Source organism: Salvelinus fontinalis, chromosome 28, assembly GCF_029448725.1.
Source record: "Salvelinus fontinalis isolate EN_2023a chromosome 28, ASM2944872v1, whole genome shotgun sequence".
NCBI lineage: Eukaryota > Metazoa > Chordata > Actinopteri > Salmoniformes > Salmonidae > Salvelinus > Salvelinus fontinalis.
The window spans coordinates 27,934,544-28,156,102 of record NC_074692.1 but is presented as its reverse complement, the minus strand read 5'-3'; the positions used below and the strand labels follow the sequence as shown (position 1 = coordinate 28,156,102).

The 221,559-nt window shown below is 42.9% G+C and overlaps 4 protein-coding genes across 6 annotated transcripts; 1 reads left to right on the top strand and 3 right to left on the bottom strand.

The window, feature by feature from the left end:
* Positions 1-215: 215 nt before the first annotated feature.
* snrnp27 (small nuclear ribonucleoprotein 27 (U4/U6.U5)) lies at positions 216-8,754 on the bottom strand. Its single transcript, XM_055887410.1, has 6 exons — positions 8,586-8,754; positions 5,558-5,681; positions 5,011-5,126; positions 1,556-1,635; positions 999-1,063; positions 216-578 (listed from the first exon to the last, which is right to left on the bottom strand). Exons 1-6 carry the CDS (start codon positions 8,620-8,622, stop codon positions 524-526), a joined length of 477 nt encoding a protein of 158 aa, XP_055743385.1. The 5' UTR covers positions 8,623-8,754; the 3' UTR covers positions 216-523.
* A 458-nt stretch (positions 8,755-9,212) lies between these two features.
* On the bottom strand, positions 9,213-33,031 carry LOC129826538 (beta-adducin-like). 3 transcript variants are annotated; one of them, XM_055887391.1, is made up of 15 exons: positions 32,576-33,030; positions 26,043-26,254; positions 25,188-25,335; positions 24,753-24,904; positions 24,264-24,344; positions 21,384-21,533; positions 20,785-20,928; positions 18,892-18,990; positions 18,192-18,368; positions 17,556-17,801; positions 14,742-14,855; positions 14,529-14,615; positions 11,918-12,044; positions 11,162-11,248; positions 9,213-10,417 (listed from the first exon to the last, which is right to left on the bottom strand). In XM_055887391.1, the coding sequence occupies exons 2-15, from the start codon at positions 26,205-26,207 to the stop codon at positions 10,152-10,154; spliced, it is 2,043 nt and encodes a 680-aa protein (XP_055743366.1). In that variant the 5' UTR covers positions 26,208-26,254; positions 32,576-33,030; the 3' UTR covers positions 9,213-10,151. The 3 variants fall into 3 exon arrangements, with proteins under 3 accessions (XP_055743366.1, XP_055743367.1, XP_055743368.1); XM_055887392.1 differs by having other exon boundaries at positions 11,162-11,245; XM_055887393.1 differs by lacking the exon at positions 11,162-11,248 and having other exon boundaries at positions 32,576-33,031.
* A 1,779-nt stretch (positions 33,032-34,810) lies between these two features.
* figla (folliculogenesis specific bHLH transcription factor) lies at positions 34,811-39,621 on the bottom strand. Its single transcript, XM_055885965.1, has 6 exons — positions 39,207-39,621; positions 38,875-39,021; positions 38,629-38,718; positions 38,006-38,185; positions 35,148-35,210; positions 34,811-34,982 (listed from the first exon to the last, which is right to left on the bottom strand). The coding sequence occupies exons 1-5, from the start codon at positions 39,447-39,449 to the stop codon at positions 35,193-35,195; spliced, it is 678 nt and encodes a 225-aa protein (XP_055741940.1). The 5' UTR covers positions 39,450-39,621; the 3' UTR covers positions 34,811-34,982; positions 35,148-35,192.
* A 15,751-nt stretch (positions 39,622-55,372) lies between these two features.
* Positions 55,373-130,718, top strand: LOC129826536 (hexokinase-2-like). Its single transcript, XM_055887390.1, has 18 exons — positions 55,373-55,675; positions 72,243-72,405; positions 76,297-76,445; positions 77,282-77,401; positions 77,531-77,626; positions 84,604-84,703; positions 91,107-91,290; positions 91,528-91,689; positions 91,866-92,099; positions 115,832-116,136; positions 116,927-117,075; positions 118,171-118,290; positions 125,634-125,729; positions 125,969-126,068; positions 126,615-126,798; positions 127,224-127,379; positions 127,691-127,927; positions 129,555-130,718. Exons 1-18 carry the CDS (start codon positions 55,613-55,615, stop codon positions 129,697-129,699), a joined length of 2,763 nt encoding a protein of 920 aa, XP_055743365.1. The 5' UTR covers positions 55,373-55,612; the 3' UTR covers positions 129,700-130,718.
* The last annotated feature ends 90,841 nt before the right edge of the window (positions 130,719-221,559 follow it).

The following is a 221,559-nucleotide window of genomic DNA, read 5'->3' as shown; positions in this document are numbered from 1 at the left end:
AAAACCATATACAGAAGATGACATGAGAAATGAGCCTAGAGGGGGAATTTGAACACAACTGAAGAGGGGTTTGTGCTCAAATCACACCCATTACAACACTTTCCTTCAAAAATATTCTCAGACCTTTCAGCAATCAATTAACTATCCCACTTAGAGCTTTACATTTCAATAATTTGGCAATTTACATAAATCGTAAAAATGAGAAGGGATCATGATCTGAATTAACGTTTTTAATCGGACTCAAAAACACCCTAATTAAAATGCACCCTGAAAAGCATATTGACCCAGGCATGTTTACCACAAGACTCATTCTTAAAATAAGCTAAACATATTACAGAAACATGTCATTATATTCAGTTGCATGTGTCTTTGCATAACTTATATGCAGTGCAGGGAGTCAAAATGAAAACAAATACGTAATACAAAAAAATAAACTTCTATCACCAAAACACAGTCTAGAGACTACAAGGCTAAAATAGTATATTTTAGGGAACATCAATGAGTATGTTCTATTTATCCTACTTCAAGCAATGAAGTCCAGAGGTCTGTTGAATCCACCTTTTCTGTTCATGTACTGCCTGAAAATAAAAAAATAAACAATACAAAACTGTTACCATTACATCATCGTCCACCAATAGGAGAGCTGATATGTCTGCATAGAAACACCTGCAGAGGTGATTGGCTGCAATGAGCATGGTGACTGCTCAATATCAGCCAGGACCTTGTGCCTTGCAGTTGGAATTGTTGATTTATAAACAAATTAAGCTAGTTGGTGCATAAATCAACAAGATACGCTACTTAATAACAGGTGACCTGAATGTGATGGAAAATAAATAATATCCTAACAAGAGATATGATATACTAAATGCAGTCTATATTACAGCATTTTCACAACTACACGTGAGCAGCTCCACCCAATGTTGTAATCTAAATGTTATTTGTGAAATAAAAAGCCACATAAGCCAACTCTTGGGGTTAATGATAATGAATCAACAGACCTGTATTTCCTCTTCTGAGACACATTGATAGCATGCGCATTGACTGCTCCATTGGTCTTCTTCCCCTGTTGGCAATGACAACCACATTAATACATCACACATCCAAAAACATGAGGTTGTTCACCATTCATTCACCTGTGGCAATAAACAATTAAGTTGTATCAAACCAAAACAACTTCCTGCAATAAAAAAAAAAAAACTGCCAGACAAATGGAGAGACCTACTTGAACTACTTTGAAAAGAATCACACCCATCTCAGATGATCTTAGTCTTACAACAAACTGTTTACCAAAAGTGGAGTGTGTCAAGTTCTTAGAAATCAATATTATAATGATTGTTAGATCATTAATTCTTGTTGGTGAAGTGCACCGTACAATCAGTTAGTTTTAGAAAACTGTGCCCCCTTGTGGGGAGTTGGACAATTTCAGAAATTACCTGTCTACAGGATCATTATTCTGCAGACTCCAGACTAAATAAAAGCATCTAATATCTACAGATATCTTTGGCAAGCCTAACCAGGAACCTCTAGATTTGAGACGAGTTGACAGAATCCTTACCTTTGTGGTGTCAAAGTTGCCAAATCCCATAATCTTCATCATCTCAATCTCCTCTTCTGTCTTTCCCTGCATGTCTTCCTCTATAAACAATACACAATTTTAGACACTGACATGCAACAGTAGTATTTCTCCATATTCTCACAGAAGGGGTGCATCCCAATCAGCACGTGCACCCCCCACACAGTACCAGTCAAAAGTTGAGTCAAAATAAAAGGAACCTTTGAATGAGTATTTTCTACGTTGTAGAAAATCAAAACTATGAAATAACATATGGAATCATGTAGCTACCAAAAAGGTGTTAAATGAAAATATATTGTATATTTGAGATCATTCAAAGTAGCCAACCTTTGCACACTCATTATCTCAACCATCTTCATGAGGTAGTCACCTGGAATGCATTTCAATTTACAGGTGTGCCTTGTTAAAAGTTAATTTGTGGAATTTCTTTCCTTCTTAAACTCACGAGTCACCATCCCGGATCCGGGAGCATCCTCATCAGTAAAAAAGCTGACTAGCATAGCGCCACAAGTAAATACTAGCATATAAATATCATGAAATCGCAAGTCCAAGACACCAAATGAAAGACACACATCTTGTGAATCCAGCCATCATTTCCGATTTTTTAAATGTTTTACAGCGAAAACACAATATGTATTTCTATTAGCTAACCACAATAGCAAAAGACTCAACCGCATATTTTCACCATGTTTGTACCGCATAGGTAGCTATCACAAAACCGACCAAATAGAGATAGAATTAGTCACTAACCAAGAAACAACTTCATCAGATGACAGTCTTATAACATGTTATACAATAAATCTATGTTTTGTTCGAAAAATGTGCATATTTCAGGTATAAATCATAGTTTTACATTGCAGCTACAATCACAAATAGCACCGAAGCAGCAAGAATAACTACAGAGAGCAACGTGAAATACCTAAATACTCATAAAACATTTATGAAAAATACATGGTGTACGGCAAATGAAAGATAAACATCTTGTGAATCCAGCCAATATTTCAGATTTTTTAAGTGTTTTACAGCGAAAACACAATATAGCATTATATTAGCGTACCACAATAGCCAACCACACAACCGCATTCATTCACCGCAAAGGTAGCGATCGCGAATAAACCAGCAAAAGTAAATAAATAAATAAAATTATTCACTAACCTTGACAAACTTCATCAGATGACAGTCCTATAACATCATGTTACACAATACATATATGTTTAGTTCAAAAATGTGCATATTTAGCGGTACAAATCGTGGTTTTACAATGTGAATATGTAGCCAAACTGCACAAAATTATCCGGATATATTTCTGACACTCACCTAATCTAATCAAAGAACTCATCATAAACTTTACTAAAAAATACATGATGTACAGCAAATGAAAGATACACTAGTTCTTAATGCAATAGCCGTGTTAGAATTCTAAAAATAACTTTAGTACGACATACAGCTTATGTTATAGCGAGACAGCGCCTGCAATGAGGGCGGAAAATAGTACTAAACATTTTCCACAGAAATACGAAATAACATCATAAATGGTTCCTACTTTTACTGAGCTTCCATCAGAATCTTGTACAAGGAGTCCTTTGTCCAGAATAAATCGTTGTTTGGTTTTAGAATGTCCTCTTCGCCTGTCAAATTAGCAACCAAAGCTAGCCAAGTGGCGCGAAGTTGTCCATCTTCACCAAACGCAGAGAACGGAAAATGCCAAAACTCCCGATAAACGTTCAATAATCTGATAAAACTATATTGAAAAAACATACTTTACGATGATATTATCACATGTATCAAATAAAATCAAAGCCGGAGATATTAGCCGTCTATACCGAAAGCTTTTCAGAAGGCAATCCAGGGTTCCTTCCCGCGCCTTGCTGGACAAAGGAAATTTGGGGTCACGTCATTCCAAGAGCTCTTGTTCGACCTCAGATCAAGCTAGACACCCCATTCCACCTCCCACTGCCTGTTGACATCTAGTGGAAGGCGTATGAAGTGCATGTATATCCATAGATTTCAAGCAAATGAATAGGAAGGCCCTGGAACAGAGCCTCGATTTCAGATTTTTCACTTCCTAACAGGAAGTTTGCTGCAAAATGAGTTCTGTTTAACTCACAGATATAATTTAAACGGTTTTAGAAACTAGAGTGTTTTCTATACAATAGTAATAATAATATGCATATTGTACGAGCAAGAATAGAGTACGAGGCAGTTTAATTTGGGAACGATTTTTTACAAAGTGGAAATAGCGCCCACCTATTGACAAAAGGTTAATGCATTTGAGCCAATCAGTTGTATTGTATTGTGACAAGGTAAGAGTGGTATAGCCCTATTTGGTAAAAGACTAAGTTCATATTATGGCAAGAACTGCTCAAATAAGCAAAGAGAAACAACAGTCCACCATTACTTTAAGACATGAAGGTCAGTCAAGTCAGAAAATTTGAAGAACTATTCTTCATGTGCAGTCGCAAAAACCATCAAGCGCTATGAAACTGGCTCTCATGAGGACGGCCACAGGAAAGGAAGACCCAGAGTTACCTCTGCTGCAGAGGATAAGTTCATTAGTTACCAGCCTCAGAAATTGCAGCCCAAATAAATGTTTCAGAGTTTAAGTAACAGACAAACTCAACATAAACTGTTCAGAGGAGACTGCTTGAAATCAGACCTTCATGGTCAAATTGCTGTAAAGAAACCACCACTAAAGGTGACTAATAACAAGAGACTTGCTTGGGCCAAGAAACATCGAGCAATGGACATTAGATCGTGGAAATCTGTCCTTTGGTCTGATGAGTCCAATTTTGAGAATTTTGGCTCCAACCACCATGTCTTTGTGAGACCCAGAGTAGGTGAACGAATGATCTCTGCATGTGTGGTTCCCACCACAAAGGAGGTAGTGTGATGGTGCTTTGCTGGTGACACTGATTTTATTTAGAATTCAAGGCACACTTAACCAGCATGGCTAACACAGCATTCTGCAGCGATACGCCATCCCATCTGTTTTGAGCTTAGTGGGACTATCAATTGTTTTTCCACAGGATAATGACCCAAAGCAAAAGAAGCCAACCAGTGCTCAGCATATGTGGGAACTCCTTCAAGACTGTTGGAAAAGCACTCCAGGTTAAGCTGGTTGAGAGAATTCCAAAAGTGTGCAAAGCTGTCATCAAGGCAAAGGGTGGCTACTTAGAAGAATCTAAAACCTATTTTTATTTGTTTAACACTTTTTTTGGTTACTACATGATTCCATGTGTGTTATTTCATAGTTTTGATGTCTTCAATACTATTCTACAATGTAGAAAATAGTAAAAATAAACACCTTGAATGAATAGGTGTCCAAAGGTTTGACTGGTACTGTTTATATACACACAGGGCTCTGGTCAAAAGTACTGCACCATGTAGGGAATCGAGCGTCATTTGAGACACATACAAGTTCATAGCAGATAAACCACCTGAGATCTGATGCTCCTTCACTGGCTTATCCTTGGAATCCTTTTTATCTTCATCCTCACGCCTGTCCTTCTGCCTGGAGGGGGAGCCGGAAGAAGAGCGCAGCCGACGAGGAGACCTAAAGACAAGAGACAGAGATAGCTGGTGGACGGGTTATCTAGGCCGAGGTCCCATTCTATATCCTTCTTGAAGTGTGCACAAATCATTTTCCTTTATGGACTGGTTTAACAAATATAGTGGAAACTGGAAACACTCCCCCCACCCCAATCCACTGCTTGTCAATTCTTGAGGATGAGGAAGTGCACATTTGGGGAGAAGGGTGTGGAATTGGAATAGAGCCCTAGTGATACTTTTGCAGTACATAAATAGTCAAACTTCCCCCTAAGAGCACAAGGTATCACAGGCTCTTTAGCCAGATATATTTATGTCAATGGGTGTGTAGACCGAGGTTACACCACATAGGCCTAGAGAAGTAACCAATGACCCTGTGTGAGTCTGTCGTCAACCCCCTTTTAGTTGAGATGTCTCACTGGGGGGCTTTTCTCTCACCGTGAGCGTCGCCTGCGGGCTGGAGAGCGCGAGCGGCTCCTTCGCCTTTCCCGAGAACGGGAGCGTTCCCTCTCCCTGCGCTTTCGTTCGCGGTCCCTTGAACCCGAGCGAGAGCGTCGTCTCTCTGCAGACGAGGAACAAACAGACCAAGACATTACTTAATATGGCGGAGGACCAAGAACAGCATCCATGTTATGAATCCTTACATTAATAGAATTTTGTTTAGTGAATGGGTTCAATAAAATTTTGTACTACCTCGAAGATGTTGCTAAAGTGTTGAATAATTTCTCTGTATATGCAGGGGGTCATTTCTAAAAAATACAAAAGTATATATTTTTTTTTTAGCACGTTATATACCGCCAGACTAGCTCTGGTCCAGGTGCATGCGACAGAGGCGCACGCAGGTTGTAGTGAAGATCCAACGCATGCACATGGACCAGAGCTAGTCTAGTCGTTTTTGTATTTAAAAACAAAATGACACTGTGCATACAGAGAAAGTATCCACAGAGTAGAGGAAACTCGTAGTTGTTGTGTGATGGACCAGAGAAAGACGCACTAGCTATGTTCATAGCATGTTCATAGCCGAGTCATAGACCAGTAGAGGCTGCTGAGGGGAAGACGGCTTATAATAACGGCTGGAGTGGAGTAGTGTCAACCACATCTGATACCATTCCAACCATTATGATGAGCTGTCTTCCCCTCAGCAATCTCCACTGACTACAGGGACGTCAAACGTTCAGCCTGCTGCACAGACCCTTTGGACGCTCTAGTCTAGAGCGCCTGGTTAAATGGTGATTATGAGCTTTTTTTTATTTTTATTATCTCTAAATGGTTAAACTACTGAGAAATATAAAGTAGGTGATTATTGAAACAAATCTGTGTTTAACTTACTATCACGATAAATGAAGCTATACATTAATAAGATATGGAAAAAATGTAATATGTTACTTTCCATGAGGTGGACAGTATTTGTTAATACATTATACAAGCGGACATTTTGACAGCATCGGGGACATCAAATTGTTACCTCAGATCGGTGACAAGATCAAGTGCTTAAAACAGATCAATATATTTGGTTTTGTAATGTTTATTTTGGCATATGCACTGGGGTTTGCAGGATTTAGTTTTTTTTTTATACGTTTTTAAATGACACTGATACGCACACCAATTGATTTCAACGTGATAACCGATGAGTGACGACAAAATAGTGTTGCGTTTCTTTCTGTTTTGGTGACCCCTGTATCAAAATGCAACATTCCAAAATGTAGCTGACTTATGCAGGTTGTCCTCTAACCAGTGATGTAAAAAGATCTCCAGTTTCCATTAGGTTTTTCAGTTGTGGTAGTCAACAGAAGGGGTAACCCAGACATCACAGGGGCTATAAAGATGAAGCGTTAATTTAGAACGTTCTCACCACCAAACGATAGGGAGTTGAAGTCCAGTCACGGGTAGTGGGAGAGGATGAACTAGGTGAAACTGGGCCAACATTCTGCTAATTTTCTCATCGATGAAACATCTGATCTCAATACATCATGTTCCCAAAACTACAATCTGTTACAAACACAGTGCACTAAGTTTTAGACTTAGTGTCTGAAAGACTGCAAGGTCAAATTGAGGTTGTGCACAAACACTTCCCAGAGGAGATCCTATGCTACAATAGGATCTCCCTAGCTCCCGTTCGGCTTTGTCCACCTCCTTGCTTGTTCTGCCCACTATGCTTCATTTTCTCCCACTATAAACGACACAGATGAACTATATTGGGTTAGTTAGATCTTTGACGACAGTATCTTCTCGCCAGGGTAGTTTTGTTAAGAACCCAGACGCTAGCTCTAACGTTAACATGCATTGTTTGCGGTACAGTTTTGGAAACATAAGGAACAAATCAGTTATCATTTTCTCAAAATAAAAAAGGTTAAATTACTATACACATTTAAAGATGCACTAGGCTCCTCCATTTCCTGGTAGCTAAAATCTGTTTATATGACAAAACAAGCAAGTATAGCGTAGAGAATCATTGTACAATCTAAATCACTGTGATAAACATTTTCCATAACCAAAAATATTGTCTTTTCAGCTGGTTTACGAAACCGAAAGTAAAACACACAAAAACGAAACTTGGGCACGGGAAGCATAGAAAGAAAGCACATAAAACAGATCTACAGCTTCTTAGACTTGCTTTCAATGAGAATGACAGATCTATAATCTGGTCGTGTTGCCCAAAAAGTTACATACTGCAGCTTTAAAGGGCTTTAGGGTTTACACACTGCCATGTGTCTACTTCACCCCTACAGTTGACCAATCACGGATGAAGGGGTTTAGACTTCGGCAAAATACAAATAGCTGAAAAGACTGCAAAGACCAAAACATCACAAAATATATGCATTAACTCTTTACGATGGGAATTATGTGGACAGCTTTACAGCCTTGTTTCTGAAAACAGACTAGACAGAGGACTACCTGTGCTAATCAGCTATATGCGTTATCGAACACCTTTGTGTAAACGCAAGACTGAGTCCACAAACGTGTTGTCTATTGGCTACAACTGGGTCAAAACCGATTAAAACAGTGTTCACCAAGTGTATATTTTTGCATTTGTTAAATTAACGTTATTTTTATGTGACATGAAAGTAGGAGGCTTTATGTTTCTAGAAACGTATAGCAATTGAGAACCCATTCACGTTTAGTTGCCGTATTTGGCTGCCAAAGCCAATCAGTCTCTAAACAGAACATGTAACGTAAAGGTCCTTTAACTATAGTCCGGAGTAACGCTGTTTGGCTCCTTTACTCCATTATGGGCTAGCGTGTACACAATTAAAGGTTTACCAGGTGACTATAGTTTACCTTTAATGTTTAGGGCTACACGTAAATGTTAGTTGCGAGACCGAAATAGAGCGGTTATTATTATCTTCATATTGCTAGCTAGAACACATACGGCCCTGTTTGTAAATAACGTAGGATGCTACTGTGGCTAACTTTAGCGAATTGCTATTATTATCATAATCGTTGGTTATTCATTGCTAATACAAACCTCGCTTTGGTGGGGATCGGCTTCTACTTCTGCCCATTTTTAGGGCCTTATTAAGTTCTTCAAATAATAAGCAAAGTGAAAACGTCGACAATTTAACAGATTTCTGCCGTTTGATTTCAGTAACCCATTGCTGTTCTCTCCGCAGATGAAAAAATCAGGAAACCGGAAGCCCTTAACACAGAAAGCTATATTTACTGCCCCCTAGCGGGCTGGAATGGATATGAATAGCGTTACCTGTTGACTTCGTAAGTTCATGGATGAATCTCAATTGCATCCTCCTCGTGTCCTCTCTCATCGCCTCCTTCTCAAAATCCATTGGATGATAAAGCCAGAGGTCCCGCTGCTCTGACCATCTTCCCCAATGGGTTTTGAGCAAGAGGCGAGAAGAGAGAATAGGACTCGAGTGTATACAAAAAAACATTTCCCCATGTCGTTATAAACAAAAACATATCTAACCAAGATGCATTAAAACATAATATATATATATATATGTCGGCAAACATTAGGAATATTATTTTCCCTAAGTATCAGAACTAGAACTGGACTTTACTGTACCTGACACTCATATGATCAAGTAAAGTACAGTTGCTAGGTTAACAAACAAATAACAGATCAAACCAAACTGGATTGAAATCAACTTAATATTTAATGACTGGTACATTTTAACCTTGGAACTTTTCACTTTACATTCTAATATGTGGATAATGAAAATAATACATTAAAAAAGATATCACACATCAGCATTTAGATAACAGATACTGATCATAAAAATAATTACAGCTGTAAAGACGTATTTTGTACACATATTTCAAATACAATTTTGGGGATAAGTGGAATGTTTAGTGCGTTTTAGTTGGGCTTCAGTTTGCAACATCAAGCAACAAGTTTATTCCATAATGCGTATATCATATCCTTGCTTGGTATTAGTGGCATTTATAGCTTTCAGGTTAATGTTGGGAATTACATTTTGTAAATATTTATTTTCTTTTTCCCCCTGCTGTCTATGACTTGAATAGTTTATTTAAATGGAACAAGACTTCTGCCAAAAAGAGCACATTATTATACCTGCATAATTCTACATATACTGCACCTGTGCTCGCATTACTGTACATACCTGTGACTTTCATCTGACTATTAAAAACAAATAAATATGACAAGACCAGGGGGTGCCTATAAGGATGCTTCAATGCAACATTGGTTTATATGCATATACGTGTCAAGTGCATTACTTCTCATCATAAATAAGGGGTGCATAATTCAGTTGGAGTGTTGTTGATTCTATTTCATTTTGCATTGTTGTGGATTGTTTAATGATCATTTGTGAGTTGTAGAGAAACAATATTGCAAAAAAAACATAGAATTAGAATTACTTCTAAATCCTATGCACAAAAACAAGTAATGTTTTAACAAATTGTTTGATAGTATAGATAGAAGCGGGTGGGCACAAAGACGTGATGAGAGGGACTGAACCATACATTTAGGAAACTTGAGTGAGTGTGTTTGCCTCTGTGTATGTATGTGGCTAGAAATGGAGTGGTATGTGTCAGAAGCATTTTACATGTCCCCTCAAGTTTCAGCTTTCTCTTTCTGCTCTTTCTTCTTGCTCTTCTTTAGAAATGATGGGGCCTTGAACTTCTTTTTCTTCTTGGAGGGGGACTTGGAGGGGGATCCCTCAGGGGTGTTGCTGGGCAGTTTAGCGAGTGGCACAGCTGGGGGTGTAGAAATGTCGTTGGTAGACAAAGCCTTCATCCCTTTCTCCAGCTCTTCCGTGGTCTGCTTCTCCTCCTCTCCATTCCCATTCTGCACTGCCGTGGAGGCTGTCTTAGTCTCATCTTGTTGGATAATTGGAGTAAAACAAAAGAAAGAAAGAAATGCAATCAGATTAAATGGCTTTGTTTGTGTTATCAGCATGGAACAGTACACAGCAGACATGTCATGTCATTGCAGTTGTGCCCAACATGCTTGGCTATAGAGAGTGCAACAACTTCTTACAGTTTGTTTCTCAGTACTTACTATTGAAACAATATCTCAGTACCAGAGGGGTGCCCTATTAGTCAGTGTAGACAGACGAACAAAGACAAAGACGAAGACAGAGACCGAAGGAGAGGGGTACATACAGTAGGTGTGGAGACAGATGGCCGTCACAAGACAGCGCTGAAATGTGGCACATTTACAAAAACAACAAACACAACCACCACCAAACCTCACATCGTCAGAACTGAAATCCCATGTTACTCAGACATTGAAATTCTTATACAATATTGTTCTAATTGAGATTCATGCACATCACTCCATGCATTGATATCAATGCATGTTTAATGCAAAAGTCCAAGTTACACATCTCAATTTGGATTTAAATATTTTAGAAAATATTTCATATCACCTATACTGATGCCCACATTTAGTGACTGTCAGCGCAACAGGCATTGTCAATGAGCAGTTGAAGAGGCACATAGTGGAGGCAACAGTACAGGGTCCCGCATATTATCATGTAGGAATTTGAGCAGTCCTTCTCTCCTGTATGCAAAGCAAGCAGAGACAGCTGAGCGTGTTCAGCACTCCCGGCCGAGTCTCACCTGAGGGTGGAGGATTGCAGGGGTGAGGGTTGTTGGTGGGGGAGATGGCTGGGGGAGACTCCTTCTTGTTCTCCACCTCATCCCCTACTGACACACGCAGACAGACAGACAGACAGACAGACAGACAGACAGACAGACAGACAGACAGACAGACAGACAGACAGACAGACAGACAGACAGACAGACAGACAGACAGACAGACAGAGGAGAACATAGAGAGACAGCCAGTGTGGGGTGAGGAGTACATAGAGCTAATTCTAGTTAGCAATGTGCAAGAGTTGTGAGGCAGAGTTAGGAATGAATCAGGAATAGGTGAAAGAAAGAAAGACACATTAACTGTACAGTCTGAGGTTACAGTGCTGTAAGTATAGCGAGCAAGAGAGATAGGAACAGGTGTAAGTAATTAAGGCAACATTTGGAGAGAGGGATAGTGTAAGCCACATGCAAAGTGTAAGTGAGGGATAGCTTCTGGTACAGATATAGGATCTTAATTTGATCACTCTTTTGTTGCTGAGAATTTTCCTGCACCGTGAGCTTGTGAGCTTCGTGATTTACATAAATTCACTGAAAACCCACACTAACACTGTTACATTAACAGTATTGCACATTTCATGTAGCTTACTTTTAGCCAGGTAATAACATAACCACTGATCAAGCAACATTATGGACTAAATGTTAAAATTCTATTGCTGAAGGATTATTTTGCTGTGACAATATAGTTCAAATTAAGATCTCTATCTGTAGCAGTGCACTTACCATCTCTGTGACCTTCTGCTTTCCTCTGCACCTCCTTGCGGTACTCCTCCAGCTCCTTGTCTGTCAGCTGGTTAAATGGGTTGGGGGTCTCCGGCTCAAGTTTTGCAAGTTCTGCCGGGTCTGGAGACTAGGATGAAAAGGAGAAGGGAAGGATATTATAATTTCTGTGGTTTTGTTAATCATTCTCAACCCAAGGGGTTTCCCCATCTCATTTCAGTTTCAACACCCAAATAATGACTACCCAGAAAATAGGTAGGTTGCTAAGTCTTCCAAGTCTTCTTTGTGTTTGCTCCCAAGAGAGCTCATTGGTTTTGTCTTCATGGTTCATGTCTTCTCAGACCATCTTATTTATTTGTTTAGCTTGTTGACTGAGAGCACACATTTTTACAGCAACGTGCAGATTTTTCTGGACCTGGGGAAGAGTAGCAGGGTGGAAGGTGAGGGGTTGAATGAATGAATTAATGAATGATACAATGAGAAGCAGGGGAGTGGGATGATTAGTGGGGATGGTTAGGCGGTCAAAGCAGCTTCTGCAGCTGGGTTAGGAATTTTATTTAACCAGGACAACAGGTTAGTCATCACATCTCTTGCGACAAGACCACAGGGCCTCAGTTTTTATTACATTTTTTAATAATATTTAATTTGAATGGGTTTGGAAACAAATGTAAACAACCACACACATACAGTTGAAGTCGGAAGTTCACATACACCTTAAACTCAGTTTTTCACAATTCCTGACATTTAATCCTCGTAAAAATTGTCTTAGGTAAGTTAGGATCACCACTTTATTTTAAGAATGCGAAATGTCAGAATAACAGTAGAGAGAATGATTAATTTCAGTTTTTATTTCTTTCATCACATTCCCAGTGGGTCAGAAGTTTACATACACTCAATTAGTATTTGGTAGCATTGCCTTTAAATTGTTTAACTTGGGTCAAACGTTTCGGGTAGCCTTCTACAAGCTTCCCACAATAAGTTGAGTGAGTTTTGGCCCATTCCTCCAGACAGGGCTGGTGTAACTGAGTCAGGTTTGTAGGCCTCCTTGCTCCCACACACTTTTTCAGTTCTGCCCACAAATTTTCTATAGGATTGAGGTCAGGGCTTTGTGATGGCCACTCCAATACCTTGACTTTGTTGTCCTTAAGCCATTTTGTAACAACTTTGGAAGTATGCTTGGGGTCATTGTTCATTTGGAAGACCCATTTGCGACCAAGCTTTAACTTCCTGACTGATGTCTTGAGATGTTTCTTCAATATATCCACATAATTTTCCTACCTCATGATGCCATCTATTTTGTGAAGTGCACCAGTCCCTCCTGCAGCAAAGCACCCCCACAACATGATACTGCCACCCGTGCTTCACGGTTGGGATGGTGTTCTTCGGCTTGCAAGCCTACCCCTTTTTCCTCCAAACATAACGATGGTCATTATGGCCAAACAGTTCTATTTTTGTTTCATCAGACCGGAGGATAAAACCGCCAAAAAGTACGATCTTTGTCCCCATGTGAAGTTGCAAACTGTAGTCTGGCTTTTTTATGGCGGTTTTGGAGCAGTGGCTTCTTCCTTGCTGAGCGGCCTTTCAGGTTATGTCGATATTGGACTCATTTTACTGTGGATATAGATACTTTTGGACCTGTTTCCTCCAGCATCTTCACAAGGTCCTTCGCTGTTGTTGTGGGATTGATTTGCACTTTTCGCACCAAAGTACATTCATCTCTAGGAGACAGAATGTGTCTCATTCCTGAGCGGTATGATGGCTACGCGGTCCCATGGTGTTTATACTTGCGTACTATTGTTTGTACAGATGAACGTGGTAATTGGAAATTGCTCCCAATGATGAACCAGACTTGTGGAGGTCTACAGTTTTCTTTCTGAGGTCTTGGCTGATTTCTTTTGATTTTCCTATGATGTCAAGCAAAGAGGCACTGAGGTTGAAGGTAGGCCTTGAAATACATCTACAGGTACACCTCCAATTGACTCAAATGATGTCAATTAGCGTATCAGAAGCTTCTAAAGCCATGACACCATTTTCTGGAATTTTCCAAGCTGTTTAAAGGCACAGTCAACATAGTGTATGTAAACATCTGACCCACTGGAACTGTGATACAGTGAATTAAAAGTGAAATAATCTGTCTGTAAACAATTGTTGGAAAAATGACTTGTGTCATGCACAAAGTAGATGTCCTAACCGAGTACCCAAAACTTTAGTTTATTAACAAGAAATGTGCGGAGAGATTGAAAAATGCGTTTTAATGACTCCAACCTAAGTGTATGCAAACTTCCGACTTCAACTGTACATCTACACATATACAGTACATACTGTACATATACACATAGCAACAGCACAGCCTCCATAGAATTCATTACATAACAATAATAATAATAATAATGTAGAGCTCTCTTTACTTGCACACAATATACTGTAGCTTGGTCGCCGGGCCCTGCCCCCAAAGGTCCACCACCCTGAAGGCCCCAACCCAACACAGGGCCTCAGTTTAACGTGAAAGACAGAAATACAGTACATCAAATCAAAACGTAAAAAACAAGCATTTACACATTCTCCTGCACTAGCCATTAACCACAGCACTGTAGGCCTAGTACTTGATCCTTACCGGTGGACTATCATCAGTTATGACACCGGCTAGTACTTGGGACTGGGGTCCTGCTGTTTTCATGTCCTGCCGGTTCTGCTGCCTGATCTGGAGATAAACAACAACATCAACAACAACCCGAAAGGCTGAAAACCCAGAACCAAACCATGCGATCCCTGTGGTATATCCATACTGTGACATTGTGGCTTACTGAGAGCATTAAGGCAGAAGTACCTTATTTCGTGTTTCCAGCACCTCTTGAGGGTTGGTAAAAAGAGGAACAAACTGATTTGAGTTCTCAATCTTGATGGCTCCACTACCTTGTTGCATCTCCTCTGTCTTCAGCCACTAAGGAAGGGGAGATGACAGTGTTACAGGTCAGGAGTTCTGCAGCATTACCCATCCCATAAACATTGCTTCAAATGCTTTTCCTCCATCAACACATTTGTGCTTTCAATTACAAAAACAAATGGACATTTCTCTTAAAGTTTCTCTTATATGAGAGAGAGAGAATGGCATTTGGCTGGGCAATGTGTCTTTCTTGAAGGACATCCTCCTGATATTCTATTGTATATAAACAGCCTTGGCTGTTTGACTCTGCATTCATGTTTTAATAAAATCATAGCCATCTTTTTAAACCATTATTTTAATACAGTGTTGTTGTTGTTGTCATTTTTTATGCAGCGTTATTATTATCACACGTGTTCTCAGACAGATGGACAGAAACATCACTATCATGCCTTTCCTTTCCACCACCAGAGGGCAGACTCAGCACTGCAGTAATCAACACCAGCACTGGGCTTTCCCCTGCAATGCAGAGGACAAGAGAACGAGAGAGTGGGAGGTACAGAAGAGGAGAGAGAGAGGGAGAGAGAGAGAAAGGGAGAGAGCTAGTCTCCTCCCCCTGCCTGGTGTATGAGGGTCTCTGCCTGCCTGGTATTGTTTTGTCTGAAAGGACTCCACTGCTGGAGCTCTCTGTAGCCATCTCTTTCCCTGAACTATTATAGCAAACAGCCTGTTTTTAAATAACTCTCCTTTTCATGCACACATGAATTAGTGGCACATGCATAGCTTTTAATAGCTGTTAAAGGCTACATCTGTTATTCATATTCCTTTGTGGAAATGCTAATATAATAGATATTTGAAATAAAAACAACAATGTAAATCTGTTAGATTACACTGAACAAAAATCTAAACGCAACATGCAACAATTTAAAAGATTTCACTGAGTTACAGTTCATAGGAAATGAACTGGAAATCAGTCAGTTCAAATAAATTCATTAGGCCCAAGTCTATGGATTTCACATGACTGGGAATACAGATATGCATCTGTTGGTCACAGATACCTTAAAAAATGTAGGGGTGTGGATCAGAAAAACAGTCAGTATCTGGTGTGACCACCATTTGCCTAATGCATCTCCTTCACATAAAGTTGATCAGGCTGTTGATTGTGGCCTGTGGAATGTTGTCCCACTGTCGTACACGTCGATCCAGAGCATGCTCAATGGGTGACATATCTGTGAGTATGCAGGCCATGGAAGAACTGGGACATTTTAAGCTTCCAGGAATTGTGTACAGATCCTTGCTACATGGGGCATTATCAAGCTGAAAAATGAGGTGATGGCAGTGGATGAATGGCACGACAATGGGCCTCAGGATCTCGTCACGGTATCTCTGTGCATTCAAATTGCCATTGATAAAATGCAATTGCATTCATTGTCTGTAGCTTAGGCCTGCCCATACCATAACCCCACCACCACCATGGGGTACTCTGTTCACAGCATTGACATCAGCAAACCCTTCACCCACACGACACCATACATGCTGTCTGCCATCTGGCTGGTGCAGTCGAAACCGGGATTCATCTGTGAAGAGTACACTTCTCCGGCCTGCCAGTGGCCATCGAAGGTGAGGATTTGCAAACTGAAATCGGTTACGACGCCGAACTACAGTCAGGTCAAGACCCTAGTGAGGACAACGAGCACATGCAGATGTGCTTCCCTGAGATGGTTTCTGACAGTTTGTGCAGAAATGATTTGGTTGTGCAAACCCACAGTTTCATCAGCTGTCCAGGTGGTTGGTCTCAGACGATATCGCAGGTGAAGAAGCTGGAATCGGAGGTTCTGGCCTGGCGTGGTTACATGTGGTCTGCGGTTGCGAGGGCGGTTGGACGTGCTGCCAAATTCTCTAAAACGACATTGGAGGCGACTTATGATAGAGAAATTAACATTACATTCTCTGGCAAAAGCTCTGGTGGGCATTCCTGCAGTCAGCATGGCAATTGCACGCTCCCTCAAAACTTGAGACATCTGTGGCATTGTGTTGTGTGACAAAATAAAATATTTTAGAGTGGCCTTTTATTGCCACTAGCACAAGGTGCACCTGTGTAATGATCACGCTGTTTAATCAACTTCTTGATATGCCACACCTGTCAGGGGGATGGATTATCTTGGCAAAGAAGAAATGTTCACTAAGAGGGACGTAAACTAATTTGTGTACAAAATAAGCTTTTTGTGCGTATGGAAAATGTCTGGGATCTTTCATATAATTTATACATGTTGTGTTTATATTTTTGTTCAGTGTAGTATCCATTACCAGTTAGCATAAATGTTGGAATGAACATTGATTTGACAACAGAGATTGAGAATGGACACAAAGGAGGTAGTGGTACTAGTCTATGTACTACCTCCTAGGCTCCTCCCCAGTCCCCCTCTGAAACTAAGTAAGAAAGAAAGCCTTGTCCGAGCTAGACCGGCCCATAGGGCAGTAGCCTATCTCCTGTTTCTGTATTGAGAGGCAGCTTGATGTGCAAGTACACCCCTGGACAGGCCGCTAGTCCCCCACTCTACTAAGGCCCTCCTTATTGTGATATGCTGATGTCCGGGGCTAGCCTAGCTCTCAGGTACTTACTGTGATGTGCTGATGTCTGGGGCTGGCCTAGCTCTCGCGTACTTACTGTGGTGTGCTGATGTCCGGGGCTGGCCTAGCTCTCAGGTACTTACTGTGGTGTGCTGGTGTCCAGGGCTGGCCTAGCTCTCAGGTACTTACTGTGGTGTGCTGGTGTCCGGGGCTGGCTTGGTCCTGGTTTACCCTCAGGTAGGAGTTGGGGGTGTTGAGCCAGCGTGTCTTCGCCTGCTGCTGCCGCTGGGCGTAGGGGTGCTGGCGGGGTAACGGGTGCACCCCCCCCTCCTCAAACTGGAAGGAGTGGACCGTGGCGGGTACCTCCACCTCTCTCCGTGTCCGAGAGCGCTCCAGCAGCACGGGGAAGCGGTAGGCGTAGCCGGTACGGTAACCCTGGAGGGTGGGGAGAGGGAGGTTTATGTGTAATGTCCCCTGTCATGTCCAGTACTGTGTGTCTGACTGATGTATTGTCAATGTCCAATGTCCAGGGGTACAAGTGATCCATATGATCCACACCCTGAAGTTTAAAGTAGGTTAGACCTGTGTCTGGACCACTGTTATTTTCTGGATTTTCTAAGTACTGTTTATGGTGGATGTTAATTCATTAAGGTGGGGGGTGAGAATATCTATTTTAGTGCACGTCCTAAAGAACATTATACCTGCCCTTTTCTTAATGACTGTCCCCATTACACTACTTTGAGAATTTTTGCACCATTGTAAATCATTCCACTACATTGAGAATGCTTGCAGCATTGAACATTTGTTTCTGTGTTGTGATCTCACCAGGTTGTCCAGGGTCCTCATGAGAGCCTCAAACTCGTGCTCCCCGAGTCGACTCTTGGTTAGGGGGCCGAAGGTAGACCCGGCCCAACCCACGGTGCCTGCAGCGATGGGTTTGTGGATGGAGCGGTCCAGCATGATCAGGTTCTGCTCCCCTCCAGCGCTGCACAATGCTGACACCTGTCAGCACATCACAAGATTGCAGCAGTGTGTTATGCCTTGGGTTTGACACGTGGTACAGTTACAGTACTGCACATATGACAGTCAAAGTACAAGGGTACTAAGGCAAGGACAAGCAATCAGGCGTGAAACTGCCAAAGCTGTTCATGCGAATGCTATCACTCTCTCTCTTACACATACACACAAAGTCAACGAGCTAACATTCTGGCAGTTCTCTCTCTCTCGCTCTCGCTGTCTCTCTCGCTGTCTCTCTCTCTCACTGTCTCTCGCTCTCTCTCTCTCTCTCTCGCTCTCTCTCTCTCTCGCTGTCTCTCTCTCGCTTTCTCTCTCTCTATCTCTCCTCTTCTCTCGCTCTCTCTCGCTCTTTAGCTCTCTTTGTTTCTCTCTCTCGTGCACACACAGTCACTGAGCTATGAGTCTGGGAGTTCTCTCACTCTCTCTCAATGGGGCAGTCAGAGTTGTGCCCCAAGCCTTTGGCAGGATGGAGCAGGCTGGATGGATGTCAGTATGTGTGTCTCTATACCTGGATCTGACAGGCAGCCTGGATGTGGTAGATGGTGTAGAAAGCCTCTTCCACTGACTCCCCCAGGGCCACAATACCATGGTTTCGAAGCACCAGCACCTAGGAATAAAGATAGACTTCAGCAAGTGAAAAAACACTTATAGTGCAACCCTCTAGTAACCTCAGAGTACATACAGTCGTGGGCAAAAGTTTTGAGAATGACACAAATATTAATTTTCACAAAGTCTGCTGCCTCAGTTTGTATGATGGCAATTTGCATATAGTCCAGAATGTTATGAAGAGTGATCAGATGAATTGCAATTCATTGCAAAGTCCCTCTTTGCCATGCAAATGAACTGAATCCCCAAAAAACATTTTCACTGCTTTTCAGCCCTGCCACAAAAGGACCAGCTGACATGTCAGTGATTCTCTCATTAACACAGGTGTGGGTGTTGACGAGGACAAGGCTGGAGATCACTCTGTCATGCTGATTGAGTTTGAATAACAGACTGGAAGCTTCAAATGGAGGGTGGTGCTTGGAATCATTGTTCTTCCTCTGTCCATCATGGTTATCTGCAAGGAAACACGTGCCGTCATCATTGCTTTGCACAAAAAGGGCTTCACAGGCAAGGATATTGCTGCCAGTAAGATTGCACCTAAATCAACCATTTATCGGATCAGCAAGACCTTCAAGGAAAGCAGTTCAATTGTTGTGAAGTAGGCTTCAGGGCGCCCAAGAAAGTCCAGCAAGCACCAGGACCGTCTTCTAAAGTTGATTCAGCTGCGGGATCGGGGCACCACCAGTACAGAGATTGCTCAGGAATGGCAGTAGGCAGGTGTGAGTGCATCTGCACGCACAGTGAGGCGAATACTTTTGGAGGATGGCCTGGTGTCAAGAAGGGCAGCAAAGAAGCCACTTCTATCCAGGAAAAACATCAGGGACAGACTGATATTCTGCAAAAGGAACGGGGATTGGACTGCTGAGGACTGGGGTAAAGTCATTTTCTCTGATGAATCCAATTTCCGATTGTTTGGGGCATACGGAAAAAAGCTTGTCCGGAGAAGACAAGGTGAGCGCTACCATCAGTCCTGTGTCATGCCAACAGTAAAGCATCCTGAGACCATTCATGTGTGGGGTTGCTTCTCAGTCAAGGGAGTGGGCTCTCACAATTTTGCCTAAGAACACAACCATGAATAAAGAATGGTACCAACACATCCTCCGAGAGCAACTTCTCCCAACCATCCAGGAACAGTTTGGTGATGAACAATGCCTTTTCCAGCATGATGGAGCACCTTGCCATATCTAAGTGGCTTGGGGAACAAAACATCAATATTTTGGGTCCATGGCCAGGAAACTCCCCAGACCTTAATCCCATTGAGAACTTGTGGTCAATCCTCAAGAGGCGGGTGGACACCCAAATTCTGACAAACTCCAAGCATTGATTATGCAAGAATGGGCTGCCATCAGTCAGGATGTGGCCCAGAAGTTAATTGACAGCATGCCAGGGCGGATTGCAGAGGTTTTGAAAGAGAATGGTCAACACTGCAAATATTGACTCTTTGCATCAACTTCATGTAATTGTCAATAAAAACCTTTGACACTTATGAAATGCTTGTAATTATACTTCAGTATTCCATAGTAACATCTGACAAAAATATCTAAAGACACTGAAGCAGCAAACTTTGTGGAAATTAATATTTGTGTCATTCTCAAAACTTTTGGCCACGACTGTACACTCTTATTTTTCTTTGACCCTGTCATCACAATTCTTATGGTTTCAGAAAAAATATAGTAAATTGAGCTTATGTTTTCCCTATTATTGGAGATATTTGTCTCAAGCAGCAAATGAGCAGTATCAGAACTAAATCACAAGCATGTCACATTAACCCCTTGTTCTGCTGTAATGTCCTCACCTTACAGGTGGGCCCCAGGCTCTTCTGGAGCCCCACTCTGTCCTCCTCGTCCTCCATCAGCCTGTTGTAGTCGTAGTACGCTACCTCACCCACCAGCAAAGCCTCATGAGACAGCGGCAGGAGGCCACACTTCATGGCTGACACCTGCACACACAGACAACTAACTATAAGTCACAGTAGGATTTAGCATGGTTTTTCATGACGCCTAATCTTATATTGTCATCTAATACATTGTTATATTATACCTATTATTACTGTACATTTTAGTCATTTATCCAGAGCGACTTACAGTAGTGAGTGGATACATTTTTCGTACTTGTCCCCCGTGGAAATCGAACCCACAACCCTTGTGTTGCAAGCTCCATGCTCTACCAACACACCTCCAAATCTCAAGTGCAGGAGTACTACTACCGGGTGAGTCCTAGGACTGCACTCCATTAGAAAAAAACATTCTAAACTAATTACAGATGTGCAACAAGTGTGTGTGTGTGTGTGTGTGTGTGTGTGTGTGTGTGTGTGTGTGTGTGTGTGTGTGTGTGTGTGTGTGTGTGTGTGTGTGTGTGTGTGTGTGTGTGTGTGTGTGAGAGAGAGAGACTCACAGCGGTAGTGGCGGGGGTGTGGAGGTGCAGCAGACAGCGTACGTCTGGCCGGGTGGAGTAAATGGCTGAGTGAAGGCTGAAGGACCCCAGGTCTACCCCCAGGGGGGTGCTGCCCCTCTCCACCACCTCCCCCAGGATGTTCACCTTCACCTGGGAGTGGACAACTACGCATCAACACCACCAGCAGCAGCACTGAGATGAGTTCTATTTGGTTTTTACACTCGTTTGGATACTTAGTTGTTCCTGACAAAACTAGCACCTGTATATATTTATGTAATGCCTATTACAGTCCTATTACAGTCCTATTACAGTCCTATTACAGTGCATATTACCATTTTTATTATAATGCAAAGCAAAACAAAAAAGGTTGCTTGATGAAGACATTCTGTGATAATCGAAAACTTCAACAAGCATTTCTCAACGGCTGGCCATGCCTTCCTCCTGGCGACTCCAGCCTTGGCCAACAGCCCCCCCCCCCCCCCCCCCCCCGCTACTCGCCCAAGCCTCCCCAGCTTCTCCTTTACCCAAATCCAGATAGCAGATGTTCTGAAAGAGCTGGAAAACCTGGACCCATACAAATCAGCTGGGCTTGAAAATCTGGACCCCCCATTTTCTGAAACCTCAGCCACGCTCAAGGTACTAAACGATATCATAACCGCCATCGATAAAAGACAGTACTGTGCAGCCATCTTCATCGACCTGGCCAAGGCTTTCGACTCTGTCAATCACCATATTCTTATCGGCATACTCAGTAGCCTCGGTTTTTCTAATGACTGCCTTGCCTGGTTCACCAACTACTTTGCAGACAGAGTTCAGTGTGTCAAATCGGAGGGCATGTTGTCCGGTCCTCTGGCAGTCTCTATGGGGGTACCACAGGGTTCAATTCTCGGGCCGACTCTTTTCTCTGCATATATCAATGATGTTGCTCTTGCTGCGGGCGATTCCCTGATCCACCTCTACGCAGACGACACCATTCTGTATACTTCTGGCCCTTCCTTGGACACTGTGCTATCTAACCTCCAAACGAGCTTCAATGCCATACAACACTCCTTCCGTGGCCTCCAACTGCTCTTAAACGCTAGTAAAACCAAATGCATGCTTCTCAACCGTTCGCTGCCTGCACCCGCACGTCCGACTAGCATCACCACCCTGGACGGTTCCGACCTAGAATATGTGGACATCTATAAGTACCTAGGTGTCTGGCTAGACTGCAAACTCTCCTTCCAGACTCATATCAAACATCTCCAATCCAAAATCAAATCTAGAGTCGGCTTTTTATTTCGCAACAAAGCCTCCTTCACTCACGCCGCCAAACTTACCCTAGTAAAACTGACTATCCTACCGATCCTCGACTTCGGCGATGTCATCTACAAAATAGCTTCCAATACTCTACTCAGCAAACTGGATGCAGTTTATCACAGTGCCATCCGTTTTGTTACTAAAGCACCTTATACGACCCACCTCTGCGACCTGTATGCTCTAGTCGGCTGGCCCTCGCTACATGTTCGTCGTCAGACCCACTGGCTCCAGGTCATCTACAAGGCTATGCTAGGTAAAGTGCCGCCTTATCTCAGTTCACTGGTCACGATGGCTACACCCACCCGTAGCACGCGCTCCAGCAGGTGTATCTCACTGATCATCCCTGAAGCCAAAACCTCATTTGGACGCCTTTCCTTCCAGTTCTCTGCTGCATGCGACTGGAACGAATTGCAAAAATCTCTGAAGTTGGAGACTTTTATCTCCCTAAACAACTTTAAACATCTGCTATCCGAGCAGCTAACCGATCGCTGCAGCTGTACATAGCCCATCGGTATATAGCCCACCCAATTGACCTACCTCACCCCCCATACTGCTTTTATTTATTTACTTTTCTGCTCTTTTGCACACCAGTATCTCTACTTGCACATGATCATCTGATGATTTATCACTCCAGTGTTAATCTGCTAAATTGTAATTATTCGATTTATTGCCTACCTCCTCATGCCTTTTGCACACATTGTATATAGATTCTCTTTTTTTCTACCATGTTATTGACTTGTTTATTGTTTACTCCATGTGTAACTCTGTGTTGTTGTCTGTTCACACTGCTATGCTTTATCTTGGCCAGGTCGCAGTTGCAAATGAGAACTTGTTCTCAACTAGCCTACCTGGTTAAATAAAGGTGAGAAAAAAAAAAAAAAAAAAAAAAGTGAGCAAAAGCATTATTTAATAAGTTGACTGAATAATTACTACTTATCTATGTCAACCAGAAACAAATCAGCTTATGTTTTATCATACAATATCAAATATGGTTCAGGGTTAACAAGCAGCACACTTATCACTGAATATTTGTTTTCCGATGAAGTGGACATCTTTAGTTTCCTTTGTGACTGTGGCGCATCGTTAGCACAGTTATAACAATGAGACAGATATTTCACCAGTGGTATAAATGTGAAGCATCCGGTTGGTGTTTCCACTCACCACCAAATATGGTTATGAGAGGAAGCCCAGTGGCCGGCAGTGGGAGAAGATGGAGCGAGACGGATTTTGGCAGACATTCTACTAATTTTCTTATTGATGAAACATTTGATCTCCATACAATTTCCTGTTTCCAAAACTATCTGTAACAGAGTGGACTGTGTTTTGTAGACTTTACCCTTTGCCAAAGCTTCAAAAAAGTGCATTGTTTACAAGGAGTGCAAGGGAAATTGAGTTATTGCACACACACACTTCACAGAGTAGGTGTTTCCTAATGGAAATATGAAAATAAATGCTTGAACGCTCTGCCCACCTCCTTGCTTGTTCTGCCCACTATGATTCCTTTGCTCCCATTGGAAACGACAGACTCTGGTCTATCTTGGGTTAGTTATAAAAAATCTTCGACATTAGTAGTGAACTCACCAGGCTAGAGGCAGTGACTTCACCATAGGCCAAGCCATTGGGCGGAACTAGGAAGTGCTCCTGTTCCTTACTGACATGCAGCTGACAGGAGACAACACACACACAACTCTGTCAGATATCAAACTTTACAAACAGAGAGAGGGATAGAGATAAGGAAGGGATGGGTAGAAAAACAAACAGAGAGAGAATGAGGCCAAATGTAAAAATAGAAAGCACAAAGAGAGAGAGAAAGTTAAGTAGTGACAAAAAAGCTGTGATGTTGTCCTTTCAAAATTAGTTCCATAAGTGCATAGTCAAGTATCTGCTTCAAAGTTTCAAAAGCTGCATACAATTTTACCCTCATGGACATTGTAATGGTAATTATGTTACTAAAACCATCTCTTTTGACAGTAGTGCTTTTTTGCATTGTCAAAATAGGGTTCTAAAAGAACAAAGCAAAATAATGAAAGAAAGACCAAAAGAGTGTGTCAGCCAGGCAGGTCTACTCACGGTGAGGCAGGTGTGGCTGAGCTGGGCCCAGCCGTAGAGGTCCAGAAGGCGGTGGACACTGGCTAGTTTACAGCGCATCAGCCTCTCTCCCTTCACCATGCTGCTGGGCTCCGAGCCATGCAGGTCATTGATGGGCGTCACCATCATCATGCCTACACAGGGAAAGATTGAAAGTAGAGAGGAGTCAATAGCAGATCAGAGAACATTATCTTGTGTGTTTGTTTGTTAATCTTTTGGTCAGGTGATTTACTTGTCTGTGTCTTGGTGTTAGACATGTATTTGATGTGTATTTGAACCTGTACATCCATGAATATGTTTATTTATGTGTGCATGTTTATTTCTGAGTGTGTGTGTGTGTGTGTGCGTGTGTGTGTGTGTGTGTGTGTGTGTGTGTGTGTGTGTGTGTGTGTGTGTGTGTGTGTACCTACACATTACCTGTACTGGAGGGGGAGGTGGATAAGGCGGCAGGGGAGCCTTGAGAGGCCATGTAGTCAGCTATCTGCCTCAGAGCCCAGAGGTTGGAGCTGCTGCCTCCCTTCTTCATCTGTTCCTGGATCAGAACATCCAGCTCCTCCCGGAAAGACTATACACACACACACACACGCACACGCACACGCACGCGCACACACGCACGGACACACGGACACACGGACACACATACACCCAGCACACACGCAGCATGCATACGCACGTACACACACAGAACAAGCTATTAACATGGTAGTTAAAATACACCCACAATTAGCCTGAGAGCTAAAACACTCAGAACGGTGCAGGCTAGTTGCTAGATTATTAGAAACTGGCGTGCTAGATTAGGGTTGGAGTGAAAAGCTACAGGATGCTAGCTCTCCAGGAACAGGGTTGGAGAGCCCTAACATAGACTGACCAGGTGAATCCAGGTGAAAGCTATGATCCCTTATTGATGTCACTTGTTAAATCCACTTCAATCAGTGTAGATGAAGGGGAGGAGACAGGTGAAAGAAGGATTGTTAAGCCTTGAGACAACAGAGACATGTAATGTGTGTGTGTGCCATTCAGAGGGTGAAGGGTTATGGTAGTAAGTGCCAGGCGCACCGGTTTGTGTCAAGAACTGCACCGCTGTTGATACACACAGGTCCCTGTATGTATCAAGAGGGTCTCTTTGAATACTCTTGAAAAGTCTCCCACACACATACAGTATGTGTATATGCACACACAGAGACACACAGACGTGTGTGCACACTCACACATAGACCCAAGCCGACTGGACGCACACACAAGAACATACACACACACAGTGAGTGTACTCACCGGGCTCTGCAGGAGGCTGGAGACCCGTTTCTTGTGTTGGGGCTCAGAGGAGCCGGGTGTGTAGTGTTGTGGAGACACCAGGGCCTCGGGGACCCTATCACTAGGGGCCCCATCAATGGGGCTCCACTGCACAGGCGTGCCCTTAGGGGTGGGCGAGGTGCTCATCTTCTACTGCTCACAGGGGGGTGCCACAGGACGATGAGTGGGAAGAGCTGGGGAGAGAGGAGAGGGAAAATAAAATTCATTGCAGTTTCAAAGAGATATATTTAGCATTTTGTGAAGAACTTAATTTAATGCAAAATGCAATGCACAATAAATACAGTGCATGCATATGCTGTAATACATTTGAGTTTAATGTCGTCTAACCTGCTGCAGTTACCAATCATTAGCCTTAAAGATGGAGTCTGCAGTAGGGGAAATAGCGCCACTGGCCGCCCCACCACTGTTGTCACTGATTTTGTTGCCGAGCTGAGGAGCGTCGGGCAGCATGGTCAAACAACATTGCAGTACATATTGTGCTCTTCTATGCTTCTATGCGTGCAATGATGTCAGAGAGGGAACAACTGTGTTCGTTGTTTGTTGTAATTTTGTTGTTTTAATATCACAAACGGATGGCTGTTTCACCATTAAGGATTCCAGCTTTAAACGTCAATATAGACACAAACACAGAAGCCTTCCTTCCACCCCACACTAGGGATGAGCTATTCCACAGCGTAAAGCCTGTGTGTGCCGTAGGCTAGCGGAACCAGTGGGGAGTGGAGAAATGCAGCATTAGCAGTAAGAGGTCAGACAGCAGCATTACAACCCCTGTCAGCAGGAAGTCAACTCAATCATAGATGACCAGTAATTGGAGAACCAGTAAAGAATTACCGGAAAGGTTTTCAAAAAGAGCCAACCAACCTTCACCCAGTAAGTAAACACACACACACACACACACACACACACACACACACACACACACACACACACACACACACACACACACACACACACACACACACACACACACACACACACACACACACACACACACACACACACACATTTCTGCTAAAAGCAGATTAGACCCTTAACACGCCACACCCTCTCTCCTGTGCTGACACAAATTCAAAACTGAACTGCTCAGATTAGCCACATATAGCTCACAACATCACATAAAAATATCCCGCCCTGGTAGGGTAAACATCTGAAGGACAGGCAAACATAGTGATGAAATATACAATTAGCCTACACCAACTGCAGGAACATCAGTGATGGTAAATGTATAGTTAACCAAACTAATGTAGGCTATGTTCGTTTACAAATTACAAAAATACAAATACATAAATGTATATTTAGTTTGAACTATTCCTTTAGATATTAAATGGTGAATTTCAGGATGCACTTTGTGTTGGTATGGTTTCCTAAGCTCGTAAACAGTTTTTAACCATAATCTGTAAACATTCAAGTATCTAAATGCACTCCTAACTCCTCCTCTAACGGATTCACTCTACTCCCAAACACTTACACTTTGGAGTGTCTGCAAACCAAATGGCACCATATTCCCTATATAGTGCACTACACTTGACCAGGGCCCATAAGGCTATACTATATAGGGAAAAGGGTGCCATTCGGCACACAACCTGTGAGTGTGTCAAAACTGTCTGGTTCTTTGTGTGAGAGTCACTGCAAGTGGGCACAGCTGCTGAGAGGAGAGTAGCAGACAGAGAGCAGCTCTCTCTCTCTCCAGGGAGGGCTATAATGACTAGGACGTCACAGAGGTTGGGCTTTAGTAGTCTATACCCATTTCTACCTCCTTCTCCTTCCCCACTATTAGAGCACAACATTGCATTAGTGAAAACCAAGACCGTTCTCAGGGCAGGCCTGGTTGTAGCTAGATATGTTCAAGTCGCGTCAGGAACAATTTTAACATTTTAGCTAACCCTAACCTAATTCTCCTAACCTGCCACGCTAATCCTCCTAACCTGCTGCTTAAGTTCTCCTAACCTGCTACGAAAGTCTCTTCTGCTAGTCAAAACCGGTAGACCTGCCCGGAGAGCAGTGAGAGTATCCACTAATTCGATACTGCTATTAGAACTGGGCAAGCCTCTTCACCTGAGCTCCAGGAAAACCCAGAGGAAAGAGAGGGGAGCTCTGACAGGCGAAACCTATGCCCTCAGTTCACTCACCTCCCATTGCTGCTGCTTATGATGAGCATCTCTGCCAGTCGAATTAGGAGCTGGACATGTGGAAACCACATTAAATGTCCATATGCATTACATGCATTTATCAACCCTTATAAATGCACAAATGTTCCTGATATGGCTGACTGAGAGCAGGAGATGCAGTTAGAGGAACTAGGGGGTGAATAGGAGTATAATGAGGGCTCCCACGTGGCGCGGCGGTCTAAGGCACTGCATCTCAGTGCTAGAGGCATCACTACAGACCCTGGTTCGAATCCATGCTGTATCACAGCTGGCCGTGATTGAGAGTCCCATTGGGCGGCGCACAATTGTCCAGCGTTGTTAGGGTTTGCCGGGGTAGGCCATCATTGTAAATAAGAATTTGTTCTTAACTAACTTGCCTATTTAAATAAAAAATAAACACAAGGAATCCCAAATTGATTTCTCTGGCCAGGCTTTCATTAGGTTAATGAGGGAAATTGCAGTTAATGGACATAAACTAATTATGTACCTACTTTGGAAAAAGTCAGCATTGATTCTGTCTTGTTTACCCATGCTAACCCGCTTTTTACTCAGCCAGTTGTCACACCTAACAAATTGAAAATAAGCTATATTGGTGAATATTATCTTTGTCATTGGAACTTTAGATCTAAACACCCTCTCATTTCAAGTTCTAAAAAAAGCAGAAAACTCAGTCTTAATATTTTCCTGCATATTTATGGACATAATGAGCTAATCTTTAATAAATGAATAGTCCAAATTGCATTATCAGATTTTTTAAATCAAAGTCCCTCTTGGGCAGTAATGGGAGGGCAGTTAACATTTTAAATTAACCCTTGTATAATATCAGCAGTCTCATATCTTCTGTGCTCTGGTCCTCATGATTTATTCAGATCATTTAATAGCATGGGTGTGTTGTTAAAGGAACAGACGCACAGGAAAGACAAAGAGACACATTAATTTGTGATTGGACTGATAATACATTATGTAACATGATCGTGACCAGGGGTAAATGGTTTCATGTTCTGCTGTATAAGCTGCATTCAATAATCTTTCATTGGATATAATCTGTCCAACCACCACCATCTAGACATGCAAAACATGCCCCAGGATTGGAGCAGGCCTATTCTGAAAGGATGCTATGGTTTCGTTTATAGTTATCCACAATGACGCCAATAAACTGAACATAATAAATTATGGGTGGGCAGACTTCTGATCCTTTGACTGTCACGCATTATCTAGGTGAGAACAACACATCGTATGAAAGGAAGTTAACTGGAATGAAATATGAAATTGTAATCTTCACAACAATAGAAACATCTATGAGAAATAGATAAGCAGCTTGAAAGTTCCACTGATGAACTGTGATCTTGAGAATGCATTTTCATCTTGACATTTTCTCTCCAGACAGCAGTGTATCCCCTCTCCTCCGCTCCAGCATCCCTCTCACTTTCTCTTCAACCATTAGGTCTCTATACACTATTGATTTTTTTACTAACTTCATACAGATAATGTTTATGATAAGTATCAGTATCTGGAACATAAAATATATACCACATCTTACCTTACGTGTAGTTTCTCTGTATGTACCTGTACAATTGAACAGATTTCATCTAGTCGCTAAACGCCACCTTTCTAATGTTTCTGTTTTTATTGAATAACAAAAAATATATAATTCTGCCACTTATTTTCCTTCAAAATATGTTTCCCTAATGATAGCCAGTATGCACATATCTACAGTTGAAGTCTGAAGTTTTCATACACCTTAGCCAAATACATTTAAACTCAGTTTTTCACAATTCCTGACATTTGATCCTCGTAAAAATTCCCTGTCTTAGGTCAGTTAGGATCACCACTTTATTTTAAGAATGTGAAATGTCAGAATAATAGTAGAGAGAATGATTTATTTCAGCTTTTCTTTCTTTCATCACATTCCCAGTGGGTCAGAAGTTTACATACACGCAATTAGTATTTGGGTGCATTGCCTTTAAATTGTTTAACTTGGGTCAAACGTTTCGGGTAGCCTTCCACAAGCTTCCCACAATAAGTTGAGTGAATTTTGGCCCATTCCTCCTGACAGGGCTGGTGTAACATTTTCTATAGGATTGAGGTCAGGGCTTTGTGATGGCCACTACAATACCTTGACTTTGTTGTCCTTAAGCCATTTTGCAACAACTTTGGAAGTATGCTTGGGGTCATTGTCCATTTGGAAGACCCATTTGTGACCAAGATTTAACTTCCTGACTGATGTCTTGAGATGTTGCCTCAATATATTCACATAATTTTCCTGCCTCATGATGACATCTATTTTGTGAAGTGCACCAGTCCCTCCTGCAGCAAAGCACCCCCCACAACATGATGCTGCCACCCCCGTGCTTCACGGTTGGGATGGTGTTCTTCGGCTTGCAAGCATCCCCCTTTTTCCTCCAAACATAACGATGGTCATTATGGCCAAACAGTTCTATTTTTGCTTCATCAGACCAGAGGACATTTCTCCAAAAAGTACGATCTTTGTCCCTGTGTGCAGTTGCAAACCGTAGTCTGGCTTTTTTATGGCGGTTTTGGAGCAGTGCTGAGCAGCCTTTCAGGTTATGTCGATATAGGACTCGTTTTACTCTGGATATAGATACTTTTGTACCTGTTTCCTCCAGTATCTTCACAAGGTCCTTTGCTGTTGTTCTGGGATTGATTTGCACTATTCGCACCAAAGTACGTTCATCTCTAGGAGACAGAACGTGTCTCTTTGCTGAGCGGTATGATGGCTGCGTGGTCTCATGGTGTATATACTTGCGTACTATTGTTAGTACAGATGAACATGGTAACTTCGGGCATTTGGGAATTGCTCCCAAGGATGAACCAGACTTGTGGAGGTCTAAAAAAATTGTCTGAGGACTTGGCTGATTTCTTTTGATTTTAGTTTGATAACAAGAAATTTGTGGAGTGGTTGAAAAACGAGTTTTAATGACTCCAACCAAAGTGTATGTAAACTTCTGACTTCAACAGTATATATTAAGAAACATAGTTTTTTTCTGTCAGAAAATAGACATTTCCATTAAAGGGGGCGTTTTCTCCCAAGTTACCTTAACAATGATGTGATTATAATAGGTGATTCAAGCAATAGCTAATTAGAAGATATACTTCATGAATATAAACATGCATGAAGTCACTTGACTAGGATGACTAAAGCTTCTGTTCAACACAATTTATCATCCATTCAAAACAATGCTCTGGGGGTTGTAAATTACGATTCAAATGTCTCCTGAAAAAAAAAAATCCTTCCTATTTTGTACAGTTCCTTCATGGCAGCATCCCTGCATCCCTCATGGGGCCGCCGCCCCTGAATGACCCCTGAATGGCTGCCAAGCAACCAGACGAGCAGCGCTGCAACATCAGCACCAAGGTAGCACCCACTGCGCGACTGATTTTTCAGCCCTGCCTGGCAGCTTGGTTGACGATAACAAAGGTTAAGACAACGTTATTCTAATATCCAATGAATCTTTGCAACAATGGGACCAGCTAAGCAACAGCGCTGGTCCCAAATGTGTGACGGTCATCATTGTCTCAACCTGTAGAGTTTCGACCTAGCCTAGTAGGCAGATCTAAACGAATGGCCATGCACACGCAATATGCCAAGCTATAGAGCAGGGGCCTGTTATGGTGGTACCCAGACCGTACGTGTGAGGCGGAGGGGGCCACTTCTGTTCATCACGAATCCAATTATAGCCTGCCTACACAAACCCCAACCTGTATAATAAAAAGCGACTAACCAATCACCAAAGATTAAAAAAATAAAGAATGCATCCATGCAAGACGGTCCTTCTCGTGATTTAATCCAATTCATGTTATGCGATTTAACGTTTGAAAATAAGAGCACTGTGCCGCGCATATCAGCAAATACAAACAAAACCATGTAATTCGTATAGAGCCAAGAGAAACGTATTTCTTCCATCGAAATAAATACATATGATATAATTCTCATGAATAATGCCTATAAACCGTAAGACTGCCTCCATGTTTGCTGCCGCAAAACAGCTTGCTGGTGATGATTAGCAGGCCAATAAAAATGTAAAGGCTGCAAAGTTGTGAGGAAACGGTGAAGCAGCTACCTCTTAGAATTAGTTTATTATTGGGAATTATAATTGTTATTACTTTCCGGTTAGAAACGATTTTATTTTCTACATCTGATACTGGTCATTGTCAGATCAGTGTTATGGCATGCATCACACTACTAGCAAAGGATCAATAGACTACATTTCAATGGCGTATCACCCAATGGATGGTCACGAAAATGTTGATAGCTTAAATTACAAAAAACGAAATTACATCAAAGTAAAAAAATAACTTCTGATAGCTGGTTATGTCTGTTCTTACCTCAGTGCATTCTCTGCGGCTTTTCTTTTGTGGATGCGCGTCACACCCTCTGCCTTAGGACTTAAAACCCAAACAACAGAATCTGCTATAATTAAAATGCAACCCTAATGTTTATAGCCCTAGGTTATTACGTTATGTCTTCCTATACCGCGGCCGCCTGCTGTATATCCCCGCTGTTTTTCATCGTTGAGCGCGCCTGGACCAGCCCATTGCCACGCCTGCCCACACTCCAACACCCTGACCGCTGCAAGGGTCTTCTGCACGATTCCGACACCAACTGCACTCCCCAAAATTCGACAGCAATTAATTTTTCTGTAAGATTTAATAGCACTTAGGCACATTGTTTTCTCTGTGTGGTAATTTTCCACTTGGAATTTAATGCAAATGTCGTGCACACCAGCATGGTGTTATTGTTTTATTTTTGTCCTATGGCAACCTGGAATTGTAATATTGCAAAAACATTGAAGCTGTGACCACGAATTACAATCTGGCGCCACCTTGTGCTCAAAATAAGGACTCCAAGGAAACAAAATGCACAACAAACAAAGCCCCATTACCCTTCACAGGCATGGCATGAAAGTGGGCCTGTGGGCTGGGGTCAATATTCAAGTATGATTAAATGTTAGTTAAATTACATTTAGAAGTGTATATATTTTACATTGAGTCTTTGTTAGGTAAGTAATGGTATACAAGTTTTGCATGGACCTACAGTGCATTCAAGTATTCATACTCGACTTACTCCACATTGTTACAGCCTGAATTTAAAATTGATTAATATATTCTCACCCATCTACACACCCCTTAATGACAAAATGAAAACATGTTTTAGAAATTTTTGCAGATGTATTGAAAATGAAATACAGAAATATATAATTTACATACATTTTCAAACCAGAGACAATACTTTGTAGAAGCAACTTTATTAGCGATTACAGCTGTGAGTGTTTCTGTGTAAGTCTCCAAGAGGTTTGCACACCTGAATTGTACAACATTTGCCTGTCATTTACAAAATTCATGAAGCTCTCAAATTGGTTGATCTGTACTAGACAACCATTTTCAGTTCTTGCTATGGACTTAGGCAGATTTAAGTCAAAACTGTAATTCAGCCACTCGGGAACATTCCCTGTCTTCTTGGTAGGTTAATTTCCTGCTGAAAGGTGAATTAATCTCCAAGTGGCTGGTGGAAAGCACACTGAACCAGGTTTTCCTCTAGGATTTTGCATGTGCTTAGCTTAATTCTGTTTCATTTTTAACCCGAAAAACTTTAGTACTTAACAATTACAAGCATATCCATAACATGAGTCAGCCACTACTATGCTTGAAAATGGAGAGTGGTACTCAGTAATGTGTTGGTTTGGCCCAAACATAACACTTGTATTCATGACAAAAAGTTAATTTCTTTGGCAATTTTTTAAAATTACTTTAGTGCCTTAATGCAAACATGCATGTTTTTAAATGTTTTATTCTGTACAGGTGTCCTTTTCACTTTGTCAATGATGTTAGTATTGTGGAGTAACTACAATGTTGATCCATCCTCAGTTCTATCACTGCCATTAAACTGTTTTTAAAGTTGGCCTTGGTGAAATCCCTGAGCGGTTTCCTTCCTCTCCAGCAACTAAATTAGGAAGGACGCCTGTATCTTTGTAGTGACTGGGTGTATTGATACACCATCCAATGGGCAATTCATAACCTCACCATGCTCAAAGGGATAGTCAATGTCTGCTTTTTACATTTTTACCCATCTACCAATAGGTGCCCTTCTTTGCAAGGCATTGGAAAACCTCCCTGGTCTTTGTGGTTGAATCTGTATTTGAAATTCACTGCTTGACTGAGGGACCTTAAAGATAATTGTATGTGTGGGGTACAGAGATGAGGTAGTCATTCAAAAATCATGTTAAACACTATTATTGCAGACAAGAGTCCATGCAACGTACAGTACTATGTGACATGTTACGCTAATTTACTCCTGAACTTATTTAGCCGTGTCATAACAAAGGGGTTGAATACATTTAAGCTTTTCATTACTTTGTAAAAATTTCAACAAACATAATTCCACTTTGACATTATGGGGCATTGTGTGTAGGACAGTGACAAAAAAAATCTAAATTCAATCAATCAATTGTAAATTCAGGTTGTAACAAAAACATGTGGAAAAAGTCAATACTTTCAAAAGGCATTGGGACCTACTAATACCCTACTCTAAATCTCTTTGCTAAATAAAAACATACAAACCACTCCATGCTTACCATTTTATTATAAGGGGCTACTGAATATTGTAAAAATAAATAAAGTTTAACAAAACAAAACACATTATGTACCAACCAAATTCATAAAATATAATTTAACAAATACAACATCCTTCCGTCTGTTTTTCTTTGAGAACATTCTCCCATCTGAAGCTTAGCCCCTAAAAAAAAAAACTTTATATTTGAACAAACTTCTGTATCAAAGTGTGAAAATACCTTTGTGTACAACAAGCAAATTATGACTGCGTCCCAAATGGAAGCATAATCCCTACATAGTGCACTATATACGGAGCCATTTAGGATGCTCACAACTCTTGTAAACCTACCTGGAAGGTATGTTGAGTCCAGGCTTGGTCTCTCTACCATTCCTCTCAGCTGGGCTGAAACATCTATAGAGAGTAAACAGTTCATACAGGGCTGTCTGCTAGCAGTCTAGACCCAAGAGAATATCACAGGTTATACACAGAGTATACCAAACATTAGGAACACGTTCCTAATATTGAGTTGCGCTAAAGTGTTCCACAGGGATGCTGGCCCATGTTCTGTTCTTGAGCAGTTCTTGTCTATTAATGTTCTGTATTATGTCATGTTTCATGTTTTGTGTGGACCACAGGAAGAGTAGCTGCTGCTTTTGCAACAGTTAATGGGGATCCTAAAAAAATACCAAATATACCAGTGCCTCCCAAAGTTGTGTCAAGTTGGCTGGATGTCCTTTGGGTGGTGGATCATTCTTGATCCAAATCAAACCAAACTTTGTCACATGCACCAAATACAACAAGTGTAGACTTCACTGTGAAATTCTTACTTACTAGCCCTTAACCAACAGTGCAGTTCAAGAAGAAGAAAATATATTTACCAAGTAGACTAAAATAAAAAGTAACACAATAAGAATAACGAGGCTATATACAGGGGGCACCGGTACCGAGTCAGTGTGCAGGGGTACAGGCTAGTTGAGGTAATCTGTACATGTAGGTGGGGGCGAAGTGACACTATGCATAGGTAACAAACAAACAGCGAGTAGCAGCAGTGTACAAAGTCTTATGGCTTGGGGGTAGAAGTTGTTAAGGAGCCTTTTGGTCCTAGACTTGGCGCTCCAGTAGCGCTTGCTGTGCGGTAACCCGAGAAAAGTCTATAACTTGGGTGACTGGAGTCTGACAATTTTATGGGCTTTCCTCTGACACTGCCTATTATATAGGTCTTAGATTGCAGGAAGCTTGGCCCCAGGGATGTACTGGGCCGTTCGACTACCCTCTGTAGCGCCTTACGGTCAGATGCCGAGCAGTTGCCATACCAGGCTGTGATGCAACCGGTCAGGATGCTATCAATGGTGCAGCTGTAGAACCTTTTGAGGATCTGGGGACCCATGCCAAATCTTTTCAGTCTCCTGAGGGGGAAAAGGTTGTCGTGCCCTCAATGATCGTCTTGGTATGTTTGGACCATGATAGTTTGTTGGTGATGTGGACACCAAGGAACGTGAAACTCTCAACCCACTCCACTACAGCCCTGTCGATGTTAATGGGGGCCTGTTCGGCCCGCCTTTTCCTGTAGTCCACGATCAGTCTTAGTCTTGCTCACATTGAGGGAGTGGTTATTGTCCTGGCACCACACTGACAGTTCTCTGACCTCCTCCCTATAGGCCGTCTCATCGTTGTCGGTGATCAGGCCTACCACCGTTGTGTCGTCAGCAAAGGATCAGCGTGGCAGACGTTTTGATGCCTACTCTTACCACCTGGGGGCGGCCCATCAGGAAGTCCAGGATCCAGTTGCTGAGGGAGGTGTTCAGTCCCAGAGTCCTTAGTGATGAGCTTCGTGGGCAATATGGTGTTGAACGCTGAGCTGTAGTCAATTAACAGCATTCTCACATAGTTGTTCCTTTTGTCTAGGTGAGAAAGGCAGTGTGGAGTACGATTGAGATTGTGTCATCTGTGGATCTGTTGGGGCGGTTTGCGAATTGGAGTGGGTCTAGGGTGTCCGGGAGGATGTTGTGAGCCATGACCAGCCTTTCAAAGCACTTCATGGCTACCGACGTGAGTGCCACGGGCGGTAATCATTTAGGCAGGTTACCATCACTTCCTTAGGCACAGGGACTATGGTGGTCTGCTTGAAACATGTAGGTATTACAGACTCAGTCAGGGAGAGGTTGAAAATGTCAGAAGACACTTGACAGTTGGTCCGCGCATGCTTTGAATACACGTCTTGGTAATCGGTCTGGTCCAGCGGTTTTGTGAATGTTGACCTGTTTAAATGTTTTGTTCACATCGGCTACCGAGAGCGTTATCACACAGTCATCCAGAACAGCTGGTGCTCTCGTGCATGCCTCAGTGTTGCTTGCCTCGAAGCGAGCATAAAAAGGCATTTAGCTCGTCTGGTAGGCTCGCGTCACTGGGCAGCTCGTGTCTGGGTTTCCCTTTGTAGTCCGTAATAGTTTTCAAGCCCTGCCACATCCGACAAGAGTCAGAGCCGGTGTAGTAGGATTTAATCTTAATCCTGTATTGACGCTTTGCTTGTTTGATGGTTCATCTGAGGGCATAGCAGGATTTCTTATAAGCGTCTAGATTAGTCTCCCGCTCCTTGAAAGCGGCAGCTCTAGCCTTTAGCTCGATGCGGATGATTGCACACAGGAAACGAGTGTTAAAATCCGGGATCATCTGAGACAAGCCACCCGGGTAGCTGTTTAAACTGAGGACTATTTCTGTCTATAATAAAGCCCTTTTGTGGGGGGAAGAAATCATTCTGATTGGCTGGGCCAGGTGATGGCCCTGCATAGTCATCTGAAATCCATAGATTATGGCCTAATGATTTCATTTCAATTGACTGATTTCCTTATATGAACTGTAACTCAGTAAAATCGTTGAGATTGTTGCGTTTGTATTTTTGGTCAGTACAGTTGCCTTGATAGGAATCCAGTTCCATTTTTTTATTGTGTGTTTGTTGGCTACAGTGGGAGCCTACTGTTATAGAATTAAAGTAGTTTTCACTGAATTCACTGTCAGATATTATTTTAGGCCTTGTGATGGACAACCCTTCACAGTTAGTCAAAGACATGGTCTGCATTCCAAATGGCACCCTTTTCAATAAACTACTTTTGACCAGGGCCCATAGGGCTCATTCTGGTTAAAGTAGTGGTATAAATAGGGAATAGAGTGCCATTTGGGACGACGTCTTGGTGTGTTGCATTTAGTACCATGGTCTGGTCCGGTGCCATCTGGATGATGTACTGGTAGGTGGGCATCACACAGTGGTGCAGCACCAGCCCACTCACGTCTCCATCTCCTGCTCCAAACCCTGTAGTCACCAAGGGAAGAGTCATAGTCACCCCGTCGGACAACTCACTACCGGACACTCCTGACACACTGTCCAGCAGCTGTTTGAGAAGAGAGGGTGAGATACAGAGTAGTTCATTAACTACTGTAATTTTTCATCTAATTCCTTAAGTAGTGGTCACTGCAGGGTTTTGTGCCAACCCAACACTAACAGATCTATCATACCTGATTCAACTAATCTGACACGGACAAGTGGAAACAGGTCGGTAGTGCTGGACTGGAACAAAAACCTGCACACTCAGGTGGTCTACAAGGCCATGAATTGTGACCACTGACCTGCATATTGGTAGCCTCGTATTACCAAACTGATTACCGCTGCGCAGCAAAACAGAATGTAAGCATGCGAGATTCCGGATGGTTGTATGAGGTTAGCATAGTGGTTGTTGATGGATTGTTTTAAAACCCCATAGGGGGCACACTGTACACTGATACAATAGCTCTTCACATGTAAACACAAGCAGCTATGAATGCACAAAGTAATTACCTCATCCACCCTCCACAGATCACCACACATCCCATCAGAAGTTGCATAGTTGATCGCATTCTTCAAGAAATCAGTCTTGCTCCCATTATTCTAACAAACATACAAATTACATGTCAACATATTGAATCACTAGAGCAATGCAATTATGCCTGAAATATTGTAGCCTATTGCTGGTATGATGCATGTACTGCTAGTCTGAGCAACAACACCACCATCACCATATTAAACCTACTGTTTTATACTTACACTGTCAGAGTCCTGTAGTACAGCCACAAGTAGCTTGATGTATTCTGTGGCAGCCTTCAGCGTATCCACTTTACTGGGTTTACGGTCACGACGCATCAGTGGCACCATACGCTTCAAACGGGAGAACATGCTGTTCATGTTTTTGATCTAATGAAGCAAATTACACAAGTCAGATCACATACAAATTGAATAAATCAAAAAGGTGAGGACTTTTTTGTACAATAGGCCTACTTCCACGTGACAGAGCGACAGTATTTTACGTCAATTTCCAAGTCAGAACTTTTGCCATTTTTTTTTGTTGACATGGCGCCTAGGCCTACAGCTACACTTACTCTCATTCGTTCCTTGGCGTTTACCAATTGTCTTCTCTTCACAATTTCACTCCAGTCTTCCGTGTGAACATAAAGTCCATCGTTCCCTCGTTTGAATTTAGCTATGTTGGAGTGACTTGGGAGCAAGGGCTCACCTGTTTCACTCACCAAAATGTTACCCATCAACTCACGCTCAGGGACACTCATCACCGCAGCATTAACTTCAAAGCTTTTCATAGTGATATATTTTACGTGTGTGGCCATATCCGATATCTTACAGTAGATAAAACAACCCAATTACATTACAATGAGGCACTTTGAAGATAAATTGTATGTGTATCGTTAATTAATTTAATCCAGCGCACACCTGTGAAACTCGATTTACCGGTTTGTGGCTTTTCTCAATCACATCCACTTAATTATGCAAAGTGTCACGTGTTTGCTATTAAGGCCATGCAAATCAAAATAGTTCAGGAACATAAGTGAGCAATTCCGCGTGATCGAAAACTGTACTTATACTGTTAGCCACTAGAGTTCAGGAGTGCCATAAAATGTTAAAAAACAAACAAACGCAGAAGCAACAGTTTATCACATCAGAAAAAATAGTTTCAATATGACCTGGACTAGAGTGCATTCCTTTATCTACATCTTTACTAAGGTCCACAAAAAACATTTGTGTGTTAAAACAAGAATGATATATGTGTGTTTTGCAATGAAGTACTTAAGTAAAATGTCACTTGAAATAAACCATAAACATTTTTTTTTTGAACATTGTGTGTGTCCCTCTCTCTTTCATAGGCTACAGTCCAAATGGTTAGTGCGATTCAGAATCCTTGGGACGTCCATACCCTAAACCCTAACCTTAATCCGTACCCATACACTAACCTTAATCATAACACTTACCTAACCCTAACCTTAACCCTTATACAGTTCAACTTCAATGGGGTAACGTCAGAGTTGGGACATCCCAAAGATCCCGGATAGCAGTGACCCAAATGGGAGATAAGTGAGTAGATCATTAAATTAATGACATAACCCTTTTCCGGCCTGACACTGATGTGAGTCTCAGTGTTTGCTCTACCTAAGATTATCACAGTAAGTCACAGTAAGTTACCTCATGACTGAGGAATAGGCTACTGTGTATGTATAACACTATAAATATATGGTATACAAATTAAATTAAATGTTATCTCTACATGATAGCTTCCTGTCCTGAACATTTCACACTCTGTCCAACTGCACTTGGCTTTAAATTTTGGGTTATAAATAATGAATCCTTTAATACCTGCATCACGGATTACCTAGTTTATCCTGCCGCTACCTTTATTCTTTCCTGTGCTAAGCAGTAGACAGGGAATACAACCCAAATACTGAGGAGAGGGTTAGGATACTTCCAAAACCTGAACCTAGGACCGCATGACAATGTGACATCTATTTGCATTCCTGTTTACTGGTACATCTGTGTGCTGAATACAGGAACCACAGAGGCCTACGTCAAAACGGTTGCTGTTTTTTCAGTTGCATGAGCAACGCTTCATAAGTAGAAGGAAAAGAGAAAGAGAGTAAATTGATGTGCAAATACAGAGGTAAAACATATTTGGAAACATCATTGCTGACCTTTTCTGCACTCCCTTTGGCTCATATAGAAAGGCACATTTTATTGAAAGAGTGCTTTGTCTGAATTGTGATGAATATGAACAGGGAGGGCAATGATCAGTACCGATGGCTTTTTACAATGGTTTTGCTTCTGTTAATTTAATAATGATTTAATGTGGTACTGTGTGTTTTTGCTGCTTCCAAGGAAAGGAAGGAACACAGTATTGACAAGGGCCGTGTCTGACATGGCACTCCCTAGTGAACTACCATATGGCTCTGGTCAAAAGTGCACTATACTGTGTATGGCCTGGTGCCATGTCAGACGGAAACAAAGAGTCATATACTGTAGGAAGAAAAGTTTAAGATGGATAGAGAGAAACAATGAGTATGAGAATTGGCAGAACGGCCAGCACACTGCCTGAGCACTGCGTAGGTACTGACAAAGAGATAAGCATACTTCAGCCAGTAGGTTTGCATTGCTCTGATGTGACAACAGTGGCTGTGGATGTGTAATTTCTTCTGGACAATAGCTTCTATGCTGTAGTTTGGAGTTAGATCCCAATGTTCTGACCTTCTGTTTTGTTCTATTGTATTATGTGATGGAATATAGCGTTCTGATTCTCCTATTCTATAAGCAGCAGCTGACACTGTCTGAGTCACACCATTGTCTGAAGGTGATATCTATCGCCATATACTGAAAGCCCCTGTTGAAATAACAAGATCACACAAAAAGCAATACTAAGACTGAAAAAGACAAAAAACAACTTATTGAAAAGAAAACAAACAGTTGGGCTTGGAGAGAACCATATAGAAGAAGAGAGATGCTGTTGCCATGGCTGGAAACTGACTAAAGAAATTACTATGAAGGAAAACTTGAGACTAATTTAAAAAGCTTCAAAATGTATCAGAAGAATGCAAAATGACAGAATACGTTATTACGTTATGTCATTATGGTCATTGTGAAATATGAGTGAGCCCGTTCCTCTGAAATTCTAGATGGATAAAAGGACACCTAAAGATCATTATCTGTGCGGTGATGGGCAGAGGCATATGGTGATGGGTATCTGCCCAGGTGAAGTGCATAAAGCCTGCAAGCAGCCGCTCACAGTACTTTATCCTCTCATGAATTTCCACTATCCGGCTTAGTGCCAGTGTCTGGCTAAAAAAGGTTGCCTTTTTGTGTTTCTACCTCAGAGGTCCGCCCCCAAAAAGCCAGAAAAAAGTCCAAAAGCCTTGGGACGCAAACCTACCCTGACATGGGGCCAGACTGAGGGGGAGTGAGACTTCTCAGTGCTCTAGCTGAATCTTCAGGTCACTGCACCTTAGCCCCCATAAAGAAAAGTAATATATGACATATATAAAAAAATATATGATAATATATTTAAAACCCATATATGAATGTGCCATACATAAAAAAATATGATAATATATTTGAATAGCATATAATGCATTTGGAAAGTATTCTGACCCCTCAAATTTTTTCACATTTTGTAACGTTTCAGCCTTATTCTAAAATTGATAGAATTGTTGTTTTTCCTCATCAATCTACGCAAAATACCCCATAACGACAAAGAAAAAACATTTTTTTTGAAATGTTTAAAATGTATTACAAATAAACAAACAAAATATTGCATTTACATAAGTATTCAGACCCTTTACTCAGTACTTTGTTGAAGCACCTTTGACAGCGATTACAGCCTCGAGTCTTCTTGGGTATGACGCTACAAGCTTGGCACACCTGTATTTGGGGAGTTTCTTCCATTACTCTATGCAGATCCTCTCAAGCTCTGTCAGGTTGGATGGGGAGCAGTGCTGCACAGCTATTTTCAGGTCTCTCTAGAGATATTTGATCAGGTCAAGTCCCGGCTCTGGCTGGGCCACTCAAGGACATTCAGAGACTTTTCCTGAAGTCACTCCTGCATTGTCTTGGCTGTGTGCTTGGGGTCGTTGTCTTGTTGGAAGGTGAACCTTTGCCCCAGTCTGAGGTCCTGAGCAGTCTGGAGCAGGTTTTCATCAAGGATCTCTCTGTACTTTGATCTGTTCATCTTTCATCTTTCCCTCAACCCTGACTAGTCATTCTTTACATCTAATTATACATGACAATAAACATGACATTAATTATGTCATAAACATTCTAAACATCATAAATATCTATCAATTAATATCAAGTCTATATCTCACAATGAACACAGAATATACCATACATACTGTATATGTTTTTAAACAACGTCATAGGGTCGTTAGTGCGGTGTTATGTTATTTGGCATACTTATTTTTATTATTATTATTAGTGTGCTTGTGAAGTAGCACACTCATTATCCAGCATACATAATTTGCTTATTTTACACATTATTATTCCCACCGCTCCAACCTTTTAAGATGGGAACACCAACCCAAATCAATTTGTTATCTCATAGTGGTTCAGAAATCTGAAAATATAGTCAACTCACAGCTTCTGCATGTATACTGAAAAAAAATATAATTGCAACATGCAACAATTTCTAAGATTTTACTGAGCTTCAGTACATAGAAGGAAATCAGTCAATTTAAATAAATTCATTTGGCCCCAATATAGGGATTTCACATGACTGGGAAGGGGCACAGCCATGGGTGTGCCTGGGAGAGCATAGGCTTGGGAGCCAGGCCCACCCACTGGGGAGCCAGGTCCAACTAATCAGAATGAGTTTTTCCCCACAAAAGGGCTTTATTACAGACAAAAATACTCCTCAGCATCCCGCATCCTGTCCGGAGACAATACCGTAGGTGAAGAAGCTGGATATGGAGGTCCTGGGCTGGTGTGGTTACACGTGGCCTGTGGTTGTGAGGCCAGTTGGATGTACTGCCAAATTCTCTAAAATGGCATTGGAGGTGGCATATGGTAGAGAAAATAAGTGCAGCTGTGTACTGATCATGCTGTTAAATCAGCATCTTGATATGCCACACCTGTCAGCTGGATCAATTATTTTGGCAAAGGAGAAATGCTCACTAACATTTTTTTTCTTTCTTTTATTTCAGCTGATGAAACATGGGACCAACATTTTACATGTTGCATTTATATTTTTGTTCAGTATACAGTATATAAATAAACATTTATGTTGAATGTGAGAAGCAGGTACAGCTGTGAGGTGGCCCAATACCTTCCCCACAGGGAGGAAATACTGAAGATTCAGAAATTTTGTGAAGAAGGTGTGTTTTTCACCCTCAAAGTACTGACCAATTGCAGAGCAAGTGTCTCCACTTCCGAAATCTGCTACAATGTAAGTCTTAAAAGAGAAAGCGCTGTTATCTTTTTATTTTATTTCACCTTTATTTAACCAGGTAGGCTAGTTGAGAACAAGTTCTCATTTACAACTGCGACCTCGCCAAGATAAAGCAAAGCAGTGCGACACAAACAACAACACAGAGTTACACATGGAATAAACAAACACACAGTCAATAACACAATAGAAAAAGTCTGTGTACAGTGTGTGCAAATGAGGCAAGACAAGAGAGGTAAGGCAATAAATAGGCCATAGTGGCGAAATAATTACAATTTAGCAATTAAACACTGGAGCGATACATGTGCAGAAGATGAATGTGCAAGTAGAGATATTGGGGTGCAAAGGAGCAAAATAAATAAAAATAACAGTATGGGGATTAGATGGGCTATTTACAGATGGGCTATGTACAGGTGCAGTGATCTGTGAGCTGCTCTGACAGCTGGTGCTTAAAGCTAGTGAGGGAGATATGACTCTCCAGCTTCAGCGATTTTTGCAATTCGTTCCAGTCATTGGCAGCATAGAACTGGAAGAAAAGGCGGCCAAAGGAGGAATTGGCTTGGGGGTGACCAGTGAAATATACCTGCTGGAGCGCATATTAGGGTGGATGCTGCTATGGTGACCAGTGAGCTGAGATAAGGCGAGGCTTTACCTAGCAAAGACTTGTAGATGACCTGGAGCCAGTGGGCTTGGAGATGAGTATGAAGCGAGGGCCAGCCAACGAGAGCATACAAGTCACCGTGGTGGATAGTATATGGGGCTTTGGTGACAAAACGGATGGCACTGTGATAGACTGCATCCAATTTGCATCCAACAAGCAACGGCAGGATAGTCAGTTTTACGAGGGTATGTTTGGCAGCATGAGTGAAGGATGCTTTGTTAAGAAATAGGAAGCCAATTCTAGATTTAATTTTGGATTGGCGATGCTTAATGTGAGTCTGGAAAGAGAATTTACAGTCTAAACAGACACCTAGGTATTTGTAGTTGTCCACATATTCTAAGTCAGAACTGTCCAGAGTAGTGATGCTGGACGGGCGGCAGGTGTGGACAGCGATCGGTTGAAGAGCATGCTTTTAGTTTTAGTTGCATTTAAGAGCAGTTGGATGCCACGGAAGGAGAGTTGTATGGCATTGAAGCTCGTCTGGAGGTTAGTTAACACAGTGTCCAAAGAAGGGCCAGAAGTATACAGAATGGTGTCGTCTGCGTAGAGGTGGATCAGAGAATCACCAGCAGCAAGAGCGACATCATTGATATATACAGAGAAAAGAGTCGGCCCGAGAATTGAACCCTGTGGCACCCCCATAGAGACTGCCAGAGGTCCGGACAACAGGCCCTCCAATTTGCCACACTGAACTCTGTCTGAGAAGTAGTTGGTGAACCAGGCGAGGCAGTCATTTGAGAAACCAAGGCTGTTGAGTCTGCCCGATAAGTATGTGGTGATTGACAGAGTTGAAAGCCTTGGCCAGGTCGATGAATACAGATGCAAAGTATTGTCTCTTATCGATGGCGGTTATAATATCGTTTAGGACCTTGAGCGTGGCTGAGGTGCACCCATGACCAGCTCGGAAACCAGATTGCATAGCGAAGAAGGTACGGTGGGATTCGAAATGGTCGGTGATCTGTTTGTTAACTTGGTTTTCGAAGACCTTAGAAGAGGGGGATGACCGCGGCAGCTTTCCAATCTTTGAGGATCTCAGACGATACGAAAGAGAGGTTGAACAGGTTAGTAATAGGGGTTGCAACAATTTCGGCAGGTCATTTTAGAAAGAGAGGGTCCAGATTGTCTAGCCCGGATGATTTGTAGGGGTCCAGATTTTGCAGCTCTTTCAGAACATCAGCTATCTGGATTTGGGTGGAAAAGAAATGGGGGAGGCTTGGGCAAGTTGCTGTGGGGGGTACAGGGCTGTTGACCGGGGTAGGGGTAGCCAGGTGGAAAGCAATCTCTGTGAAAGGCTATATCTGTTCCTGGTTCAAATTATTTTGAATGGAGCATGCTTATTTAAGATGGTGAGGAAAGCACTTTTAAAGAATAACCAGTCATTCTCTACTGACGGAATGAGGTCAATATCCTTCCAGGATACCCGGGCCAAGTCGATTAGAAAGGCCTGCTCACTGAAGTGTTTTAGAGAGCGTTTGACAGTGGTGAGGGGTGGCCGTTTGATCGCAGACCCATTACGGACGCAGGCAATGAGGCAGTGATAGCTGAGATCCTGGTTGAAGACAGCAGAGGTGTATTTGGAGGGCAGGTTGGTTAGGATGATATCTATGAGGGTGACTGTGTTTACAGATTTGGGGTTGTACCTGGTAGGTTAATTGATAATTTGTGTGAGATTGAGGGCATCAATCTTAGATTGTAGGGATGTTAACAGCACGAGCTCTGAAGATAGATGGGAGGCAATCAATTCACATATGGTGTCCAGGGCACAGCTGGGGGCAGAAGGTGATCTATAGCAAGCGGCAACGGTGAGAAACTTGTTTCTGGAAAGGTGGATTTTTAAAAGTAGAAGCTCAAATTGTTTGGGCACAGACCTGGATAGTAAGACAGAACTCTGCAGGCTATCTCTGCAGTAGATTGCAACTCCGTCTCCTTTGCCAGTTCTATCTTGTCTGAAAATGTTATAGTTAGGGATGGAAAAGCCAGGATTCAGACACAACTAGGACATCCGGGTTGGCAGAGTGTGCTAAAGCACTGAATAAAACAAACTTAGGGAGTAGGCTTCTAATGTTAACATGCATGAAACCAAGGCTTTTACGGTTACAACAGTCAACAAATGAGAGCGCCTGGGGAATGGGAGTGGAGCTAGGCACTGCAGGCCCTGGATTAAGCTCTACATCACCAGAGGAACAGAGGAGGAGTAGGATAAGGGTACGGCTAAAGGCTATAAGAACTGGTCGTCTAGTACGTTCGGAACAGAGCGTAAAAGGAGCAAGTTTCTGGGCGTGTTAGAATAGATTCAAGGTATAATGTACAGACAAAGGTATGGTAGGATGTGATTACAGTGGAGGTAAACCTATGCATTGAGTGACGATGAGAGAGGTATTGTCTCTAGAGACACCATTTAAACCAGGTGAGGTCACTGCATGTGTGGGAGGTGGAACAAAAGAGTTAGCTAAGGCATATTGAGCAGGGCTGGAGGCTCTACAGTGAAATAAGAGAGTAATGGACAAGGCATATTGACAATAGGGAGAGGCGTGTGTAGCCGAGTGATCATATGGTCCAGTGAGTAGCAGCGATTCAGTGGATACACAGCGATTCAGACAGCTAGCGGGCCGGGGATAGCAGGCTAGCAGAAGGGCATTAGAGGGACGTCGCGACGGAAGAAGTCTGTTGTAGCCCTCTCATGCGGTTACGTTGGCAGACCAGTCGTGATGGATCAGCAGGGCTCCGTGTAGTAAAAGGGTCCAGGCCATTTTGGCAAAATAGGTATAGTAGCCCGAGAAATTGGCTGATGTACGTCTTCAACTAACAGTCCGATATGCTCTAGACAGTTAGCGGGCCGCGGCTAGCAGGCTAGCAGATGGGCATTCATTGGACGTCACGACGGAGGAGCCTGTTGAAAAACCCTCTCGGGTGGGTTACGTTGGTAGTCCAGTCGTGATGAATCGGCGGGGCTCCGTATCGGCAGTAAAAGGGGTCCAGGCCAATTGGCAAAATAGGTATTGTAGCCCAAAGAGTGGCTGATGGACCTCTTTAGCTAACTCCATCAGCCACTCCTTGGGCTACAATACCTATTTTGCCAATTGGCCTGGATCCCTTTCACTGCCATAGGGCGGCGCACAATCAGCTCAGCGTCGCCAGGGTAGGCCGTCATTGTAAATATTAATTTGTTCTTAACTGATTTGCCTAGTTAAATAAATAAAAATGTGATTGCACAGCAGTGCTTCAAGGGTTAAAACAATAAAGTAACTCCCTGTTTCATGTGTCCCATTAAAATTATGAGTTTCATTGCAATACACGCCGTCATCCTTCAGTTCCATTGCGAGGGCACAATTTACACAGACATCATGGAATTGAATGTAATCCTTAAAATCACCTACATTCTAGAATATTTACCAGTGATGGCATTTATGACTCTTAAGGTATCCTCAAGTGCTTAATCTGTTAATTAAGGTGTGTTTTAACTTTAAATCAAGCAGCATCCAATTCGTGTTGGTTCATGGAGATCTTTACTTTGCCCCTGGCCTGCACAACTCTTTTGTTCCCAATTAAATCCATCTTGGAAATCCAGTCCTCCATTCCTCCCTTCATTTGTGTACATAATTTGTCTTTTACTGCCTGCATCTTGGTATTCTCCTCCAACATCACCTTGTTATTGTCCTTGGGAGCCAGAGTCTGTGTCTATTCCTGTAGGTCTACAGTGGACCTGAAAATGTATGTAATCGAACAATGAACAACGTAAATCGGACCTGCTCTGCAAGAGAGTAAGAACAACTTCTTAACCATTTAACATTTATTGGTGATTGAATATCACATGTTTTATAGTAATCCACACAATATTGCTGTTTTCAGTTGTCAAAGGAGAGATCACTGCACTGGATAGGATCTTTGGCCAAAGTTATATTCTAGCATTGTAAGTAAAGAGAGGAACAGTTATGAATAGAATGTTCACACCTTGTCCCCAGTCTTTGAACAGCTGCTTCTGTTTGAGCTTCCTCTGCTTCTCCAGATACATCTGCTGCTCCTGCTCTGCCTCATCCTCCTCCAACACAGTTGGCTCTGGGGGGTGAAGTTCTGTGAAGGAAGAGTAAAGTGTGAATCATAATATTGAACAAAACCAGGCATGAGTGAATCATACATTTTATTTGTAAGTCTCCCTCACCATCGTCAATGATGTGCATGTCCACCATCCTGTTGTCATCAGACTGTTGAGGTACATCTAGTCCCGGTATGCGGACACCCTCATTTACAACCTCTTGGCCCTCCTGATCCAACTGCCTGCGATCCCGGGATCCCAAGCCCTGCACTGCCTCGTCATCGAGTAGCCAATGTTTACATGCACGCTAATAATTGTCATGAAATGGGTTACGGCAGTAGACAGATTATGCAATAGTCATGTGAACATGTTACTCTGTGTATCTTAATTCGATATAAGGTCAAAATCGAATTAAGCATATGCTGATTAAAACACCTGGTTTTCTGATAAATATTTAGAATTATTAGGACATGTAGGCCTAAACAGCTTAATCGGCGTTCCAGAGGTGTATTTGATGTGCGCACGGGTCAGCATCCGGGTAGCGTAAGCTTCCTTCTTATGTGAGTGATATGAGTTCGGAAAACTCTGAATCAAATAGTCCTCCCAAAAACAACATGCTCACTGTGGTAGAACGTTTACTTAGATTGCCGATTTTCTGAATTTATCAAAGTTCCATCAGTAGGTAGTCTAGCGGTTAAGAGCGTTGGGCCAGTAACCAAAAGGTCACTAGTTTGACTCCAGGTATTCTGCCGAAAATCTCCCCCCTGCAGGAATTCTCCCCCCCCTGCAGGAATTCTCCCCCCCCCCTTAGCGTGAACATGCACACACTCAATTCTTCATTGCTGCGCCTTGCTTGCTAGTTGAGATTTCTGCTCTTCACTCCGTTGTCAGTTTAGCCTATATTTCACTGATCTTAGTAGCAGAAAGCATTTATTTGTGTCCTTCAAGGCAGCTGTCAATGATCACGTTATTCTGCATTTCATTTTTTTTTTTTTATGTCGGTTTGATAGCGGGGAGGCACTAGTAATATCTGCAGTTTTCGGTTTGGCTATTTGTTTCAAGTGTATTAGTCTATAAATGAATCTCTTTGCCAAAATGTGTCTTCTTTCCCATGTCTTATTCGACTAGTAGTTGTTCTGAAATGTTTATTGCTGGCCTACATTTTACTCCCATCTCTATGTTTAATATAACACACATACATTAATTATTCATTTCGGTTGCCTATCCTAACATGAAGTTTGTTCTATAGAAAGTATTTGACTCTGATGTGTGCCACAGAAAGTATTTGACTCTAGTGACAAAATTAAGGAAATTAGAAGGGGGGGGGGCCTCCCCAAATCCCCCCCCCCCCCAATTCTATATTGGGACTGCAAGGCCTGGCACACTTCATAATCACTTTTGGTAGCTCATGTTGACCAGTATAGTGTGTGCTACAGAAAGTATTTGACCCCAGCCACACAATTAAGGAAATTAGAAGGGGGGAAGGATTTCGGCAAGGCCATTTTCTTGCCAGACGAAATTCTACTCCCCCTTCTATCTTGGGACTGCAAGGCCTGGCTCACTTCATAATCATTTTGGTAACTGTTGACCAGTAGTGTGTGCCACAGAAAGTATTTGACTCTAACCACAAAATAAAGGAAATCCTTTATTTCCCCCTTCTAATTTCCTTAATTTTGTGGCTAGAGTCAAATACTTTCTGTGGCACAGATATCAGAGTCAAATACTTTCTATAGAACAAACTTCACGTCAGGATAGGTAACCGAAATTAATAGTTATTGTATGTGTGTTATATTAAACAGAGGAGGGAGTAAAATGTAGGCCAGCAATAAACATTTCAGAACAACTAGTAGTCGAATAAGCCATGGGAGAGATTTTGGAAAAGTTATTTATTTATAGACTAATACACAAATAGCCAAACCAAAAACTGCAGACATTGCTAGTGCCTCCCCCGCGATCAAACGGCCATAAAAACATTTAATGAAACGCAGCCTAATGTGATCGTTGACAGCTGCCTTGAAGGACACAAATAAAAAATTATTTCTGCTACTAAGATCAGTGAAATGTAGGCTAAACTGATAACGGAGTGAAGGGCAGAAATCTCAACTAGTAAGCAAGTCGCAGTAATGAAGAATTGAGTATGTGCGCTTTTCGGCACAACACCAGAGTCAACTAGGTGAAAAATCTGTCAATGTGCCCACGAGCAACGCACTTATGCCAACCCTAATTGCGGTCTGTAAAAATGTAAATGATTTCAGATGTATCCATTATTTGGGAAATCGTTCTTCTTGCAAAGCATCTAAATGTTTTAAACAAACTATTATATTAACCTGACTATCCACAATAATCACATTATTGTGTGCGTGTAACCATGCTCATTGTTTCCGAGGTCGGACAGGCACACAGCAAGGTTTATACAAAATATCACTGTCGGAAATAAAATGCTAGGCTAGAATAGAAGCAGGATGAAATAATGTCTAAAAAGAAATGCATTATTACTTATAACATTGGTCATGTGGCAGAGATAGAATGTTGGTCGCATGTCTGTTTGTCCGTTAGCCCAGGGCTGTGGAATATGTGTGAATCCTTAGCCCAGGGCTAAAGCAGCCCAGGGTTAACAAATGCTTGTGTAAACACAGGCTAAGCTATCGAGGGCCAGTCTAGACTGGGGATAAGATAGCCCGGGGCTAATAACAATGCAGTGTGAAATGGCCTTGTAATGCCTAGCTTTGTGGGATATGCAGATGTACATGAACAAAAGCACTGCGATTTTGTTAGTATGATAAAAATTGTATTACTTGTTGCAGAGAATGACCTTGGCTTGGCGCATGTAATACAACCACGCACGCACGCGTGCACACACACACACACACACACACACTGAGTGGCACCTGGCTAGACAACAGTGTTGTGGAAATACTTCTCTCTGTCTTGTTGATTTAGTGCCATACAATAGATTCTTCACAAACATTCTTGAGATTTACTTTTTTTCTATTCAGTACAAGAATGTGAAAATGTGCATTTTCACAGTGACAGAATCAGTCATTACAGAAACTTCATGCCAATAGATTGAACTACTCCCTGAAAGTAAGGACAAGTTCTTCACGTCCAGACTTTATGGCCATGTACTCTTAAAATCTCCACCCCTCAAAGCCTGATTCCTTTCTAGTTTCCTGCCTTTCTAGGGAGTTTTTCCTAGCCACTGTGCACTGTGCTTCTACATCTGCTTTGCTTGCTCTTTGGGGTTTTAGGCTAGGTATCTGTAAATCAAATAACATTTTATTGGTCGTGTGCACATATTTTGCAGGTGTAGTGAAATGCTTGTTCCTAGCTGTCACGCCCTGGCCTTAGTATTCTTTGTTTAATTTATTATTTTAGTTAGGTCAGGGTGTGACATGGGGAAGGTATGTGTTTTTTGTATTGTCTAGGGTGGTTGTATGGTTTAGGGGGTTAAGTAGAGTAGATGGGTTAGTGTTCAGTGTAGGTGTCTAGGAAAGTCTATGGTTGCCTGAATTGGTTCTCAATCAGAGACAGCTGGTTATTGTTGTCTCTGATTGGGAGCCATATTTAAGGCAGCCATAGGCTTTAGCTGTTTGTGGGTAATTGTCTATGTTGAACGTTTGTAGCTTGTGTATGCACTTACGTTTGTAGCTTCACGGTCGTTTGTTGTTTTGTAAAAGTGTTTGTTTCGTGTTTCGTCATCTTTAATAAAAGAAGATGACTTCATTTCCCGCTGCACCTTGGTCCGCTTATTATGACGATCGTGACACAGAACAATTTATTTCAGCTTTTATTTGTTTCATCACATTCCCAGTGGGTTATAAGTTAACATACACTCAATTGGTATTTGGTAGTATTGCCTTTAAAGTGTTTAACTTGGGTCTATCATTTTGGGTAGCCTTCCCAAAATAAGTTGGGTGAGTTTTGGCCCATTCCTCCTGACAGAGCTGGTGTACTGAGTCAGGTTTGTAGGCCTCCTTGCTCACACATGCTTTTTCAGTCCTGCCCACAAATGTTCTATAGTATTGAGGTCAGAGCTTTGTGATGGCCACTCCAATACTTTGACTTTGTTGTCCTTAAGCCATTTTGCCACAGCTTTGGAAGTATGCTTGGGGTCATTGTCCATTTGGAAGACCCATTTGCGATCAAGCTTTAACTTCCTGACTGATGTCTTGATGCTGCTTCAATATATCCACATAATTTTCCTGCCTCATGATGCCATCTATTTTGTGATGTGGACCAGTCCCGCCTGCTGCAAAGCCCCCCCACAACATGATGCTGCCACCCCCGTGCTTCGCGGTTGGGATGGTGTTCTTCGGCTTGCAATCGTCCCCCTTTTTCCTCCAAACATAACGATGGTCATTATGACCAAACAGTTCTATTTCTGTTTCATCAGACCAGAGGGCATTCCTCCAAAAAGTACGATCTTAGTCCCCATATGCAGTTGCAAACCGTAGTCTGGATTTTTTTATGGCGGTTTTGAAGCAGTGGCTTCTTCCTTGCTTAGCAGCCGTTCAGGTTATGTCGATACAGGACTCATTTTGCTGTGGATATAGATACTTTTGTACCTGTTTCCTCCAGCATCTTCACAAGGTCCTTTGCTATTGTTCTGGGATTGATTCGCACTTTTGCACCAAAGTACGTTCATCTCTAGGAGACAGAACGCATCTCCTTCCTGAGTGGTATGATGGCTGTGTGGTCCCATGGTGTTTATACTTGCGTACTATTGTTTGTACAGATGAATGTGGTAACTTCAGGCATTTGGAAATTCCACCTAAGGATGAACTAGACTTTTGGAGGTCTACAGTTTTCTTTCTGAGGTCTTGGCTGATTTCTTTTGATTTTCCCATGATGTCAAGCAAAGAGGCACTGAGTTTGAAGGTAGGCTTTGAAATACATCCACAGGTACACCTCCAATTGACTCAAATGATGTCAATTAGCCTATCAGAAGCTTCTAAAGCCATGACATATTTTTCAACATTGTAGACAAATAGTGAAGACATCAAAAGTATGAAATAACACACATGGAATCATGTAGTAACCAAAAAAGGGTTACAGAAATCAAAATATATTTTAGATTTTCAAAGTAGCCACTGTTTGCCTTGATGACAGCTTTGCACACTCTTATATTAACATGATTCCATATGTGTTATTTCTTAGTTTTGATGTCTTCACTATTATTCTACAATGTAGAAAATAGAAAAAATAAAGAAAAAACATTGAATGAGTAGGTGTTCTAAAACTTTTGACCGGTAGTGTATATATTCCGGACTCTGACATATATTCCTTTCTTTTTGTTTTTCGGATTTGCATGTGTTGCTTTGTATTGCTGCACTGTTGGAGCTAGTGACACGATCGTCTTCTTGAGAGAGAGAGGACCAAGGCGCAGCGCGTGAAAAAATCAATCTTCTTTTAATGAAGGAAAAAACAAACGATCGCGAAGCTAAACTGAACTAAGTGCACACATGCAACATAGAACATAGACAATTACCCACAAAACCCAAATGTCTATGGCTGCCTTAAATATGGCTCTCAATCAGAGACAATAAACCACAGCTGTCTCTAATTGAGAACCAATCTAGGCAGCCATAGACATACAAACACCTAGACAAGACACTGCCCCATTAAACATACAAACCCCTAGACAATACAAAACACATACATCCCCATGTCACACCCTGACCTAACTAAAATAATAAATTAAACAAAGAATACTAAGGCCAGGGCGTGACAGTCTGTACTTTTATTCTGACATTTCACATTCTTAAAATAAAGTGGTGGTCCTAACTGACCTAAGACAGGGAATTTTTACGAGGATTACATGTCAGGAATTGTGAAAAACTGAGTTTAAATGTATTTGGCTAAGGTGTATGTAAACTTCCGACTTCATTGTATATAAATAATGGTGTGTATAGACGTTATGGACAGTATATGAATAGAAAAGGTCTGTACAGCAATAGTTATATAGGATGAGCCTTGGCTAGAATACCTTATATACATATGAAGTGAGTAAATCAGTATGTAAACATTATTTAAGTTACCAGTACAACACTTTGTGACTACTGATGTAAAAACTACTCATGTAAAATGGGTTTTATAAAATACATTTGATTAATTGATTGTTTGTATCTTGGCTGTATAGCAAGGTTTCCCAAACTCTGTCCTTGGGACCCCAAGGGCTGCACATTTTGGTTTTTGATCTAGCACTACACAGCTGATTTAAATAATCAACTAATCATCAAGCTTTGATCATTTGAATCATTTGTGTAGTGTTAGGGCCAAACCCAAAATATGCACCCCTTGGGGTCCAGAGGACAGAGTTTGGGAAACACTGTTATAGCTCTATGAGATACACTATTTTATTAAAAATCATTATGTTGTGATCTCATGTTGACATAATACCAGTAACCAAGGTCAGTGTTGTTTTACAGAAATAAGATTATGGAGTTGTATCTCTATCAATAAGATACACTATATATCAAATTAATCAAAAGTTGCTTTGAGAGTTAATTCAATCATAATATTTAATGCGATGTTGTATAATTGTGAGAAGATTTGATTATAGGTAGGCTATCAAATCCATTCATAAACTATTAGAGTATATCATCATTTGCTTTTCATTAGACGGCGACACGAAATAAGCCACACCTTCCTCGTGCCTGCAATAACCGTAAGAATACTCGTTTGAAGTATGTGACTTCTGTAGTCTACATCTCTATAAAGTCGTAGTAGCTTACAGTGTCGTTACGAAGGCCAGTGCAGATTCTGTTCAATGTTATGACTAGTTGCCGAATGTTTAACGAACAAGCCCGCTATTAGGAAATAATTTAATTAACATAGTTAGCTAGTTAAGTGGTAGAGGAGAAGGACATTCATAACGACGATGATAGCCTCTCATCTTCTGGCATACTACTTCACGGAGCTCCACCATGACAAGGTTCAACAAGTAAGTGGCTACTGGTTAGAAACGTGTATTTTTGCTAATTTGAAGAGGCTAAGTTACTAGAAGGTACGCCACGTGACGTCTCTGGTCATGTTGGCATTGCAGGGTCAGTGGAACATCAAGCCAGCCTCCTAGAGCCATGCACAATTCCGTTGAATTTACTCTTATCAGTGGTAGCTAGCTAGCTAGTTTTATTTTCCGTCAATTGTACCACATCAATGTCTATCAACACTAGCTAAGTAAATTAATTTTGAAGACACTGGCGGTTGGCGAGCAATGCCCAAATATGGACTTTTACTGACTTGTTATCAGATATGCAATAAGCGCGCATCTTCTAGCGTCGGCACAATGCCAGTTAAAGCTGTTGGCCTGGTCTATGGATGGCTAGTTAAAAATGTAACTCGTGTTTGACTATGTTATGCAGGGGTGAAAGTAGATTTAATTTCTTACATATGCGGGGACCTCTTATGTGGCCGTTAATCACAGAATTACATACAAAATCCATATGCATTTAATAGGATCTCTATGGGCCTAATAGTAAAGATTTGTCCTTTTAACGTTTACATGTACTAGCCTACCTTTTAATGTGGCATGAACACAACCAATCATGTTGTTTTCATCTGATTGTCAAACCATTACTTCAAAAGGTTTATGTAGGCTACCTATGCACGTTAATCAGGGATGGCTGAATGACATTGGATGCGGAAAGTATTGAGAGGTTAACATGCTGACTAGACCGGGACGCGCGTTCATCTGCGTGCGCCGTAGCGCGCATGTTGATTTTGTTCATCCACACCAGAAGCTATCAGGACAAATATAAAATATATTTTGATTTGTTTATCACTTTTTTTGGTTATTACATCATTCCATATGTGTTATTTCAGAGTTTTGATGTGTTCACTATTATTCTACAATGTAAAAATAAAGAAAAGCCCTTGAATGAGTAGGTGTGTCCAACTTTTGACTCGTACTGTAGTTTAGGTGTAATTTCGAGTGGCCGCCAGTGCCGGGTGACGTGCATCGTTTGTTTCCCGCTCATCAACTTGTATACAGTCAAGGATATGTTTGCGTTATTCTAAAGTCCCACTTCAACATGTAGCATGTTTTTTTTTCCATGACAGTAAATTTGATTAGTAATAGAGTTATAGTAATTAGAACAGTCCCATAGCAGCTTATTTTTACAAAGTAAAACGTAAAAAATAATAATATGAACCCGTAAGGCCCGAGGTCAAATTATTTGCTGCTGGTAAATAGGCGTAACACAAACTCATCATTACACGTTTGTCTTTCTAAATTAAATCAACTTCTTCACCCTCCTTATCATTCAGTTAGGCCTAATTTAAATTCAATTGTGAAGTAAGGTGCACAATTATCACCCATTTGTCATTCATTCAGTGAGGAGAGAGAGCGCCTGGCTGGGTACTAACATCCTACAGCACATTGTCTTGGCGGGTTAAGTTAGGAATAGGTGTGAAAAAAATAGGTAAAAAGGCTCTAAATACTTTTCTGTTTGTTATTTCAAAATTCTGACATTGACAATAAAGTCAGGGAAGGAGCAGGGCATGCACTATATATACAAAAGCTATTTCAGCCACACTGCCTTAATGTCGCTGGACCACAGGAAGAGTAGCTGCTGCTTTGGCAACTGCTAATGGGGATCCTTAATAAATACAAATACCCATTGTTGACAGGTGTATAAAATCGAGCAAACAGCCATGCATTCTTAATAGACAAACATTGGCAGTAGAATGGCCTTACTGAAGAGCTCAGTGACTTTCAACATGGCACTGTCATAGGATGTCACCTTTCCAACAAGTCAGTTTGTCAAATTTCTGCCCCGCTAGAGCTGCCAAGTGTAAGTGCTGTTATTGTGAAGTGGAAACGTCTAGGAGCAACAACGGCTCAGCCACAAAGTGGTAGGCCAAACAAGCTCACAGAACGGGACCGTCGAGTGCTGAAGCAACTTGCGTGTAAAAATCATCTGTCCTCGCTCGCAACACTCACTACCGAGTTCCAAACTGCCTCTGGAAGCAACATCGGCACAATAACTGTTAGTTGGGAGCTTCATGAAATGGGTTTCCATGACGGAGCAGCCGCACACAAGCCTAAGGTCATCATGTGCAATGCCAAGCGCCTGCTGGAATGGTGTAACGCTCGCCTCCATTGGACTCTGGAGCAGTGGAAACACATTCTCTGGAGTGATGAATCACGCTTCACCCTCGGTGTCCGACGGACAAATCTGGGTTTGGCGGATGCTAGGAGAACGCTACCTGCCTCAAAGTAGTGGCAACTGTAAAGTTTGGTGGAGGAGGAATAATGGTCTGGGGCTGTTTTTTTCATGGTTCGGGCTAGGCCCCTTAGTTCCAGTGAAGGACAATCTTAACGCTACAGCATACAATGATAATTTGTACTTGTAAGTAGGGGTGAGGTGACTATACATAGATAATAAACAGTGAGTAGCAGCAGTGTACAAAACAAATGGAGGGGAGGGGGGGTCAATGTAATAGTCCGGTGGTACCACTTCCTGTGCGGTAGCAGAGAAAACAGTCCATGACTTGGGTGACTGAAGTCTCTGACAATTTTATGGACTTTTCTCTGACAACACCTATTACATATGTCCAGGATTGCAGGAAGCTTGGTCCCAGTGATGTACAGGGCCGTACGCACTACCCTCTCTAGTGCCTTACGGTCAGATGCTGTGCAGTTGCCATACCAGTTGGTGATGCAATCGGTCAGGATGCTCTCGATTGTGCAGCTGTAGAACTTTTTGAGGATCTGGGGACCCATGCCAAATCTTTTCAATCTCATGAGGGGGAAGAGGTGTTGTGCCCTCTTCACGACGGTCTTGGTATGTTTGGACAATAATAGTTTGTTGGTGATGTGGACACCAAGAAACTTAACTCTCGACCCGCTCCACTACAGCGTCGTTGATGTTAATGGGGGCCTGTTCGGCCCACGTTTTCCTGTAGTCCACGATCAGCTCCTTTTGTCTTGCTCACATTGAGGGAGAGGTTGTTGTCCTGGCACCATACTGACAGTTCTCTAACCTTCTCCCTGTAGGCCGTCTCTTTGTTGTCGGTGATCAGGCATACCATTGTTGTGTCGTTAGCAAACTTGATAATGGTGTTTGAGTTGTGTTTGGCCACGCAGTTGTGGGTGAACAGGGAGTACAGGAGGGGACTAAGTACACACCCTTGAGGGGCCCCAGTGTTGAGGATCAGCGTGGGAGACGTGTTGTTGCCTACCCTTAACACCTGGGGGTGGCCAGTCAGGAAGTCCAGGATACAGTTGCAGAGGGAGGTAATTAGTTCCAGGGTCCTTAGCTTAGTGATGAGCTGCATGGGCACTATGGTGCTACGCTGAGCTGTAGTCAATAAACAGTATTCTCACATAGGTGTTCCTTTTTGTCTAGGTGGGAAAGGGCAGAAAGATTGAGATTACGTCATCTGTGGATCTGTTGGGGCGGTATGCAATATGGAGTGGGTCTAGGGTATCCGGGAGGATGCTGTTGATGTGAGCCATGACCAGCCTTTCAAAGTACTTCATGCCAACCGACGAGAGTCCTACGGGGTGGTAATCATTTAGGCAGGTTACCTTCGCATCCTTGGGCACAGGGACTATGGTGGTCTGCTTGAAACATGTAGGTATTACAGACTCAGTCAGGGAGAGATTGAAAATGTCAGTGAAGGCTCTTGCCAGTTGGTCCGCGTATGCTTTGAGTACACGTCCTGGTAATCTATCTGGCCCCGCGGCTTTGTGAATGTTGACCTGTTTAAAGGTCTTGTTCACATTGTCTACCGAGAGCGTTATCACAGTTATCCAGAACAGCTTTTGCTCTTATGCATGCTTCAGTGTTGCTTGCCTCGAAGCGAGCATAGAAGTTATTTAGCTTATCTGGTAGGCTCGCATCACTGGGCAGCTCACGTCTGGGTTTCCCTTTGGAGTCCGTAATAGTTTTCAAGCCCTGCCTCATCCAACGAGCGTCAGAGCCAGTGTAGTGGGATTTAATCTTAATCCTGTATTGACAGGATTAAGTGGGCATAGCAGGATTTCTTATAAGTGTCCGGATTAGTGTTCCGCTCCTTGAAAGCAGCAGCTCTAGCCTTTAGCTCGATGCGGATGTCGCCTGTAATCCATGGCTTCTGGTTGGGATATGTAGAGTTGAAGTCGGAAGTTTACATACACTTAGGTTGGAGTCGTTAAAACTAGTTTTTCAACCACTCCACAAATTTCTTGTTAACAAACTATAGTTTTGGCAAGTTGGTTAGGACATCTACTTTTTGCATGACACAAGTAATTTTTCCAACAATTGTTTACAGACAGATTATTTCACTTATAATTCACTGTATCACAATTCCAGTGGGCCAGAAGTTCACTTACACTAAGTTGACTGTGCCTTTAAACAGCTTGGAAAATTCCAGAAAGTGATGACACCGTAGGCTTTGTTGATCTCTGCACCAGACAGGATGATCTTGCCAGCATACTTTGGGTCCAACATGTACGCTGTGGCGTGTATGGGCTTCAGGCAGAAGTCTTCACGCTTTTTGATGTATTTCAGAACTGCAGTTTCCTCTGCTTTGAGCAACAGTGAAGTGGGCATGGCAGTACAGATTTATTCTCTTACATCTGCAAGCAGAGTCTGAACATCAGACAAGATGCAGTTGTCTCCCTCAATCCGTGCAATGGCTACTGATATAGGTTTCAGGCTGCTTATCACTCTCTCCCAAAATACATCATCCAGGAGGATCCTCTTGATGGGGCTGTCCATATCGGCAGACTGTGATATGGCTATTTCTTGGAGAGACTCCTTCCCCTCCAGGAGACTGTCAAACATGATGACAACACTACCCTAACGGGTGTTGCTGGGCAGCTTCAGTGTGGTACTCTTATTCTTCTCACTTTGCTTGGTGAGGTAGATTGCTGCTATAACCTTATGACCCTTCACATTCCAAACCATTTCCTTGGCTCTCTTGTAGAGTGTATCCATTGTTGTCAGTGCCATGATGTCCTTGAGGAGCAGATTCAATGCATGAGCAGCAGAGCCAATGGGTGTGATGTGAGGGTAGGACTCCTCCACTTTAGACCAAGTGGCCTTCATGTTCACAGCATTGTCTGTCACCAGTGCAAATACCTTCTGTGGTCCAAGGTCAATGATGACTGCCTACAGCTCATCTGCAATGTAGAGACCGATGTGTCTGTTGTCCCTTGTGTCTGCTCTTGTAGAATACTGGTTGAGGGGTGGAGATGATGTAGTTAATTATTCCTTGCCCACGAACATTCTACCACCCACCAGAGATGATTGCAATACAGTCTGCTTTCTCTATGATTTGCTTGACCTTCACTTGAACTCTGTTGAACTCTGCATCCATGAAATTAGTAGATAAAACATGTCTGGTTGGAGGGGTGTATGCTGGGCGAAGAACATTCAGAAATCTCTTCCAATACACATTGTCTGTGAGAATCAGAGGTGAACGAGTTGCATACACAGCTTGAGTAAGACATTCGTCAACATTTCTCTGACTGCGTTCCTCCATTGAGTCAAAAAACCTTCTGATTTCAGGAGGACCATGAGCTGTTGCTGTCGATAAGGTGTCTGATTCATCATTTTCACCTCGAATAGAAGTAGAGGGACATTTGTCAGAGGTTGCTTGTTGTGAGCACTGAGGGAACTTTATGCACTTGGCCATATGATTCTGCATCTTTGTTGCATTCTTCACATGATTTGGCACAGTATTTGCAAATGTACACAGCTTTTCCTTCTACAATAGCTGCAGTGAAATGTCTCCACACATCAGATAGTGCCCGTGGCATTTTCTTGTAAAGATTAGAAAACAATTAGTAAAAAAAGTAATAATACAATTCCATGTACAGATAAATAGTTAAGTAGTTATTATAAACAACCCCTTTGTAAGATAAATGTTTTTAAATTAAACCTGTATGGAAACAGGTGAATTAAGTCCTCAGAAGGCTCAAGCAAGCTAAAACCCACATGGTAGCAAAAACTAACTAGCAGAACTTGTTAACCTGTCTAGGACTGGGGTGCCGCTAGCGGCACCCCCCCCCCCCCCCCCCCCCCCCACCCCCACTGAAAAGGCAGAGCCGCGAAATTCAAAAAAAAAATATTTTTTAAATATTTAACTTTCACACATTAAAGTCCAATACATCTAATGAAAGACACAGATCTTGTGAATCCAGCCAACATGTCTGATTTTTAAAATGTTTTACAGGGAAGACACAATATGTAAAGATGTAAATCTATTAGCTAAAGACATTAGCATAATCCACCATCTTTTCTTTGTCCACCAACACCAGTAGCTATCACCAATTCGGCTAAACTAAGAAATTGATAGCCACTAACCAAGAAAAAACCTCCTCAGATGACAGTCTGATAACATATTTATGGTATAGGATAGGTTTTGTTAGAAAAATGTGCATATTTCAGGTAGATGTCATAGTTTACAATTGCACCCACCGTCACAAATGGACTAGAATAATTACAATGAGCAACGTGTTTACCTAATTACTAATCATCAAACATTTCGTAAAAATACACAGCATACACTAATCGAAAGACACAGATCCTGTGAATACAGACAATATTTCAGATTTTCTAAGTGTCTTACAGCGAAAACACAATAAATCGTTATATTAGCATAGCACATGTGCAAACATTACCCCAGCATTGATTCTAGCCAAAGAGAGAGCGATAACGTAAACATCGCCAAAATATATTAATTTTTTCACTAACCTTCTCAGAATTCTTCAGATGACACTCCTGTAACATCACATTACAACATACATATACAGTTTGTTCGAAAATGTGCATATTTAGCCACCAAAAACATGGTTAGACAATGAGAAAAGTAGCCCAGCTGGTCAGAAAATGTCGTGCGCGATATTAGACAGTGATCTAGTCGTATACGTAAATACTCATAAACGTGACTAAAAAATATAGGGTGGACAGCGATTGATAGACAATTTAATTCTTAATACAATCGCGGAATTACATTTTTTTAAATTATTCTTACTTTTCAATACAGTTTGCGCCAAGCGAAGCTACGTCAAAAAAGATGGCGTCCTAAGCCACTAACATTTTTCGACAGAAACACGATTTATCATAATAAATTGTTCCTACTTTGAGCTGTTCTTCCATCAGAATCTTGGTCAAAGAATCCTTTCTTGGGTCTAATCGTCTTTTGGTCGAAAGCTGTCCTCTTGCCATGCAGAAATGCACATTGAGTTCGGCGTGAACTGGAACGGTGCCCAGAGATTCACAGTGGCTCAGAAATAAATGTCCCAAAATCGCACTAAACGGATATAAATTGCTATAAAACGCTTTAAATTAACTACCTTATGATGTTTTTAACTCCTATAACGAGTAAAAATATGACCGGAGAAATATAACTGGCTACACTAATGCTTGGAAAAACAGTAGGTCAGTGTCCTCCGCGCGCCTGACGCACCTATAAAAGAGTTCCTACCTACAGGATTTTTTCATTTATAGTGGCTGTGATTGGGCAATCGATACCATTCAAAGCGTCATCACGTAAAGGCATCCAGGGGAAGACGTAAGCAGTGTCCGTATACTCATAGGAATAACAGTGGCCTTAAAACTGACTCCAGAACAGGGGCCAAAATGTGTGAAATCTGACTCCATGTCAGGGAAATTGCTGTAGAATGAGTTCTGCTATAGAAACTATAGACTGTTTTCTATCCAATAATAATAATAATATGCATATTGTACGATCAAGAATTTTGTAGGAAGCCGTTTCAAAAATTACACGATTTCCATAAATAGTGACAACAGCACCCCCTAGCCTTAACAGGTTAACAAGTTAGAAATGATTTAAACACACTTTGCTGTAGGCTACTATTTACTAGTAAACAAAAAAAATGTTCATGTCATATAAAATATTTTCACCCCACCCAGTATTGTAATCAAAACTTACCAGAAAGCATGTAGTCCTTGGCTCAGACAGTGTAGTAGTGTGGGCTCAATAGCATCTCATTAGTGTGCATGATCTTGAGAATCACCTGTACATGTGATGGAAGAGTTCACTGCACATGTGATGGAAGAATGCACTGTGTATGCAGAGGGTTGCAATTCTATTGCATTGGGGATAGTTTAACCAAAATATACCACAAGACCTAGAATTGCCTTATGTGTATCCTTCAAAGGTTCACTGTTATAAGCTAACTTTTTTTGATGAATTTAAGCAAAATTCCACAAATTCTCGGGCTTAACTTCCCATACAAAATTTTCTGAAAAAATAAATTTACCCGAAAGTTTCCGACCCTTTGCAATCCTAATAGCTACACACACTAGAAATGGGTGATATGGACAAAAATCCATATCGTGATTTGCCAGGTTTGGGCACTAATAAACACCTAAATTGGAACATAGTAGCTGTACAGTAACATGCTATAGGCTCTGCGATTCACAGCACTGTATGGGTTTGGACTGACAGCCGTTCTGAACCTCGCTCGACAAGAAGTGTATTTTGAAAGAAGAGACGTTGAGGATTATAATAAATAGTGCTTTGATGTTACACAAGCTAGGCAAACACCTGTGAGTCCAAATGTGCACTTCACATTTCGAAATCATAAAACTTGTGTCATATACAGCTTCAACATTTATGATCACTATGTTTGATGTACAGTTCCAAGATTAAATGGAATCATACCCTGGGTTGTTCTGAACAGAAGGAGTCTATGTTTATTTATTGTGAAGAAAATTTGCCTGGGCGCATAAACCTGAATGCTCACAAGACTCCTTTTTTATGAGCACCAAAATGATCTGTTTCTCTGAATTACCTTGTAAAAGCTGAACACTGTAAGATCATAGTTTATATCTTAGCTGATCATGTTGGCAATAGAACAAGCTTTCCCTCCAAAAAATGTTTTTTGGGGATTTTTGAACAACAACAGTAATTTGTGATGCCGGGGATGCAGGATTGTGCTCCAAATGAAATGACCTACAAGTGTGCTTGCTCTAGTTCCTCAACAGCACAGTTAGAATTAGAGGTCGACCGATTAATCGGAATGGCCGATTGATTAGGGCCGATTTCAAGTTTTCATAACAATCGGAAATCGCTAATTTTGGATGACGATTTTTGCCTTTTTATTTTTATTTTACACCTTTATTTAACTAGGCAAGTCAGTTAAGAACACATTCTTATATTCAATGACGGCCTAGGAACGGTGGGTTAACTGCCTTGTTCAGGGGCAGAACGACAGATTTTTACCTTGTCAGCTCAGAGATTCAATCTTGCAACCTTACGGTTAACTAGTCCAATGCTCTAACCACCTACCTCACGAGGAGCCCGCCTGTTACGCGAATGTAGTAAGGAGCCAAGGTAAGTTGCTAGCTAGCATTAAACTTATCTTATATAAAACAATCCATCAATCAATCATAATCACTAGTTATAACTACACATGGTTGATGATATTACTAGTTTATCTAGCGTGTCCTGCGTTGCATATAATCGATGCAGTACGCATTCGCGAAAAAGGACTGTCGTTGCTCCAACGTGTACCTAACCATAAACATCAATGCCTTTCTTAAAATTAATACACAGAAATATATATTTTTAAACCTGCATATTTAGCTAAAAGAAATCCAGGTTAGCAGGCAATATTAACCAGGTGAAATTGTGTCACTTCTCTTGCGTTCATTGCACGCAGAGTCAGGGTATATGCAACAGTTTGGGCCGCCTGGCTCATTGCGAACTAATTTGCTAGAATTTTATGTAATTATGACATAACATTGAAGGTTGTGCAATGTAACAGGAATATTTAGACTTATGGATGCCACCCATTAGATAAAATACGGAACGGTTCCGTATTTCACTGAAAGCATAAACGTTTTGTTTTTGAGATGATAGTTTCCGGATTCTACCATATTAATGACCTAAGGCTCGTATTTCTGTGTTATTATGTTATAATTAAGTCTATGATTTGATAGAGCAGTCTGACTGAGCGATGGTAGGCACCAGCAGGCTCTTATGCATTCATTCAAACAGCACTTTCGTGCGTTTTGCCAGCAGCTCTTAGCAATGCTTCAAGCATTGCGCTGTTTATGACTTCAAGCCTATCAACTCCCGAGATTAGGCTGGTGTAACCGATGTGAAATGGCTAGCTAGTTAGCGGGGTGCGTGCTAATAGCGTTTCAAACGTCACTCGCTCTGAGACTTGGAGTAGTTGTTCCCCTTGCTCTTCATGGGTAACGCTGCTTCGACGGTGGCTGTTGTCGATGTGTTCCTGGTTCGAGCCCAGGTAGCGGCAAAGAGAGGGATGGAAGCTATACTGTTACACTGGCAATACTAAAGTGCCTATAAGAACATCCAATAGTCAAAGGTATATGAAATACAAATCGTATAGAGAGAAATAGTCCTATAATTCCTATAATAAATACAACCTAAAACTTCTTAACTGGGAATATTGAAGACTCATGTTAAAAGGAACCACCAGCTTTCATATGTTCTGAGCAAGGAACTTAAACGTTAGCTTTCTTACATGGCACATATTGCACTTTTACTTTCTTCTCCAACACTTTGTTTTTGCATTATTTAAACCAAATTGAACATGTTTCATTATTTATTTGAGGCTAAATAGATTTTATTAAGTTAAAATAAGTGTTCATTCAGTATTGTTGTAATTGTCATTATTACAAATAAATAAATAAAAATCGTCCGATTAATCGGTATCGGCTTTTTTTGGGGTCCTCCAATAATCGGTATCGGCTTTTTTTGGGGTCCTCCAATAATCGCTATTGGCGGTGAAAAATCATAATCGGTCGACCTCTAGTTAGAATAGCTCAAAGAAGGACCTTATGGTTGATGACTCTGAGTCAGAATCACCCTTATTCGCCAAGTACATTTACACGTACTCAGATTTTGACTAGGTAATATGGTGTTGCTTGTGATCGACAACATTTAGAGACAGAATACAGACAGCAGAGTTTAAAAAACGTACATTATATAGAACTAGGTAGAGTGAGCATAGAGCTATGAGAATGAGCAGCTATACACATACAGTGGATGTACAAATGTACACTATCAGTATGAATATACAGTGGGGCAAAAAGTATTTAGTCAGCCACCAATTGTGCAAGTTCTCCCACTTAAAAAGATGAGAGGCCTATAATTTTCATCATAGGTACACTTCAACTATGACAGACAAAATGAGAAGAAAAAAAATCCAGAAAATCACATTGTAGCATGTTTAATGAATTTATTTGCAAATTATGGTGGAAAATAAGTATTTTCCACTTCAAGTCAGAGATGACTTGATGCGGTGTGCAGCAGAGTTCATAGTCCTTTAGTCATAAAAGTGCATTGAAATTGCTTAGGAACTGTGCACACTTTAGAGAGGTGTGTGGCCACTTGGAGACACCAATTAGTCCTCTCACTTAACCTTGTAATTTGTTTGTCTTATTTTTCACCTACCCCACATATTTTCCAGGAATAGTCATATCATGTTACTGAATGTATCCAGAGTGTTTTCAGATTTCTTATCAACAAATGCCTCAAAGTACAGTAAACATAAAATCAACACTAATGTTTGGATTCAGTCTTTTCAGGGGAACTGTTGTGGTCCAACGTTATGCATATACTTGTCATATTGATTCTGTAAGAAACATTTGAATTAAGCCCTATCGATATAGCCAATTCCCATGATTGTAAAGGGTTTACAACCCATATGAGCAAACTTATTTAATTTCAAACTTCACATTTCTCTTGTATAGGCTACTTATCATAATACACAATATCAGCAAAATGCCTGTGATAAGTAATCGGTATGGTCGTTGTCGATAATTTCCAATTTATCATCCCAGCTCTAACTCGCACACACACGTTTGTTTTACTATACTTGTGAGGACTTTTTAGGAACCAACAATTGATTACCATTCAAAATCCTATTATCTCTTAACCTAACCTTAACCTTAAACCTAACACTAACTCCTAAGCCTAAAATAGCCCTTTCCCTTTGAGGACTGGCAAAATGTCCTCACTTCTCAGAATTATCTTTGGTTTACCTGTCTTGTGAGGACTTCTGGTTCACACAAGTATATAATCGGTTACACACACACATACTAATTGTGCTAATTCAACACAACGTTATGTAACTTCAGTGGGAAAGCAACAAAATAGAGACATACACTTATAACCACGTAAGCAAACAGATGGTTCCTTTGTATAGCTATTAGCTACCCATTGTCACTGCACGGTAAACCTCATGAGCATTGATTACTCATGTCAGGCTGTAAGTCAGACATTCAATAAGGAATCAATAGCGTCCTGTCCAGGGGGTAGACTGGTACGTCAAGCTGCCTCACGCTACAGAAACAGGAACCATGCTCCTGCCCTATTAGCCTTTCTGTCTCGAACAAGGCCTGTTGTAATAATGCATCTTCTTTTCTCTGTTGCCCTTTCCTAAGGTCAGGTGGATAAATACCTTTACCAGATTCCAGTTACAGTGCATTCGGAAAGCATTAAGACCCTTTGACCTTTTCCACATTTTGTTGTTACAGCCTTATTTTAAAATGGATTCATTCTTTCCCCCGCTCATCAATCTACACACAATACCCCATAATGACAAAACAAACAGGTTTTTCAAAATTGTTGCAAATGTATTAACACTGAAATATCATATTTACATAAGTATTCAGACCCTTTACTCAGTACTTTGTTGAAGCACCTTTGGCAGCGATTGCAACCTCGAGTCTTCTTGGGTATGACGCTAGAGGCATGGCACACCAGTATTTGTGGAGTTTCTCCCATTATTCTTTGCAGATCCTCTCAAGCTCTGTCAGGTTGGATGGGGAGCATCACTGCACAGCTATTTTCAGGTCACTCCAGAGATGTTCGATCAGGTTCAAGTCCGGGCTCTGGCTGGGGCCACTCAAGGACATTCACAGACTTGTCCTGAAGCCACCCCAGCTTGGGCTTGGCTGTGTGCTTAGGGTTGTTGTCCTGTTGGAAGGTGAACTTTCACCCCAGTCTGAGGTCCTGAGTGCTCTGGAGCAGGTTTTCATCAAGGATCTCTCTGTACTTTGCTCCCTAAATCTTGACTAGTCTCCCAGTCCCTGCTGCTGAAAAACATCACCAGAGAACTGTGGAGCACTGTCAGTGACCATCGGGTTCTTGGTCACCTCCCCCGATTGCTCAGTTTGGCCGAGCGGCCAGCTCTAGAAAGAGTCTTGGTGGTTCCAAACTAAACTCAGCAAAAAAAGAAACATCCTTTTTTCAGTACCCTGTCTTTCAAAGATAATTCGTAAAAATCCAAATAACTTCACAGATCTTCATTGTAAAAGGTTTTAACACTGCTTCCCATGCTTGTTCAATGAACCATAAACAATTAATGAACATGCACCTGTGGAATGGTCGTTAAGACAGTAATAGCTTACAGATGGTAGGCAATTAAGGTCACAGTTATGAAAACTTAGGACACTAAAGAGGCCTTTCTACTGACTCTGAAAAACACCAAAAGATGCCCAGAATCCCTGCCCATCTGCGTGAACGTGCCTTAGGCATGCTGCAAGGAGGCATGAGGACTGTAGATGTGGCCAGGGCAATACATTGCAATGTCCGTACTGTAAGACGCCTAAGACAGGGCTACAGGGAGACAGGACGGACAGCTGATCGTCCTAGCAGTGGCAGACCACGTGTAACAACACCTGCACAGTATCGGTACATCCGAACATCAGACCTGCGGAACAGGTACAGGATGGCAACAACAAATGCCCGAGTTACACCAGGAACGCACAATCCCTCCATTAGTGCTCAGACTGTCCACAATAGGCTGAGAGGGGCTGGAATGAGGGCTTGTATGTCTGTTGTAAGGCAGGTCCTCACCAGACATCACCGGCAACAACGTTGCCTATGGGCACAAACCTACCGTCGCTGGATCAGACAGGACTGGCAAAAAGTGCTCTTCACTGATGAGTCGCGGTTTTGTCTCACCAGGGGTGATGGTCGGATTCGCGTTTATCATCGAAGGAATGAGTGTTACACCGAGGCCTGTACTCTGGACTGGGATCGATTTTGGAGGTGGAGGGTCTGTCATCGTCTGGGGCGGTTTGTCACAGCATCATCGGACTGAGCTTGTTGTCATTGCAGGCATTCTCAATGCTGTGCGTTACAGGGAAGACATCCTCCTCCCTCACGTGGTACCCTTCCTGCAGGCTTATCCTGACATGGCCCTACAGCATGACAATGCCACCAGCCATACTGCTTGTTCTGTGCGTGATTTCCTGCAAGACATGGATGTCAGTGTTCTGCCATGGCCAGCGAGGAGCCCGGATCTCAATCCCATTGAGCACGTCTGGGACCTGTTGGATCCCAGAGGGCTGGACCATTTCCCCCCCACAGAAATGTCCAGGAACGTGCAGGTGCCTTGGTGGAAGAATGAGGTAACATCTCACAGCAAGAACTGGGACATCTGCTGCTGTCCATGAGGAGGAGATGCACTGCAGTACTTAGTATATGGTGTGGCCACCAGCTGCATTGACTGTTACTTTTGATTTTGACCCCCCCCCCCTTGTTCAGGGACACATTATTCAATTTCTGTTAGTCACATGTCTGTGGAACTTGTTCAGTTTGTCTCATTTGTTGAATCTAATGTTCATACAAATATTTACACATGTTAAGTTTGCTGACAATAAACGCAGTTGACAGTGAGAGGACGTTTCTTTTTTTGCTGAGTTTACTTCCATTTAAGAATAATGGAGGCCACTGTGTTCTTTGAGACCTTCAATGCTGCAGAAATGTTTTGGTACCCTTCCCCAGATCTGTGCTTCGACGCAATCCTGTCTCGGAGCTCTACTGACAATTCCTTCTACCTCATGGCTTGGTTTTTGCTCTGACATTCACTGTCAACTGTGGGACCTTATAGAGACAGGTGTGTGCCTTTCCAAATCATGTTCAATCAATTGAAGTTACCACAGGTGGACTCCAATAAAGTTGTAGAAACATCTCATGGATGATCAATAGAAACAGGATGCACCTGACCTAAATTGTGTCTCTTTTCAAAGGGTCTGAATACTTATGTAAATAAAGTATTTCTGTTTTTTTTATATTCACTAAAGTTCAAAAGTTTGGGGTCACTTAAAAATGTCCTTGTTTTTGAAAGAAAAGCTTTTTTTTTTTTGTCCATTTAAAATAATATAAAATTGATCAGAAATACAGTGTACAGGGCCTCCCGGGTGACGCAGTGGTCTAGGGCACTGCATCGCAGTGCTAGCTGTGCCACCAGAGACTCTGGGTTCGAGCCCAGGCTCTTTCGCAGCCGGCCGTGACCGGGAGGTCCATGGGGCGACGCACAATTGGCCTAGCGTCGTCCGGGTTAGGGAGGGTTTGGCCGGTAGGGATATCCTTGTCTTATCGCGCACTAGCGACTCCTGTGGCGTGCCGTGCGCAGTGCACGCTAACCAGGTCGCCAGGTGCACGGTGTTTCCTCCAACACATTGGTGCGACTGGCTTCCGGTTTGGATACGCGCTGTGTTAAGAAGCAGTGCGGCTTGGTAGGGTTGTGTTTCGGAGGACGCATGGCTTTCGACCTTTGTCTCTCCCGAGCCCGTACGGGAGTTGTAGCGATGAGACAAGATAGTAACTACTAACAATTGGATACTATGAAAAGGGGGTAAAATTAAAAAATATATAATAATAATAATACAAAAATAAAAGGAAATAAAAGATAGTGTACTGTAGACATTGAGCAAGAGGACAAGTATATTATTCTCTAGTTTGAGAAACAGACGCCTCATCTTTTATTTCCTTTCCGGAAGCCTCAACTGGCAGCTTCATTAAATGGTACCCACCAAAACACCAGTCAATGTCAACAGTGAAGAGACGACTCCGGGATGCTGGCCTTCTAGGCAGAGTTTCAAAGAAAAAGCCATATCTCAGACTGGCCAATAAAAAGAAAAGATTAAGATGGGCAAAATATCACAGACACTGGGCAAAATATCACAGACACTGGACAGAGGAACTCTGGAGTGGTTGAAAAAAACTTTGGTTGGTGGCATTAACTCGTATGTAAACTTCCGACTTCAACTGTAATTGCAAAAGTGTTTTCTAATGATCAATTAGCCTTTTTAAAATTATAAACTTGGATTAGCTAACACAACGTGCCACTGGAACACAGGAGTGATGGTTGCTGATAATGGACCTCTGTAAGCCTATGCAGATATTCCATTAAAAAGCTGCCGTTTTCATCTACAATAGTCATTTACAACATGAACAATGTCTACACTGTATTTCTGATCAATTTGATGTTATTTTAATGGACAAAAAATTGGCTTTTCTTTCAAAAACAAGGACATTTCTAAGTGACCTCAACTTTTGAACAGTAGTGTATATTTGCAAAAATGTCTAAACCTGTTTTTGCTTCGTCATTATGTTTTTTTTTTGTGTGTTTTGATGCAAAAAAATAATTAATTCAATTTTAGAATTAAGATGTAACGTAACAAAATGTGGAAAAAGTCATTGGGTCTGAACACTTTCCGAATGCTCTGTATATCTATCTTACTCTGTTTTCTTCCTCTCTCTCTCCCTCTCTCCCTCTTAAGGTGGATAAATTCTTGTACCACCTGCGGTTATCGGACGAGAACCTGATTGACGTGTCTGAGAGGTTCCGGAGGGAGATGGATAAGGGGCTAGGCCGTGACTCCAACACTACGGCCGCTGTGAAGATGCTGCCCACATTTGTGCGCTCCACCCCTGACGGGACAGGTAAGGGGGTCGGTGGAGGGGGTCTGACAGACATCTGAGTCATTTCTATTTTATTTACGTTGTGTCCCAAATGGCACCACATTCCCTTTAAAGTGGGACTGGCCAAAAGTACTGGTCAAAAGTAGTTCACTATAAAGGTAATCGGGTGCCATTTGGGACACAGACTTAAATGTTATTTAATCAGGAAGTCCCATTGAGGTCAGAAGACTTCTTTCTTCAGGGAGGCCTGGAGTAGTCTCGGTACATCCATGCCACAGGCCCTTCTTAGGGTCCATAGAGACCCATGCCTTGCCTACCAATGCACTTTACAGGAATAAGAAATTGCACAATCCTTCAATAATTTCATATTTGTAACTTGCTTAGATGAGGGCAGGCTGGTAGGAAGTTTTTTGAGTGACAGTTTAGATGGCAAATGAGAGACTGGTGGTGAAAAGCACATAAATCCTGAAGCTGTGTGTCTCAGCGGCAGAATATGACCTGTGTCAGTGAACTGTGTCAGAATGACACAGCTAAGCCCAGTTAAGAGCCATAGATATTTATAGCTATATGACTCTGACCCCATCTAAAGTCTTTTTAAAATCTTATTTAACCTGTATTGAATGAAAAAGTGCCATTGGTGTCAGAAGACCTCTCTCCCAAGAGAGACCTGGCCTTCAAGCCTTCTCATGCACAGTAATTGGAATTTTCAAGAAACAGCACAACCATGCTTAGAAATATGTCAACTATGGACTGGTTGTTGAGGTGAGAATAGGAGGGAGTTTTTTTAGTTTGATAGCCCTTTAGATCAAGGTTTCTCAATCTTCGCCCTAGTTTGTCAATCTTGGCACCTTTTTGTTTTTGCCCTAGCACTCACCCACTTGATTCAACTAATCTACTCATCATCAAGCCTTTTGATTTAAATTGGGTGTGTGAGTGCTAGGTCAAGAACAAAATGTGCACCCCTTTGGATCCCCAGAACCATGATGAACCCTTAGCTAATGAAAGTATGCTGGTGAAGAATGACACATTGAAAATCTGGGCTCTGTTATAATATCCATCCACACTAGCATACCACTTTGAATGAAATTAATTGGACATGCACTCTAGGAGGGTTTTGTCTAGAAGGGATACAGCTTTTGTCAAAATTTACTTTTTTTTGCAGGTTAGAAGAACTTACCAGCAGGTTAGGATAATTAATGTAGCAGCTTAGGAGAATTAGGTTAAGGTTAGGGAAAGGGTTAAGGTTAGCTAAGATCTCCCCCCGGCCCCCCCCAACCCAAAAAAAACATTTTTTTGACGTAGCTGTATCCCATCTAGACATTACACTCTAGCGGTAGGCCTATGCTGCATGAACATTGAAATGTCTCAGCTGCGTTTTCCTTTGAGTTTGACCTGTGCTAGTGACTGTGACCGGGGCATATCAAAAACCACTCTTGGAGACTGGGGAAGGTGATTTGTCGTAAGTGACTGGAGAGGAATGGTAAATGTGAATTGCAGAGGAAGTGCAAAAGCACCCAGGCCAAACCCCTGTTTGCTCAGCCTGTTGACTCTGGTCATTATTGGCATATTAAACTCCAACCTATCAGATAAGTGTCTATCCAGCTGAACCACTGTTATGTCTCCCTCCCTCTTTCCCATCACTCTCACTTTCTCTGCCTCTATCTTGTCTCTCTCACTCTTTTGTGTTGCACGATATACCGAAACGTCTGTACTTTTTTTATACTAAAACATGAAAAGCGGTTTGGTACTAGAATTGTTGTTACTTTCTGTACTTATGTCAAATGTGTCTCACGTGACATCAAACATTTCAAAGATTCAGACAAATTACTGAAGGGGGCAGTAGCTAGCCAGGCTGCGTTTGCACATGCAGCTGACACCGAGCAAGCCACTTCCTTAAGAAGCAAGCAAGAAGAGCATGGCTTCTTCAAACGTAAATTCAACTTTTATTATAGCTCAGTGTCCGCAGCTTGTTGACCAAACTGTCTGCAGAGGCAAACTATGGGAATACTTTGATTACAGAGCAGATGGGGGGCCAGCCCACCAAAACGACTAAGTATAAGGTGTTACAAAGCAGTACAGTGCAGTTTATTAGGCTACAGATTAAATAAGTGATGAACTTCACAGGTGGTGAATGTGCAAAGTGATGAGCTTGATGCTCCTTTCCAATAAATAACGAGGGTTTTATTCTGGTGACATGATCAATGCTTGGTTGCCATTTGACAAATACAAATAACTCTCTTATCCATAATAATCTCATAATGTAGGTAGCCTATCTGCGAGTTGTTGTCTATAGCGCACATGCCAAGACCAGAGTGGGCACATTTGCTATATAAACGCAATAGTTTTTTAACATAACCATCAGCAGAGTTGAAAATGCGAACGAAACCCATTTAGCTTGTATTTGCGTTCGGTAATTTAACGTCAAAAGTTATTTTTATGTGCACTACGTCATCAAATAATCAAAGCTTGATGATGAGTTGGTTATTTGAATCAGTTGTTTAGTGCATGGGGGGACACTGCTGTAGACTTAATGTCTATGGTAGACTATTGCAGTATAGAAGCTTCAGAAATTAGATATTCTATTAGTTATTTTGTTTGTTCTACCAGTTATCAATATATTGTTCAATGTTAAATGTTATCTGTATCGAAAAAATCTGCTTTTGTGTGTGTGTGACAGCATTATTTCTTACTCTCTCTCTCTCTTCGTTCTCTCTCTCCTTCCTTTCGATGTGGTTTTCTTTTCAATCTAAATTATGTGGTTAGCCATTGATCATGTAAACCTCACTTTGAAAAGGACATTTCAATGAAAGGGACATTGAAATGTTGAATGTTCGGTAGCCTATTCACTCATGTGACAGGATTCAAAACTTATTTTATACTTGTTTATTGCGTTGAATAAAACCTTATAGTTTGGTAATTAACATTTTATGTTGGTTGTTATGCATTATAACATAAGGTCAGTCCATTGAAAGATTCACCTTTATATCTCATAAAAATGGTAGAAGGTCATGGGTATGTTATTGGCAATGGGTGAAAGACATCACTTTTCAAAGAGGACTCCGATGTTCAGAAGGAGCCTACTGCTTCATGGTCAAAGTCCTCTATGGTTGTAATGAAATTAATTTTAGTCTGACCTGTGATCACCCCTGCTCCAATCAACATTATTGCTGCTCATGGTTATCTCTATTGCAGCTTTGTAGCTTTCATAAAGACTGTGGTAGAAACGTATACACTTTTTATAAAATAGTACTATGACATGAAAAATACCATTAGGCCTAGTTTTGGTACATTCTTGGATTTATTGTTGTCCTCCATATAGGCTGTGTCACGCCCTGACCTTAGTTATCTATGTTTTCTTTATTATTTTGGTTAGGTCAGGGTGTGACGAGGGTGGGTATGCTTGTTTTGTATTGTCTAGGGTTTTTGTATGTCATGGGGTGTTTGTAAGTCTAGGCATATGTATGTCTATGGTGGCCTGAATTGTTTCCCAGTCAGAGGCAGCTGTTTATCGTTGTCTCTGATTGGGGATCATATTTAGGTTGCCATTTTCCCTTTTGGTTTTGTGGGTTCTTGTCTGTGTAGTTACCTGTTCAGCACTCTTTGTATAGCGCCACGGTTAGGTTTGTTCAGTGTTCATTCTTATAATAAAGAGAATGTACGCATACCACGCTGCACCTTGGTCTCCTCCCTATGACGGCCGTGACAGGCTGTTTGGAAGACTTGTAGTATATAATATATTTACCCAGACGAGCACCACATTCCCACTTAACTATTTGGTAGAGCATACCTGTTTTCTTTACCCTCTCTATTGCAGTTTAGTAGACTTAGTACTGTTAGTTTGTGTTTTTTGTATAATTATTTTTTTCTTGCTTTACTGCATTTGAGTGTGTGTTTTTTCCCTGACTCTTCCAGAAAAGGGAGACTTCCTGGCTCTAGATCTGGGTGGGACCAACTTCCGGGTCCTGCTGGTGAAGGTGTCTGACAACGGGAAGCAGAAGGTGGAGATGGAGAACCAGATCTATGCCATTCCTGAGGAGCTGATGAGGGGCAGTGGCGAAGAGGTGAGAGGAGAAGGGGATGTTCATTTCAATGGACATCAGGAATTACCTAAATTCACACAGCAAATCCTTGCAATGGGCCAGATGCTTGACCTTTGACCTTATTATTGTGACCTCTTAAAGGGCCAATCGGGAGTTGAAACAATAACAAAGCAACACCCCATCACTTTTTCTGTAAAAAGCTGAGGGATGGGGCTGGAGAAATGTAATTAACACACAGACCTATGGATGCAAGGATTAACCATCCATGATATCAAAAGTATAGTTTTAACTATGTTATGAGGCTTTAACTTGTTTTTTTACATTTACTTTGTTTACAAACATTGGTGTAAAACAGTTTACTATTTTGGGTTCTGATGGGGTACGAAACTAATAAGCTCATGAGTCATAAGTTATATTCTTCAAGAATCAACAGATACATTTTTTAAAACTTATAAATGAATGATATGTATGTAGCAACTGCTGATTGTCCCTTTACACACTTTGCCTCATTGTTCAGACCAAGCAGTATCAATGTCGGTAGGTCTGATTTATGACATTTGTATAACATCGCTAACTTTGATGCTGGGAAGAACATCTGGTTCTGGAATAGGGGTTTCATAGGTATTTCTAAGTCTTAACTGTGTTGGGTAAAGACAACATTTGGGGTTTCAATAAGGGTTGAGGTTGGTAATGGCTTTTATGTCATATTTGTAATATTTGACCATAACATTATTTTGCTAATATATGAGAAAAATGGGGTGGGGGAAAACCATAGATCATATCAATGAACTGAAGGGGTTACTAGCACATTAACCAGTTTGCTGCTGTATGTTAACACCCCTCTGTTTCGCCCTTAGCTCTTCGACCATATTGCTGAGTGTCTTGCTAACTTCCTGGAGAAGCTGGGGATCAAGAACCAGAAGCTTCCTCTGGGCTTCACCTTCTCCTTCCCCTGCCAGCAGACCAAACTGGATGAGGTGAGGAATAAGGAGGTTGACTATTGAGGACCGCATTTGAAATTTAAAGAGAAAAAAGGAAATGTGATTTGGAGGTTTGAGCCTTCAGAATGATCCAGAAGTTGTCATTGTCTGTGTATGTTCATGCAGAGTATTCTGGTGTCATGGACCAAGGGCTTCAAGTTGCATGGGGTGGAAGGGAGAGATGTGGTCAGCCTTCTGAGGAAAGCCATCATAAAGAGAGGGGTGAGTCAGTGGAAAATGAATGGGCCAAGGTTATGCACCAGTGGCAGCACTCTCTGTGCCTACCACCTTACCACATTATGCCTTTTTCCTTCCATACAGATAATGTATGGCCTTCCAGCAAACTCCCAGACATTGTGTGCTATAAAAGTAATGCTTTTCCTTCACTCTGCGGTCCAACTCATCCCAAAACATCTCTATTGGGTTGAGGTCGGGTGATTGTGGAGGCCAGGTCATCTGACGCAGCACTCCATCACTCTCCTTCTTAGTCAAATAGCCCTTACACAGCCTGGAGCTGTGTTGGGTCATTGTCCTGTTGAAAAACAAATGATAGTCCCACGAAGCGCAAACCAGACGGGATGGCGTATCGCTGCAGAATGCTGTGGTAGCCTTGCTAGTTAAGTGTGCCTTGAATTTTAAATAAATCAGACAGTGTCACCAGCAAAACACCCCCACACCATCACACCTCCTCCTCCTTGCTTCACGGTGGGAACCACACATGCAGAGATCATCCGTTCACCTACTCTGCGTCTCACAAATACAGGGAGGTTGGAACCAAAAATCTCAAATTTGGACTCATCAGACCAAAGGAGAGATTTCCACCGGTCTAATGTCCATTGCTTGTGTTTCTTGGCCCAAGCAAGTCTTCTTCTTATTGGTGTCCTTTAGTAGTGGTTTCTTTGCAGCAATTTGACCATGAAGGCCTGATTCACGCAGACTCCTCTGAACAGTTGATGTTGATGTCTCTTACTTGAACTCTGTGAAGCATTCATTTGGGCTGGTAACTCTAATGAACTTCTCCTCTGCAGCAGAGGTAACTCTGGGTCTTCTTTTCCTGTGGCGGTCCTCATGAGAGCCAGTTTCATCATAGCGCCTGATGTTTTTTGCGACTGCACTTGAAGAAATTAAAAAATTCTTGAAATGTTCAATATTGACTGACATTCATATCTTAAAGTAATGATGGACTATCATTTCTCTTTGCTTATTTGAGCTGTTCTTGCCATAATAGGGACTTGGTCTTTTACCAAATAGGGCTATTTTCTATATGCCACCCCTACCTTGTCACAACATAACTGAATGGCTCAAACGCATTAAGAAGGAAATAAATACCACAAATTAACTTTTACAAGGCACACCTGTTAATTGAAATGCATTCCAGGTGACTACCTCATGAAGCTGGTTGAGAGAATGCCAAGCGTGTGCAAAGCTGTCAGAGGCAAAGGGTGGCTACTTTGAAGAATCTCAAATATAAAATCTATTTTGATTTGTTTTAACACTTTTTTTTGGTTAGTACATGATTCCATAGTTTTGATGTCTTCCCTATTATTATACAATGTATAAAATAGTAAAAAATAAAGAAAAACCTTTGAGTAGGTGTGTTAACTCAACTGGTACTGTATAATAAATCCAATAAATTAAGATTTTAACACAAAAGAGAAATACCAAGGTTTTTGTTTTTGCAATTTTTCTATTTTATAACATCACACCCCGAATAATGCTTGTTAGTAGCTGACATGTCTGTGTGACTTTGTTCCCATGCTTAAGAAAATTACCGCACTGATGAACCTTGGAGTATTTACCCATTTTGTATGGAACATTAAGTCAAACTCTTCATACTGAGCTTTACAGTAGTTATCCTTTCATGTCTTAGGGTGTATTCAAAACTCGGGGGGAGTCATAGGGCGCATGTAACCTTGCGGTTAGAGCGTTGGGCCTAGTTTACGTAACCCTAAGGTGCCGTACTACTTTGGCTGACCCTATAAAACAACATTTTACTGCACCTATTTGGTGTGACAATAAAACATATTTATTTTATAGCCCACTCTGTGATGGTTATTATGGGAATGTGCATGTACACACAGTGCGTTTGGAAAGTATTCAGGTCCCTTCACTTTTTACAGTTGTGGAAATTCTTAAACAAGGACACTCAAAGTCAATTTTAAATGAATCATTGTCTGTCAGCGAGCTGGAGAAGTTCCAACAAACTTAATGCACCATAGTGAATGTCTGTCAGAAGCTCTGCTAGAGCAGTCCCAGCAGTTGTCTGTGTATAAGACAAGTTATATTTGCATGATTTAGCATAATTAATTCATCATTACCATTTTGTTTCATTCATATGACCGACCAATACTGACTGGTTCATAACATGTGACACACCAATACCTCACGAGGCTTCTTCTCCTTAAGCTGAGACCTTGAAATATTAAGTTGTCAAAACAAGGTCTAGGCATACTGCCAAATTGCAGATACTGATAAGTGAGGATTTGTTCAATCAGTCACTTGCATGAACTCAGAAATTGGTTATTAGAACAGCACATGTATAAAATGTCCATCACATTACGTTACAGCCTTGTTCTAAAATTGATTACAATTTTTTTTTTTTATATATACACCAAACATAAGGACAAAGTGAAAACGGGTGACTTTTTTTTTTTTTTTTTTTTTTTACAAATGTATTAAAAATAAAGAGCAGACAGACACCTCATTACATAATTATTCAGACCCTTTGCTATGAGACTCAAGTGAGCTCAGATGCATCCTGTTTCCATTGATCATCCTTGAGATGTTTCTACAACTAGATTGTGGTCTACCTGTGGTAAATTCAAAATGACATGATTTGGACTGGCACACCTGTCTGTATAAGTTCACACAGTTGACTATGTCAGAGCAAAAATCAAGCCGGACAATTCGAGGGAATTGTCCGTAGAACTCCGAGACAGGATTGTGTCGAGGCACAGATCTGGGGAAGGGTACCAACAATTTTCTGCAGCATTGAAGTTCGCCAAGAACACAGTGTACACCATCATTCTTAAATGGAAGAAGTTTCGAACCACCAAGGCTCTTCCTAGAGCTGGCTGCACGGTGATCATCTCAAGGATGATCACTTGAAATAGGATGCACCTGAGCTCAATTTCGAGTCCCATAGCAAAGGGTCTGAATACTTCTGTAAATAAGGTATTTGTTTTTTATTTTAATGTGCAAAAGTCTTTTTTTTCTTATTGTAGCATCTGGGTTCTACATCTGTTTATATTAGTTACTATGCTGTAACTAAGCGGTGATGTATTACGGCAGTGTTACGTTACTACACCTAGTAGGAAATGCACATGCGCACTAGTGTGCCCGGGAGAACTGTAGAGCACGAGAGGTTTTGACTAAACGAAAACTAACTGTACTCCCGTCTCCTGCCTGGTCATTTCTCCACAACACAAATATTACAGTCATTATGGGGTATTGTGTGTAGATTGGGGGGGGGGGGGGGGGATAATTTTAATACATTTTAGAACAAGGCTGTATTGTAACAAAATGTGGGAAAAGTCAAGGGGTCTGAATACTTTCCGAAGGCACTGTATATATGTACAGTACCAGTCAAAAGTTTGGACACACCTTCTCATTCCACGGTTTTTCTTTATTTGTTCTATTTTCTACATTGTAGAATAATAGTGAAGATATCAGAACTATGAAATAACATATGTAATCATGTAGTTACCAAAAAAGGTGTTAAACAAATCAGTAAATTATGTATTTGAGTTTATTCAAAGTAGCCACCCTTTGCCTTGATGAGCACACTCTTGGCATTCTCTCAACCAGCTTCATGGAGGACAGTCCATCATTACATGGTCAGTCAAAATGGCGCTGATAGAGGGCAGCTGTTCTTCTAGCCCCTAGGCAACTTTGCAGTATTTTTCATGTTTTTTCTTACATTATTAGGTCAGAAACTTGTGTTATTACGTACAGCCGGGAAGAACTTTTGGATATCAGAGCGGTGGTAACTTACCAGCATTACGACCAGGAATACGACTTTCCCGAATTGGATCCTTTGTTCGTACCCCCGAGGGCAATAGAACTGTTTCCAGAGGCTGATCCAAAACACCGCTGGCGGAGTAGACGTACTCAGAGTGGACTTCCAAGTATATACAAGTATATTACTCGCTAATGTTCAGTCTCTGGACAATAAAGTTGATGAGCTGAGGGCATGGATTTCCTTGCAGAGAGACATCTGGGATTGTAACATGCTCTGTTTCACGGAAACATGGCTCTCCGTACAGCCAGTTGAGTTCTCAGTTCAACCAGCAGACAGGATTAAATCTCTTCGGGAACTACTCATGGTGTGATTATGATAATATACAGGAACTCAAGTCCTTTTTTTCACCCGACCTAGAATACCACAATCAAATGCCGACCCTATTACCTCCCAAGAGAATTCTCTTCGGTCAGTCACAGCCGTGTATATTCCCCCTCAAGCCGATACCATGCAGCCCTCGAAGAACTTCACTGGACTTTATGCAAACTGAAAACCACATATCCTGAGGCCAAATGTATTGTAGCTGGGAATTTGAACAAAGCAAATTTTAGGAAAATACTACCGTAGTTCTATCAACACATTGACTGAAATACAGTGGCTTGTGAAAGTATTCACCCCTTTGGCATTTTTCCTATTTTGTTGCCTTACACCTGGAATTAAAATTGATTTTTGGGGGGTTTGTGTCATTTGATTTACACAACATGCCTACCACTTTGAAGATGCAAAATTGTTTTTTTGTGAAACAAACAAGAAATAAGGCAAAAAGCAGAACTTGAGCGTGCATAACTATTCACTCCCTCAAAGTCAATACTTTGTAAAGCCACCTTTTGCAGCAAGTCTCTTGGTATGTCTCTATAAGCTTGGCACATCTAGCCACTGGGATTTTTGCCCATTCTTCAAGGTACAACTGCTCCAGCTCCTTCAAGTTGGATGGGTTTCTGCTGGTGTACATCAATCTTTAAGTCATACCACAGATTCTCAATTAGATTGAGGTCTGGGCTTTTGACTAGGCCATTCCAAGACGTTTAAATGTTTCCTCTTAAACCACTTGAGTGTTGCTTTAGCAGTATGCTTAGGGTCATTACCCTGCTGGAAGGTGAACCTCTGTCCCAGTCTCAAATCTCTGGAAGACTGAAACAGGTTTCCCTCAAGAATTTCCCTGTATTTAGCGCTATCCATCATTCCTTCAATTCTGACCAGTTTCCCAGTCCCTGCTGATGAAAAACAGCCCCACCGCATGATGCTGCCACCATGCTTCACTGTGGGGATGGTGTTCTCGGGTGATGTGGTGTTGGGTTTGCGCCAGACATAGCATTTTCCTTGATGGACAAAAAGCTCAATGTTAGTCTCATCTGACCAGAGTACCTTCTTCCACATGCTTGGGGAGTCTCCCACATGCCTTTTGGCGAACACCAATTTTTTTCTCTAAGCAATGGCTTTTTCTGGCTGCTCTGTGCAGTGTACGGCTTAAGGTGGTCCTGTGGACAGATACTCCAATCTTCGCTGTGGAGCTTTGCAGCTCTTTCAGGGTTATCTGTGGTCTCTTCGTTGACTCTGATTTAATGCCCTCCTTGACTGGTCTGGGAGTTTTGGTGGGTGGCCCTCTCTTGGCAGATTTGTGGCCATATTCTTTACATTTTTTAATAATGTATTTAATGGTGCTCCGTGGGATGTTAGCAGTTTCTGATATTTTTTTGTACCCAACCCTGATCTGTACTTCTCCACAACTTTGTCCCTGACCGGTTTGGAGAGCTCCTTGGTCTTCATAGTGCCGCTTGCTTGCTGGTGCCCCTTGCTTAGAGGTGTTATGTAATGTAATGATTGAAATAAATTACATTACATGTTATGTTGGCGGACAATTTTTTAGCTACACTATCCTTACGAACCGCATAGCATTACAGCAGTATGTACCGGTATGCTAGTTACCTAACGTTAGTTGGCTACTAATACATCGAACTTGCCATGCAGTATGTTAATTATATGCTAACTACGCAGCTTTTATTGACTTGATTATTCACTTCATTCTTAGCTAAGTGGTATAGTCGTTGTGCCTTCTCCATGGACATCGTTAATTCTGGCCATCTACTCCTATTTCAGAGCACTCTCGTCTGAGTGTTCCAGAGCCCAGAATAACTGAATTTATGAACGCTCAAAACCTGTGGCATGTGTTGGTAAACGTCGGCAAAAAAAATAAGCATAATTTTGCCAGCAGTACATTTACAGTCACCAACACTCTGGATAACATGAAAACAGCCTAACCAGCTCTGTTTGGGCAAGTAAAATGGTTAGAGTGAGGTGTTCTCTCATTTGTGTCTGGAAGTAGCTAGCCAACCTTAGCTTGGGTGCAGTTGTGAGGTCAAAACGCTCGGATCAACTCTACTCCTCGGCCAGAGCGTCCAGTGTGTGCTCTGAGTTTACAAACGGATAATCTGACAATGCTCTGGATTTTCAAATGCTCAGAGGGCACTCTGGCACTCCAGATTGAATTTACGAATACACCCGAAATCATAAAATGTCTAGCTAGTTATGCTAACAAGCTAGCAAGAGGTTGCAGAGCAACAGCATCAATTTCCGGTAGACAGGGAAAATGCTAGTACGCTCAACTGAAACGATACTGTTCGTTTACAGTATGCTAAAATGAACTCGTGGTGTATACACTAATTATGTAGTATACAGTATGTTAATATGGGTATTCGAACATAGCTTTAGTTTCCCTAGCATGTTTTTCAAATGCTAAATTATCTGAAATTGATTGTGTAGCTTATCGAAGATGATTTGGACATGCAGCACGACATGCATGGGATTTGTGCCACAAATGCTAAAATGTGTGGATTTGGAAACAGTCACAGGGTAACTAAACCAAAGCATGGATTGCTGTCATCTTGTCCATAGACTACTTACAGGGTTAGGAAACCAATATGTAATTTGTGTATGATTTAAATTGGCTGCTTATTACAGACCAGGAGTGTTGATCTAGGATCAGTTTTGACATTTAGATGACAATTAATATTACATGGACATGATGGACCTGATCCTAGAACAGCACTACTACCCTGATCACAACCTGCATCTTTACTTTTTGATCTTCATAGGTGTTGCGTAATGTCAATCACAGCACCCTGGCTACTAGGTAAGTCACTTGATAAGTTAATTATGTCCTGTTTCTATTTCTTTCTAGGACTTTGACATTGACATTGTGTCGGTGATCAACGACACTGTGGGCACCATGATGACCTGTGGATACGATGACCATCACTGTGAAATAGGCCTAATTGTCGGTGAGTTTCACCAGGATCCTGTTGCACGTATATGGGGATTATTGAAAATGTGTGACATGGCATAGTAGGGTTGGGTGTCTGATTTGACAGACAACGGTTTAGCCTATTTGAACTTGACTGGCGCCTCAGTGACAGAGCACAGCACGAGTGGCATTCCAAATATTTTCCCTATTTGCCATAACCTATTTCAATAAATGTTATTTACATTTTAGTCATTTAGCAAACAATCTTATCCAGAGCGACTTATAGTTAGTATATTCATCTTAAGATGGCTAGGTTAGTCAACCAAATACTGTATGGGGCGGCAGGGTAGCCTAGTGGTTAGAGCGTTGGGCTAGTAACCGAAAGTTGCAAGTTCAAATCCCCTAGCTGACAAGGTACAAATCTGTCGTTCTGCCCCTGAACAAGGCAGTTAACCCACTGTTCCTAGGCCGTCATTGAAAATAAGAATTTGTTTTAACTGACTTGCCTAGTTAAAAAGGTTAAAAAAATAATAATCTGTCATAGTAAATACATCTTTCCTCAATAAAGTAGCAAAGTCAGAACTAGTTGTGGGGAAATCAAATTCGTGCAGGGGTTGATGGCACACGCGGGGAGCCCAGCCAACAGCGTGTTGCAGTAGATGACAAGTGCCTGGGTTAGGGAAAGGGGAATACCTAGTCAGTTGTACAACTGAATGCCTAAAACTGAAATGTGTCTTCCGCATTTAACCCAACCCCTCTGAATCAGAGAGGTGCGCGGGCTGCCTTAATTGACATCCACGTCTTTCGCGCCTGGGGAACAGTGGGTTAACTGCCTTGCTCAGGGGCAGAACGAGAGATTTTTACCTTGTCAGCTCGGGATTCGATCCAGCAACCTTTTGGCCCAACGCTCTAACCACCAGGCTACCTGCTGCCACTAGGACCTGTGCCACTTCCTGTGTGAGGTAGGGTCGTACTCTAAGAATGTTGTAGAGCAGAGTCACTGACTTTGATATTTGCAGAGAACGCCAGGGTGTTGTCCAGGGTCACGCTAAGGTTCTTTGCTCCCCGGGAGGGGGACAGTCTTGAAGCCTGACTGGTTAGGGTCAAGAAGATTGTTCTGAGAAGATAGCGAGAGAGTTGGTCAGAGACCGCGCGCTGAAGTGTTATGGAAAGACAATAATGAGTGGATACCGGTCTGTAGTGTGACGTCAGAGGGGTTGAGTGTTGGTTTTGAGGTGGGGAGCGACTCTGGCCATTTTGAAGGCAGATAACGCAGCTAGTGGTCAGGGATGAGAGAAGTGAGGAGTGGCAGAAGGTCCCCAGACATGGTCTAGAGGGGATAGGGTCGAACAAGCAGGTTGTTGGTCGGCCGGACCTCACTAGTCTCAGGATTTCATCTGGAGAGAGAGGGGAGAAAGAAGTCAAGGCGTAGGATAGTTGTGTGAGTGGGACCAGTGGACTCAATAGGCTGAGTGAATGAGGAGCGGATGTCGTCAACTTTCTTTTCAAAGTAGTTGACAAAGTCGTAGGGAGGGGTTGGAGAATTAAGGAGGGAGGAGAAGGTGGAAAATAGTCTCCTACAGTTAGAGGCAGAAGCTTAACATTTTGATTGATAGAAAGTGGCTTTAGCAGCAGAAGATAGAGGAGGGAATGAAAACAAAACTTTCGCTCAGCTGCCCGCAGCCCTGTAAGCTCGCAATGAGTCACTCAGCGACAGAGTAGGAGGGGAGGGCTGAGCAGAAGGGGAGGGCTGAGCTGGCCGGGAGGAAAGGGGACAGTAGGTGTCCTAGGATGCAGAAAGGGAGAAGAGTAAGGTCGAAGAGGCAAATTCAGGAGACAGGTGGAGAAGGATTTAGCAGAAGGGAGAGATGATAGGATAGAAGAAGAATAGTGAGAGCAAAGATTGCGACCGCATGACTATCTGTGTAGGGTTGGAGGAGAGGGAGACAGAAAAGGAAACAAAGTAATGATCAGAGACCTGGAGGGGGGTTGCAGTGAGATTAGTAGGCAAACAGCCTCTAGTAAAGATGAGGTAAAGCGTATTCCCTGCCTTGTGAGTGGGAGGGGACTGGGAAAGGGTGAGGCAAAGAGAGGGAAGAAAGAGTTTGAAAGAAATTAATTGAAGGCAGACATCGGGAGGTTGAAGTCGCCCAGTACGAAGAGCGGTGACCATCAGGAAATTAGCTTATCACGGTGTCAAGCTCATTGAGGAACTCAATGTACCTGGTGGGCGATAGATGACAACAATGTTAAGCTGAAGTGGACAAGTGACAGTAACATAGAATTCAAATGAGGAGATTGACAGGTGAGTGAGGGAGAAAATATCGTTTCCATTTAGGAGAAATTAGTAGGCCTGTGCCACTTTGACATCCAGATGCTCTCGTACAACGAGAGAATACGTAGTCTGATGAAGAGAGCAGCTGGAGTAGCAGTGTTCTTTGGGGTGATCCAGGTCTCCGTCAGGGCCAAAAAGTCTAGGGACGGAATGGCAGCATAGGCTGAGATGAATTCAGCGCCCTTGACCGCAGATCAGCAGTTCCAATGCTATACCTGTTTGCGTCTAATGCCTAGGAGACGCAAACAGGTATAGAAAACACACATGGTTGCCAATGCTACAAAAGAGCAAAAGGAGATAATTTGAAAATAACAAGGTTAGATCCTCAAGTGAGAGTGGTGCCTTCCTCGAACAACTCGGCAGAACTGTCTTCGTTTCGGCGACGAGACCGGCGCTGACACGACTGTCGCTTACAGCTGGGGCTGAGAAAACAGGGGAGACTTAAGTACTAACACTAATTGCTAATTATCTTGCAGAGGTGAAGTGCACACCTCCCGGTACTAATTGTTGATTTCCTAGGAGAGGAGAAACCACTCCCCCTCCAATACAGCCACTGATTACCAAAACAACAACAGTCACAAATTGCCCTGCTCATTAATCCTGGTTGATGTGTCAACAATCAGCTGCAAGTTATGAGCAGTCAGCAGTTCACACACCAAATAGGCTACTGGGAAGAGAGACAGCACTTAAAGTAGATGGCCCTAGCTAGCAAAAAGACAGTACTAGACAACAACAGATTAAGAAAATACTTATACTGAACGCAAGAGAGAGCAAAAATTCCACCAAAGCAGTGCATAATGTCCAGTCAGAAAATATTGTTTTTCTCTATGTCGGATACAAGGGCCATATAGCCTAAACTTGTAAAAAATTTAAATAATGAACACTTCCTAAGTATCTAGCAGTGAAAAAAAAAATGTAGGCTATATTCCTTTCTTTTTCCATTCGATAGGCTTTGAATATGACTTTGGGCTAGGCAACGCTTTCATCGTTTTAAGCATGCATGGCTTTCTCCTGATCAAACAATGAATAATTCTAACGGGAGTTCCATCTCAAAAAGTTGCTTCAATGGTCTAAAAAAATGTAAGGTAGCCAGAGTAGGGATGGGCATTTTAAATAATTTCACTATCGAATAATATCTAGATTTTTTTCCCCTCTAATATCTGGATTGTCGAAATACATGTGTTTAAAAAAAAAAAAAATCGCTGTTTAAACTTGGTAACTGGCTTGCTGTGCAGCTTGGGAGATCTGTTTGCTTGCAGCAGTGTGGGGGATGGGCAGGGGCCAATGCAACTGAGGACAGACGATTTTTACGCGCTTCAGCACTCAGCGGTCCCTTTCTTTGAGCTTGTGTGGCCTACCACTTCGCGGCTCAGCCGTTGTTACTCCTAGATGTTTCCACTTCACAATAACAGCACTTACAGTTTACCTGGGCAGCTCTAGCAGGGCAGAAATTTGACAAACTAACGTTGAAAGTCACTGATCTCTTCAGTAAGGCCGTTCTTCTGCCAATATTTGTCTATGGAGATTGCATGGCTGTGGCTCGATTTTTATACACCTGTCAACAACGGGTGTAGCTGAAATAGCCGAATCCACTAATTTGAAGGGGTGTCCACATACTTTTGTAGATATAGTATATATCACAATGTTTAATGAGTACATCATCACAATAGGACAAAGGTTGAAATCGCCCTACCCTATGGCACACTTCCAATGTTTTGAGTGAGGTAAAAGGTACTGAGCCCTTAATCGATACAGTCCACACACAGGCCTAATCAATAGGACTCAATGTTCTTGCTCCCAATCTTCTCACTCCGTATGTTCTTGCCATAAACAAATCCCCTATGTATTTATTTTGACAGTGAACTTTCTCAGTCAGGATTTTCCATAATCATGGTAGCACCCACATTAAAGAGATTCTCCAGTACTTTTGTATACTTTTAATCCAGTAGTTCTGAAAGTAGCACTCATGAGCCAAAAGTGGTCTCCGAAAATTGCGTATGACGTCACATACAGTACCAGTCAAAAGTTTGGACACACCTACTCATTCAAGGGTTTTTTGTTATTTTTACTATTTTTTACATTGTAGATTCTTCAAAGTAGTTTCCCTTTGCCTTAATGACATATTTCCACACTTGGCATTCTCTCAACCAGCTTCATGAGGTAGTCATCTGGAATATATTTCAATTAACAGGTGTGCCTTGTTAAATGTTTATTTGTGGAATTTCTTTGCTTCTTAATCTGTTTGAGCCAATCAGTTGTGTTGTGACAGGGTAGGGGAGGTATACAGAAAATAGCCCTATTTGGTAAAAGACCAAGTCAATATTATGGCAAGAACAGCTCAAATAAGCAAAGAATAAAACGACAGTACGTTATTACTTTAAGACATGAAGGTCAGTCAATGCAGAACATTTCAAGAACGTTGAAAGTCTATTCAAGGCAGTCGCAAAAACCATCAAGAGCTATGATGAAACTGGGTCTCATGAGGACCGCCACAGGAAAGGAAGACACAGAGTTACATCTGCTGCAGAGGATAAGTTCATTAGCATTAACTGTACCTTAGATTGCAGCCCAAATAAATGCTTCACAGAGTTCAAGTAACAGACACATCTCAACATCAACTGTTCAGCGGAGACTGCGTGAATCAGGCCTTCATGGTCGAATTGCTGCAAAGAAACCACAATTAAAGGACACCAATAAGAAGAAGAGACTTGCTTGGGCCAAGAATCAAGAGCAATGGGCATTAGACCAGTGGAAATCTTTCCTTTGGTCTGATGAGTCCAAATTTGAGATTTTTGGTTCCAACCGCCCTGTCTTTGTGAGACGCAGAGTAGGTGAACGGATGATCTCCGCATGTTTAGTTCCCACTGTGAAGCATGGAGGAGGAAGGGTGATGGTGTGGGGGTGTTTTGCTGGTGACACTGTCAGGGATTTATTTAGAATTCAAGGCACACTTAACTAGCATGGCTACCACAGCATTCTGCATTGATAAGCTATCCCATCTAGTTTGTGCTTCGTGGGACTATCATTTGTTTATCAACAGGACAATGACCCAATACACACCTCCAGGCTGTGTAAGGGCTATTTGACTAAGGAGAGTGATGGAGTGCTGCATCAGATGACCTGGCCTCCACAATCACCTGACCTCAAACCAATGGAGATGGTTTGGGATGAGTTGGACCGTAGAGTGAAGGAAAGGCAGCCAACAATATGTGGGAACTCCTTCAAGACTGTTGGAAAAGCATTCCAGGTGATGCTGGGTGAGAGAATACCAAGCGTGTGCAAAGCTGTCATCAAGGCAAAGGGTGGCTACTTTCAAGAATACAAAATGTATTTTGATTTGTTTAACCCTTTTTTGTTTACTACATGATTCCATGTGTTATTTCATAGTTTTGATGTGTTTACTATTATTCTAAAATGTAGAAAGTAGTAAAAATAAAGAAACTCCTTGAATGAGTAGGTGTGACCAAACTTTTGACTGGTACTGTATTTGCAGAAAACATCATCTGAAACACAACCAAAACATATTGCAAAGGCATGCAACAAGTTTGTAGAGTCACAAGCTTGATATCATTGCATGCTAGGAATATGGGACCAAATACTAATCTTTTGACTAAATTGAATACACTATATGTGAATTTGTCCAAATACTTATGACGCCATCAAATGGGCGGACTACATATGTAAAGTGCATTTATTTCTAGACGGTAAAACAGACATGTATAAAATTACCCTTAAAAAGAAGGTGACATTCTGTTTAAAACATTTGAACTATTGTTCAACAAAACAAACATTTATTTTGCTGATCATCCCAAAAATGTAGCTGGCACAAAGCACAGCAGGGATACTCTGTTGTAACCAAGCCTGGAGGGCCGGATGGAGTACTATTAGTTTCCAGATTTGAGAGAATCCTTGAATTACAGTATGGAGCCGAGCTCAAGACCAGTGTAATGTAGGGCTCACCTGGGCCTGGAAAGAGGTGTCTAAAATAGCCCAGGACAGAAAGAGATAGAAGGGGGGCCCTTTTGAGGCCTTAAATGCCACATGGCGTGATGAGGCCTTGGTAAGTAAGAAGTACAGTATGACCATGTCTGTTGCTGCCCCCCAGGCACTGGCACCAACGCCTGCTACATGGAGGAGATGCGTCACCTGGAGCTGGTGGAAGGGGACGAGGGGAGGATGTGTGTTAACATGGAGTGGGGGGCATTTGGGGACGATGGCGCTCTGGATGATCTTCGTACAGACTTCGACCAAGAGATCGACGCTGGCTCCCTCAACCCCGGCAAACAGCTGTGAGTGACACAGACAACTGGCCCGCCCTCTACTTCTACCATACTGTCTATTACACTAGTCCTCACTGTCTGTTGCCCAATCCCACCTGGAAAAGATATCAACCTCCAGCTGCTATATACATCTGGCTTTGTGTTGAAAGTGTAATTTTCAGCTTGTTAAGTATCACCATCAGCATTTATTCACAGCTAGCCAAGTGTTGTTGTAAATGTGTGACATCCTGCTGTGTGTGTGTGTAGGTTTGAGAAGATGATCAGTGGGATGTACATGGGCGAGCTGGTGCGTTTGATCCTAGTAAAGATGGCCAAGGAGGACATGGTGTTTCAGGGTCACACCACCCCTGACCTCGTCACCAATGGACAACTCCAGACCAGCTTTGTCTCTGCCATCGAGAATGACAAGTTAGTAGTTTTAGTAGTTTGTGTACGATATGTGGGCCGATCTTGATATAACTTGGTTCATGATGATGATGATGATGATGATAATAGGTAGTAAATGTAATTCATACAAATACCAAACTGAATGTTATACTTTATAAGCTGGGTGTGTCACTGAGGTGGTACCATTTTCCTGACAGAGACAAGGAGGGTCTGGCGAGTGCAGAGAAGATGCTGAGGGGGCTGGGCCTGGACCCCTCTGTGGAAGACTGCGTGGCCACTCGGAGGGTGTGTCAGGTGGTGTCGACCCGGGCCGCCCATCTGTGTGCTGCCACCCTGGCCGCTGTGTTAAGACAGATCAGAGACAACAAGGCTGCAGAGAGGCTGAGGACAACAATAGGAGTGGACGGCTCTGTCTACAAGAACCACCCACAGTGAGTGGGGCGGGAGGGGGGGTGCGCAAGGTGTGTGTGTGCAAGTGCATGTGAGAGTGTGTGCGAGTGTGTGGGTTTGCGTGTGTGTGAGTGCTTGCGTGTGTATTAGTGCGCGTGTGCGCACACGTGTGTGAGCATGGAGATACTGTAATCTGGGGTTATCTCTAACATAGTTGGGGTCAATGATGCTGCCATTGCAGCTCCCATCAATTCAGAAGAGAACAGATGAAGTGTTGCACTTGACATGGCGCTCCGATAATCTACTCTGAGGCACTACTCACTGAAGTATAGAAGACATACTCTTATTTCTATTAGAATTAACTAAACTAGACTGCACAGTGTAATTACAGTGGAATGGAATCTCTGATCTTAAAGCTCCCATGCAGTCTTTAATTATTTATTTTTATCATCACTGTATGTCTAATAAATCACTGTGTTTATTTAATAAAAATAACTCCAAATTATATGTTTTATAATGTTTTTCCTTGAGCCCAGGGCTTAAAAAAAGTTTGGTCCTTCAACCACTGTGGTAGGTAGATAAAAACAATCTATCAGCCACTCAGATTTTTTACCTTCCAAAAATGTTTTTGTTGTTGCTAAAATTACACCAACAAACAGAAAAAACGGATGAACATGCTTTGTAAAGTTTCCAAAACAATAATACATTTATTACTAGTAAGGTAGCCTGGCGGGTAGGAGTATTGGGCCACTAACCGAAAGGTTGCTGGATCGTATCGCCGGCATGTCTGTAAATGTAATTCTGACCCTGAGCAAGGCACTTAACCCCAAACAACAACTGCTCCCAGGGTGCCAAAGATGTCGATTAAGGCAACCCCCATCACCACTCTGATTCAGCCACCGGCACCACTCAAGGACATTCAGAGACTTGTCCTGAAGCCACTCCTGCATTGTCTTGGCTGTGTGCTTAGTGTCGTTGTCCTGTTGGAAGGTGAACCTTCGCCCAAGTCTGAGGTCTTGAGCGCTATGGAGCAGGTTTTGATCAAGGATCTCTTTGTACTTTGCTCTGTTCATCTTTCCCTCTATCCCGACTAGTCTCCCTGCCACTGCAAAACATCCCCCTTTTTATACCTGTGCACAGCGCTTCTAAAAATGAAGCTTTCACTCAGCTCTTCACGTGGGCACAGCCCCCAGCCAGGCAGCGTTGCAGTGCAAGGTAGGACAGGTTAAGTAGAATTCGTAGTTCTTTGACTTAGTACAATTTAATTTACCAGCTATGAAACAAAACAGCAGAAATTATTTGAAAACAGCTACTGTAGAATTTGTTTTGCTATAAATGTGATCATACTTGACTATTTTTGTTGTGAAATGCTCGCACTGTGGAGCCCTGACCCCCCGCCAACGTGGCTAGTGAAATAGACAATTTACCCTCCAATGCCAAAATTTACTCGCATTTGGCGGGTGGCAGGTGTTAATTTTAAATCCTGCCTTAGGCTTTTGGCCATTGAAATGCTCAGTCTGATCGTGTGGGCGTTAGGACACAAATTTGAAGATATTTACATACAAAGCCCTGATTGGCTGATTGGATGGTCTAATCCTGAATGCTGATTGGTTAAAACCACATTCTAGTGTCTATTCCGGAAGTTACCACAGACGTTAAAATGCCTATTTACTCTGTTCCATCTGACAGCGCAATCCACTGTCTCATCAGCCCAGCCAGGCAACTTATAAACTTGATCTCCACTCTAAAAAGCAGTGGGTCAGAAGTTTACATACACTCAATTAGTATTTGGTAGCATTGCCTTTAATTGTTTAACTTGGGTCAAACGTTTAGGGTAGCCTTCTACAAGCTTCCCACAATAAGTTGGGTGAATTTTGGCCCATTCCTTCTGACAGAGCTGGTGTAACTGAGTCAAGTTTGCAAGCCTTCTTGCTTGCACACACGTTTTCAGTTCTGCCCACAAATTTTCTATAGGATTGAGGTCAGGGCTTTGTGATGGCCCTCTAATACCTTGACTTTGTTGTCCTTAAGCCATTTTGCCACAACTTTGGAAGTATGCCTGGGGTCATTGTCCATTTGGAAGACCCATTTGCGACCAAGCTTTAACTTCCTGTCTGATGTTTTGAGATGTTGCTTCAATATATTGACGTAATTTTCCTGCCTCATGATGCCATCTATTTTGTGAAGTGCACCAGTCCCTCCTGCAGTAAAGCACCCCCACAAAATGATGCTGCCACCCCCGTGCTTCACGGTTGGGATAGTGTTCTTCGGCTTGCAAGCGTCCCCCTTTTCCTCCAAACATAACGATGGTCATCATGGCCAAACAGTTCTATTTTTGATTCATCAGACCAGAGAACATTTCTCCAAAAAGTGCGAGCTTTGTCCCCATGTGCAGTTGCAAACCATAGTCTGGCTTTTTTATGGCGGTTTTGGAGCAGTGGCTTCTTCCTTGCTGAGCGGCCTTTCGGGTTATGTTGATATAGGACTCGTTTACCTGTGGATATAGATACTTTTGTACCTGTTTCCTCCAGCATCTTCACAAGGTCCTTTGCTGTTGTTCTGGGATTGATTCGCACTTTCGCACCAAAGTACGTTAATCTCTAGGAGACAGAACGCGTCTCGTTCCTGAGCGGTATGATGGCTGCGTGGTCCCATGGTGTTTATACTTGTATACTATTGTTTGTACAGATGAACGTGGTACCATCAGGCATTTGGAAATTGCTCCCAAGGATGAACCAGACTTGTGGAGGTCGACATTTTTTTTCTGAGGTCTTGGCTGATTTCTTTTGATTTTCCCATGTCAAGCAAAGAGGCACCGAGTTTGAAGGTAGGCCTTGAAATACATCCACAGGTACACCTCCAATTGACTAAAATTAAGTCAATTAGCCTATCAGAAGCTTCTAAAGCCATGACATAATTTCTAGACTTTTCCAAGCTGTTTAAAGGCACAGTCAACTTAGTGTATGTACATTTCTGACCCACTGGAATTGTTATACAGTGAATTAGAAGTTAAATAATCTGTCTGTAAACAATTGTTGGAAAAATTACTTGCGTCATGCACAAAGTAGTTGTCCTAACCGACTTGCCAAAACTATAGTTCGTTAACAAGAAATTTGAGGAGTGGTTGAAAAACGAGTTTTAATGGTGATTGAAAAACGAGTTTTAATTTTAATAATGTATATATATTCTATATATATTCTTAATCTGTAGTCTAGGACCCTATAAATGTAAGGAGGGTCTTATAACCCCTCCCCTTCTATTAATACAACATAAGCATAATCAATTATTATAATACATCAAACATTTGGTACAGCCCCTATCATGACCCCTAGGTGAACCTGAAGCAAGGATATGCATATTCTTGATACCATTTGAAAGGAAAAACTTTGCAGTTTGTGGAAATATAAAGTGAATGTAGGAGAATATAACACATAAGATATGGCAAACAAAAAACATGCATTTCTTTTTTTTTATCATCTTTGAAATGCAAGAGAAAGGCCGTCATTTCAGATAGGAGACTGTGTAATTTAGATTTTGGCCACCAGATGACAGCAGTGTGTGCACAAAGTTTCAGACTGATCCAATGAAGAATTACATTACTGCACAATATTTTGTATCAAGTCTGCCAGGAGTTTGCCCAAATGTGCCGAATTGGTCAATTGATACATTTTCAAGTACATAACTATAGAGAACATACAAAAATACTATGGTAATAAAACATTTCAGTTTACACACTCAGGAATGTCATACATAATAGATTATTAGCTTATACACTAACTTTCAAACATCTAGATGGCGGGGTAGGTGTGGAGCTAGAGATAGCAGTGGGGTCAAACACTATCCCCAGTTCCTACATTTGAACATAAAAAATAGATTTTATCAAACAAAACTATGCAACATTTTTATCTCTGGGACCTTCAGGATGACAAATCAGAGCAAGATTACTGAATGTAAGTACACTATTTACCTTCAGAGATGAATGTATCAAACCAGTTGCCGTGGTAAACGTTTTTTGTTGTTCTGCACTCTCCTCAAACAATAGCATGGTATTTTTTCACTGTAATAGCTACTGTTAATTGGACAATGCAGTTAGATTAACAAGAATTTAAGCTTTACGCCTATATAAGACATGTCTATGTCCTGGAAAGTTGGCTGTTGTATAAAACGTCATTCTAGTCACTTTAGCACACGTTAGCAACACCCGTCCCATAGAGGTTAAATTAAGTGCTACCATTTTCTTCCTCTCCCCTCTTGTGGACATTGCTACTTCTCTGTGATACCCCTGGTTACATAGTCTGAGACATTGTCATACATTGTTTGGAAAATTTCCTCTCACTAGCTCTACATGCCAGATTGTTGAATAAAATGTAATTTAAACTTACTCTTCCAGTTATCTATGCGGTTGGTCCTTTTGCGGGTAGGAATTTATTAAACCGGGAAAAGATTATTAAACCGCTAGCTAGCTAAATATGCCAAACTTTGGTAAACTGCTAGCTAGTTAACTTACAATGCATGTAATGGACACTGCAAAACTAGCTAGGTAGGCTACTCCATAGACCAAGCTATGGTAAGACAAGGGAGCCAGATTTCAGACAGGACAAACACTGCAGTTAACTAAGCTAGATTTCCTCGACTAAAAACAACCAAAGCCACAACACAAACCATAGCCGAGAAAACAAATCTCTTTGTTAAGAAACAGTAAGGTAGTTATGAACCGCATATAGTAAATGGTGGAACCCCAAACACACATGTAAACAGCCTCAGTTTAGTTTTGCACTGCAAGTGTGCAAATGCATGTTAGCATCAGACAATTTACCGGACTCGACTGACAGCATCGCTGTTTCAAACATGTACATTAGAATAAATTCCAGTTCCGGCAGTCCTGCCTTCTTGTCATTATTATAATCCAAATTTGTGCTGACTGATTAACACAGTGTCAAGTTTGTTTTCAGTCTGTTCCCAGAAGTCGCCATCCACAAGTAAAAAGTAGTCAGGGGGTGCGGGTGCTGACCACAGTGCACACAGGTAAAACTACATTAGAATCATTGAGGGGGTTCAATTTACCTTGCCCGTGTACCTGTGTAGGCCTGTTTTGTACTGGTTGAAAGTTGATTGCATTTGATTTGGAACCGGGCTACCTCCCGGGCGTGATCCAGGTGCCCCGCTCTGTCCGTCAACTAAGTCGGCTCAAAACAAAAGTGACGTAATTAAGCACGTGTAGTAATCAAATCAAAGTTTATTTGTCACGTGCGCCGAATACAACAGGTGTAGACCTTACAGTGAAATACTTACTTACAGACTATAACCAATAGTGCAAAAAAGGTATTAGGTGAACAATAGGTAGGTAAAGAAATAAAACAACAGTAAAAGACGGGCTATATACAGTAGCGAGGCTATATACAGTAGCGAGGCTATAAAAGTAGCGAGGCTACATACAAACACTGGTTAGTCAAGCTGATTGAGGTAGTATGTACATGTAGATATGGTTAAAGTGACTATGCATATATGATGAACAGAGAGTAGCAGTAGCGTAAAAGAGGGGTTGGTGGGTGGGTGGGACACAATGCAGATAGCCCGGTTAGCCAATGTGCGGGAGCACTGGTTGGTCGGCCCAATTTTTTATTTATTCGTTATTTTACCGGGTAAGTTGACTGAGAACACGTTCTTATTTACAGCAACGACCTGGGGAATAGTTACAGGGGAGAGGAGGGGGATGAATGAGCCAATTGTAAACTGGGGATTATTAGGCGACCGTGATGGTTTGAGGGCCTGATTGGGAATTTGAGGTAGTATGTACATGAATGTATAGTTAAAGTGACTATGCATATATGATAAACAGAGAGTAGCAGCAGCGTAAGAAAGAGGGGTTGGGCAGGGCACACAATGCAAATAGTCCGGCTTGGGGGTAAAAACTGTTGAGAAGCCTTTTTGTCCTAGACTTGGCACGCCGGTACCGCTTGCCATGCGGTAGTAGAGAGAACAGTCTATGACTGGGGTGGCTGGGGTCTTTGACAATTTTTAGGGCCTTCCTCTGACACCGCCTGGTGTAGAGGTCCTGGGTGGCAGGCAGCTTAGCCCCAGTGATGTACTGGGCCATACGCACTACCCTCTGTAGTGCCTTGTGGTCAGAGGCCAAGCAATTGCTGTACCAGGCAGTGATGTAATCAGTCAGGATGCTCTCGATGTTGCAGCTCTAGAACCTTTTGAGGATCTCAGGACCCATGCCACATCTTTTTAGTTTCCTGAGGGGGAATATGCTTTGTCGTGCCCTCTTCACGACTGTCTTGGTGTGTTTGGACGATTCTAGTTTGTTGGTGATGTGGACACCAAGGAACTTGAAGCTCTCAACCTGCTACACTACACACCCGTCGATGAGAATGGGGGTGTGCTCAGTCCTCCTTTTCCTGTAGTCCACAATCAACTCCTTAGTCTTGGTTACGTTGAGGGATAGGTTGTTATTCTGGCACCACCCGGCCAGGTCTCTGACCTCCTCCCTATAGGCTGTCTCGTCGTTGACGGTGATCAGGCCTACCACTGTTGTGTCGTCTGTTAACTTAAGGATGGTGTTGGAGTCGTGCCTGGCCATGCAGTCATGAGTGAACAGGGAGTACAGGAGGGGACTGAGCACGCACCCCTGGGGAGCTCCAGTGTTGAGGATCAGCGTGGCAGATGTGTTGCTACCTACCCTCACCACCTGGGAGCGGCCCGTCAGGAAGTCCAGGATCCAGTTGCAGAGGGAGGTGTTTAGTCCCAGGGTCCTTAGCTTAGTGATGAGCTTTGAGGGTACTATGGTGTTGAACGCTGAGCTGTAGTCAATGAATAGCATTCTCACTTAAGTGTTCCTTTTGTCCAGGTGGGAAAGGGCAGTGTGGAGTGCAATAGAGATTGCATCATCTGTGGATCTGTTTGGGCGGTATGTAAATTGGAGTGGGTCTAGGGTTTCTGAGATAATGGTGTGGATGTGAGCCATTACCAACCTTTCAAAGCACTTCATGGCTACGGACGTGAGTGCTACGGGTCTGTATTCATTTAGGCAGGTTGCCTTTGTGTTCTTGGGCACAGGGACTATGATGGTCTGCTTGAAACATGTTGGTATTACAGACTCAATCAGGGACATGTTGAAAATGTCAGTGAAGACACCTGCCAGTTGGTCAGCACACGTCCTGGTAATCCGTCTGGTCTCGCAACCTTGTGTATATTGACCTGTTTAAAGGTATTACTCACGTCGGCTATGGAGAGCGTGATCACACAGTCGTCCGGAACAGCTGATGCTCTCATGCATGCCTCAGTGTTGCTTGCCTCGAAGCGAGCATAGAAGTGATTTAGTTCGTCTGGTAGGCTCGTGTCACTGGGCAGCTCGCAGCTGTGCTTCCCTTTGTAGTCTATAATAGTTTTCAAGCTCTGCCACATAAGACGAGCGTCGCAGCCGGTGTAGTATGATTCAATCTTAGCCCTGTATTGACGCTTTGCCTGTTTGATTGTTCGTCGCAGGGCATAGCAGGATTTCTTGTAAGCTTCCGGGTTAGAGTCCCGCACCTTGAAGTGGCAGCTCTACCCTTTAGCTCAATGCGAATGTTGCCTGTAATCCATGGCTTCTGGTTGGGGTATGTACGTACAGTTACTGTGGGGACGACGTCCTCGATGCACTTATTGATAAAGCCAGTGACTGATGTGGTGTACTCCTCAGTGCCATCGGAAGAATCCCGGAACATGTTCCAGTCTGTGATAGCTAAACAGTCCTGTAGTTTAGCATCTGCTTCATCTGACCACTTTTTTATAGACTGAGTCACTGGTGCTTTTTGCTTTAATTTTTGCTTGTAAGCAGGAATCAGGAGGATAGAGTTGTGGTCAGATTTGCCGAATAGAGGGCGAGGGAGAGCTTTGTACGCATCTCTGTGTGTGGAGTGGAGTACAAGTGATCTAAAAAAATAAAATAACTCTGGTTGCACATTTAACATGTTGATGGAAATTTGGTAGAACTGATTTAAGTTTCCCTGCGTTAAAGTCTCCGGCCACTAGGAGCACCGCCTCTGGGTGAGTGGTTTCCTGTTTGCTTATTTCCTTATACAGCTGACTGAGTGCGGTCTTCGTGCCAGCATCTGTCTGTGGTGGTAAATAAACAGCCACGAAAAGTATAGCTGAAATCTCTCTAGGCAAGTAGTGTGGCCTGCAATTTATCACAATATACTCTACTTCAGGCGAGCAAAATCTAGAGACTTCCTTAGATTTCGTGCACCAGCTGGTGTTTACAAATATGCACAGATCGCCCCCCCTCGTCTTACCGGAGTGTGCTGTTCTATCTTGCCGGTGCAACGTATATCCCGCTAGCTGAATATCCATGTCGTCATTAAGCCACGATTCCGTGAAACATAGAATATTACAGTTTTTGATGTCCCGTTGGTAGGATATTCGTGATCGTACCTCGTTTAGTTTATTGACCAATGATTGCAAATAACGTAAAAAAACACATAATGGCACAATTGGTTGGGCACCCATAAAACTGCTGCCATTTCTTCCGGCGCCATTTTGTCATTAATAAGTTGGATTGTGTGTTTTTACAGGCAAACGTGAATTGCTTTTTTAGACTATTGTATTTTAACCAAGCAACATAAATAAATGTTCAATCAGTACTGAATGAATGAACAAAATTATTTTGAAACAAACGCATCGAGAATTTAAATGGTCTGTGAATGTTTGTAGAACAGAGTTTGTAGTGTAATGGTTAGAGATACCGTCTGTGGATCTGAAGATTGTGGGTTCGCCTTCTGTAGTATACATTTTGACCATTATTTAGTTTATAGTTTGGACAGCCCCTTCCCGACTATACACACTTATTTTAATTTATTAGGTGGCTCTTAAAAGAGCCTTTGGGCTTGTGGAGTGGCAGGCAAATGGCAGTGAGTGTGGTGGTGTGTACTACTGTGTGCGTCTTGCTAGAACGGAGGAGAGCCAGCTCTGACTCTCAAAGAGGAGGTTGTTACCCTCCGTGCGATGCACGCCATACCTATGTTACTACCCAGGGGAACTGCTTTATTACAGAGGGGCGGATTGTGGGCATGCGCCTGTCACGGAGAAATGCAAACAGAAGCTGGTTGACATAGCGCCAGGCCATCTCTATGCGCTTATTGAAGTCCTCCTCCCACTAGAACATCCAACTCCTCTTGTGCGCGATGCCAGAGTAGAACACCATTGTCCCGGGGAACATTTGGATGACTACCTCCAAATCAGCTCGCATCTGACGCACCAGGGCTGTCACCTTTGTGTGTCCCAAGTGGTTTCCACCGAGGTGGATGACTATGATGTCAGGGGGAGCAGCAGCACCTCTGCAGGCGCAGAACATGGAGCAGTTTTCCCCACTTCATTCCTCGCTCTCTGAGCCACCTGTGACAGTAGTCAAGGAAGAGGTTGTGATGTTTTATTATAATTTTGTATAATCACCTGCCAGTGTAAAAACCATGGAAATTAGAAACAAAAAACTGTTTTAAGTGAGAAGTAGGCATTGGTCAGAAGGCAAAAAAAAGAAAGGAAATTCAGGAGAACCACAATGCCTACATCACCCATGAACTACCAAGGTTTTCTAGCACACAGCTTTGACCTACTAAAGTAGCGATGTTTGTCTATTGTGCTTCAAACAATGTGTAGGCAGGTTGCTTAGGATTCAAACCTTCTCAAACACCCTAATTAATACTCTTCAGAGGAATAATGGACTTTACAGTGTTTTGCTATTAAAATAATGTATATCTATTAGGGGTGTGCCGAGTACTCGGACAAAATGATTATCTAATGGGGATGGAGAATTTTCTGAATACGATTATGACAACTATTGGCTAGTTCTTCTGTCTGTAAAGAAACAGGCGGGATATCAGTTGAACAAGCTGCTCTCCCTCTGCTCTCATTTCTCCAGACAGACCCGTGTGGCTCTGTTAAGTCTCCCGTTCTCCAAACATCATGAGTGAATCCTAATCCGTAGCTAGTCATTGTTGTTAATTTCAGTTTTTTCCTGTCGACTTTTCTGAGGCCATATGGTTGTTTTTGCCTGTCTACTTGGTGTTGTTTAGTATGCCTACTTTGTCTGTCCATATAAGTATTCCATTGCAGACGACTACTGTCGTTATGTTGCGATCCCCATACTTTTTTGCTATTATTATTTCTTCTTGCCCAGTCATGTTTACTGAGTGACAGATAATTAGAAAATAAAATTACAAATGTAGATGGTTTATTTTGATTGTGCAAATGTGTTGGCATAAGTTTCGGGAAAGAAGTTTTGCTCCTCTCAAAATTTAAACAATATATGGGGCAAGTGAATTAGCCTACCTTCATCTAAATCTGTCTGGAATAATTGCAGGCAGTAGTAGCCAGCCATGCATTAGACTATTTTTTAGCCTCCTTTGTTGAGAAATTGAATAGGACTAAGTAAGTAAATCGTGCATGTTCATCTGTCAGGGTCGTTTAACAACGTGTGTGTGTGTGAAGGAACTAAAAGATGCACTCTGAGTGATTTTGCATTAATGCACACTTGAGGCTTCACCGGCATTTAAAGCGCACTTCCAAATTTTCCGTTCACGAGTAAATCCAATTACCAGTATCAAGTGTGATAAAACGTATACAATTACCAATACGAGTATGATGAGATCGGTACACCCCTAATATTTATCATTAGTCTGTATGTATTTTTAGATTTAGCCCCTATTGTAGGCCTAAATGTGTTTTATTGTAGTGTCATCATCTTTACTGCAAAAATAAATAGAAATACAAACATAACTTTAATCTACATATTCCTTTGACAGGTAATGAACTGTCCATTGATTAGCACAGCAATTGATTAAACAGGACCCATATTTGCAAAACAAGTGGTTTTGAGCTTATGTCAATATTACACAGATTAGCTAATGGTTCCAGAAATCAGGAATGCAGACAGGTTCTATAGACCTTTATCTGAGGGACTGTGTCCAACACACCACCACCTGTTATGTTGCACACCTACTAACCAAAAAAGGATGTGATTATGAAATATATACACTGAATAAAAATATAAATGCAACATGTTAAGTGTTGGTCCCAGGTTTCATGAGCTGAAATACAAGATCCCAGAAATGTTCCAAATGCACAAAAAGGTTATTTCTCTCAAATTTTTGCACAAATTCGTTTACATCCCTATTAGTGAGCATTTCTCCTTTGTAACATGTAACCACGCCAGCCCAGGACCTCCACATCCTGCTTCTTCACCAGCGTGATCATCTGAGACCAGCCAACCGGACAGCTGATGAAACTGTAGGTTTGCACAACCAAAGAATTTCTGCACAAACTGCCAGAAACGTCTCAGGGAAGCTTATTTGCATGCTCGTCATCCTCACCAGGGTCTTGACCTGACTGCAGTTCGGCGTCGTAACCAACTTCAGTGGGCAAATGCTCACCTTCGATGGCCAAAGGGGAGCTGGAGAAGTGTGCTTTTCAAGGATGAATCCCAGTTTCATCTGTACTGGGCAGATGGCAGACATTGTGTATAAGTGGAATGGGATAATGTCTTAGTGTGGTGTGTGAAGAATCGAGTACTTTACCTTATATGCATTACAAATCACTTTATTGTGGGAGCACCTTCTCTAAGCGTATGAGTTAGGCTATTTGAGAAGGTTTGAATCCTAAGCAATCCTGCCTACACATTGTTTGAAGTACAATAGACCAACATAGCTACTGTAGTAGGTCAAAGCTGTGTGATAGAGCATGGGTGAAGTAGGCATTGTAGTGCTCGTGAATTTCCTTAATTTTTCGGCTTCAGAGCAATGCCTACTTCTCACTTAAAACAGTTTTTGGTTTATAATTTGTGTGCGTGTGGTTCCGTGAGGTGTTGTTTTAGCTGTTTTGTTTTTTTAAACTGATTTTACTGCTAGCTTGAGTTACCTGAGGTGGAGGAGAGTTCCATGCGTTTCCTAGCCTCTGTTCTGGACTTGGGAACTGTGAAAAGACCCCTGGTGGCATGTTTTGTGGGGTATGCAGGGGTGTCTGAGCTGTGCGTTAGCTGTTTGAACAGTGCTTTCAACATGTCAATCTCTCCTCTACTTTGAGCCAGGAGAGATTGACATGCATGTTCTTGATATAAGCATTACGTGTACATTTAAGGGCCAGTCGTGCTGCTCTGTTCTGGGCCAACTGTAATTTGCCTATGTGGTCATGACTCAAAAAATGAAACGCTATTGCACATTGTCAAGTTTTATTTGAATAAATTCCAACTCAACTTGATACTCAAACAATCTACACCTCCCTGAGTTTCACAGCACTCAGAGCATGAGTCATATAAGGTACTGTTTGGAATTTTTTACCCTTTATATATTAAAGACGAGTGAGGAAGTAGACTTCCACTCGGATTCCAAAGAGGCAAGACTCGAATGCACTTCAGCTCCAGTCGTTTCAGGACATTAAAAATGAAATGCTATGGACATTGTCGAGTTTCATTTGAATGAATTCCAACTCAACTTGACAACAATCTACACCTCCCTGAGTTTCAATCTACAGCTCCCTGAGAGCATGACTACTCAGAGCAATTCTCCTAGAATAGACTTAACTAAATGACACAGTGGATGAGGGAAATTACAATGGAGTTGACCCTTACATCTCAAGTGCCAGTTAAAATTACAAGACCAAGTAGGAAATGGCTTATACATACAGTACCAGTTAAAAGTTTGGACACACCTACTCATGCAAGGGTTTTTCTTTATTTGACTATTTTCTACATTGTAGAATAATAGTGAAGACATCAAAACAATGAAATAACACATGGAATCATGTAGTAACCAAAAAAATGTTAAACAAATCAAAATACACCCAGATCCTTACAGAATCACGCACCAGAAAATGGAGTCAGCAGGAGTGCAGACAACCCCCCTTTGGCGGTCGAGGAGCGCCTCCAGCAGCATGCGACCATGTTGCAACGTCTCGGCACCGCCAAGGATCGCGTGCTGCAGACGATGGACCGATGGGAGAGAGGAGGAGTTCTGCCAGCGCCTCCACTGGCACCACTACAACAGGCACCACAGTTCACCCCTTCTTCACCCGGTCCCAGTGGGTTTCGGCTCACGCTCCCGAAGGGAGTATGATGGGACATACTCCAGCTGGAACTCTACCTGGCGACCATCCACCCGGCTCCTTCGGGACGTGAGAGCGTGTCCGCCCTCGTCTCCTGTCTCTCAGGGAAAGCCCTGGAGGGGGCCAATGCCGTATGGGGGAAGGAGAAGCGGTGTTGGACAATTACGCGGAGTTCACCTGCCGCTTTCGGGCAGTTTTCGACCGGCGGGTGAACGTCTGTTCCACTTGAGGCAGGGGACGAGGAGCACACAGGAGTTCGCCTTGGACTTCCGGATCCTGGCCGCCAGCGCGGGATGGAACGAAAGGGCCCTGATCGATCACTACCGGTGCAGTCTGCACAAGGACGGGAGTTGGCCTGCAGGGACACCACTCTTACGTTTGACCAGCTGGTGGACCTGTCCATCCGGCTGGATAACCTGCTGGCTACCCGCGGACGTCCGAATCGGGGCCTGTCAGTTCCATCCCCCAGCACCACCGCTCCGACGCCCATGGAGCTGGGAGGTGCTGCGCTTAGGGCGACCGGAGTAGGGGCGTTCCCTGTACCATCTGTGGCCGCAGAGGGCACACTGCTGGTCGGTGCTGGGGAGGTTCTTCTGGGAGTCGAGACAGCAGGCAGGGCACTCTCGTGTCACCCCAGGTGAGTTGGCACCAGGCTCACTCAGAGCCTCCTGTTGCTCACATGTTTTTGTTTATACATTTTCCTGAGTTTTCCCCGCATTCCCAGCATAAGGCGCTCGTAGATTCAGGCGCAGCTGGGAATTTTATTGACAGAGCATTTGCCCGTAGTTTAGGGATCCCCATTGTTCCTGTGGATATGCCCTTCCCTGTGCTCGCCCTAGATAGTCGACCATTAGGGTCAGGGCTAATTAGGGAGGCCACCGCTCTACTGGGCATGGTTACGCAGGAGGGTCATAGGGAGAGAATTAGTATTTTCCTTATTGATTCTCCTGCGTTTCCCGTGGTGCTGGGCCTACCCTGGTTGGCCTGTCATGACCCCACTATTTTGTGGCAACAGAGGGCTCTCAAGGAGTGGTCATGAAAGTGCTCGGGGAGGTGTTTAGGGGTTTCCGTCGGTGCTACTACGGTGGAAAGTCCAGACCAGGTCTCCACCGTGCGCATCCCCTCTGAATATGCCGATTTGGCTCTCGCCTTCTGTAAGAAGAAGGCGACTCAATTACCACTCCATCGACGGGGGGATTGTGCGATAAATCTCCTGGTAGACGCAGCACTTCCCAGGAGTCATGTGTATCCCCTGTCACAGGAGGAGACGGTGGCTATGGAAACATATGTCTCCGAATCCGTCCACTTCACCTGCCTCCTCGAGTTTCTTTTTTGTGAAGAAGGATGGAGGTCTGCGCCCGTGCATTGACTATCGAGGTATCAACCAAATCACTGTGAGGTACAGCTACCCGCTGCCTCTCATAGCCAGTGTGATAGAGTCAATGCACGGGGCGCGCTTCTTCACAAAATTGGATCTCAGGAGCGCTTACAACCTGGTGCGTATCCGGGAGGGGGATGAGTGAAAGACGGCATTTAGTACCACCTCAGGGCACTATGAGTACCTCGTCATGCCGTACGGGTTGATAAATGCTCCATCAGTCTTCCAGGCATTTGTAGACGAGATTTTCCGGGACCTGCACGGGCAGGGTGTAGTGGTGTATATCGACAACATTCTGATATACTCACTACACGCGCCGAGCACGTGTCCCTGGTGCGCAGGGTGCTTGGACGACTGTTGGAGCATGACCTGTACGTCAAGGCTGAGAAATGTCTGTTCTTCCAACAGTCCGTCTACTTCCTAGGGTACCGCATTTCCACTTCAGGGGTGGAAATGGAGAGTGACCACATTTCAGCCGTGCGTAATTGGCCGACTCCCACCACGGTAGGGGAAGTGCAGCGGTTTCTAGGGTTTGCCAACTACTACCGGAGGTTTATCCGGGGCTTTGGTCAGGTAGCGGCTCCCATTACCTCACTGCTGAAGGGGGACCGGTGCGACTGCAGTGGTCGGCGGAGGCGGACAGGGCTTTTGGTCACCTGAAGGCTCTGTTTACCTCGGCTCCCGTGCTGGCTCATCCGGATCCCTCTTTGGCGTTCAAAGTGGAGGTGGACGCGTCCGAGGCTGGGATAGGAGCCATGCTCTCTGTGCTCAGGTACGCCACCAAAGCTCCGCCCCTGTGCTTTCTTTTCGAAGAAGCTCAGCCCGGCGGAGCGTAACTATGATGTGGGGGACCGGGAGCTGTTGGCTGTTGTCAAGGCTCTGAAAGCGTGGAACATTGGCTTGAGGGAGCTAACCACCCTTTTCTCATCTGGACTGACCACCGCAATCTGGAGTACATCCGGGTGGCGAGGAGACTGAACCCACACCAGGCAAGGTGGGCCATGTTCTTTACCCGTTTTGTTTTCACCCTGTCCTACAGACCAGGTTCCCAGAATGCTAAGGCAGACGCACTGTCCCGGATGTATGACACAGAGGAGCGGTCCATAGATCACACTCCCATACTTCCAGCTCCTTGCCTGATGGCACCGGTGGTGTGGGAGTTGTACGCGGACATCGAGCGGGCGTTACATACAGAGTCTTGAAGGAGTTCCCACATATGCTGCGCACCTGTTGGCTGCTTTTCTTTCAGTTTGCAGTCCAAATCATCCCAAACCATCTCAATTGGGTTCAGGTTGGGTGATTGTGAAGGTCAGGTCTTCTGATGCAGCACTCCATCACTCTCCTTCTTGGTCAAATAGCCTTTACACAGCCTGGAGGTGTGTTGGGTCATTGTCCTGTTGAAAAACAAATGATTGTGCAACTAAGCGCAAACCAGATGGGATGACATATCGCTGCAGAATGCTGTGGTAGACATGCTGGTTAAGTGTACCTTGAATTCTAAATAAATCACTGACAGTGTCACTAGCAAAGCACCCCCACACATCATACGTCCTCCATGCTTCACGGTGGGAACCACACATGCGGCGATCAACGTTCACTTACTCTGTGTCTCACAAAGACAGGGCGGTTGGAACCAAAATTCTCAAATTTGGACTCGTCAGACCAAACGACAGATTTCCACCAGTCTAATGTCGATTGCTCGTGTTTCTTAGCCCAAGCAAGTCTCTTCTTCTTATTGGTGTCCTTTAGTAGTGGTTTCTTTGCAACAATTTCGACCTGATTCACACAGTCTACTCTGAACAGTTTGTTTGTTTAATCCATTTTAGAATAAGGCTGTAACGTAACAAAATGTGGAAAAGTCAAGGGGTCTGAATACTTTCCGAAGGCAAATGTATATACAGTACCAGTCAAAAGTTTGGACACACTTACTCATTCAAGGGTTTTTCTTTATTTTTACTATTTTCTACAATGTGTAATAACAGTGAGGACATAAACTATGAAATAACACATATGGAATCAATCATATGTGTTCAACAAATCAAAATATATTTGAGATTCTTCAAAGTAGCCACCCTTTGCCTTGATGACAGCTTTGTACACTCTTGGCATTCTCTCAACCAGGTTTACCTGGAATGCTTTTCCAACAGTCTTGAAGGAGTTCCCACATACGCTGAGCGCTTGTTGTCTGCTTTTCCTTCAGTTTGCGGTCCAACTCATCCCAAACCATCTCAATTTGGTTGAAGTCGGGTGATTATGGAGGCCAGGCCATCTGATGAATCACTCCAACACTCCTTACTGGTCAAATATACCTTACACAGCCTGGAGGTGTGTTGGATCATTGTTCTGTTGAAAAACAAACGATAGATGGGATGGCGTATCGCTGCAGAATGCTGTGGTAGCCACTCTGGATAAGGGTGCCTTGAATTCTAAATAAATCACTGACAGTGTCACCAGCAAAGCACCCCCGCATCATCACACCTCCCCTTCCATGCTTCATGGTGGGAACCACACATGCGGAGATCATCCGTTCACCTTCTCTGCATCTCACAAAGACACCACGGTTGGAAGCAAAAAGCTAACATTTGGACTCATCAGACCAAAGGACATAAAGGAAAGAAATTTCACAAATTAACTTTTAACAAGGCACACCAGTTAATTGAAACGCATTCCAGGTGACTACCTCATGAAGCTGGTTGAGAGAATGCCAAGCGTGTGCAAAGCTGTCATCAAGCTAAAGTGTGGCTTCTTCCACCGGTCTGTTACGTGAACTCTGTGAAGCATTTATTTGGGCTGCAATTTCTGAGGCTGGTAACTCTAATGAACTTATCCTCTCTAGCATAGGTAACTCTGGGTCTTCCTTTCCTGTGGCGGTCCTCATGAGAGCCAGTTTCATCATAGTGCTTGATGGTTTTTGCTACTGCACTTGAAAACTTTCAAAGTTCTTGAAATGTTCCGTATTGACTGACCTTAATTTCTTAAAGTAATGATGGACTGTCGTTTCTCTTTGCTTATTTGAGCTGTTCTTGCCATAATATGGACTTGGTATTTTACCAAATAGGGCTATCTTCGGTATACCACCCGTACCTTGTCAAAACTCAACTGATTGCCTCAAATGCATTAACCTGTCTGGCACCAGCGTTCCGCTAGCGGAACTCCTCCCACATTCCACTGAAAAGGCAGAGCGCGAAATTCAAAAGATATTTTTTAGAAATATTTAACTTTCACACATTAACAAGTCCAATACAGTAAATGAAAGATACACATCTTGTGAATCCAGTCAACATGTCCGATTTTTAAAATGTTTTACAGGGAAAACACCACATATATTTATGTTAGCTCACCACCAAATAGAAAAAAGGACAGACATTTTTCACAGCACAGGTAGCATGCACAAAGCCAACCTAACTAACCAAGAACCAACCAAACTAACCAAGAAACAACTTCATCAGATGACAGTCTTATAACATTTTATACAATAAATCTATGTTTTGTTCGAAAAATGTGCATATTTGAGGTATAAATCAGTTTTACATTGCAGCTACCATCACAGCTACCGTCAGAAATAGAACCGAAGCAGCCAGAGTAATTACAGATACCAACGTCAAATACCTAAATACTCATCATAAAACATTTCTGAAAAATCGATGGTGTACAGCATAGGCACGTTAGCGATAGGGAATAAACCAGCAAAATATATTAATTTTCACTAACCTTCATAAACTTTCATCAGATGACAGTCCTATAACATCAGGTTATACATATACTTATGTTTTGTTCGAAAATGTGCATATTTAGAGCTGAAATCAGTGGTTATACATTGTGCTAACGTAGCATCTTTTTCCCAGAATGTGCGGATATTTTTATGACACTCAACTATTCTGACCAAATAACTATTCATAAACGTTACTAGAAAATACATGTTGTATAGAAAATGATAGATACACTAGTTCTTAATGCAATCGCTGTGTTAGAATTCTAAAAATAACTTCATTACGATATGCAGTTTACGTTATGGCGAGAGCGTGCCCAAAACCTGGCCGCAAACGACTATTTCACATGTTCGACAGATATATGAAATAGCATCATAAAATGGGTCCTACTTTTGATGATCTTTCATCAGAATGTTGTACAAGGGGTCCTTTGTCAGGAACAATCGTTGTTTGGATTTAGATTGTCCTCTTCTCCAGTCAATTAGCACGGAAAGCTAGCAAAGTGGCGCTAAGCTCTCCTTCCTGAACAAAGGCACACAACGCAACACGCCTAACGTCCCGAATAAATTTCAATAATCTAATAAAACTATATTGAAAAAACATACTTTACGATGATATTGTCACATGTATCAAATAAAATCAAAGCCGGAGATATTAGTCGTCCATAACGACAGCTTATCAGAAGGCAAATCCAGGTCCCTTCACGCGCTCTCCAGAAAACAGGAAACTGGTGACACGTCATGCCGAGAGCTATTATTCGACCCCAGATCAAGTTACACACTCAATTTCTTCTCTCACTGCCTGTCGACATCTAGTGGAAGACGTATGAAGTGCATCTATACTAATATATATTCAGGACATTAATAGGCAGGCTCTAGAACAGTGCATCGATTTCAGATTTTCCACTTCCTGTCAGGAAGTTTGCTGCAAAAGGAGTTCTGTTTTACTCAGATATAATTCAAACGGTTTTAGAAACTAGAGTGTTTTCTATCCAATAGTAATAATAATATGCATATTGTACGAGCAAGAATTGAGTACGAGGCCGTTTAAATTGGGCACGATTTTCCCCCAAAGTGAAAACAGTGCCCTCTGTCCTCAACAGGTTAAGAAGGGAAGAAATTACACAAGTTCACTTTTAACAAGGCATATATGTTACTTGAAATGCATTGCAGCTGACTACCTCATTTTTTTTCACCTTTATTTAACCAGGTAGGCTAGTTGAGAACAAGTTCTCATTTGCAACTGCGACCTGGCCAAGATAAAGCATAGCAATTCGACACATACAACAACACAGAGTTACACATAGAATAAACAAAACATACACTCAATAATACAGTAGAAAAATAAGTCTATATACAATGTGAGCAAATGAGGTGAGCTAAGGGAGGTAAAGGCAAAAAAAGGCCATGGTGGCGAGGTAAATACAATATAGCAAGTAAAACACTGGAATGGTAGATTTGCAGTGGAAGAATGTGCAAAGTAGAAATAGAAATAATGGGGTGCAAAGGAGCAAAATAAATAAATACAGTAGGGGAAGAGGTAGTTGTTTGGGCTAAATTATAGATAGGCTATGTACAGGTGCAGTAATCTGTGAGCTGCTCTGACAGCTGGTGCTTAAAGCTAGTGAGGGAGATAAGTGTTTCCAGCTTCAGAGATTTTTGCAGTTCGTTCCAGTCATTGGCAGCAGAGTACTGGAAGGAAAGACGACCAAAGGAGGAATTTGCTTTGGGGGTGACCAGTGAGATATACCTGCTGGAGCGCGTGCTACGAGTGGGTGCTGCTATGGTTACCAGTGAGCTGAGATAAGTCGGGGCTTTACCTAGCAGACTTGTAGATAACCTGTAGCCATTGGGTTTTTGCGACGAGTATGAAGCGAGGGCCAGCCAACGAGAGCGTACAGGTCACAATGGTGGGTAGTGTATGGGGCTTTGGTGACAAAACGGACGGCACTGTGATAGATTGCATCCAGTTTGTTGAGTAGAGTGTTGGAGGCTATTTTATAGATGACATCACCGAAGTCGAGGATCGGTAGGATGGTCAGTTTTACGAGGGTATGTTTGGCAGCATGAGTGAAGGATGCTTTGTTGCGAAATAGGAAGCCGATTCTAGATTTAAATTTAAATTGGAGATGCTTAATGTGAGTCTGGAAGGAGAGTTTACAGTCTAACCAGACACCTAGGTATTTGTAGTTGTCCACGTATTCTAAGTCAGAGCCGTCCAGAGTAGTGATGCTGGACGGGAGAGCAGGTGCGAGCAGTGATCGGTTGAATAGCATGCATTTAGTTTTACTTGCGTTTAAGAGCAGTTGGAGGCCACAGAAGGAGTGTTGTATGGCATTGAAGCTCGTCTGGAGGTTAGTTAACACAGTGTCCAAAGAGGGGCCAGAAGTATACAGAATGGTGTCATCTGCGTAGAGGTGTATCAGAGAATCACCAGCAGCAAGAGCAACATCATTGATGTATACAGAGAAGAGTCGGCCCGAGGATTGAACCCTGTGGCACCCCCATAGAGACTGCCAGAGGTCCGGACAACAGGCCCTCCGATTTGACACACTGAACTCAATCAGAGAAGTAGTTGGTAAACCAGGTGAGGCAATCATTTGAGAAACCAAGGCCGTCGAGTCTGCCAATAAGAATGTGGTGATTGACAGTGTCGAAAGCCTTGGCCAGGTCGATGAATACGGCTGCGCAGTAATGTCTCTTATCGATGGCGGTTATGATGTCGTTTAGGACCTTGAGCGTGGCTGAGGTGCACCCATGACCACCTCTGAAACCAGATTGCATAGCGGAGAAGGTACGGTGGGATTCGAAATGGTCGGTAATCTGTTTGTTAACTTGACTTTCGAAGACCTTAAAAAGCAGGGTAGGATAGATATAGGTCTTTAGCAGTTTGGGTCTAGATTGTCACCCCCTTTGAAGAGGGGGATGACCGCGGCAGCTTTCCAATCTTTTGGAATCTCAGACGATACGAAAGAGAAGTTGAACAGGCTAGTATTAGGGGTTGCAACAATTTTGGCAGATCATTTTAGAAAGAGAGGGTTCAGATTGTCTAGCCTGGCTGATTTGTAGGGGTCCAGATTTTGCAGCTCTTTCAGAACATCAGCTGTCTGGATTTGGGTGAAGGAGAAATGGTGGGGGCTTTGGCGGGTTGCTGTGGAGGGTGCCGGGCAGTTGACCGAAATTCTCAATTATAGTGGATTTATCGGTGGTGACAGTGTTTCCTAGCCTCAGAGCAGTGGGCAGCTGGGAGGAGGTGCTCTTATTCTCCATGGAATTTACAGTGTCCCAGAACCTTTTTGAGTTAGTACTACAGGATGCATATTTCTGTTTGAAAAAGCTAGCCTTACCTTTCCTAACTGCCTGTGTATATTTGTTCCTAACTTCCCTGAAAAGTTGCATATCACGGGGGCTCTTCGATGCTAATGCAGAACGCCACAGGATGTTTTTGTGCTGGTCAAGGGCAGACAGGTCTGGAGTGAACAAAGAAGTATATCTATTCCTATTTCATTTTTTTTTTTGAATGGGGCATGCTTATTTAAGATGGTGAGGAAGGCACTTTTAAAGAATAGCCAGGCATCATCTATTGATGGGATGTCAATGTCATTCCAGGATACCCCGGCCAGGTCGATTAGAAAGGCCTGCTTGCTGAAGTGTTTTAGGGAGCGTTCGACAGTGATGAGGGGTGGTCGTTTGGTCGCTGACCCATTACGGATGCAGGCAATGAGGCAGTGATCACTGAGATCTTGATTGAAAACAGCAGAGGTGTATTTGGAGGGCGAGTTAGTTAGGATGACATCTATGAGGGTGCCAGTGTTTACGGATTTGTAGTTGTACCTGGTAGGTTCATTGATAATTTGTGTGAGATTGAGGGCATCAAGCTTAGATTGTTGGATGGCCGGGGTGTTAAGCATGTCCCAGTTTAGGTCACCTAATAGCACGAGCTCAGAAGATAGATGGGGCGCAATCAATTCACATATGGTATCAAGGGCACAGCTGGGGGCAGAGGGAGGTCTATAGCAAGCGACAACAGTGAGAGACTTGTTTCTGGAATTTTTAGAAGTAGAAGCTCGAATTGTTTGGGTACAGACTTGGATACTAATACAGAACTCTGCAGGCTATCTTTGCAGTAGATTGCAACACCACCCCCTTTGGCAGTTCTATCTTGGTGGAAAATGTTATAGTTAGCGATGGAGATTTAAGGGTTTTCTGTGGTTTCCTAAGCCAGGATTCAGACACGGCTAAGACATCCGGGTTGGCAGAGTGTGCTAAAGCGGTGAGTAAAACAAACTTAGGGAGTAGGCTTCTAATGTTAACATGCATGAAACCAAGGCATTTACGGTTACAGAAGTCAACAAATGAGAGCACCTGGGGAGTGGGAGAGGGGCTAGGCACTGCAGGACCTGGATTAACCTCTACATCACCAGTCGAACAGAGGAGAAGTAGGATAAGGGTATGGCTTAATGCTATACGAACTGGCTGTCTAGCACGTTCGGAAAAGAGAGAGTAAAAGGAGCAGGTTTCTGGGCTCGATAGCATAGATTCAAGGCATAGATTCAGACAAAGGTAAGGTAGGATGTGAGTACATTGGAGGTAAACCTAGGCATTGAGTAATGATGAGAGAGATATAGTCTCTAGAGACGTTTAAACCAGGTGATGTCATCACATATGTAGGACGGGGAACAACATGGTTGGTTAAGGCATATTGAGCAGGGCTAGAGGCTCTACAGTGAAATAAGACAGTAATCACTAACCAGGACAGTAATGGATGAGGCATATTGATATTCGAGAGAGGCATGCTTAGCCAAGTGAACATATGGGTCCAGTGAGTGGTTGGGCTGACTGGGAACACGGCGATTCAGACAGTTAGCAGGCCGATGCTAACAAGCTAGCAGTTAGCAGACCGGGGCTGGCAAGCTAGCAGTTAGCAGACCGGGTTAGCAAGCAAGCAGTTAGCAGGGGCTAGCAGTTAGCAGACCGGGGCAGGCAAGCTACCAGTTAGCAGACCGGGGCAGGAGAGCTAGCAGTTAGCAGACCGGGGCAGACGGGGGCTAGCAAGTTAGCCTTTGGGGGACGTCGCAATGGGTGTAAGTCTGTTTTTGCTTCTTCGTGCGGTGACGTCGATAGACAAGTCGTGGAATTAGTAGGGTTCCAGGTAGCTCTAGGTAGCTAGCAGGTTAGCAGAATGGGCCTTCAGCTGGCGTCGCGCCTGAGGGGCCTGTTGGAGTCCTCGGGCAGATTATGTCGGTATTCCAGTCGTAGAGGATCGGCGGGGTTCCGTGCCCCGTACCGGCAGTAGAAGGTGGTTGAGAGAATGCCAAGAGTGTGCAAGGCTGTCATCAAGTTAAAGGGTGGCTACTTTGAAGAATCTAAAATCTAAAATATATTTTGATTTGTTTAACACTTTTAGTAGAAAAAATGTAGAAAAAAATAAAGAAAAACCCTTGAATGAGTAGGTGTGTCCAAACTTTTGACTAATACTGTACATGTATTCACTAGTAACTGAAATATGATCAAATATATTTCATTTACAAACAGTTTACTAATAGCTAATAAGCCTTTTAATAAAGTTTTATAAGCTTAAAATAAAGTTGTACCTCCTCTCCCAGGTTTGCGCGGCGGCTCCACAAGATGGTGCGGCGGCTTGTGCCGGATTGCAACGTGCGTTTCCTGCGCTCGGAGGATGGAAGTGGGAAGGGAGCGGCCATGGTGACAGCAGTGGCGTTTCGGCTGGCTATCCAGCATGCCGGGCGGCAGCGTATCCTGGACGCTCTGCGTCTGAGCCAGGAGCAGCTGCTGGACGTGAAAAGGAGGATGGGAGAGGAGATGAACAGAGGCTTGGCCAAGGAGAGTCATGATCAAGCCACCGTCAAGATGCTACCCACCTTTGTTCGCTCCATGCCTGACGGCACAGGTACAGGGTCAAGAGGAGAAGATGGAGAGAGGAGGGAGAGGGGTGTTATCTGTGGGAGAATCTCAATGGCATTTTCTTGATTCCTCATGTCGTCTCTCCTTGCCCGCTTTTCAAAACCAATTGGATTAGAAAGTCAGAGGGGAGTGACCTCTGACCTCATCCAATGGGTTTTTAGGAGGTGAGGACAGGGGACGCGAGTAATCAAGGAAATGCAGTTGAGAGGGAGCCACTGATGGGCCTTGAAAATCCTTGAAAATAGATGGATGTCCTTGGCAGGGCTATAACAGGAAACTGAGAAGAAAGCCTTAAGCTGTTACAAATAAAAACACAAACTCAATATAGTTGCAAATTATTAAAACCTAATCGAATTATAATGGACTTATAATACAGTTTCTTGATTGTGTCTAGCTCACTAATAGTCACCTAAATGAAAGCTAGACAATCAGGGAGCATGGAAAATTCCAAAAACAATGGATAGAGGACTATTTTTATACAATTATTGAAAGCGAGGAAATGTAATACATTTTCAGTACGGCCCTCCGTTTGTTTAAGACCCAATGCAGCTCCTGGGGTAAATGAGTTTGACACCCCTGGGTTAGAGAGATGGGCCAGCAATCAAAATCTCAGCGGTTGGAAATCCATGGCTGACAAAATGTATGTTAGGATGTGAGCACCTACTGCTGTTGTGGTCCTTAACAAGGCACATAACCCCCAAACGGCTAAATATAATTTTGGAGTGTTATCTTACTTTCTTAGCTTCTCTCCCCATTGTGCTCATTGAACTCATCAGAGAGCGGTGAATTCTTGGCCCTGGACTTGGGAGGGACCAACTTCCGGGTACTGCTGGTGCGTGTGCGGTGCGGGAAGAGACGCAGTGTGGAGATGCACAACAAGATCTACTCCATTCCCCAGGAGGCCATGCAGGGCACTGGAGAGGAGGTAAACCGTGTTTTCACTGACAGCCGTTCTGAACTTGAGCACCTCGTGCAATGAAGTTTCCCCCAATCTTTCCTGCTAATTTGGGAACTTTTGGTTGTCTGTGTGTGAGAAATGCTGTAAATTAAGAGGACTCTATGTATTTTGAAAGATGAGACTTGAGGATTATATTCTTGTTCTTTTTGAAAGCGACAACTGTAGGACAACAGTATCTTCTTAGGCTATTCAAATATTTGGGCAATAGGCTGCTGTTCATAACTTTAATTTGTCTTCAAACTTTTATAATTGGCGTAGGAGGAGAGGTTATTGGCCATTTAGATTTTAACCTCACATGGAGGAATTTTTTCGCCCTGCACTGATAATTTAAACTTGATTTAACTTGTCATTATATTTTTCTATAGGCCATTGATATTGTTTGTTCTCTTTCATTATCAGTCCCATGGCTACCGTACGTTTTTAGGATATTTAAACAACTTTGAGATGGAACGCCGTTAGATTCATTCATTGTTTGATCGGGAGAAAGCCATGCATGCATAAAACGATGAAAGCGTAGCCTAGCCCAAAGTCATATTCATATTAAAGGGAGAGAAGGGAATATAGCCTACGTTTTTTTTGAACAGCTAGACAATATAGTTAAGGAGTGTCAGTTATAAAACATGTACAAGTTTAGGCTAAAAGGCCCATGCATCCGACAGAGAGAGAAAGAGAAACAATATTTTCTGAATGGACATTTTGTGCTGCTTTGGTGGAATTCTCTGCTGTCTAGCCTACATTCCTCTCTTGCGTTCTGTAGGCCTGTACAACATAGGCTATTTATTGAAATAAGCTAAAGCAAATAGGAATGGCGCCAGTCAAGTTCAAATAGGCTAAACCACCGTCTGTCAATTCACTATGTCGTCACCATCGACAATGGCTTTCAATTATCATCCATAGATATAAAATATTGGCCAACCCTAATAGGTAGAGCTCAGTCCCAGTCCACTGCATTGGTAATTTGACCTATCTTTTCTCTCTTTCTCACTCACTCTTTTCTATTTCCCTTTCTCTCTGTCATCTCTCGTTCTCTCCTTCTCTCTCTGTTCTCTCTCTCCCTGTCAGCTGTTTGACCACATAGTGCACTGCATTGCTGACTTCCTGGAGTACATGGGTATGAAAGGAGCGTCCTTGCCCCTCGGCTTCACCTTCTCCTTCCCGTGCCATCAGAGCAAACTGGACCAGGTAAAAAAAGCAAACACACACACACACACACACAGACACCACATATACACACCACACATACACAAAAAGCAATGCATTTCAATCGTTTTTTTATCGATTGACCCACTACTGCTGAAACTCTCACAGACAAAATGTTGAGAAGACTAGAGAACACTCATCGTGCTCTGTCTGCACCTCATCATTCCCAGGCCAACGCTTGGAAGGACAAGTGTTGACAGGAGTGGTCGGAGTGCAACACATGGTCTATTCACGCATGCTCTAGGTGCCTGTAGCCTGTGATCCTGACATAGCATAGACCTTTTTTGTGTGGAGTGCCAATTTACAATTTACCCTACCATTTCTAACGATCTGCGTGCCAGTTAGGATTTTCATATGTGCATTAGAACTAATTGTGCCTATTGAATATCTAATTGCTCACAAATGGAAGAATTCCATAGCTTACTAAAGAGAGGTGCTGTCCATCAGCACCACAGGCTTGATCTTGGAACACAGTTTCTCTTGGTGAATGATAGTGACATTCTTTTTTTTTTACACCCCTTTTTCTCTCCAATTTCGATCTTGTCTCATCACTGCAACTCCCCAACAGGCTTGGGAGAGGCGAAACATGACCCGCCTAACCATGCTCCTTAACACCCGCCAGCTTAACCCAGAAGCCAGCCACACAAATGTGTCGGAGGAAACACCGTTCAACTGGCGACCTGGGTCAGCCTGCAGACACCCGGTCCGCCACAAGAAGTCTCTAGGGCACGGTGAGCCAAGTAAAGCCCCCCCCGCCCAAACCCTCCTCTAACCCTGACGACGCTGGGCCAGTTATGTGCTGTCCAATGGGACTCCCAGGAATGAACCCGGGTCTAGCACTCCTGAGTGGCCTTAGATCGCTGGGCCACTCAGGAGGCCCGGCCAATCTTTTCTTCAATCAGCTTTGCAAATCTTTTTTGTTTCCCCACCATAGCGGGGGCACCGTCAGTTGTAATAGCGAGATGTTTTTAATATCGACACCTCTCTCCTCAAAATTATCTGTGAATGCTTTTGCTACATCTTCCCCTTTAGTAGTACCATGCATGGGTTATAGACCAAGCGGCTCCTCACTTACCTACTCTGGGTCACAGTATCTTGCAACAACCGTCAGGCGTGGAATGTCATTCACATCCACACTCTCCTCAAGAGCCACACTAAACATAGGTGCATCTTTTAACGCTACAGTTTGCTGTTCCTTTACATTTTCAACCATTTTCAACCATCTCCGTAACGCGCCCTTAAACAGTTCTGGCAGACACAGGCATGTCTTTGAGATGATTTTGTCTTTGTTAGGCAATCCATCAAATTAAGCCTGGGAATTACTAAGTAAAGCCTCCTTGATATATTCTCCATTAGTAAATGGTTTTCCATGTTTAGCAAAGCACTGCTCAACTTTGTAGCTCTCCTCTGTAGCTTGATTTTTGACTGCACGTAGATTTGTAAACACACTGCTTTGCTTTTCATACCTGGACACTACCCTTTTGATTCCTTCAGCCTTGTTCGCCTCATCCATGAAGTTTTTCCCATGTCTCGTTTCAAAATGACGCCATACACTTAATGTCCAACAAACAACAGTTTTACAACAGAGAGCGCAAACAGAACGGTCCTTCAGTAAAACAAATTTATATTCCTCTGTCTGTGTTCTTTTGCCCATCTTAATCTTTTCTGGTGGGGTAAGTGTGTGTGTCAGAGCTGTGAGTAAGTTGACTATGCAAACAATTTGGGATTTTCAACACATGAATGTTTCTTATAAAATCAAGAGGTCAAGAGACAAAGAAAAAGCCACATCTCAGACTGGCCAATAAAAATAAATGATTAAGATGGGAAAAAGAACACAGACACTGGACAGAGGAACTCTGCCTAGAAGGCCAGCATCCCGGAGTCGCCTCTTCACTGTTGACGTTGAGACTGGTGTTTTGCGGGTACTATTTAATGAAGCTGCCAGATGAGGACTTGTGAGGCATCTGTTTCTCAAACTAGACACTCTAATGTACTTGTCCTCTTGCTCAGTTGTGCACCAGGCCTCCCACTCCTCTTTCTATTCTGGTTAGAGCCAGTTTGCGCTGTTCTGTGAAGGGAGTAGTACACAGCGTTGTACGAGATCTTCAGTTTCTTGGCAATTTCTCACATGGAATAGCCTTCATTCCTCAGAACAAGAATAGACTGACGAGTTTCAGAAGAAAGTTCTTTGTTTCTGGCCATTTTGAGCCTGTAATCGAATCCAAAAATGCTGATGCTCCAGATACTCAACTAGTCTAGAGTGCCAGTTTAATTGATTCTTTAATCAGCACAACAGTTTACAACTGTGCTAACATAATTGAAAAAGGGTTTTCTAATGATCAATTAGCCTTGTAAAATTATAAACTTGGATTAGCTAACACGACGTGCCATTGGAACACAAGAGTGATGCTGATAATGAGCCTCTGTACACCTATGTAGATATTCCATTCAAAATCAACCGTTTCCACCTACAATAGTCATTTACAACATTAACAATGTCTATACTGTATTTCTGATCAATTTGATGTTATTTTAATGGACAAAAAATGTGCTTTTCTTTCAAAAACAAGGACATTTCTAAGTGACCCCAAACCTTTGCACTGAAGTGTGTGTGTGTGTATATGTATATGTATATACAGTGGGGAGAACAAGTATTTGATACACTGCCGATTTTGCAGGTTTTCCTACTTACAAAGCATGTAGAGGTCTGTAACCTTTGTCATAGGTACACTTCAACTGTGAGAGACGGAATCTAAAAAATAAAAAAAATCCAGATCCAAATGATTTTTAAGTAATTAATTTACATTTTATTGCATGACATAAGTATTTGATCACCTACCAACCAGTAAGAATTTCGGCTCTCACCAACCTGTTAGTTTTTCTTTAAAAATCCCTCCTGTTCTCCACTCATTACCTGTATTAACTGCACCTGTTTGAACTCGTTACCTGTATAAAAGACACCTGTCCACACACTCAATCAAACAGACTCCAACCTCTCCACAATGGCCAAGACCAGAGAGTTGTGTAAGGACATCAGGGATAAAATTGTAGACCTGCACAAGGCTGGGATGGGTTACAGGACAATAGGCAAGCAGCTTGGTGAGAAGGCAACAACTGTTGGCGCAATTATTAGAAAATGGAAGAAGTTCAAGATGACGTCAATCACCCTCGGTCTGGGGCTCCATGAAAGATCTCACCTCGTGGGGCATCAGTGATCATAAGGAAGGTGAGGGATTAGCCCAGAACTACACAGCAGGACCTGGTCAATGACCTGAAGAGAGCTGGGACCACAGTCTCAAAGAAAACCATCAGTAACACACTACGCCGTCATGGATTAAAATCCTCCAGCGCACGCAAGGTCCCCCTGCTCAAGCCAGTGCATGTCCAGGCCCGTCTGAAGTTTGCCAATGAACATCTGGATGATCCAGAGGAATAATGGGAGAAGGTCATGTGGTCTGATGAGACAAAAATAGAGCTTTTTGGTCTAAACTCCACTCGCCGTGTTTGGAGGAAGAAGAAGGATGAGTACAACCCCAAGAACATCATCCCAACCGTGAAGCATGGAGGTGGAAACATCATTCTTTGGGGATGCTTTTTTGCAAAGGGGACAGGATGACTGCACCGTATTGAGGGGAGGATGGATGGGGCCATGTATCGCGAGATCTTGGGCAACAACCTCCTTCCCTCAGTAAGAGCATTGAAGATGGGTCATGGCTGTGTCTTCCAGCATGACAACGACCCGAAACACACAGCCAGGGCAACTAAGGAGTGGCTCCGTAAGAAGCATCTCAAGGTCCTGGAGTGGCCTAGCCAGTCTCCAGACCTGAACCCAATAGAAAATCTTTGGAGGGAGCTGAAAGTCCGTATTGCCCAGCGACAGCCCCGAAACCTGAAGGATCTGGAGAAGGTCTGTATGGAGGAGTGGGCCAAAATCCCTGCTGCAGTGTGTGCAAACCTGGTCAAGAACTACAGGAAATGTATGATCTCTGTAATTGCAAACAAAGGTTTCTGTACCAAATATTAAGTTCTGCTTTTCTGATGTATCAAATACTTATGTCATGCAATAAAATGCCAGTTAATTACTTAAAAATCATACAATGTGATTTATTGGATTTTTTGTTTTAGATTCCGTCTCTCACAGTTGAAGTGTACCTATGATAAAAAATTACAGACCTCTACATGCTTTGTAAGTAGGAAAACCTGCAAAATCGGCAGTGTATCAAATACTTGTTCTCCCCACTGTATATGTATGAGTCCACCTGTGGTAAATTCAATAGATTGGTCATGATTTGGGGCTCCCGAGTGGCGCAGAGGTCTAAGGCACTGCATCTCAGTGCTACAAACCCTGGTTCGTTTCCAGGCTATATCACAACCGGCTATGATTGGGAGTCCCATAGAGCGGCGCACAATTGGCCCCGCGTCGTTAGGGTTTGGTCGGGGTAGGCCGTCATTGTCGCTGTTGCTGCTGGGGATTCTCTGATCCACCTCTACGCAGACGACACCATTCTGTATACCTCTGACCCTTCTTTGGACACTGTGTTAACTAACCTCCAGACGAGCTTCAATGCCATACAGCTCTCCTTCCGTGGCCTCCAACTGCTCTAAAATGCAAATAAAACTAAATGCATGCTCTTCAACCGATTGCTGCCCGCACCTGCCCGCCCATCCAGCATCACTACTCTGGACGGTTCTGACTTAGAATATGTGGACAACTACAAATACCTAGGTGTCTGGTTAGACTGTAAATTCTCCTTCCAGGCTCACATTAAGCATCTCCAATCCAAAATTAAATCTAGAATTGGCTTCCTATTTTGCAACGAAGCATCCTTCACTCATGCTGCCAAACATACCCTCGTAAAACTGACTATCCTACTGATCCTCGACTTTGGCAATGTCATTTACAATATAGCCTCCAACACTCTACTCAACAAACTGGATGCAGTCTATCACAGTGCCATCTCTTTTGTCACCAAAGCCCCATATACTACCCACCACTGCGACTTGTACACTCTCGTTGGCTGGCCCTCTCTTCATACTCGTCGCAAAAACCCACTGGCTCCAGGTCATCTACAAGTCTCTGCTAGGTAAAGCCCCGCCTTATCTCAGCTCACGGTAACCATAGCAGCACCCACCCATAGCACGCGCTCCAGCAGGTATATCTCACTGGTCACCCCCAAAGCCAATTCTTCCTTTGGCTGCCTTTCCTTCCAGTTCTCTGCTGCCAATGACTGGAACCAATTGCAAAAATCACTGACGCTGGAGACTCATATCTCCCTCACTAGCTTTAAGCACCAGCTGTCAGAGCAGCTCACAGATCACTGCACCTGTACATAGCCCATCTGTAAATAGCCCATCCAAATACCTCACCCGCATACTGTATTTATTTATTTATCTCTACTTGCACATTCATATATATATATATATATATATATATATATATATATATATATATATATATATACACTGCTCAAAAAAATAAAGGGAACACTTAAACAACACAATGTAACTCCAAGTCAATCACACTTCTGTGAAATCAAACTGTACACTTAGGAAGCAACACTGATTGACAATACATTTCACATACTGTTGTGCAAATGGAATAGACAAAAGGTTGAAATTATAGGCAATTAGCAAGACACCCCCAATAAAGGACTGATTCTACAGGTGGTGACCACAGACCACTTCTCAGTTGCTATGCTTCCTGGCTGATGTTTTGGTCACTTTTGAATGCTGGCGGTGCTCTCACTCTAGTGGTAGCATGAGACGGAGTCTACAACCCACACAAGTTGCTCAGGTAGTGCAGTTCATCCAGGATAGCGCATCAATGCGAACTGTGGCAAAAAGGTTTGCTGTGTCTGTCAGCGTAGTGTCCAGAGCATGCAGGCGCTACCAGGAGACAGGCCAGTACATCAGGAGACGTGGAGGAGGCCGTAGGAGGGCAACAACCCAGCAGCAGGACCGCTACCTCCGCCTTTGTGCAAGGAGGTGCACTGCCAGCGCCCTGCAAAATGACCTCCAGCAGGCCACAAATGTGCATGTGTCAGCATATGGTCTCACAAGGGGTCTGAGGATCTCATCTCGGTACCTAATGGCAGTCAGGCTACCTCTGGCGAGCACATGGAGGGCTGTGCGGCCCCACAAAGAAATGCCACCCCACACCATGACTGACCCATCGCCAAACCGGTCATGCTGGAGGATGTTGCAGGCAGCAGAACGTTCTCCACGGCGTCTCCAGACTCTGTCACGTCTGTCACATGTGCTCATGTGCTCAGTGTGAACCTGCTTTCATCTGTGAAGAGCACAGGGCGCCAGTGGCGAATTTGCCAATCTTGGTGTTCTCTGGCAAATGCGAAACGTCCTGCACGGTGTTGGGCTGTAAGCGCAACCCCCACCCGTGGATGTCGGGCCCTCATACCACCCTCATGGAGTGTGTTTCTGACCGTTTGAGCAGACACATGCACATTTGTGGCCTGCTGGAGGTCATTTTGCAGGGCCCTGGCAGTGCTCCTCCTGATCCTCCTTGCACAAAGGCGGAGGTAGCGGTCCTGCTGCTGGGTTGTTGCCCTCCTACGGCCTCCTCCACGTCTCCTGATGTACTGGCCTGTCTCCTGGTAGCGCCTGCATGCTCTGGACACTACGCTGACAGACACAGCAAACCTTTTTGCCACAGTTCGCATTGATGTGCCATCCTGGATGAACTGCACTACCTGAGCCACTTGTGTGGGTTGTAGACTCCGTCTCATGCTACCACTAGAGTGAGAGCACCGCCAGCATTCAAAAGTGACCAAAACATCAGCCAGGAAGCATAGGAACTGAGAAGTGGTCTGTGGTCACCACCTGCAGAATCACTCCTGTTTTGGGGGGTGTCTTGCTAATTGCCTATAATTTCCACCTTTTGTCTATTCCATTTGCACAACAGCATGTGAAATTTATTGTCAATCAGTGTTGCTTCCTAAGTGGACAGTTTGATTTCACAGAAGTGTGATTGACTTGGAGTTACATTGTGTTGTTTAAGTGTTCCCTTTATTTTTTTGAGCAGTGTATTTAATAAATTAGGAAACAATTATAAAAACCTGTTTTTGCTTTGTCATGGTATATTGTGCGTAGATTAATAAGGGGGGGGAAACAATTTAATCAACTTTAGAATAAGTCTGGAACATAACAAAAACATTTTTGGGGGGGTGGCTTGCCAAGCCTTGGCGTGCCAAAACAAATACCCTCACGTGCCAAGGCTGGCCTTCATGTCTTAGGTTTCCGACTAATCAACATTCCAGATAAAGATGCCTGTCCTAATGTGATGTCCGTTCCTCCTACTTCTCCTCCAGGGCATCCTGCTAAAGTGGACCAAGGGTTTCAAAGCTACTGGCTGCGAGGGGGAGGATGTTGTCACTCTACTGAAGGATGCTATCTACCGCAGAGAGGTCAGAGGTCACACCTACTGACTGGGCTTTCTCAAAATCCTACACTGCCCAGAATCAAAACAGTACCTGTAGGATCTCAAATCCTTTAAAAATGGAATATAATACCGTGAAAGTACACCGTCCGTAACCATTTTGGAAGTTGATGTTAAAGTATACCAGTCTCAAATCTGAAATCCTCTGGTTATAGCACACTGTTCCATGTTAGTGATCCGTACTTCTTCGTGTTGATGTTTTTGTAGGAGTTTGACCTGGACGTGGTTGCCGTGGTGAATGATACGGTGGGCACCATGATGACATGTGGCTACGAGGACCCACTGTGTGAGGTGGGCCTCATCGTAGGTGAGTCTCAGAGCCTACGGGATGTGCCTTCTGAGCCACAAGGACACGTTCCTGACCCGTTTTCCCTTGTTTTGTATTTATTTAGTATGGTCAGGGCGTGAGTTGGGTGGGTTGTCTATGTGTGATTTTCTATGTTGGGATTTTGCGTTCGGCCTGGTATGATTCTCAATCAGAGGCAGCTGTCAATCGTTGTCCCTGATTGAGAATCATACTTAGGCAGCCGGGGTTTTGCGTGTGTTTTGTGGGTGTTTGTCTACCGTGTTAGTGTTTTCACCACATGGTACTGTTTCGGTTTTCTGCACTTCGTTTATTGTTTTGTATTTCAGTGTTCAGTTTCGGTTTTAATAAATCATCATGAGCACGAACCACTCTGCATATTGGTCCGATCCTTCTCGCCTCTCCTCGTCTGATGAGGAGGACGAAATAGACAATCGTTACACTGTAACAGATCAACAACGGTCTCCCTTTTATTTCAATGAGTTTCCTCTCTCTCACTCACTCACTCACTCTCTCACTCACTCACTCACTCACTTCCCCTCTTTCCAGGTACTGGCACCAACGTGTGCTACATGGAGGAGATGCAGAACATGGAGCTGGTGGATGGGAGCGAAGGGAAGATGTGTGTTAACATGGAGTGGGGGGCGTTCGGGGACCACGGAGAGCTGGACAACTTCAGCACAGACTTCGACAAAGCCGTGGATGAGCACTCCGCCAACCCTGGCAAACAGACGTAGACTATTACTGTTTGTTTGCAGTTGTGTTATAATTAAGCAATAAGGCCAGAGGGGGTATGGTATATGGCCAATATACCATGGCTAAGGCTTTCAGCCAATCAGCATTCAGGGCTTGATCCACCCAGTTTATAATAAAGAAAGAACACCCTTAGTTGAGGTGTTGACTTACAAAGGATGAACTGAACAAAGAAAGGAGTTTGTAACTTAATCTCCTTCTTGTGAGTGTATTGGATTTATTATTTACTGTTTTTTCAAGTTGATTGATGTATCTTTGGAGGCTGGGGACTACAAGACACACACCAGGGCAATAACACTTTCATCCATAAAGCCTGATAGCTGGTTTTCCAGGGGTAAGCCACAGGAATCAAGTGTCTTTGTCTCGCTCTCTGTCTCTTGCTCTCTCTCGCTCTCTCTCTGTCAGGTATGAGAAGATGATCAGTGGGATGTACCTTGGGGAGATAGTGAGGAATGTACTGCTGGAGTTCACTACTAAGGGACTGCTGTTCCGAGGCAAACTCTCTGAGAGGCTCAAGACCAGAGGCATCTTTGAAACCAAGTTCCTCTCCCAGATCGAGAGGTGAGTCAGTGTCTAGTGTCTGGTCATGTTTGTGGTAACCACACCTTCAATCAATATCTAGTGTTGATGCATGACGAGCAAGAGCAAGAAGAAGATTGGAAAAGTGTTTCATTAAAAAAAGTTGCTTAAAAGTTGACAGCCATGGTGGGAGCAATGTGTGAATCCCTTTTTCTGTGTATCAAAGCTATTCGATTTCGATATGTCTAGCAAAGGTTGGAGAACAACGTGTGCTATTTATGTTCATAAAAAGTGATGATTTGATATAGATGTCGTTGATATTTACTTGACTGTTGTCTGTGCCCCTCTGGTAGTGACCGTGTGGCCCTGAGGCAGGTGCGCTCCATCCTGCAGCACCTGGGTCTGACCAGCTCTACGTGTGACGACAGCATCCTGGTGAAGGAGGTGTGTAGCGTGGTGGCTCGCCGCGCAGCCCAGCTCTGTGGTGCCGGCCTGGCTGCCGTGGTCGATAAGATCCGGCAGAACCGCAACCTCCCTGAGCTCAAAATTACAGTGGGTGTCGACGGAACACTCTACAAACTACACCCACAGTAAGTGCTTGTTTTTTTGTGATAATACTGTCAGGTTAAAGCTCACAAAACATATTCAACCACAAAGACCAGGGAGGTTTTCCAATGTCTCGCAAAGAAGGGCACCTATTGGTAGGGGGGGGGCAGGCAGAGATTGAATATCTCAACAACAAAAAATATATATTTTTGAGCAATGTTAAGTTATTAATTACACTTTGGATGGTGTAGTGACTACAAAGTTACACCTAGTCCTTCCTAACAAAGTTGCCGAAGAGGAAGGAAAGCGCTCAGGGGTTTCACAATGAGAGCAATGGTGAATTTAAAACAGTTACAGTGTTTAATGGCTATGATAGTAGAAAACAAAGGATTTACTCCACAATACTAACCTAAATTACAGAGTTAAAATAAGGAAGCCTGTACAGAATATAAATATTCCAAAACATGCATCCTGTTTGTAATAAGGCACTCACGGAAAACTGCAAATCGTGGCAAAGAAATACATTTTATGTACTGAATATGAAGCATTAAGTTTGGGGCAAATCCAACACAATACATAACTGAGTACCACTCTTCATATTTTCAAGCATGGTGGTGGCTGCATCATCTTATGGGTATGCTTAATATCGGCAAGGATTAGGGAGTTTTTTTAGGATGAAAAACGGAATAGAGCTAAGCACTGGCAAAATCCTAGAGGAAAACCTGGTTCAGTCCGCTTTCCAACAGACACTGGGAGTCAAATTCAGCTTTCAGCAGGACAATTACCTAAAACACAATGCCAAATAGGTTATACAAGGGAGTTGCTTACAAATAAGGCATTGAATGTTCCTAGTTACAGTTTTGACTTGAATCAGCTTGAAAATCTATGGCAAAACTTGAAAATGGCTGTCTAGTAATGATCAACAAACATCTTGACAGAGATGTCAAAGGTTCTAATCTGTATTTAGTCAGGGGTGTGAATACAAATGTAAATGAGATATTTCATTTACAATAAATTAGCAAAAATGTCTAAACATGTTTTTGCTTCGTCAGTATGGGGTATTGTATGTAGATAGGTGAGGGGGAAAATAACTATTGAACCCATTTTGAATTCAGGCTGTAACATAACAAAATGTAGAAAAGGTCGAGGGTTAAGAATACTTTCTGAAGGCACTATAACTAGAAATCTGGAAGTTTTTTACTTTATTGTCTTTAGTTTCTCTTTTTTAAATCTGGCTGAATCTATGAATTAAATTAGTGGGCGACAAAAAGATAAACATTGAGATCTTCTAACCTAACTTTTTATGCAAGCTGTCTGTTTCCATGGTTTTGATAACATTCTCAAAGGTCTTCTTTTTTTTTACTGTAGGCTACAAAATATAGTTATTTGGTTTCTTTATGCATTTTTTTCCCAAATATATTTAATTTGAGTGATATAGTGTTGAAATCAGCAGTAAGCATCTAGGAATCCTAAAGTCTACCCTCAAATGCCTTTTCACCGCATCTTTTTACAGTAGCTGTGAGTACATGTGCATCTACCTATGCGCATCTACCTCATTCTCTTGCTTCTGGCTATGTGAGCTCACTCCCCTGCATTCCCTGCAGCTTCTGGTCTATTGTCTTATGTTCAGAAATAACATTGTAAACTGCCTCTCATCTCTCGTCTTCACAGCTTCTCCAACTTCATGCATGAGACTGTCAGGGACCTGGCGCCGCAGTGCAAGGTCACTTTCATCCAATCAGAGGATGGCAGTGGGAAGGGGGCGGCTCTCATAACGGCGGTGGCCTGTCGCATCCGAGATGCCGGGCAACGCTGAGCAGGGGGAGTTCTGGGTACGCTGAGGACAAGGGCTGTCTCCCAAAATGGCACCCTATTTCCTATGTAGTGCACTACATTTGACCAGAGACTTTGGTCAAACGTAGTGTACTATATAGGGAATAGGGGCCATTTGGGACTCATGAAGGACTGGATCACAACAGGGACAGCACAGGATGACAAAGGGATACTGGAAAAGGAGCGCAACGGACTTCTTACTGACAGATTTGCTAGGCCACATCGCATCTGTTAAGCAAATTATGTCATGTTCACAAGCCTGCATCACCAGTTTTTTTGTACTATTTTATTTGATTATTGTTGTATGTGTCTGTTTGTCCTAGTTTGAGAGCGCTTGTGTGGGTGTGAACGCGTTGTGAGCAGTGGGGTAGGAGATGGTGTGTTTGTAAGAGAAAGTGTGTAGCAGCTGGGCCACATTAAATAGGGACTTTGCAGAGAATTCTTGAGGCTGTTATTTCTGCCAACAGCATAGTACTGAGTAAAGGGTCTGAATACTTTTTATTTCAGCTTTTTATTTTTAATACATTTGCAAAAGTGTCTAAAAACCTGTTTTTGCTTTGTCATTATAGGGTGGGGTGTTGTGTGTAGATTGATGAGGGGGAAAAAACTATTTTATCAATTTTAGAATAAGGTTGGGAAAAGTCAAGGGGTCTGAATACTTTCCGTATGCACTGTATAAGTGATTTTGTTGAGCTTCGCAATATATTTGAGAAAGCTTTGGATCATTTGCACATGATGCGCGAAAAATGCTAATATCGGTTCAATGACATGGTTCCGTGCCACAAATGCGTGAACATTAGCATGTGGAAACAGTGCCAGGGTAACTAAACCAAAGCATGGATTGCTGTCATACCGCGTCCATAGACTGCTCAAACCATTGTGTATTTTTTTTAAACTATCTCTTTAAGTACTTGAAAGATTTTGAATAGTACTTGAACCCAGGTCTGGGAGTAACCACTAACATAATAGAATAAATGGTGCCGGAGAAGAAGGCTGACGTTTTACGTGTCCCCAACCAATTGTGTTTCTTCGTTCGTTTATTTGTGTTGTTTGTAACTTTAAAAAAACAACTTATATTGTTGTAACGGTTTTCTTCCGTTGGTGAAGGAGAGGACCAAAATGCAGCGCGGCTAGTGTTCAACATGTTTAATAAACAAAGAGACGATAACGTGAACACTATACAAAATAACAAACGTGAAAACCGAGACAGTCCTATCTGGTGCAGAACACAAAGACAGAAGACAATCACCCACAAAACCCAACACAAAACAAGCCACCTAAATATGGTTCCCAATCAGAGACAATGACAAACACCTGCCTCTGATTGAGAACCATATCAGGCATACATAGAAATAGACAAACTAGACACACAACATAGAATGCCCACCCAGCTCACGTCCTGCCAACACTAAAACAAGTAAAACACACAAGAACTATGGTCAGAACGTAACAGTACCCCCCTCCTGAGGTGCGGACTCCGAACGCACCACCTAAAACTCTAGGGGAGGGTCTGGGTGGGCATCTGTCCGCGGTGGCGGCTCCGGCGCTGGATGAGAATCCCACTCCACCATTGTCTTTGTCCCCCTCCTTAGCGTCCTTTGAGTGGCGACCCTCGCCGCCGACCTTGGCCTAGGAACCTTCACAAAGGTCCCCAGTAGACTGAGGAAACTCATCCGGACTGAAGGGCAGCTCCGGACTGAAGGGCAGCTCCGGACTGAAGGGCAGCTCCGGACTGAAGGGCAGCTCCGGACTGAAGGGCAGCTCCGGACTGAAGGGCAGCTCCGGACTGAAGGGCAGCTCCGGACTGGCGGGCAACTCTGGTCGCTCCTGACTGGCGGGCGACTCTGGTCGCTCCTGACTGGCGGGCGGCTCCTGACTGGCGGGCGGGTATAGCGGCTCCTGACTGGCGGGCGGGTCTAGCGGCTCCTGACTGGCAGGCGGCTCTAGCGGCTCCTGACTTGCGTGCGGCTCTGGCGGCTCCTGATTGGCGGGCGGCTCTCGCGGCTCCTGACTGGCGGGCGGCTCTGGCGGCTCCTGACTGGCGGGCGGCTCTGGCGGCTCCTGACTGACGGACGGCTCTGACGGCTCGGGACAGACGGGCGGCTCGGGACAGACGGGCGGCTCTGACGGCTCGGGACAGACGGGCGGCTCTGACGGCTCGGGACAGACGGGCGGCTCTGACGGCTCGGGACAGACGGGCGGCTCTGACGGCTCGGGACAGACGGGCGGCTCTGACGGCTCGGGACAGACGGGCGGCTCTGACGGCTCGGGACAGACGGGCGGCTCTGACGGCTCGGGACAGACGGGCGGCTCTGACGGCTCGGGACAGACGGGCGGCTCAGACGGCGCTGGGCAGGCGGGCGGCTCAGACGGCGCTGGGCAGGCGGGCGGCTCAGACGGCGCTGGGCAGGCGGGCGGCTCAGACGGCGCTGGGCAGGCGGGCGGCTCAGACGGCGCTGGGCAGGCGGGCGGCTCAGACGGCGCTGGGCAGGCGGGCGGCTCAGACGGCGCTGGGCAGGCGGGCGGCTCAGACGGCGCTGGGCAGGCGGGCGGCTCAGACGGCGCTGGGCAGGCGGGCGGCTCAGACGGCGCTGGGCAGGCGGGCGGCTCAGACGGCGCTGGGCAGGCGGGCGGCTCAGACGGCGCTGGGCAGGCGGGCGGCTCAGACGGCGCTGGGCAGGCGGGTGGCTCAGATGGCGCTGGGAAGACGGCTGACTTTGACTTGCTGAGGCGCACAGTAGGCCTGGTGCATGGTGCCGGAACTGGTGGTAGCGGACTGGAGACACACACCACTAGGCTAGTGTGGGGAGCAGGAATAGGGCACACTGGATTCTCAAAGCGCACTATAGGCCTGGTGCGTGGTGCCGGTACTGGTGGTACCGGGCTGTAGCCACGCACCTCAAGGCTAGTGCGGGGAGAAACAACAGTGCGTAAAGGGCTCTGGATACGCACAATAGGCTTGGTGCGTGGTGCCGGAACTAGTGGTACCGGGCTGGAGACACGCACCACAGGGAGAGTGCGTGGAGGAGGAACAGAGTTCTGGAGACGCACAGGAAGCCTGGTGCGTGGTGTTGGCACTGGTGGTACTGGACTGTGGAGCGAGGAGGTGGCACCGGATATACCGGACCGTGAAGGCGTACTGGCTCCCTTGAGCACCGAGCCTGCCCAACCTTACCTGGTTGAATGCTCCCCGTAGCCCGACCAGTGCGGGGAGGTGGAATAACCTGCACTGGGCTGTGCTGGCGAACCGGGGACACCATGCGTAAGGCTGGTGCCATGTACACCGGCCCGAGGAGACGCACTGGAGACCAGATGCGTTGAGCCGGCTACATGGCACCTGGCTCAATGCTCAATCTAGCCCGGCCGATACGTGGAGCTGGGATGTACCGCACCGGGCTATGCACCCGTACAGGAGACACCGTGCGCTCTTCCGCATAACACGGTGTCTGCCCGTACTCTCGCTCTCCACGGTAAGCACAGGAAGTGGGCGCAGGTCTCCTACCTGACTTCGCCACATTCCCATTTATCCCCCCCCCCCCCCCCCCCCCCCCAAGAAATGTTTGTGGTCTCCTCTCGGGCTTCCTGGCCAGCCGTGTTCCCTCATAACACCGGTTCCCCTTCGCAGCTGCTTCCGCTCTCCTAGCTGCCTCCACCTGTTCCCATGGAAGGCGATCCCTACCAGCCAGGATCTCCTCCCATGTGTAGCAACCCTTTCCGTCCAACACGTCTTCCCAAGTCCATTCCTCCTGGTACCGCTGCTGCTGCTGCTGCCGCTGCTTCCCGTTACCACGCTGCTTGGTCCGAGATTGGTGGGTGGTTCTGTAACGGTTTTCTTCCGTTGGTGAAGGAGAGGACCAAAATGCAGCGCGGCTAGTGTTCAACATGTTTAATAAACAAAGAGATGATAACGTGAACACTATACAAAATACAAAATAACAAACGTGAAAACCGAGACAGTCTTATCTGGTGCAGAAGACAAAGACAGAAGACACCACCCACAAAACCCAACACAAAACAAGCCACCTAAATATGGTTCCCAATCAGAGACAATGACAAACACCTGCCTCTGATTGAGAACCATATCAGGCATACATAGAAATAGACAAACTAGACACACAACATAGAATGTCCACCCAGCTCACGTCCTGACCAACACTAAAACAAGTAAAACACACAAGAACTATGGTCAGAACGTGACAATTGTACATAATGTTGCCGCTACCATCTCCTATGACCGAAAATAACTTCTGGACATCAGGACTGCGATTACTCACCACGGACTAGCAGAATCCTTTTTTCTTTTAACGAGTCTGACGAGCCCGATGCAAATGATATACTTCTTTCTTGGGAACAGGCCCAGATCCTCGTGATTTGCATGAAGAGGAGGTGGAGAAAAAAGGGCCAGAGGGCGGGGCTGCCTTCTGAGAATTCGTAGGCGGCCGAATAAACCCCCACTTCCTTCCATTCTGCTAGAAAACGTGCAATCTTTGTAGAATAAAATAGATAACCTACGTGCAAGATTAAACTACCAACTGGACATTCAAAACTGTAATATCTTATGCTTCACGGAGTCATGGCTGAACAATGACACTATCAACATACAGCTGGCTGGTTATACGCTGTACCGGCATGATAGAATAGCGGCGTCTGGTAAGACAAGGGGCAGCGGACTATGTATTTTTGTAAATAACAGCTGATGCAAGATTTCTAAGGCAGTCTCAAGCTATTGCTCGCCTGAGGTAGAGTTTCTCATGATAAACTGTATACCACACTATCTACCTAGAGAGTTTTCATCTGTATTTATTTCTATCTGTTTACATACCACCACAGACTGAGGCTGGCACTAAGACAGCATTGAATGAGCTGTATTCCGCCATAAGCAAACAAGAAAATGCTCACCCAGAGGCAGCGCTCCTAGTAGCCGGGGACTTTAATGCAGGTAAACATAAATGCATTTTACCAAATTTCTATCAGCATGTTAAAAACTTCTTGTCAATAGGGGGGCTCTATTTTCACTTTGGAAAAAATCGTGCCCAAATTAAACTGCCTCGTACTCTATTCTAGATCATACAATATGCATATTATTATTACTATTGGATAGGAAACACTCAAGTTTCTAAAACTGTTTGAATTATATCTGTGAGTAAAAGATAACTCATTTTGCAGCAAACTTCCAGACAGGAAGTGAAAAATCTGAAAACGAGGCTCTGTTCCAGGGCCTGCCTATTCAACTGGCTTATATTTATCGATATGCATGCACTTCATACGCCTTCCACTAGATGTCAACAGGCAGTGGAAGGTGGAATGGGGTGTCTAGCTTGATCTGAGGTCGAACAAGAGCTTTTGGAGTGGCAGGTCAGGAATTTCCTTTCTCTACCTAGGCGCGCGAAGCACCTCCATATTGTCTTCTGATAAGCGTTTGGTATACACGGCTAATATCTCCGGCTCTGATTTTATTTGATACATGTGATATTAACATCGTAAAGTATGTTTTTTCAACCGAGTTTTATCAGATTATTCAACGTTTATTGGGACTTTTGGAGTTTTCCGTTCTTTGCGTCGAGAGAAACTGGGAACGTCATCAACATTGGCTAGCATTGTGGCGCGAATTCGACAGGAGAAAAGGACATTCCTAAACCAAACAACGATTTATTCTGGACAAAGGACTCCTTGTACAAGATTCTGATGGAAGCTCAGCAAAAGTAAGAACAATTTATGATGTTATTTCGTATTTCTGTGGAAAATGTTATTTCTATTTTCCGCCGTTTTGGCGGGCGCTGTCTCGCAATAACGCAAGCTGTTTGTTATGGTAAAGTTATTTTAAAAAATCTAACATGGCGGTTGCATTAAGAACCAGTGTATCTTTCATTTGCCATACAACAAGTATTTTTATGTAAAGTTTATGATGAGTTCTTTGGTCAGATTAGGTGAGTGTCCAAAATATCTCTGGAGATTCTGGTGAATCGATGCTACGTATTCACAATGTATAATCAGGATTTGTAGCTCTAAATATGCACATTTTCGAACAAAACATAAGTGTATTGTATAACCTGATGTTATAAGACTGTCATCTGATGAAGTTGTTCAAGGTTAGTGATTCATTTTATCTCTATTCTGTCGGTTTTGTGCAAGCTATTTTGGCGGGGAGTAAATTGCGTTGTGTGTTTGGCTACTGTAGTGAGCTAATAGAAATATATATTTTGTTTTCGCTGTAAAACACTTAAAAAATCGGAAATATTGGCTGGATTCACAAGATGTTTATCTTTCATTTGCTGTACACCATGTATTTTTCATAAATGTTTTATGATTAGTATTTAGGTATTTCACGTTCCTCTCTGTAATTTTTCTGGCTGCTTTGGTGATATTTTTGATGGTAGCTGCAATGTAAAACTATGATTTATACCTCAAATATGCACATTTTCGAACAAAACATACATTTATTGTTTAACCTTTACGGGGGCAGCCCGACACCGGTACACTTATGCCAACATCCAGCTCAAAGTGCAGGGTGCGAAATTCAAAATCTATTTTTTTTTAAATATTTAACTTTCACACATTAACAAGTCCAAGACACCAGATGAAAGGTGCACATCTTGTGAATCAAGCCAACATGTCCGATTTTTAAAATGTTTTACAGGGAAGACAAAATATGTAAATCTATTAGCTAACCACGTTAGCAAAAGACACAACTTTTCTAACTCCATCAGTTTCTTACTCCATCAGGTGCTATCACAAATTCGACCAAATAAAGATATAAATAGCCACTAACCAAGAAACAAATTCATCAGATGACAGTCTGATAACATATTTATTGTATAGCATATGTTTTGTTCGAAAAATTTGCATATTTCATGTATAAACCATAGTTTACATTTCAGCTACAATCCGAAATTGCACCGAAAGCAGCCATAATATTTACAGACACCAACGTCAAATAGCTAATTACTATGCACATTTGTGGCCTGCTGGAGGTCATTTTGCAGGGCTCTGGCAGTGCTACTCCTTGCACAAAGGCGGAGGTAGCGGTCCTGCTGCTGGGTTGTTGCCCTCTTACGGCCTCCTCCACGTCTCCTGATGTACTGGCCTGTCTCCTGGTAGCGCCTCCATGCTCTGGACACTACGCTGACAGACACAGCAAACCTTCTTGCCACAGCTCGCATTGATGTGCCATCCTGGATGAGCTGCACTACCTGAGCCACTTGTGTGGGTTGTAGACTCCGTAGCATGCTACCACTAGAGTGAGAGCACCGCCAGCATTCAAAAGTGACCAAAACATCAGCCAGGAAGCATAGGAACTGAGAAGTGGTCTATGGTCACCACCTGCAGAATCACTCCTTTATTGGGGGTGTCTTGCTAATTGCCTATAATTTCCACCTTTTGTCTATTCCATTTGCACAACAGCATGTGAAATGTATTGTCAATCAGTGTTGCTTCTTCAGTGGACAGTTTGATTTCACAGAAGTGTGATTGACTTGGAGTTACATTGTGTTGTTTAAGTGTTCCCTTTATTTTTTTGAGCAGTGTATATTGAAAAAACATACATTACGATGATATGGTCACATGTATCAAAAAAAATTCGAGCCGGAGAGCTCACAGAACAGGGCTCCGGGCAGCCGAGCGGAAATGGAGGAAAACTCGCCTCCCCGCGGACCTGGCATCCTTTCACTCCCTCCTCTCTACATTTTCCTCTTCTGTCTCTGCTGCTAAAGCCACTTTCTACCACTCTAAATTCCAAGCATCTGCCTCTAACCCTAGGAAGCTCTTTGCCACCTTCTCCTCCCTCCTGAATCCTCCTCCCCCTCCCCCCCCCCCTCCTCCCTCTCTGCAGACGACTTCGTCAACCATTTTGAAAAGAAGGTCGACGACATCCGATCCTCGTTTGCTAAGTCAAACGACACCGCTGGTTCTGCTCACACTGCCCAACCCTGTGCTTTGACCTCTTTCTCCCCTCTCTCTCCAGATGAAATCTCGCGTCTTGTGACGGCCGGCCGCCCAACAACCTGCCCGCTTGACCCTATCCCCTCCTCTCTTCTCCAGACCATTTCCGGAGACCTTCTACCTTACCTCACCTCGCTCATCAACTCATCCTTGACCGCTGGCTACGTCCCTTCCGTCTTCAAGAGAGCGAGAGTTGCACCCCTTCTGAAAAAACCTACACTCGATCCCTCCGATGTCAACAACTACAGACCAGTATCCCTTCTTTCTTTTCTCTCCAAAACTCTTGAACGTGCCGTCCTTGGCCAGCTCTCCTGCTATCTCTCTCAGAATGACCTTCTTGATCCAAATCAGTCAGGTTTCAAGACTAGTCATTCAACTGAGACTGCTCTTCTCTGTATCACGGAGGCGCTCCGCACTGCTAAAGCTAACTCTCTCTCCTCTGCTCTCATCCTTCTAGACCTATCGGCTGCCTTCGATACTGTGAACCATCAGATCCTCCTCTCCACCCTCTCCGAGTTGGGCATCTCCGGCGCGGCCCACGCTTGGATTGCGTCCTACCTGACAGGTCGCTCCTACCAGGTGGCGTGGCGAGAATCTGTCTCCTCACCACGCGCTCTCACCACTGGTGTCCCCCAGGGCTCTGTTCTAGGCCCTCTCCTATTCTCGCTATACACCAAGTCACTTGGCTCTGTCATAACCTCACATGGTCTCTCCTATCATTGCTATGCAGACGACACACAATTAATCTTCTCCTTTCCCCCTTCTGATAACCAGGTGGCGAATCGCATCTCTGCATGTCTGGCAGACATATCAGTGTGGATGACGGATCACCACCTCAAGCTGAACCTCGGCAAGACGGAGCTGCTCTTCCTCCCGGGGAAGGACTGTCCGTTCCATGATCTCGCCATCACGGTTGACAACTCCATTGTGTCCTCCTCCCAGAGCGCTAAGAACCTTGGCGTGATCCTGGACAACACCCTGTCGTTCTCCACCAACATCAAGGCGGTGGCCCGTTCCTGTAGGTTCATGCTCTACAACATCCGCAGAGTACGACCCTGCCTCACACAGGAAGCGGCGCAGGTCCTAATCCAGGCACTTGTCATCTCCCGTCTGGATTACTGCAACTCGCTGTTGGCTGGGCTCCCTGCCTGTGCCATTAAACCCCTACAACTCATCCAGAACGCCGCAGCCCGTCTGGTGTTCAACCTTCCCAAGTTCTCTCACGTCACCCCGCTCCTCCGCTCTCTCCACTGGCTTCCAGTTGAAGCTCGCATCCGCTACAAGACCATGGTGCTTGCCTACGGAGCTGTGAGGGGAACGGCACCTCAGTACCTTCAGGCTCTGATCAGGCCCTACACCCAAACAAGGGCACTGCGTTCATCCACCTCTGGCCTGCTCGCCTCCCTACCACTGAGGAAGTACAGTTCCCGCTCAGCCCAGTCAAAACTGTTCGCTGCTCTGGCACCCCAATGGTGGAACAAACTCCCTCACGACGCCAGGACAGCGGAGTCAATCACCACCTTCCGGAGACACCTGAAACCCCACCTCTTCAAGGAATACCTAGGATAGGATAAAGCAATCCTTCTGCCCCCCCCCCCCCCCTTAAAAGATCTAGATGCACTATTGTAAAGTGGCTGTTCCACTGGATGTCATAAGGTGAATGCACCAATTTGTAAGTCGCTCTGGATAAGAGCGTCTGCTAAATGACTTAAATGTAAATGTAAATGTTAGCCGTTCGTTACGAAGGCAAAACAGAAGTCAATCCCACTTCCTTCAGAGTACCGGAAGTGGACGGTCACGTCAAAGAAATAGTTTTTTTCCCACCACAGAACAAGATGAGCACAAAAATTTCTTCTCTGACATCCTCTTTACACCAATAGGAAGGCGTATAGAGTGTAAGTAGACTCCTAAGTGTCAAGACCATGTATAGGCATCAAGTTGAAAAGAGCATCGATTTCTGACATTTCACTTCCTGGTCAGGAAAAGTGCTGCAGAAGGACTTCTGTTTCACTCAGAGAAATAATTCCAACTGTTTTAGAAACTAGAAAGTGTTTTCTATCCAAAAAGAATAATACTATTCATATTGTACGAGCAAGGTTTGAGTAGGAGGCCGTTTGAAATGGGCACGATTTCACTGGCTACTCAACACTTTGCCTTTCAGCCATAAGAAGATAACATGTTATAAGACTGTCATCTGATGAAGTTGTTTCTTGGTTAGTGACTAATTATATCTCTATTTGGTCGGTTTTGTGATAGCTACCTATGCGGTAGAAACATGGTAAAAATATGCGGTTGAGTCTTTGGCTATTGTGGTTAGCTAATAGAAATATATATTGTGTTTTCGCTGTAAAACATTTAAAAAATCGGAAATGATGGCTGGATTCACAAGATGTTTATCTTTCATTTGTTGTATTGGACTTGTGATTTCATGAAAATTACATTATATGATATCCCTGTCCCGTTAGGTTAGGCTATGCTAGTCAGCTTTTTTGATGAGGAGGATCCCGGATCCGGGAGAGAGAAGTGGTAGAGGTATGTTCAACCAGAGGGAAAGAAACTCTGGACCACCTTTACTCCACACACAGAGATACATCCAAAGCTCTCCTTCGCCTCCATTTGGCAAATCTGACCATAATTCTATCCTCCTGATTCCTGCTTACAGGCAAAAATTAAAGCAGGAAGCACCAGTGACTAGATCAATAAAAAAGTGGTCAGATGAAGCAGATGCTAATCTACAGAACTGTTTTGCTAGCACAGACTGGAATATGTTCCAGAATTCCTCTGATGGCTTTGAGAAGTACACCACATCAGTCATTGGCTTCATCAATAAGTGCATCAATGCTTCTACACCTGCATTGCTCGCTGTTTGGGGTTTTAGGCAGGGTTTCTGTACAGTAAGAAGGGCTTTATAAATACATTTGATTGATCGATGACGTCGTCCCCACAGTGACCGTACGTACATACTTCAACCAGAAGCAATGGATTACAGGCAATATCCGCACTGAGCTAAAGGCTAGAGCTGCCGCTTTAAAGGAGCGGGACTCTAACCCGGAAGCTTCTAAGAAATCCTGCTATGCCCTCCGGCGAACCATCAGACAGGCAAAGCATCAATACAGGACTAAGATCGAATCGTATTACATCGGCTCTGACATTTTCGCTCGTCGGATGTGGCAGGGCTTGCAAACCATTACAGACTACAAAGGGAAGCACAGCCAAGAGCTGCCCAGTGACTCAAGCCTACCAGACGAGCTAAACTACTTCTATGCTCGCTTCGAGGCAAATAACATTGAAACATGCATGAGAGCACCAGCTATTCTGGACGACTGTGTGATCACGCTCTCCGCAGCCAATGTGAGTAAGGCCTTTAAACAGGTCAACATTCACAAGGCCGCAGGGCCAGACGGATTACCAGGACGTGTACTGCGAGCATGCGCTGACCAACTGGCAAGTGTCTTCACTGACATTTTCAACCTCTTCCTGTCTGAGTCTGCAGACCACCTAAATGACTACCGACCCGTAGCACTCACGTCTGTAGTCATGAAGTGCTTTGAAAGGCTGGTCATGGCTCACATGAACACCATTATTCCAGAAACCCACTTCAATTTGTACACCGCCCAAACACATCCACAGATGATGCAATCTCTATTGCACTCCACACTGCCCTTTCCCACCTGGACAAAAGGAACACCTATGTGAGAATGCTGTTCATTGACTACAGCTCAGCGTTCAACACCATAGTGCCCTCAAAGCTCATCACTAAGCTAAGGACCCTGGGACTAAACACCTCCCTCTGCAACTGGATCCTGGACTTCCTGACGGGCTGCCCCCACATGGTAAGGGTAGGTAACAACACATCCACCACGCTGATTCTCAACACAGGGGCCCCTTAGGGGTGCATGTTCAGTCCCCTCCTGTACTCACTGTTCACTCATGACTGCACGGCCAGGCACGAATCCAACACCATCATTATGTTTGCCAATGACACAACAGTGGTAGGCCTGATCACCGACAACGACAAGACAGCCTATAGGGAGGAGGTCAGACCTGGCCGAGTGGTGCCAGGACAACAACCTCTCCCTCAACATGATCAAGACAATGGAGATGATTGTGGACTGCAGGAAAAAGAGGACCGAGCACGCCCCCATTCTCATTGACGGTGCTGCAGTGGAGCATTTTGAGAGCTTCAAGTTCCTTGGTGTCCACATCGCCAACAAACTGACATGGTCCAAGCACACCAAGACAGTCTTGAAGAGGTCACGACAAAACATTTTCCTCCTCAGGAGACTGAAAAGATTTGGCATGGGTCCTCAGATCCTCAAACGGTTCTACAGCTGCACCATCGAGAGAATCCTGACCGGTTGCATCACTGCCTGGTATGAGGCCAACAACTGCTTGGCCTCCGTCCGCAAGGCACTACAGAGGGTAGTGCGAGCTGCCCAGTACATCACTGGGGCCAAGCTTCCTGCCATCCAGGACCTCTATACCAGACGGTGTCAGAGGTAGGCCCTGTGCTTCCCTTTGTATGGTCATAGACTGTTCTCTCTGCTACCACACGGCAAGCTGTACCTGAGCGCCAAGTCTAGGTCCAAGAGGCTTCTAAACAGCTTCTACCCCCAAGCCATAAGACTCCTGAACATCTAGTCAAATGACTACCCAGACTATTTGCTTTGCCCCTCCCCCCCTCTTTTACACCACTGCTACTCTATTGTTATCATCTATGCAGTCACTTTAATAACTCGACCTACATATTACCTCAACTAACCGACTAATTGACTCTGTGATCGATACCCCCCTGTATATAGTATCATTTTTGTTATTTTACTGCTGCTCTTTAATTACTTGTTACTTTTATTTCTTATCCTTATCCGTATTTTTTAAAACTGCATTGTTGGTTAGGTGCTCATAAGTAAGTAAGCATTTCACTGTAAGGTCTGTTGTATTCGGCACATGTGACTAATAAAATTTGATAGGATATAATACTGTACTCATCATTGATGCCTAGAACACTGTTAGAACTATAACAGTGCATACATTTATTCACACTGAACAAATATATACTGAACAAAAATATAAACGCAACATGTAAGGTGTTGGTCCCATTTTTCATGAACTGAAATTTAAAAAAATCCTAGAAAAGGCTAATGTATCAAATTTTGTGCACAAATTTGTTTACATCCCTGTTAATGAGCATTTCTCCTTTGCCAAGATAATCCATCAAAACAAATCAAATGTATTTATATAGCCCTTCTTACATCAGCTGATATATCAAAGTGCTGTACCTAAACCCAGCCTAAAACCCCAAACAGCATGCAATGCAGGTGTAGAAGCACGGTGGCTAGGAAAAACTCCCTAGAAAGGCCGAAACCTAGAGAGGAACCAGGCTATGAGGGGTGGCCAGTCCTCTTCTGGCTGTGCCGGCTGGAGATTATAACAGAACATGGCCAAGATGTTCATAAATGACCAGCATGGTCAAATAAAAATAATCACAGTAGTCGAGGGTGCAACAAGTCATCCACCTGCCAGGTGTGGCATATCAATAAACTGATTAAACAGCATGATCATTACACAGTTGCACGTTGCGCTGGGGACAATAAAAGGCCACTTTAAAATATGTTTTTTCACATGACACAATGCCACAGATGTCTCAAGTTTTGAGGGAACATGCAATTGGCATGCTCACTGCAGGAATTTCCACCATAGCTGTTTAATTTAATGTTAATTTCTCTACCATAAACTGCCTCCAACGTCGTTTTAAAGGATTTGGCAGTATGTCCAACCGGCCTCACAACTGCAGACCATGTGCAACCAGACCATGTACGAGGTAAGGCAATAAATAGGCCATAGTGGCGAAGTAATTACAATATAGCAATTAAACACTGGAGTGATAGATATGCAGAAGATGAATATGCAAGTAGAGATACTGGGGTGCAAAGGAGAAAGATAAATAAATACAGTATGCGGATGAGATAGTTGGATGTGCTATTTACAGATGGCTATGTACAGGTGCAGTGGGCTGCTCTGACAGCTGGTGCTTAAAGTTAATGAGGGAGATATGAGTCTCCTGTCACGCGGGACTAGGTGGGTGAAGGAATCAGACGCAGAGAGAGACCCGCTTGGGAAAAAATATTCCTTTTTACTTATTCACAAAAATAGATAAGCCCAAACATCCAGGGCGCAGAGAAACACTTGAATACCCAAAACACACACACGTAACCAAAAGACAATCCCGCACAAAACAAGGGCGGGTCAAACTCCTAAATATAGGGAAGCTCATTTACGAAAAGAAAACCACAGGTGCAACTAATAAGACAAAACAAACAGACAAACGAAAAAGGGATCGGTGGCGGCTAGTGACGACGACCGCCGAGCACCGCCCGAACAGGCAGGGGAGCCAACTTCGGCGGAAGTCGTGACATCTCCAGCTCCAGTGATTTTTGCAGTTCGGGCGTAACCAGTGAAATATACCTGCTGGAGCGCGTGCTACGGGTGGGTGATGCTTTGGTGACCAGTTAGCTGAGATAAGGCGGGGCTTTACCTAGCAAAGACTTATAGATGACCTAGAGCCAGTGGGTTTTGCGACGAGTATGAAGCGAGGGCCAGCCAACGAGAGCGTACAGGTCGCAGTGGTGGGTAGTATATGGGGCTTTGGTGACAAAACAGATGGAACTGTGATAGACTGCATCTAATTTGTTGGTAGAGTGTTGGAGGCTATTTTGTAAATGACATCGCCAAAGTCGAGGATTGGTAGGATAGTCAGTTTTACGTGGGTATGTTTGGCAGCATGAGTGAAGGATGCTTTGTTGCGATATAGGAAGCCGATTCTAGATTTAATTTTGGATTGGAGATGCTTAATGTGAGTCTGGAAGGAGAGTTTACAGTCTAACCAGACAACTAGGTATTTGTAGTTGTCCACATATTCTAAGTAAGAACTGTCCAGAGTAGTGATGATGGGCTGGCAGGTGCGGGCAGCGATCGATTGAAGAGCATGCATTTAGTTTTACTTGCATTTAAGAGCATTTTGAAGCATGTGGGAACAGCAGACTAGAATAGGGAGAGATTGAATATTTCCGGTCACAACTTGTGGACTTGTTTACGTGCTGCTGTGCGGTTTGTTGCAGAATTTGGAACGGATATGGTGCTACACCAAACTGGAAGTCTTCCAATTAGCTTGGAAAGACAGTACCTTGCGTATTGAAGAGCCCTTACTGCTGCTCGATCATCCTATTTTTCCAACTTAATTGAGGAGAATAAGAACAATCCCCAAAACATTTTTGATCCTGTCGCAAAGCTAACTCAAAAGCAGCATTCCCCAAGACAGGATGGCTTTCATTTCAGGAGTTATAAATTCATTAACTTCTTTGACGAAAAGATCATGATCATTTGAAAACAATTTACGGACAGTTGTCCTGAGTCTGCACAACTCTGCCAGCACCTAGGATCAAGGGAGACACTCAAGTTTTTTTAGTACTATATCTCTTGAAACATTGATGAAAAGAGTCATGGCCTCTAAACCTTCAAGCTGCGTATTGGACCCTATTCCAACTAAACTACTGAAAGAGCTGCTTCCTGTGCTTGTCCCTGATATGTTCAACATAATAAACGCCTCCCTATCCACCGGATGTGTTCCAAACTCACTCAAAGTGGTAGTAATAAAGCCTCTCTTGACCCAGAAAATATAAAAAACTATCGGCCAATATTGAATCTCCCATTCCTCTCAAAACATTTTGAAAAAGCTGATGTTTAGCAAATTACTGCCTTCCTGAAGACAAACAATGTATACAAAACTTTTCAGTATGGTTTTAGACACCTTCATAGCACTGAGACTGCACTCGTGAAGGTGCTAAAATACCTTTTAATGGCATCAGACCAAGGCTCTGCATCTGTCATCGTGCTCCTAGACCTTAGTGCTGCTTTTGATACCATCGATCACCACATTCTTTTGGAGAGATTGGAAACCCAAATTGGTCTACACGGACAAGTTCTGACCTGGTTTAGATCTTATCTGTCGGAAAGATATCAGTTTGTAAATTTGTAAAAAATCATTGTAAAGGGTTTAAACGCTGTTTCCCATGCTTGTTCAATGAACCATAAACAATTCATGAACATGCACCTGTGGAACTGTCGTTAAGACACTAACAGCTTACAGACGGTAGGCAATTAAGGTCACAGTTATGAAAACTTAGGACAATAAAGAGGCCTTTCTACTGACTCTGAAAAACACAAAAAGAAAGATGCCCAGGGTCCCTGCCCATCTGCGTGAACGTGCCTTAGACATGCTGCAAGGAGGCATGAGGACTGCAGATGTGGCCAGGGCAATACATTGCAATGTCCGTACTGTGAGACACTTAAGACGGCACTACAGGGAGACAGGACGGACAGCTGATTGTCCTCGCAGGGGCAGACCACGTGTAACAACACCTGCACAGGATCGGTATATCTGAATATCACACCTGCGGGACAGGTACAGGATGGCAACAACAACTCCCCGAGTTACACCAGGATCGCACAATCCCTCCATCAGTACTCAGACTGTCCGCAATAGGCTGAGAGAGGCTGGACTGAGGGCTTGTAGGCCTGTTGTAAGGCAGGTCCTCACCAGACATCACCGGCAACAACGTTGCCTATGGGCACAAACCCACCGTCGCTGGACCAGACAGGACTGGCAAAAAGTGCTCTTCACTGACGAGTCGCGGTTTTCTCTCACCAGGGTTGATGGTCGGATTTGCATTTATCATCGAAGGTGGAGGGTCCTTCATGATCTGTGGCGGTGTGTCACATCATCATCGGACTGAGCTTGTTGTCATTGCAAGCAATCTCAATGCTGTGCGTTACAGGGAAGACATCCTCCTCCCTCATGTGGTACCCTTCCTGCAGGCTCATCCTGACATGACCCTCCAGCATGACAATGCCACCAGCCATACTGCTCGTTCTGTGCGTGATTTCCTGCAAGACAGGAATGTCAATGTTCTGCCATGGCCAACGAAGAGCCTGGATCTCAATCCCATTGAGCACGTCTGGGACCTGTTGGATCGGAGGGTGAGGGCCAGGGCCATTTCTCCCAGACATTTCTCCCAGACACTAGCAGGTGCCTTGGTGGAAGAGTAGGGTAACATCTCACAGCAAGAACTGGCAAATCTGGTGCAGTCCATGAGGAGGAGATGCACTGCAGTACTTAATGCAGCTGGTGGCCACACCAGAAACTGACTTTTGATTTTGAACCCCCCCCCCCCCCCCCCCCCTTTGTTCAGGGACACATTATTCAATTTCTGTTAGTCACATGTCTGTGGAACTTGTTCAGTTTATGTCTCAGTTGTTGAATTTTGTTATGTTCATACAAATATTTACACATGTTAAGTTTGCTGAAAACAAATGCAGTTGACAGTGAGAAGACGTGTCTTTCTTTGCTGAGTTTACCTACACGTACGCTACGGTCACAAGATGCAGGCCTCCTTATTATCCCTAGAATTTCTAAGCAAACACCTGGAGGCAGGGCTTTTTCCCATCGAGCTTCATTTTTATGGAATGGTCTGCCTATCCATGTGAGAGACGCAGACTCAGTCTCGACCTTTAAGTCTTCATTGAAGACTCATCTCTTCTGTAGGTCCTATGATTGAGTGTGGTCTGGCCCAGGTGTGAAGGTGAACGGAAAGGCACTGGAGCGACGAACCACCCTTGCTGTCTCTGCTTGGCCGGTTCCCCTCTTTCCACTGGGATTCTCTGCCTCTAACCCTATTACAGGGGCTGAGTCCCTGGCTTACTGGTGCTCTTCCATGCCGTCCCTAGGAAGGGTGCGTCACTTGAGTGGGTTGAGTCACTGATGTGATCTTCCTGTCCAGGTTGGCACCCCCCTCGGGCTTGTGCCGTGGGGGAGATCTTCGTGGGCTATACTCGGCCTTGTCTCAGGGTAGGTTGGTGGTTGAAGATATCCCTCTGTGGTGTGGGGGGGCTGATTTTTGGAAAAGTGGGTGAGGAAATATCCTGCCTGTTTGGCCCTGTCCGGCAGTATCGTCGGACAGGGCCACAGTGTCTCCCGACCCCCTCCTGTCTCAGCCTCCAGTATTTATGCTGCAATAGTTTGTGTCGGGGGCTAGGATCAGTCTGTTATATCTGGAGTATTTCTCCTGTCTTATCCGGTGTCCTGTGAGAATATAAGTATGCTCCCTCTAACTCTCTCTCTTTTCTCCTCTCGGAGGACCATGTCTCAGGACTACCTGGCCTGATGACTCCTTGCTGTTCCCAGTTCACCTGGTCATGCTGCTGCTCCAGTTTCAACTGTTCTGCCTGCAGCAATGGAACCCTGACCTGTTCACCGGACGTGCTGACCTGTTCATCGGACGTGCTACCTTGTCCCGGACCTGCGGTTTTCGACTCTCTCTCTCTCTACCATACCTGCTGTCTCTAACTCTGAATGATCAGCTATGAAAAGCCAACTGACATTTACTCCTGAGGTGCTGACCTGTTGCACCCTCTACAACCACTGTGATTATTATTATTTGGCCCTGCTGGTCATCTATGAACGTTTGAACATCTTGGCCATGTACTGTTATAATCTCCATTCGGGACAGCCCGAAGAGGACTGGCCACCCCTCAGACCTTGTTTCCTCTCCTGTTTTCCTAGCTACCATGCTTCTACATCTGCATTGCTTGCTGTTTGGCGTTTTAGGCTGGGTTTCTGTATAGCACTTTGTGACATCAGCTGATGTAAAAAGAGCTTTATAAATACATTTCATTGATTGATTTGATTGAATATGTCCGTAAACACAGCTGGTCGGCGCATGCTCTGTGGACGCGGTTAGGGATGTTGTCTGGGCAGGCAGCCTTGCGAGGGTTAACATGCTTAAATGTCTTACTCACATCGGCCATGGAGAAGGAGAGCCCACAGTCCTTGGTAGCGGGCCGCGTCGGTGTCACTGGGTTATCCTCAAAGCGGGCAAAGAAGGTGTTTATCTTGTCCGGAAGCAAGACGTCGGTGACCGCGACGTGGCTGGTTTTCCTTTTGTAGTCCGTGATTGCCTGTAGACCCTGCCACATACGTCTCGTGTATAAGCCGTTGAATTGCAACTCCACTTTCTCTCTATACTTTGTCTCTTTTCCTCTTGCAGACGGAATAACTACACTGTTTGTATTCTGACATATTCCCAGTCACCTTGCCATGGTTAAATGCGGTGGTTCGCACTTTCAGTTTTGCGCGAATGCTCTCATCTATCTTTGGTTTCTGGTTAGGGTAGGTTTTAGTAGTCACAGTGGGTACAACATCTCCTATACACTTCCTGATAAACTCAATCACGGAATCAGTGTATTCATCAATATTATTCTCAGAAGCTACCCAGAACATATCCCAGTCCGCCTATAGAAATGGAGTCGTGGTCAGATTTGCCAAAAGGAGGGTGAGGGAGGGCCTTGTAGGCATCCCAGAAGTTGGAGTAGCAGTGGTCGAGTGTTTTATGTTGATAATATGTTGATAGAACTTCGGCAGCCTTTTGCTCAAATTTGCTTTGTTAAAATTCCCAGCTACAATAAATGCAGCCTCAGGATATGTGGTTTCCAGTTTGCATAAAGTCCAGCGGAGTTCTTTGAGGGCTGTCGTGGTATCAGCTTGAGGGGGGATATACACGGCCGTGACTATAACTGAAGAAAATTCTCTTGGGAGATAATACGGTCTGCATTTGATTGTGAGGTATTCTAGATCGGGTGAACAAAAGGACTTCCTATATGTTATAACAATTACACCATGAGTCGTTAATCATGAAACATACACCCCCGCCCTCCTTCTTCCCAGAGAGATATTTATTCCTGTCTGCATGAACTGAAAGTCCAACTGGCTGGACCGATTCAGACAGTATATCCAGTGAGAGCCGAGCAGAGTACATTTGTGGCCTGCTGGAGGTCATTTTGCAGGGCGCTGGCAGTGCACCTCCTTGCACAAAGGCGGAGGTAGCGGTCCTGCTGCTGGGTTGTTGCCCTCCTACGGCCTCCTCCACGTCTCCTGATGTACTGGCCTGTCTCCTGGTAGCGCCTCCATGCTCTGGACACTACGCTGACAGACACAGCAAACCTTTTTGCCACAGCTCGCATTGAGGTGCCATCCTGGATGAGCTGCACTACCTGAGCCACTTGTGTGGGTTGTAGACTCCGTCTCATGCTACCACTAGAGTGAGAGCACCGCCAGCATTCAAAAGTGACCAAAACATCAGCCAGGAAGCATAGGAACTGAGAAGTGGTCTGTGGTCACCACCTGCAGAATCAGTCCTTTATTGGGGGTGTCTTGCTAATTGCCTTTAATTTCCACCTTTTGTCTATTCCATTTGCACAACAGCATGTGAAATTTATTGTCAATCAGTGTTGCTTCCTAAGTGGACAGTTTGATTTCACAGAAGTGTGATTGACTTGGAGTTACATTGTGTTGTTTAAGTGTTCCCTTTATTTTTTTGAGCAGTGTACATAAAAAACAAAATACGGCAAAGTTAACTGAGAGAAAGACGCGAGGTAGCCCTCTCTGTCGGCGCCATCATTGTCATAGAACAGATCTACTCCTTCTTAGGCTTACTTTAAATGACAACTCACATTTCTTTGAGAATTTGGTCGGGTCGCCCAAAAAATTACATACTGCAGCTTTATGTACTTTTAAATTACAAGGCAATGCATTTCTCAGAGACCAGTATACTTTATGAAGGAATAATATTTATTATAAAAAAATAACCAAGGTTAAAGGTCCAATGCCGATCTCAATATCAAATAATTTCTTGGTAACAATTAAGTACTATGATTGTTTTGAATTAAAATGGTCAAAAATAGCTTCTTAACAAAGAGCAATTTCTCAAACAATAATTTTGCTAGGTCTGTCTGGGAGTGGTCTCAGTTGGGAGGGGAAAACTGCAAACTAGGGGATTGGAACTCTCGTTCTTATTGGTCTATTCACTAATTTACCACCTTGTGATATGTGGTGGCATATTTCTGCTTTACCAAATGAGGAGAGTTACAAACTACACACCAGTCAAAGTTATACTTAACCTACATCTTTAATAATAATAAGCTTTGCAATAGCATTTGACTTTCAACAATTCACTATTTCTAATGAACCGTTGAGAAGTACCACCAGAAAAGTACAAAGATCTTTTATAGCCAAGATGCACCCCTCTCAACTTACACTGACGAACCACAGATCTTAGGAACAGTTCACAAAGGTTAAGATTTGTATGAAAGATATCTATAAAACATAGCAAACAGTTACTGCTGTGTCAACAGTTCTCATTGTAAAGACCAGTGTCTGGCCCCCTCACTCCAAAAGGGAACCGTCTCTCCCTGGTACGGCATAGAACAGAACCATTAACTCACGTTATCTGGAATGCTCTTTAGGTTTTATCACCCCAAAGACATCGTAAATCTCCTCTGTCAGTGCTATCTCATAGAGGCCCATCCTCAGTGGATGTCTGTCGAATAAAACAACCATTGTAATGCAATTCAAGCATTATAACATACTCTTACAAGCATTATAACATAATTGCAACGTAGCAATTTTCCACGACAGATGTCACCAGGCAGGCCAAAACTCCATCCCATGAAAACAGACAGGCATTTCAGGCAGTCTTTTCAAACAGCTCTCAAACTAAAAGGGCATTATCATAATTTTCATAGTATTATTCCAACCTCATGGTCCGGAAATATATATAAAACACTGAAAAAACATGTTTTTGACTGCACGGAGAAAGAAACGGGATAGGATATTTCTATAGCATTTGATTAAATGGACAAAAGACGAGCAGTAATTTGAAAGTCCAAATTATGAACAGAGACAGGAATTTCAAGGACAAAAATAGGCAATTAAAATAAAAGTTACAGATACAGATTACACCGTCAAATCAGGGAAAAGACAAGATGAGATGAAGCTAGACAACTCATCTATATTATTCATAGCCGTCTATATACCACCACAAACCGATGCTGGCACTAAGACCACACTCAACAAGCTGTATACGGCCATAAGCAAACAAGAAAATGCTCATCCAGAAGCGGTGCTCCTAGTGGCCGTGGACTTTAATGCAGGCAAACTTAAATCCGCTTTACCACATTTATACCAGCATGTCACATGTGCAACCAGAGGGGAAAAAATCGAGACCACCTTTACTCCACACACAGAGAAGCATACAAAGCTCTCCCTCGCCCTCCATTTGGCAAATCTGACCATAACTGTATACTCCTGATTCCGGCTTACAAGCAAAAACTAAAGCAAGAAGTACCAGTGACTCGCTCAATACGGAAATGTTCCGATGACGCGGATGCTACGCTACAGGACTGTTTGGATAGCACAGACTGGAATATATATGTTCTGTGATTCATCCAATGGCATTGAGGAGTACACCACCTCAGTCACCGGCTTCATCAATAAGTGCATTGAGGACGTCGTCCCTACAGTGACCGTACGTACATATCCCAACCAGAAGCCATGGATTACAGGCAACGTCAACAGCGAGCTAAAGGCTAGAGCTGCCGCTTTCAAGGAGCGGGACACTAATCCGGACGCTTATAAGAAATCATGCTATGCCCTCAAACGAACCATCAAACAGGCAAAGCGTCAATACAGGTGTCACGTTCCTGACCTTATTTCCTTTGTTTAGTATGTGTTCAGTTGGTCAGGACGTGAGCTGGGTGGGCATTCTATGTTATGTGTTTCTATGTTGGGTTCATTCAACTAGCCTGATATGGTTCTCAATCAGGGGCAGGTGTTTTACGTTTCCTCTGATTGAGAACCATATTAAGGTAGACTGTTTCTCACTGTTTGTTTGTGGATGATTGTTGCTGTGTCTGTGTTTGTTCACCACACGGTACTGTTTCGTTTCGTTCGTTCGTTTGTTCCTGTTCGTGCGTTCATGTTTTATGTGTTCTCAAGTTCAGGTCTGTTAACGTCGTTTATTATTTTGTAGTTTGTTCAAGTGTTTTTTCGTCTTCATTATTATTATTAAAATTATTATGTATTCAACCCACGCTGCGTTTTGGTCCGATCCTTGCTCCTCTTCAGACGAGGAGGAAGACGAGCATTACAACAGGACTAAGATTGAATCCTACTACAATGGCTCTGATGTTCGTTGGATGTGGCAGGGCTTGGAAACTATTACGGACTACAAAAGGAAACCCAGCCGCGAGCTGCCCAGTGACTCGAGCGTACCAGACAATTTTTTTTTTTTTATGCTCACTTCGAGACAAGCAACACTGAAGCAGGCATGAGAGCACCAGCTGTTCCGGATGACTGTGTGATCACACTCTCCGTAGCTGATGTGAGCAAGACCTTTAAATAGGTCAACATTCACAAGACCAGACGGATTATCAGGGCGTGTACTCAGAACATGCACGGACCAACTGGCAAGTGTCTTCGCTGACTTTTTCAACCTCTCCCTGACCGAGTCTGTAATACCCACGTTTCAAGCAAACCACCATTGTCCCTGTGCCCAAGAATACGAAGGTAACCTGCCTAAATGAGTACCGCGCCGTATCACTCATGTCGGTAGCTTTGAAGTGCTTTGAAAGGCTGGTCATGGCTCACATCAACACCATCATCCTGGAAAGCCTAGACCACTCCAATTCGCATACTGCCCCAACAGATCCACAGATGACGCAATCTCAATCGCACTCCATACTGCCCTTTTCCACCTGGACAAAAGGAACACTTTTGTGAGAATGCTGTTCATTGACTACAGCTCAGCGTTCAACACCATAGTGCCCACAAAGCTCATCACAAAGCTAAGGACCCTGGGACTAAACACCTCCCTCTGCAACTTGTTCCTGGACTTCCTGACAGGCCGCCCCCAGGTGGTAAGGGTAGACAACAACACATCTGTCACACTGATCCTCAACACCGCTTCCCCTCGGGTGCGTGCTTAGTCCTCTCCTGTACTCAGTGTTCACCAATCATGACTCCAACACCATCATTAAGCTTGCCGAACAGGCCCCCATTTACATCGACGGGGCTGAAGTGGAGCGGGTCGAGAGTTTCAAGTTCCTTGGTGTCCACATCACCAACAAACTATCATGGTCCAAACACACCAAGACAGTCGTGAAGAGGGCACGGCAACACATTTTCCCCCTCAGGAGACTGAAAGAATTTGTCATGGGTCCTGAGATCCTCAAAAAGTTCTACAGCTGCACCATCGAGAGAATCATGACTGGTTGCATCACCGCCTGGTACGGAAACTGCTCGTATCTGACCGCAAGGCGCTACAGAGGGTAGTGCGTACATCCAAATACATCACTGGGGCCAAGCTTCCTGCCATCCGGGACCTATATACCAGGCGGTGTCAGAGGAAGGCCCAAAAAATTATCAAAGACTCCAGTCACCCAAATCATAGACTTTTCTCACTGCTACCGCACAGTAAGTGGTACCGAACGCCAAGTCTAGGTCCAAAAGGCTTCTTAACAGCTTCTATCCCCAAGCTATAAGACTGCTGAACAGTTAATCAAATGGCCACCCAGACTATCTACGTTGACCGCCTCCTTTGTTTTTACACTGCTGCTACTTGCAGTTTATCATCTATGCATAGTCACTTTTCCTCTACCTACATGTACAAATGACCTCGACTACCCTGTACCCCTGCACATTTACTCGGTACCGGGCCCCCTGTATATAGCCTCGTTATTGTTATGCAATTCTACTGTGTTACTTTTGATTTTTACTTTATTTTATTTAGTAAATATTGCAATGTTGGTTAAGGGATTGTAAGTAAGCATTTAATGGGAAGGACTACACCTGTTGTATTCGGCACATGTGACAAATAACATTTTATTTTATTTTACACTTGTCATTTTCAGTCAGTTTATGCTGTTTACTTAAGAAAATCTGTGCAGTCCATTGTTCTACAATGGAGAAGTTCCTTGGCTAAGTTGGCTGAGTCGTAGTCATCATCACTCTTCGTCAGAACCCTGTTGGGTCCATGTCTCCTACAGGCCGTCTGATTACCATTTGGTTCAATCAGGCTGATTGTTCTATGCTGGAGGTGTAAAATTAGAAAAAGGGGGGGTGGGGAGTATGATTCCTGCTGGAAACCTGCTGCGAGTCACCCCCCTCTTCATGGGTTCTCTGGCCAATGAAGAGAGGCCCATGTGTATTGTATTTGCTCTTGTTGTCTGGCGTTGATGTACAAAGTCAACACTGCTCTACAGTAAGTTAGTCTAGCCAGCTATTTAAACTTGTAGTAATCATGGTTCAATTACCGACCGTGCAAGCAGGGCACATGCCCAGGTTCCCTGACCTTCAGGGACCCCATTGGATTTTGTTAGTCACTCTCACTCAGATATTATATTACATTTTTAAATATTATAAGTCATGGCAAAATGTTTAGAATTGCAGGAAATTAACTCTAAAACTTACATTTCTTCTCTCTGCCATCAAGAGGGGGGGTCACTAAAATGTGTTGCCCGTGAGGTGGTGGGGGCTGCTACAGTACATATGTTCCCTCACTATACAGTTTGGAAAGTATTCAGACCCCTTGACTTTTTCACATTTTATTACATTACAGCCTTATTCTAAAATTGATAGAATAGATTTTTCCCCTCATCAATCTACACATAATACCCCATAATGATAATGTAAAAACACCTTTTTTGTTTTTTGCTAATTTATATATATATATATATATATATATATATATATATATATATATATATATATATATATATATATATATATATATATATATATATATATATATAACATTGAATCTTCTTGGGACTGACTCTACAAGCTTGGCAAACCATCTCTTCATTCAAAGACTCAATCATGGACACTCTTGCTGACAGTTGTGGCTGCTTCACGTGATGTATTGTTGTCTCTACCTTCTTGCCCCTTTGTGCTGTTGACTGTGCCCAATAATGTTTGTTCCATGTTTTGTGCTGCTACTATGTTGTGCTGCTACCATGTTGTTGTCATGTTGTGTTGCTACCATGCTGTGTTGTCATGTGTTGCTGCCACGCTATCATGTTGTCTTAGATCCCTCTTTATGTAGTGTTGTGGTGTCTCTCTTGTTGTGATGTTTAATCCTGTTTTTATTTTTAATCCAAGCCCCCGTCCCCGCAGGAAGCCTTTTGCCTTTTGGTAGGCCGTCAAGGTAAATAAGAATTTGTTCTTAACTGACTTGCCTAGTTAAATAAAGGTTAAATAAAAAATTACAATTAAAATGGGGGAGTTTCTCCCATTCTTCTGTGCAGATCCACTCAACTCTGTCAGGTTTGATAGGGACCCTCGCTGCACAGCTATTTTCAGGTTTTTTCAGATATTTTCAATCGGGTTCATGTCCGGGCTCTGGCTGGGTCATTTAGAGACTTGTCCTTGAAGCCACTCCTGCGTTGTCTTGGCTGTGTGCTTAGGGTCGTTGTCCTGTTGGAAGGTGAACCTTCACCCCAGTCTGAGGTCCTGAGCACTCAAGGATCTCTCTGTACTTTGCTACCTTCATCTTTGCCACGATCCTGACTAGTCTCCCAGTCCCTGCTGCTGAAAAACATCCCCACAACATGATGCTGCCACCATCATGCTTCACTGTATGGATGGTGCCAGGTTTCCTCCAGATGTGACGCTTGGCATTCAGGCCAAAGAGTTCAATCTTGGTTTCATCAGACCAAAGAATCTTATTTCTCATGGTCTGAGAGTCTTTAGCAGCCTTTTGGCAAACTCCAAGTGGGCTGTCATGTGCCTATTACTGAGGAGTAGCTTCCGTCTGGCCACTCTACCATAAAGGCCTGATTGGTGGAGTGCTGGTTGTCCTTCTGGAAGGTTCTCCCATCTCCACAGAGTAACTCTAGAGCTCTGTCAGAGTGATCATCATGTTCATGGTCACCTCCCTGACCAAGGCCCTTCTCCCCCTATTGGTCAGTTTGGCCGTTCGGCCAGCTCTAGGAAGAGTCTTGGTGGTTCCAAACTTCTTACCATTTAAGAATGATGGAGGCCACTGTGTTCTTGGGGACCTTCAATGCTGCAGACATTATTTGGTACCCTTCCCCAGATCTGTGCCTTGACACAATCCTGTCTTGGCGCTCTACGGACAATTTCTTTGACCTTATGGCTGTTTTTTTCACTGTCAATTGTGGGACCTTATATAGACAGATGTGTGCCTTTCCAAATCATGTCCAATCAATTGAATTGACCACAGGTGGTGTAACGATCGTCTGTGGTGGTAGAAGGATCGGACCAAAGCGCAGCGTGGTAAGTGTTCATGTCTTTAATATAAATCCAAAAACTGAACACAGGAACAAAAACAATAAACGATGATCAAACGAAAGAGTACCGTGTGGCGACAAACACTGACACGGAAACAAACACCCACCAACCAAAAGTGAAACCCAGGCTACCTAAGTATGTTTTTCAATCAGGGACAACGATTGACAGCTGCCTCTGATTGAGAATCCTACCAGGCCGAACACAAAACCCCAACATAGATAAACACACAGACTGCCCACCCCAACTCACGCCCTGACCATACTAAATAAAGACAAAACAAAGGAAATAAAGGTCAGAACGTGACAGGTGGACTCCAATCAAGTTGTAGAAACATCAATGATGATCAATGGAAACAGGATGCATCTGAGCTCAATTTTGAGACTAATAGCAAAGGGTCTGAATACTTTAGTAAATATGGCATTTCTGTTTTTGCTTCGTCACTATGGGGCATTGTGTGTAGTTTGCTGAGGATTTTAAAAAATCCATTTTAGAATAAGGCTGTAATGTAACAAAATGTGGAACATTTCTAAGGGTCTGAATACTTTCCGAAGGCACTGTTTAACATCAGCACAAGAGAAGTAAACAACAGTCAGAATGAATGGTAGAGACAAACTTTTTTCCATTCTGTTGAAAAATGGAATCTATGGTATTGATATACTGAATGGTAAATATTGTGTTGTCATATGGTGTCTCTTGTTTAAGGCTAAAGGGAATACAAGCCCGAAGTTTACTGTCTTGCCTTGGGAAACAGTGTAGACAAACACTGTTCACATTAGTTGACAACTCAACCAAATGTAAATCAAAACAATTCGTTGAAATGACGTCTGTGCCCAGTGGGAACATTGGAAGGAATCAATACAAAGCGGTATCAAGGTCTAATGGCATTGGCAAGATTGTTATATTACCAACCCTTTATGTCATATTGAGAATGGACAACATATTGTATTCCTTTTACAAATTCGATACTTATACCACATTTGACCGTAACCAGCATTTTTCTGATGTGAATGAGAAAAGAAAAGTGACATACCTGGCAGTAATTGTTTCATGCCTAGAAGATTTGTGTGTCGCTGACATAGTTACGCTAGACTCTGGAATGTTTTAATGACCACTTATTATCTCTGTCTCATAGACAGACACACTCGAAATAGACCAATGGCCACACTCAATATGAACAGAAATTCCAGGTCACACTAAATCTAATGGGGGTCACGGTGCAGGGTTAGAAATGCAATGTTTGTGGGATGCAAGAGAGAGCATAGAAATACTACCAAAAATAATTTACTAAAACTTGTTACAAATGACGGAGTCAACTATGATTCACCAAATTATATCTTGAAGGAGGAAGCAAAGTACTTTAAGCATATGTTTTTGTTTGTCTCCTACATCTCCTCTAACCGAAGCTAATTGTAAGGATTTTTTTATATTATTAATGTAAAATGAACAGCCATAGAGAAAGACTCATGTGAAGGTGAAATTACAGAGGAGGAACTTCTTGATGCAATTAAAGCCTTTAAGTCTGGGAAAACTCCAGGGCTGGATGGCATGCAAGTGGAGGTATACCAAACCTTTTTTTTATATACTCAGAGGACCGTTATTAGCATGTTTTAACCACTCCTATATAAATGGTAGATTATCAGACACTCAACAAGAAGGTCTGATTTCATTATTACTGAAACAGGATACAAGTGGGAAAAATAAAGATCCAGTCCATTTAAAGAATTGGAGGCTCCTTACACTTCAGTGATGTGATGAAAAATTCAAGCAACATGTATAGCGCATAGAATTAAAAAGGTATTGTCCAACATTATTCATTATAATCAGACAGGTTTTTTACATGGACGATACATTGGGCATAAGGCAAGTACTGGAAACAATAGAATGCAATGAAAAATCTGGGAAACCAGGCCTGCTATTCATAGTGGACTTAAAGGCTTTTGAGAAAGTACGACTGGAATTTTTATATAAACGCCTGGAACATTTCGATTTAGGAGAATCTCTTATAAAATGGGTAAAAATCATGGATAGTAACCCTAGGTGTAAAATTGTAAATAATGGCTACATCTCAAATAGTTTTAAACTGTCAAGAGGAGTAAAACAAGGTGGTCCACTATCGGCATATCTATTTATTATGGCCATCGAAATGTTAGCTATTAAAATCAGATCCAACAATAATGTTAAGGGATTAGAAATCCAGGGTTTAAAAACAAAGGTGTCTATGTACGCTGATGATTCATGTTTTCTTTTAAATCCACAACTTGGATCCCTCCACAGCCTCATAGAGGATCTAGATAATTGTTCTAACCTCTCTGGATTACAACCAAATTATGATAAGTGTACTATATTACATATTGGATCACTGAAAAATACTACTTTTACTTAACCATGTAGTTTACAAATAAAATGGTCTGAAGATGATGTGGATATACTTGGTATACATATCCCGAAAGAAATGATCAATTAGCCTTTTAAAATGATAAACTTGGATTAGCTAACACAACGTGCAATTGGAACACAGCAGTGATGGTTGCTGAAAATGGGCCTCTGTACGTCTATGTGAAACAGTTTAACTTTAGTCCGTCCCCTTGCCCCGACCCGGGCGCGAACCAGGGACCCTCTGCACACATCAACAACAGTCACCCACGAAGCATCGTTACCCATCGCTCCACAAAAGCCGCGGCCCTTGCAGAGCAAGGGGAACCACTACTTCAAGGTCTCAAAGCGAGTGACGTAACCGATTGAAACGCTAATTGCGCGCACCACAGCTAACTAGCTAGCCATTTCACATCCGTTACATATGTAGATATTCCATAAAAAATCTGCCATTTCCAGCTACAATAGTCATTTATATATATTTACAAAAAAATATATGGGGGATTGGAAGGAAGTTATGCAGACAATTACATTGATGGAATTTACAATCTATCTGCAATATTAAAGCTGATCTACCCCCTAATTTAGAAAAAAACAATGTAATAAAAATTAAAAAATTAAAGAGAGAGCATGTTTGAAAATGATATGACATTCGGCCAATTTGAGGTTTTTAGTCGTGGCTAGATTTGTGTTTTGTGCATGTCTTACAAATGTGGTATTCTTGAACAATATGGTTTCATCAAATTCTGCTCACTATTTGAGAATGTACCCACTCCACTCACTGCAATTTTGATAGCAAAATAGCTCAACTATGCCTTTGTATGAATAGTTTTGTGAAAGATTGTCATCTGGTTGTGTGACATGCCCCCATTTTTAAACACCATTGTTACAGGATGAATTGTGCAAAGTCTCCCGTGGGATCTTTGGCAGGAAATGTTTTAGAAGAAAAAGCTGTCAAGGTCTGTACTCTTCTTTCAGCCCTTAAATACTCAGTAATTCAGCTAGACCACGTGTCAAACTCATTCCATTGAGGGCCAAATGTCTGTTTTCTCTCCTCCCTTGTATTTGATTGATGAATTAAGGTCACTAATTAGTAAGGAACTCCCCTCACCTGGCTGTCTGGGTCTTAATTGAAAGGGAAAACCAAAAACCCGCAGACACTCGGAGCTCTGTGGAATGAGTTTGACACCCCTGAGCTAGATGGTGACTAACTGCTTTTTCCCCCTATAGATCCGCATAACACACTTTTTCTGCGGTGTATGGGAACAATGGTAACTGAACGCTTGAGATGGATAACAAGATGAATACCCAACCTGGTCTCAGAGCATTATATACTATTCTGTGTGTAAATCCGAGACACCCTATCTAGTATGAAATGTTACGTTTCGTATGATATGTATTAATTTGTGGATGTTCATCACCCATTTCGTATGATATACTATGAATTACAATTCGTATTATATATTACGATTTGCTAAACGTACAATATGTTACGAATTTCTAAAATGTATGATATGTTACAAATTCTAGCTAGGTGGCTAACATTAGCTAGCTGGTTAACATTAGCTAGGCTAGGGGTTAGGGTTAGGGCTATTGGAAGGGTTAGCTAAGGGGAAGGGCTAGCTAAAAGGGTTAAGGTTAGGGAAGGGTTAGCTAACATGCTAAGTAGTTGCAAAGTAGCTAAACAGTAGTAAATAGTTGTAAAGTTGCTAAATAGCTGAAATACTAAAGTTGTCCTTGATGAGATTTGAACTGGCAACCTTTGGGTTGCTAGACGTTCGCATTATAAGTTGTTAAATAGCTAAAATGCCAAAGTTGTCTATGATGAGATTTGAATTCGTGTCCTTTGGGTTGCTAGACGTTTGCATTATACGCCCAACCAACCCCCCTACTTTCGGTTTTGCTGTAAGTAACCATCTGTCTTATGTAATCATACCAAACATAACATATACTAATTTGAGTGCCAGGGATGAACCTTTCTGGACTACCCATCCCGGATCCGGGATAATTGTCATCAGAAACGCTGACTAGCATAGCCTAGCATAGCGCCACAGGTAAATAATATAATATCATGAAAACACAATTCCAATACAGCAAATGAAAGATAAACATCTTGTGAATCCAGCCAACATGTCCGATTTTTTTTATTTTTTTTTACAGCGAAAACACAACATATATTTATGTTAGCTCACCACCATATCCAAAAAACACAGCCATTTTTTCACAGCAAAGATAGCTTTCACAAAACCCACAAATAGAGATCAAATGAATCACTAACCTTTGAACATCTTTATCAAATGACACTCATGTTATACAATACATTTATGTTTTGTTCGATAATGTGCATATTTATAGCCACAAATCTTGGTTTACATTGGCGCCATGTTCAGAAATGCCTCCAAAATATCCAGAGTAATTACAGAGAGCCACGTGAAATACAGAAATACTCATCATAAAACTTTGATGAAAGATACATGTTTTACATATAATTAAAGATACACTGGTTCTTAATGCAACCGCTGTGTTAGATTTAAAAAATAACTTTAGTAAAAAGCACACCATGCAATAATCTGAGACGGTGCTCAGCCATTCTCCGCCATGTTGGAGTCAACAGAAATACGAAATTACATCATAAATATTCAGTTACCTTTGATGATCTTTCATCAGAATGCAGTGCCAGGAATCCTAGTTCCACAATAAATTGTTTTTTTGTTTTATAATGTCCATTACTTCTGTCGAATTAGCAACTTTGGCTAGCATGTGTAGTACACGTGTCCTAACACTTGCGCAATTGAACGAAAACGTTGATCGAAAACTTTAAAAAGTGGTATTACAAGTCGAATAAACTGGTCAAACTCAGTTGAGAATCAATCTTCAGGATGTTTCTATCATATATATCCAATAACGTCCCAAACGGAGCATTTCTTCATGTCTATATCACTCATGGCAAACATGGACATCACATGCCTAGCGTGCGTGGCCAGGAACTGGCAATCTGCCAGACCAGTCACTCCAATAGCTCCCATATGGCCCCACATCATGCTATAGGCTTCATTCAACGTTCTACTGACTGTCGACATCTATGGAAGGCGTATGAAGTGCATACAGATCCATAAATGACAGAGATTTGAATAGGCGATGACTTTCACATCGACCCATTTCAGATTTTTCACTTCCTGTTTGGATGTTTGCCTGCCATATGAGTTCTGTTATACTCACAGATATAATTCAAACAGTTTTAGAAACTTCAGAGTGTTTTCTATCCAATAGTAATAATAACATGCATATATTATGATCTTGGACAGAGTAGGAGGCCATTCAATCTGGGCACCAATTCATCCAAAAGTGAAAATGCTGCCCCCTAGTCTTAAGAATTAAAGTTAACTTTTTTACATCTATTCTATGAGACCTGGCTGCAATACCTTGTTAGCTTATCATCAGGCCAATGGGTCGGTTGGAGATTTGTCCTTGCCTGACGATATCAATCTCCCTCTGGAGGACAGGAAAGCCCTGGAGCTGCTGGAGACCAGGCTCCAGGAGAGACTTGTAAGTGTGTTCAGAATTTCATATAGCCATTGCTTTTTCTGGGAAAGAGCAAGAGACATTCATCTTTGACCTTGTTGTTGCGACCATTGTAACCTGATGTGACAGCAGCATGTTCTAAATTCCTCTGCTCAGAATTTTAACATAACACATTTATATTAACATTACATGTAAATACTTATTGGAAATCTGACATCTGTCTTTACAGACTGTCACAATAAATGTATATAAAATACAGGGAGGAGGGGGAGGGAAATATATTAACATGGTGTGTCATTTCACAACTTTTGCATTTGTAGGTTAGGTTTCTGGCTGTAACGGGTGCCAAGGACGTGAAGTCGACAGTGTGGCGGATGATACCGTGCATTCTGTAAAACCGTCTTGCCATCGACACAACTTGGACTAGTTCAGGGGATAAGGCCTGTTTCAATGTCTAAAGACTATTCTTCACAGTAACTCTTGATATTATTAAATGTTACTTTTAAGTGATTTTTTAAAAAACTTGTGTAAGACCTTGTGCAATTCAAATGTAACAAACTCAATGTTCTTTCTTTGTGTGTAGGTGCCATTCGGAAGAACCCTGCAGCCCGAGATGCCACAGATGAGGGGGTCCAGATTCAGGTCAGCCGTTACCTGAAAGGGGCCTCCGATCATGAAGGTGGGAGAAGGCGGTGCACAGGGGAGAGTGGTCCACTACAGTGAGGGTCAACATCAGTCTCTGACCACCTGTCTCGAAGCCAGCTACTACCCCCAAGCCACAAGACTGATCCAACAGCTGAACCATGGGCTGGCTACTGCACCCTACCACACTTACCATTTAATCATATTCTGTACACACTTAAATTACTTTAACTTACCGGACCAATGCAATAGTAATGTCAGCTAACCACACTACTAAGGTAGATATATTTTCATTATAATTCTATGCTGCTACTGAATTGTGGTTATTCCACTCTATGCACAAGGGCAAACATTGTCCATACTATATGCCTATAGCCTATTTTTGTTTTATCTGATTCATATTTATTGAAGTTGAAGTCAGAAGTTTACATACACCTTAGCCAAATACATTTAAACTCAGTTTTTCACAATTCCTGACATTTAATACTAGTAAAAATTCCCTGTCTTAGGTCAGTTAGGATCACCACTTTATTTTAAAAATGTGAAATGTCACAATAATAGTAGAGAGAATAATTTATTTCAGCATTAATTTATTTTATCACATTCCAAGTGAGTCAGAAGTTTACATACACTCAATTCGTTTTTGGTAGCATTGCCTTTAAATTGTTTAACTTGGGTCAAACATTTTGGGTAGCCTTCCACAAGCTTCCCACAATAAGTTGGGTGAATTTTGGCCCTTTCCTCCTGACAAAGCTGGTGTAACTGAGTCAGGTTTGTAAGCCTCCTTGCTCGCACACACTTTTTCAGTTCTGCCCACAAATGTTCTATAGGATTGATGTCAGGGCTTTGTGATGGCCACTCCAATACCTTGACTTTTTGCCACAACTTTGGAAGTATGCTTGGGGTCATTGTCCATTTGGAAGACCCATTTGGGACCAAGCGTTAACTTCCTGACTTATGTCTTGAGATGTTTTTTCATTATATCCACATAATTTTCCTCCTCATTATGCCTTCTATTTTGTGAAGTGCACCAGTCCCTCCTGCAGCAAAGCACCCCCACAACATGATGCTGCCACCCCCGTGCTCCACGGGTGGGATGGTGTTCTTCGGCTTACAAGCCTCCCCCTTTTTCCTCCAAACATAACGTGTTCTATTTTTGTTTCGTCAGACCAGAGGACATTTCTCCAATAAGTTTTTTAATCAATTTTGAATTCAGGCTGTAACACAACAAGATGTGGAATAAGTAAAGGGGTATGCATACTTTCTGTAGGCACTGTATGAAAGAAAAAATAAAGTTGCTTTTATGATCATTATCATGGAAATAGATTTTGACTTGTAAGTGTCAGCATGATATGCGGTCATACTAAGTCATTCAGGGAACTAATACAACTAAGTTAAAAACCATGAATTCTATTTATTAGTATGTTCTTGATTCCTATCCAAATAAACATGTTAATCAGCTGGATCATGGTGTATTTTTGATATAGTATCGTCATCATTAAAACATATGAATGAGTCAGCATAACACCTTTCATCTGTCTCTAGAGAACATTATTAACACAAATATACACTCACCGGTCAGTTTATTAGGTGCACACATGGATCGCTCCTACAGACAGGTCGTGGCTTGTTATATAAAGCAGGCAGACAGGCATCGAGGCATTCAGTTAATGTTTGATTGAATGTTAGAATGGGTAAAACGAGTGACCTACGCGACTTTGAGCGTGGTATGGTCGTCTGTGCTAGGCACTCAAATCAAATCAAATTTTATTATGCAGGTGTTATTACGGGTATAGCGAAATGCTTGTGTTTCTAGCTCCAACAGTGCAGTAATATCTAACAATTTCACAACAATATACACAAATCTAAGTAAAGAAATGGAATTAAGAATATATAAATATATGGATGAGCAATGTCAGAGCAGCATAGACTAAGATACAGTAGAATAGAATACAGTATATAAATATAACATGAGTAATGCAAAATATGTAAACATTATTAAAGTGACTGGTGTTCCATTATTAATGTGGTCAGCGATTTCAAGTCTATGTTTATAGGCAGCAGGGATGGGCAAGTCCAGTCCTTGAGGGCTTGATTGGTGTCACAGTTTTGCCCTAGCCTCAGCTAACACACCTGACTCCAATAGTCACCTAATCATGATCTTCAACTTATAATTTAATTTGATTACTTAGCTGTGTTTGCTACGGATGGAGAAAGTGTGACACCAATCAGGCCCTCGAGGACTTGAGTTGCCCACCCCTGCTCTAAGGTGCTAGTGATGGCTATTTAACTTCTCTGGGATATGTGGGATGCTAACGTCCCACTTGGCCAAAAGCCAGTAAAAATGCAGAGCGCCAAATTCAAATAAATTACTGTAAAAATCAAACTTTCATGAAATCACACATGAAAGATACCAAATTAAAGCTACACTTGTTGTGAATCCAGCCAACATGTCAGAATTCAAATAGGCTTTATGACAAAAGCACACCAAACGATTATGTTAGGTCAGAGCCAAGTCACAGAAAAACACAGCCATTTTTCCAGCCAGAGAGGAGTAACAAAAAGCAGAAATAGAGATAAAATGAATCACTAACCTTTGATGATCTTCATCAGATGACACTCCTAGGACTTCATGTTACACAATACATGTATGTTTTGTTTGGTAAAGTTCATATTTATATCCAAAAATCAGAGTTTAGGCGGGACGCTACTGTCTCACTTGGCCAAAAGCCAGAGAAAATGCAGAGCGCCAAATTCAAATAAATTACTATAAAAATCAAACTTTCATTAAATTACACATGAAAGACACCAAATTAAAGCTACACTTGTTCTGAATCCAGCTAACATGTCAGAATTCAAATAGGCTTTTCGGCGAAAGCAAACGATGCTATTATCTGAGTTAGCACCATAGTAAACAAAGAGAGAAGCATATTTCAACCCTGCAGGCGCGACACAAAATGCAGAAATAAAAATATAGTTCATGCCTTACCTTTGACGAGCTTCTGTTGTTGGCACTCCAATATGTCCCATAAACATCACAAATGGTCCTTTTGTTCGATTAATTCCTTCGATATATATCCAAAATGTCAATTTATTTGGCGCGTTTGATCCAGAAAAACACTTGTTCCAACTTGTGCAACGTGACTACAAAATATCTCAAAAGTTACCTGTAAACTTTGCCAAAACATTTCAAACTACTTTTGTAATACAACTTTAAGTATTTTTTAACGTAAATAATAGATAAAATTGAAGACGGGATGATCTGTGTTCAATACAGGATTAAAACAAACTGCAGCTAGCTTTCTGGTCCTCTAACTAACAGTACACTTCCAGTGACCCTCGTTCAAGATGGCTGTACTTCTTCATTACACAAAAGAAAAAACCTCAACCAATTTTTAAAGACTTTTGACATCCCGTGGAAGCGGTAGGAACTGCAAGAAGGTCAATTAGAAATCTGTATTCCCAATGAAATTCCAGTGACCTCAAACAAAAAAACATCTGAATGGTTTGTCCTCGGGATTTCGCCTGCTAAATAAGTTCTGTTATACTCACAGACATGATTCAAACAGTTTTAGAAACGTCAGAGTGTTTTCTATCCACATATACTAATAATATGCATATCTTATCTGCCCCCTGTCCTAGAGAAGTTAACTTCTCTGCGCTACGGATCCCTTTAGCAGGATCATTTTCCTAAACAACCACTGAATTGCAGGGCGCAAAATATTACAAAAAATATTTATAATCATGCAATCACAAGTGAAATATACCAAAACACAGCTTAGCTTGTTGTTAATCCACCTATCGTGTCAGATTTAGAAAATATGCTTTGCAGCGAAAGCAATCCAAGCTTTTGTGAGTGTATCAATCAATGCTAGAACAGCTAGCCCCAAATTAGCATGGTCACGAAAGTCTGAAAAGCAATAAAATTAATCGCTTACCTTTGATAATCTTCGGACGTTTGCAATCACGAGACTCCCAGTTACACAATAAATGTTATTTTTGTTCAATAAATATTACTTTATAACAAAAAAACGCCATTTGGGTTGCGCGTTATGTTTAGAAAACCAAAGCCTCGTTCCGTTCGACGAAAATTCCAAAAAGTATCCGTAATGTCGTAGAAACATGTCAAAGGTTTTTTATAATCAATCCTCAGGTTGTTTTTAACAAACATAATCGATAATATTTCAACCGGACCGTAACCTATTCAATAAAAGAGAGAAAGAGGGCCTCCCGGGTGGGGCAGTGGTCTAGGGCACTGCATCGCAGTGCTGACTGCGCCACCAGAGTCTCTGGGTTTGCGCCCAGGCTCTGTCGCAGCCGGCCGCGACCGGGAGGTCCGTGGGGCGACGCACAATTGGCATAGCGTCGTCCGGGGTAGGGAGGGTTTGGCCGGTAGGGATATCCTTGTCTCACCGCGCTCCAGCGACTCCTGTGGCGGGCCGGGCGCAGTGCGCGCCAACCAAGGGGGCCAGGTACACGGTGTTTCCTCCGACACATTGGTGCGGCTGGCTTCCGGGTTGGAGGAGCGCTGTGTTAAGAAGCAGTACGGCTGGTTGGGTTGTGCTTCGGAGGACGCATGGCTTTCGACCTTCGTCTCTCCCGAGCCCGTACGGGAATTGTAGCGATGAGACAAGGTAGTAATTACTAGCGATTGGATACCACGAAAATTGGGGAGAAAATGGGATAAAAAAATAAAAAATAAAATAAAAATAAAAAAAATAAGAGAGAAAGAAAATGGAGAGCTACCCCTCTCGCGCGCAGGAACTAATCAAAGGACACCTGACTCGTTTTGAAAAATCTCGCTAATTTTTCAAAATAAAAGCCTGAAACTATGTCTAAAGCCTGGTCACAGCCTGAGGAAGCCATTGGAAAAGGAATCTGGTTGACACCCCTTTAAATGGAAGAAAGACGGGCAAGGAAACATAGATTAAAAAAAATTATAATAATCACTTCCGGGTTAGATTTCCTCAGGTTTTCGCCTGCAGAATCAGTTTTGTTATACTCACAGACAATATTTTGACAGTTTTGGAAACTTTGGAGTGTTTTCTATCCCAATCTGTAAATTATATGCATATTCTACAATCTGGACCTGAGAAATAGTCCGTTTACCTTGGCAACGTTATTTAAAATAAAAAGAATCTGACCCCTAGCGTCAAGAGGATGGCCTTGAGATAGAAGCTGTTTTTCAGTCTCTCAGTCCCAGCTTTGATGTACTGACCTCACCTTCTGGGTGATAGCGGGGTGAACAGGCAGTGGCTCGGGTGGTTGTTGTCCTTGATTATTTTTTTTAACCTTCCTGTGACATCGGGTGGTGTAGGTGTCCTGGAGGGCAGGTAGTTTGCACCCGGTGAAGTGTTGGGCAGACCACACTACCGTCTTGGAGCCCTGCTGTTGCGTGCCGCGCAGTTGCCGTAACAGGCGGTGATGCAGCCCGACAAGATGCTCTTAATTGTGCGTCTGTAAAAGTTTGAGAATTTTAGGTGCCAAGACAAATTTCTTCAGCCTCCTGAGGTTGAAGAGGCACTGTTGCCCCTTCTTCATCACACTGTCTGTGTGGGTGGACCATTTCAGTTTGTCAGTGATGTGTACGCCGAGGAACTTGAATCTTTCCACCTTCTCCACTGCAGTCCATGATCAGCTCCTTTGTTTTGTACATGTTGAGTGAGAGGTTATTTTCCTGGCACCACACTCTCAGAGCCCTCACCTCCTCCCTGTAGGCTGTCTCGCCATTGTTGATAATCAAGCCAACTCCTGTTGTGTCGTCTGCAAACTTGATGATTGAGTTGGAGGCGTGCGTGGCCACGCAGTCATGGGTAAACAGAGAGTACAGGAGGGGGCTGAGCACGCACCCTTGTGGAGCCCCAGTTTTGAGGATCAGCAAAGTGTAGGTGTTTCCTACCTTCACCACCTGGGGGTAGCCCGTCAGGAAGTACAGGACCCAGTTGCAAAGGGCGGGGGTCAGACTCAGGGCCTCAAACTTAATGATGAGCTTGGAGGGTACTATGGTGTTGAATGCTGAGCTACAGTTAATAAGCAGCATTCTTACATAGGTATTCCTCTTGTCCAGATGGTATAGTGCAGTGTGCAGGGTGATTTGTCTGTGGATCTATTGGAGTGGTAAGCAAATTGAGGTGGGTCTAAGGGTGTAAGGTAAGGTAGAGGTGATATTATCCTTGACTAGTCTCTCAAAGCACTTCATAATGACAGAAGTGTGTGCTACGGGGTGATAGTAATTTAGTTCACTTACCTTTGCTTTCTTGGGTACAGGAACAATGGTAGCCATCTTTAAGCTTGTGGGGACAGAAGACTGGAATAGGGAGAGATTGAATATGTCCGTAAACACTCCGACCAGCTGATCTGCGCATGCTCTGAGGACGAGGCTTGGGAGAGTTAACACGCTTAAATGTCTCACTCACGTTGGCCACAGAGAAGGAGAGCCCACAGTCCTTGGTAGCGGGCCGCCTTGGTGGCACTGTGTTATCCTCAAAGTGGGCGAAGAAGGTGTTTAGCTTGTCTGGAAGCAAGACATTGTTGTCTGCGACGTGGCTGGATTTCCTTTTGTAGTCCATGAATTTCTGTAGACCGTGCCACATACATCTCGTGTTTGAGCCGTTTAATTGCGACTCCACTTTGTCTCTATACTGACGCTTTGCCTGTTTGATTGCCTTGCGGAGGGAATAACTACACTGTGTGTATTCAGCCATATTCCCAGTCACCTTGCCATGGTTAAATGCGATGGTTTGCGCTTTCAGTTTTGCGGGAAAGCTGCCATCTATCCACGGTTTCTGGTTAGGGTAGGTTTAAATAGTCACAGTTGGTATAACATATCCTATACACTTCCTGATAAACTCAGTCACCTTATCAGTTTATTTGTCAATGTTATTCTCAGAGGCTACCCATTAAATATCCCAGTCTGCGTGATCGAAAAAATCTTGAAGCGTGGATTCTGAATGGTCAGACCAGCATTGAATAGTCCTTAGCATGGGTTCCTGTTTGAGTTTCTGCCCTATGGGAATGGAGGACCAAAATTAAGTCATGATCAGATTTGCCGAAGGGAGGGCTACAATAAATGCGGCCTCAGGATATGTGGTTTCCAGTTTGCATAAAGTCCAGTGAAGTTCTTTGAGGGCCGTCTTGTTATCGTCTTGAGGGAGAATATACACGGCTGTGACTATAACCGAAGAGAATCCTCTTGGGAGGTAATACGGTCGGGGGAACAAAATGACTTGAGTTCCTGTGTGTTATCATAATCACACCAAGAGTAGTTAATCATGAAACATACATCCCCCCCTTCTTCTTCCTGGAGAGATATTTATTCCTGTATGCGCGATGAAATGATGAAATGATGCGATGAAATTATGAAACCCAACTAGCTTTTCGGACTCAGACAGTATATTCCGAGAGAGCCATGTTTCCACGAAACAGAGTATGTTACAATCCCTGATGTCTCTCTGGAAGGAAATCCTCGCCCTCAGCTCATTAACTTTATTATCCAGAGACTGTACATTAGCGAGTAATATACTCGGAAACGGTGGGTGGTGTGCGCGCCTCCTGAGTCGGACTAGATGTCCACTCCGAGTACCTCTTCTCCGGCTGGCGATGTTTTGGATCAGCCTCTGGAATCAGTTCAATTTCCCTGGGGGATACGAACAAAGGATCCAATTCAGGAAAGTCGTATTCCTGGTTGTAATGCTGGTGAGTTACCGCAGCTCTGATATCCAAAAGTTGTTCCTGGCTGTATGTAATAAAATAAAAAAATCTGGCCTAATAATGTAAGAAATAACACATAATAAAACAAAATACTGCCCTCTCTTTCGGCACCATTTTTCAGGTATATATCCGGATCCAGTATCTCAGAAACGGACACCCTCCTAGGATTTTCACACACTACAGTGTCTAGGGTTTCTCGAGAATGGTGCGAGAAATAAAAAACATTAAAATAAAAAACATTGCCTGGTCTGATGAATTCCGGTTCTTGTTGAGTCATGCTGATGGCAGAGTCAGGATTTGGCGTAAGCAGCATGGCTCCATGGACCCATCCTGCCTGGTGTTAATGGTACAGGCTGGTGGCGGTGGTGTACAGCTGATGCCATTGCATTATCATGGACCAACATCCCTTTGGAATGTTTCCGACTTGTAGAATCCATGCCCCGAAGAATTCATGCTGTTCTGAATGCAAAGGGGTGTCCGACCCGGTACTAGATGGGTGCACATATTTACATCATTAATTTCTGTAACTGCATACGGCTGAATACTCATTAACATTTCTAGTGTAGCTAATGGACTATCCTATGGCAACACATGAGTTCATTTACTCCAAGCGAGGCATTAATTGAGTCTTAGTTATGTGCAGTTATATAGTTATCTGTTTTAGCTGTAGCAACTTGCTCAATCCTTTGTAGAGAAGATAATTTGACATTTACCTTTGGCATTTAGAAGAACTGATCTTTCATCCAAGATGTGGTCTCCCATAATACAGTTTTGTCAATAATTTTGACACATTTTTCAAATGTAAATTAGAGATTTTCAAAACTGTAAATTTAAAACTCTAAACTGATAACACTTATAATCTAATGTTGAAAACTTTTGATGATACATGCATTGGATTTGAGCACATCTTTCACACTTGAGTGATTAATGCAAAATGTACGTTTTCTGTGAAATACCATGAGAACATTTAATTTAGTCACCAATACATCAGCTAAGGATAGGTTCACTGTTAAGTCATTTTACCGTATTTTTTTTCAATCGCTTTGGTGTTATGTGGTGATTTCTTTTATACAGTACTCCAAACCCATTGGGCAAAAACTGGTTAAATCAAATCATTGATTTATTTACCAAAGCATAACACAATGCAATTTTAGTAAAGCAGTGTGAACACCCTTAGAATATCTTAGACTGAATATGTATCCAAATTGAAAGAGTAATTTGCTACAGTGAACAAGTGACTTTGTGAATGTGTTTGTTGTACTTAAGTCAATTAAAATGTGCTTAGAGTTTTGATAGGAAAACTTTGATTTTGTATTAATGACTCAAGCGTGAAAGATCAAATCAAAAAATCTAATCAAATAAAATTGTATTTCTCACATGAGCCGAATACAACAGGTGTAAACCTTACAGTGAAATGCTTACTTACAAGCCATTAACCAACAATGCAGTTTTAAGAAAATATCCTCAAAAAAGTAAGAGATAAGACTAACAAATAATTCGGTAGTCATTTAGGCAGGTTACCTTAGTGTTCTTGGGCACAGGGACTATGGTGGTTTGCTTGAAACATGTTGCTATTACAGACAGGGAGAGGTTGAAAATGTCATTGAAGACAATTGCCAGTTGGTCAGCACGTGTTCGGAGTACACGTCCTGGTAATCCGTTTGGCCCTGCGCCCTTGTGAATGTTGACCTATTTGAAGGTCTTACTCTCATCGGCTGCGGAGAGCGTGATCACACAGTCATCCGGAACAGCTGATGCTCTCATGCATATTTCAGTGTTACTTGCCTTGAAGCGAGCATAGAAGTTTTTTAGCTCATCTGGTGTCAAGCTGTGCTTCCCTTTGTAGTCTGTAATAGTTTGCAAGCCCTGCCACATCCAACGAGCGTCAGAGCCGGTGTAGTACGATTCGATCTTAGTCCTGTATTGACGCTTTGCCTGTTTGATGGTTCGTCGGGGGACATAGCGAGATTTATTATAAGCTTCAGGGTTAGAGTCACGCTCCTTGAAAGCGGCAGCTCTACCCTTTAGCTTAGTGCGAATGTTGCCTGTAACCCATGGCTTCTGGTTGGGATATGAACGTACGGTCACTGTGTGGACGACGTCCTCGATGCACTTATTGATAAAGCCAGTGACTGATGTGGTGTACTCCTCAATGCCATCGGAAGAATCCCAGAACATATTTCAGTCTGTGCTAGCAAAGCAGTCCTATAGTTTAGCATCTGCTTCATCTTGTGCTCAAATCCAATGAATGCACAATCAAAAGTTGTCAACATAAGATACAGGGATTATACATGTTATCAGTTTAGAGTTTTGTACTTAGAGTTTGGAAAATATACAACTTACATTTGAAAAATGTGCCAAAATGATTGAAAAACTGTATTATGGGAGACCACATCTTGGGTGAAAGATCAGTCTTTCTAAATGCCAAAGGTAAATGTCAAATTGTCTTCTCTACAAAGGTTTGAGCAAGTTTTAGTAAAGCAGTGTGAACACCCTTAGAAGACCTTAGACTGTATATGTATCCAAATTGAAAGATTAATTTGCTGCAGTGAACAAGTGACTTAGTCAATTAAAATGTTTAGAGTTTTGAAACATGAGCCATTTTAAATATCTGTTTTCAGTTTTGTGCTTAGAGTTGTGAAAATGTACCACATACTTGTGAAAATTGCACCAAAGTGATTGAAAAAAAACTGTAATGTAGTTATTCAATGAAATGGTCTATGTAAGCAGAGTGATAAAAGTTATTGAAATTCATTCATACTTTTTGCTCCCAATTGAAACTATTGGATAATTCGGTGTGTACCACTCTCAACGCTATCTCTTCAACACATGAATAACTCTACAGTTGAGAGTACTGTCTAGGACCTAGTGCAGGAGTCCCCAATTGCCCTCAGAAAACTCAGGGGGGCAAATGAAATCGCTGCCTATTGGGGAACCCTGCCCTAGTGTATCGTTATTAAAAGTGATGTGAAAATTATTTAACTTATTTTATCCCAGCTTTCACAATGGAAAGCCAACATTCAACTCCATTTTACCTCAACATAAAGCCAGTGAACTGGTCCAAAATTAGTTGGACAAATGCTTTGACACATATGACATGAGCAAAAGCCAATTCAATCCAAGTCAATCTATATACCAAATCACATTTTCTCACAGGTAACTACTGTACACCGGAATAGTATAATAACATGAATAACAAACCATTAAACAATTGAGAGACTCGTTCCCCAAGCTCAACATGCGGACCCTGTTAACGGTTTATCAAAGGGTTCCAGTTAGGAGTCATCAGGAACAGTTGCAGTATGTGATAATGTACAGTATGTTGAGGTGTCTGGGGATTTAAACCAACACAAAGGATTGTGTGGTTCAGTTGGTAGAGCATGGTGCTTGAAACTCCAAGGTTGTGGGTTTGCTTCCCATGGGGGACTAGTATGAGAAAATTAAAAAAAATGTACTCATTGTAAGTATGTCGGTTGCTCTGGATAAGAGCATCTGCTAAAAGACTAAGCTGTAAATATAACAGATTGTGGACTTTCTGGATAGGGACAGGCTTTGGCAGAGGTGTTGTGAATATCAAAGTAGGCGTACAGTGCTAACTGATTTCCAGTAAGCATATTACAATAGCATAAAATAATAAACTCAACAAATAGCCTCAATTATCCCATGAATCACAACAACTGTGTAGCCCAGGATAAGATGTCTCTACCCCCAAAGAGGTTCTCAGAACAATAGAATGACTGGCAGAGTAAAAGCCCTACTGTCATTATCCAATCAGTTTGATTTGTGCAATCATTGTAATTAGGGCATTAGCTTGTGATAGGTGACTCAATCCATCAAGTCCATTGTCTTTGCTGCTATTCTAATTTGTCCCGTGAAAACGACTGGGGGGGGGACTGGGCTTTCATTCAAGGACAAGGACAGAACTGAAGAATGACTCTTGCTCTTTTTACACCATTCTTTTATTTGTTTGGCTGCATGTGTAGGTGTACTGCAGAGGGAGGCCAGACAGTGTACAACTTTGTTATACTGGTTTCTACTCAATGCTACAGTAAGCTAAAGTACAACCTATTAAATTTAACAATTGAATAATATTAGATGTAATATAACATGTAATGGATTTAGGGTGAAGATACATAGTAATATTGTTACGCGGAGCGGAGCAGGTGAACCCAAGAGCCGACTCAGACGAGGAGACTGGGATAAGGTAACCAAGGTATTTATTGAAAAACAGGGGGAAGATAGGGTGCAGGCCAGGGAAAGCTCAGGCGAGTTGCAGGGAGCCAGGTGCTGTGACTGGAGCGAGGGAAATTGGGGTTGGGTAACCAGGTCCGGAGAGGAATCCAAGGAAGCAGTAGATTGGGGGGGGTCCAGGACAGGGTAGCAGGACTGACGAGACGTGGGACTGGAGACAGGGACCAAAGTCAGAGCGAACAGAACTGCAATGGAGAACTGCAATGCAACCGCATCAGGCAAGGGAAATAAGGCACAACACAAAAACAGGATCTATGCCGGAATAAATGGCTAAACCGCAGACTGACTGAGTAGAGGTTACGATCTGGCAGCGTGGAAGTGTGGCAGGGCTGAATATTTGTAGAGGTCTTGATTATAGAACAGGTTACAGCTGGTGGGGATCTGCTCTGCCTCCAGCACACCTGTCTCTGCCCACACACACACACACACACTCACACATACATACACAGAGAGAAAGAGGGAGAGAGCACTGAGCACAAAAATCGTAATATTAAACATTCATGAAAATACAAGTGTCATACATCATTTAAAATCTTAACTTCTTGTTAATCCAACCGCGTTGTCAGATTTCAAAAAGGCTTTACGGCGAAAGCATACCATGCAATTATCTGAGGACAGCGCCCCACACAAATACTTTTTCAACCAGCACAGGCGTCACAAAATCACAAATAGCGATAAAATAAATCACTTAACTTTGAAGATCTTCCTCTGTTTGCAATCCCAAGGGTCCCAGCTACACAATGAATGGTAATTTTGTTCAATATAGTCCTTTATATCCAAAAAAGTATGTTTAGTTGGCTCCAATGATCTCAGTAATCCACTCTTTCAACATGCATAGAAACGAATCCAAAAAGTTACCAGTAAAGTTTGTCCAAACAAGTCAAACAAGTTTCTAATTAATCCTCAGGTACTCTAATATCTAAATAAATTATATTTAAGACGGAGAATAGTATGTTCAATAGGGAAAATAAATAACGAAGAGCGCGCACCTCATTCACGCGCCAACAAGACCACTTTTCTAATGAGAGACACCTTGTAGTTCTTCCAACTACTTGTTCATTTTTCAAAAGAAAAGCCTTTCCACAAACTTCAGTGTTTCCTTTCAAATGGTAACAAGAATATGCATATCCTTGCTTCAGGTCCTGAGCTACAGGCAGTTAGATTTGGTTATGTCATTTTAAGCGAAAATTTAGAAAAACGGTCCGTGTACAGTACCAGTCAAAAGTTTGGACATACCTACTCATTATTTATTTTACTATTTTCTACATTGTAAAATAATAGTGAAGACATTGAAACTATGAAATATTACATATGGAATCAGGTAGTAACCAAAGAAGTGTTCAACAAATTTTAAAAAATTGTATATTTGAGATTCTTCAAAGTAGCCACCCTTTGCCTTGATGACAGCTTGGAACACTTTTGGCATTCTTTCAACCAGCTTCAGGAGGACTGCTTTTCCAACAGTCTTGAAGGAGTTCCCACATATGCTGAGCACTTGTTGACTGCTTTTCCTTCACTCTGCGGTCCAATTCATCACAAACCATCTCAATTGGGTTGAGCTTGTGGAGGCTAGGTCATCTGATGCAGCACTCAATCACTCTCCTTCTTGGTTAAATAGCCCTTATGCAGCCTGGAAGTGTGTTGGGTCATTGTCCTGTTGAAAAACAAATGATAGTTCCACTAAGCACAAACCAGCCCCATGGGAATTGTGTAATTGACTGATGGTCCCTAACTAGCCCCATAGGGATATCGAATTTCAAACCAAATTGACTATGGACATTATGATCGGGCCAGGTGCAGCTGCGCTTCGAAATGATGATTACTTGGGTGCTGCCAGCTGTGGACACAATGTGGACACGAGCACTGTTACAGTGCTCTTCTTTCCGTGACATACAATTTGTTCCTATCATCTTGCAAATCTCAGTTTTGGATGAGACTGACTTAATGACCAAAATTCCCCTATTTACACATTCTAGTCAATTTTGACACTAGAATAACTGTTTCTTTCTCATATCGATGCCATTTAGGCCATTTTCAAAAAGAGAAGTTGCTTTTTAAAGGCAATCACTTTAAGGTAAATCATGTACACTGACTGTACAAAACATTAGGAACATATATTGAGTTGCAACCCGCTTTGACCACAGAACAGCCTCAATTCGTCCGGGCATGGACTCAACGTGTCGAAAGCTTTCCACTGGGATGCTGGCCCATGTGTCGTTGGCTGGATGTCCTTTGGGTGGTGGACCATTCTTGATAGACATGGGAAACTGTTGAGTGTGAAAAACCCAGTAGTATTGCAGTTCTTGACATACTCAAACCGGTGCGCCTGGCACTTACTACTATAGAGCATAGTGTTTTGTACACTCAGTGTATAGGGCCCTGCCTTTTGGTGCAGAAATGGTGGCACTGTGCTTTTACCGGTATTTACAACATTATCCTGCTCTTGGGTTACTGCATGTAGAAAATCCCATATATGGAATCATGTAGTAACCAAAAAAGTGTTTAACAAATCAAATATATTTTTAGATTAAAATATATTCTTCAAAGTAGCCACCGTTTTCCTTGACAGCTTTTCACACTCTTGGCATTCTCTCATTCAGCTTCACCTGGAATGCTTTTCCAACAGTCTTGAAGGAGTTCCCACATATGTTGAGCACTTGTTGGCTGCTTTTCCTTCACTCCGTGGTCCGACTCATCCCAAACCATCTGAATTTGGTTGAGGTCGAGTGATTATGGAAGCCAGGTCATCTGATGCAACACTCCATCACTCTCCTTCTTGGTCAAATAGCCCTTACACAGCCTGGAGATGTGTTTTGCGTCATTGTCCTGTTCAAAAACAAATGATAGTCCCACTAAGGGCAAATCAAATGGATGGCTTATCGCTGCAGAATGCTGTGGTAGCCATGCTGGTTAAGTGTGCTTTGAATTCTAAATAAATCACTGACAGTGTCACCAGCAAAGCACCCCCACACCCACATGCAGAGATCATCTGTTCACCTACTCTGTGTCTCAAAGACACGGCGGTTGGAAGCAAAAACCTCAAATTTGGACTCATCGGACCAAAGGACAGATTTCCACTGGTCTAATGTCCATTGCTCGTGTTTCTTGGCCCAAGCAAGCCTCTTCTTCTTATTGGTGTCCTTTCGTAGTGGTTTCTTTGCAGCAATTTGACCATGAAGGTCTGATTCAAGCAGTCTCCTCTGGACAGTTGATGTTGAGATGTGTCTGTTACTTGAACTCTGAAGCATTTTTTTGGGCTGCAATCTGAGGTGCAGTTAACTGTAATGAACTTATCATCTGCAGCAGAGGTAACTCTTGTTCTTACTTTCCTGTGGCGGTCCTCATGAGAGCCAGTTTCATCATAGCGCTTGATGGTTTTTGCGACTGCACTTGGAGAAATTGTTGAGTCAATTAGACCATGGCAATTTCAAGCTTATATTTCTAAAACCAAAAAAGTTATGTCAGAATATTCAGGCAAGTTAGCTGGCTAACTCCTTGATCCTGCTTTGAAGTATATCGCTAATGTGGTAGCTAAATAACTTGTTAATTGTTTAGAAACAAATGAGTGAATGTGCTTGAAAGCTAAACAGCCACCTAGCTAGCTAGTTGACTGCTGTGGTTAGCCCAAAAGGGCTTGTATTGAAAGTTGGATAATCTTACCCTTTGAGGCTCTAAACTTGTTCTTATGCTATGATTTTTAACATTCAAAGCAACTGGGAAACATACACTGCTCAAAAAAATAAAGGAACACTTAAACAACACAATGTAACTCCAAGTCAATCACACTTCTGTGAAATCAAACTGTCCACTTAGGAAGCAACACTGATTGACAATAAATTTCACATGCTGTTGTGCAAATGGAATAGACAAAAGGTGGAAATTATAGGCAATTAGCAAGACACCCCCCAAAACAGGAGTGATTCTGCAGGTGGTGACCACAGACCACTTCTCAGTTCCTATGCTTCCTGGCTGATGTTTTGGTCACTTTTGAATGCTGGCGGTGCTTTCACTCTATTGGTAGCATGAGACGGCGTCTACAACCCACACAAGTGGCTCAGGTAGTGCAGTTCATCCAGGATGGCACATCAATGCGAATTGTGGCAAAAAGGTTTGCTGTGTCTGAAGGTTTGATTTTTGCAACTCGTTCCAGTCATTGGCAGCAGAGAACTGGAAGGAAAGGTGGTCAAAGGAGGTGTTGGCTTTGGGGATGACCAGTGAAATATACCTGCTGGAGTGCATGCTACGGGTGGGTGTTGCTATGTTGACAAGGAAGCTGAGATAAGGCGGAGCTTTATCTAGCAAAGACTTATAGATGACCTGGAGCCAGTGTATTTGGCCACGAATATGTAGCAAGGACCAGTCAATGAAAGCATGCAGGTTGCAGTGGTGGGTAGTATATGGGGATTTGGTGACAAAACGGATGGCACTGTGATAGAATGCATCCAATTTGCTGAGTAGAGTTTTGGAGTCTATTTTGTAAATGACATCGCCAAAGTCAAGAATCGGTAGGATAGTCAGTTTTACGAGGGTATGTTTTGCAGCATGAATGAAGGAGGCTTTGTTGCGAAATAGGAAGACGATTCTAGATTTAAATTTGGATTGGAAATGCTTAACCTCTTGACGCTAGGGGTCAGATTTATTTTTTATTTTTTAAATAACGTTCCCAAGGTAAACGGACTATTTCTCAGGTCCAGATTGTAGAATATGCATATAATTTATAGATTAGGATAGAAAACACTCCAAAGTTTCCAAAACTGTCAAAATATTGTCTGTGAGTATAACAAAACTGATTCTGCAGGCGAAAACCTGAGGAAATCTAACCCGGAAGTGATTTAAAAAAATATATATATATATATCTGTGTTTCCTTGCCCGTCTTTCTTCCATTTAAAGGGGTATCAACCAGATTCCTTTTCCAATGGATTCCTCAGGCTGTGACCAGGCTTTAGACATAGTTTCAGGCTTTTATTTTGAAAAATGAGCGAGATTTTTCAAAACGAGTCAGGTGTCCTTTGATTAGTTCCTGCGCGCGAGAGGGGTAACTCTCCATTTTCTTTCTCTCTTTTATTGAATAGGTTACGGTCCGGTTGAAATATTATCGATAATGTTTGTTAAAAACAACCTGAGGATTGATTATAAAAAAACATTTGACATGTTTCTACGAACATTATGGATACTTTTTGGAATTTTCGTCGAGCGGAACGAGGCTTTGGTTTTCTGAACATAACTCGCAACCCAAGTGGCGTTTTTTTGTTATAAAAGTAATATTTATCGAACAAAAATAACATTTATTGTGTAACTGGGAGTCTCGTGAGTGCAAACATTCGAAGATTATCAAAGGTAAGAGATTCATTTTATTGCTTTTCTGACTTTCGTGACCATGATAATTTGGGGCTAGCTGTTCTAGCATTGATTGATACACTCACAAAAGCTAGGATTGCTTTAGCTGCAAAGCATATTTTCAAAATCTGACACGATAGGTGGATTAACAACAAGCTAAGCTTTGTTTTGGTATATTTCACTTGTGATTGCATGATTATAAATATTTTCAGTAATATTTTGCGCCCTGCAATTCAGCGGTTGTTTAGGAAAATGATCCCGCTAAAGGGATCCGTAGCGCAGAGAAGTTAACCTCTACAGAGTACCTAACCCGGATCCGGGAGCACCCCCCACACCCCCCACACTGATTAGCATCGCTAGCATAGCGTCACAATTAAATAGTAGCATCTAAATATCATTAAATCACAAGTCCAAGACACCCAATGAAAGACACAGATCTTGTGAATAAAACCACCATTTCAGATTTTTTAAATGTTTTACAGGGAAGACACAATATGTAAATCTATTAGCTAAACACGTTAGCAAAATGACACCATTTTCTTACTCCAACAGTTTCTTACTCCATCAGGTGCTATCACCAATTCGGCTAAACTAAGATATTGATAGCCACTAACCAACAAAAAAATTCTTAAGATGACAGTCTGATAACATATTTATGGTATAGCATAGTTTTTTTTTTTTAAATGTGCATTTTTCAGGTATAAATCACAGTTCTACATTGCAGCTGCAATCTGATATAGTGCTGATGCAGCTAGAACAATTACAGAGACCAACGTTATATAACTAATTACTTGTCTTAAAACATTTCAGAAAAAATACACAGCGTACAGACATTGAAAGCCCAACATCTGGTGAATCCAAACAATATTTCAGATTTTTTAAATGTTTTATAGCGAAATTAGCATAACTAGCTAATTAGCATAACCAGGCCAGCCAAAACCAGCTGGACGCGCGCGACCAGTTCACATGCACGACAGATATATGAAATAACATCGTAAATTGGGTCTTACTATTGCTGGTCTTTCATCAGAATGTTGATCAAGGTGTCCTTAGTCCTGATGAGTCGTTCAATCCATTCACAATGGCAACTTCCCCTCTTCATTTAGCCTGGGTACTGGTCGACTGGCACGGTCCATGTCCAAAGTTAAAAAACTCAAAGAACGGAACACGGCAAAACTCCCGAAAAAATTCTAATAATCTGATTAAACTATATTGAAAAAACATACATTACGGTGATATGGTCACATGTATCAAACAAACTTCGACACGGAGATAGTTTTCATCCGTAACGTCAGCATAACAAAAGACAATGCCACCTCTGAAAACGCGCATCTCAGAAACCGGAAGTTGTCGGTCACGCTAAAGAAATAGATCTTATTTCACGTCAGTACAAGATAAACAAAAAATTTCTCCTCTGACGTCTTCCAGACACCCAGAGGAAGAAGAAGGAAGTGTCATTCGGGTCATAGGTCGCGTGACCATATATAGGCAGAGCTTTGAAGCGAGCATACACATCTTGCAATCTTTTTCTGGCTCAGGGAAAGTGCTGTGAAATGACCTGTGTTTGACTCAGAGACTCAATTGGAACGGTTTTAGAAACCATAGCTTGTTTTCTATCCAATGCTATATGGTTATATGCATATAGTAACAGCAATAATTGAATAAGAGGCAGTTTAGTCTGTAGAGGCAATTATGCTAATGCGAAACAGCACCCCCTGTATTCTCAAGAAGTTAATGTGAGTCTGGAAGGAGAGTTTACAGTCTAGCCAGACACATAGGTATTTATAGTTGTCCACATATTCTAAGTCAGAACCGTCCAGAGTAGTGATGCTAGTCAGGCGGGCGGGTGCAGGCAGCGATCGTTTGATAAGCATGCATTTTGTTTTACTAGCTTTTAAAAGCAGTTGGAGGCCACGGAAGGAGTTCGGTATGGTATTGAAGCTCGTTTGGAGGTTAGTTAAAACTTCTTATGGCTGCAATCCCGCTACCGGGATCGATATGACAACAGCCAGTGATAGTGCAGGGCGCTAAATTCAAACAACAGAAATCTCATAATTAAAATTCCTCAGACATTCATGTGTCTTATATCATTGTAAAGGTAATCTTGTTGTTAATCCCACCAAAGTGTCTGATTTCAAATATGCTTTTCAGCGAAAGCACTACAAACGATTATGTTAGGTCACCACAAAACGACAATAAGCACAGCCATTTTTCCAGCGAAAGATAGCTTTCACAAAAAACAGAAATAGAGATAAAATTAATTACTAACCTTTGATTATCTTCATCAGATGACAGTCATAGGACTTCATGTTACACAATACATGCATGTTTTGTTTGATAAAGTTCATATTTATATCAAAAAATCGGAGTTTACATTGGCGCGTTAGATTCACTAGTTGCAAAAACATCAAGTGATTTTGCATAGCCACATCGTTTCAACAGAAATACTCATCATAAATGTAGATGATAATATAAGTTATACACATGGAATTATATATATACCACTCCTTAATGCAACCGCTGTGTCAGATTTCTAAAAAACTTTACGGAAAAATAAACCATGCAATAATCTTAGACGGAGCTCAGAACAATAGCCAAATTAGCCGCCATGTTGGACTCAACAGAAACCAGAAAATACATGATAAATGTTTCCTTACCTTTGATGAACTTCATCAGAATGCAGTCCTAGGAATCCCAGGTCCACAATAAATGCTTGATTTGTTCGGTAATGTCCGTTATTTATGTCCAATTAGCTACTTTCGAATTGTTTACCAAACGCCCTAACCAAAGTCTCAAAGCGGCGTCCACTATAACGTGACGAAATGTTCAAAAGTTCCGTTACAGTCAGTAGAAACATGTCAAACGATGTACTGAATCAATCTTTAGAATGTTGTTAACCTGTCTAGGATCAGCGTGGCGCTAGCGGCACACCCCCCCCCCCCCCACTGAAAAACCAGTGCCGCGAAATTCAAAAAAAATATTTTTTTTAAATATTTAACTTTCACACATTAAAGTCCAATACAGCTAATGAAAGACACAGATCTTGTGAATCCAGTCAACATTTCCGATTTTTAAAATGTTTTACAGGGAAGACACAATATGTAAAGATGTACATCTATTACCTAAAAACACATTAGCATAATCCACCATCTTTTATTTGTCCACCAACACCAGTAGCCATCACCAATTCGGCTAAATTAAGATATTTATAGCCCCTAACCAACAAAAAAACTCATTAGATGACAGTCTGATAACATATTTATGGTATGGGATAGGTTTTGTTAGAAAAAAGTGCATATTTCAGGTAGATGGCATAGTTTACAATTGCACCCACCATCACAAATGGACTAGAATAATTACAATGAGCAACGTGTTTACCTAACTACTAATCATCAAACATTTCGTAAAAATACACAGCATACACGAATCGAAAGACACAGATCCTGTGAATACAGACAATATTTCAGATTTTCTAAGTGTCTTACAGCGAAAACACAATAAATCGTTATATTAGCATAGCACATAGCACATAGCAGCCCAGCATTGATTCTAGCCAAAGTGGGCGATAACGTCAACATCGCCAAAAATATATTAATTTTTTCACTAACCTTCTCAGAATTCTTCAGATGACACTCCTGTAACATCATATTACACAATCCATATAGAGTTTGATCGAAAATGTTTATATTTAGCCACCAAAATCATGGTTAGACAATGTGAAATGTAGCTCAGCTGGTCAGAAAATGTCCTTGCGCCACTTAGACAGTGATCTACTCTTATACATAAATACTCATAAACGTGACTAAAAAATATAGGGTGGACAGGGATTGATAGACAATTTAATTCTTAATACAATTGCGTTATTACATTTTTTAATTTATCCTTACTTTTCAATACAGTTTGCGCCAAGCGAAGCTACGTCAAAAAACATGGCGTCCTAAGCCACTAAAATGTTTCGACAGAAACACGATTTATCATAATAAAAATGTCCTACCTTGAGCTGTTCTTCCATCAGTATCTTGGGCAAAGGATCCTTTCTTGGGAGAAATCGTCTTTTGGTGGAAAGCTGTCCTCTTGCCATGTGGAAATGTCAACTGCGTTCGGGATGAACTGAAAAGCGTGCCCAACTTTTCACATCGTTGCAAAAATAAATGTCCCAAAATCGCACTAAACGGATATAAATTGCTATAAAACGCCTTAAATTAACTACCTTATGATGTTTTTAACTCCTAAAACGAGTGAAAAGATGACCGGAGAAATATAACAGGCTAAACTAACGCTTGGAACAGGTGCGCGCCGGTGTCCTCTAGGCTCATGACGCAGCTCCCAAAGAATGACTAGCTTCAGGGTTTTTTCATTTGTAGGGCCTGTGAACGAGCAATCGACCCCGTTGGAATCGTCATCACGTAAAGGCATCCAGGGGAAGACGTAAGAAGTGTCCGTATAGTCATAGCAACGACAGTGCCCTTTTAAATGACTTCAGAAGAGTGGCCAACATTTCTCAAATCTGACTCCATGTCAGGGAAATTGCTGTAGAATGGGCTCTGTTCCACTTAGAGACAAAATTTCAACTCCTATAGAAACTATAGACTGTTTTCTATCCAATAATAATAATAATATGCATATTGTACGATCAAGGATTTTGTGGGAAGCCGTTTAAAAAATTAGCCAAATTAGCATAAGTAGTCTAAACAGCGCCCCCATCCCCAACAGGTTAACATACATCTTGAATAACGTTCCAACCGGAGAATTACATCGACTTCAATTGACCGATGGAACGGAGCTCACTCTCACGTGAACGCGCCAGTTCAATGCGTGGGCACCTCATGGAAGTGATTACTCATTCCTGTCTCCTTCGGCCCCCCTTCACATTAGAGTCATCAGACAAAAGTTCTATTGACTGTTGACATATAGTGGAAGCCGTAGGAAGTGAAAACCCATCCATATCTCTCTGTATTTTCAATTAGAGCTTGGTTGAAAATCTGGCACCCCCAGAAAATATCCAAACAGGAAGTGGAACTTCTCAGGTTTTTGCCTGCTATATGAGTTCTGTTATACTCACAGACATAATTCAAACAGTTTAAAAACTTCAGAGCGTTTTCTATCCAATATTAATAATAATATGCATATATTAGCAACTATGACATAGGAGCAGGCCGTTTACTCTGGGCACCTCTGTGCACCTTTCATCCAAGCTACTCAATACTGCCCCTTCAGTCATAAGAAGTTAACCTCTAATTCCTCCCAAACCCGGATCCGGGAGCACCCCCATCAGTAAAAAAGCTGACTAGCATAGCCTAGCATAGCGTCACAAGTAAATACTAGCATCTAAATATCATTAAATCACAATTAAGACACCAGATGAAAGATACACATCTTGTGAATCCAGCCATCATTTCTGATTTTTAAAATGTTTTACAGGGAAGACACTATGTAAATCTATTAGCTAACCACGTTAGCAAAAGACACCACTTTCTTTACTCCACCATTTTTTTACTGCATCAGTAGCTATCACAAATTCGACCAAATAAAGATATAAATTGCCACTAACCAAGAAACAACTTAATCAGATGACAGTCTGATAACATATTTATTGTATACATATGTTTTGTTAGAAAAATGTGCATATTTCAGGTATAAATCATAGTTTGCCATTGCAGCCACCATCACAACTCTCACCAAAGCGACTAGAATAACTACAGAGAGCAACGTGAATTACCTAAATACTCATCATAAAACATTTCTGAAAAATACACAGCGCACAGCAAATGAAAGACAAACATCTTGTGAATCCAGCCAATATTTCAGATTTTTTAAGTGTTTTACAGCGAAAACACAATATAGCATTATATTAGCTTACCACAATAGCCAGAAACACAACACCATTTACCAGCAGCAAAGGTTAGCGATCGTAACAAGCAAGCAAAAGATATATAATTTGACTAACCTTCATAAACTTCTTCAGATGACAGTCCTGTAACATCATATTACACAATGCATATAGGGTTTGTTCGAAAATGTGCATATGTAGCGGCACAAATCGTGGTTATACAATGTGAGTAGTGGCCAAACTTCAAGCAATCTGTCCGGCGCCATCTTGGAGAGGCACCTAATCTAATCGATTAACTATTCATAAACTTGACAAAAAAAAAACAGGTTGGGCAGCAAATGAAAGATACATTAGTTCTTAATGCAACCGCTGTGTTATATTTTTTAAATTAACGTTACTGCGCATACAGCGTGCGCTAAAGCGAGACCGTACCGAAATTTATGGCGGAATTATTGTTTAACATTTGTCAACATAAATACGAATTAAGAGCATAAAGACTTCTTACTATTTGACGAGCTTCCATCAGAATCTTGGGCAAGGTGTCCTTTCTCCAGAACAATCGTCTTTTGGTTGAAAGATGTCCTCTTCTACTGTAGAAATAGCAGCTAACGCTAGCTATATGCAGGAGAGGTGTCCAACTCGTGATAGCGTGTGACAAAGAATATTCCAGAAAATCGCAATAAACTGATATAAACTGCTATAAGTCGGTTTAAATTAACTACCTTATGATGTCTTTAACACCTATAACGAATAAAAACATGACCGGATATATCTAAGGCCTATAACCGGAGCGTTCTAGAGCCACAGCCAGATGTCCTCCCTGCGTCAGAGCGAAGTGAAAAAAGGCCGGACACTTTGTTCCGAGGTCTTTTATAAGCTCTCAGTTCTGCCTAGCAACCCCATTTCAACTCTCACTATTCGCTGACACCCAGGGGAAGACGTATGCAGTGCATCTCAACCAATAGAAGACAGGCAGATTTATAAACCGATCTCAGAACAGCAAGCAGATTTCTGCATTCTCACATCCTCATAGGAAAAATGCTCTAACTCGAGTTCTGTTTCACTCACAGATATAATTCAAACGGTTTTAGAAACTAGAGTTTTCTATCCAATAGTAATAATAATATGCATATTGTATGAGCAAGAATTGAGTACTAGGCAGTTTAATTTGGGAACGAAATTATTACAAAGTGCAAATAGCACCCCCTATTGAGAAGAAGTTTTAACACAGTGTCCAAAGAGGAGGCATATGTATACAGAATGGTGTTGTCTGCGTAGAGGTGGATCAAAAAAATCGCTCAGAGCAAGAGCGACATCATCGATATATACAGAGAAAAGAGTCAGTCCAAGAATTTAACCCTGTGGCACCCCCATAGAGACAGCCAGAGGTTCAGACAACAGGCCCTCCGATTTGACACACTGAACTCTATCTGAGAAGTAGTTAGTGAACCAGGCGAGGCAGTCATTTGAGAAACCAAGGCTGCCGATAAGAATACGGTGATTGACAGAGTCGAAAGCCTTGGCCAGGTCTATGAAGATGGCTGCACAGTACTGTCTTTTATCGATGGCGGTTATGATATCGTTTAGGACCTTGAGCATGGCTGATGTGCACCCGTGACCAGCTCGGAAACCAGATTGCATAGCGGAGAAGGTTTTGTGGGATTCGAAATGGTCGGTGATCTTTGTTCACTTGGCTTTCGAAGACTTCAGAAACGCAGGGCAGGATGTATATAGGTCTGTAACAGTTTGGGTCTAGAGTGTCTCCTGCTTTGATGAGAGGGATGACCGCGGCCGCTTTCCAATCTTTAGGAATCTCACACGATACAAAAGAGAGATTGAACAGACTAGTAGTAGGGGTTGAAACAATGGCGGTAGATAATTTTAGGAAGAGAGGGTCCAGATTTTTTAGCTCAGCTGATTTGTAGGGATCCAGATTTTGCAGCTCTTTCAGAACATCAGCTGTCTGGATTTGGGTGAATGAGAGGCGGGGGGGACTTGGGCCAGTTGCTGCAGGGGGTGCAGATCTGTTGGCCAGGGTTGGGGTAGCCAGGTGGAAAGCATGGCCAGCTGTAGAGAAATGCTTATTGAAATTCTCCATTGGTTCAGGCTCTGACTCAGATTGGTCAACGAAGGAGGGAGAGAGGTGATGATGGTGCTGACACTGCCGCAGAAGGCTATCCAGATGGAAGACCATCACGATAAGTGCGTCCAAGGAGAGGTTGTCATCTCCGCCAACTCTGTCTGGATCACCTCACACAATCCTCTTTTGCGGAGCGCCGGCTCATTCCATCTGCTGGATGCTGCCACTGTCCTGAAGGTGAGGGCATACTACATATTGGTCTGGCCTTCCTGCCATAGGTGGAGTAAGCACTCACCTCCATCTCTGCCCTCGGATGGATGGTCGAAGATCCCCCTGAACAGAGCCATGAACTCCTCATACAAATCCTGCTCTCCTGCTCTCCTCTCTCCCAGATGGCCGTAGCCCAATCCAAAGCCCGTCCAGTCAGAAGGGAAATAACCATGGCAATCTTGGACTTCTCGGTGGTGAGGGCTACCATCTGATGAACACATTTTTTATGTAAATTTTTTACCTTTATTTAACTTGGCAAGTCAGTTAAGAACAAATTCTTATTTTCAATGACGGCCTAGGAACAGTGGGTTAACTGCCTTGTTCAGGGGCAGAACGACAGATTTTTACCTTGTCAGCTCGGGGATTCAATCTTGCAACCTTTCGGTTACAACACTCAACAACACAACAACAACTCAACAACACAACACTCTAACCACTAGGCTACCTGCCGCCCAGGGAACACTGGAGGGAGCACTGGAGTAGTATGCCACGGCATTTTGATGGAGTCCTGTTGTATTTGTCCAGGAGGGTCAAATGAAAATCGCTGACCTGAACGGACTGCTGGATGGGCTCGGATGCTGATTCGCTGGATCGACACGTAGGAAAGAATACTCTGCCCAAGGGAGGTGACGCCCCTCAGGTAACGTTGAGACATTGAAAAACGCGGAGGACCTCATCCATAGCTGTCCCCAGTTGAGCCTGCTTCGTCAATGCCAACCAGTCTGACTGGGACAGTTTACTTCCTTGTCATGAGGTGGCCTATCGCAGCGGTGTGCAGGCCAGCACTAAGCATACCCCTACGAAGAAGTATTTGGGCAGGAGGTTGTGCTACCTGTTGATATTCTCGTGGACAGATGTGTGAGGGATTATGTGCATGCATTGAAACAGAGGCTGCGGTCAGTGGCCTGGTCCGTTCAAGGACACCAGCGAGCAGCAGCTCAAAGCCAGAAAGCATTTGTTAGTAAAACGTTTACTGTTGACAGGAGAACAAGAGGAGACAATAGGACGAGGTGGATAATTTTATAATAAGGCCGTTTAATTACATGTAAAGATATCTTAGTAAAATCTTGCAGCAAGGCTCTTTCAGTCTGACTCCTAGTGAATCGTCCGGAAAAGAGGGAGTTTCCAGAATTGTTCAGTACTATATAGACAACAAGCAAAGTAGGTAGATCTGCGAGTCCGGCCTTCCGATTGGTCGATCTGGGTCTTGGGTAGTCCTGATCAGGCCTGGTGTCCACGTTCCATTGGTTCCTGAGAGTTCTTTGTCCTGAGGTCCAACCATGGGTTGGGTGTGTCTGTGTGATTGTCATGGGGGAGGGGAATTGTGGGTGCCGTGTATATGTCCTATGTGTCCAGCATATGTCCAAGAGAAAGAGGGGGTGTGTATGTTGTGTCAACTTATAGGTAATGTTGAGAAGTTGTTAAAACAAGTTACCAATATCTAATACAATTTCTTACAAATCCCCCTCTTCACGTCTCACAAGAGACGTGACATAAAAGTATATAAAAGACAAAACTAAAGGATAAAATTTGTCAGAAGACAAATTTTTAATTCCCTCTCTTCACGTCTCACAAGAGACGTGACATAAAAGTATGGAAAGACAAAGCTAAGGGATAAAATTTGTCAGAAGACAAATTTTTGATTCCCTCTCTTCACGTCTCACAAGAGACGTGACATAAAAGTATAAAAAGACAAAGCTAAGGGATAAAATTTGTCAGAAGACAAATTTTTGATTCCCTCTCTTCACGTCTCACAAGAGACGTGACATAAAAGTATCTTAGTCCTCAAATAGATAGACAGGTCCAGCTTCCCCATCCTCAAGCAATGGGAACATTTGGGCCCTTTCCTGATTAGGGTCTATGGCTTCAGTTATTACAAGAATGGCCGCAAAAACAGAAATTGATACTAGGATAGAGGAAACCAGCGTCTTATATTTACCAAAGGCATCCATCCATGAGTCCCACATAGTAGTGTCCACTCCAGAATGCTGTTTCATCTTACCATTAAGGGTACGAAGTCCCTCCAATGCTACAGTCAGACTCCTATCCGTAGCTGTGTTATTGGGAATGAAGGTACAACACTGTGCACCAAACATTGCACAGACCCCCCCCCCGTTCAGCCAATAACATATCAACCGCGATTCTATTTTGAAATGCCATCAAGGACGTAGCTGCCAATTGTCCATGGACCGCCTCGAAGCCTTGTTGAGTCCAATTGCCCAGTTTCTGGACATTAAAATGAATGTAGTTAATAAAAATGTGGACAGAATTAACTGTACACCACCAACAAAATGATGATTCAAACCCAGCTGTCACTTGGTCCGCCAGTTTATATTCATCTGGCACCCCCTAGGGAGACCAATAGCATCAATGTAAGTTGAGTCGTAAATGAGCAAGGACCAAAAAGGAGACCACTCCAATAACTACCCCTGGAGTGGCCAACCACACATTAGTAAACCAAAAAACGAGAATATGTTAAACCCTCAGGTCCATCCCTCTATGCAACCTGTACCAGGTGGGCTCGTCGCCACCCGGGAACTTCAAACCTTCACAACAGGGAGGACAAACATCACTTTTTATTCATTCAACATCAACTACAGCAAACCAAGGGTCCTCCTCTGTCAGCCCACTCTCCTGCGGAAGCTCGTTTTCGTATCAGCCTCTCCAACTGGAGCATCAAGCAACGGCATCATACTAGAGGCTCCTTACACATCTGTAACAAACTTCTTCAAACAAGGTATGATACAGGCAACACAGAAATGAAAAACCACAACTAGTGTCAGAAATCCAGTAATCATCATTGCAGTGTACTTACCAAAACAACCACCCAGCCAGGGGAACAGTCCACTCTCCTCCACACCTGCAAGACCCTTCATCTCCACTGATAACCTTGCCAACCCACTCAGAGCTTTTGAAATGCTCCCATCCGGACTAGTATTGTTAGGAACAAACGTGCAACACTGTTACACCTCCCTTGTTGGCCAGACTTATGTCCAGTGTTAGTCTATTGTGTCTACTGGTTTGTGAGGCAGCATCCAATTGTTCAGCCATCCCTGTAAGTCCTGTGTGGGTGTGTTTATAATTGATCCAGACCTTTTGTTTTAACATCAACAATAGCTGGGCCAATGATGGGCATCAGATGCCACAGGCCATCATTCCTGGTTAATGTCTGGAATTCGTGGGGGACCCCTATTGGGACCCCCAACAGGTTGGTGTGCATGTTATCTGTACCCTCGGACCAAGGAGCGTCACGTTTCTGCCGTCTCCTGGGTTGGTCCCAAGCCTCTGTGTCCTGTGTAGCTCCCAGAAGTTGATTAGCTATAATAATAGGCAACGGTGGTATCAGACTGGCCAAAACACATGAGCAACGACAATTTCCTTTCAAAAATGGGGTCAACCGCCTGGCAGGTCCACACATCCACCATACATCAGCAACACCTCCAGTTCCTAGTGGTATTAGTGATGCAGGTAGTAGCAGGGAGCCTTTCATAGTCCATACCGCTACCTGTGCCAGGGATACAGCTGTTATATCCCCCATATGCCTTAACTCCCCACGGTACCTTCTGGGGAGGGACCACTGGGAACACAAGACTCAGAGTTTTACACAGGGTTGAATTTGGCTCGAACTTTTCCAATATGCACATCCAACCTTCCCCATTACTTAGGACAAATGGGTGAGCAGCCAGAATAGGTCTGGCATGTCCACATACGACACAGTCCTTTCTATTAAGTGTTTTGTAGGTCAACCACATATTCTCCCTTTCCTCATACTCAGTTTCAGTCCCCAAATGTTCACTATCTGAGATGTCTTTTATATTTATTATCTGTACCAGATTGGAGAGCTTAGGTGATGGCGTGGGACTTGGTCTTGAAGTGGTGGAGGAGGCCGGCTGAACCCTGGTCCGTTGGAACTGGTGGTGGTTCTGGCAGCACTGCGATGGTATCATCCCCATCGTATCCTGATCAGACAGCTCAGGACTACAAGCAGTCCTGTAAAACCCCACCCTCTCCCAGAGAACACATCATCAGCCAGAGATCAAGCAACACTTTCACTTCTATGAACGAACACAGTGAGGAAAGGTCGGGGTCAGGGAATTCTTCATTAAGGAGTTGACCCCTGAGCTTTATTAGCAACAGTTCTTCTCCTTAACTCTGTGATCATTCGGCAGTGTCAGTGTGTCTCACCCTCCAAGTGCGATATGCCCCCAGGTCGAGTGATTCACCTTCTCCCTTAATTCACCTGCAATGTATAAACTCTTGGACATACAGGTCTGGTTAGCAAACAGTTCCTCATTTGTTCTTTCTGATTATATATTTAACTTCTATGCCTAATTTTTTAGCTATAAATGTTTAATTTTAAATAAGTTTATTATCCAATAGGCCCCATCCTTTCCTAGTCCACAATGTACCCTCCTTCGTTACCTACTCTAAATAATAACTTAGTACATCATATTCTAGGAACGTCCCTTTTATTCCCCGCATATCCAATTCTCCCTTGGGCGTACATTCATATCTATTCTTTTCCAATTCTCTGTCAAGTGACTTATCTACTTTGAAATGTATCTGTGCTGCTTATATATGTTAACCCCTTTCTCCTATCTTATTTCACAGCCTACCTTGCTCATTTCCTGGTCCACCCTCCCCACTCTGCTCTCAAACCTTCAAGGTCTGAACAGTGCGGGGTAGACCCATCTGTCTGCCTTTTTGTAATAATAGTCAATAACAACTGTGTGCTCCTTCACAATATTAACTAAGTGTCTCACTGTTTTGACTTTATCTGCATGGATTTAAAAATAACCACAGGTCTTATAGTGTCAACCTTTAAAGTCCTAACATAACCTTAATTAACCTATCTCTATCTTCTAATGGCCAATACAAATGCTTACCTTATGGTCAAGGGTTATAAACTCTATTATAATCAATTTACCTCAAAACTAGTATCCCAAATGACACAATCTCATTATTCTCACCACATTTCCCCGCGAGTGATCAAGTCGCCGGAAAATGCAATGGAAACAGAAAACAGGTCAAAATGTTACACCTACATTCGTGTTCCATATCTAAACATACCAAAAGAACCCTTTATCTTCTCAGAGTCCCTTGCCTAAATAAAACTCAGAAAGTAAAACTCCTATTCCCATATGAGTGTATTCTTTTAAGATATCTTATCTCTGGGTACACGGAAACCCTTAACCTTAATGTTTACTCCAAAAAACAAAATTATGTCACCAGCATTCAACCAGTCGGCTGGGAGACCATTTGGGTGCTGCAATACTGCCATCTTCTGTCCATTCTCTGCATAGCTCTCCACCCACTCTTATTCAACCTTCTCAATTTGAGCCATATTAGTTTCTTATTTTAACTGTTGTTTTCTAAATTTTTAATTTTTTTAATTTTTTAATCTATTATTACCTAGTTAGACTAGAGTGTCCGTGACATACATCCATGGGGATCCGGTTATAGTTATTCTATTAACCATGTGAAAGTGCCCAGGGACACCCCAAATGTCAAATAAGGGGCCAGATATCCCTAGCCTTGCCCAGGGAGGGAGAAATATCCCTCTAACTGGGCGAGGTTCCTTTATCAGGGGAGGCGGAGTTTGATACCGCATCACCTGAGTCAGGAATGTCTTCATTTGGAATCGAATTTAAGCTGTTTAAAATCAGCTCTGACTTCTGTCAGTGTTCTAGAAGGGATTGGGGCTGGAGTGCAATGTGTGAGGTGGTGCCAAGGTGCGCCTGATTTACCTTTGACCTGGACTGAGTGTGAAGTAACCTCCCTCACTTCGTACTGTCCAGTCCACCTGGGTTCTAGCCACTTTCTCTTGTGGACATTAACCCCACCCAGTCACCAATTTTTACCTTCCGTGTGCCAGATCTCCCTTCTGCTTCCCCGTTGGACCTTGTGAATCTGTGTGGAGAGAGCTGCAGAAAGTTCCGTCAATTATCAAACATTACAATTTGTTGTACATCAAGGGCGGGCATATGACCTCCCTTCCTTGGTGAACCCAGCATGACTCCTCCAGCCATTGTCTCATGAGGAGAGAGATGGGTGCCTGCACCTGGAGAGGCTATCATGGCCAGCAACGCCAGGGGCAGAACTTTAACCCAAATCAACTTCAAACCTGCACATACATTTGATTGGCGCGTTCCACGAGACTTATGAGATTGTGGCCTGTACACTAACCCCATCATTAAACAACAATCAGTTGACATTTACACATCCGACCCTATTGGTACATGGAGCGTTTGTCATTAAACAATACACATGAGTTCGGTTTGCAGCCACTTAATGACCTATGTTGCCTCCTCCCCTGCTGCTGGCATTGCCTCAACCCATTTAGAGAACCTGTTTACCCTAACTAACAGGTACCTTTTTCCATTTGTCACATTGTCTTGCCCCATATCTGTGTAATCTATGTTGATGTCCTGAAAACAAGCATTTGGGACTGGGTATGAACCCATGGGCGTTTGATATGGTTTCTTTGGATTGTGTCTACCACAAATGCTACACTCGTCACAAAACAAATCTGTCATGTCTTTCATGTGGGGGTGCCACCAGATGTGGGACACCTTCTGTAAAGTATTTAGTTTGCCTTCGTGTGTGGGCCCATGAGCTTCTCGTATTAGTTCTGGACATAGGTTTGCTGGGGCCTCTAGTCTGCCATCATGGCATCTCCACAGTTCATCAGGTCCCTTGGTGGCCTCTTTCTGTCCCCATACTGAGTATTCACAGGGTCCTGCTGTGAACTGGAGTTCTTTTATGTGTTGCTTTGTGAGCTCAGTCCGAGCTGGTTGGGTCCGTAGTACCATTCGTCTCGGGGTGTATCCACCAGCTTTCTTGGCTGCTTTATCAGCTGCATCATTTCCCTTGCTGACTCTGTTTTTCAGTTGTTGATGTCCTTTACACTTCATGATGGCCACCTTCTTAGGTAGTGAGACCGATTTAATCAGTTTTTCCATCTGTGTCTTGTGTTTGATTGGAAGGTTTCCTGTGGTGATGACGTTGCGTCTCAGCCATTGTGATCCATTCGTATGGACTGCTCCATGAGCATAAGCTGAGTCGGTGTAGTTGTTCACAGTCTTTCCTTCAGCTCTTTCCAGAGCTTGTGTCAACCCTAAGATTTCAGCTAGCTGGGCTGATGCAGGTTGTGTGATGATGGCAGATTCTAAAGTCACATGTGATCTATCCGGGAGCTGCTGCACCACTGTGTATGCTGCTATGTTCCCTTCTTCTCCTCTATAGCGGCATCCATCTGTGTATAACCATAGGTCCTTAGATATGCTGCAACCCCATGTGGGTGTGGATTTCCAATGGATGGCACATTATCATGTGGGCTGTTTTTCCAATAGCTTTTGCCACTGCAGCCACATACCTGGAGCATGTGGTTTGTCCTTCTTCAATGTGGCCCAGTTTGGAGGAGTGATACCTCAACACTCTACTCTCCCCCTCTAGGTTCTGGAAAAGGATGGATGATGTAAATCCTTCCTTTTCAGAAACATCCAGATGGAACTTGTTTTTTTTTAGTCAGGTGCTGTTAAGGCTACTGCCACTTAGAGATCTGTTTTCAAGAGTGCAAAAGCCTTTGATGCTTCAGTAGTCCAGGTCAATGATGAGTGTAGGTTAGTGGTGAGCAGCTTCAGGGCCATGGAGCATATTCGTCAGACATGCCCTGGAAGGGGGGAGGTGATTGCTGAGTGAATGGATTTTGAAAATAGGGAGGTGGTGCTTTTTTCTCTCCCTGTGGCAGTTCTGGGTATAGATGGGTGGGGGCCGATGGGGTTGCTGTGGTGGTAGGTGGGCCATCATTATTATTGGGCCTGCCCTCTTTGGTGTCAGTTGGTGCTCCAGTGACCACTCCCATCGTATCAGGTTTCCGGTAAGGGAGAGCTTTCCTAATTTCCTCAATTGCCCATAAACCTATTCTCATCTCAGCCTGTGCCTTTTCCCTTTGCTTTGTCCCTTCTTTTTTTAAATAAGTGACTCTTATTCTTATCAACTTCACATTCTATCCCTTGCTTCACTGCTTCCTCCAATTCTTTTTAACGGGTTTGTAGTGTAATTTCCCGCCTGCTCTGTCTTTCATTCTCTGATCTAAATATTCGTTGAATTTGTGTTTGGGGACGATAGTCGTGGTCATTTTGTCGTTAAGCTATGTCTGGGTCTATTATTATCTTTGTATACTTTAGCCCGTTACTGATCGAAACCAGCGATGTATTTTTCTTCCCCTCTCTTCCCCCAGTCTCGTGTCCGACTCGCGTGGACAAAGGATTTTATTGCCGTGTATTCGATTAATTATTTTCGTTTTCCAACAATATATCAGCTATATCTCTTTGAAACAATATACGAATATATTCACGCGCTCCTGTTATAATTGGAATGACAGTTTTAGGTACTTTTAATAAAAAACATTATTGCTTTTCGCTAATTTAATTAATTAAATACTTTGGCAAAATATTTCAGAAGTTTCCTTTGGGGACAATATACTAGTAATTCAGGCGCTCCTGATATAATTGGAATGGCAATTATATGATATATAATTCGAAAGATATTATTTCTATTAACTTTTCCGATTTAATTTGAACTTTTTCCGATTAATTAAATACTTTGCCAAAACATTTCAGAAATTTCCTTTGGGGACAATATACTAGTAATTCACGCGCTTCTATAATAATTTTCAAATTGATTCTCACCCTTAGGGATTTATCAACAGCAGGAGAGGGAAAAATCCGGTGAACTCATCAGCAGAAAATAGTTGCTTCACAGCAATATATACACATCGACACGGCGGTCACTTTAGCACAGCCTCAACTAGCATATGGCTAGTTAGTAGCAATTGGTCTCGTGGAACGTTCAATCCCCCACATTGCGACAACACAACTTACACATACAATTACAACACAACTTACACATACAATATCACATTAGATTTCTCACGTAACACCTAGCTAAGTATAGCTACTGCACGACTATTTGAATTCACATTAGATTTCTCACGTAACACCTAGCTAAGTATAGCTACTGCACGACTATTTGAAAACACATTAGATTTCTCACGTAACACCTAGCTAAGTATAGCTACTGCACGACTATTTGAAAACACATTAGATTTCTCACGTAACACCTAGCTAAGTATAGCTACTGCACAACTATTTGAAAACGTATTATATTAATTATGGATTCTTCACGGTACCCCTATCTGATCGACTGTCAAATATGGCCCGACTGTGTGAATCGTTATATATTTTTATTTTTATTTTTTATGGGTCTTCACGGTAACACCTAGCTGATTTGCCAAATCTAACTACTGCCCGGCTATTTGGATCCCATCTTTTAATTATTGATTCTTCACGGTAACCCCTACCTGATCGACTGTCAAATATGGCCCGACTGTGTGAATCGTTATAAAGCTTATTCTTCACTGTACACCTACTCGATCAGCATACCGCGTAGTGCCCAGACTATGTGAATAAGTCTTTGACCTATTAATACTTAGATATCTGTACACAATGCCTTAAATTCTAAACAATTCCACATAAATTTAGCAACAATTCACTCACCACAGTACTCCTGATCATTGAATTTAGATATTGGCTATAATACAATATACAGATTTTGGCTAAACGGGCATCTGCTCACCTCTTTAGTTTCGAGCTCTTTGATCAGTTTCCTGTGTGGGTTGAATCGCGATTCTCCCTCGAAAAGGTCACCTCTCCTCTGGATAAATTTCTCCCTCTCGTCTCCTGTCCGATGGATTTTCTATTGGGCCGAATACAAATATGTTTTGACCATCCTCTGCTTCCACGTTTGTTAGTAAAACGTTTACTGTTGACAGGAGAACAAGAGGAGACAATAGGACGAGGTGGATAATTTTATAATAAGGCCGTTTAATTACATGTAAAGATATCTTAGTAAAATCTTGCAGCAAGGCTCTTTCAGTCTGACTCCTAGTGAATCGTCCGGAAAAGAGGGAGTTTCCAGAATTGTTCAGTACTATATAGACAACAAGCAAAGTAGGTAGATCTGCGAGTCCGGCCTTCCGATTGGTCGATCTGGGTCTTGGGTAGTCCTGATCAGGCCTGGTGTCCACGTTCCATTGGTTCCTGAGAGTTCTTTGTCCTGAGGTCCAACCATGGGTTGGGTGTGTCTGTGTGATTGTCATGGGGAGGGGAATTGTGGGTGCCGTGTATATGTCCTATGTGTCCAGCATATGTCCAAGAGAAAGAGGGGGTGTGTATGTTGTGTCAACTTATAGGTAATGTTGAGAAGTTGTTAAAACAAGTTACCAATATCTAATACAATTTCTTACACATTCCATGACTTGAAAGTTGCCTATCTGTTTTATGAACTAGGGGAGAGGGTCTGGGTGCGAGATGAAAGGAGACTAAGAGGTCAGTGCCCTAAACTAAGAAGGCGGTATGCTGGACCCTTTGTCATTTTGCAACTGACTTCTATAGGCTAAAGGGAAGTAATGGGGACACTGTATTACATTTACATAGCCTAAAACCATGTTATGACTCTGATTACATTTTGACTCCTGTAAACCCCAACCAAGCAGTTGACCCAGACCAGGCAGAGCTGGCAGATCCACAGCCCCCGTCCAGGCAGAGGGTGATACACTGAGTTCATAAATTATATGGCCACACACTGATTAATTCTCCAGGTAACTGGGGGGAACTGCACAGGTGCAAGTGAGACAGGACTCTATATTGGGACCGGGTAGGAAATCCTGTTCTCTTGTGTTGGGGAACTATTGTGTAGAGCAGGGGTGGGAAATTCCAGTCCTCGAGGGCCTGATTGGTGTCACAGTTTTGCCCCAGCTAACACACCTGACTCCAATAATCACCTAATCATCATCTTCAGTTTAGAATGCAATTTGATTAATCAGCGGTGTTTGCTAGGGATAGAGAAAAAGTGTGACACTAATCAGGCCCTCGAGGACTGGAGTTGCCCACCCCTGGTGTATAGGAAGCTGCAGGGGGTTGCGGGAAGCCAAACTCTGCTGATTCAGTATAGCATGCAGTTAAAGTCAAGAGTATTGTTAACTGTAGCATAGCTTGGTCAGTGCCTGAAGTAATTGTGTGCATTTAAGTATGGACAGAGTATTGGCCACTTAGGCCAGAAGAGTATCGCTATATTTAACATAGCTTAGTCTGGTTTATGCTGAAGACGTGTGAGGATGGCGTTTGCCACCGGCTGAGGATTTGGGGGACTCATTACCATATAAACTGTGTTTTGGGCTTCAACTGGCAGCTTCATTAAATAGTACCCACAAAACACCAGTCTCAACGTCAACAGTGCAGAGGCGACTCTGGGATGCTGGCCTTCTAGGCAGAGTTGGGGACTGTGAAAATACCCCTGGTGGCATGTCTGGTGGGGTGTGTGTGTGTCAGAGCTGTGTGTAAGTTGACTATGCAAACAATTTGGGATTTTCAACACATTAATGTTTCTTATAAAATGAAGAAGTGATGCAGTCAGTCTCTCCTCAACTCCTCAGGTCAAGAGACAAAGAAAAAGCCATATCTCAGACTGGCCAATAAAAAGAAAAGAATAAGATGGGCAAAAATAACAGACACTGGACAATAGGAATTCTGCCTAGAAGGCCAGCATCCCGGAGTTGCCACTTCACTGTTGATGTTGAGACTGGTGTTTTGCAGGTACTATTTAAAAACTTCTTAGGGATAAGGGGCAGTATTCGGAAGTTTGGATGACTGACATGCCCAAAGTAAACTGCCACCGGCTGAGGTGGCAGTTTACGCCTGTTACTCAGGCAGCTACGCCTGTTACTCAAGCCCAGAAGCATATAATTGGTAGTATTGGATAGAAAACACTCGGGAGTTTCTAAAACTATTAAAATAATGTCTGTGAGTATAACAGAACTGATATGGCGGGCAAAAACCCGAGGAGAATCCATCCGGATTTTTCTGTTGTTGAGGTGACCACCCATTGAAATGCCTGTCTATTGGAAAATCAAAGGAAATCCTCCCAAATTGCAGTTCCCATGGCTTCCACTAGATGTCAACAGTCTTTAGAAAGGGTTTCAGGCTTGTTTTAGAATTTGTAGTTTTTCAAGGTGGCTCTCATTTTGACTGTAGTGTTGTGGTGCGCGTGGATGAGGGCGCGCACTTCGTTATTTATCTCCGGTATTCAACACACTATTCTCCGTCTTAATTTGGATCGTTTATTTACATATTAGGGTACCTGACGATTGATTAGAAATGTTTTTTGGGCGAAGATTATTGGTAACTTTTGGGATTCCTTTGTATGCATTTTGAACGAGTGGAACAGGTGGATTGCTGAATCAAGTGCGCCAACTAAACTGACTTTTATGGGATATAAAGAGGGACTTTATCAAACAAAATGACAATTTGTTATGTAGCTGGGACCCTTGGGATTGGAAACAGAGGAAGTTCTTCAAAGGTAAGGGATTTATTTTATCGCTATTTCGGACTTTTGTGACGCCTCCACTGGTTTGGTAAATGTTTTTAATGCTTTTGTACGCGGGGCGCTGTCCTCAAATAATCGCATGGTATGCTTTCACCATAAAGCCTTTTTGAAATCTGACAAAGCGGCTGGATTAACAAGAGGTTAAGCTTTTAAATGATGTTTGACACTTGTATTTTCATGAATGTTTAATATTACGATTTTTGTATTTTGAATTTTGCGTTCTGCAATTTCACCGGATGTTGTCGAGGTGGATCGCTAGCAGCACATCTAGCCCAAAGAGGTTAATGAAGCTGCCAGTAGAGAACTTGTGAGGCATCTGTTTCTCAAACTAGACACTCTAATGTACTTGTCATCTTGCTCACTTGTGCACCGGGCCTCCCACTCCTCTTTATATTCTGGTTAGAGCCAGTTTGCGCTGTTCTGTGAAGGGAGTAGTACACAGCGTTGTGCGAGATCTTCATTTTCTTGGAAATTTCTCACATGGAATAGCCTTAATTTCTCAGAACAAGAATAGACTGATGAGTTCCAGAAGAAAGATCTTTGTTTCTGGCCATTTTGAGTCTGTAATCGCTAATAGCTAACACAAAGTGCCATTGGAACACAAGAGTCTCGATGGTTGCTGATAATGGGCCTCTATACGCCTATGTAGATATTCCATTCAAAATCAGCAGTTTCCAGCTAGAATAGTCATTTACAACATTAACAATGCCTATACTGTTTCTGATCAATTTGATGTAATTTTAATGGGCAAAAAAATGCTTTTCTTTCAAATACAAGGACATTTCTAACATACCCCAAACTTTTGAACGGAAGTGTGTGTATATATATATAATATATTGTAGCAGGCTCAAGGGTGTGGAGCTTCCACATCACCAGTTCAATAACCAAACACGTACAAGGCGCACAACTAGAATGCAAATGGAGAATTTATTATGTCACCTCTTTGATCCTTCGGGGGGCCTTGAACAGCCACACGAACCGGGGGTTCTGCTTCTTAAAGTCAGGCGCTGTGGGAGGTTCCTGGTGGAGAGCCAGACGTGTTCACCAGGATGGAAGATGGGAGCCTCACTGCAGTGGCAATCCGCCTGCTCCTTCTGGCGGCAGATAGTGCGCTGGAGTCTCACGTGGGCATCGTTCTAAACCTCTTCTGATCCACTCGTCCATGGCAGGAGCGTCGGTCTGGCTCAAGGTCCACGGAGCCAAGGCTAGCTGATATCCCAGAACACAATGGAAGGGAATAAGCCCGGTGGAGGAGTAACTGTTACGTTCCCCAGTTTCTGTGTTGTATTTGAGTGTGTGTGTTTCAGGAGATTGCTTCCTGGAAGCCTCCCCAACCAGCTGATTGGTCGACCCCAGGCTATTTGATGATTGAAGCTGACTCCGCCCCCTCGTCAAGAAGCAGCTGACTCTAATCACCATTGCCACCAGAAGATATAAAAGCCAGTGTTCTGTTCAGAAGGAAAGAGAAATGATTAGAGGTTAGAGGGAGCTTGAATATTTTGGAGAAGAGGTTAGAGGGAGCTGATTGGTTATGTCTGTTATATGTTATAGGACGCACTGTTTTGATTATTGAAATTGTTTGTTGTTCTGTATCATTTGTTCCCAGGGGGGAAGGAGAAGGCACTTTGGGAGTGCTTAGGCAAGAGGCCCGCGGGCATAGATATACCCGTAGTATATTCAATGTCTAGGCACATTAGGTAAGACCTGGGCGGACCACCCCCTGTTTTTTGGTTAGGGCACCAGGTGGTGCTAAGATAGGTAAGTTAAGTGGGTAGGCAGGTTAGATAGGAGAGGGGGAGCTTTGATATTTACTTTCTTTCCTTTGGTTCCGTCCAGCCCCTTTTCCCCATATTACCGTGTAGGAAATAAATCCTTGTAATGGTAAATTCTGCCTTTGTCGTCCTTTCTCGCACCTACGGTCCATACCTCTTTCGCTTCACGGAGAGTTGAGTTGCAGCAGGGAGTTGCATTCCCTCTTTTTAGAGGCGTGCGTAACAGTGACACAATGAATTCTGGGTGTACTCTGCCCAGGGAAGGAATTGGGCCCAATCCCCCAGCCGGTCCCAACCTCCCCAGCTCCTGGTTCATCCTCTCCACCTGCCCGTTAGAATGAGGCCGGTACCCGGAAGTGAGGTTGACCGTGACCCCCAGCTTCTCAATGAAGGCTTTCTAAACCCGTGACGTGTAGTGAGGGCCGCGGTCAGCCGGAAGACCTGATGGAACAGTGCCTGAGCGACATGGAGAACGGTAGGGAGACCAGAGAGAGGGATAAAATGGCAGGATTTAGAGAATCTGTCCACAACCACCAAAATGGTGGTGAAACCATCAGAGGAAGGGAGATCTGAGGCATTGGAATGGGAAGGAGTTTCCCTGCTGGAGCGTGCCGGGAAGATTTATTAAGGGCACATACGGAACAGGAGTTGGCATAGCGCGCAACGTCAAGGTGGGACACCAGTACTTTTCAGAGATGGATTGAATAGTGCAGGTGATACCTGGATGTCCAGCAATGACAGCTGTGTGCGCCAAGGTCAACAGCCAATCCCTTATTTCTGAGGGAATGTAGGTGCACTCAGGAGGACAGGTAGCAGGTGAGGGTTCCCTCTCCAGGGCCTGGTGAATGTCCACATCTACATCCGAGAGCACGGGGGCTACGACTCAAAAGGGCGGAATTATGGGTGCCCTCAAGACAGTAACCTCTCCTGAATCGTAGAGACGGGACAGGGCATCGGTTTGTATGTTCTTTGAACCACTTCTCTAATTCCAACTTCACTGCCAGGAGCTCCCGATTGCCAACATAATAGTGCCTCTCTGCAGAGACAATTTCTTTAAGTAATATGCACATTAATACAATTTCTGTGGATTACCTTGTCGTTGGGACAGGACAGCCCCCACACCCACTTCTGAAGTGCCCACCTCCACCATGAAGGGTAGCGTCAGATCTGGGTGTTTTGAGAAACGGGGTGGAGGTGAAACATCCCTTCAGTAGGCGGAAGGCCACCCTTGTGGAAAGAGGTGAGAGGAGAGGCGATAGATCTAAAATTCTTAATGAAGCGGCGGTAGCGGCGACAAACCCCCAAAATCGTTGTAACACCTCTATGGTGGTTGGGACTGGCCATGGCCTGACAGCATCGACCTTCTTATCATCCATCATCACTCTTTGTGGGCCGATCTGGTAACACAAAAATGAGACAGCCTCCTAATGGAATTTGCACTTCGGTGTTCCAGGTGAATACCAATAGGTGTTCCAGGACTACGTGGACGTGAGCGATGTCATCCTCAAAGGTAGCCGAGTAGTACAGGATATACATGACCACCTGGCATGTCCCGGAACACCTCGTTATCGAATGCCTGGAACACTGACGGAGCATTGGCTAATCCATAAAGCATCACAAAGTACTCGTATTTACCAGACATCGTGCTGAAAGTTGTTTTCCATTCATCCCCCTCCCGGATAAGATTGTAGGCACTCTGCAGGTCCAATTTGGTAAAGAACCGGGCCCTGCACTGTTGTTTGATCGCGGCCGGTACCAACGGGAGAGGGTAGCAGTACTTTGTGGCGATGGAATTGAGACCTCTGTAATCAATGCATGGTCGTAACCCTCCATCCTTCTTGGCCACAAAGAAGAAGAAAGTGGACGTGCGAATTAAACCTCGTTGGAGAGCCTCATGGATGTACTCCTCCATAGCCTTTGCTTCACCCACCAACAGAGGGTAGATGCGGCTGCGCGGAGGCACAGAGCCTGTAAGAAGGTTGATGGCACAGTTCCAGGGGCTATGAGGATGGAGACAGGAGAAAACCTCCCTCAGGTCTTGGTATACCTCTGGGATGTTGGGCTGAAGGTCCACCACAGGACCCTCGACCGACGTGGAACCACAGGGGAAGGGAAAGCACGTCCTCCGGCATTCGGGTGCCCAGTCCGTGATTGTCATCCTCGACCATGAAATGGTGGGATCATGACGTTGGAGCTATGGGAGGCCGAGGATGATCTTGTGTACGGGTGCACTGATGAGCAAGGGAAGGCTTTCTGATGTATGGACTCCACAGAGAGAGTGGTGCTGTGATGTGTGTGATAGTCCTGGATCCCAGTGGTCGACTACACTTGAACCGGAAAGGAGAGCAGGTATGAAGTAATGTTCATGGAGGAGGCAAGGGCCTGGTCAATAAAATTCCCTTCGGCACTAGAGTCCACTAGAGCTGTAGAAACAGTATATGAGGGACAGACAGCTGGTGAAATCAATACTAGAAAGGGTTTGGGGGAAAGTGATGATGATGGAATACTCACGCCTAACCCAGGAGATAGATGATTATGGGGCCGTCCCTCTACTTTTGAAGACCCCGTTGAAGCTGGTGCCACTCCTGACCGCAATAGGGACAGAGCCCCAGCTGTTAGGAGGTTATCCAGATGGATGGCCATCGCGATGAGTGTGTCCAAAGAGAGGGTGTCGTCTCGTCACGCCAACTCTGTCTGGACCTCATCGCACAGTCCTCTTCTGAAGAAGGTGCGGAGCGCCGGCTCATTACACCCGCTGGATGCTGCCCCTGTCCGAAAGGTGAGGGCATACTCCACAGCAGTCTGGCCTTCCTGCCGTAGTTGGAATACGCATTCACCACGCTCTCTGCCCTCTGATGGATGATTGAAGACCCCCCTGAACAATGCCATGAACCTCTCATAGAAACGCAGCAGGGAAATAACCATGGAAACCTTGTACCTCTCGGTGGTGGGTGCTCCCATCTGATGGGCGAAATAGAGGGATCACTGGAGTAGGAAGCCACGGCAATTAGATGGAGTCCCGTCATATTTGTCCGGGAGGGACAATCGGGCACCGCTGACCTGGGCAGACTGCTGGATGGGTTGGGGTGCTGGCTCACTGGGTCGACTCGTGGTAGAGAATCCTCTACTAGCTGGAGGTGACGATCCTCGGGTAATGTTGAGATGTTGAAGAACTTGAAGGACCTCATCCATAGCCATCCCCAGTTGCACTAGCTGGTCGTGGTGTTGGAGAAGTAGGTGTCCCTGTTCGCCGACCATCTGGGACATGTCTTGATTACCTGCTGCTTCCATTTGTTGAGGCAGTATTCTGTAATGGAGATGCAGGGAGTCAGGAAGCAGGTGCAGTTGGTGAGTGTAGTAATAACGAACATGGAGAGATACAAAACAAGAGAAGCTTCTGGACAAGAAAATATAATAAATACTGCCTGATGAGTGAGGCTACAGAGGAAGGGGAAGTAATCAAGGTAGTGATGAAGTCCTGGTGTGGATAATGATGGGGCGCAGGTGTTCGTAATGATGGTTACCAGGTGTGCGTAATAATAGTTTGCCAGAACCGGTGGTTAGTAAACCGGCGAAGTCGAGTGCCGGAGCGGGAGAGAGCGAGAGAGTAGGCTGACAGATATTCAACATCTAATATATGAAGTGCTATTCTTTTTTCCCTTTTGTTTAGTTTCTCTTTGAGTTGCAAGTAGGGTTGCAAGTAGAGAATGGTGTGATAGGCATTGACAGGTAGGGAAAGTGTTTAGGTATAACTAGTTTATTTATATGGGCTGTACAAATAACTTAATGACATGGGTTGTGTAGCAAAATCATATGGGTTGAGAAACTAATGTAAACATATGGGCCTGTGTTACTGTCAAAGCCAGTTATTGCGCCCCTACGGGGCAAGACCCTACTCTTTCCCCTGAAGAGGGACATATTCAGCTCTGCTATTAATTCTGGCTGTAATAAACTGCAAACTTTGTTGTCTGTGTTGTGTCCACTGCACACTCGACCCCATAGTAGGTTTTACTACACACCCTCCTATCCCTGGTGTGGTTTCATCAAAGAATATTACGCATAACTGGACCAATACATGCACCGTGCAAAATAAACTGTTAGGCTAGTGTAGGCTAGATTTTGTGTTAATTTGTCTGTGATAATGGAAGACAAATGAATGGAAAACGTGTTATCCATTTATTTTCACCTATTTATTATTAGGACACAACATTTTGGAACATTCAGATAGAAATAGTCTGTAGATGTGGTAAAGACATCAATAGAACTCGACCAAAACAATGGTAATACCATGGCAACTCCACTCACAAGTCCCCTAGTGGGTGAAAAATTCACTGAACACTGAACAATAATATAAGCACATGCAACAATTTCAAAGATTTTACTGAGGTACGGTTCATAAAAATAAATCAGGCAATTGAAATAAATTCATTTGGCCCTAATCTATATATTTCACCCGACTGGGAATACAGATATGTATCTGTTGGTCACAGATACCTTAAAAAAAGGTAGGGGCATGGATCAGAAAACCAGTCGGTATCTGGTGTGTCGACTATTTGCAGTGGGACACATCTCCTTTGTGTATAATTGATCCGACTATTGATTGTGGGCTGTGGAATGTTGTCCCACTCCCCTTCAATGGCTGTGAGAAGTTGCTGGATATTGGTGGGAACTGGAACATGCTGTCGTACATGTCAATCCAAACACGCTGTCGTATATGTCAATATGATTAACCAGAGAATCATCATTTGTTTTTCAACAGGCAATGACCCAAAACTCACCTCCAGGCTGTGTAAGGGCTATTTGACCAAGATGGAGAGTGATGGAGCACTACATCAGATGACCAGGCCTCCACAATCACCCAACCTCAACCCAATTGAGATGGTTTGGGATGAGTTGGACCGCAGAGTGAAGTAAAAGCAGCCAACAAGTGCTCAGCATATGTGGGAACTCCTTCACAACTGTTGGAAAAGCATTCCTCATGAAGCTTGTTGAGAGAATGCCATGAGTGTGCAAAGCTGTCATCAAGGCAAAGGGTGGCTACTTTGAAGAATCTCAAATATAAAATATATTTTGATTTGTTTAACACTTTTTTGGTTATTACATGATTCCATGTGTGTTATTTCATAGTGTTGATGTCTTCACTATTATTCTACAATGTAGAACATAGTAAAAATAGAACATAAGAAAAACCCTTGAATGAGTAAGTGTGTCTAAACTTTCGACTGGTACTGTAATTCCACTTTGACATTATGGGGTATTGTGTATAGGCCAGTGACAAAAAAATCTAAATTTCATCCATTTTAAATTCAGGCTGTAACACAACAAAATGTGGAAAAAGGCATTTCCGAAGGCATTGTACATAATTTTACTGCACTGGAAGATAATTTATTCATTATCAAGTGCTTTGGAGTCTGAGGTATCAAGAATGAATGCCTGTAAGCCTGTAGAATAATTAAGAAAGCCATGCCTGAGCTGCAGGTGGCTTGTGCTTGGTGGTCTGAATTTCAAAGCTATTGGGCCCATCTCTACAGCAGGCATAGTTCTCACATTTCATTCTTGGCTATGTTCTCTGAAGAAAATATTCTGTTTCAGGGTCCTTATGCAAGTTATGATCACTGAAGCATGAAAGTGGCAATTCTGTTCCTATAGAAGGAATGTCAAGCCAAGTCCCTTTTATATTCTAGAACTTAGTCTCTATACTCCAGAAGACTGGGTAATTAAATGCCTTAATGTGTCATCCAGCAGTCCCTGGGTTTGAAAATTCTTTCATTGACCTTTTATCCCAGCTGTCACAGCATTAATCCATCCAGCTCTGCCAAGCAAATGATTACCAGCTAGGCTACTTCAATACAACTCCATTTGGCCTTAGCACAAAACAAATGTCAATGCAATGAAGCGCAATGAGCTTGTCCAAAAATGAGTTGCCACTCAAACACCATCCCCTGTTTACATTTACTGTACACTCCCCTCCGTATTTATTTGGACAGTGAAGCCAAAACCTTTAACTTGGAACTATACTCCACCATTTTGGATTTGAGATCATGTGCTTTCATTTCTAAACGGTAAAACATACTGTATGTATGAAAATACCCTTGAATAATAGGGTATTTCAGGGAAATAATAGGGAAATCCAAAGTTCCAAAAGCTGTGTATAAGAGATTTCGCTGTGACTCTTATGTGGATGACTAAACTCAACAAAAATAAAAATAAACTGCATTACGAAGCCAATATCGATGATATAAACTTTGGAGCACCTTAAATGAAATTAAGCTACTGAAGATGGTAGTTGACTATATAGCCACTCCTATCTATCATATCTGAGCCTAGAGGAAAGTCTTTGTCCTCAGGCCTGGAGGGAAACCAAACTCATTTTGCTACCCAAGAGTGGTAAAGCGGCCTTTACTGGTTCTAACAGCTGACCTACAAGCTTGCTGCCAGCTCTTAGCAAACTGTTTGAAAAAATTGTGTTTGACCAAATACAATGCTATTTCTCTGTAAAAAAAAGAAATTACAACAGACTTTCAGCATGCTTATAGAGAAGGGCACTCAACATGTACTGCACTGACACAAATGATTGATGACTGATGATCCACATCTACCATATAGTGGATTCAAAGCTATCTATCTAATAGCTTCTCTAATGTCAAACATGTAAAGTGTGGTGTACCGCAGGGCAGCTCTCTAGTCCCTTTTTTCTATTTTTACCAATGACCTACAACTGGCATTAAACAAAGCATGTGTGTCCGTGTATGCTGATGATTCAACCATATATGCATCAGAAACCACAGCTAATGAAGTCACTGAAACCCTTAACAAAGAGTTGCAGTCTGTTTTGAAATGGGTGGCCAGCAATAAACTAGTCCTGAACATCTCTAAAACTAAGAGCATTGTATTTGGTATAAATCATTCCCTAAGTTCTAGACCTCAGCGGAATCTGGTAATGAATGGTGTGACTGTTTGAACAAGTTGAGGAGACTAAATTACTTGGCGTTTCCTTAGATTGTAAGCTGGCATGGTCAAAACAATCCATTGTAAAGAAGGGGAGAGGTCTGCCTGTATAAAGAGATGCTCTGCTTTTTTGACACTGTACTCCAAAAAGCAATTCCTGCAGGCTCTAGTTTTGTCTTATCTTGATTATTGTCCAGTCGTGTGGTCGAGTGCTGCAAGGAAAGACCTAGTTAAGCAGCAGCTGGCCCAGAAAGAGCGGCACTGCTCTTCACTGTAATCAGAGGGCTAATATAAATACTATACATGCCAGTCTCTCTTGGCTAAGAGTTGAGGAGTAACTGACTGCATCACTTCTTCTTGTTATAAGAAACATTCATTAAAATCCCAAATTGTTTGCATAGTCAACTTACACACAGCTCTGACACACACACAGCTCTGACACACACGCACACGCACAGCTCTGACACACACACACAAACACAGCTCTGACACACACACACACACACACACACACACACACACACACACACACACACACACACACACACACACACACACACACACACACACACACACACACACACACACACACACACACACACACACACACACACACACACACACTTACCCCACCAGACATTCCCCCAGGGGTCTTTTCCCAGTCCCCAAATCCAGAACAAATTCAGTTTTATATAGAGCCATTATTGCATGGAACTCCCTTCCATCTCATATTGCTCAAATGAACAGCCAACCTGGTTTAAGAAAACAGATAAAGCAACATCTCACGGCACAACGCCTCTTCCCTATTTGACCTAGATAGTTTGTGTATGTATTGATATGTAGGCTGTGTGCCTTTTTTAAATTGATGTAGTTCCGTCCTTGAGCTTGTCTATTAATGTTCTGCATTATGTTATGTTTCATGTTTTGGGTGGACCCCAGGAAGAGCAGCTGCTGCTTTTCCAACAGCTAATGGGGATCCTAATAAAATACCAATTACCAATACATCAAAATAATTTCACAAATGCAACATATACACTTACTGTGCACTATTTTACCTGTTTTTAACACAGTTGAAGGCAAAGCATCAATACAGGATTGAGATCGAATTCTACTACGCCGGCACTGATGTTCGACAGATGTGGCAGGGCTTGCAAACTATCACCGACTACCTGCATTGACCCTTTTTTGCACTAACTCTCTTGAATTGATTCTTATCACACACTATGGACTCTACCCACACACTAGCACATACTTACAATTACACCCCAACACACACATACCCACCTCAACACACACATACATTTTTTTGCACAAACTCACCTGCACTGACTATGCACACACACTGGACTCTACCCACACACTCACAGCCACTTACACTGACACCCCAATACATACACACACACACACACACACACACACACACACACACACACACACACACACACACACACACACACACACACACACACACACACACACACACACACACACACACACACACACACACACACACACACACCACGTGCACACGTACATACTGATGCCACATACACACTCACACACTTTCAGACTCACCGCACATTATGCTGCTGCTTCTACTGTCTATTATCTACAGTGCATTCAGAAAGTATTAAGACTCTTTTACTTTTTCCACATGTTAAATGACAGCTTCATTCTATAATGGATTAAATAAAAACTTTTCCTCATCAATCTACACACAATACCCCATAATGACAAGGCAGGTTTTTAGACATTTTTGCAAATTTATAAAAAATAAAAACAGATACCTTATTTACATAAGTATTCAGACCCTTTTCTATGAGACTTGAAATTGAGCTCAGGTGCATCCTGTTTCTCCTGAGGTGTTTCTACAACTTGGACTCCACCTGTGGTAAATGTAATTGATTGGATATGATTTGGAAAGGCACAAACTTGCCCCTATAAGGTCCCACAGTTGACAGTGCATGTCAGAGCAGAAACTAAGCCATGAGGTTGAAGGAATTGTTCGTAGAGCTCTGAGACAGGATTGTGTCAAGGCACAGTTCTGGGGAAGGGCACTGAACATTTATTCAGCATTGAAGGTCCCAACGAACACAGTGGCTTCCATCATTCTTAAATGGAAGAAGTTTGGAACCACCAAAACTCTTCCTAGTGCTGGCCGCCCGGCCAAACTGAGCAATCGGGGGAGAAGGGCCTTGGTCAGGGAGGTGACCAAGAACGTGATGGTCAATGACAGAGTTCCAGAGTTCCTCTGTGGAGATGCGGCAACCTTCCAGAAGTACAACCATCTCTGCAGTACTCTACCAATCAGGCCTTTATGGTAGAGTGGCCAGATGGAAGGCACTCCTCAGTAAAAGGCACATGAGAGCCCGCTTGGAGTTTGCCAGAAGGCACCTTAAGACTCATACCATGAGAAACAAGATTCAAGATTCTCTGGTCTGATGAAACCAAGATTGAACTCTTTGGTCTGAATGCCAAGCGTCACGTCTGGAGGAAACCTGGCACCATCACTATTGTGAAGTATGGTGGTGGCAGCATCATGCTGTGGGGATGTTTTTCAGCAGCAGAAATTGCAGCAGCAGGGATTGGGAGACTAGTCAGGATCTAGTCAGGATCAAGGCAAATATGAACGGGGAAAAGTACAGAGTGATCCTTGATGACAACCTGCTTCAGAGCGCTCAGGACCTCAGACTGGGGCCAAGGTTCACCTTCCAACAGGACAATGATCCTAAGCACACAGCCACACAGCCAAGACAACACAGGAGTGGCTTCGAGACAAGTCTCTGATTGTCCTTGAATGGCCCAGTCAGAGCCTGGACTTGAACCTGATCGAACATCTCTGGAGAGACCTGAAAATAGCTGTGCAGCTACACTACCCATCCAACCTGACAGAGCTTGAGAAGATCTGCAGAGAAGAATGGGAGAAACTCCCCAAGTACAGGTGTGCCAAGCTTGTAGCTTCATACCCAAGAAGACTCAAGGCTGTATTCGCTGCCAAAGGTGCTTCAACAAAGTACTGAGTAAAGGGTCTGAATACGTAAGTAAATGTGATATTTAAATTGTTTCTTTTGAATACATATGCAAATATATATTTTTTAAACTGTTTTTGCTTTGTTATTATGGGGTATTGTTGTAAATTGATGAAGGGAAAAAAATGTCATACATTTTAGAATAAGGCTGTAGCGTAACAAAATGTGGAATGAGTCAAGGGGTCTGAGTACTTTCCGAATGCATTGTATCCTGTTACCTAGTCACTTTATCCCTACCTATATGTACATAGCTACCTCAATTACCTCATACTCTGCACATTGACTCAGTACTGGTACTCCCTGTATATAGCCATGTTATATTAACTCATTATTGTTGTTCATTATTCTGTGTATTTATGCCTTGTGTCACAATTTCATTTTTTTAAATTTTTTTTTTTAAATGACCCGTAAGTAAGCATTTCACTGTTAGTCTACACCTGTTGTTTACCAAGCATGGGATAAATAAAATTAGATTAGAATAGTATTTTATTTGATCTAAAATGAGGCCAAATCATGAAGTGCAGTCACCCTCTATCACGCATTTACATGTAAATGGTTTGTCAAGGGTTTTGGTTAGGAGTCATCAGATCAGGGATACTGTATAGCAGGGGTCCACAATTACATTAAACTGTGTGCTGATAATTTTTACACTGCGTATTGACCGCAAGAATACCAAACAGAATTAACAACAGAATTATTTCAAACCTTGATAACATTGGGATATGATCACATATGCCTCTCTATTTATGCATGGGAATAATTGTGAACAGATTTCCTAAATTAAAATTACATTCAGCTGATTTCCTGGTGATTTTACAGTGTTTAATGTCCAACAATGAAAATAATAAAAAAATAGATTCATTATTTTGCTTAGAAAATATTGGGTGCCAAATAAAATCACTTGTGGGCCGAATTTGGCCCGTGGGTCACATATTGGGGAACACTGGTGTACAGAATGTCAAGGTGGCTGGGGATTTGGACCAACACAAAGGATTGTAACAAATACAGACTGGACTTTCTGAAAAGGGAGGTGATAGTGCTGAGGACAGGCTTTGGAAGAGCTTTTGAGAGGGGTGGATATCAAATTAGTCAAACAGTGCTAACTGATTTCCAGTAAGCAAATTATAATAGCATGATAAAATTATTCAATCAACAAGTAGCCTCTATGTACCCTACCAAAGTAGCCAAGGATAATGTCCCTACCCGCAAAGAGGCTCTCAAAACAATAGACTGATTGGCAGAGTAGAAGCAATGCCGCCATTATCCAATCAGTCTGGTTTGATTTGTGACAATCATTGTAATTCAGGCATTTGTTCGTGACAGGAGACTCAATCCATCAAGTCCATTGTCTTTGCTGCTGTTGTAACCTGTCCATTGAATAGGACTGAGGGAGGGAACTGGGTTTTCATTCATGTACTGCTATGGGGGATAGAGCTAAGGAATGACTCTTTCATTCTTTCTTTCTACAGTGTTATTTTAATTGTTTAGCTGTATTTGTAGGTGTTCTAGGGACGGCAGGTAGCGGTTAAGAGTGTTGGACCAGTAACCAAACGGTCCCTGGTTCAAATCCCAAGCGTCTGCTAAATGACTTAAATGTAAATGTAAATGTAAAATGTAAATATACAGCAGATAACTATATTAGTCCAAAGGCCAGCAGATGGCGATATTGAGTCATTTTCATTTTACCATTCAAATGCATTGAATGCAGACAGCAATATTCGTATCCCTCGTGAACCAGTTTGTATCTAAAACATGCGATTTCCTCCCTAACTTTATTTAATTGCGAAAAAAGCTGGGAAAATATGCATGTTTTTCATATGAAATCCCATTGTCCACCACCATGCTAGAGCGGCTAAATACTTATCCCGGATGTTGTGTATCGCGTTCAGCGGAAAAATAAAGATTTAAGGAAGAGTCAACTTAAATTATTACATTGTAAAAAAAGAAATGTCATGCCATGAGATGTTCCAGAACGAAACAGTCCAAAACGGAGAGGTGGCAGATCCTGTTCCGGCAGGATTGGCTCAAATTAAGCACTGCTTTTCATTACTCAAAATTTTCTTTGAAATAATCTATCCTGTCTTATATTTTACAAGGTTGAAGTTCTTCTGGCACCATGTTATGATCTTAGTCAGACTGTAGCTTACTGAGCAGCAGAGCACAAGCAAATGGCTCAACTTCAAAATGTTAGTGATCAATTTAGTAATACCCAAGCCCTGAAGGTACCCTTGTTATTGATGAAAAAACAGGCCTTACCCGGCCCTAACCAGATATATAATGAATGTTGGGGCCTGTTGGGCTCGGGCAGGTAGCAAAAATGTATTACCTAGCCAGCTAGAAGGATGAAGTAACAAGCTAACATTAAACGGAGCCTACCTCAGCTGTTCAGCAGGAGCAAAAAATAAGCTACAAAATTCTCATAATAACTTTGCTACTGAGACAGACAGTGATGTGTCGCACTAGCGCTCAGTGGTAAGGCTGAGGCAGGAAGAGAGGAATCAAGCAGAGAGAGGTTAGTACAGTGGTTCCCAAACTTGGGGTCGGGGCCCACCGTGGGGTACCCTTAGAAAATCTGTGCTAATCTTAACATCTCCACATGGTCAATCTTCCCCATAGGCCGATGTTAAAATGCAATGAAAATGCAAACAATTCAGTTCTACAAATGTTAGACCTTGTTGTTATATCTGTGATTGTTCATCTTATCTCAAGCGCCCACTGGAGTTTATATTTTACCTTTTTTACCACTACATCACTGATAGTAATTCAGAAGTGTAAGTAATATTCTAATAATGAATTTGAATGTGATATGATCATCTGTGTGCTTAATTGATTTCTGTTTGTGCATAGCTTGATTACTAATGCCTAGGAATACAAATGTGAACGCTATGCAATTTGAGAAAAGAGATATCTATGTAAAGAGTTGATGATTTTATGCAATTCATCATTACAACTGACTGAACTGTCTTTGATGCTACAGGTCAGTGTGAATTATTTCTCATATTTCCCTCTTTTCAGGGGTATAACGTTACAATTGTATAGCTAATAGGCTATGTGTTTGTAGATCGACTGAGGTCAATAAACCTTTTAGCCACCAATTAAATCAACATTTGCAGTCCATCACATAATAATTGGAAAAATTATTATTTCAAATTATTTCATACTTTGAAAGGTTTTACTGTTAGACAGTGATGATTCTGATTATTCACATTCACAAATGATAAGACGCAACATCAAGGTCAAGGGTTCATTTCCCCTAGGGATCAAATATCCACCTGTGGATGAAAGTGTCTGCTAAGTGGCATATATTTAGGCCAATATCTGGTCGTTAGGCTACAGCTGATGTGGTGTGTAGATGATTCATAGCACAACTGGTATACTCTCCAAGGTCAACTGAACCAGCTCCACATAAATAACTGCACTATAAACACACACTGATAAGGTAAGTCAGATATAGGGCCCTGCCTTTTGGTGCAGAAATGGCTGCACTGTGCTTTTACCGATATTTCCAGCATTATCCCGCTCTTGGGTTACTGCATGTAGGAAATCCTAGGAAATGTTCTGGAGTTGACACAAGCTGTCTCCAATCAACAAATCAATGTCTGGTTGTGCGAACGTATGCTTGGCAGGGAGGATTGCCTGAGCCAGGGAAGACGTAGCTCTGCAAATCTGGATCGCATAAAACCTGTTATTAAGCAGAAATATTATTAGTAGATTATTAATTCTACACCTCAATTTTATGCATGGTTTCGGTAGAGATCAATCAAACCCGACCAAAACAATGGAAAAATGCCATGGCAACGTCACTCACACCCGTCAACCGTGGGGAAATATTCATAAACACCTCATTGTCCCCCATCAAAATTAGCTTACATTTAGGCTATTTAGGCAATATGTGTATGACACTATTTTGGGGTAAAAATCGGAGTATGATGGATGTCAACCCCAAAACATGTTTATGTCATCATTAGGTTATTAAAATGGCTTAAAGTACCACCACCGATTTCTACACTGCTCAAAAAAATAAAGGGAACACTTAAACAACACAATGTAACTCCAAGTCAATCACACTTCTGTGAAATCAAACTGTCCACTTAGGAAGCAACACTGATTGACAATAAATTTCACATGCTGTTGTGCAAATGGAATAGACAAAAGGTGGAAATTAAAGGCAATTAGCAAGACACCCTCAATAAAGGAGTGATTCTGCAGGTGGTGACCACAGACCACTTCTCAGTTCCTATGCTTCCTGGCTGATGTTTTGGTCACTTTTGAATGCTGGCGGTGCTCTCACTCTAGTGGTAGCATGAGACGGAGTCTACAACCCACACAAGTGGCTCAGGTAGTGCAGCTCATCCAGGATGGCACATCAATGCGAGCTGTGGCAAGAAGGTTTGCTGTGTCTGTCAGCGTAGTGTCCAGAGCATGGAGGCGCTACCAGGAGACAGGCCAGTACATCAGGAGACGCGGAGGAGGCCGTAGGAGGGCAACAACCCAGCAGCAGGACCGCTACCTCCGCCTTTGAGCAGGAGGAGCACTGCCAGAGCCCTGCAAAATGACCTCTAGCAGGCCACAAATGTGCAGAAATCCGCCAGCAAGCCCTCAGTGGATGGCATGTCTCTACAGATAGCTGACAGTGTAAGCCTGTGATGCATTTTAAGCTTGTGATGCGTTCTGCAGCTTTTAGCACATCCTGTATATTCTCTCTGCCTGCAATTGTTCAAATTGCTCTTCATCACTGTCTTCCACCTTTATCTCTCTACCTGGCATTCACTCCTAGTCTGAGTACCATTATTTTTAGCTAACATTCCACTCCTTGCCATTCCTGTCTTTGGTAAGTGGGATTAAAATGGATTTAATTGTAATTTTTGGTTAATGATTTAACAAAATACTGTAAATGTCAAAGTAAAAGAAAAAGTAAAGTAGTAAAAAAGTAAAGTAGTAAAAAAACACTAATATACTACAGTATCTCTTGATTAGATAGGTATTCCACCCCGAGTCAATACATGTTATAATCACCTTTGGCAGTGATTACGGTTGTGAGTCTTTCTGGGTCTAAGTCTAAGAGCTTTACACAATATTTTACAATATAAATTCTGGCAAATTGATTGTTGATCATTGCTAGACAGCCATTTTCAAGTCTTGCCATTGATTCAAGCCAATTTAAGTAAAAACTAACTAGGCCACTCAGGTAAAAAAATGTATTTACATTTTTTATTTCACCTTTATTTAACGAGGTAGGCTAGTTGAGAGCAAGTTCTCATTTACAACTGCGACCTGGCCAAGGTAAAGCAAAGCAGTGCGACACAAACAACACAGAGTTACACATGGAATAAACAAACATACAGTCAATAATACAATAGAAAAAAGTCTATATACAGTGTGTGCAAATGAGGTAGGATAAGGGAGGTAAGGCAATAAATAGGCCATAGTGGCGAAATAATTACAATATAGCAATTAAACACTGGAGTGATATATGTGCAGAAGATGAGTGTGCAAGTAGAGATACTGGGATGCAAAGGAGCAAAAAAAATATATATATAACAGTATGGGGATGAGGTAGTTGGATAGGCTATTTACAGATGGGCTATGTACAGGTGCAGGGATCTGTGAGCTGGTCTGACAGCTGGTGCTTAAAGTTAGTGAGGGAGATATGAGTCTCCAGCTTCAGTGATTTTTGCAGTTCTGTCCAGTCATTGGAAGCAGAGAAATGGAAGGAAAGGTGGCCGAAGGAAGAATTGGCTTTGGGAGTGACCAGTAAAATATACCTGCTGGAGCGTGTGCTATGGGTGGGTGCTGCTTTGGTGACCAGTGAGCTGAGATAAGGCGGGGCGTTACCGAGCAAAGACTTACAGACGACCTGGAGGCAGTGGGTTTGGCGACTAGTATGTAGCAAGGGCCAGCCAACGAGAGCATACAGGTCGCAGTGGTGGGTAGTATATGGGGCTTTGGTGACAAAACGGATGGCACTGTGATAGACTGCATCCAATTTGCTGAGTAGAGTGTTGGAAGCTATTTTGTAAATTACATCGCAGAAGTCATGGATTGGTAGGATAATCCGTTTTACGGGGGTATGTTTGGCAGCATGAGTGAAGGATGCTTTGTTGCGGAATAGGAAGCCAATTCTAGATTTAATTTTGGATTGGAGATGCTTATTATGAGTCTGGAAAGAGAATTTACAGTCTAAACAGACACCTAGGTACAGTGGGGCAAAAATTATTTAGTCAGCCACCAATTGTGCAAGTTCTCCCACTTAAAAAGATGAGAGAGGCCTGTAATTTTCATCATAGGTACACTTCAACTATGACAGACAAATTGAGAAAAAAAATCCAGAAAATCCCATTGTAGGATTTTTAATTAATTTATTTGCAAATTATGTTGGAAAATAAGTATTTGGTCAATAACAAAAGTTTAGCTCAATACTTTGTTATATATATACCCTGTTATATACCCTTTGTTGGCAATGACAGAGGTCAAACGTTTTCTGTAAGTCTTCACAAGGTTTTCACACACTATTGCTGGTATTTTGGCCCATTCCTCCATGCAGATCTCCTCTAGAGCAGTGATGTTTTGGGGCTGTTGCTGGGCAACATGGACTTTCAACTCCCTCCAAAGATTTTCTATGGGGTTGAGATCTGGAGACTGGCTAGGCCACTCCAGGACCTTGAAATGCTTCTTACGAAGCCACTCCTTCGTTGCCCGGGCGGTGTGTTTGGGATCATTGTCATGCTGAAAGACCCAGCCACTTTTCATCTCCAATGCCCTTGCTGATGGAAGGAGGTTTTCACTCAAAGTCTCACGATACATGGCCCCATTCATTCTTTCCTTTACACGGATCAGTCGTCCTGGTTCCTTTGCAGAAAAACAGCCCCAAAGCATGATGTTTCCACCCCCATGCTTCACAGTAGGTATGGTGTTCTTTGGATGCAACTCAGCATTCTTTGTCCTCCAAACACGACGAGTTGAGTTTTTACCAAAAAGTTCTATTTTGGTTTCATCTGACCATATGACATTCTCCCAATCTTCTTCTGGATCATCCAAATGCTCTCTAGAAAACTTCAGACGGGCCTGGACATGTACTGGCTTAAGCAGGGGGACATGTCTGGCACTGCAGGATTTGAGTCCCTGGCAGCGTAGTGTGTTACTGATGGTAGGCTTTGTTACTTTGGTCCCAGCTCTCTGCAGGTCATTCACTAGGTCCCCCCGTGTGGTTCTGGGATTTTTGCTCACCGTTCTTGTGATCATTTTGACCCCACGGGGTGAGATCTTGCGTGGAGCCCCAGATCGAGGGAGATTATCAGTGGTCTTGTATGTCTTCCATTTCCTAGTAATTGCTCCCACAGTTGATTTCTTCAAACCAAGCTGCTTACCTATTGCAGATTCAGTCTTCCCAGCCTGGTGCAGGTCTACAATTTAGTTTCTGGTGTCCTTTGACAGCTCTTTGGTCTTGGACATAGTGGAGTTTGGAGTGTGACTGTTTGAGGTTGTGGACAGGTGTCTTTTATACTGATAACAAGTTCAAACAGGTGCCATTAATACAGGTAATGAGTGGAGGACAGAGGAGCCTCTTAAAGAAGAAGTTACAGGTCTGTGAGAGCCAGAAATCTTGCTTGTTTTAGGTGACCAAATACTTATTTTCCACCATAATTTGCAAATAAATTCTTTAAAAATCCTATAATGTGATTTTCTGGATTTTTTTCTTCTCATTTTGTCTGTCATAGTTGAAGTGTACCTATGATGAAAATTACAGGCCTCTCATCTTTTTAAGTGGGAGAACTTGCACAATTGGGGGCTGACTAAATACTTTTTTGCCCCACTGTATTTGTAGTTGTCCACATATTCTAAGTCAGAACTGTCCAGAGTAGTGATGCTGGACGGGCGGCATGTGTATGGCATTGAAGCTCCCGTTACGGGGTCTGAGACGCTGAAGCTTCCCACCATTAGCTCTGACAAATTGAAAACCCTAGTCATTGGCGCCTCCATTCCCGCAGTATTAGACTTAAAAAGAATCACCCAGCGATCATACAGTGTTTACCAGGGGGCAGGGCTACCGACGTTAAGGCTAATCTGAAGATGGTGCTGGCTAAAGCTAAAACTGGCGAGTATAGAGATATTGTTATCCACGTCGGCACCAACGTGGTTAGGATGAAACAGTCAGAGGTCACCAAGCGCAACATAGCTTCAGCGTGTAAATAATCTAGAAAGATGTGTCGGCATCGAGTAATTGTCTCTGGCCCCCTCCCAGTTAGGGGGAGTGATGAGCTCGACAGCAGAGTCTCACAACTCAATCGCTGGTTGAAAACTGTTTTCTGCCCCTCCCAAAAGATAGAATTTGTAGATAATTGGCCCTCTTTCTGGGACTCACCCACAAACAGGACCAAGCCTGGCCTGCTGAGGAGTGACGGACTCCATCCTAGCTGGAGGGGTGCTCTCATCTTATCTACCAACATAGACAGGGCTCTAACTCCTCTAGCTCCACAATGAAATAGGGTGCA

What these genes read in the sequence shown, in the direction of transcription:
- snrnp27 (XM_055887410.1), bottom strand. Translation starts at nt 8,622, where the DNA reads ATGGGCAGAAGTAGAAGCCGATCCCCACCAAAGCGAG. An exon ending in CCGATCCCCACCAAAGCGAG is followed by an intron (nt 5,682 to 8,585) that starts GTTTGTATTAGC and finishes CCTCGTCTGCAG; the next exon opens with AGAGACGACGCTCTCGCTCG. An exon ending in GAAGGAGCATCAGATCTCAG is followed by an intron (nt 1,636 to 5,010) that starts GTGGTTTATCTG and finishes TATTGTTTATAG; the next exon opens with AGGAAGACATGCAGGGAAAG.
- LOC129826538 (XM_055887391.1), bottom strand. Translation starts at nt 26,207, where the DNA reads ATGAGCACCTCGCCCACCCCTAAGGGCACGCCTGTGCAGTGGAGCCCC. An exon ending in TCAGCCACACCTGCCTCACC is followed by an intron (nt 24,345 to 24,752) that starts GTGAGTAGACCT and finishes GTCTCCTGTCAG; the next exon opens with CTGCATGTCAGTAAGGAACA. An exon ending in AGCAGAAGGTCACAGAGATG is followed by an intron (nt 11,249 to 11,917) that starts GTAAGTGCACTG and finishes TGCGTGTGTCAG; the next exon opens with TAGGGGATGAGGTGGAGAAC.
- figla (XM_055885965.1), bottom strand. Translation starts at nt 39,449, where the DNA reads ATGGCCACACACGTAAAATATATCACTATGAAAAGCTTTGAAGTTAAT. An exon ending in TACTACAGGACTCTGACAGT is followed by an intron (nt 38,719 to 38,874) that starts GTAAGTATAAAA and finishes TATGTTTGTTAG; the next exon opens with AATAATGGGAGCAAGACTGA. An exon ending in ATCTGTGGAGGGTGGATGAG is followed by an intron (nt 38,186 to 38,628) that starts GTAATTACTTTG and finishes CTTCTCAAACAG; the next exon opens with CTGCTGGACAGTGTGTCAGG.
- LOC129826536 (XM_055887390.1), top strand. Translation starts at nt 55,613, where the DNA reads ATGATAGCCTCTCATCTTCTGGCATACTACTTCACGGAGCTCCACCAT. An exon ending in AAGCCATCATAAAGAGAGGG is followed by an intron (nt 77,627 to 84,603) that starts GTGAGTCAGTGG and finishes ATTTCTTTCTAG; the next exon opens with GACTTTGACATTGACATTGT. An exon ending in ATGCTATCTACCGCAGAGAG is followed by an intron (nt 125,730 to 125,968) that starts GTCAGAGGTCAC and finishes ATGTTTTTGTAG; the next exon opens with GAGTTTGACCTGGACGTGGT.